This window comes from Hyla sarda, chromosome 8 (assembly GCF_029499605.1).
Source record: "Hyla sarda isolate aHylSar1 chromosome 8, aHylSar1.hap1, whole genome shotgun sequence".
Lineage (NCBI taxonomy): Eukaryota > Metazoa > Chordata > Amphibia > Anura > Hylidae > Hyla > Hyla sarda.
Window position 1 is genome coordinate 157,137,747 of NC_079196.1, and position 288,358 is coordinate 157,426,104.

General features: G+C 44.3%; 1 protein-coding gene across 1 annotated transcript; it reads left to right on the plus strand.

Annotated features, from left to right (window-relative positions):
* Positions 1-232,612: 232,612 nt before the first annotated feature.
* On the plus strand, positions 232,613-234,983 carry LOC130284574 (uncharacterized). Its single transcript, XM_056535027.1, has 4 exons — positions 232,613-233,205; positions 233,746-233,907; positions 234,300-234,567; positions 234,956-234,983. Exons 1-3 carry the CDS (start codon positions 232,614-232,616, stop codon positions 234,356-234,358), a joined length of 813 nt encoding a protein of 270 aa, XP_056391002.1. The 5' UTR covers position 232,613; the 3' UTR covers positions 234,359-234,567; positions 234,956-234,983.
* The last annotated feature ends 53,375 nt before the right edge of the window (positions 234,984-288,358 follow it).

A 288,358-nucleotide genomic window follows, 5' to 3' on the forward strand; every position in this document is an offset into this window, starting at 1 on the left:
GCCAAGATATGGACTCTGTTCGCACGAGGCGTTTCTTCTCCTCGGCTCCTCTCTCCTCTGGTTCCCTGCAATCTGTTCCTGTGTCTCCCGCCGTGGAGGCTATGCAGGTCGACCGGTCTCGCCTGACATCTCAAGAGAGGACACGACGCCGCATGGAGAACCTCTGCCTGTACTGTGCTAGTACCGAACACTTCCTGAGGGATTGTCCTATCCGCCCTCCCCGCCTGGAAAGACGTACCCTGACTCCGCACAAAGGTGAGACAATCCTTGATGTCCACTCTGCTTCTCCACGTCTTACTGTGCCTGTGCAGATGTCTGCCTCTGCCTTCTCCTTCTCTTCTGTGGCCTTCTTGGACTCTGGATCTGCAGGAAATTTTATTTTGGCCTCTCTCGTCAACAGGTTCAACATCCCAGTGACCAGTCTCACCAGACCCCTTTACATCAATTGTATAAACAATGAAAGATTGGACTGTTCCATACGTTTCCGCACGGAGCCCCTTCTAATGAGCATCGGATCTCATCACGAGAGGATTGAACTTTTGGTCCTCCCCAATTGCACCTCGGAAATTCTCCTTGGACTTCCCTGGCTTCAACTTCATTCCCCAACCCTGGATTGGTCCACTGGGGAGATCAAGAGTTGGGGGCCCTCTTGTTCCAAGGACTGTCTAAAACCGGTTCCCAGTAACCCTTGCCGTAACTCTCTGCTTCCTCCAGTAACCGGTCTCCCTAAGGCCTATACGGACTTCGCGGATGTTTTCTGCAAAAAACAAGCGGAGACTCTACCTCCTCACAGGCCTTATGATTGTCCTATCGACCTCCTCCCGGGCACTACTCCACCCCGGGGCAGAATTTATCCTCTCTCTGCCCCAGAGACTCTTGCCATGTCTGAATACGTCCAGGAGAATCTAAAAAAGGGCTTTATCCGTAAATCCTCCTCTCCTGCCGGAGCCGGATTTTTCTTTGTGTCCAAAAAAGATGGCTCTCTACGTCCTTGCATTGACTACCGCGGACTTAATAAAATCACGGTTAAGAACCGCTACCCCTTACCCCTCATCTCTGAACTCTTTGATCGCCTCCAAGGTGCCCACATCTTTACTAAATTGGACTTAAGAGGCGCCTATAACCTCATCCGCATCAGAGAGGGGGATGAGTGGAAAACAGCATTTAACACCAGAGATGGACACTTTGAGTATCTGGTCATGCCCTTTGGCCTGTGCAACGCCCCTGCTGTCTTCCAAGACTTTGTTAATGAAATTTTTCGTGATCTGTTATACTCCTGTGTTGTTGTATATCTTGATGATATCCTAATTTTTTCGGCCAATCTAGAAGAACACCGCCAGCATGTCCGTATGGTTCTTCAGAGACTTCGTGACAATCAACTCTATGCTAAAATTGAGAAATGTCTGTTTGAATGCCAATCTCTTCCTTTTCTAGGATACTTGGTCTCTGGCCAGGGACTACAAATGGATCCAGATAAACTCTCTGCCGTCTTAGATTGGCCACGCCCCTCCGGACTCCGTGCCATCCAACGTTTTTTGGGGTTCGCCAATTATTACAGGCAATTTATTCCACATTTTTCTACCATTGTGGCTCCTATTGTGGCTTTAACCAAAAAAAATGCCGATCCCAAGTCTTGGCCTCCTCAAGCGGAAGACGCCTTTAAACGACTCAAGTCTGCCTTCTCTTCGGCTCCCGTGCTCTCCAGACCTGACCCATCTAAACCCTTCCTATTGGAGGTTGATGCCTCCTCAGTGGGAGCTGGAGCTGTCCTTCTACAAAAAAACTCTTCCGGGCATGCTGTTACTTGTGGGTTTTTTTCTAGGACCTTCTCTCCGGCGGAGAGGAACTACTCCATCGGGGATCGAGAGCTTCTAGCCATTAAATTAGCACTTGAGGAATGGAGGCATCTGCTAGAGGGATCAAGATTTCCAGTTATTATTTACACCGATCACAAGAACCTCTCATACCTCGAGTCTGCCCAACGGCTGAATCCTCGTCAGGCCAGGTGGTCTCTGTTCTTTGCCCGATTTAATTTTGAAATTCACTTTCGGCCTGCTGATAAGAACATTAGGGCCGATGCTCTCTCTCGTTCCTCAGATGCTTCTGAAATTGAACTCTCCCCTCAACACATCATTCCTCCTGACTGCCTGATTTCCACTTCTCCAGCCTCCATCAGGCAAACTCCTCCAGGAAAGACCTTTGTTTCTCCACGCCAACGCCTCGGAATCCTCAAATGGGGTCACTCCTCCCATCTCGCAGGTCATGCGGGCATCAAGAAATCTGTGCAACTCATCTCTCGCTTCTATTGGTGGCCGACTCTAGAGACTGATGTGGTGGACTTTGTGCGAGCCTGCACTATCTGTGCCCGGGATAAGACTCCTCGCCAGAAGCCCGCTGGTTTTCTTCTTCCTCTGCCTGTTCCCGAACAACCTTGGTCTCTGATTGGTATGGATTTTATTACTGACTTACCCCCATCCCATGGCAACACTGTTATTTGGGTGGTCGTTGATCGATTCTCCAAAATGGCACATTTCATCCCTCTTCCTGGTCTTCCTTCAGCGCCTCAGTTGGCTAAACAATTTTTTGTACACATTTTTCGTCTTCACGGGTTGCCTACGCAGATCGTCTCGGATAGAGGCGTCCAATTTGTGTCTAAATTCTGGAGGGCTCTCTGTAAACAACTCAAGATTAAATTAAATTTTTCTTCTGCATACCATCCTCAATCCAATGGACAAGTAGAAAGAATTAACCAGATCTTGGGTGACTATTTACGACATTTTGTTTCCTCCCGCCAGGATGACTGGGCAGATCTTCTACCTTGGGCCGAATTCTCGTATAATTTCAGAATCTCTGAATCTTCCTCCAAATCCCCGTTTTTCGTGGTGTACGGCCGTCACCCTCTTCCCCCCCTCCCTACCCCCTTGCCCTCTGGTCTGCCCGCTGTGGATGAAATTTCTCGTGATCTTTCCATCATATGGAGAGAGACCCAAAATTCTCTCTTACAGGCTTCTTCACGCATGAAGAGATTCGCGGATAAGAAAAGAAGAGCTCCTCCCATTTTTTCCCCTGGAGACAAGGTATGGCTCTCCGCCAAATATGTCCGCTTCCGTGTCCCTAGCTATAAGTTGGGACCACGCTATCTTGGTCCTTTCAAGATTTTGCGCCAGATTAATCCTGTCTCTTACAAACTTCTTCTTCCTCCTTCTCTTCGTATTCCTAATGCCTTTCATGTTTCTCTTCTTAAACCACTTATCATTAACCGTTTCTCTCCCAAATCTGTTCCCCCCACTCCTGTCTCCGGCTCCTCGGACATCTTCTCCGTCAAGGAAATTTTGGCATCTAAAAAGGTCAGAGGGAAAACCTTCTTTTTAGTGGATTGGGAGGGTTGTGGTCCTGAAGAGAGGTCCTGGGAACCTGAGGACAATATCCTGGACAAAAGTCTGGTCCTCAGGTTCTCAGGCTCCAAGAAGAGGGGGAGACCCAAGGGGGGGGGGTACTGTTACGCCGAGCGCTCCGGGTCCCCGCTCCTCCCCGGAGCGCTCGCTACACTCCTCTCACTGCAGCGCTCCGGTCGGTTCCACGGACCCGGGGCGCTGCGATACCGCCTCTGGCCGGGATGCGATTCGCGATGCGGGTAGCGCCCGCTCGCGATGCGCACCCCGGCTCCCGTACCTGACTCGCTCTCCGTCAGTTCTGTCCCGGCGCGCGCGGCCCCGCTCCCTAGGGCGCGCGCGCGCCGGGTCTCTGCGATTTAAAGGGCCACTGCGCCGCTGATTGGCGCAGTGGTTCCAATTAGTGTTTACACCTGTGCACTTCCCTATATCACCTCACTTCCCCTTCACTCCCTCGCCGGATCTTGTTGCCTTAGTGCCAGTGAAAGCGTTTCCTTGTGTGTTCCTAGCCTGTGTTCCAGACCTCCTGCCGTTGCCCCTGACTACGATCCTTGCTGCCTGCCCCGACCTTCTGCTACGTCCGACCTTGCTTCTGTCTACTCCCTTGTACCGCGCCTATCTTCAGCAGCCAGAGAGGTTGAGCCGTTGCTAGGGGATACGACCTGGTCACTACCGCCGCAGCAAGACCATCCCGCTTTGCGGCGGGCTCTGGTGAATACCAGTAGTGACTTAGAACCGATCCTCTAGCACGGTCCACGCCAATCCCTCTCTGGCACAGAGGATCCACTACCTGCCAGCCGGCATCGTGACAACTCCCAGCCTGCCAGGACAGTCTATGGCTGTCCGGCAACACTGGAAGTTGTGGTTTTGGAACAGCTGGAGGCGCCGTTTAGAAAACACTGCCGTATGAGACGTTTTTCATTTTTATTGGGGGGGGGGGGGGGGGGGCGACGTGCAAGGGGGTGTATGTGTAGTGTTTTACTTTTTATTATTGGTTAGTGTAGTGTTTTTAGGGTACATTCACACAGGCAGGGGTTCACAGTAAGTTTCCTTGAAGGAAACCCACTGTAAACCCACCCGTGTGAATGTACCCTGTACATTCACATGGGGGGGGGGGGGGGGGGCGCCCCAAACCTTCAGCTGTGGCAAAATGACAACTCCCAGAAGGCACTGACGGACCGTACATGCTGGGAGTTGTAGTTTTACAACAGCTGTAGGCACACTGGTGGGGAACCACTGAGTTAGAAAACAGACTCTAGCTCAGTGATTCCAACCCATGTGCCTCCAGCTGTTGCAAGACTACAACTCCCAGCATGTACAGTCTGTCCGTGCACTCTGGGAGTTGTAGTTTTGCAACAGCTGGAGGCACACGGGTTGGAATCACTGAGTTAGGAAACAGACTCTAGCTCAGTGTTTCCCAACCAGTTTGCCTACAGCTGTTGCAAAACTACAATTTCCAGCATGGCCAGACAGTCAGGGATGCTGGGCGTGTAGTTCTGCAATATCTGGCCATTCAGATGTTGCAGAACTGCAACTCCCAGCATGCCTGGACAGTCTGGGCATGCTAGGAGTTGTAGTTATGCAACAACTGGGGAAGAACAGTGGCCTCCAAACTGTAGCCCTCCAGATGTTGCAAAACTACAACTACAAGCATGCCCAGACTGTCCAGGCATGCTGGGAGTTGTAGTTCTGCAACATCTGAAGGGACAGATATTGCAGAACTACACGCCCAGCATCCCTGACTGTCTGGGCATGCTGGGAGTTGTAGTTTTGCAACATCTGGAGGGCTACAGTTTGGAGACCACCATATAGTCGTCTCCAAACTGTGCCACTTCAGATGTTGCAAAACTACAACTCCCAGCATGCCCAGACAGTCAGTGCATGCTGAAAGTTGTAGTTTTGCAACATCTGGAGGACCACAGTTTAGAGACCACTACACAGTGGTCTCCAAACTGTGACCCTCCAGATGTTGCAAAACTACAACTCCCAGCATGCCCAGGCAGCCTTTGGCTGTCTGGGCATGCTGGGAGTTATAGTTTTGCAGCTTTTAGAAGGCCACAGTGAAGATCACTTATCGCGATCTTCACTGCAGCCTTCTCAGCCGCACTTTCCGGCCGCCGCTCCTCCTGCTCGCGCCGCTGGTTCCTGATGCCGCCTCCGCCGCCTCCTCCGGTCCGGGTAAGCCAGGCCATGCCCCCCCTCCCCCCTCTCCGCCCGTTTTCCCCCGCTCTGTACCGACTTCCGATCGGTGGCCAGAGCGGGGGAAATGAACTCTAACCCCCCCGCCCCCCTCCTGCCATTGGTGGTCAGCCTGACCGACCAATGGCAGGGGATAGGAGGCCACCTCGCTCCTATCCTTTAGGCTGGTCGGAGATGTCTCTGACAGCTCCAATCAGTCTTATTTTCCGGGAGATCGGGTGACCAGTGACCCGATTTTCCCGAATCGCGGCAAATCGCAGGTCTGAATTGACCTGCGATTTGCTGCGATCGCCGATATGGGGGGGTCTCATGACCCCCCTAGGCATTGCCACGGGATGCCTGCTGATAGATATCAGCAGTCATCCCGGTCTGATCACTGCCCGGCGAGCGGCAGTGATCGGAAATGCCGAGGGCGTATGGATACGCCCTCCGTCCTTAAGGAATGCCGAGGGCGTATGGATACGCCCTCCGTCCTTAAGGGCGTCCCCAAGGAGTTAAGGACCAACCCAAATAAACCTGTACACCCCTGGAAGACCAGGCCTGTTTTTTCAAATCGGGGATGTCTGTCTTTATTAGAGAATAACTCTGGTAATGTTTTGCCAATCACGATAATTCTGACATTATTTTTTTGTCACAAGTTGTCCTTTATGTACATAGTAAAAGTAAGCCGATATCATTTGTATTTTTTTTTTTTTTACAATGCAAAAAATCATGATATTTTTTTTAAAAAATTTGATTTTTTGCTATTTTAACACTAATAGGTTGGATATATTTATACATACTGACCAAATAGTTTATGAAACTTATACTTTCAGATGTCTACTATATTTTGACAGTATTGTTTTTGCTTTTAATTAACATTTTAAATGAATTAGAAGCCTAACATTTTAACCCCATAAGGACACATGACGTACTGGAACGTCATGTGTCCACTCCCGATCTATAACGCGGGGCCACGGCGTGGCCCCGCGTCATAGCGGTTCGGGCCCGGCCTCTAACAACGGCCGGGACCCGTGGCTAATAGCGCGCGGCATTGATCGCTGTGCCGCGCGCTATTAACCCTTTAGACGCGGCGTTCAAAGTTGAACGCCGCGTCTAAAGTGAAACCGAAAGCATGCCGGCTAGCTCAGTGGGCTGTTCGGGATAGCCGCGGTGAAATCGCGGCATCCCGAACAGCTGACAGGACAGCGGGAGGGCCCCTACCTGCCTCCTCGCTGTCCGATCGCCGAATGACTGCTCAGTGCCTGAGATCCAGGCATGAGCAGTCATGCGGCAGAATCATCGATCACTGGTTTCTTATGAGAAACCAGTGATCAATGTAAAAGATCAGTGTGTGCAGTGTTATAGGTCCCTATGGGACCTATAACACTGCAAAAAAAAAGTGCAAAAAAAAAGTGAATAAACATCATTTAACCCCTTCCCTATTAAAAGTTTGAATCACCCCCCTTTTCCCATAAAAGAAAAAACACAGTGTAAATAAAAATAAAAATAAACATAAATGGTATCGCCGCGTGCGGAAATGTCCGAATTATAAAAATATATCGTTAATTAAACCGCTCGGTCAATGGCGTGCGCGCAAAAAAATTCCAAAGTCCAAAATAGTGCATTTTTGGTCACTTTTTATATCATGAAAAAATGAATAAAAAGATCAATAAGTCCTATCAATGCAAAAATGATACCGTTAAAAACTTCAGATCACGGCGCAAAAAATGAGCCCTCATACCGCCCCATACACGGAAAAATAAAAAAGTTATAGGGGTCAGAAGATGACAATTTTAAACGTATAAATTTTTCTGCATGAAGTTATGATTTTTTCCAGAAGTGCGACAAATTCAAACCTGTATAAGTAGGGTATCATTTTAATCATATGGACCTACAGAATAAAGGTAAGGTGTCATTTTTACCGAAAAATGTACTACGTAGAAACGGAAGCCCCCAAAAGTTACAAAATGGCGGTTTTTTTTTCAATTTTGTCTCACAATGATTTTTTTTCCCGTTTCACCGTAGATTTTTGGGCACAATGACTGACGTCATTACAAAGTAGAATTGGTGGTGCAAAAAATAAGCCATCATATGGATTTTTAGGTGCAAAATTGAAAGAGTTATGATTTTTTAAAGGCAAGGAGCAAAAAACGAAAATGCAAAAACGGAAAAACCCCCGGTCCTTAAGGGGTTAACTTGAAATTTTGAAAATTTGAAAAGCACATCTTTTTTTTATGTGCTATGCAAGGTTTGCAGAAGTTTGAAGGTAGTAGAACATAGGAACACCCCCCAAATGAAACCATTTAAAAAACTGGACCCCTCAAGGTATTAGCTAGGGGGGTACAGTGAGTATTTTAACACCATGGTATTTTGGCAGGAATTATTACAAAGTCAGTGTTAAAAATTCGAAATTTGCATTTTTTCACAGATGCATCATTTGTGGGGCATATTTTTTGTACATCACTTCTGATTGGCCCGGTGTTTGGAAATATCCCCGCTTAGGCCATATTTGGTTCCTTGGTGGTGTGGTAGGACCCAGAACGAGAGGAGCGCCATTTGGCTTTCAGGGCATCATTATATGATTAGTCCCCATTCAAACTGCGTTTCTGCTGTATAGGTGTCCGTTGTCATGTCAAAAAAGGGATGCCAATGTATATTGTAGCAGTCTCATTCAGAAATAAATGGAGCTGCTACAGTATACGTCAGCATCACTCTTTTCGACATGATGCTGACGGATACCTCTAACACTGCGGAAACGCAGTATGAACGGGACGCAGTGTAGGGTCACATAGAGCGCATCCGCAGCATATTTCACACTGCAGATGCCCCCCAGCAGTCACAAGGGCGAGATCACTGCTGTGGCTGGGTAGCTCAGTGTGTCCGCTCATGACTGCCGGCGGGAAATCCGCCGCTATGAGTGGACAGACAAAGCTACCAAGCCTCAGCAGGGAGCTCATTATTGTGACTGTTGGCGGGCATCTGCACCACGTAATATGCTGCGGATGTGCGCCGTGTGATACTACACATTATACATTTTTATTTTTTATTATATTTATTTAATAAATGTGTTTTTATTTAATTTTTTACACTTTTTTTACTTTTAGTTTTTTACACTTTTTATTTTTATACACTTCTATTTATTTAATATTTTTTTCACTTTTTTTTATGCTTTAGCTTTACACTTAGTTTTACACTAGCAGGCAGCATATCAGGATGTGCCTCTGGCACGTCCTGGCAGGCAATATCCAGGGCGGACCTGGGGGCCCTTTTAAAGACCCCCCCCCCCCCCGGCTGCCCAGGTAAGCAGCAGCACCCCGCAATCTTTTGCGGGGTGCTAAAGGAGAGACAGAGGGAGCCCCCTACCTGTCAAAACTCCTTACAGCTCGAGGTCGCTTCCGACCGCGGCTGTAAGGGTTAAACTGCCGGGACCGAAGTTTTCTTCGGCCTCAGGAGTGTGGCAGGGTCCTGGCTGTGTGTTACAGCCGAGTCCCTGCCGCAATCTCCTGGGTGCACTGGGCAGCACCCACGAGAACCATGGACGAGTATACACGTCCTGGTGCGGGAACGTTCATCCTGCTTGGACGTGTATACACGTCCATGGTAGTTAAGGGGGTAAGTGCACTTTAATCATCTGCTCCATAACAGGACTCTCAAAATAGGTGCCAGACTATCGGACTGTTATATATATGCTCAATTAGCATTCTATATTTATTTATTCAACAATTTGATACTCCACTAGGGCCCAGTGGGGTATCTGTTAGTGCCTCTGTATGTGTAGTTAACTCCTTTTATCGTATAAAATTTTTTTATACCAGTGATGCTGTTTTCTATATAATTTATTAACGTTTCCACATATATCATTATGCACCTTGAATGGTGAGTTCCTTGAGGTAAAAGCTATAAATTTGACCGGATATAGCTTTAATTACCTCGCACTTTTTGTTGTGAGCTGCACCTTTTTTAAACTTTTACATTTTAATTAATGTTTAATAAAGTGTGTGTGTTTCACTTTTTTTTCTCTATTTTTAATTTTTTTTAGGTAGTACTACTACTCCTAGCATGGAACAGACTGTTCCATGATGGGAGTAGTAGTACCTGTAGTAATTGACATATCGCCCCGGGTCTCAGTCCTGACACCCAATGCGATCGTCCATTATATAGCAGAGATGCGGCTCTATACAGCGCTAATATCTCTGCCCTATACTCCGGCCAGTGATGGGAATAAAACATCATTCATTCATATTTCCCACCCAGAGTGGTGATTGGCCGGATGGTTGCAGTCAATTACAGCTCTGAGGGAAATATCAATGATTGAGTGGCCGGAGTACAGAGCAGAGATGCGAGTGCTGTATACAGCTGCTCCATCTCTGCAATAGACAAGACGATCACATCAGGTGTCAATAGTGACATCCACTGTGATCTGTCTTTAACTGCAAGTACATCTATTCCCAACATGGAGCAGACTCTGCTCCATGCTGGGAGCTGTATTACCTGCATTAATAGACAGATCGCAGCGAGTGTAACTTCTGACACTCACTGCGATCTGTCTATTAATGCAGGTACTACATCTCCCAGCAGTGAGCAGAGTGTGCTCCATGTTGGGAGTAGTAGTACCTGCAGGTAAGGAAAGATCACAGCGGGTATCACTCCTCCTGACACCCGCTGTGATTCTCCTGTATAATGTATAGATGCAGCGGCTGCTCTCCTATGGTCCCCTGCACTGCCGTATATATACACATATTCCTATTTCCCACAGAGAGCTGTGATTGGCCGGAACCATCTGGCCAATCGCAGCTCTCTGCGGGAAATATGAATAGGTGTATATATACTAGACATGTGCAATTCGGTTCGGCACGAATGTCTAATTTACCGAATTTTACAGTTTTTGTGCATTCGGACCGATCCGAATGCACGAAAACATATTTTGAACATTCCCGAATCGCCACGACAATACGAATAGCAAAGTAACGAATACATTCGTTATTTCCCGAACATTCGGTAAATCTTTTTATTCTTTTTTTGGACTTTAGCGATCCTAAAAGATTATGGAGATACCTTTTTTCATTAAAATTTCCTAGGGTATCATAAAAAAATCATAATAAAAAAGATACAGTAGTGATGGAAAAAATTGTATCTAACGAAATGTATCATTTTTATTATGAAATGTTTATTCATTTTTAAACAGGGATCAATTTATGTGAGCGGGTAAAGCACTAAAAATGTAGCCGACAATAGTAAAAATGTAGTGTGTGCGTGTTTTTCACTTTTTTTTAAAACATTTTTTAGGTAGTACTACTACTCCCAGCATGGAACACACTGTTCCATGATGGGAGTAGTAGTTACCTATACTAATTGACAGATCGCAGGGGTCCCTTGCGATCCTCTTGTATAATGTATAGATGCGGCGGCTGCTCTTCTATGGTCCCCTGCACTCACGTATATATACACATATTCATATTTCCCGCAGAGCTGTGATTGGCCAGATGGTTCCAGCCAATCACAGCTCTCTGTGAGAAATAGGAATATGTGTACATATACAGCCGTGCAGGGGACCATAGGAGAACGGCCGGCGCATCCATACATTATACAGGAGCATCACCGCGGGTGTCAGGAGTGATACCCACAGTGATCTTTCCTTTACTACAAGTACTACCACTCCCAACATGGAGTACACTCTGCTCCATGCTGGGAGCTGTAGTACCTGCATTAATAGACAGATCGCAGCGGGTGTCAGAAGTTACACTTGCTGCGATATGTCTATTAATGCAGGTACTAAAGCTCCCAGCATGGAGCAGAGTGTGCTCCATGTTGGGAGTATTAGTACCTGCAGTAAAGAACAGATCCCAGGGATGTCACTTCTCCTGGCACCCGCTGCGATCCTCCTGATGTGAATGTCGGGATAAGCTGTTCTCAAGGCTACAGAGCCGGGAGAACAGCTGACGCTGAGCCGTAGGTATACATCGTATATCTACTGCCCAGCAAGAACTTACAGTGAGCCTGCAATGTGTATACAGTATACACATTGCTGGCTCACTTAAACCCTTGCTGAGCTGTGCGCTATGCGCAAGCCCAGCAAGGGAAGAGTTAACTTACACTGCTGGACAGTGTAGGTTAACCCTTTGGGCGGTATACACTATATACAGCTATCTATAGATAGCTGTATAAAGTGTATACAGAAGACGAAGTCCAGCTTACTTCCCTCGAGTCCCGGGCTGGGTTCATGTAGCTCCGCCCCCTAGTAATGATGTCATTAGGGGGCGGAGCTACAGAAGGGAACAAGGCTAGTTAATCTGAAGCTCTGTACACATTGTACGTTTTGTATAATGTGAACAGACCCTTCTGGCAGTGTCTACCCAGACAGGGAGACTCCAGCTGTTGCTAAACTACAACTCCCAGCATGCCCAGACAGCCATAGGCTGTCTGGGCATGCTGGGAGTTGTAGTTTTGCACCAATTGGTGGCTCCCTGTTTGGGTAGACATTGCATCATGGGTGCTCTCCCCAGCAGACAGCGCCAGAAATGTCATAACCATTTTCTTTGTGTTTTTTTTTTGTTTCAGATCCATGTATGCAGAGGATTACTGCGGATTCGATGGATTACGGCGGATTATTTTTTTTCCTTTAACAAAATGGTTAACGAGGGCTGTGGGGGAGTGTTTTTTTTAAATAAAATAATTTTTCCAATGTGTTGTGTTTTTTTAATTTTTTTATTGAATTTTCAGGGTTAGTAGTGGAAGCTGTCTTATTGACGGAATCCATTACTAGGCCAGGGCTTAGTGCTAACCACAAAAACAGCTAGCGCTAACCCCCAATTATTACCCCGGTACCCACCGCCACAGGGGTGCCGGGAAGAGCCGGTACCAACAGGCCCGGAGCGTCAAAAATGGCGCTCCTGGACCTAGGCGGTAACAGGCTGGCGTTATTTAGGCTGGGGAGGGCCAGTAACAATGGTCCTCGCCCACCCTGGTAACATCAGGCTGTTGCTGTTTGGTTGGTATTGTGCTGAGAATGAAAATACGGGGAACCCTATGCGTTTTTATTTTTTTATATTTAAATTTTTTTTTTTAAACGCATAGGGTTCCCCGTATTTTCATTCTCAGCACAATACCAACCAAACAGCAACAGCCTGACGTTACCAGGGTGGGCGAGGACCATTGTTACTGGCCCTCCCCAGCCTAAATAACGCCAGCCTGTTACCGCCTAGGTCCAGGAGCGCCATTTTTGACGCTCCGGGCCTGTTGGTACCGGCTCTTCCTGGCACCCATGTGTCGGTGGGTACCGGGATAATAATTGGGAGTTAGCGCTAGCTGTTTTAGTGGCTAGCACTAAGCCCTGGCCTAGTAATGGATTCCGTCAATAAGACAGCTTCCACTACTAACCCTGAAAATTCAATAAAAAAAAAAAAAAAAACAACACATTGGAAAAATTATTTTATTTAAAAAAAACACTCCCCCACAGCCCTCGTTAACCATTTTATTAAAGGAAAAAAATAATAATCTGCCGTAATCGATCGAATCCGCAGTAATCCTCTGCATACACGGATCTGAAACGAGAAGAAAAAAAACACAAAAATTGGTTATGACATTTTTGGCGCTGTCCGCTGGGGAGAGCACCCATGATGTAATGTCTACCGAAACAGGGAGCCACCAATTGGTGAAAAACTACAACTCCCAGCATGCCCAGACAGCCTTTGGCTGTCTGGGCATGCTGGGAGTTGTAGTTTAGCAACAGCTGGAGTCTCCCTGTCTGGGTAGACACTGCCAGAAGGGTCTGTTCACATTATACAAAACGTACAATGTGAACAGAGCTTCAGATAAACTAGCCTTGTTCCCTTCTGTAGCTCCGCCCCCTAATGACGTCATCGCTAGGGGGCGGAGCTATACGAACCTGCCCGGGACTCGAGGGAAGTAAGCTGGACTTCGTCTTCTGTATACACTATATACAGCTATCTATAGATAGCTGTATATAGTGTATACCGCCCAAAGGGTTAACCTACACTGTCCAGCAGTGTAAGTAAACTCTTCCCTTGCTGGGCTTGCGCATAGCGCACAGCTTAGCAAGGGGTTAAGTGAGCCAGCAATGTGTATACTGTATACACATTGCAGGCTCACTGTAAGTTCTTGCTGGGCAGTAGATATACGATGTATACCTACGGCTCAGCGTCAGCTGTTCTCCCGGCTCTGTAGCCCTGAGAACAGCTGATCCCGACATTCACATCAGGAGGATCGCAGCAGTGACATCCCTGGGATCTGTCCATTACTGCAGGTACTAATACTCCCAACATGGAGCACACTCTGCTCCATGCTGGGAGCTGTAGTACCTGCATTAATAGACATATCGCAGCAAGTGTAACTTCTGACACCCGCTGCGATCTGTCTATTAATGCAGGTACTATAGCTCCCAGCATGGGGCAGAGTGTACTCCATGTTGGGAGTAGTAGTACTTGTAGTAAAGGAAAGATCACTGCGGGTATCACTCCTGACAGCCGCTGCGATCCTCCTGTATAATGTATGGATGCGGCGGCCGTTCTCCTATGGTCCCCTGCACGGCCGTATATATACACATATTCCTATTTCTCATAGAGAGCTGTGATTGGCTGGAATGATCTGGCCAATCACAGCTCTGCGGGAAATATGAATATGTGTATATATACGTTAGTGCAGGGGACCATAGGAGAGCGGCCGCCGCATCTATACATTATACAAGAGGATCGCAAGGGACCCCGGCAATCTGTCAATTAGTACAGGTAACTACTACTCCCATCATGGAACAGTGTGTTCCATGCTGGGCGTAGTAGTACTACCTATAAAATGTTTTATAAAAAAGTGAAAAACACGCACACACTACATTTTTACTATTGTCGGCTACATTTTTAGTGCTTTACCCGCTCACATAAATTGATCCCTGTTTAAAAATGAATAAACATTTCATAATAAAAAAGATACATTTCGTTAGATACAATTTTTTCCATCACTACTGTATCTTTTTTATTATGATTTTTTTATGGTACCCTACGAAATTTTAATAAAAAAGGTATGGCCATAATTTTTTAGGATCGCTAAAGTCCCCAAAAAAATAAAAAATTTACCGAATGTACCCGAATACCGAATGTATCCGAAAATAATCAACCCAAATACCGAATATATCCAAAAAATTTTAACCGAAAATATTGCCGAACCGAAATTTTTTTCCAAAACGAAAAAACGAAATGAAACGAAAATTTTTCTAGTGCACAAGTCTAATATATACGGCAGTGCAGGGGACCATAGAAGAGCGGACACTGCATCTAGTAATTATACAGGAGGATCACAACAGGCAATCTGTCAATTAGTACAGGTACTAACAGGAACAGTGTGTTCTATGATGGGAGTCGTAGTACTACCTAAAAAATAAATAAATAAATAAATAAAACACATACACACTACAATTTTATTATTGTAGGCTACATTTTTAGGTCTCCACCCGCTCACATTAATTGATCCCTGTCTAAAAATTTATAAAAATTTTGTTATAAAAAAAAGATACATTTCGTTAGATACAATTTTTTCCTTCACTACTGTATCTTTTTTTTTTTTATGGTACCCTACGAAATTTTTGTTAAGAAAGGTATCTCCATCACTTTTTTGGATCGCTAAAGTCCAAAAAAGAATGAAAATCGCCTGAAAAGATGCCAAAGTTAAAACCCACATATAATTTTTCTTGGCATTTTTTCACTCCCATAAACTTCTATGGGAGAAAAATGCCACGATTTTGACAAAAAAAAACGCTAGTGGCTCAACATGCTGCGATTACCAACGATCTGAAAAACGCCAAAAAAGAGTGGAAAAACGCCAAAAGGATTAAAAAAACGCCAAAGTGAAAAATGCCAAATGGAATAAGAATTTAACAATTTCTCATTGATTTACAGCTCACATCTGGCCACAGCATTTTTTGGCCGAAAAAGCGGCATGCGGCAGATTTGGCATTTTTCTTGGTGTTTTTGCCAAAAAAAAACAAGTGGAATTCCAACCCATCTCCAGCTTTTGCAAAACTGCAGCTCCCAGCATGCCCAGACAGCCTTCTGTTGTTTGGGCACCCTGGAAGTTGTAGTTTACAATAGCTGAAGACACATTGGTTGGGAAACACTGTTTTAGACTGTAGATATTTGGTGTAATGGGAGCGCTCACATCTGTGCCAACACTACCCAAACCTGTGTGCAATCTGTAATCACCTTACATTATCAGACCAGGGCACAGAGAGAAGTGGCATCTTCTTCATATATTTGGGGGGCACTCAGGACTGGCACTCGACTGGTCTTTAAGCTGTTTCTAGGATGGCAGTTAACATGGCTGCTGCAGCATCTGTTGTCATAGCAACTGCACCTAGCTGGACTGTACTACTACAGGAACATATAAACTGCCCCAAAAACACAGTAAAAATGATAAAGATGGTAGCTATATGATTGAAACAAAGATGGGAAAGTGCTTTGTCTTCTTGCTCTCATTCCTTTTAATATAATCCATTTTGCTGCTGTTGACCTGCTAGTTTATTTTACCCACCAGTCAATGGTTCAGTCCAGGCTTTTATTTTCGCCTGGTAAGACTTTGCTGATTGGTTAATTTGTACTGAAATGTAATTAACCTCTTAAGAATAGGGTCACACACACAGGGCCGCCATCAGGGGGGTACAACTGGTACCAGTAAGGGGCCCGGACCCTCAGGGAGGCCCAGCTGGCCCCAACACTCTTTCTTGCGAGTCAGTGAGTGACTGTTACTAACTGACGGCTGACGGCATCACTATACACTGACTGACTGCATCACATTCTTTTTTCTTACGTTCCAGCCCTGCCCTGTCTGTGGCCCAAACTGGCCAGCGAGGCTGGAGCGAGAGGGAGCGCCATCCATAGGGTAGCACACTGTCACTTTAAAATGGAAGGGGGCTGCAGTTGGTATGAGACATGCCTGTGCGCGGCTCTCAGTTACCAGCAGGGCCTGCTAGTAGCAACTGGCCAGTGACGTCGGCTCACGTGTCCCTCCTCTTCCTACCCAGTTCCTGCAATAGAGGAGCGGAGCAGCAGGCTACATTGCACACAGGTAATTGTATGGGAGCAGTGTATGATGGGTGGGTGTGTGTGTAAAGGGGCAGTGTGTGTATATAGCAGCTGTGTATGTGTGTATGATGGCCATGTGTGTATAAAGGGGCAGTGTGTGTATATAGAGGCAGTGTATATATTTATGATGGCTGTATGTGTCTATACAGTGGCAGTGTATGTGTGTATGATGGCAGTGTGTGTCTATACAGTGGCAGTGTATGTGTATGTAGTGGCTGTATATGTGTGTATGATGGCAGTGTGTGTCTATATAGTGGCAGTGTATATGCATATAGAAGCTGTGTATGATGACCATGTGTGTATAAAGGGGCAGTGTGTGTATAGAGGCAGTATCTATATTTATGATGGCAGTGTGTGTCTATATAGTGGCAGTGTATATGCATATAGAAGCTGTGTATGTGTGTATGATGGCCATGTGTGTATAAAGGGGCAGTGTGTGTATATAGAAGCTGTGAATGTGTGTATGATGGCCATGTGTGTATAAAGGGGCAGTGTATGTATATAGAAGCTGTGTATGATGGCCATGTGTGTATAAAGGGGCAGTGTGTGTGTATATAGAGGATGTGTATATATTTATGATGGATGTGTGTGTGTATATATAGTGGCAGTGTAAGTGTATATAGTGGCTGTATATGTATGTATGATGGCAGTGTGTGTCTATATAGTGGCAGTGTATATGCATATAGAAGCTGTGTATGTGTGTATGATGGCCATGTGTGTATATAGAAGCTGTGTATGTGTGTATGATGGCCATGTGTGTATAAAGGGGCAGTGTATGTATATAGAAGCTGTGTATGATGGCCATGTGTGTATAAAGGGACAGTGTGTGTATATAGAGGCAGTGTATATATTTATGATGGATGTGTGTGTATATATAGTGGCTGTATATGTATGTATGATGGCAGTGTGTGTCTATATAGTGGCCGTGTATATGTATATAAAAGCTGTGTATGTGTGTATGATGGCCATGTGTGTATAAAGGGGCAGTGTGTATATAGAGGCAGTATCTATATTTATGATGGCAGTGTGTGTCTATATAGTGGCAGTGTATATGCATATAGAAACTGTGTATGTGTGTATGATGGCCATGTGTGTATAAAGGGGCAGTGTGTGTATATAGAAGCTGTGTATGATGGCCATGTGTGTGTATATAGAGGCAGTGTATATATTTATGATGGATGTGTGTGTATATACAGTGGCAGTATATGTATATATAGTGGCTGTATATGTGTGTATGATGGCAGTGTGTGTCTATATAGTGGCAGTGTATATGCATATAGAAGCTGTGTATGTGTGTATGATGGCCATGTGTGTATATAGAAGCTGTGTATGTGTGTATGATGGCCATGTGTGTATAAAGGGGCAGTGTATGTATATAGAAGCTGTGTATGATGGCCATGTGTGTATAAAGGGACAGTGTGTGTATATAGAGGCAGTGTATATATTTATGATGGATGTGTGTGTATATATAGTGGCAGTGTAAGTGTATATAGTGGCTGTATATGTATGTATGATGGCAGTGTGTGTCTATATAGTGGCCGTGTATATGTATATAAAAGCTGTGTATGTGTGTATGATGGCCATGTGTGTATAAAGGGGCAGTGTGTATATAGAGTCAGTATCTATATTTATGATGGCAGTGTGTGTCTATATAGTGGCAGTGTATATGCATATAGAAACTGTGTATGTGTGTATGATGGCCATGTGTGCATAAAGGGGCAGTGTGTGTATATAGAAGCTGTGTATGATGGCCATGTGTGTGTATATAGAGGCAGTGTATATATTTATGATGGATGTGTGTGTATATACAGTGGCAGTATATGTATATATAGTGGCTGTATATGTGTGTATGATGGCCGTGTGTGTCTATATAGTGGCAGTGTATATGCATATAGAAGCTGTGTATGTGTGTATGATGGCCATGTGTGTATAAAGGGGCAGTGTGTGTATATAGGAGCAGTGTATGTGTGTATGATGGCCATGTGTGTATAAAGGGGCAGTGTGTGTATAAAGGGGCAGTGTATGTGTGTATAGCAGCTGTGTATGCGTATGTAGAAGCTGCGTATGTGTATGATGGCCATGTGTGTATAAAGGGGCAGTGTGTGTATATAGAAGCTGTGTATGTGTGTATGATGGAAGTGTGTGTATAAAGGGGCAGTGGGGTAGATATATCAAAACCTGTCCAGAGGAAAAGTTGCTGAGTTGCCCATAGCAACCAGTCAGATCGCTTCTTTCATTTTTGAAAAGGCCTGGAAAAAGTTTAAGAAGTGATCTGATTGGTTGCTAAGGGCAACTCAGCAACTTCTCCTCTGCACAGGTTTTGATAAATCTTTGCCAGTGTGTGTATATAGAAGCTGTGTATGTGTATGATGGCCATGTGTGTATAAAGGGGCAGTGTGTGTGTATATAGAGGCAGTGTATATATTTATGATTGATGTGTGTGTATATACAGTGGCAGTGTAAGTGTATATAGTGGCTGTATATGTATGTATGGTGGCAGTGTGTGTATATAGAAGCTGTGTATGTGTATGATGGCCATGTGTGTATAAAGGGGCAGTGTGTGTGTATATAGAGGCAGTGTATATATTTATGATGGATGTATGTGTATATACAGTGGCAGTGTATGTGTATATATTGGCTGTATATGTGTGTATGATGGCAGTGTGTGTATATAGAGGCAGTGTATATATTTATGATGGATGTGTGTGTATATACAGTGGCAGTGTATGTGTATATAGTGGCTGTATAGGTGTGTATGATGGCAGTGTGTGTCTATATAGTAGCAGTGTATATGCATATAGAAGCTGTGTATGTGTATGATGGCCATGTGTGTATAAAGGGACAGTGTGTATATATAGGAGCTGTGTATGATGGCCATGTGTGTGTATATAGAGGCAGTGTATATATTTATGATGGCTGTGTGTGTATATACAGTGACAGTGTATGTGTATATAGTGGCTGTATGTGTGTGTATGATGGCAGTGTGTGTCTATATAGAGGCAGTGTGTGTATATAGAAGCTGTGTATGTGATGGCCATGTGTGTATAATGGGGCAGTGTGTGTATATAGAGGCAGTGTATATATTTATGATGGCTGTGTGTGTGTATATACAGTGGCAGTGTATGTGTATGATGGCCATGTGTGTATAAAGGGGCAGTGTGTATATATAGAAGCTGTGTATGATGGCCATGTGTGTGTATATAGAGGCAGTGTATATATTTATGATGGCTGTGTGTGTGTATATACAGTGGCAGTGTAGGTGTATATAGTGGCTGTACATGTGTGTATGATGGCAGTGTGTGTCTATATAGTGGCAGTGTATATGCAAATAGAAGCTGTGTATGTGTATGGTGGCCATGTGTGTATAAAGGGGCAGCAGGGGTGTGGGAAAAAAAAAACAAAAAAAAACTTGTCCATGGGACTAAAGCGGAACACAATCTGCTTGTCCCTCAAGAAAATCCACTTGTCCTGGTAGATAAAATAATTTCAACCAAAATAGTACGATCCACTCCACTAGACCACCAGGGATGGTTATAAGATTCCTTTAGACACTACTGTCAACTTTGACAGCGGTGATTTAATGGTTTAATAGTTGTGGTACGCCTCGGGGGTTGTAGGGCAGTAGGGGTGTTGCAGTACTATATGATAAAGGGCGCTGTTAACCCTTGTCACTCGTGATGCCAGGGTGAGGGTTAAAACTCTGTAGTGATGCTGGGCCTATCGCCACCCTTCCCAAGAGCGATATGTCAGTGTAAAATAAATAGATTGTCCACAGCAGTGCTGAACGTAAAACTTGCAGGAATCTTTACTGAAGATTTTCTGTATATGCATTAACGGTAACAGTCCAGATAACAGACTCTTTACAAACAGCACAGCAGTGATTGATAGATGCTTAGGACCGGAAAGTTCTCTTAAGTTTATGAAGATTGTACTTGCATAGATCCGCTGGATTTAGGGGTTAGATTAGGTCCAGAGGTCTTGCGGAGATAGCGGGGAATTGTAAGAACTATCCGTCACTAGCGCAGGCCTAAGCCGAAAGGCTTTGGGCCTAGTACTTGTCTTGCAAGCTGCGGAGGTCCTACCTCGTCCAGAGTCAGCAACCTAAGAGAGCGACAATATGGCGCAGCTCCCTTATATGGGCAGGGGCTGGCCGTTTTGGATTGGTCCACATCAGCTGTCACTCACCGTTACAATGTATTGTGGGTGATCACATGTCCAAAACCACCAAAGGTCCTTTAGCAAAAACCATAGAGTTCTGCAACCAGGTCACATGACCCGCAGGTCCTGCGACGCTAAAACAGTGAGTAATACCATATACATTTATTTAGATAGATAGTATTTACAAATATTAATTGACTAAGGGGTGACTAGGGTTTAAATGAGGAAAGCGAACCCCGACAGTCCTAGGGACTCTAACTTTGGGGACTAATAACCAAGGCACTGTATGAAATATGGTGCCGGGACACCACATAGCCGACCACAGCGATCAAAGCATGCCAGGCTATTAGCGGTGGGAGAGCTCTAGCTAGCTCCTTTTACACCCGAGGCAAGGTATGAGGGTAATCTTATGTGCCGTGATCTGTAGTTTTTTTGGAACCATTTATTATCGGAACTTTTATTAGGAAAGGGGCCTATTCACATATATACGCACTTCTTAAAATATTTTAATCACTATTTTTCAGTCTTCATAGGGACTTATATATGGAGTCTTTTGATTGCAAAACACTGAACAATGCTGTTACTGGGGGGGGGTTCTGCTTCTCCAGTTTATATGGTGCATTTTTTTGACTCTAATTTATGTGTGAGAAAATGCTGGAAGTTGCATTTAGTTACTAGATAACTACAACTCCAAGCATGCCCTGATACAGCCTATGGTTGTGTGGGTGTTGCAGCATGTTGCACTGTATAGTAGTATAGTTAAGGTTATCATGTAACTTGCTGGGAGTTGTAGTTTTGGTTTGTGTCAGCTGCAGAGCCATAGGCTGTGTCAAGGAATACTGGGAATTGCAGTTAGTAACTACAACACCCAGCATGCCCTGATGCAGCCTATGGCTCTGCAGCTGACCCGAACCAAAACTACAACTCCCAGCATGTTGCAGTTTATAGTTCTACAGTTTAGGTTATGGTCCAACATGCTGGAAGTTGTAGTTTTGGTTCGGGCGTGTTTGCGTGCATCCGTGGGGCCCTTGGTTGGTGGGTGAGTATGAAGGGGGTGCGATTCTGGTGGTGCACTATAGTGCGGGTAGCCAGAAGCCACTAAAAATAAATAAAATAAGATAGCACAACTGGCAGCAGCACTTGTCAGTCCGCCCCTGTACAAAACATGCATGCATACACATATACATACACAGGCCACTGCCCCCTATATCATACATTACATACATACATACATCTGCCGCTGCCCCCCACATCATACATTACATACACACATCACACATATACCATACACACATCATATATACACATCACACATACTCTCACACCATACATATGCACACATCATACATACACCCGCAGCTGCCCACCCCAAATCATACATTACATACACACATCACATATACACACATCATATATACACATACACTCACTCCATAAATATACACCATAAATATGCACACATGATACATACACCTGCCGCTGCCCACCCCACATCATACATAACATACACACATCACACATACACACATCATATATACACACTGGGGGACATGTATCAAAGATTTTACCCCTGTTTTGTGTGTATTTTTTTTGCGCATGTTTTGGTAGAGCATGTCGTCCAGATGTGGCTGAAACGGGGTACCTTGGAGCTGCATATATAGTACACATGGATTCATTACCTGCGTACTTTTCCTTTGCACCAAAAATTTTGACACAAGTGCGTCTTTTTCCCCGCAAATATAAGCCAACTTTAACTGCACGTAGCAATCCTTTCTATTTCTGAAGGAAAGTTCTACTAAGAAACCACCAGAATGTTTTAACTTTCCTATCTCAATTCCTCATTTGGTTTGCTTTATTTTGCTTTTTACTCCTTGGTTATTGCAAAGCACTTTTAAAATAATTTGCATATAGAATATTTGTTTACAGTTCAGTTATTCATTAGATCACTTATATATTGGTATTGTTATTTTATGATCCAACAATTTAATACATTTACATAGGAAATGTTTGATAGCTTACTTATCATTGAACAAGATCCGTCACATTAAAATAGCTTTGTAATCCACTTAACACTGTAGATCATTCTCCTTTTATTTTTAAAATTTACTGCTTTCGTTATACTTTTCCCCAGCGCCCGGTAAGATGGTGGCTAGCCATCTGATAGCCAGCCATCTTACCATGTGACCACGGGGGGGTTTCTTCCCCCCCCCCCCCCCCCCCAGCAATCACTGCTATCAGCTAGTCAAATCTGACTAGCTGATAGCAGCGCGGTTTGTGAGTCCGGATCACGGGGATCGGGACACACACCGCTCTGCTAAGTGTCCCTTACCCGTCCCCCGGCGTCACTTACCCGGCCATGCGGTGTCCCGAACGGTCCTGGAGAGAGCGGCGTCCTCCAGGCGGTCCCGGGGGTGGTGCGTCCCCGCGGTGAGTTTGCAGCAGCAGGGCGGCATCTTCATTGGCAGCAGTGAGATCGCCGTTGGCTTTCTGGGCATGCTGGGAGTTGTAGTTTTGCAACATCTGGAGGGCCACAGTTTGGAGACCACTGTATAATGGTCTCCAATCTGTGCTCTTCCAGATGTTCCAATATTACAAATCTCAGCATGCCCACTCTGTCGAGGCATGCTGGGAGTTGTAGTTCTGTAACATCTAGAAGACCACAGATTGGAGACCATTATACAGTGGTCTACAAACTGTGGACCTCCAGCTGTTGCAAAACTACAACTCCCAGCATGCCCAGACTGCCCAAGCATGCTGGGAGTTGTAGTTCGTCAACATCTGACCCTTCAGATATTGCCGAAATACAAGGGTACACTCACAGGGTACACTCACATGGGCGGAGGTTTACAGGGAGTGCTGCAAGATTGAGATGCAGCAAACTCGCTGTGAACCCCCGCCCGTGTGACTGTACCCTAAAAACACTACACTACACTACACTTAAATAAAATAAGTAAAAAACACTATATATACACATACCGCTACACAGCCCCCCTCCCCTCCCCAATAAATATGAACAACGTCTGGTACGGCACTGTTTCCAAAATGGAGCCTCCAGCTGTTGCAAAACAACAACTCCCAGTATTGCCGGACAGCCATTGACTGTCCAGGCATGTTGGGAGTTTTGCAACAGCTGGAGGCACCCTGTTTGGGAAACACTGGCATAGAATACCCCTATGTCCACCCCTATGCAAAACCCTAATTTAGGCCTCAAATGCGCATGGCAGTCTCTCACTTTGGAGACCTGTCGTATTTCAAGGCAACAGTTTAGGGTCACATATGGGGTATCGCCGTACTCGGGAGAAATTGCCTTACAGATTTTGGGGGGCTTTTTCTCCTTTTACCCCTTATGAAAAGGAACAGTTGGAGTCTACACCAGTATGTTAGTGTATAAAAATAAAATGCAGGTGTTGCCGCATACTTTACATTTTCACAAGAGGTAAATGGGAAAAAAGATCCCCATTTTTTGGGACACAATTTAGCCAGAGCATGGAGATACCACATATGTGGGCGCAAAGTGCTCTGCGGGCGCACAACAAGGCCCATAAGGTAGAGTGCACCATGTACATTTGAGGTGATTTGCACAGGGGTGTCACAGATCTTAAATGAAGAATAAGGACATTGGTATAATTGATGTGTTATAATTGGGTGCAAAAAGTGGTATTATTGTGAGATTAAAACTCTACATAATGAATAAAAAAAATTCTAAAACTAATAACGAGGACACACTTACTGTTTAGGTGCAGATACGCTGCAGACAAAGCTCCTACTAAATAGAGCTGCGGTGTAAATTTATGCTCTGAGGAGAATTCTAAATTTAAACGCAATTCAAAAAAGTAGCTGCGCAAGAATGATAAATTTAACGCAGCTGCGCCAAATTTAGACAACAGGCAGAGGGGTAAAAAACTTCTATTATACACTGGAAATGATAAATGTCCCCCATACACTCACTCCATAAATATACACCATACATATGCACACATCATACATACACCTGCCGCTGCCCACCCCACATCATACATAACATACACACATCACACATAAACCATACACACATCATATATACACATACACTCACACCATAAATATACACCATACATATGCACACATCATACATACACCTGCTGCTGCCCACCCCACATCATACATAACATACACACATCACACATAAACCATACACACATCATATATACACATACACTCACACCATAAATATACACCATACATATGCACACATTATACATACACCTGCCACTGCCCCCTATATCATACATTACATACACACATCACACATACGCAGACACCATACACACATCATATATACACATGACACATACACCATACATACCGTATGCACACATTATACATACACCTGCCGCTGATACACCCCCCCCTAATCATACATTACATACATATACAACCATCTGAGCCGGTGTGAGGTGAAATCCCCAGCCCGTGCAGTGCAGTGCAGTATGTCTCCTCACACACGTCCTCTCCCCTCCCCCTGCTCAGTATTTTCCCCCGTGAAAACTTAAAACCTCCCTGTTATAAATTAGGTCCTGTGTAGACAGAGCAGGGGAGGGGAGGAGCTGTGTACGTCCTTATTCTCCCCCTGTCTTCTTGTATTATGCAGAGCTGCGCTGTCCATACTCCGGGAGGGGGGATGAGGGGGCGTGGCTTAATCATCTCCTGCAGACGTGCGACCTCGGGCTCTGCCCTCGCTCTTCCCGGCTCTAGCTTCGGCAATCTTCGGAGAGCGGATGGGAGGAGCTGTGAGGTGAGATCCCCTCACACCGGCTGGTGGGGCTCTGAGCAGCGGCCCCCGGCTACTGAAATCAGCTGGGGGCCGCCACCTCCATACACCCTGAGCGCCGGTGTGAGGTGCAGACTTGCATTGGCTCCTGCGCCTCACACCGGCATTAAAGAAAAATAAGGGGGAAGTCAGTCTGTCCCTGCTTGTCCGATACAGTGCTAAATCTATGACAAATTCACCTGCCCGGTGCCCGAAACTACATGTCCCGGGCGTCGAGCGATAGGATTTCCACATCCCTGGGCAGTGTGTGTATATAGAATCTGTGTATGTGTGTATGATGGCCATGTGTGTATAAAGGGGCAGTGTGTGTATATAGAAGCTGTGTATGTGTATGATGGCCATGTGTGTATAAAGGGGTAGTATGTGTATATAGAGGCAGTGTATATATTTATGATGGCTGTATGTGTATATACAAAGGCAGTGTATGTGTATATAGTGGCTGTATATGTGTGTATGATAGCAGTGTGTGTCTATATAGTGGCAGTGTATATGCATATAGAAGCTGTGTATTTGTGTATGATGGCCATGTGTGTATAAAGGGGCAGTGTGTGTATATAGAGGCAGTGTATATATTTGTGATGGATGTGTGTATATACAGTGGCAGTGTATGTGTATATAGTGGCTGTATATGTGTGTATGATGGCAGTGTGTGTCTATATAGTGGCAGTGTATATGCATATAGAAGCTGTGTATGTGTGTATGATGGCCATGTGTGTATAAAGGGGCAGTGTGTGTGTATATAGAGGCAGTGTATATATTTTTGATGGCTGTGTGTGTATATACAGTGGCAGTGTATGTGTATATAGTGGCTGTATATGTGTGTATGATGGCAGTGTGTGTCTATATAGTGGCAGTCAGGGGCGGACATATCGCCTGTGCAGCCGGTTCAGCTGCACAGGGGCCCAGCGTGAGAGGGGGCCACTGCCCTCTCCAGGTCCGGCCCCAGAGGCGAGCATTAGGCCACATACCACCGCATACTCCCCGACCACAGCAAGTTTGACAGCACCCAGATGGACGCTGCGTTCAACCACCCTTGCAGCCAGTGGCGTCTCTAGGGGGGGGGGGGGTGGCACGGCCCCCCCTACATCATGATTGGCCCCCCCCTTGTACCCCCCCTAGCAGCAGTAGGTCACTAGAAGCTCTCATGGCCATCAGGGGGGTACAGCTAGTTCACCAGTAAGGGGCCCGAGCCCCCGCTGCATCCCCCGCCCCCCCCGGAGCCATCTACTCCAGTGTGAGGTGGTTTTTTGCGCCCCCGTAGATCCATGCGTCCACTCCTCCCCCAGCTCTCCGAACATTTCCGAAGCTAGAGCTGGGGGAGAGCAGAGCAAGGGGAGGGAGGAGGTTCACGCCCCCTTCCTCATCTCCCCTCCCTGAGCTCGGCTGGACGCAGATCTCTACGGTACGCCCCCTCCCTGAGCACATAGATCTCCACGGCAGGTCCCTCCCTCATCTCCCCTCCCTGAGGACGTAAATCTCCACAGCAGGTCCCCTCCCTCATCTCCCCTCCCTGAGGATGTAGAGCAGTGCTCCTAATGAGCTCTATGTGTAAAGGGGGACATACTGCACAAGCTAAAGGGGGACATACTGCATGGGCTAAAGGGGGACATACTGCACGGGCTAAAGGGGGACATACTGTACTGGCTAAAGATGGACATACTGCACGGGCTAAAGGGGGACATTTAGCCCGTACAGTATGTCCCCCTTTACACATAGAGCTCATTGGGAGCACTGCTCTACGTCCTCAGCTCGGGGAGATGAGGGAGGGACGTGCCGTAGAGATCTGCGTCCAGCCGAGATGAGGGAGGGGGCGTGAACCTCCTCCCTCCCTTTGCTCTGCTCTCCCCCAGCTCTAGCTTCGGAAATGTTCGGAGAGCTGGGGGAGGAGCGGACGCATGGATCTACGGGGGCGCAAAAAACCACCTCACACCTGCATCCTTTTTTTAAATAAATCTTTAGCCAGCAGCCCTGTCACCACGCAGGGGCCGCGCTATGCAGACTGGGAAGAGCAGACAGGAAGCTCCTCCCCCTCTCTCACTCCACTGTATGCTGCTGGACCTTGTGGAGCAGGCCCGCTGTGTGTGTGTGTGTACAGGCCCGGACACCACGAGTATGGAAGACTTACCTGCCCAGTGCCCACTGCTGATGCTGCCCTTTTAAAGTAAGTAACTTGCTTGGGGGAGAGGGGGAAAGTTGTAGTTCGGGAGACAGTGGGAGGTAGTTCAGTGTTTCCCAACCAGGGGGCCTCCAGCTGTTGCAAAACTACAACTCTCAGCATTCCTTTGGCTTTATGAGCATACTGGGAGTTGTAGTTTTGCAACAGCTGGAGGCCCCCAGGTTGGGAAACACTGATCTATCTATCTATCAATCTCCTATCTATCTATCTATCTATCTATCTATCTCCTATCTATCTATCTATCTATCATCTATTTATCTGTCTATATCATATCTATCATCTATCTATCCATCTATTTATGTATCTTTCTATATATCCTCTCTCTATCTATATATCATCTATTTATCTATCTTTCTATCTATCTCATATCTATATCTATATATATTTATGTATCTATCTATCTATATATCATCTATCTACCTATCTATCTCTCTCTCTCTCTCTCTCTAACTCAGATAGATGAGAGATAGATAGATGAGAGAGAGAGAGAGAGAGAGAGAGAGAGAGAGAGAGAGAGAGATAGATAGATAGATAGGTAGATAGATGATATATAGATAGATAGATAGATACATAAATATATATAGATATAGATATGAGATAGATAGAAAGATAGATAAATAGATGATATATAGATAGAGAGAGGATATATAGAAAGATACATAAATAGATGGATAGATAGATGATAGATATGATATAGACAGATAAATAGATGATAGATAGATAGATAGATAGATAGATTAGATAGATAGATAGGAGATAGATGGATATGATATAGATACATTTATATGATATAGATAGATAGGAGAAAGATAGATAGATAGATAGATCAGTTTCCCAACCAGGGGGCCTCCAGATGTTGCAAAACTACAACTCCCAGCATTCCTTTGGCTTTATGAGCATACTGGGAGTTGTAGTTTTGCAACAGCTGGAGGCCCCCCTAGTTGGGAAACACTGATCTATCTATCTCTCATCTATCTATTATCTATCGATCCATCTATCTCCTATCTATCTATCTCATATCTATCTATCTCATATCTATCTATCTATATCATATCTATCTATCTATCTCATATCTATCTATCCATCTATCTATATCCATCTATCTATTTATGTATCTATCTTTCTATTTATCTATCTCTCATATCTATCTCAGATAGATGAGAGATAGATGAAAGATAGACAGATATGAGAGATATATAGATGATAGATAGATAAATAGATGGATATATAGATAGATATGAGATAGATAAATAGATGACAGATAGATGATAGATAGATAGATATGATATAGATAGATAGGATATAGAAAGATAGATAGATAAAGAACAATATGATGCAGCACGCCACAAGTTTGCAGAAAATGGTGGTTTATTCCATCATGTGCATAGACTATGCTCATGATGGAATAAACCACCATTTTCTGCAAACTTGTGGCGTGCTGCATCATATTGTTCTTTGTCTGGATTGAGGAACCAGTGGACCCAGGTTCCAAGTATGCGGGCACCCCGACTTCTCTCTAATTTCTGGATTTTGGTTGTGCCGTTTTTATTTGTTTTAGATAGACAGTATCTATCTATCTATCATCTATTTATCTATCTTTCTATCTAAATATCCATCTATTTATGTATCTATCTATCTATATTTCATCTATCTATCTCTCATATCTATCTATCTTTCATCTATCTATCTCTCATCTATCTGAGATAGATATGAGATAGATAGATAAATAGAAAGATACATACATAGATTGATGGATGTAGATAGATGGATGAATAGATAGATAGGAGATAGATGGATAGATAAATAGATAGATAGATGATTTATTGATTGATAGATAGATCAGTGTTTCCCAACCAGGGGGCCTCCAGCTGCTGCAAAACTACAACTCCCAGTATGCTCATAAAGCCAAAGACATGCTGGGAGTTGTCGTTTTGGAATAGCTAGAGGCCCCCTGGTTGGGATACACTGATCTATCTATCTCATATCTATCTATCTCTCATATCTATTATCTATCTATCACATGTCTATCATCTATCGATCTATCTATCTCATATCTATCTATCATCTATCTATCTCATATCTATTATCTATCCATCTATCTCATATCTATCTATCATCTATCTATCTCATATCTATTATCTATCTATCTATCTATCACATATCTATCTATCTATCTATCTATCTATATATCATCTATCTATCTATCTACAAAACTAAAGATCCAGCGGCACTCCCAGATAAGGTGCAAAAACAAAGTGTTTTATTCTCCCATGTATGTGTGACGTTTCAATAGCATCCCGCCATCTTTATCATACGTACAGTTGTATATTCTGTAGTCTCTGTGACATCACTGTGCTTCATAATAAACTGTGACATCACTGTGCTTCATAATAAACTGTGACATCACTGTGCTTCATAATAAACTGTGACATCACTGTGCTTCATCCTGTAATTTGATGTCACTGTGTATAACAACCCTGTAGTGACATCACAGTTTATTATTCTTGAATGCTGACTTCACTGTGTATATTTTTCCGGGAACAATGACATCACTGTATAGTTACCCTCTACTGTGACAACACTGCGTTCATTAACCTTGTAGTGGCAAAACTGTTTATTGTCCCTGTACAGAGACATTACTGTTTATATTAACTCTGAACTGTGATGTCACTGTGCATATTTACCCTGTATTGTCACTCGCAGTGCAAGGTAAATATGTACAGTGACATTAGGGTATATAGGCTTAATATATACAGTGATGTCACAGTGCAGTGTAAGTATCAACAGTGATGTTGCACTATAGAGATAACACACAGTGATGTTATAGTTCAGAGATAATATAGACAGTGATGTCACAGTACAGGGATAATACACAGTGATGTCACAGTACAGGGATAATACACAGTGATGTCACAGTACAGGGATAATACACAGTGATGTCACAGTACAGGGATAATACACACAGTGATGTCACAGTACAGGGATAATACACACAGTGATGTCACAATACAGAGATAATACACACAGTGATGTCACAGTACAGGGATAATACACAGTGATGTTATAGTACAGAGATAATACACAGTGACGTCACAGTACAGGGATAATACACACAGTAATGTCACAGTACAGGGATAATACACACAGTGATGTCACAGTACATGTATAATACACAGTGATGTCACAGTACAGGGATAATACACAGTGATGTCACAGTACAGGGATAATACACACAGTGATGTCACAGTACAGAGATAATACACACAGTGATGTCACAGTACAGAGATAATACACACAGTGATGCCACAGTACAGGGATAATACACACAGTGATGTCACAGTACAGAGATAATACACACAGTGATGTCACAGTACAGGGAGGGATAATATACACAGTGATGTCATAGTACAGGGATAACACAGTGACGTCACAGTACAGAGATAATACACAGTGACGTCACAGTACAGGGATAATACACAGTGACGTCACAGTACAGGGATAATACACAGTGATGTCACAGTACAGAGATAATACACACAGTGATGTCACAGTACAGGAATAATACACAGTGATGTTACAGTACAGGAATAATACACAGTGATGTCACAGTACAGGGATAATATACACAGTGATGTCACAGTACAGGGATAATATACACAGTGATGTCACAGTACAGGGATAATATACACACAGTGATGTCACAGTACAGGGAGGGATAATATACACAGTGATGTCACAGTACAGGGATAATACACAGTGATGTCATAGTACAGAGATAATACACAGTGATGTCACAGTACAGGGATAATACACAGTGACGTCACAGTACAGGGATAATATACACAGTGATGTCACAGTACAGGGATAATATACACACAGTGATGTCACAGTGCAGGAATAATACACAGTGATGTCACAGTACAGGAATAATACACAGTGATGTCACAGTACAGGGATAATATACACAGTGATGTCACAGTACAGGGATAATATACACACAGTGATGTCACAGTACAGGGATAATATACACACAGTGATATCACAGTACAGGGATAATACACAGTGATGTCACAGTACAGGAATAATACACAGTGATGTCACAGTACAGGAATAATACACAGTGATGTCACAGTGCAGGGATAATAAAAAGTGATGTCACAGTACAGGGATAATACACACAGTGATGTCACAGTACAGGGACAATACACAGTGATGTCACAGTACAGAGATAATACACAGTGATGTCACAGTACAGGGATAATACACACAGTGATGTCACAGTGCAGGGATAATACACAGTGATGTCACATTACAGGGATAATACACAGAGTGATGGCACAGTACAGAGATAATACACAGTGATGTCACATTACAGGGATAATACACAGAGTGATGGCACAGTACAGGGATAATACACAGTGATGTCACAGTATAACCATCTCACAGCCGGACCACCATGTAATTTCAGCAGAAAATAAAGCAGGGCCTCATGTTCAAGTTTCGCCTAAGGCCTCACAAAGTCTAGAGCCGCCTCTGGTTGGCCCTACCATGGGACCCGGTGGGACCATAAGTCCCAAGTGGCACTTTTCAGGGGTGGCATTTTGCTGCCCCCCTTTTTTTGTGCCTAGTAGGTTCATGGTAGGGTTGGCGCCGCCGCTGCTCACTGTTCTAAAGCAGCTGCGGGGTATAAAAGCACAGCGGGCACTTTAGACAGCGAGTCTGCCTCCGGCCGACCGGGGTCTGACGAATGACGTCGCACAAGTAACGTACTTCTGCAGACCCGCTCAGGAGGACATCAGGGACGTCACTCGTCAGGCCGCCGCCGGAGAGGAGATGTGCTGTGCAGGGCAGTTAAGTGTGTCTGTGTGTGTGTCTGTGTCTGTCTGTGTGTTTGGGGGGGGGCTATGGCTACCTAATGTGAGGAATCTGTGCTACCTAATGTGGGGAAACTATGTTACCTAATATGGGGAATCTGTGCTACCTAATGTGGGGAAACTATGCTACCTAATGTGGGGAAACTATGGTACCTAATGTGGGGAATCTGTGCTACCTAATGTGGGGAAACTATTGTACCTAATGTGGAGAAACGATGTTACCTAATGTGGGGAATCTGTGCTACCTAATGTGGGGAAACTATGCTACCTAATGTGGGGAAACTATGTTACCTAATGTGGGGAATCTGTGCTACCTAATGTGGGGAAACTATGCTACCTAATGTGGGGAAACTATGCTACCTAATGTGGGGAAACTATGCTACCTAATGTGGGGAATCTATGCTACCTAATGTTGGGAATCTATGCTACCTAATGTGGGGAATCTATGCTACCTAACGTGGGAAAGCTATGCTACCTAATGTGGGGAAACTATGCTACCTAATGTGGGGGGCTTGAATGAGCTGCGGCATATGGGAGCCCTTAATAAATAATTAGATACTTATACAGGGGGGGGTCCTCCCGAGCAAGTGACATATGGGGGTCCACCTGAGTAAGTGACACATGGAGGAGGGGGTCCTGAACAATTGATGTTTTGGGGGGGGGCAGGCACATTCTTTGCACAAGGGCCCTCTGCTGTCTGTGTCCGCCCCTGGTGGCAGTGTATATGCATATAGAAGCTGTGTATGTGTGTATGATGGCCATGTGTGTATAAAGGGGCAGTGTGTGTATATAGAGGCAGTGTATATATTTATGATGGCTGTGTGTGTATATACAGTGGCAGTGTATGTGTATATGTGGTGCCTTGGTGGGGTGTAGAGTAGTTGGGGTGTTGCTGTAGTATATGAGGGGTTAATTTAACCCCTGTCACTTGTGATGCCAGGGTGGGGGTTAAACCTCTGAGGTAATGCTGGGCCTATCGCCACCCTTCCCAAGAGCGATAGGTGAGTGTAGAATAACGGATTTTCCACCACCAGTGCTTAGCTGAAAAGTTGTAGAAACTTTACTGAAGATTTTTGGTAACATGCAGCAGTAACAACAGTCCAGATAAAAGAGTCTATATACAGCTGAAGCAGCGATTGATAGGTGGTTGGGACCTTGTAAGTTCTCTTTAGTTTAGGAGGATTTTGTAGCATAGATCCGCTGGATTTAGGGGTAAGTTTAGGTCCAGTGATCTTGCGGAGATAGCGGGGAATGATAAGAACTCACAGTCTTTAGCGTAGGCTGAGGCCGCAAGGCTTAGGCCTAGTACTTGTCTTTGGAAGTTGCGGAGGTTCTACCTCATCCAGTGTCAGCAACCCAAGAGAGAGATTAATGGTTGCAGCTCCCTTATATGGGCAGGGGCTGAACGGTTTTGGATTGGTCCATACAGTCACTCACCGTTACATTGCATTGTGGGTGATCACCTGACTAGAACCACCAAAGGTCCTTTAGCAAACCATAGAGTCCTGTGAACCAAGTCACATGACCCGCAGGTCCTGCGAAGCTAACAAGGTAGGCATCTTAAATATACATTTTTACAATTTTATTTACACGAATTTTAGCTAACTGAGGGGTGACGAGGGGTTAACTAAAGAAGAGGACCCCCACTGTTCCTAGGGACTCTGACTTTGGGGATCTCACCACAAGGTACGGTATGAAATACGGTACCGGGACACCACATATATAGTGGCTGTATATGTGTGTATGATGGCAGTGTGTGTCTATATAGTGGCAGTGTATATGCATATAAAAGCTGTGTATGTGTGTATGATGGCCATGTGTGTATAAAGGGTCAGTGTGTGTATATAGAAGCTGTGTATGTGTATGATGGCCATGTGTGTATAAAGGGGCAGTGTGTGTGTATATAGAGGCAGTGTATATATTTATGATGGATGTGTGTGTATATACAGTGGCAGTGTAAGTGTATATAGTGGCTGTATATGTATGTATGATGGCAGTGTGTGTCTATATAGTGGCAGTGTATATGCATATAGAAGCTGTGTATGTGTGTATGATGGCCATGTGTGTATAAAGGGGCAGTGTGTGTATATAGAAGCTGTGTATGTGTGTATGATGGCCATGTGTGTATAAAGGGGCAGTGTATGTATATAGAAGCTGTGTATGATGGCCATGTGTGTATAAAGGGGCAGTGTGTGTATATAGAGGCAGTGTATATATTTATGATGGATGTGTGTGTATATATAGTGGCAGTGTATGTGTATATAGTGGCTGCATATGTGTGTATTATGGCAGTGTGTGTCTATATAGTGGCCGTGTATATGCATATAGAAGCCGTGTATGTGTGTATGATGGCCATGTGTGTATAAAGGGTCAGTGTGTGTATATAGAAGCTGTGTATGTGTATGATGGCCATGTGTGTATAAAGGGGAAGTGTGTGTATATAGAGGCAGTGTATATATTTATGATGGATGTATGTGTATATACAGTGGCAGTGTATGTGTATATATTTGCCGTATATGTGTGTATGATGGCAGTGTGTGTACATAGAGGCAGTGTATATATTTATGATGGCTATGTGTGTATATATAGTGGCAGTGTATGTGTATATATTTATGATGGATGTGTGTGTGTTACGCCGAGCGCTCCGGGTCCCCGCTCCTCCCCGGAGTGCTCGTAGCATCCTCTCATTCGCAGCCCCCCGGTCAGACCTGCTGACCGGGTGCGCTGCAATATCACTCCCAGCCGGGATGCGATTCGCGATGCGGGAGGCGCGCGCTCGCGATGCGCATCCCGGCTCCCGTACCTGACCCGTTCTCCGTCTGTCTTGTCCCGGCGCGCGCGGCCCTGGCCCTGCCGGGTCTCTGCAATTTAAAGGGCCACTGCGCCACTGATTGGCGCAGCAGGCTTAATCAGTATGTTCACCTGTGCACTCCCTACTTATACCTCACTTCCCCTGCACTCCCTCGCCGGATCTTGTTGCCATTGTGCCAGTGAAAGCGTTTCCTTGTGTGTTCCTAGCCTGTGTTCCAGACCTCCTGCCGTTGCCCCTGACTACGATCCTTGCTGCCTGCCCTGACCTTCTGCTACGTCCGACCTTGCTCTCGTCTACTCCCTTGTACCGCGCTTATCTTCAGCAGTCAGAGAGGTTGAGCCGTTGCTGGTGGATACGACCTGGTTGCTACCGCCGCTGCAAGACCATCCCGCTTTGTGGCGGGCTCTGGTGAATACCAGTAGCAACTTAGAACCGGTCCACCAACACGGTCCACGCCAATCCCTCTCTGGCACAGAGGATCCACCTCCAGCCAGCCGAATCGTGACAGTAGATCCGGCCATGGATCCCGCTGAAGTCCCACTGCCAGTTGTCGCCGACCTCACCACGGTGGTCGCCCAGCAGTCGCAACAGATAGCGCAACAAGGCCACCAGCTGTCTCAACTGACCGTGATGCTACAGCAGCTATTACCACAGCTTCAGCAACAATCTCCTCCGCCAGCTCCTGCACCTCCTCCGCAGCGAGTGGCCGCTTCCGGCCTACGATTATCCTTGCCGGATAAATTTGATGGGGACTCTAAGTTTTGCCGTGGCTTTCTTTCGCAATGTTTCCTGCACTTGGAGATGATGTCGGACCAGTTTCCTACTGAAAGGTCTAAGGTGGCTTTCGTAGTCAGCCTTCTGTCTGGGAAAGCTCTGTCATGGGCCACACCGCTCTGGGACCGCAATGACCCTGTCACTGCCTCTGTACACTCCTTCTTCACGGAGATTCGAAGTGTCTTTGAGGAACCTGCCCGAGCCTCTTCTGCTGAGACTGCCCTGCTGAACCTGGTCCAGGGTAATTCTTCTGTTGGCGAGTACGCCATCCAATTCCGTACTCTTGCCTCCGAATTATCCTGGAATAATGAGGCCCTCTGCGCAACCTTTAAAAAAGGCCTATCCAGCAACATTAAAGATGTGCTGGCCGCACGAGAAATTCCTGCTAACCTGCATGAACTTATTCATCTTGCCACCCGCATTGACATGCGTTTTTCCGAAAGGCGTCAGGAGCTTCGCCAGGATATGGACTTTGTTCGCACGAGGCGGTTTCTCTCCCCGGCTCCTCTCTCCTCTGGTCCTCTGCAATCCGTTCCTGTGCCTCCCGCCGTGGAGGCTATGCATGTTGACCGGTCTCGCTTGACACCTCAAACGAGGACACGACGCCGCATGGAGAATCTTTGCCTGTACTGTGCCGGTACCGAACACTTCTTAAAGGATTGTCCTATCCGTCCTCCCCGCCTGGAAAGACGTACGCTGACTCCGCACAAAGATGAGACAGTTCTTGATGTGAACTCTGCTTCTCCACGCCTTACTGTGCCTGTGCGGATATCTTCCTCTACCTTCTCCTTCTCTGCTATGGCCTTCTTGGATTCCGGATCTGCAGGAAATTTTATTTTGGCCTCTCTCATCAACAGGTTCAACATCCCGGTGACCAGTCTCGCCAGACCCCTCTACATCAACTCTGTTAACAATGAAAGATTGGACTGTACCGTGCGTTACCGCACGGAACCTCTCCTAATGTGCATCGGACCCCATCACGAAAAAATTTAATTTTTGGTCCTCTCCAACTGCACTTCAGAAATTCTTCTTGGATTACCGTGGCTTCAACGCCATTCCCCAACCCTTGATTGGTCCACAGGAGAAATCAAGAACTGGGGTACTTCTTGTCTCAGGGACTGTCTTATACCGGTTCCCAGTACTCCCTGTCGTGACCCTGTGGTTCCCCCGGTATCCGGTCTTCCTAAGGCTTATATGGACTATGCTGATGTTTTTTGCAAAAAGCAAGCAGAGACTTTACCTCCTCACAGGCCTTATGACTGTCCTATTGACCTCCTCCCAGGTACTACTCCACCCCGGGGCAGAATCTATCCTCTGTCTGCTCCAGAGACTCTAGCCATGTCGGAGTACATCCAGGAGAATTTAAAAAAGGGGTTTATCCGCAAGTCCTCCTCTCCTGCCGGAGCTGGATTTTTTTTTTGTGTCCAAAAAAGATGGCTCCCTACGCCCTTGCATTGATTACCGCGGACTTAATAAAATCACGGTAAAAAAACGCTACCCCTTACCTCTTATCTCGGAACTCTTTGATCGCCTACAAGGCGCCCACATCTTTACCAAACTGGACTTAAGAGGTGCTTATAATCTCATCCGCATCAGGGAGGGGGACGAATGGAAGACTTCATTTAACACAAGAGATGGACACTTTGAGTATCTGGTCATGCCCTTTGGCCTGTGCAACGCCCCTGCCGTCTTCCAAGACTTTGTTAATGAAATTTTTCGTGATCTCCTATATTCCTGTGTTCTGGTTTATCTGGACGATATTCTGATTTTTTCTGCCAACTTAGAAGAACACCGCCAGCATGTCCGCATGGTTCTTCAGAGACTTCGGGACAATCAACTTTATGCCAAAATGGAGAAATGTCTCTTTGAATGTCAATCTCTTCCTTTCCTAGGATACTTGGTCTCTGGCCAGGGACTACAAATGGACCCAGATAAACTTTCTGCCGTCTTAGATTGGCCACGCCCCTCCGGACTCCGTGCTATCCAACGTTTTTTGGGGTTCGCCAATTATTACAGACAATTCATTCCACACTTCTCCACTATTGTGGCCCCTATCGTGGCTTTAACCAAGAAAAATGCCAATCCTAAGTCCTGGTCTCCCCAAGCGGAAGACGCATTTAAACATCTCAAGTCTGCCTTTTCTTCTGCTCCCGTGCTCTCCAGACCTGACCCATCTAAACCCTTTCTATTGGAGGTAGATGCCTCCTCTGTGGGAGCTGGAGCTGTCCTTCTACAAAAAAATTCTTCCGGGCATGCTGTTACTTGTGGGTTTTTTTCTAGGACCTTCTCTCCGGCGGAGAGAAACTACTCCATTGATGATCGAGAACTACTGGCCATTAAATTGGCGCTTGAGGAATGGAGGCACCTGCTGGAGGGATCAAAATTTCCAGTTATCATATACACTGATCACAAGAATCTCTCCTATCTCCAGTCTGCCCAACAACTGAACCCTCGCCAGGCTAGGTGGTCGTTGTTCTTTGCCCGTTTTAACTTTGAAATCCATTTTCGCCCTGCTGACAAGAACATTAGGGCCGATGCCCTCTCTCGTTCTTCTGATGCCTCTGAAGTAGAGGTCTCTCCGCAACACATCATTCCTCCGGACTGTCTGATCTCCACTTCTCCAGCCTCCATCAGGCAAACTCCTCCAGGGAAGACCTTCGTTTCTCCACGCCAGCGTCTCGGGATTCTCAAATGGGGACACTCCTCCCACCTCGCAGGCCATGCGGGCATCAAAAAATCCTTGCAACTCATCTCTCGATTTTATTGGTGGCCGACTCTGGAGACTGATGTTGTTGATTTTGTGCGGGCCTGTACTGTCTGTGCCCGGGATAAGACTCCTCGCCAGAAGCCTGCTGGTCTCCTTCATCCTCTGCCTGTTCATGAACAGCCTTGGTCACAGATTGGTATGGACTTTAGTACGGACTTGCCCTCATCCCTTGGCAAGACAGTTGTTTGGGTGGTCGTTGATCGATTTTCCAAGATGGCACATTTTATTCCTCTTCCTGGTCTTCCTTCAGCGCCTCAGTTGGCAAAGCAATTTTTTGTACACATTTTTCGCCTTCACGGTTTGCCCACGCATATCGTCTCGGAAAGAGGCGTCCAATTCGTGTCTAAATTCTGGAGGGCCCTCTGTAAACAGCTCAAGATCAAATTAAACTTCTCTTCTTCTCTTCAATCCAATGGGCAAGTAGAAAGAATTAATCAGGTCCTGGGTGACTGGGCAGATCTTCTACCATGGGCCGAATTCTCATACAACTTCAGAGTCTCCGAATCTTCTGCTAAATCCCCATTTTTCGTGGTGTACGGCCGTCACCCTCTTCCTCCCCTCCCTACTCCCTTGCCCTCTGGTTTGCCCGCTGTGGAGGAAGTGACTCGTGATCTTTCCACCATATGGAAAGAGACCCAAAATTCTCTTTTACAGGCTTCATCCCGGATGAAAAGATTTGCTGATAAGAAAAGAAGAACTCCCCCCATTTTTGCTCCCGAAGACAAGGTATGGCTCTCCGCTAAATATGTCCGCTTTCGTGTCCCCAGTTACAAACTGGGACCACGCTATCTTGGCCCTTTCAAAGTCTTGTGCCAGATTAACCCTGTCTCTTACAAACTCCTTCTTCCTCCTTCTCTTCGTATTCCCAATGCCTTCCATGTCTCTCTCCTTAAACCACTCATCATTAACCGCTTCTCTTCCAAAGTTGTTTCTCCCACTCCTGTTTCCGGTTCATCTGACGTCTTCTCTGTGAAGGAGATTCTGGCCTCCAAGACTGTCAGAGGGAAAAGATTTTTTTTGGTGGATTGGGAAAACTGTGGCCCAGAGGAGAGATCCTGGGAACCTGAGGACAACATCCTAGACAAAAGTCTTATCCTCAGGTTCTCAGGCTCCAAGAAGAGGGGGAGACCCAAGAGGAGGTACTGTTACGCCGAGTGCTCCGGGTCCCCGCTCCTCCCCGGAGCGCTCGCAGCATCCTCTCATTCGCAGCGCCCCGGTCAGACCTGCTGACCGGGTGCGCTGCAATATCACTCACAGCCGGGATGCGATTCGCGATGCGGGAGGCGCCCGCCCGCGATGCGCATCCCGGCTCCCGTACCTGACCCGTTCTCCGTCTGTCTTGTCCCGGCACGCGCGGCCTCGCTCCTTAGGGCGCGCGCGCGTCGGGTCTCTGCAATTTAAAGGGCCACTGTGCCACTGATTGGCGCAGCAGGCTTAATCAGTATGTTCACCTGTGCACTCCCTACTTATACCTCACTTCCCCTGCACTCCCTCGCCGCATCTTGTTGCCATTGTGCCAGTGAAAGCGTTTCCTTGTGTGTTCCTAGCCTGTGTTCCAGACCTCCTGCCGTTGCCCCTGACTACGATCCTTGCTGCCTGCCCTGACCTTCTGCTACGTCCGACCTTGCTCTCGTCTACTCCCTTGTACCGCGCTTATCTTCAGCAGTCAGAGAGGTTGAGCCGTTGCTGGTGGATACGACCTGGTTGCTACCGCCGCTGCAAGACCATCCCGCTTTGTGGCGGGCTCTGGTGAATACCAGTAGCAACTTAGAACCGGTCCACCAACACGGTCCACGCCAATCCCTCTCTGGCACAGAGGATCCACCTCCAGCCAGCCGAATCGTGACAGTGTGTGTATATACAGTGGCAGTGTATGTGTATATAGTGGCTGTATATGTGTGGATGATGGCAGTGTGTGTCTATATAGTGGCAGTGTATATGCATATAGAAGCTGTGTATGTGTGTATGATTGCCATGTGTGTATAAAGGGGCAGTGTGTGTGTATAGAAGCTGTGTATGTGTATGATGGCCATGTGTGTATAAAGGGGCAGTGTGTGTATATAGAGGCAGTGTATATATTTATGATAGCTGTGTGTGTATATACAGTGGCAGTGTATGTGCATATAGAAGCTGTGTATGATGGCCATGTGTGTATAAAGGGTCAGTGTGTGTGTATATAGAGGCAGTGTATATATTTATGATGGATGTATGTGTATATACAGTGGCAGTATATGTGTATATAGTGGCTGTATATGTATGTATGATGGCAGTGTGTGTCTATATAGTGGCAGTGTATATGCATATAGAAGCTATGTATGATGGCCATGTGTCTATAAAGGGGCAGCGGGGGACATGTATCATTATTTGTGTATGGTAGAAGCAATTTACCCCTTTTCTCGAATTCTAAATTATGCGCAGAAGCGCTAAATTTGTCAATCAAGCGCAATGAGCTTCATAAATTGCGGGTAAATATAGTGATCTCCTCAATCCACTCTTTGGAAAATAGAATCGATGATTTAGAGCATCTTGCTACGTTAAGTCCAAAATGTCTTATATTTGCGCAAAAGAAACAGCTCTTGCAGAAAAATTTTTGGTGTAAAGGAAAAGTACGCAGTTAATAAATCCATGTGTACTATAGATGTCACTCCAAGGTACCCCGATTCAGCCACATCTGGAGGACATGCTCTACCAAAACGTGCGCAAAAAATGCGCAAAAAAATACACACAAAACAGGGGTAAAATCTTTGATACATATCGCCCAGTGTGTGTATATAGAGGCAGTGTATATATTTATGATGGATGTGTATGTATATACAGTGGCAGTGTATGTGTATATTGTTGCTGTATATGTGTGTATGATGGCAATGTGTGTCTATATAGTGGCAGTGTATATGCATATAGAAGCTGTATATGTGTGTATGATGGCCATGTGTGTATAAAGGGGCAGTGTGTGTATATAGAGGCAGTGTATATATTTATGATGGCTGTATGTGTCTATACGGTGGCAGTGTATGTATATATAGTGGCTGTATATGTGTGTATGATGGCAGTGTGTGTCTATATAGTGGCTGTGTATATGCATATAGAAGCTGTATATGTGTGTATGATGGCCATGTGTGTATAAAGGGGCAGTGTGTGTATATAGAAGCTGTGTATGTGTGTCTGATGGCCATGTGTGTATAAAGGGGCAGTGTATGTGTGTATAGCAGCTGTGTATGCGTATGTAGAAGCTGCGTATGTGTATGATGGCCATGTGTGTATAAAGGGGCAGTGTGTGTATATATAGGCAGTGTATATATTTATGATGGCTGTGTGTGTATATATAGTGGCAGTGTATGTGTATATAGTGGCTATATATGTGTGTATGATGGCAGTGTGTGTCTATATAGTGGCAGTGTTTATGCATATAGAAGCTGTGTATGTGTGTATGATGGCCATGTGTGTGTATATAGAGGCTGTGTATATATTTCTGATGGATGTGTATGTATATACAGTGGCAGTATATGTATATATAATGGCTGTATATGTGTGTATGATGGCAGTGTGTGTCTATATAGTGGCAGTGTATATGGATATAGAAGCTGTATATGTGTGTATGATGGCCATTTGTGTATAAAGGGGCAGTGTGTGTATATATAGGCAGTGTATATATTTATGATGGTTGTATGTGTATATACAGTGGCAGTGTATGTGTATATAGTGGCTGTATATGTGTGTATGATGGCAGTGTGTGTATATAGAGGCAGTGTATATATTTATGATGGCTGTGTGTGTATATACAGTGGCAGTGTATGTGTATATAGTGGCTATATATATATATATATATATATATATATATATGTGTATGATGGCGGTGTGTGTCTATATAGTGGCAGTGTATATGCATATAGCAGCTGTGTATGTGTGTATGATGGCCATGTGTGTATAAAGGGGCAGTGGGGGACATGTATCATTTCCAGTGTATAATAGAAGTTTTTTACCCCTCTGTCTGTTGTCTAAATTTGGCGCAGCTGCATTAAATTTATCATTCTTATGCAGCTACTTTTTTGAATTGCGTTTAAATTTAGAATTCTCCTCAGAGCATAAATTTACACCCCAGCTCTATTTAGTAGGAGCTTTGTCTGCAGCGTATCTGCACTTAAACAGTTAGTGTGTCCTCGTTATTAGTTTTAGAATTTTTTTTCTTCATTATGTAGAGTTTTAATCTCACAATAATACCACTTTTTGCACCCAATTATAACACATCAATTATACCAATGTCCTTATTCTTCATTTAACATCTGTGACACCCCTGTGCAAATCACCTCAAATGTACATGGTGCCCTCTACCTTATGGGCCTTGTTGTGTGGGCCCGCAGAGCACTTTGCGCCCACATGTGTGGGTGTCAAAAAATGGGGATCTTTTTTCCCATTTACCTCTTGTGAAAATGTAACGTATGCGGCAACACCTGCATGTCAGTGTAAATAATTTAATTTTTATACACTAACATGCTGGTGTAGACTTTAACTGTTCCTTTTCATAAAGGGTAAAAGGAGAAAAAGCCCCCCAAAATCTGTAAGGCAATTTCTCCCGAGTACGGCGATACCCCATATGTGACCCTAAAATGTTGCCTTGAAATACGACAGGTCTCCAAAGTGAGAGACCGCCATGCGCATTTGAGGCCTAAATTAGGGTTTTGCATAGGGGTGGACATAGGGGTATTCTATGCCAATGTTTCCCAAACAGGGTGCCTTCAGCTGTTGCAAAACTCCCAACATGCCTGGACAGTCAATGACTGTCCGGCAATACTGGGAGTTGTTGTTTTGCAACAGCTGGAGGCTCCATTTTGGAAACCGTGCCGTACCAGACGTTTTTCATATTTATTGGGGAGGGGAGGGGGGCTGTGTAGCGGTATGTGTATATATAGTGTTTTTTACTTATTTAAGTGTAGTGTAGTGTTTTTAGGGTACAGTCACACGGGCGGGGGTTCACAGCGAGTTTGCTGCATCTCAATCTTGCAGCACTCCCTGTAAACCTCTGCCCATGTGAGTGTACCCTGTCCATTCACATGGGGGGAGGGGGGGGGAAACATCCAGCTGTTGCAAAACTACAACTCCGAGCATGCCCTTTGGCTGTCCGTGCATGCTGGAAGTTGTAGTTTTGCAACAGCTGGAGGCACACTGGTTGCGAAAAACTGAAACAGACTCAGTGTTTCGCAACCAGTGTGCCTTCAGCTGTTGCAAAAACTTCAAATCTCAGCATGCAGTGACAGCAGAAGGACATGCTGGAACTTGTAGTTATGCAACAGCTGGAGGCATACTGCTACAACTCCCAGCATGCCCTTTGGCAGTCTATGCATGCTGAGGGTTGTAGTTATGAAACAGCTGAAGGCACACTGGTTGCAAAACACTTGCAAGTTTTTTACTTAACTTAGTGTTTCCAAACCAGTGTGCCTCCAGCTGTTGCACAACTTCAATTCCCAGCATGCATGGTCTGTCAGTGCATGCTGGGCATTATAGTTTGGAGGCACAGCTGGAGGCACACGGGTTGGGAAAAAGAGTTAGGAAACGAACAATGTTTCCCAACTAGTGTGCCTCCAGCTGTTGCAAAACTATAATTTCCAGCATGGCCAGACATGCTGGAAGTTGTATTTCGGCAATATCTGAAGGGTCAGATGTTGACGAACTACAACTCCCAGCATGCTTGGGCAGTCTGGGCATGCTGGGAGTTGTAGTTTTGCAACAGCTGGAGGTCCACAGTTAGTAGACCACTGTATAATGGTCTCCAATCTGTGGTCTTCCAGATGTTACAGAACTACAACTACCAGCATGTCTCGACATAGTGGGCATGCTGAGATTTGTAATTTTGGAACATCTGGAAGAGCACAGATTGGAGACCATTATACAGTGGTCTCCAAACTGGGGCCCTCCAGATGTTGCAAAACTACAACTTCCAGCATGCCCAGAAAGCCAAAGGCTGTCTGGGCATGCTGGGAGTTGCAGTTTTGAAACTCCCAGAGGCAGCGGGAAGATCGCTTTACGGCGATGAAGATGCGGCAGAAGATGCCGCCCTGCTGCCGGAAACTCACCGCGGGGATGCACCACCCCCGGGACCGCCTGGAGGACGCCGCTCGCGCCGGGACCGCTCGGGATACCGCATGGCCGGGTAAGTGACGCCGGGGAACGGGTAAGGGACACTTAGCAGAGCGGTGTGTGTCCCGATCCCCGTGATCCGGACTCACACACCGCGCTGCTAAGTATTCTCATAGCGAAACACTGCTATCAGCTAGTCAGATTTGACTAGCTGATAGCAGCGATCGCTGGGGGAGGAATGAAATCCCCCATGGTCACATGGTAAGATGGCTGGCTATAAGTGATAGCCACCATCTTACCGGGCACTGGGGAAAAGTTTAACGGAAAGCAGTAAATTTTAAAAATAAAAGGAGAATGATCTACAGTGTTAAGTGGATTACAAAGCTATTTTAATGTGACGGAGCTTGTTCAATGATAAGTAAGCTATCAAACATTTCCTATGTAAATGTATTAAATTGTTGGATCATAAAATAACAATACCAATATACAAGTGATCTAATGAATAACTGAACTGGAAACAAATATTCTATATGCAAATTATTTTAAAAGTGCTTTGGAATAACCAATTAGTAAAAATATAAAGCAAACCAAATGAGGAATTGAGATAGGAAAGTTATAACATTCTGGTGGTTCCTTAGTAGAACTTTCCTTCAGAAATAGAAAGGATTGCTACGTGCAGTTAAAGTTGGCTTATATTTACGGGGAAAAAGACGCAAAATTTTTGGTGCAAAGGAAAAGAACGCAGGTAATAAATCCATGTGTACTATATATGCAGCTCCAAGGTACCCTGATTCAGCCACATCTGGAGGACATGCTGTACCAAAACGTGCGCAAAAAATTGCGCAAAAAAAGGCTTGCGCAAAATTTTGCGCAAACAAATACACACAAAACAGGGGTAAAATCTTTGATACATGTCCCCCAGTGTGTGTATATAGAAGCTGTGTATGTGTATGATGGCCATGTGTGTATAAAGGGGCAGTGTATATATTTATGGTGGATGTGTGTGTATACACAGTGGCAGTGTATGTATATAGTGGCTGTATATGTGTGTATGATGGCAGTGTGTGTCTATATAGTAGCAGTGTATATGCATATAGAAGCTGTGTATGTGTGTATGATGGCCATGTGTAGGGCTGCAGCTAACGATTATTTTAATAATCAATTAGTTGTTGATTATTTTATCGATTAATTGGAAAAAAATATCAAAATGCCATAAAAAAGGGGTTCAGACGATTCTACTTGAAAAACGATGTACAATGGCCATATTAAAAGTTTCTAGCATGTGATGTGACCAAACAGCAGCAATTTAAAAAAGTTTTTTTTTTTTTTTTTAAGTTTAAACCGGTTGCTGTACAGGATCATTATTAATGATCCTGTACAGTAACCAGCGTGAATTTGATACTGCCGCATGGGTAGCTGTGAACTATTCAAATTTTTTTTTAATGATTCTCTAATATTTTTTTTTTTATATAACTGTTTATTTTTATATTTTATAAACAATTTTTCATTTTAACAGTAAGGGAATCAAAAAAGAAAAAACAGACATTGAAAACAAATAAAAAGAAAATATATCGGTATTATCTGAATCCGAACCAATAAATTGATAGTTGTTACGCCGAGCGCTCCGGGTCCCCGTTCCTCCCCGGAGCGCTCGCCTCATCCTCGTTGCTGCAGCGCCCCGGTCAGATCTCCTGACCGGGTGCGCTGCGGTACCGCCTCCAGCCGGGATGCGATTCGCGATGCGGGTGGCGCCCGCTCGCGATGCGCACCCCGGTCCCCGTACCTGACTCGCTCTCCATCGGTCCTGTCCCGGCGCGCGCGGCCCCGCTCCCTAGGGCGCGCGCGCGCCGGGTCTCTGCGATTTAAAGGGCCAGTGCACCTATGATGGTGCCTGGCCCAATCTTCCAATTAGCTTAATTAGTTTCCACCTGTGCACTTCCCTATATCACCTCACTTCCCCTGCACTCCCTGGCCGGATCTTGTTGCACTTGTGCCTAGTGAAAGCGTCCCTTGTTTGTTCCTAGCCCGTGTTCCTGACCTCCTGCCGTTGCCCCTGACTACGATCCTTGCCGCCTGCCCCCGACCTTCTGCTACGTCCGACCTTGCTTCTGCCTACTCCCTTGTACCTCGCCTATCTTCAGCAGTCAGAGAGGTGAGCCGTTGCTAGTGGATACGACCTGGTCACTACCGCCGCAGCAAGACCATCCCGCTTTGCGGCGGGCTCTGGTGAAAACCTGTAGTGGCTTAGAACCGGTCCACTAGCGCGGTCCTCGCCACCCCTCTCTGGCACAGAGGATCCACTACCTGCCAGCCGGCATCGTGACAGTAGATCCGGCCATGGATCCCGCTGAAGTTCCTCTGCCAGTTGTCATCGACCTCCCTACACTGGTCGCCCAGCAAGCCCTAAAGATCGCCCAACGAAATCAACAGCTGGCATACTTGACCTCCGTGACACTGCATCTTCAGTCACAGATACAGCAAATTCAGTCACAGCTACAGCTGCAACAACCATCTCCTCCGCCGGCTCCTGCAACTCCTCCGCAGCAACCGGCCGCTCCTAACCCCTGCTTGTCCCTGCCGGACAAATTTGATGGGGTCCGCAATGATCCTGCCACAGCCACAGTCCAGTCCTACTTCGCTGAGGTCCGTGGTGTCTTCGAGGAGCCTGCCCGAGCCTCTTCTGCCAAGACTGCCCTGCTGAACCTGGTCCAGGGTGTTTCTTCCGTTGGCGAGTACGCCATTCAGTTCCGTGCTCTTGCTTCCGAGTTGTCCTGGAATAGTGAGATTCTCTGCGCGACCTTTAAAAAAGGCCTATCCAGCAACATTAAAGATGTTCTGGCCGCACGAGAAACTCCTGCTAACCTGCATGAACTCATTCATCTTGCCACTCGCATTGACATGCGTTCTTCCGGATGGCGTCTGGAGCTCCGCCTGGATATGGACTTTGTTCGCACGAGGCGTTTTTTCTCCCCGGCTCCTCTCTCCTCTGGTCCTCTGCAATCCGTTCCTGTGCTTCCCGCCGCGGAGGCTATGCAAGTTGACCGGTCTCGCTTGACACCTCAAGAGAGGACACGACGCCGCATGGAGAATCTTTGCCTGTACTATGCCGGTACCGAACACTTCCTGAAGGATTGTCCTATCCGTCCTCCCCGCCTGGAAAGACGTACGCTGACTCCGCACAAAGGTGACACAGTTCTTGATGTCAACTCTGCTTCTCCACGCCTTACTGTGCCTGTGCGGATATCTGCCTCTACCTTCTCCTTCTCTACTATGGTCTTCTTGGATTCCGGATCTGCAGGAAAAAATTTTTTGGCCTCTCTTATCAACAGGTTCTACGTCCCTGTGACCAGTCTCGCCAGACCCCTCTACATCTATTGTATTAACAATGAAAGATTGGACTGTCTCATGCGTTTCCGCACAGAACCCCTCCTAATGTGCATCGGACCTCATCACGGAAAAATTGACTTTTTTTTCCTCAGGTTCTTTGGCCCCAAGAAGAGGGGGAGACCCAAGGGGGGGGGGGTACTGTTACGCCGAGCGCTCCGGGTCCCCGTTCCTCCCCGGAGCGCTCGCCTCATCCTCGTTGCTGCAGCGCCCCGGTCAGATCTCCTGACCGGGTGCGCTGCGGTACCGCCTCCAGCCGGGATGCGATTCGCGATGCGGGTGGCGCCCGCTCGCGATGCGCACCCCGGTCCCCGTACCTGACTCGCTCTCCATCGGTCCTGTCCCGGCGCGCGCGGCCCCGCTCCCTAGGGCGCGCGCGCGCCGGGTCTCTGCGATTTAAAGGGCCAGTGCACCTATGATGGTGCCTGGCCCAATCTTCCAATTAGCTTAATTAGTTTCCACCTGTGCACTTCCCTATATCACCTCACTTCCCCTGCACTCCCTGGCCGGATCTTGTTGCACTTGTGCCTAGTGAAAGCGTCCCTTGTTTGTTCCTAGCCCGTGTTCCTGACCTCCTGCCGTTGCCCCTGACTACGATCCTTGCCGCCTGCCCCCGACCTTCTGCTACGTCCGACCTTGCTTCTGCCTACTCCCTTGTACCTCGCCTATCTTCAGCAGTCAGAGAGGTGAGCCGTTGCTAGTGGATACGACCTGGTCACTACCGCCGCAGCAAGACCATCCCGCTTTGCGGCGGGCTCTGGTGAAAACCTGTAGTGGCTTAGAACCGGTCCACTAGCGCGGTCCTCGCCACCCCTCTCTGGCACAGAGGATCCACTACCTGCCAGCCGGCATCGTGACAGTAGATCCGGCCATGGATCCCGCTGAAGTTCCTCTGCCAGTTGTCATCGACCTCCCTACACTGGTCGCCCAGCAAGCCCTAAAGATCGCCCAACGAAATCAACAGCTGGCATACTTGACCTCCGTGACACTGCATCTTCAGTCACAGATACAGCAAATTCAGTCACAGCTACAGCTGCAACAACCATCTCCTCCGCCGGCTCCTGCAACTCCTCCGCAGCAACCGGCCGCTCCTAACCCCTGCTTGTCCCTGCCGGACAAATTTGATGGGGTCCGCAATGATCCTGCCACAGCCACAGTCCAGTCCTACTTCGCTGAGGTCCGTGGTGTCTTCGAGGAGCCTGCCCGAGCCTCTTCTGCCAAGACTGCCCTGCTGAACCTGGTCCAGGGTGTTTCTTCCGTTGGCGAGTACGCCATTCAGTTCCGTGCTCTTGCTTCCGAGTTGTCCTGGAATAGTGAGATTCTCTGCGCGACCTTTAAAAAAGGCCTATCCAGCAACATTAAAGATGTTCTGGCCGCACGAGAAACTCCTGCTAACCTGCATGAACTCATTCATCTTGCCACTCGCATTGACATGCGTTCTTCCGGATGGCGTCTGGAGCTCCGCCTGGATATGGACTTTGTTCGCACGAGGCGTTTTTTCTCCCCGGCTCCTCTCTCCTCTGGTCCTCTGCAATCCGTTCCTGTGCTTCCCGCCGCGGAGGCTATGCAAGTTGACCGGTCTCGCTTGACACCTCAAGAGAGGACACGACGCCGCATGGAGAATCTTTGCCTGTACTATGCCGGTACCGAACACTTCCTGAAGGATTGTCCTATCCGTCCTCCCCGCCTGGAAAGACGTACGCTGACTCCGCACAAAGGTGACACAGTTCTTGATGTCAACTCTGCTTCTCCACGCCTTACTGTGCCTGTGCGGATATCTGCCTCTACCTTCTCCTTCTCTACTATGGTCTTCTTGGATTCCGGATCTGCAGGAAAAAATTTTTTGGCCTCTCTTATCAACAGGTTCTACGTCCCTGTGACCAGTCTCGCCAGACCCCTCTACATCTATTGTATTAACAATGAAAGATTGGACTGTCTCATGCGTTTCCGCACAGAACCCCTCCTAATGTGCATCGGACCTCATCACGGAAAAATTGACTTTTTTTTCCTCAGGTTCTTTGGCCCCAAGAAGAGGGGGAGACCCAAGGGGGGGGGGTACTGTTACGCCGAGCGCTCCGGGTCCCCGTTCCTCCCCGGAGCGCTCGCCTCATCCTCGTTGCTGCAGCGCCCCGGTCAGATCTCCTGACCGGGTGCGCTGCGGTACCGCCTCCAGCCGGGATGCGATTCGCGATGCGGGTGGCGCCCGCTCGCGATGCGCACCCCGGTCCCCGTACCTGACTCGCTCTCCATCGGTCCTGTCCCGGCGCGCGCGCGCGCGCGCCGGGTCTCTGCGATTTAAAGGGCCAGTGCACCTATGATGGTGCCTGGCCCAATCTTCCAATTAGCTTAATTAGTTTCCACCTGTGCACTTCCCTATATCACCTCACTTCCCCTGCACTCCCTGGCCGGATCTTGTTGCACTTGTGCCTAGTGAAAGCGTTCCCTTGTTTGTTCCTAGCCCGTGTTCCTGACCTCCTGCCGTTGCCCCTGACTACGATCCTTGCCGCCTGCCCCCGACCTTCTGCTACGTCCGACCTTGCTTCTGCCTACTCCCTTGTACCTCGCCTATCTTCAGCAGTCAGAGAGGTGAGCCGTTGCTAGTGGATACGACCTGGTCACTACCGCCGCAGCAAGACCATCCCGCTTTGCGGCGGGCTCTGGTGAAAACCTGTAGTGGCTTAGAACCGGTCCACTAGCGCGGTCCTCGCCACCCCTCTCTGGCACAGAGGATCCACTACCTGCCAGCCGGCATCGTGACAATAGTCCTCTAATTGTATAATTCACTTAGACATGTCTTGTAATCATAACTTTCAGTTTCATGAAAGTACATATCTAATTACAATAAGGAATAAGATTTGGCATATCACTATATGATACAGCAAGGTTGCCATGTGATAATGCCTTTCAAAATTAGTAACAGCATTCATGCAACCTAACCATTATTCTGTATAACTGTAATAAAGAACATACTGTATACACAAATATTTTAATAGTTCAGACAGTTAGCCATGTGGTAGTATCAAATGTGTAAAAGAGAGAATTATTTTACTTTTTTTGTATAGCAATAGGAAAAGGGGGAGCTAGTTTTTATTGGGGGGAGCAGTAAATTAAATTTTGTTTTCTTTTAACTTTTTTTTATACAGCACTCCTATACACATGTGTATGTGCAGACTGCAGAACATTGCTTTTACAGACCCCTTAAGACAGCAGCCCCCCCCTCTTTAGACAGCAGTTTCCCCCCCCCATTAGACAACAGGGCCCCCCTTTAGACAGCAGGGCCCCCCCCTTTAGACAGCAGGGCCCCCCCTTTAAACAGCAGGGCCCCCTTTAGAGAGCAGGCCCCCCTTTAGACCGCAGCCCCCACCCTTGTAGACAGCTCACCTGCAGCTGTCCTCTGTCGGGGGCTGCCACTCCGCTGCACAGTTCTCCCGTCCGCATCACGTTGTGCTATGGAGGACCATGTGACACACATGTCACTCTGCTTCCTCCATAACGTTACGCCGGGCGCAGGGCAGGAGGAGGAGTGACGTTTGTGTCACATGGTCCTCCATAGGACAACGTGATGCGGACGGGAGAACGGGGCAGTGGAGCGGCAGGTGAGCAGGGCAGGTGAGCTGTCTACAAGGGTGGGGGCTGCGGTCTAAAGAGGGGCCCTGCTGCCTTGCTCCTAGCGCAGCGCCAGGACATGTCTATTCTCTGCTGCTCATCTCTGTACCCGACAGAGATGAGCAGCAGAGAATATACATGTCCCGGCGGTGCGCTGATTGCACTAGGAGCAGGGCAGCGGCAGAGATATGTCGGCTTCGTTCATTGATTCACTGCCGTCACTGACGGCAGACAACGAATCGGGCGATTGTTCGATAAGGGGATTCGTCGACAACAAATTCAACAAACCCGTTACCGATTTTAATCAATTACATCGATTAATCGTTGCAGCCCTAGCCGTGTGTGTATATAGAAGCTGTGTATGTGTATGCTGGCAATGTGTGTGTGTAAATAGAGGCAGTGTATATATTTATGATGGATGTGTGTCTATATAGTGGCAGTGTATATGCATATAGAAGCTGTGTATGTGTGTATTATGGCCATGTGTGTATTAAGGGGCAGTGTGTGTATATAGAGGCAGTGTATATATTCATGATGGCGTGAATTCGGGTAGAAAACAGACATGGTGCACATCTACAATCTTGTATAATGATCTGATTGCTTCTCAGCATAATATCAAAAACTAACAGGTTGTTAGTATACATTTTTGATCAAAAAGTACAAGCCCACTCGCCACGTCAAGGCCACCTATTTAGAGTGGGTCCCTAACGTCCCTAGCATAAAATGGTGCAGCACTGGGCGACGACCACCACCGCAGCAACACCAGTGCCCACGGGGGGGGGGGGGGGGGAACGACCCACTGGCAGAGCGGCCCCAATGCCACTCAAACCAGTCTATGGGTCGCCAGACACGGCAGCAGCGGACGCCGCACAGCACCACACCAGTGTGAACAAGGTGCAATAGCTCACTTACCATGCTCTCCCAGTCAGACTGGGAGGCTGATAGGTAGTAGCCATTTCTTTCCTAGCAGCCTCCCAGTCTGACTGGGAGAGCATGGTAAGTGAGCTATTACACCTTGTTCACACTGGTGGGGTGCTGTCCGGCGTCCGTTTCTGCCGTGGCGCCGTGTCTGCGGTGAGGTGCGACCCATTGACTGGTTTGAGTGGCATTGGGGCCGCTCTGCCAGTGGGTCGTTCCCCCCCCCCGTGGGCACTGGTGTCACTGCGGTGGTGGTCGCCGCCCAGTGCTATGCCATTTTATGCTAGGGACGTTAGGGACCCACTCTAAATAGATGGCCTTGACGTGGTGAGTGGGCTTGTACTTTTTAAACAAAAATGTATACTAACAACCTGTTAGTTTTTGATATTATGCTGAGAAGCAATCAGATCATTATACAAGATTGTAGATGTGCACCATGTCTGTTTTCTACCCAAATTATTTATGATGGCTGTGTGTGTATTTACAGTGGCAGTGTATGTGTATATAGTGGCTGTATATGTGTGTATGATGGCAGTGTGTGTCTATATAGTGGCAGTGTATATGCATATAGAAGCTGTGTATGTGTATGATGGCCATGTGTGTATAAAGGGGCTGTGTGTGTATTTAGAAGCTGTGTATGATGGCCATGTGTGTGTATAAAGGGGCAGTGTGTGTATATAGCGGCAGTGTATATATTTATGATGGCTGTGTGTGTGTGTATACAGTGGCAGTGTATGTGTATATTGTTGCTGTATATGTGTGTATGATGGCAGTGTGTGTCTATATAGTGGCAGTGTATATGCATATAGAAGCTGTGTATGTGTATGATGGCCATGTGTGTATAAAGGGGCTGTGTGTGTATTTAGAAGCTGTGTATGATGGCCATGTGTGTGCATAAAGGGGCAGTGTGTGTATATAGCGGCAGTGTATATATTTATGATGGCTGTGTGTGTGTGTATACAGTGGCAGTGTATGTGTATATTGTTGCTGTATATGTGTGTATGATGGCAGTGTGTGTCTATATAGTGGCAGTGTATATGCATATAGAAGCTGTGTATGTGTATGATGGCCATGTGTGTATAAAGGGGCTGTGTGTGTATATAGAAGCTGTGTATGTGTATGATGGCCATGTGTGTGTATAAAGGGGCAGTGTGTATATAGAGGCAGTGACCGACATTTATCATTGTCTTTAGACTGTTTTTTGTGTCTACAAAACGCACAAAAAGGTGCAAGCAGGGTTTATTTGCGCCTTTTTTGCGCCTTTTTGTTTACACACTTCTGCTGATTTTGAGTTGCAATCCACTGATTTTGGCAATACACATGATATAGAATGGATTTATAAATGGCGCCTTTTTGTAAAAAGGCACAAAAAAGGCGCAAAGCCCCTGAAAAGTCTCTAAAACTACACCATTCCAGACCTGGCGTAGCTTTTTGGGGGGACATGTATCATTGCATTTAGACCATTTTTCCCGTCTACAAATTTTGCGCAATTGCGCTTTTTTTGCATAGAGCTGCGTTTTTTTTGGTGGACAGTTTTCTAAAGTTGTCACCAGTTTGGTCTACCGTACACCAACTAATCCAGTGGACTGGTATTTATCAATTGCGCAAAAAAAAAGTAGATGGTTTTTTTTGCGCAATTGCGCTTTTTTGCAAGAAAAGTAGTCTAAACCTAAGAGTGCTAGCAAGGACTCGTAGAAAATGGCGGACGGTGGAAGATGCAGGTGGGGGATGCAGGAGCTGTCTCTCAGCACTGCAGTACTACAACTACTCCCATCATGGGACAGAATCTGTCCCATAATGGGAGTAGTTGTAGTACCGGAGCGCTGAGAGACGCACATCCCCTGTCTGCGGGACTCTATTGTGACTGTTAGGACTACTACTCCCATCATGGACAGACTCTGTCCATGATGGGAGTTGTAGTCCTGGGGCTGAAGGACAGATCGCAGCAGGTCATTCTCCAGAGACCCGCTGCGATCTGCATTTATTAACTTAAAAAGCCGGCGGTATATGCGGCTCCACTGCACGGCACCGGCTCCCGTATACAGATGTCACGATTCATAATCCCCGCCTCCGGGAGAGGGGAGCTCTGATTGGTGGAAAGATATTCACCACTATTAGCCAATCAGAGCTCCTGACTTCTGGTGGGGATTATGAATTGTGACAGGTCTATACAGGGGAGCGAGTGGAGCCGCTTCTACAGTACAGTATATAATTGTTATGTGCACTGTACCCCCCCCCCAGACTAATACTGACCCCTTCTATAGTATATAATTGTTATGTGTACTGTACCCCCCCCCCCCCCCCCAGACTAATACTGACCCCTTCTATAGTGAGCGCTGGGACCGCTGTGTGATTGACAGGTCCCCAGCACAAGTGTCCGGCCCCACTGACCTTGTTATACATCTTTATGATACACACTGCCCGTCCTCCTCTTCATTCTTCTGATACCGGAGACGCGCGGCTTCTGCTTTCACTATAGTCAGAGCGCCCCCTGCCGTTGTCTGACCCCAGCCCCGTGCAGTCTGGAGGCAGGGAGGGGGCGCTGTGTCTATAGACTATGATACAGAAGCCGCGCGTCTCCGGCATCAGAAGAATGAAGAGGAGGACGGGCAGTGTGTATCATAAAGATTTACAACATATAAAGGTCAGTGGGGCCGGACACTTGCGCTGGGGACCTGTCAATCACACAGCGGTCCCAGCGCTCACTATAGAAGGGGTCAGTATTAGTCTGGGGGGGGGGGGGGGGTACAGTACACATAACAATTATATACTGTAGAAGGGGTCAGTATTAGTCTGGGGGGGTACAGTACACATAACAATTATATACTATAGAAGGGGTCAGTATTAGTCTGGGAGGGGGGGGTACAGTACACATAACAATTATATACTATAGAAGGGGTCAGTATTAGTCTGGGGGGGGGTACAGTACACATAACAATTATATACTATAGAAGGGGTCAGTATTAGTCTGGGAGGGGGGGGGTACAGTACACATAACAATTATATACTATAGAAGGGGTCAGTATTAGTCTGGGAGGGGGGGGGTACAGTGCACATAACAATTATATACTGTACTGTAGAAGCGGCTCCACTCGCTCCCCTGTATAGACCTGTCACAATTCATAATCCCCACCAGAAGACAGGAGCTGTAATTGGTGTATAGTGGTGAATAGCTTTCCACCAATCAGAGCTCCCCTCTCCCGGTGGCGGGGATTATGAATCGTGACATCTGTATACAGGAGGAGGGGGGAGGGGAGTGCAGCGTTGCCGCCGGCTTTTTAAGTTAATAAATGCAGATCGCAGCGGGTCTCTGGAGAATGACCTGCTGCGATCTGTCCTTCAGCCCCAGGACTACAACTCCCATCATGGACAGAGTCTGTCCATGATGGGAGTAGTAGTCCTAACAGTCACAATACAGTTTCGCAGCTGGGAGATGTGTAAGAGCCATCCCTCAGCACTGCGGTACTACAACTACTCCCATCATGGGACACAAAATTTCCCATGATGGGAGTAGTAGTCCAAGGGCAGACTGACGGATCTCAGGGGTCTCACTCTTGAGACCCCTTGCAACTTCTCCGCCCCTGCCCCCTAGTGATGACATCATTAGGGGGCGGAGCTTCACAGTCCAGGCCTGAAGCCAGGGTGGTAAGTATGGCTCTTTTCTCATTATGCGTTTTGCATAATGGGAACAGAGCCTTTTTGGCAGTGTGTTCCCAAACAGGGAGACTCCAGCTGTTGTTTACCTACAGCCCCCATGATGGGAGTTGTAGTTTAGCAACAATTGGAGGCTCCCTCTTTAGGAACACACTGCATTATGTGCGCTCTACCCAGGGGAGAGCGCCAAAAATGTCATTTCAGATAAGTGAATGCAGAGGACTACCTGAGATTCGGTGGAGTGTGACGATGACTAGCTTTTTTTAATGTCAATAAAAGGGTTAACGAGGGCTGTGGGGGAGTGTTTTTTTAAATCCATTTTTTATTTCATGTGTTGTGTTTTTTATAATTGAAATTTCAGGCTTAGTAGTGGAAGCCGTCTTGTAGACGGAATCTATTACTAAGCTGGGCTTAGCGTTAGCCCCGAAAACAGCTAGCGCTAACCCCCAATTATTACCCCGGTACTAACCGCCACAGGGGTGCCGGGAAGAGCCGTTACCAACAGGCCCGGAGCATCAAAAATAGCGCTCCTTGGCCTAGGCGGTAACAGGCTGGGGTTATTTAGGCTGGGGAGGGCCAGTAACAATGGTCCTCGCCCATCCTGGTAATGTCAGGCTGTTGCTGATTGGTTGGTGTCTGATTGACACTGAAAATATGGGGAAGCCTATGTGTTGTTTTTTTTTGTAATAAAAAAAAGTGTATGGTTCCCCATATTTTCAGTGTCAGTCAGATACCAACCAATCAGCAACAGCCTGACGTTACCAGGGTGGGCGAGGACCATTGTTACTGGCTCTCCCCAACCTAAATAACCCCAGCCAGGAGCGCTATTTTTGACACTCCAGGCCTGTTGGTACTGGCTCTTCCCGGCAACCCTGTGGCGGTGGGTAACGGGGTAATAATTGGGGGTTAGCGCTAGCTGTTTTTGTGGCTAACGCTAAGCCCGGCATTGAAAAAAAAATGTATTTAAAAAAAAAAAAAACACTCCCCACACAGCCCTCATTAAACCTTTTATTGACATGAAAAAAAAGCTGGTCATCATCGCAATACACTGAATCTGACGTTGTCCTCCCCATTCACGTATCTGAAATGAGAAAAAAAAAAGGTTAGGACATCATTTGCGATCTCACCTGGGGAGTGCGCCCATACTGCAGTGTGTAACAGGGAGCCTCCAATTGTTCTTGTCTGCCTACTGTATCCTGTATATACAGTCATCTATAGATGGCTGTATATACAGGAGAGCGCACAAAGATTTAACTCAGAACTGCAGTGTGGGTTAACTCTTTCCTTGCTGGGCTCCTGTATAGTATACATGGATACACTATGCCCCCTGTATACTATACAGCGGGCGGAGGTAAGTAGTGATGCTCTGCACCCTGTATATGTATATGCTATACATCACTCCTTACCTCCTTACACTCCGTGGGGCGGGCGCTCTGCATCCGACCCATGGAGTAGTACCTGCAGTGAAAAAAATGCACACAGGGTACAAAAATGTTTGTTTCCGCACATCAGCAAAAATGCAAGAAAAAACACAAGGGGAGAGATTAATCAAAACCTATGTAGAGGAAGAGCGGTGCAGTTGCCCATAGCAACCTATCAGATTGCTCCTTTCATTTTTGTAAAGAAGCAATCTGATTGGTTGCCATGGGCAACTGCACTACTCTTCCTCTGTACAGTTTTTGATAAATCTCCCCCAAGAAAAATTACCAAAATGCAGGAAAAGCTGGGACCGTTTTTCAGGCGTTTTTGCTGGTGGACAAAAAAAAAAACCTCAGTGGAATCCTGAAAAACAATAGAACAAAATCCCAGCGTCCAGGATACACCACTATTCCTGTGAGGTGTAGAACAGGTCTACAAATAGAACTGTGTGGAGATTTAGACCATTGCACGAAATTTATCATGGGGCTTGCACAAGTTTGATAAATTTGGAGAAATTGCTCCAAATTTAGACCAAACAAAATGATCTACAAAAAACGTCTACCAAAAACAACATTGATACATCTCCCCCTTGGTGTATGTGAAGAGAGAATTTTCAGAAAATGTGACTTGCACAAAATTTATCATATGCTCTGTGAACATTTAATAAATATGGTGCTCCTACACATTACCAGCACACAAAAAAGAGGTGTAAAAAAATGCTTCACCTACAATGATAAATGTGGGCCAGTGTATATATTTATGATGGATGTGTGTCTATATAGTGGCAGTGTATGTGCATATAGAAGCTGTGTTTGATGGTCATGTGTGTGTATATAGGGGCAGTTCTACCCCTTTACACTGCTGTCTAATTTACACTCTTGCTCAAGATTTACTAAAGTTGTGCATGTCCTTTGATACATTTTGTGCAAATATAGAAACGCCCCCCCTCGCTCTACCGTGAACTCCTTATCTACCTCACACGGTACACTGCTCATAGCTAGAAGTGCTGGAGCAGCAGTGTGCGCCAAACAAAACTCTGCATAATAGTAAAATCATAAATCTGTATAAAGTACACAGAGGGGGGAGATTCTCAAAGAATTTTGCGCCAAAAAATAAAATAAAAAATAAATTTTTGCACGAAAAGTATCACCACATGTTTAAAGAGCTTTGTGCCGCAGTTTACACTGTTCACGTCAGTTTTGTAAAAGTGGGCGTCTCCACGTATATTTCTGCTTTACGTGATATTTATACGTAGGGTGAGAGTCCAGTTTACATCAAAAATTTCACACCAGCTTTTTGATAGTGTAGAAATCACAGAAATGGTTGCAGTTTTATTGTTTTTTTTTTTTTGTTTTTTTTTTTGGGGGGGGGAGGTGTTATGTAAGTAATTATAATAAAAAATGATTATTGAAAAATGTTATATATATATATATATATATATATATATATATATATATATATGTATATATATATATATATTTTTTTTTATTTTTATTTTTATTTTTTTCTTGGTCACTGCACCTGCAATCACATTTAAGCTCAGAAATGTTTTATTTATACAGTTATCGCTTGTCTGGGCACTAGTAACCATGGAATATTTTGTGAGATGTTTCAATCAGAATTTTCTTGGATGTAAAAGTTGGTGCAAAAATCGACAATTTTGCCACAAAAAAAGTGGTCCATGAATGAATTTTTGCATATTTTAAAAGCAGTAAAAGAGACCTTTGAAATGTGAGGATAAAAAAATAAAGGTGTGAATAATATCGCTGGAACAGAAATTACAGTTATTTTTGTGAATCTCCCCCAGAATGTCTGGGTTTAAAAAAATATGTAATTTTGCTGAACAATCTGTCCCCTTACCTCTATATCTGTGTTTACCAAGCGTTGCAAAACTTGGCATGCTGGGAGTTGTAGTTTTGCAAAAGCTGGAGGCACTCTGGTAGCAGAAATTAGTGTGCGACATGGGTATGCATATGATTATATGTAAACTTGACCATGCACACACTCAGCTCTGCTACATACACCTGATCACATTTAGCTCTGCTACATACACATATTCACCCACTCAACTCTGCTACACACACACTCACCTCTGCTACATACACACATAACACACTCACCTCTCCTACATACACACATAACATACTCAGCTCTGCTACATACTCACACAACATACTCAGCTTTGCTACATACACACACAACATACTCAGTTTTGCTACATACACACAACATACTCAGCTCTGCAACATACACACACAACATACTCAGCTCTGCTACATTCACAAACGCAACATACTCAGCGCTACTACATTCACACACGCAACATACTCAACTCTGCTATATTCACACACACACAACATACTCAGCTCTGCTACATTCAAACACAACATACTCAGCTCTGCTACATTCACACACGCAACATACTCAGCTCTGCTACATTCACACACGCAACATACTCAGCTCTGCTACATTCACACACGCAACATATTCAGCTCTGCTACATTCACACACAACATACTCAGCTCTGCTACATTCACACACAACAACATACTCAGCTCTGCTACATTCACACACACAACATACTCAGCTCTGCTACATTCACCCACACAACATACTCAGCTCTGCTACATTCACCCACACAACATACTCAGCTCTGCTACATACACACAGCTGTACCTCCTTCTCCCTCCCTGCACATTACAGTGGTATATTCTTAGCTGTGGTCACCGTAGTTACATTACACAGGTGGAATCTCCTGCACTCATCAAGAAGAGTGGGAAGTTTGAATTTTACACAGTGTGAAGTCTGATCTGTGTCGGGAAGTATTTCACCCGCACTATGACTGGGTGTATCAGGTTAGACTGCGGGTGAACGGGTGATCACAAGTGTCCATAAGTATCACAGAGATAATCTGACTGGTGGCAGAAGCAGAGTAATCTCCACAATCCGCTCTGAAAAATGACCGATGATTTAGAGCATCTCGCTAAGTGCAGTCCAAGATGGCTTATATTTGCGTTAAAAAAAGGTACTTGCGGAAAATTTTGGTGTGTAAGGGAAAGTAAGCAGTTATTAAATCCTTGCATACTATAGATGTCACTCCAAGGTACCCCATATTGCAACATCAGGAAGAAATGCTCTATCAGAATGAACGCAAAAAAAGAGACGCAAAAAACAGCTTGCGCAAAATTTAGCGCAAGAATTTACACACAAAAACGGTGTAAATTCTTTGACCACTTTAGGACCTACGGCGTATGGATACGCCTTGACGTCCTGGCACTTAAAGACCCAGAGCGCATCCATACGCCCGTGGGAATTTCGGTCCCCGCCTCGTGCCGGGCGGGGACCGGGCCAGGGTGACTGCTGATATCAATCAGCAGGCACCCCGTGCAAATGCCCAGGGGGGTCATCAGATCCCCACAGCCCCCCCCCCCCCCCCGTCGTCGATCGGCGCAAATCGCAAGTGAATTCACACTTGCGATTTGCGCCGATTCCGGGTCATACGGGTCTATTGTGACCCGGTGACCCGGAATAGAAGGGGGATCGCGGTTGTCTAAGACACCCACGATCCCCCTGTAGGCATAGGAGTGAGGTGGCAGGGTTGCCACCCCTCCTATCCCTGCTATTGGTCTGCTTTTGATCGTCAGAGGCGACGACCAATAGCAGACTGGGGGGGTTAACTTTTGTTTTCCCCGTCCTACCCACCCACAATAGGCGGGGCAGAACGGGGAACGGAATGGGACCAGGCGCCGACGTCCACTTACCGATCCGGAGGCTGCGGCGACGTTGATCGGCGGGCGTCGTCACGTGCGTCTGAAGAGGACGGCTGCCGGATCCTACGGAAGCCGGTAAGTTGATCTGGAGGGCTACAGTCTGAGACAGTGGTCCCTAACTGTAGCCCTCCAGATGTTGCAAAACTACAACTCCCAGCATGCCCAGACAGCTGTTTGGGCATGCTGGAATATGTAGTTTTGCAACAGCTGGAGGGCTGCAGTTTGAGACCACTATACAGTGGTCTCTAAACTATATCCCTCCAGATGTTGCAAAACTACAACTCCTAGCATGCCCACATAGCTGTTTGTTGTCTGGGCATGCTGGGAGTTGTAGTTTTGCAACATCTGGAGGTCCACAGTTTGGAGATCACTGTGCAGTGGTCTAAAAACTGTAGCTCTCCAGATGTTGCAAAACTGCAATTCCCAGCATGCCCAGAAAGCAAACAGCTGTCTCGGCATGCTGGGAGTTGTAGTTGGGTACCTCCAGCTGTTGCATAAGTACATCTCCCAGCATGCCCTTCGGTGATTAGTACATGCCGGGAGTTGTAGTTTTGCAACAGCTGGAGGCACACTGGTTGGAAAATATTGAGTTAGGTAACAGAACCTAACTGAAGGTTTTCCAACCAGTGTGTCTCCAGCTGTTGAAAAAGTACAACTCCCAGCATGCACGGTCTGTCAGTACATGCTGGGAGTTGTAGCTTTGAAACAGCTGGAGGTTTGCCCCCCCCCCCCCCCCCCCCCATGTGAACGTACAGGGTACATTCACACTGGCAGATTTACAGTAAATTTCCTGCTTCAAGTTTGGGCTGCAGCAAATTTTTCGCCACAGCGCAAACTCCTAGCGGGAAATTCACCGTAACACGCCAGTGTGAACGTACCCTAAAAACACTACACTACACTAACACATAATAAAGGGTAAAACACTACATATACACCCCTTACACTGTCCCCCCCAATAAACAATTTAAAACGTCTTGTACGGCAGGGTTTCAAAAACTGAGCCTCCAGCTGTTGCAAAACAACAACTCCCAGCATTTCTGGACAGCCACTGACTGTCCAGGCATGCTGGGAGTTTAGCAACAGCTGGAGGCACCCTGTTTGGGAATCACTGGCGTAGAATACCCCTATGTCCACCCCTATGCAATCCCTAATTTAGTCCTCAAATGCGCATGGTGCTCTCTTACTTCGGAGCCCTGTCATATTTCAAGGAAACAGTTTAGGGCCATATATGGGGTATCGCCGTACTCGGGAGAAATTGCACTACAAATTTTGGGGGTCTTTTTTTCCTTTTACTGCTTGTGAAAAGGAAAAGTTGGGGGCTACATCAGCCTGTTAGTGTAAAAAAATTCAACATTTTACACTAACATGCTGGGGTTGCCCCATACTTTTTATTTCCACAAGCGGTAAAAGGAAAAAAAGACCCCCAAAATTTGTAACGCAATTTCTCCTGAGTACGGAAATACCCCAGATGGGGCACAAAACAAGGCTCAGGAGTGAGAGCGCACCATGTACATTTGAGGCCTAAATTGGTGATTTGTACAGGGGTGGCTGATTTTACAGCGGTTCTGACAAACGCAAAAAAAAAAAAAAATACCCACATGTGACCCCATTTTGGAAACTATACCCCTCACCGAACGTGACAAGGGGTATAGTGAGCCTGAACACTCCACAGGTGTTTGACGAATTTTCATTAAAGTTGGATGGGAAAATGAAAAAAAATTATATTTTTTCACTAAAATGCTGGTGTTACCCTAAATTTTTCATGTTCACAAGGGAAAATAGGAAAAAAGTCTCCCCAAATTTGTAACCCCATCTCTTCTGAGTAAGAACATACCCCATATGTGAATTTAAAGTGCTCTGCGGGCGAACTACAATGCTCAGAAGAGAAGGAGCGCCATTGGGATTTTGTAGAGAAAATTTGTCCGGAATTGAAGGCCACATGTGTTTACAAAGCCCCCATAGTGCCAGAACAATGGACCCCCGAAACTTGTGACCCCATTTTGGAAACTACACCCCTCAGGTAATGTAATAAGGGGTACATTGAGAATTTACGCCCCACAGGTGTCTGACAGATTTTTGGAACAGTGGTCCGTAAAAATGAAAAATAAAATTTTTCATTTGCACAGCCCACTGTTCCAAAGATCTGTGGGGTGTAAATACTCACTGCACCCCTTATTAAATTCTGTGAGGGGTGTAGTTTCCAAAATGGGGTCACATGTGGGGGGGTCCACTGTTCTGGTACCACGGGGGGCTTTGTAAACGCACATGGCCCCTGACTACCATTCCAAACTAATTCTCTTTCCAAAAGCTCAATGGCGCTCCTCCTCTTCTGAGCATTGTAGTTCGCCAGCAGAGCATTTTACGTCCTAACATGGGATATTTCCATACTCAGAAGAAATGGGGTTACAAATTTTGGGGGTCATTTTCTCCTATTACCCCTTGTAAAAATGTAAAATTTAGGGGAAAAACTGCATTTTTGTAAAAAAAAGAAAAATTTTCATTTACATATCCGACTTTTACGAAAAGTCATCAAACACCTGTGGGGTGTTGAGGCTCAGCGGACCCTTTGTTATGTTCCTTGAGGGGTGTAGTTTCCAAAATAGTATGCCATGTGGGTATTTTTTGCTGTTCTGGCACCACAGGGGCTTCCTAAATGCGACATGCCCCCAAAAAAACATTTCAGCAAAAGTTGCTTTCAAAAAGCCAAATGTGACTCCTTCTCTTCTGAGCATTGTAGTTCGCCCGCAAAGCATTTTACGTCCTAACATTGGGTATTTCCATACTCAGAAGAGATGGGGTTACAAATTTGGGGGGGCATTTTCTCCCATTACCCTTTGTAAAAATGGTAAATTTGGGGGAAAAACTGCACTTTAGTGAAAATTTTTTTTTCCATTTACACATCCGACTTTAACGAAAAGTCGTCAAACATATGTGGGGTGTTAAGGCTCACTGGACCCCTTGTTATGTGCCTTGAGGGGTCTAGTTTCCAAAATGGTATGCCATGTCGGGGTTTTCTGCTGTTCTGGCACCATAGGGGCTTCCTAAATATGACATGGCCCCCAAAAACCATTTCAGCAAAATTCCCTCTCCAAAATCCCATTGTCGCTCCTTCCCTTCTGAGCCCTCTAGTGCACCCGCCGAACACTTGACATACACATATGAGGTATTTCCTTACTCGAGAGAAATTGGGTTACAAATTTTGGGGAGATTTTTCATCTATTACCCCTTGTAAAAATTCAAAAACTGGGTCTACAAGAACATGCAAGTGTAAAAAATGAAGATTTTGAATTTTCTCCTTCACTTTGCTGCTATTCCTGTGAAACACCTAAAGGGTTAACACACTTACTGAATGTCATTTTGAATACTTTGAGGGGTGCAATTTTTATAATGGGGTCATTTGTGGGGTATTTCTAATATGAAGGCCCTTCAAATCCACTTCAAACCTGAACTGGTCCCTGAAAAATTCCGATTTTGAAAATGTTGTGAAAAATTGGAAAATTGCTGCTGAACTTTGAAGCCCTCTGATGTCTTCCAAAAGTAAAAACACGTCAATTTTATGATGCAAACATAAAGTAGACATATTGTATATGTGAATCAATGTATAATTTATTTGGCATATCCATTTTCCTTATAAGCAGAGAGCTTCAAAGTAAAAAAAAATGCCAAATTTTCAATTTTTTCATCAAATTTTGGAATTTTGGAATGTCACGAAAAAACTATCTCGGAATCAGAATGAAAGGTAAAAGCATCCCAGAGTTATTAATGCTTGAAGTGACAGTGGTCAGATGTTCAAAAAATGACCGGGTCCGTAAGGTATATTTGGGCTGGGTCCTTAACCCCTTAAGGACTCAGGGTTTTTCCGTTTTTGCACTTTCGTTTTTTCCTCCTTACCTTTTAAAAATCATAACCCTTTCAATTTTCCACCTAAAAATCCATATTATGGCTTATTTTTTGCGTCGCCAATTCTACTTTGCAGTGACATTAGTCATTTTACCCAAAAATGCACGGTGAAACGGAAAAAAAAATCATTGTGCGACAAAATCGAAAAAAAAACGCCATTTTGTAACTTTTGGGGGCTTCCGTTTCGACGCAGTGCATATTTTGGTAAAAATTATACCTTATCATTATTCTGTAGGTCCATACGGTTAAACTGATACCCTACTTATATAGGTTTGATTTTGTCGCACTTCTGGAAAAAATCATAACTACATGCAGGAAAATTTATATGTTTAAAAATGTCATCTTCTGACCCCTATAACTTTTTTATTTTTCCACGTACAGGGAAGTCTGAAGTTTTTATCGGTATGAAGTTTTTATCGGTATGATTTTTGTTTTGATCGGACTTTTTGATCACTTTTTATTCATTTTTTAATGGTATAAAAAGTGATCAAAATACGCTTTTTTTTACTTTTGAATTTTTTTGCGCGTACGCCATTGACCGTGCGGTTTAATTAATGATATATTTTTATAGTTTGGACATTTACGCACGCGGCGATACCACATATGTTTATTTTTTACTTTTTTTACACTGTTTTATTTTTTTATGGGAAAAGGGGGGTGATTCAAACTTTTATTAGGGAAGGGGTTAAATGACCTTTATTAACACTTTTTTTTTTACATTTTTTTGCAGTGTTATAGGTCCCATAGGGACCTATAACACTGCACACACTGATCTTTTACACAGATCACAGACGTGTATTAACACGCCTGTGATCAGTGTTATCGGCGCTTGACTGCTCCTGCCTGGATCTCAGGCACGGAGCAGTCATTCGCCGATCGGACACCGAGGAGGCAGGTAAGGGCCCTCCCGGTGTCCGGTCAGCTGTTCGGGACGCCGTGATTTCACCGCGGCGGTCCCGAACAGCCCGACTGAGCAGCCGGGTCACTTTCACTTTTGAAGCAGCGGTCCGTCCCGGCGCTCATCAACGGCCCGGACCCGCGATGTCCGGTATTAGCCGCGGGTCCGGGCCGTTGATGAGCGGCGGGACGGACGTGATATGATGCGGGATCGCGGCGCGATCCCGCTTCATATTGCGGGAGCCAGCGCAGGACGTAAATATATGTCCTGCGTCGTTAAGGGGTTAAGGGGTTAATACATGTCCCCCATTGTCCTGCTGTATGACCCGAGATCTCGGATGCAAACCCATCTTTCTGAAACTGGGCTGTACAGTGCGACTCAAGATCCGTTGGTGATCCTCAGATTTCATGATGCCTTGTACACATTCAAGGCACCCAGTGCCAGAGGCAGCAAAACAACCCCAAAACATCATTGAACCTCCACCATATTTCACTGTAGGTTCTGTGAGGGAGATTTATCAAAACCTGTGCAGAGGAAAACTTACCCAGTTGCCCATAGCAACCAATCAGATTGCTTCTTTCATTTTTCACAGGCCTTCATAAAAATGAAATAAGCGATCTGATTGGTTGCTATGGGCAACTGGGCAAGTTTTCCTCTGCACAGGTTTTGATAAATCTCCCCCAGTGTTCTTTTCTTTGTAGGCCTCATTCCGTTTTTGGTAAATAGTAGAATGATGTACTTTACCAAAAAGCTCTATCTTGGTCTCATCTGTCCACAAGGCGTTTTCCCAGCAGGATTTTGGCTTACCGTATATACTCGAGTATAAGCCGAGTTTTTCAGCACGATTTTTCGTGCTGAAAACACCCCCCTCGGCTTATACTCGAGTGAACTCTCCACCCGCAGTGGTCTTCAACCTGCGGACCTCCAGAGGTTTCAAAACTACAACTCCCAGCAAGCCCGGGCAGCCATCGGCTGTTCGGGCTTGCTCGGAGTTGTAGTTTTGAAACCTCTGGAGGTCCGCAGGTTGAAGACCACTGGGGCCTTCGACATCATCCAGCCCCCTCTCACCCCGTTTAGTTCTGTACAGTACTCGCCTCCGCTCGGCGCTGGTCCGGTGCTGCAGGACTGTCTGGTGAGGAGGTCGTCCGGTGGGATAGTGGTTCCGGGCTGCTATCTTCACCGGGGAGGCCTCTTCTAAGCGCTTCGGGCCCGGCCCCAGAACAGTCACGTTGCCTTGATGACGACGCAGAGGTACGTTCATTACCAACGTACTTCTGCGTCATCGTCAAGGCAACGCCTCTATTCTGGGCCCGAAGCGCGGAGAAGATAGCAGCCCGGAACCACTGTCCCACCGGACGACGCAGAGGTACGTTCATTACCAACGTACTTCTGCGTCATCGTCAAGGCAACGCCTCTATTCTGGGCCCAAAGCGCGGAGAAGATAGCAGCCCGGAACCACTATCCCACCGGACGACCTCCTCACCGGACAGTCCTGCAGCACCGGACCAGCGCCGAGCGGAGGCGAGTACTGTACAGAACTAAAGGGGGTGAGAGGGGGCTGGATGATGTCGAAGGCCGCAGTGGTCTTCAACCTGCGGACCTCCAGAGGTTTCAAAACTACGACTCCCAGCAAGGCATGACAGCCGATGGCTGCCTGGGCTTGCTGGGAGTTGTAGTTTTGAAACCTCTGGAGGTCCGCAGGTTGAAGACCACTGAGGGCGGATGATGACAAGAGGATGATGAAGGGGGGTGGGGATGATGACAAGGGGATGATGAAGGGGGGTGTGTGGGATGATTACAAGGGGATGATGAAGGGGGGTGGGGATGAGAAGAAGGGGGGGGGTGTGGGATGATGACAAGGGGATGATGAAGGGGGGTGGGGATGATGACAAGGGGATGATGAAGGGGGGGGTGTGGGATGATGATGAAGGGGGGTGGGGATGATGACAAGGGATGATGAAGGGGGGGTGGGATGATGACAAGGGGATGATGACAAGGGGATGATGAAGGGGGTGTGTGGGATGATGACAAGGGGATGATGATGATGAGGGTCTGGATGATGACGGGCGGTGATGATGATGAGGATGTTAATGACGGGGGTCTGGATGATGACAGGGGGGATGATGTATTTCCCACCCTAGGCTTATACTCGAGGCAATAACTTTTCCTGGGATTTTGGGTTGAAATTAGGGGCCTCGGCTTATACTCGGGTCGGCTTATACTCGAGTATATACGGTACTCAAGTTCATTTTGGCAAAATGCAGTCTTGCTTTTTTATGTCTCTGTGTCCGCAGTGGGGTCCTCCTGGGTCTCCTGCCACAGCGTTTCATTTCATTTAAACGTCGACAGATAGTTCACGCTGACACTGATGCTCCCTGAGCCTGCAGGACAGCTTGAATATCTTTGGAACTTGTTTAGGGCTGCTTATCCACCATCCGGACTATCCTGCGTTGACACCTTTAACCCCTTAAGGACCGACCCATTTTTTACGTCTATGACCAGGCTCTTTTTTTTAAATTTTTTTATTTGACATGTATCTCTTTAAATGGTAATAACTTTAGAATTGATAGATTCTGAGATAGTTTTTTCGTGACATATTGTACTTTATATAACTGGTGCCTTTTTGTTGACACGAAGCATTTTTTGTGAAAAACTTCAAAATATTATGAAAAACTGGAAAATTTCTGGCATTTTTTAATAAAAATGTTTTATGATGTACACTGTGCGGTAAAAGTGATGTTATATTTATTCTGTGGTTCAGTATGATTATGACGATACCCATTTTATATAGCTTTTTATGTTCTTTTTCCTTTTCTGAGCAAAATTCTTTTTCTGCCATTCATTTTCCAACAGCCGTAACTTTTTTATTTTTTGTCCCACGTCATTGAGTAAGGGCTTATTTTTTGTGGAATGAGCTGTACTTTTTATTGGTATTTAAAATTAGTGAATTTAGCGTTTTTTTGTATTTTTATTTTTTTTCACGGCGTTCACCGTGCGGGATAATTTACATTATAATTTTATAGTACACGTCATTACGGACGTGGTAATATCTATTGTGTATATGATTTGTGTTTTTGATCTTTTTTGGTGATAAAACAGGGCTTTTATTGGGAAAGGGGCATTTTTTTTTTTTTTTTTTTTTTTTTTTTACACTTCATACTTTTATTGAAGAACTATTTGTTTTATTTTTTACACTTTTTACAGGTTATTCTATGCTGCAATACATTTGTACTGCAGCACAGTATAACCTGATGAGCTGCAGACACTACAGCCTGTGCGATCCAGCCTCTGGCTGGATTTCACAGGCTTCCCTAGCAGGCATACAGGAGGTCATGATCTGACCTCCTGCTGCCATATCAACCAACGGCGACCCACAATTGTATCGCGGTGCCGCCGCTGGAGAACAAGGGGAGAGCACTCCCCCTGTCAACACTATAGATGCCTTGATCAGGATCACGGCATTTATGGAGTTAATACTGCCGGGACCGACGCGATCGCGGCTTCGGCAGCTGCGGCGGGACTCCAGCTGTGATTGACAGCCGGTTCCCGTCATCGATCTCCTGCGCTGCCCGTGGCAGTACAGGAGATCGCTATGACGTATGCATACGTCAAATTGCGCGAACGTGTCGGATGATTGGACGTATGCATACGTCCTATAGCGGGAAGGGGTTAATCAATTTTTCTCTTCCATCCATGCCCAGGGAGATTAGCGACAGTGCCATGGGTTGCAAACTTCTTGATAATGTTGCGCACTGTAGATAAAGGCAAATCTAGATCTCTGGAGATGGACTTGTAACCTTGAGATTGTTGATATTTTTCCACAATTTTGGTTCTCAAGTCCTCACACTGGGGGAGATGTATCAATGTTGTTATTGGTAGACGTTTTTTGTAGATCATTTTGGTTGGTCTAAATTTGGAGCAATTTCTCCAAATTTATCAAACTTGTGCAAGCCCCATGATAAATTTCGTGCAATGGTCTAAATCTCCACAAAGTTCTATTTGTAGACCTGTTCTACACCTCACAGGAAAAGTGGTGTATCCTGGATGCTGGGATTTTGTTCTATTGTTTTTCAGGATTCCACTGAGGTTTTTTTTTTTGTCCACCAGCAAAAACGCCTGAAAAACGGTCCCAGCTTTTCCTGCATTTTGGTAATTTTTCTTGGGGGAGATTTATCAAAAACTGTACAGAGGAAGAGTAGTGCAGTTGCCCATGGCAACCAATCAGATTGCTTCTTTACAAAAATGAAAGGAGCAATCTGATAGGTTGCTATGGGCAACTGCACCGCTCTTCCTCTACACTGGTTTTGATTAATCTCCCCCTTGTGTTTTTTCTTGCATTTTTGCTGGTGTGCGGAAACAAACATTTTTGTACCCTGTGTGCATTTTTTTCACTGCAGGTACTACTCCAGGGGTCGGATGCAGAGCGCCCGCCCCACAGAGTGTAAGGAGTGATGTATAGCATATACATATACAGGGTGCAGAGCATCACCACTTACCTCCGCCCGCTGTATAGTATACAGGGGGCATAGTGTATCCATGTATACTATACAGGAGCCCAGCAAGGAAAGAGTTGACCCACACTGCAGCTCTGAGTTAAATCTTTGTGCGCTCTCCTGTATATACAGCCATCTATAGATGACTGTATATACAGGATACAGTAGGCAGACAAGAACAATTGGAGGCTCCCTGTTACACACTGCAGTATGGGCGCACTCCCCAGGTGAGATCGCAAATGATGTCCTAACCTTTTTTTTTTCTTATTTCAGATACGTGAATGGGAAGGACAACGTCAGATTCAGTGTATTGCAATGATGACCAGCTTTTTTTTAATGTCAATAAAAGGTTTAATGAGGGTTGTGTGGGGATTTTTTTTTTAAATACATTTTTTTTTCAATGCCGGGCTTAGCGTTAGCCAAAAAAACAGCTAGCGCTAACCCCCAATTATTACCCCGTTACCCACCGCCACAGGGTTGCCGGGAAGAGCCAGTACCAACAGGCCTGGAGTGTCAAAAATAGCGCTCCTGGCTGGGGTTATTTAGGTTGGGGAGAGCCAGTAACAATGGTCCTCGCCCACCCTGGTAACGTCAGGCTGTTGCTGATTGGTTGGTATCTGACTGACACTGAAAATATGGGGAACCACACACTTTTTTTTATTACAAAAAAAAAAAACAACACATAGGCTTCCCCATATTTTCAGTGTCAATCAGACACCAACCAATCAGCAACAGCCTGACATTACCAGGATGGGCGAGGACCATTGTTACTGGCCCTCCCCAGCCTAAATAACCCCAGCCTGTTACCGCCTAGGCCAAGGAGCGCTATTTTTGATGCTCCGGGCCTGTTGGTACCGGCTCTTCCCGGCACCCCTGTGGCGGTGAGTACCGGGTAATAATTGGGGGTTAGCGCTAGCTGTTTTCGGGGCTAACGCTAAGCCCAGCTTAGTAATAGATTCCGTCTACAAGACAGCTTCCACTACTAAACCTGAAATTTCAATTATAAAAAACACGACACATGAAATAAAAAATGTATTTAAAAAAACACTTCCCCACAGCCCTCGTTAACCCTTTTCTTGACATTAAAAAAATGCTAGTCATCGTCACACTCCACCGAATCTCAGGTAGTCCTCTGCATTCACTTATCTGAAATTACAAGGAAATAAAAACACGAAAAATGGGTCAGTACATTTTTGTCGCTCTCCCCTGGGGAGAGCGCACATAATGCAGTGTGTTCCTAAAGAGGGAGCCTCCAATTGTTGCTAAACTACAACTCCCATCATGGGGGCTGTAGGTAAACAACAGCTGGAGTCTCCCTGTTTGGGAACACACTGCCAAAAAGGCTCTGTTCCCATTATGCAAAACGCATAATGAGAACAGAGCCATACTTACCATCCTGGCTTCAGGCCTGGACTGTGAAGCTCCGCCCCCTAATGATGTCATCACTAGGGGGCAGGGGCGGAGAAGTTGCAAGGGGTCTCAAGAGTGAGACCCCTGAGATCCGTCAGTCTGCCCTTGGACTACTACTCCCATCATGGGAAATTTTGTGTCCCATGATGGGAGTAGTTGTAGTACCGCAGTGCTGAGGGATGGCTCTTACACATCCCCCAGCTGCGAAACTGTATTGTGACTGTTAGGACTACTACTCCCATCATGGACAGACTCTGTCCATGATGGGAGTTGTAGTCCTCGGGCTGAAGGACAGATCGCAGCAGGTCATTCTTCAGAGACCCGCTGCGATCTGCATTTATTAACTTAAAAAGCCGGCGGCAACACTGCACTCCCCGCCGCCTCCTGTATACAGATGTCGTGATTCATAATCCCCGCCGCCGGGAGAGGGGAGCTCTGATTGGTGGAAAGCTATTCACTACTATACACCAATCAGAGCTCCTGTCTTCTGGTGGGGATTATGAATTGTGACAGGTCTATACAGGGGAGTGAGTGGAGCCGCTTCTACAGTATATAATTGTTATGTGTACTGTACCCCCCCCCCCAGACTAATAGTGACCCCCTGTAAAGTGAGCGCTGGGACCGCTGTGTGATTGACAGGTCCCCAGCACAAGTGTCCGGCCCCACTGACCTTTATATGTTATAAATCTTTATGATACACACTGCCCGTCCTCCTCTTCATTCTTCTGATACTGGAGACGAGCGGCTTCTGTATCATAGTCTATAGACAGAGCACTCTGACTATAGTGAAAGCAGAAGCCGCTCTTCTCCGGTATCAGAAGAATGAAGAGGAGGACGGGCAGTGTGTATCATAAAGATTTATAACATATAAAGGTCAGTGGGGCCGGACACTTGCGCTGGGGACCTGTCAATCACACAGCGGTCCCAGCGCTCACTATAGAAGGGGTCAGTATTAGTCTGGGGGGGGGGGGGGTACAGTACACATAACAATTATATACTGTAGAAGCGGCTCCACTCGCTCCCCTGTATAGACCTGTCACAATTCATAATCCCCGCCAGAAGACAGGAGCTCTGATTGGCTAATAGTGGTGAATAGCTTTCCACCAATCAGAGCTCCCCTCTCCCGGAAGCGGGGATTATGAATCGTGACATCTGCATACGGGAGCCAGGGGCAGCGCAGTGGAGCCACATATACCGCCGGCTTTTTAAGTTAATAAATGCAGATCGCAGCGGGTCTCTGGAGAATGACCTGCTGCGATCTGTCCTTCAGCCCCAGGACTACAACTCCCATCATGGACAGAGTCTGTCCATGATGGGAGTAGTAGTCCTAACAGTCACAATAGAGTCCCGCAGACAGGGGATGTGCGTCTCTCAGCGCTGTGGTACTACAACTACTCCCATTATGGAACAGATTCTGTCCCATGATGGGAGTAGTTGTAGTACTGCAGTGCTGAGAGACGGCTCCTGCATCCCCCACCTGCATCTTCCACCGTCTGCCATTTTCTACGAGTCCTTGCTAGCACTCTTAGGTTTAGACTACTTTACTTGCAAAAAAGCGCAATTATGCAAAAAAAAAACATCTACTTTTTTTTGCGCAATTGATAAATACCAGTCCACTGGATTAGGTGGTGTACTGTAGACCAAACTGGTGACAACTTTAGAAAACTGTCCACCAAGAAAAACGCAGCTCTATGCAAAAAAAGCGCAATTGCGCAAAATTTGTAGACGTGAAAAATGGTCTAAATGCAATGATACATGTCCCCCTAAGTGAACTGCTTTCCTTTTTATCTGCTTTCAGGTCTGCTTTTTATATTGCCCGCACCTGCTACTTGCCCCAGGTGAGTTTAAAGGAGCATCACATGCTTGAAACAATCTTATTTGTCCACAATTTTGAAAGGGTACCAATAATTTTGTCCAGACCATTTTTGGAGTCTGGTGACATTGGGGGACATGTATCATTGCATTTAGACCATTTTTCACGTCTACAAATTTTGTGCAATTGCGCTTTTTTTGCATAGAGCTGCGTTTTTTTTTGGTGGACAGTTTTCTAAAGTTGTCACCAGTTTGGTCTACCGTACACCACCTAATCCAGTGGACTGGTATTTATCAATTGCGCAAAAAAAAAGTAGATGTTTTTTTTTGCGCAATTGCGCTTTTTTGCAAGAAAAGTAGTCTAAACCTAAGAGTGCTAGCAAGGACTCGTAGAAAATGGCAGACGGTGGAAGATGCAGGTGGGGGATGCAGGAGCCGTCTCTCAGCACTGCAGTACTACAACTACTCCCATCATGGGACAGAATCTGTCCCATAATGGGAGTAGTTGTAGTACCGGAGCGCTGAGAGACGCACATCCCCTGTCTGCGGGACTCTATTGTGACTGTTAGGACTACTACTCCCATCATGGACAGACTCTGTCCATGATGGGAGTTGTAGTCCTCGGGCTGAAGGACAGATCACAGCAGGTCATTCTCCAGAGACCCGCTGCGATCTGCATTTATTAACTTAAAAAGCCGGCGGTACATGCGGCTCCACTGCGCTGCCGCCGGCTCCTGTATACAGATGTCACGATTCATAATCCCCGCCTCCGGGAGAGGGGAGCTCTGATTGGTGGAAAGCTGTTCACCAGTATTAGCCAATCAGAGCTCCTGTCTTCTGGTGGGGATTATGAATTGTGACAGGTCTATACAGGGGAGCGAGTGGAGCCGCTTCTACAGTACTGTATATAATTGTTATGTGTACTGTACCCCCCCTTCCCAGACTAATACTGACCCCTTCTACAGTATAAAATTGTTATGTGTACTGTACCCCCCCTTCCCAGACTAATACTGACCCCTTCTACAGTATATAATTGTTATGTGTACTGTACCCCCCCCCCCCCAGACTAATACTGACCCCTTCTATAGTGAGCGCTGGGTCCGCTGTATGATTGACAGGTCCCCAGCGCAAGTGTCCGGCCCCACTGACCTTTACATGTTATAAATCTTTATGGTACACACTGCCCGTCCTCCTCTTCATTCCTCTGATACCGGAGACGCACGGCTTCTGCTTTCACTATAGTCAGAGCGCCCCCTGCCGTTGTCTGACCCCAACCCCGTGCAGTGTGGAGGCAGGGAGGGGGCGCTGTGTCTATAGACTATGATACAGAAGCCGCGCGTCTCCGGTATGAGAAGAATGAAGAGGAGGACGGGCAGTGTGTATCATAAAGATTTATAACATATAAAGGTCAGTGGGACCGGACACTTGCGCTGGGGACCTGTCAATCACACAGCGGTCCCAGCGCTCACTATAGAAGGGGTCAGTATTAGTCTGGGGGGGGGGTACAGTACACATAACAATTATATACTGTAGAAGCAGCTCCACTCGCTCCCCTGTATAGACCTGTCACAATTCATAATCCCCGCCAGAAGACAGGAGCTGTAATTGGTGTATAGTGATGAATAGCTTTCCACCAATCAGAGCTCCCCTCTCCCGGCGGCGGGGATTATGAATTGTGACATCTGTATACAGGAGGAGGGGGGGGAGGGGAGTGCAGCGTTGCCGCTGGCTTTTTAAGTTAATAAATGCAGATCGCAGCGGGTCTCTGGAGAATGACCTGCTGCGATCTGTCCTTCAGCCCGAGGACTACAACTCCCATCATGGACAGAGTCTGTCCATGATGGGAGTAGTAGTCCTAACAGTCACAATACAGTTTCGCAGCTGGGGGATGTGTAAGAGCCATCCCTCAGCACTGCGGTACTACAACTACTCCCATCATGGGACACAAAATTTCCCATGATGGGAGTAGTAGTCCAAGGGCAGACTGAGGAATCTCAGGGGTCTCACTCTTGAGATCCCTTGCAACTTCTCCGCCCCTGCCCCCTAGTGATGACATCATTAGGGGGCAGAGCTTCACAGTCCAGGCCTGAAGCCAGGGTGGTAAGTATGGCTCTGTTCTCATTATGCGTTTTGCATAATGGGAACAGAGCCTTTTTGGCAGTGTGTTCCCAAACAGGGAGACTCCAGCTGTTGTTTACCTACAGCCCCCATGATGGGAGTTGTAGTTTAGCAACAATTGGAGGCTCCCTCTTTAGGAACACACTGCATTATGTGCGCTCTACCCAGGGGAGAGCGCCAAAAATGTACTGACCCATTTTTCGTGTTTTTATTTTCTTGTCATTTCAGATAAGTGAATGCAGAGGACTACCTGAGATTCGGTGGAGTGTGACGATGACTAGCATTTTTTTAATGTCAATAAAAGGGTTAACGAGGGCTGTGGGGGAGTGTTTTTATAAATCCATTTTTTATTTCATGTGTTGTGTTTTTTATAATTGAAATTTCAGGCTTAGTAGTGGAAGCCGTCTTGTAGACGGAATCTATTACTAAGCTAGGCTTAGCGTTAGCCCCGAAAACAGCTAGCGCTAACCCCCAATTATTACCCCGGTACTCACCGCCACAGGGGTGCCGGGAAGAGCCGTTACCAACAGGCCCGGAGCATCAAAAATAGCGCTCCTTGGCCTAGGCGGTAACAGGCTGGGGTTATTTAGGCTGGGGAGGGCCAGTAACAATGGTCCTCGCCCATCCTGGTAATGTCAGGCTGTTGCTGATTGGTTGGTGTCTGATTGACACTGAAAATATGGGGAAGCCTATGTGTTGTTTTTTTTTGTAATAAAAAAAAGTGTGTGGTTCCCCATATTTTCAGTGTCAGTCAGATACCAACCAATCAGCAACAGCCTGACGTTACCAGGGTGGGCGAGGACCATTGTTACTGGCTCTCCCCAACCTAAATAACCCCAGCCAGGAGCGCTATTTTTGACACTCCAGGCCTGTTGGCCTGGGTAACGGGGTAATAATTGGGGGTTAGCGCTAGCTGTTTTTGTGGCTAACGCTAAGCCCGGCATTGAAAAAAAAATGTATTTAAAAAAAAAAACACTCCCCACACAGCCCTCATTAAACCTTTTATTGACATTAAAAAAAAGCTGGTCATCATCGCAATACACTGAATCTGACATAGTCCTCCCCATTCACGGATCTGAAATGAGAAAAAAAAAAGGTTAGGACATCATTTGCGATCTCACCTGGGGAGTGCGCCCATACTGCAGTGTGTAACAGGGAGCCTCCAATTGTTCTTGTCGGCCTACTGTATCCTGTATATACAGTCATCTATAGATGGCTGTATATACAGGGGAGCGCACAAAGATTTAACTCAGAGCTGCAGTGTGGGTTAACTCTTTCCTTGCTGGGCTCCTGTATAGTATACATGGATACACTATGCCCCCAGTATACTATACAGCGGGCGGAGGTAAGTAGTGATGCTCTGCACCCTGTATATGTATATGCTATACATCACTCCTCACCTCCTTACACTCCGTGGGGCGGGCGCTCTGCATCCGACCCATGGAGTAGTACCTGCAGTGAAAAAAATGCACACAGGGTACAAAAATGTTTGTTTCCGCACACCAGCAAAAATGCAAGAAAAAACACAAGGGGAGAGATTAATCAAAACCTATGTAGGGGAAGAGCGGTGCAGTTGCCCATAGCAACCAATCAGATTGCTCCTTTCATTTTTGTAAAGAAGCAATCTGATTGGTTGCCATGGGCAACTGCACTACTCTTCCTCTGTACAGTTTTTGATAAATCTCCCCCAAGAAAAATTACCAAAATGCAGGAAAAGCTGGGACCGTTTTTCAGGCGTTTTTGCTGGTGGACAAAAAAAAAACCTCAGTGGAATCCTGGAAAACAATAGAACAAAATCCCAGCGTCCAGGATACACCACTTTTCCTGTGAGGTGTAGAACAGGTCTACAAATAGAACTTTGTGGAGATTTAGACCATTGCACGAAATTTATCATGGGGCTTGCACAAGTTTGATAAATTTGGAGAAATTGCTCCAAATTTAGACCAACCAAAATGATCTACAAAAAACGTCTATCAAAAACAACATTGATACATCTCCCCCATTATGTGCAATTTTCTTTTTTTCCTCCCTTTTTGGTTTAGTTCCAATACACACAAAGGGGGAGATGTATCAATGTTGTTATTGGTAGACGTTTTTTGCAGATCATTTTAGATCATGATAAATTTCGTGCAATGGTCTAAATCTCCACAAAGTTCTATGGGGGACATGTATCATTGCATTTAGACCATTTTTCCCGTCTACAAATTTTGCGCAATTGCGCTTTTTTTGCATAGAGCTGCGTTTTTTTTGGTGGACAGTTTTCTAAAGTTGTCACCAGTTTGGTCTACAGTACACCAACTAATCCAGTGGACTGGTATTTATCAATTGCGCAAAAAAAAAGTAGATGGTTTTTTTTGCGCAATTGCGCTTTTTTGCAAGAAAAGTAGTCTAAACCTAAGAGTGCTAGCAAGGACTCGTAGAAAATGGCAGACGGTGGAAGATGCAGGTGGGGGATGCAGGAGCCGTCTCTCAGCACTGCAGTACTACAACTACTTCCATCATGGGACAGAATCTGTCCCATAATGGGAGTAGTTGTAGTACCGGAGCGCTGAGAGACGCACATCCCCTGTCTGCGGGACTCTATTGTGACTGTTAGGACTACTACTCCCATCATGGACAGACTCTGTCCATGATGGGAGTTGTAGTCCTGGGGCTGAAGGACAGATCGCAGCAGGTCATTCTCCAGAGACCCGCTGCGATCTGCATTTATTAACTTAAAAAGCCGGCGGTATATGCGGCTGCACTGCACTGCCGCCGGCTCCTGTATACAGATGTCACGATTCATAATCCCCGCCTCCGGGAGAGGGGAGCTCTGATTGGTGGAAAGCTATTCACCTCTATACACCAATCAGAGCTCCTGTCTTCTGGTGGGGATTATGAATTGTGACAGGTCTATACAGGGGAGCGAGTGGAGCCGCTTCTACAGTACAGTATATAATTGTTATGTGTACTGTACCCCCCCCCCAGACTAATACTGACCCCTTCTACAGTATATAATTGTTATGTGTACTGTACCCCCCCCCCCCCCCCCAGACTAATACTGACCCCTTCTATAGTGAGCGCTGGGACCGCTGTGTGATTGACAGGTCCCCAGCGCAAGTGTCCGGCCCCACTGACCTTTACATGTTATAAATCTTTATGATACACACTGCCCGTCCTCCTCTTCATTCTTCTGATACCGGAGACGCGGGACTTCTGTATCATAGTCTATAGTCAGAGCGCCCCCTGCCGTTGTCTGACCCCAGCCCCGTGCAGTGTGGAGGCCGGGAGGGGGCGCTCTGTCTATAGACTATGATACAGAAGCCGCGCGTCTCCGTTATGAGAAGAATGAAGAGGAGGACGGGCAGTGTGTATCATAAAGATTTATAACAAGGTCAGTGGGGCCGGACACTTGTGCTGGGGACCTGTCAATCACACAGCGGTCCCAGCGCTCACTATAGAAGGGGTCAGTATTAGTCTGGGGGGGGGGGGGGGGGGTACAATACACATAACAATTATATACTATAGAAGGGGTCAGTATTAGTCTGGGGGGGGTACAATACACATAACAATTATATACTATAGAAGGGGTCAGTATTAGTCTGGGGGGGGGTACAATACACATAACAATTATATACTATAGAAGGGGTCAGTATTAGTCTGGGGGGGGGGTACAATACACATAACAATTATATACTATAGAAGGGGTCAGTATTAGTCTGGGGGGGGGTACAATACACATAACAATTATATACTATAGAAGGGGTCAGTATTAGTCTGGGGGGGGGTACAATACACATAACAATTATATACTATAGAAGGGGTCAGTATTAGTCTGGGGGGGGTACAATACACATAACAATTATATACTATAGAAGGGGTCAGTATTAGTCTGGGGGGGGGTACAATACACATAACAATTATATACTATAGAAGGGGTCAGTATTAGTCTGGGGGGGGTACAATACACATAACAATTATATACTATAGAAGGGGTCAGTATTAGTCTGGGAGGGGGGGGGGGTACAGTGCACATAACAATTATATACAGTACTGTAGAAGCGGCTCCACTCGCTCCCCTGTATAGACCTGTCACAATTCATAATCCCCGCCAGAAGACAGGAGCTCTGATTGGTGTATAGTGGTGAATAGCTTTCCACCAATCAGAGCTCCCCTCTCCCGGTGGCGGGGATTATGAATCGTGATGACATCTGTATACAGGAGGCGGCGGGGAGTGCAGTGTTGCCGCTGGCTTTTTAAATTAATAAATGCAGATCGCAGCGGGTCTCTGGAGAATGACCTGCTGCGATCTGTCCTTCAGCCCGAGGACTACAACTCCCATCATGGACAGCGTCTGTCCATGATGGGAGTAGTAGTCCTAACAGTCACAATACAGTTTCGCAGCTGGGGGATGTGTAAGAGCCATCCCTCAGCACTGCGGTACTACAACTACTCCCATCATGGGACACAAAATTTCCCATGATGGGAGTAGTAGTCCAAGGGCAGACTGACGGATCTCAGGGGTCTCACTCTTGAGACCCCTTGCAACTTCTCCGCCCCTGCCCCCTAGTGATGACATCATTAGGGGGCGGAGCTTCACAGTCCAGGCCTGAAGCCAGGGTGGTAAGTATGGCTCTGTTCTCATTATGCGTTTTGCATAATGGGAACAGAGCCTTTTTGGCAGTGTGTTCCCAAACAGGGAGACTCCAGCTGTTGTTTACCTACAGCCCCCATGATGGGAGTTGTAGTTTAGCAACAATTGGAGGCTCCCTCTTTAGGAACACACTGCATTATGTGCGCTCTACCCAGGGGAGAGCGCCAAAAATGTAATTTCAGATAAGTGAATGCAGAGGACTACCTGAGATTCGGTGGAGTGTGACGATGACTAGCATTTTTTTAATGTCAATAAAAGGGTTAACGAGGGCTGTGGGGGAGTGTTTTTTTAAATCCATTTTTTATTTCATGTGTTGTGTTTTTTATAATTGAAATTTCAGGCTTAGTAGTGGAAGCCGTCTTGTAGACGGAATCTATTACTAAGCTGGGCTTAGCGTTAGCCCCGAAAACAGCTAGCGCTAACCCCCAATTATTACCCCGGTACTAACCGCCACAGGGGTGCCGGGAAGAGCCGTTACCAACAGGCCCGGAGCATCAAAAATAGCGCTCCTTGGCCTAGGCGGTAACAGGCTGGGGTTATTTAGGCTGGGGAGGGCCAGTAATAATGGTCCTCGCCCATCCTGGTAATGTCAGGCTGTTGCTGATTGGTTGGTGTCTGATTGACACTGAAAATATGGGGAAGCCTATGTGTTGTTTTTTTTTGTAATAAAAAAAAGTGTGTGGTTCCCCATATTTTCAGTGTCAGTCAGATACCAACCAATCAGCAACAGCCTGACGTTACCAGGGTGGGCGAGGACCATTGTTACTGGCTCTCCCCAACCTAAATAACCCCAGCCAGGAGCGCTATTTTTGACACTCCAGGCCTGTTGGTACTGGCTCTTCCCGGCAACCCTGTGGCGGTGGGTAACGGGGTAATAATTGGGGGTTAGCGCTAGCTGTTTTTGTGGCTAACGCTAAGCCCGGCATTGAAAAATAAATGTATTTAAAAAAAAAAAAAACACTCCCCACACAGCCCTCATTAAACCTTTTATTGACATTAAAAAAAAGCTGGTCATCATCGCAATACACTGAATCTGACGTACTCCTCCCCATTCACATATCTGAAATGAGAGAAAAAAAAGTTGAGGACATCATTTGCGATCTCACCTGGTGAGTGCGCCCATACTGCAGTATGTAACAGGGGGCCTCCAATTGTTCTTGTCTGCCTACTGTATCCTGTATATACAGTCATCTATAGATGGCTGTATATACAGGAGAGCGCACAAAGATTTAACTCAGAGCTGCAGTGTGGGTTAACTCTTTCCTTGCTGGGCTCCTGTATAGTATACATGGATACACTATGCCCCCTGTATACTATACAGCGGGCGGAGGTAAGTAGTGATGCTCTGCACCCTGTATATGTATATGCTATACATCACTCCTTACACTCCGTGGGGCGGGCGCTCTGCACCCTGTATATGTATATGCTATACATCACTCCTTACACTCCGTGGGGCGGGCGCTCTGCATCCGACCCATGGAGTAGTACCTGCAGTGAAAAAAATGCACACAGGGTACAAAAATGTTTGTTTCCGCACACCAGCAAAAATGCAAGAAAAAACACAAGGGGGGGGGGAGATTAATCAAAACCTATGTAGAGGAAGAGCGGTGCAGTTGCCCATAGCAACCTATCAGATTGCTCCTTTCATTTTTGTAAAGAAGCAATCTGATTGGTTGCCATGGGCAACTGCACTACTCTTCCTCTGTACAGTTTTTGATAAATCTCCCCCAAGAAAAATTACCAAAATGCAGGAAAAGCTGGGACCGTTTTTCAGGCGTTTTTGCTGGTGGACAAAAAAAAACCTCAGTGGAATCCTGAAAAACAATAGAACAAAAGCCCAACGTCCAGGATACACCACTATTCCTGTGAGGTGTAGAACAGGTCTACGAATAGAACTTTGTGGAGATTTAGACCATTGCACGAAATTTATCATGGGGCTTGCACAAGTTTGATAAATTTGGAGAAATTGCTCCAAATTTAGACCAACCAAAATGATCTACAAAAAACGTCTACCAAAAACAACATTGATACATCTCCCCCTATTTGTAGACCTGTTCTACACCTCACAGGAAAAGTGGTGTATCCTGGACGCTGGGCTTTTGTTCTATTGTTTTTCAGGATTCCACTGAGGTTTTTTTTTGTCCACCAGCAAAAATGCCTGAAAAACGGTCCCAGCTTTTCCTGCATTTTGGTAATTTTTCTTGGGGGAGATTTATCAAAAACTGTACAGAGGAAGAGTAGTGCAGTTGCCCATGGCAACCAATCAGATTGCTTCTTTACAAAAATGAAAGGAGCAATCTGATAGGTTGCTATGGGCAACTGCACCGCTCTTCCTCTACATAGGTTTTGATTAATCTCTCCCCTTGTGTTTTTTCTTGCATTTTTGCTGGTGTGCGGAAACCAACATTTTTGTACCCTGTGTACATTTTTTTCACTGCAGGTACTACTCCATGGGTCATATGGAGAGCGCCCGCCCCACGGAGTGTAAGGAGGTAAGGAGTGATGTATAGCATATACATATACAGGGTGCAGAGCATCACTACTTACCTCCGCCCGCTGTATAGTATACAGGGGGCATAGTGTATCCATGTATACTATACAGGAGCCCAGCAAGGAAAGAGTTAACCCACACTGCAGCTCTGAGTTAAATCTTTGTGCGCTCTCCTGCATATACAGCCATCTATAGATGACTGTATATACAGGATACAGTAGGCAGACAAGAACAGTTGGAGGCTCCCTGTTACACACTGCAGTATGGGCGCACTCACCAGGTGAGATCGCAAATGATGTCCTAACCTTTTTTTTTTCTCATTTCAGATACGTGAATGGGGAGGACTACGTCAGATTCAGTGTATTGCGATGATGACCAGCTTTTTTTTAATGTCAATAAAAGGTTTAATGTGGGCTGTGTGGGGAGTGTTTTTTTTTTTTTTAAATACATTTTTTTTTCAATGCCGGGCTTAGCGTTAGCCACAAAAACAGCTAGCGCTAACCCCCAATTATTACCCCGTTACCCACCGCCACAGGGTTGCCGGGAAGAGCCAGTACCAACAGGCCTGGAGTGTCAAAAATAGCGCTCCTGGCTGGGGTTATTTAGGTTGGGGCGAGCCAATAACAATGGTCAACGCCCACCCTGGTAACGTCAGGCTGTTGCTGATTGGTTGGTATCTGACTGACACTGAAAATATGGGGAACCACACACTTTTTTTTATTACAAAAAAAAACAACACATAAGCTTCCCCATATTTTCAGTGTCAATCAGACACCAACCAATCAGCAACCGCCTGACATTACCAGGATAGGCGAGGACCATTGTTACTGGCTTTCCCCAGCCTAAATAACCCCAGCCTGTTACCGCCTAGGCCAAGGAGCGCTATTTTTGATGCTCCGGGCCTGTTGGTAACGGCTCCCCCCGGCACCCCTGTGGCGGTGAGTATCGGGGTAATAATTGGGGGTTAGCGCTAGCTGTTTTCGGGGCTAACGCTAAGCCCAGCTTAGTAATAGATTCTGTCTACAAGACGGCTTCCACTACTAAGCCTGAAATTTCAATTATAAAAAACACAACACATGAAAAAAAAAATGGATTAAAAAAAACACTCCCCCACAGCCCTTGTTAACCCTTTTATTGACATAAAAAAAATGCTAGTCATCGTCACACTCCACCGAATCTCAGGTAGTCCTCTGCATTCACTTATCTGAAATGACAAGAAAATAAAAACACGGAAAATGGGTCAGTACATTTTTGGCGCTCTCCCCTGGGTAGAGCGCACATAATGCAGTGTGTTCCTAAAGAGGGAGCCTCCAATTGTTGCTAAACTACAACTCCCATCATGGGGGCTGTAGGTAAACAACAGCTGGAGTCTCCCTGTTTGGGAACACACTGCCAAAAAGGCTCTGTTTCCATTATGCAAAACGCATAATGAGAACAGAGCCATACTTACCACCCTGGCTTCAGGCCTGGACTGTGAAGCTCCGCCCCCTAATGATGTCATCACTAGGGGGCAGGGGCGGAGAAGTTGCAAGGGGTCTCAAGAGTGAGACCCCTGAGATCCGTCAGTCTGCCCTTGGACTACTACTCCCATCATGGGAAATTTTGTGTCCCATGATGGGAGTAGTTGTAGTACCGCAGTGCTGAGGGATGGCTCTTACACATCCTCCAGCTGCGAAACTGTATTGTGACTGTTAGGACTACTACTCCCATCATGGACAGACTCTGTCCATGATGGGAGTTGTAGTCCTCGGGCTGAAGGACAGATCGCAGCAGGTCATTCTCCAGAGACCTGCTGCGATCTGCATTTATTAACTTAAAAAGCCAGCGGCAACACTGCACTCCCCTCCCCCCCCCCCCTCCTCCTGTATACATATGTCACGATTCATAATCCCCGCCGCCGGGAGAGGGGAGCTCTGATTGGTGGAAAGCTATTCACCACTATACACCAATCAGAGCTCCTGTCTTCTGGTGGGGATTATGAATTGTGACAGGTCTATACAGGGGAGCGAGTGGTGCCGCTTCTACAGTATATAATTGCTATGTGTACCGTACCCCCCCCCCAGAATAATACTGACCCCTTCTATAGTGAGCGCTGGGACCGCTGTGTGATTGACAGGTCCCCAGCGCAAGTGTACGGCCCCACTGACCTTTACATGTTATAAATCTTTATGATACACACTGCCCGTCCTCCTCTTCATTCTACTGATACCGGAGACGCGCGGCTTCTGTATCATAGTCTATAGACAGAGCGCCCCCTCCCGGCCTCCACACTGCACGGGGTTGGTTTCAGACAACGGCAGGGGGCGCTCTGACTATAGTGAACGCAGAAGCCGCGCGACTCCGGTATGAGAAGAATGAAGAGGAGGAAGGGCATTGTGTATCATAAAGATTTATAACATGTAAAGGTCAGTGGGGCCGGACACTTGCGCTGGGGACCTGTCAATCACACAGCGGTCCCAGCGCTCACTATAGAAGGGGTCAGTATTAGTCTGGGGGGGGGGGTACAATACACATAACAATTATATTCTGTAGAAGCGGCTCCACTCGCTCCCCTGTATAGACCTGTCACAATTCATAATCCCCACCAGAAGACAGGAGCTCTGATTGGCTAATACTGGTGAACAGCTTTCCACCAATCAGAGCTCCCCTCTCCCGGAGGCGGGGATTATGAATCGTGACATCTGTATACAGGAGCCGGCGGCAGCGCAGTGGAGCCGCATATACCGCCGGCTTTTTAAGTTAATAAATGCAGATAGCAGCGGGTCTCTGGAGAATGACCTGCTGCGATCTGTCCTTCAGCCCAAGGACTACAACTCCCATCATGGACAGAGTCTGTCCATGATGGGAGTAGTAGTCCTAACAGTCACAATAGAGTCCCGCAGACAGGGGATGTGCGTCTCTCAGCGCTCCGGTACTACAACTACTCCCATTATGGGACAGATTCTGTCCCATGAGGGGAGTAGTTGTAGTACTGCAGTGCTGAGAGACAGCTCCTGCATCCCCCACCTGCATCTTCCACCGTCTGCCATTTTCTACGAGTCCTTGCTAGCACTCTTAGGTTTAGACTACTTTTCTTGCAAAAAAGCGCAATTGCGCAAAAAAAAAACATCTACTTTTTTTTTGCGCAATTGATAAATACCAGTCCACTGGATTAGGTGGTGTACTGTAGACCAAACTGGTGACAACTTTAGAAAACTGTCCACCAAAAAAAAACGCAACTCTATGCAAAAAAAGCGCAATTGCGCAAAATTTGTAGACGTGAAAAATGGTCTAAATGCAATGATACATGTCCCCCAAAGGGAATAAGGGGGACATGTATCATTGCATTTAGACCATTTTTCACGTCTGCAAATTTTGCGCAATTGCGCTTTTTTTGCATAGAGCTGCGTTTTTTTGGTGGACAGTTTTCTAAAGTTGTCACCAGTTTGGTCTACAGTACACCACCTAATCCAGTGGACTGGTATTTATCAATTGCGCAAAAAAAAAGTAGATGTTTTTTTTTGCGCAATTGCGCTTTTTTGCAAGTAAAGTAGTCTAAACCTAAGAGTGCTAGCAAGGACTCGTAGAAAATGGCAGACGGTGGAAGATGCAGGTGGGGGATGCAGGAGCCGTCTCTCAGCACTGCAGTACTACAACTACTCCCATCATGGGACAGAATCTGTCCCATAATGGGAGTAGTTGTAGTACCACAGCGCTGAGAGACGCACATCCCCTGTCTGCGGGACTCTATTGTGACTGTTAGAACTACTACTCCCATCATGGACAGACTCTGTCCATGGTGGGAGTTCTAGTCCTGGGGCTGAAGGACAAATCGCAGCAGGTCATTCTCCAGAGACCCGCTGCGATCTGCATTTATTAACTTAAAAAGCCGGCGGTATATGCGGCTCCACTGCGCTGCCCCTGGCTCCCGTATGCAGATGTCACGATTCATAATCCCCGCCTCCGGGAGAGGGGAGCTCTGATTGGTGGAAAGCTATTCACCACTATTAGCCAATCAGAGCTCCTGTCTTCTGGCGGGGATTATGAATTGTGACAGGTCTATACAGGGGAGCGAGTGGAGCCGCTTCTACAGTATATAATTGTTATGTGTACTGTACCCCCCCCAGACTAATACTGACCCCTTCTATAGTGAGCGCTGGGACCGCTGTGTGATTGACAGGTCCCCAGCGCAAGTGTCCGGCCCCACTGACCTTTATATGTTATAAATCTTTATGATACACACTGCCCGTCCTCCTCTTCATTCTTCTTATACCGGAGACGAGCGGCTTCTGCTTTCACTATAGTCAGAGCGCCCCCTGCCGTTGTCTGACCCCAGCCCTGTGCAGTGTGGAGGCCGGCAGGGGGCGCTCTGTCTATAGACTATGATACAGAAGCCGCTCGTCTCCGGTATCAGAAGAATGAAGAGGAGGACGGGCAGTGTGTAACATAAAGATTTATAACATATAAAGGTCAGTGGGGCCGGACACTTGTGCTGGGGACCTGTCAATCACACAGCGGTCCCAGTGCTCACTTTACAGGGGGTCACTATTAGTCTGGGGGGGGTACAGTACACATAACAATTATATACTGTAGAAGCGGCTCCACTCGCTCCCCTGTATAGACCTGTCACAATTCATAATCCCCACCAGAAGACAGGAGCTCTGATTGGCGTATAGTGGTGAATAGCTTTCCACCAATCAGAGCTCCCCTCTCCCGGCGGCGGGGATTATGAATCGCGACATCTGTATACAGGAGGCGGCGGGGAGTGCAGTGTTGCCGCCGGCTTTTTAAGTTAATAAATGCAGATCGCTGCGGGTCTCTGAAGAATGACCTGCTGCGATCTGTCCTTCAGCCCGAGGACTACAACTCCCATCATGGACAGAGTCTGTCCATGATGGGAGTAGTAGTCCTAACAGTCACAATACAGTTTCGCAGCTGGAGGATGTGTAAGAGCCATCCCTCAGCACTGCGGTACTACAACTACTCCCATCATGGGACACAAAATTTCCCATGATGGGAGTAGTAGTCCAAGGGCAGACTGACGGATCTCAGGGGTCTCACTCTTGAGACCCCTTGCAACTTCTCCGCCCCTGCCCCCTAGTGATGACATCATTAGGGGGCGGAGCTTCACAGTCCAGGGCTGAAGCCAGGGTGGTAAGTATGGCTCTGTTCTCATTATGCGTTTTGCATAATGGGAACAGAGCCTTTTTGGCAGTGTGTTCCCAAACAGGGAGACTCCAGCTGTTGTTTACCTACAGCCCCCATGATGGGAGTTGTAGTTTAGCAACAATTGGAGGCTCCCTCTTTAGGAACACACTGCATTATGTGCGCTCTACCCAGGGGAAAGCGCCAAAAATGTACTGACCCATTTTTCGTGTTTTTATTTTCTTGTCATTTCAGATAAGTGAATGCAGAGGACTACCTGAGATTCGGTGGAGTGTGACGATGACTAGCATTTTTTTAATGTCAATAAAAGGGTTAACGAGGGCTGTGGGGGAGTGTTTTTTTAAATCCATTTTTTATTTCATGTGTTGTGTTTTTTATAATTGAAATTTCAGGCTTAGCAGTGGAAGCCGTCTTGTAGACGGAATCTATTACTAAGCTGGGCTTAGCGTTAGCCCCGAAAACAGCTAGCGCTATCCCCCAATTATTACCCTGGTACTCACCGCCACAGGGGTGCTGGGAAGAGCCGTTACCAACAGGCCCGGAGCATCAAAAATAGCGCTCCTTGGCCTAGGCGGTAACATGCTGGGGTTATTTAGGCTGGGGAGGGCCAGTAACAATGGTCCTTGCCCATCCTGGAAATGTCAGGCTGTTGCTGATTGGTTGGTGTCTGATTGACACTGAAAATATGGGGAAGCTTATGTGTTGTTTTTTTTTGTAATAAAAAAAAGTGTGTGGTTCCCCATATTTTCAGTGTCAGTCAGATACCAACCAATCAGCAACAGCCTGACGTTACCAGGGTGGGCGAGGACCATTGTTACTGGCTCTCCCCAACCTAAATAACCCCAGCCAGGAGCGCTATTTTTGACACTCCAGGCCTGTTGGTACTGGCTCTTCCCGGCAACCCTGTGGCGGTGGGTAACGGGGTAATAATTGGGGGTTAGCGCTAGCTGTTTTTGTGGCTAACGCTAAGCCCGGCATTGAAAAAAAAATGTATTTAAAAAAAAAAAAAACACTCCCCACACAGCCCTCATTAAACCTTTTATTGACATTAAAAAAAAGCTGGTCATCATCGCAATACACTGAATCTGATGTAGTCCTCCCCATTCACGTATCTGAAATGAGAGAAAAAAAAGGTTAGGACATCATTTGCGATCTCACCTGGGGAGTGCGCCCATACTGCAGTGTGTAACAGGGAGCCTCCAATTGTTTTTGTCTGCCTACTGTATCCTGTATATACAGTCATCTATAGATGGCTGTATATACAGGAGAGCGCACAAAGATTTAACTCAGAGCTGCAGTGTGGGTTAACTCTTTCCTTGCTGGGCTCCTGTATAGTATACATGGATACACCATGCCCCCTGTATACTATACAGCGGGCGGAGGTAAGTAGTGATGCTCTGCACCCTGTATATGTATATGCTATACATCACTCCTCACCTCCTTACACTCCGTAGGGCGGGCGCTCTGCATCCGATCCATGGAGTAGTACCTGCAGTGAAAAAAATGCACACAGGGTACAAAAATGTTTGTTTCCGCACACCAGCGAAAATGCAAGAAAAAACACAAGGGGGGGGAGATTAATCAAAACCTATGTAGAGGAAGAGCGGTGCAGTTGCCCATAGCAACCTATCAGATTGCTCCTTTCATTTTTGTAAAGAAGCAATCTGATTGGTTGCCATGGGCAACTGCACTACTCTTGCTCTGTACAGTTTTTGATAAATCTCCCCCAAGAAAAAAGCTGGGACCGTTTTTCAGGCGTTTTTGCTGGTGGACAAAAAAAAACCTCAGTGGAATCCTGAAAAACAATAGAACAAAAGCCCAGCGTCCAGGATACACCACTTTTCCTGTGAGGTGTAGAACAGGTCTACAAATAGAACTTTGTGGAGATTTAGACCATTGCACGAAATTTATCATGGGGCTTGCACAAGTTTGATAAATTTGGAGAAATTGCCCCAAATTTAGACCAACCAAAATGATCTACAAAAAACGTCTACCAACATCAACATTGATACATCTCCCCCTAAATGTGTATAGCAAAACATGTGTTACTGCAATCCTTTTCTGTGAGAAATACTTAACCCCTTAAGGACCAAGGGCGTACAGGTACGCCCTTGGTCCTGCTCTCCTGATATAACGCGGGGTTACACAATAACCCCGCGTCATATCACGGCGGGCCCGGCGTCATAGTGAAGCCGGGACCCGCCTCTAATAGCACGCAGCGCCGATCGCGGCGCCGCGCGCTATTAACCCTTTAGCCGCTCGCTCAGAGCTGAGCCGCGCGGCTAAAAGTGAAACCGAAAGTGGCCGGCTAGCTCAGTCTGGCTGTTCGGGATAGCCGCGGCTAATCGCGGCATCCCGAACAGCTGACAGGACAGCGGTAGGGCCCCTACCTGCCTCCTCGCTGTCCGATCGCCGAATGACTGCTCAGTGCCTGAGATCCAGGCATGAGCAGTCATGCGGCAGAATCGTTGATCACTGGTTTCTTATGAGAAACGGGTGCCAACATTTACGGCCACGACTGCATGTGTGTATTGGTATATATTGTGTATGAGTATATAGAGGCTGTGTACGCATATGGGGCTGTGTATGTGTATTTCCTTAACCCCTTAAGGACCAAGGGCATACAGGTACGCCTTTGCTCCATGGTACTTAAGGACCAAGGGCGTACCCATATCTATCAGCAGGCACCCCGCGCAAATGCCCAGGGGGGTCATCAGACCCCCACATGTAGGCGATCGCTGCAAATCGCAAGTGAATTCACACTTGCGATTTGCGGCTATTCCAGGTCATACGGGTCTATAGTGACCCGGTGACCCGGAAAATAAAGAGGATCGCGGATGTCCTAGACACCCACGATCCCCCTGTAGCGATAGGAGTGAGGTGGCAGAGGTGCCACCCCTCCTATCTCTGCTATTGGTGGTCTAGACGCGACCACCAATAGCAGATCGGGGCGGAGGGGTTTACTTTCGGTTTCCCCGTTCTGCCCACCCACAATAGGCGGGGCAGGACGGGGAAACCGACAGGGACCGGCGCCGAAGATCCACTTACCCATCGGCGACGGCAGCGGGCGACGATCGACGGAAGAATAGGACGGCGAAGCAGCTCCCTGGATCCGACGGAAGCCGGTGAGTTACTTAGCAACATTTGGAGGGCTACAGTCTGAGACCACTATAGTGGTCTCTAAACTGTAACCCTCCAGATGTTGCAAAACTACAACTCCCAGCATGCCCAGAGAGCTGTTTAGGCTTGCTGGGAGTTGCAGTTTTGCAACAGCTGGAGGTCTACAGTTTGAGATCACTGCACAGTGATCTCTATACTGTGCACCTCCAGATCTTGCAAAACTACAACTCCCAGCATGCCCGCACAGCAGTTTGCTTTCTGGGCATGCTGGGAGTTGTAGTTTTGCACCATCTGGAGGTCCACAGTGTGGAGACCACTGTGCAGTGGTCTCTAAACTATAGCTCGCCAGATGTTGCAAAACTGCAACTCCCAGCATGCCTAAACAGCAAACAGCTGTCTCTGCATGCTGGAAGTTGTAGTTGCCTACCTCCAGCTGTTGTATAACTACATCTTCCAGCATGCCTTTCGGCGATCAGTACATGCTGGGAGTTGAAGTTTTGCAACAGCTGGAGGCACACTGGTTGGAAAATACTGAGTTAGGTAACAGAACCTAACTGAAGGTTTTCCAACCAGTGTGCCTCCAGCTGTTGAAAAAGTACAACTCCCAGCATGCACGGTCTGTCAGTACATGCTGGGAATTGTAGTTTTGAAACAGCTGGAGGTTTGCCCCCCCATGTGAACGTACAGGGTACATTCACACTGGCAGGTTTACAGTAAGTTTTCTGCTTCAAGTATAAGCTGCGGCAAATTTTTCGCCGCAGCGCAAACTCCGAGCGGTAAATTCACTGTAAACCTCCGCCAGTGTGAATGTACCCTAAACACACTACACTACACTAACACATAATAAAGGGTAAAACACTACATATACACCCCTTTACACTGTCCCCCCAATAAAAAAAAAACGTATTGTATGGCAGTGTTTCCAAAACAGAGCCTCCAGCTGTTGCAAAACAATAACTCACAGCATTTCCGGACAGCCACTGACTGTCCAGGCATGCTGGGAGTTTAGCAACAGCTGGAGGCACCCTGTTTGGGAATCACTGGTGTAGAATACCCCTATGTCCACCCCTGTGCAATCCCTAATTTAGTCCTCAAATGCGCATGGCGCTCTCTCACTTCAGAGCCCTGTCGTATTTCAAGGAAACAATTTAGGGCCACATATGGGGTATTTCCGTACTCGGGAGAAATTGCACTACTAATTTTGGGGGCTTTTTTTTCCTTTTACCCCTTATGAAAAAGAAAAGTTGGGGTCTACAACAGCCTGTTAGTGTAAAAAAAAATTTTTTTTACACTAACATGCTGGTGTTGTCCTTTACTTTTTATTTTCACAGGAGGTAAAAGGAAAAAAGACCCCCAAAATTTGTAACGCAATTTCTCCTGAGTACAGAAATACCCCATATGTGGGCGTAAAATGCTCTGCGGACGTACAACAAGGCTCAGGAGTGAGAGCGCACCATGTACATTTGAGGCCTAAATTGGTGATTTGCACAGGGGTGGCTGATTTTACAGCGGCTCTGACATAAACCCAAAAAAATAAATACCCACATGTGACCCCATTTTGGAAACGACACCCCTCACGGAACGTAACAAGGTGTATAGTGAGCCTGAACACCCCACAGGTGTTTGACAAATTTTCATTAAAGAGTACCTGTCATCAACAAAAACTTTTAATATGTTGTTCATAATCATTAATGAAGAGATATTGTAATATATCTTCATTAAAAAATATTAATATTTATACCAGTTTTTTCATTTTATACTTTTGGCCACTAGGGGTCTCTCTTCTATGCCTGGTCTGCAGGCAGCTTCCTATGCTTTTCATAGTAAGTGTACAGCTTTTAGGACTAATGCTGAAAGGGTTCTGGTCCTTCCACCGGAAGTTCAGTACTCTCAGCTCAGGACTCGCTCCCAGCCTGTTTTTTTTTTTTTTTTCGCTCCTTCGCTTCTGAGCCCTCTACTGCACCCGCCGAACAATTTACATAGACATATGAGGTATGTCCTTACTCGAGAGAAATTGGGCTACAAATATAAGTATACATTTTCTCCTTTTACTCCTTATAAAAATTCAAAAATTGGGTTTACAAGAACATGCGAGTGTAAAAAATGAAGATTGTGAATTTTCTCCTTCACTTTGCTGCTATTCCTGTGGAACACCTAAAGGGTTAAAACACTTACTGATTGTCATTTTGAATACTTTGGGGGTGTAGTTTTTATAATGGGGTCATTTGTGGGGTATTTCTAATATGAAGACCATTCAAATCCACTTAAAACCTTAACTGGTCCCTGAAAAAAAGCGAGTTTCAAAATTTTGTGAAAAATTGGAAAATTGCTGCTGAACTTTGAAGCCCTCTGGTGTCTTCCAAAAGTAAAAACACATCAATTTTAGGATGCAAACATAAAGTAGACATATTGGAGATGTGAATAAAAAAAATTATTTTGAATATCCATTTTCCTTACAAGCAGAAAGTTAGAAAAATGCAAAATTTTCAAATTTTTCATCAAATTTTGGGATTTTTCACCAAGAAAGGATGCAAGTTATCCACAAAATTTTACCACTATGTTAAAGTAGAATATGTCACGAAAAAACTATCTCAGAATCAGAATGATAACTAAAAGCATTCCAGAGTTATTAATGTTTAAAGTGACAGTGGTCAGATGTTGAAAAAACGCTCTGGTCCTAAGGTGTAAAATGGCCTGGTCCTTAAGGGGTTAAGGATGCAGGGTGTAAATGTATGTCCTGTCCCCCCTCCAGTTCTATGCTTCATATCCGGTTGGTTCCGCCTGCTATCACCAGAGCTGGGACATGTGGCTAATGCCAGAGTTCACCAATCAGGGTGATGTCCAGCATTAACCACATTAGATGCCACAATCAAAGTTCATTGCAGAATCTAAAAGTATGAAAATAGGTTGCCAGATAGCCCAGAGGAACTGATCAGGACCACGGCAAAATTGTGGTGTCCCGATTAGCTCAGCGGAGGGTGCCTATCTGCCTCCGGCTCGTCTGATCTGTGCTCCATTAGTGCAGAAAGCTTCAACAGCCTGTAATAAGGTAGCACCGATAACACTGATCAATTCTGTGCTATGGCACAGCATTGGTAAGTGTATGCAATCTAAAAATTACCTGGGGCGGGGAGGGGTTGAAGGGGGCCCAGGCCTTGACCTGTGTAAGGGGCCCCAAAATTTCTGATGGCAGCCCTGCCTGTAACAGCCAAGCCCTTGTGGTGGAAGTTTGTAACAGTAAGACACATATGTTACATCCTTCTTTGTACAAAAAAATTTAGTCTAAATTGTTAATAGTCCATGTGGTTTAAGATACATAGGAAAACAGACAACTTGCAAATTAAAAACACGAATACAGGAACATTATAGGAATATAAAAATTGGATTGAAAACACATTGGCCCTGATTAATTATTATAAACCTGTGTTTTGTCGTGTTGTGCACCAAAATGTGTCGTATTGCGCCACAAGTTGTGTCTGCAACAGAGTCTGTGCCAAAATTTAAAAAAAACTGACCAACTCTCCATTTTACTCAGAAAACCCGAAAAAGTGGCTTTGTCACCAGGAAAAGGGTTTATGGCTGTCAAAAAGGGGTCGTGTCCCCCGACATTTAAAAAAATCCCTACATATTTACGAAGGCTTTGACAAAATGTGGATTTAAAGATTAGCAAATACCGTGGAAAAAAATTTTGAGAGGGGAAAAAGTGAATACCAAATTTAACAGGAAACAGGGATTTTGGAGCCGTACTTTGTAAAGTTCACCCCGTGGATGATTAAACTTCAACTCTGTAATGAAATGTTTCTTTTAAAAAATAAAAAAAAAAAGCAAAAAACCGCAGCTCCCTTTTAGTCATCTCTGATGGTGGCTATTAACTGTTTAAATTCCATTGTCAAAGCTGACAGCAGTATAGCAGTATTTCATCAGCCTTTGTGCAATTGTTCTGATCGTTTCCCCACAACGTGATTCCATTATCATGGGGGCCCCGAGCCTTTGCTAGGCCTTTGTGTTTCCTGGGACTGAGCTATTGATACAGCCTGCCTATGTTCTGCATTGATCTGTAAAAGATTTCAAATAACAAAAAAGTGTAACAAAAACTTTTTAAAAGGTTTTAAAAATACTTTTAAAAAAAGTCCCTTTATGTTTCCCTGCTGTGTCTTAATTTCGGATAAACAAATGAAATAAAAGAAGATAGGATATTGTGGTGAGTGCTGCATCTGATTTCTTTGCACCTGTTTGATGTATTTCTGCTACTATATTCTTAACAAGTTGAGCACCCCATAGAGTTATGCATGGATAAAACATGGTGTGAACAGCTGGAGGCTTCCTGTTGGAAAGACACTGCCAGAAGGGGTCTGTTCACATTATCCAAAAGGTGCAATGTTAACAAAGCCATACTTACCACTAGAGATGAGCGCATTTTTGGAAAATTCTATTTGGCCGATTCGCTGAATTTTCCCAAAAAATTTGGTTTAATCCGAATTTATTTGCAGCGAATCGCTATTAAAAATGACTATTTCTGGGCTACAGAGAGCTTCAATAGGGGGTGTAGAACACTTTGCTCTTACGGCTGTGGTGAGGTGGATCCACCGACCTGTGAGGATGATGACGTGAGCCGTACGAGAGAGCAGAGTCTAAGGTGCCACTGCCTTTCACCAGAGCCCGTCGCAAAGCGGGATGGACTTGCTGTGGCAGGTGGCACCCAGGTCGCTACCCTGATACGACTCTTCCCCACAGGCAGTGGAGGTATAACGTGGCACAAGAAGGATGAGGCACAGATGAAGTCAGGACAGGCAGGAGGTCTGGGCTGGCGGCAATGAAGCAAGGTCAGGTCACGTAGCAAGAAGTCAGAAGGCAGGCGACATGGGAGCAAGGTCAGGATACGTAGCAAGGGGTCATATACATGGCAAGATAAGACACAAGTAAATGTTTTCTCTTAGGCAATAAAGACATAAAGATCATGCAAGGATTAAAGGAAGTGGGGGTTATATATGGTCAAAAGAGACTAGCACCAATCACTGTTGCGCTGGGCTCTTAAATATTAAAGAGCCAAAACACGCGTACCCTAGGAGGCGGGGAACCTACTATAAATAGGCCTCAAGAACACATGTAGTGATGTCAAAACCACACAAAAATGTATCCCCAACGGGTTAACAAAACTGTCACGATGCCGGCTGGCAGGAGGTGGATCCTCTGTGCCAGAGAGGGATTGGCGTGGACCGTGCTAGTGGACCGGTTCTAAGTCACTACTGGTTTTCACCAGAGCCCGCCGCAAAGCGGGATGGACTTGCTGCGGCGGTAGTGACCAGGTCGTATCCACTAGCAACGGCTCAACCTCTCTGGCTGCTGAAGATAGGCGCGGTACAAGGGAGTAGACAGAAGCAAGGTCGGACGTAGCAGAAGGTCGGGGGCAGGCGGCAAGGTTCGTAGTCAGGGTGGATAGCAGAAGTACTGGTACACAGGCTTTGGACACACAAAACGCTTTCACTGGCACAAGGCAACAAGATCCGGCAAGGGAGTGCATGGGAGGAGGTCAGATAAAGGCAGGGAGCAGATGGAAGCCAATTAAGCTGATTGGGCCAGGCACCAATCATTGGTGCACTGGCCCTTTAAGTCTCAGGGAGCTGGCGCGCGCGCGCCCTAGAGAGCGGAGCCGCGCGCGCCAGCACATGACAGCAGGGGACGGGAACGGGTAAGTGACCTGGGATGCGATTCGCGAGCGGGCGCGTCCCGCTGTGCGAATCGCATCCCCGACGGCCATGACAGTGCAGCGCTCCCGGTCAGCGGGACCGACCGGGGCGCTGCGGAGAGAGAGACGCCGTACGCGCTCCGGGGAGGAGGAGCGCTAGGCGTAACAAAAACTTCTTTTAATCCATGTGTTCACTATAAAATGTAACTTTTATTAAATATAAGTAATATTGTGAACCAGTGAGAAAAAAACACATGCTTAAAAACACAACCTGAGGAATAGGAAACAGGTAAGTATTTCGCCCGCTGAAATTGTGGTAACCAGTTGTACTATTGTGCCACTCTCAAAAAGAGGATATATATCCGGGGTTGCTAATTCCCTTCCAAATGGAAAATTGCACTCTGGATCGGGGTGTTATAACCCTCCCTTTTTGGTCAACTGTGGTTATTCAGTCTCCCTCCACTTATTATGTGTAATACTGCAGTGGTAAATTAATCAATATTAAGTATTTCACTCATGTATAAGAACTGTGGATAAATAATCGCTAGCCTGCTGTGCACCGCAGGTGTGAATTGCCAGTGTATATGGCTAACAGCCACTAACATATTATATACTCCATATTGTGATCACTGATAGCACAAGACGCAATAGGGTTGCAATTAAAATGTAGTACTGTCACACCCGACATGTTTTGTCACTACATGGAGCTTTATCAAGGAGAACAACTGACAGCATTGAGTGTCAGCCACAAATGGCCCCTTTTTATAAGGTATCACTTTGACATCACTAATTCATATGCCAATCGGTAACTGTCTATCTACCAGCCAATACTAGATCTCCATCTTGCACATATTGTCTCAATCAAAGCGCATTATCAAATAACTGCCAATCCCCAGCCAATCTGCATGAGTGTTATTGGATGACATCACACACCATCCATTCCATGTGCCTGATTTCAACAAATACAATTGGTCCATTAGGTGTCCAATCAGTACATGTTACTATGTAAACTTCCGTTCACGTCAGGTCCTTCAGATCTCTTGTGCGCCGACTCCCAACTCCGATGCACATGATCCCCATGTGATCAAAACAAATATAAGTGGTAGATGTAAACAGTGACAGGCACATGCATGCGCATAATCCTACCTTACGGCCGCAATCTCCAACTTCAAGCCACTGCGTTAACAGTTATGCGCCGACCTCTGCGCTTGCACGCTATTAGCCACATGGTATATGTAAATAAATTGATAGACTAAGCACATGCATATACACATATCTAGCGGCCGTGATCTCCATCTAGGGCAGTGCCTCTACGCATGCATGCTAATACCCATTTACACACTAAATTCATTACTACAAAAATGAGACTTTCCCACTCGTCCTGGCTTTAATCCCAGGTCCCACACCGGAGCTCACAATTGAGCATATATACCGCTGTACAACTATGGATTCATTAGATATCATGTATTCATGTATATTGGGACACCTTACATATTTATGATAATTTAAAATTCAGGGGGAATGAATCTAGATTTCCTAAGGGACGCATATATTTTAAATCATAGGGGACTCAAGGGCTATCCCTCATAGATTCTCTACCAAATTAGAATACATGATCCGTGAAAAGGACTTTGGACAGGTAGGGCTTGGTTGGTAGCAAATTCCCTAACACAAATCAAACATATTTAGAAGAATGCCTAATAATTAAACCCTTCATTTAATCCCTTAGGGCTTAAGGATCCCAACCAGAAGATCCAATATTATCCAAATTACCTCTTGGTCCGAGGCTGATCTGCCTCAGACCCCAGAATTTCAAATTGTTTAGATTTAGATACATTTCCATGTACTTCCCTAATATGGCGGGCTATAGGTGTATACGCACCCTTTCTTATGCCACTCAGATGTTTACAAATGTGTCGTTTCCATGTTTGGATTCCTCAGCCACGTTTCTCGTTTACTTGTACTATAATAGCTGTGGACCACTAGGTCCTTTAACCTCTTAAGGACCCAGCCATTTCACACCTTAGGACCCGGCAATTTTTTCAACATCTGACCACTGTCACTTTAAACATTAATAACTTTGGAATGCTTTTAGTTATCATTCTGATTCCGTGATTGTTTTTTTTTTGTGACATATTCTACTTTAACATAGTGGTAAAATTTTTTGGTAACTTGCTTCCTTTCTTGGTGAAAAATCCCAAAATTTGATGAAAAATTTGAAAATTTTGCATTTTTCTAACTTTGAAGCTCTCTGCTTGTAAGGAAAATGGATATTCAAAATATATATATATTTTTTATTCACATATACAATATGTCTACTTTATGTTTGCATCATAAAATTGATGAGTTTTTACTTTTGGAAGACACCAGAGGGCTTCAAAGTTCAGCAGCAATTTTCCAATTTTTCACAAAATTTCCAAACTCACTATTTTTCAGGGACCAGTTCAGGTTTGAAGTGGATTTGAAGGATCTTCATCTTAGAAATACCCCACAAATGACCCCATTATAAAAACTACACCCTCCAACGTATTCAAAATGATATTCGGTCAGCCTTTTAACCCTTTAGGTGTTTCACAGGAATAGCAGGAAAGTGAAGGAGAAAATTCACAATCTTCATATTTTACACTCGCATGTTCTTGTAGACCCAATTTTTGAATTTTTACAAGGGGTAAAAGGAGAAAATTTATACTTATATTTGTAGCCCAATTTCTCTCGAGTAAGCACATACCTCATATGTCTATGTTAAATGTTCGGCGGGCGCAGTAGAGGGCTCAGAAGCGAAGGAGCGACAAGGGGATTTTGGGGAGTACGTTTTTCTGAAATGGTTTTTGGGGGGCACGTTGCATTTAGGAAGCCCCTATGGTGCCAGAACAGCAAAAAAGAAAACACATGCCATACCATTTTGGAAACAAGACCCTTTGAGGAACGTAACAAGGAATTAAGTGAGCCTTAATACCCCACATGTGTTTCACGACTTTTGCATATGTAAAAAAATTAAATTTCACTAAAATGTGTGTTTCCCCCCAAATTTCACATTTTTGCAAGGGTTAATAGCAGAAAATACCCCCCAAAATTTGTTACCCCATCTCTTCTGAGTATGGAGGTACCCCATAAGTTGACCTGAAGTGCACTACGGGCGAACTACAATGCTCAGAAGAGAAGGAGTCATATTTGGATTTTTGAGAGCAAATTTTGCTCGGGGGGCATGTCGCATTTAGGAAGCCCCTCTGGTGCCAGGACAGCAAAATAACCCCCATATGGCATACCATTTTGGAAATTAGACCCCTTGAGGAACATAACAAGGGGTACAGGGAGCATTTACCCCCCACTGGTGTCTGTCAGATCTTTGGAACAGTGGGCTGTACAAAATTTTTAATTTGCACAGCCCACTGTTCCAAAGATCTGTCACACAACAGTGGGGTGTAAATTCTCACTGCACCCCTTATTACATTCCGAGAGGGGTGTAGTTTCCGAAATGGGGTCACATGTGTTTTTTTTTTTTGCGTTTGTCAAAACCGCTGTAACAATCAGCCACCCCTGTGCAAATCACCTCAAATGTACATGGCACACTCTTCCTTCTGGGCCTTGTTGTGCGCCCCCAGAGCACTTTGCGCCCACATATGGGGTATCTCCATAGTCCCTTTTACCTCTTGTCAAAATGAAAAGTATAGGGCAACACCAGCATGTTAATGTAAAAAATTTATTTTTTACACTAACATGCTGGTGTAGACCCCAACTTCATCTTTTCATAAGGAGTGAAAGGAGAAAAAGCCCCCCAAAATTTGTTAGGCATTTTCTCCCGAGTACGGCGATACCCCATATGTGACCCTAAACTGTTGCCTTGAGATACGACAGGGCTCCAAAGTGAGAGCGCCATGCGCATTTGAGGCCTGAATTAGGGATTTGCATAGGGGTGGACATAGGGGTATTCTACGCCAGTGATTCCCAAACAGGGTGCCTCCAGCTGTTGCAAAACTCCCAGCATGCTTGGACAGTCAACGGCTGTCCAGCAATACTGGGAGTAGTTGTTTTTCAACAGCTGGAGGCTCCATTTTGGAAACAGTGGAGTACCAGACGTTTTTCATTTTTATTGGGGAGAGGGGCTGTGTAGGGGTATATGTAGTGTTTTTTACTTTTTATTTTATTTTGTGGTAGTGTAGTGTTTTTAGGGTACAGTCACATGGGCAGGGGGGTTACAGCGAGTTTCCCGCTACGAGTTTGAGCTGCCGCGCAAAATTTGCTGCATCGCAAACTTGCAGCCTGATACTCACTGTAAGCTCCTGCCCATGTGAATGTACCCTGTACATTCACAGGGGGGGGGGGACCTCCAGCTGTTGCAAAACTACAACTCCCAGCATGCACAGTCTATCAGTGCATGCTGGTAGTTATAGTTTTGCAACAGCTGGAGGCACACGGGTTGGGAAACACTGAGTTAGGAAACAGACAATGTTTCCCAACCAGTGTGCCTCAAGTTGTTGCAAAACCACTACTCCCAAACATTCTCAGGCATGCTGGAAGTAGTAGTTCGGCAACATCTTTAGAGCCAGATGTTGCCGAACTACAACTCCCAGCTTGCTGGGAGTTGTAGTTTTGCAACACCTGGAGGACTACAGTTTGCAGACCACTAATACAGATGTAAGGGCCAGATGTAACAGAACTACAACTCCCAGCATGCCTGGACAGTAAGGGCATGCTGAGGATGTGTAGTTTTGCAACATCTGGAAGGGCACAGTGGTCTCCAAACTGTGGACCTCCAGATGTTGCAAAACTACAACTCCCAGCATGCCCAGACGACAAGGGCTGTCTAGGCATGCTGGGAGTCATAGTATACAGGGTCCCATTACAGCAATGCATGTCGCTTTACGGCGATGTGCATTGCTGTAAAGGGACCGACCGCGGCTGAAGATCCACTCACCTGTCGCGCCGCCGCCGTCTTCATCGTCTGGATCCCGGTCTTTAGGGACGAGGTAAGTACCGGGGCAGGTCCCCAGCACTCCCCCGCCGCATCCTCCGGTCTTCCTCCCGTCCTCTCCGGACTTCAAGGGGCCGGGCAGGGCGGGAGGAAGTAACCGCCCCCCCCCCCCTTGCGATTGATCGGTTAACTAATCGCAGGGGATCGGAGGAGGTGGCAGGCTTGCCACCTCGCTCCTAGCCTCCAGCATGGTCCTGGCTGTCTGTGACAGCCAGGATCATGCAAAATTACCGGGCGGTCGGGTCCCAGAGACCCGATCAGCCCAGTATCGCCGCAGATCGCATGGGCGATTTCCCTTGCGATTTGCGGCGATCGGCGACATGGGGGGCCTACATGGCCCCCCTCGGTGTTTGCCCTGGATGCCTGCTGAAGCATTTCAGCAGGCATCCGGTTCCGATCTCTGCCCGGCACGCGGCAGGGACCGGAAACCGCCAGGGCGTATGGATACGCCCTGGGTCCTTAAGGCCCAGGGTTTGAGGGCGTATCCATACGCCCTGGTCCTTAAGAGGTTAAGTTCGAACCTCTCTGGTACATTACATTCGGGTAAGTATGTAGAACTGATTTAAGGTCCTCGTCCGCTCTCATAATGGGCCAATATCTCTTCAATACATTCACCACTTGGTTGGTCTAGCAACAGCTGGATTTACAGAAAAAGAGGGCCGGTGTAGTGAAGAAAACAGCATAGGGATGAAGAGGACCTGATTGTTGGCTCCACCCCCAGCACAGGAAGAGGACAGGGCTAAGAGCTGACAGGCCTCCCGGGAACACAGAGCGGCCACTTCATGTGAGGTGAGTGATGTCCCTGTGTGCTGCCTCTCTCCCCCCTGACTTGCAGTATATTCTGGCTGGGTGATGTGTATAGTAGCAGACCAGTGGGGTCACTTTCCCTCCTCCAGTGTCCACAGGTCACGAACAGGTCACATTACCAGAACAATTTTTGGGAAAAATCGCGGCAAAAATGGTGCGGTTTTACTGCGATTTTTCAAAGAATTGTTCTGGTAATGTGACCTGTTGGTGACCTGTGGACACTGGAAGAGGGAAAGTGACCCCACTGGGGTGACAACATGTGAACACACTGCTTGTTTATTTATCATTAACCCCTTAAGGGTACATTCACATATCCAGGATCTGCGGCATATTTTTGCTGCTTATTTTGTGCAGCTGACTTTGCAATCCATTAGCTTCAATAGGTAGCAAAATCAGCAGCAGAAAATATACAGCAGATCCTGTACGTGTGAACGTATCCTAAGTGCTTTTTCACATGGACAGATCCGCAGTGTATTTTACGCTGCGGATCCGCGGCAATGAACCCTACAGTGCTGCCTCCATCTGTGTCTGCTCATAACGTCAATCCACCGCTACGAGCAGACACGCTTCGAGGTGCATGTTCGCCTCGCGCAGCATACTCGCATACATCGCAGCCACTCCTCCTGTTCCCTGAGCTAGGCCGAGAGCAGCTGCGATGTGTGCGAGTATATTGCGTATGTGCGTGGCGAACATGCACATCAAAGTGTGTCTGTTTGTAGCAATGGATGGCCGCTTTGAGCAAACACAGATGGAGGCAGCACTGTAGGGTCTATTGTCGGCGGATCCGCACCGTAAAATACGCTGCAGATCCGTCCGTGTAAATGAGCCCTAAAGACACAAGGTGTACATGTACACACAGTGCCTGCTCCCACTCCCTCGGCTAATGCCAGACATCACCAATCAGACTGATGTCCGCATAGGGGTGGGGCAGAGGTGTGGCCAGGGGCTGACTGGGGTCCCTTGCTTTATTTGGTCCAGGGGCCCTGAGTGTTGTCAGTCTGCCCCTGGCTGCATTTTAGTTCAGCCTGCGCACGCTAAGATTGAAGTATTACCCCACAGTTTCTGCCGCCTCCCTAAGGTCCCACCGGCGGTCTCTGCCTTTGGAGTCTCCCCCAAAGGTACAACCAGTCCACCAGGAATGAACTTACTTTCCATTCAGGTACACAGAAAAGCTAGGTGACAATTTCTCATCTAGCTTTTCCATGTTCCTTAAGCAGGCATGCCATTCAGGAGCATGGAAAAGCTAGGTGAGAAATTGTCACCTAGCTTTTCTGGGCTCCTGAATAGCATATCTGCTTACCATAGCTCAACTTATAGATAGATTTACCTATAACTTTTAGTCAAATCTATATATAATAGCTGAGTTATGATAAGCAGATATGCCATTCAGAAGCCCAGAAAAGCAAGATGACAATTTCTAACCTAGCTTTTTACATGCTCCTGAATGGCATTTCTGCTTATAAAAGCTCAACTATTATTAGCAGACATGCCATTTAGGAGCATAGACAATCTAGGTGAGAAATTGTCACCTAGCTTTTCTGGGCTTCTGAATGACATATCTGCTTATTGTAGCTCAGCTATTATAAATAGTTTTACCTATAACTTTTAGTCAAATCTGTATATAATAGCTGAGCTATGATAAGCAGATATGCCATTCAGTAGCCCAGAAAAGCTAGGTGACTAGCTTTTTCATGCTCCTGAATGGTATATCTGCTTTTAATACATCAGCTATTATAGACAGCTTTGACTATATGTTATAGGCAAATCTGTCTATAAAAGTTGAGCTATTATAAGCAGATATGCCATTCAGGAGCATGAAAATGCTAAGTGAGAAATTGTCACCCAGCTTTTCTCTGCTCCTTATCCATTTCTTCTTATATTAGTTAAGCTATTATAGACAGATTTGCCTATAATTTAGAGGAAGTTATCCATATAGGCTATAAGCAGCAATCACATTCAGGAACACAGAAAAGCTAGGTGATCATTTCTCACCTATCTTTTTCATGCTCCTGAATGGCATATCCGCTTATAATAGCTCAGCAAAACCTGTGTCAAGGAAGCGTGGTGCAGTTGCCCATAGCAACCAGCCAGATTGCTTCTTTCATTTATATAAAGGCCTCTGAAAAATGAAAGAAGTAATCTGATTGGTTGCTATGGGCAACTGCACCACTCTTCCGATATACAGGTTTTGATAAATCTCTCCTAATATGTCACTGTTTGCAAAAAGTGCACTGTGTAGAAAGACACCAAAAATAGCATAATTGCATTTATTTATTTTTATTTTCACTCCACTAATATTTTTTTATGTGTTTCACTGTAGATTTCATGGTAAAATAAGTGATGTCATTGCAAAGTATAATTGGTGACGCAGCAAACAAGCCCTTGTATGAGTCTGTAGGTGGAAAAACAGCAATGGCATTCAGGAGCATGAAAAAGCTTGGTGACAATTTTTCACCTGGCTTTTCCATGCTCCTGAATGGCATACCTGCTCATAATAGATCTGCTATAAGGCAGATGTGCCTATAAGCAGATATGCAATTCAGGAGCATAGAAAAGCTAGGTGACAATTTCCCATTTAGCTTTTTCATGCTCATCAATGGCATATCTGCTTATATCAGCTCAGCTATTATAAACAGATATGCCATTCAGGAGCATGAAAAAGCTAGGTGTGAAGAGCTTTTTCTTGTTTCCTAATGACATATCTTCTTATAGATGTACTACTTTATGTAGTGCTGGGTAATTGCTGCACCTAAAAGGTTTTCCTACTAATTCCGCAGAAACTATATACGTCTGGAAGGAATCGTCACAGCGGTCTAAGCTAGATGGAAAAAAGAATAAAAGAGGATAACTCTAATGAGAGAAGATATTACCTGTGAGTCCCACACACATATGGCATTATAGCAACCATTTGGGCACTATAGATAGTCAGGGTTCACACTTGCGAACAATGGAAAAAAATTTGGACATTCCGCACATATGACTAACCGGAGGGCACTGGGACTGCTAGGGAATGCATCGTCTCATAGATGGCATAGATTTCCAGGCGGTATCCCAAAAAGAATAGACAAGTCTATTCTTTCTGCAGATGCCAGAATCTGAATTTTTGCACAAGAAACATGCCGTGTGAACAGTGCAGCAGCTTCTCATTTAAATCAATGGGACTCTGCTGCTGTGGGATATTAATGTGGAATTCCTAGCAGACATTCTGTCATGTGAATATACCCATAGAGTGTTTGTATAGAGGGGCCAAGGGTGCCGGATAAGTGCAGAAATCTTTTCTATAAGGTTTCTGTTATGGCACTTTATTGGTAATTGTGATGGATGAGCAGTCTGACAGGTTTGAATTCAGACTTGCAGCTTGTGAACCCCAATCCCCATTCACGTCGCATGCACAGGATGTCAAGACGTCACTGGCAAGCAAGCCCTGGTGTTAACCAAAGAAGCATTGGGTCGTACTTTACATCAAATAGATGTTACAGTCTGGGAGTATAGCGGACCCTCAATTACACCTCTTTGACACTCTGGGCCCCCATAAAAGTGAGTTTTTTTGTTTTAGTTTTTTATAGCTGAAGAACAGATTCTATAAAGATATGCTAAGTTTCCATACAGTATCATATATTCATCTATCCTGGTAAGTCTGGTGTATTGGAACTTTTTGATAGTAAAACCGACCAAGTGGGTGAATATATTGAAGAGATATTGGCCCATATTGAGAGAGGACGAGGACCTTATATCAGTTCTACATTCTTACCCGAATGTAAAGTACCGGAGAGGTTTGAACTTAAGGGACCTAGTGGTCCACAGGCATTATAGTGCGGGTAAACGAGAGACGTGGCTGTGGAATCCAAAACTTGGGAACGTGCCCTTGTGGGCAATGCTCCTTCTGCACTTTTTTAACTCGGCGGAAGGAATTTATTAATCCTACGGAAGGGAGAGTTTACAAATTGTATGATTAAATCAATTGCAAACATTTGGGAATTATATATGTGAGTGCATGTACATGCCCTAAATTGTATGTAGGGAAGACCCTGCAAGAATTCAGGTGACGCATATTGAAACATCTAATTGGCAAAAGAACGGGTGTGGATACACCTATAGCCCGGCATATTAGGGAAGTACATGGAAACAATCTAAACAATTTGAAATTCTGGGGTCTGAGGCAGATCAGACTCGGACCAAGAGTCGGTAATTTGGATAATATACTCCTTAACCCCTTAAGGACGCAGGACGTAAATGTACGTCCTGGTGAGGTGGTACTTAACGCACCAGGACGTACATTTACGTCCTAAGCATAACCGCGGGCATCGGAGCGATGCCCGTGTCATGCGCGGCTGATCCCGGCTTATGATCGAAGCCAGGGACCCGCCGGCAATGGCCAACGCCCGCGATCTCGCGGGCGTCCGCCATTAACCCCTCAGGTGCCGGGATCAATACAGATCCCGGCATCTGCGGCAGTTCGCGATTTAAATGAACGATCGGATCGCCCGCAGCGCTGCTGCGGGGATCCGATCATTCATAACGCCGCACGGAGGTCCCCTCACCTTCCTCCGTGCGGCTCCCGGCATCTCCTGCTCTGGTCTGTGATCGAACAGACCAGAGCAGTAGATGACCGATAATACTGATCTGTTCTATGTTCTATACATAGAACAGATCAGTATTAGCAATCATGGTATTGCTATGAATAGTCCCCTATGGGGACTATTCAAGTGTAAAAAAAAATGTAAAAGTAAAAAAAAAAAGTGAAAAATCCCCTCCCCCAATAAAAAAGTAAAACGTCCGTTTTTTCCTATTTTACCCCCAAAAAGCGTAAAAAACATTTTTTATAGACATATTTGGTATCGCCGCGTGCGTAAATGTCCGAACTATTAAAATAAAATGTTAATGATCCTGTACGGTGAACAGCGTGAACAAAAAAAAATAAAAAAAGTCCAAAATTCCTACTTTTTTAATACATTTTATTTAAAAAAAATTATAAAAAATATATTAAAAGTTTTTTATATGCAAATGTGGTATCAAAAAAAAGTACAGATCATGGCGCAAAAAATGAGCCCCCATACCGCCACTTATACGGAAAAATAAAAAAGTTAGAGGTCATCAAAATAAAGGGATTATAAACGTACTAATTTGGTTAAAAAGTTTGTGATTTTTTTTAAGCGCAACAAGAATATAAAAGTATGTAATAATGGGTATCATTTTAATCGTATTGACCCTCAGAATAAAGAACACATGTTACCATAAATTGTACGGCGTGAAAACAAAACCTTCCAAAATTAGCAAAATTGCGTTTTTCGTTTTAATTTCCCCACAAAAATAGTGTTTTTTGGTTGCGCCATTTTATGATATAATGAGTGATGTCATTACAAAGGACAACTGGTCGCGCAAAAAACAAGCCCTCATACTAGTCTGTGGATGAAAATTTAAAAGAGTTATGATTTTTAGAAGGCGAGGAGGAAAAAATGAAAACGTAAAAATTAAATTGTCTGAGTCCTTAAGGCCAAAATGGGCTGAGTCCTTAAGGGGTTAAAGGGGTACTCTGGTGCTTAGACATCTTATCCCCTATCCAAAGGATAGGGGATAAGATGCCTGATCGCGGGAGTCCCGCCGCTGGGGACCCCCGTGATCTTGCACCCCGTTTGTAATCAGTCCTCCCGTAGGCTTGCATTGAGGGGCGGAGCATGACGTCACACGGGGGCGGAGGCGTGACGTCACATGCCGCCCGCCCTGTAGTCGCCGGTAATCAGTCTCGGAGCGAACACGCTCCGGGGACTGATTACAAACGGGGTGCCGCATGCAAGATCACGGGGGTCCCCAGCGGCAGGACTCCCGCGATCTGGCATCTTATCCTCTATCCTTTAGATAGGGGATAAGATGTCTAAGCACCGGAGTACCCCTTTAAAGGGGTACTCCGGTGAAAACCTTTTTTCTTTTAAATCAACTGGTGGCAGAAAGTTAAACATATTTGTAAATTACTTCTATTAAAAAATCGTAATCCTTCCAGTACTTATTAGCTACTGAATGCTACAGAGGAAATTTCTTTCCTTTTGGATCACTGATAACATCACGAACACAATGCTCTCTGCTGACATCTCTGTCCATTTTAGCAACAATGCATAGCAGATGAATGCTAAGGGCTGGTGGTTAGCACGGCTGCCTTGCAGTGCTGGGGAATAAGTACAGGAAGGATTAATATTTTTTAATAGAAGTAATTTACAAATATGTTTAACTTTCTGCCACCAGTTGATTTAAAAGAAAAAAGGGTTTCACCAGAGTACCCCTTTAAAGAAGAGTCCAAAAGGATCTTCAGGTTGGGATCCTTAAGCACTAAGGGATTAAATGAAGGGTTTAATTATTCGGCATTCATCTAAGTATGTTTGATTTGTGTTAGGGAATTTGCTACCAACCAAGCCCTACCTTTCCAAACTCCTTTACACGGATCATGCATTCTAATTTGGTAAAAAATCTATGAGTGATAGCCCTTGAGTCCCCTATGATTTAAAATATATGCATTCCATAGGAAATCTAGATAGGTCTCCCTGTTTCATTCCCTCTAAATTACAAATTATCATAAATATATAAGGTGCCCCAATATACATGAATACATAATATATAATGAATCCACAGTTGTACAGCGGTATAAATGCTCAATTGTGAGCTCCGGTGTGGGACCTGGCATTAAAGCCAGGATGAGTAGGAAAGTAACATTTTTGTGGTAATGAATTTAGTGAGTAAATGGGTATTAGCATGCATGCGTAGAGGCACTGCCCTAGATGGAAATCGCGTCCGCTAGTTAAGTGTATATGCATGTGCTTAGTCTATCAATTTATTTACATATACCATGTGGCTAATAGCGTGCGGGCGCAGAGGTCGGCGCATAACTGCTAACGCAGAGGCTTGAAGTTGGAGATTGCGGCCGTGCACGTGCCTGTCACTATGTTTACATCTACCATGTATTTTTGTTTTGATCACATGGGGATCATGTGCATCGGAGTTGGGAATCGGTGAACAAGAGATCAGAAGGGTGGTAGAACACTTTGCTTTGTTCTAACACGCATATGGAGTGTGCTGGGGTAGTGAAATAATACTGCTATTCAGTATGACATGCAGATAACAGGCAACGCTTTTGAATCACTGCCGCAGAGCAGCACAGTGACAGAGCCTAGAGGTGGCATCAGTATGAGGAGACCATATAGTGGCTGAATGACACAGCGTGGAGGTGTTGGAAGCATGAGGAGACCATATAGTGGCTGAATGACACAGTGTGGAGGTGTTGGCAGCATGAGGAGACCATATAGTGGCTAAATGACACAGCATGGAGGTGTTTTACAGCATGAGGAGACCATATAGTGGCTGAACACAGCTTAGATGTGGCTGAAGCATGAGGAGACCATATAGTGGCTGAATGACACAGCATGGAGGTGTTGGCAGCATGAGGAGGCGATATAGTGGCTGAATGACACAGTGTGGAGGTGTTGGCAGCATGAGGAGACCATATAGTGGCTGAATGACACAGTATTGAGGTGTTGGCAACATGAGGAGACCATATAGTTGCTGAATGACACAGCCTGGAGCTGGCAGCAGCATGAGTAGACACTAGGGCTTCACAATCCCTAAGATTAAAAAATGAATTTTGAAATTTAAATTGAATATTCATGGTAGATAGTGCTACCATAAAAAAAAATTTGGCCCAGGCCCAGCAGCATCAATAAACCATAAATTGGCTGAATGACATAGCCTGGAGGTGCCTAAAGCATGAGGAGACCATATAGTGTCTGAATGACACAGCCTGGAGTTGACTGAAGCATGAGGAGACCATATAGTGTCTGAATGGCATAGCCTGGAGGTAGCTGAAGCATGAGGAGACCATATAGTGTCTGGTACAGCCTGGAGGTGGCTGAAGCATGAGGAGGCCATATAGTGGCTGAATGGCACAGCCTGGAGTTTGTGGCAGCATGAAGAGACCATATAGAGTCTGAATGGCACAGCCTGGAGGTGGCTGAAGCATGAGGAGACCATATAGTGTCTGAATGGCACAGCCTGGAGTTGGCGGCAGATGAAGAGACAATAGGGCCTCACAATCTCTAAGAATAAAATATGAATTTTGAAATTTCCATTGAAGATGTATGGTACCTAGTGCTACCATAAACATATATAGGTAATGTCCTAGGCCCAGCAGCATCACTAAAGCATGTAGTTGCTGAATGACACAGACTAGAGCTGGCAGCAGTATGAGTACACAAGAGGGCTTCACAACCCCTAAGATTAAATTATGAATTTTGAAATTTCCATTGAAGATGTATGGTACCTAGTTCTACCATAAACATATATAGGTAATGTCCTAGGCCCAGCAGCATCACTAAACCATTTAGTTGCTGAATGACACACACTGGAGCTGGCTGAAGCATCAGTAAACCATATATTGGATGAATGGCAAAGCCTGGAGGTGGCTGAAGCATCAGTAAAACATATATTGGATGAATGCCACAGCCTGAAGGGGAGCTGAAGCATCTGTAAACCATATATTGGATGAATGCACAGCCTGGAAGTAGCAAAAGCATTAGTAAACCATATATTGGTGACACAGCGTGGAGGTGTTGGCAGCATTATGAGACCATATTGTGGCTAAATGACACAGCGTGGAGGTGTTGGCAGCATGAGGAGACCATATTGTGGCTAAATGACACAGTGTGGAGGTGTTGGCAGCATGAGGAGACCATATATTTGCTAAATGACACAGCCTGGAGCTGGCAGCAGCATGAGTAGACACTAGGGCTTCACAATCCCTAAGATTAAAAGATGAATTTTGAAATGCCCAGCAGCATCAGTAAACTATATATTGGTAACTCCTTGGGGTGAATATGGCCCCCGCCACACTAAACACCTGCTCTGATGGCACACTACTGACCGGGCAGGGAAGCTTTTCCAGTGCAAACTCTGCTAGTTGTGGCCACAAATCAAGTTTGGCTGCCCAGAAGTCCAGCAGATCTTCAAGGTGTGTCAGCATGGAGATGTCAAGGTATGCCACCACCTGCTGGTTCAGGTCCTGCTCCAGGTGTACCTGCTGCTGATGAGTTGCTTCACTATGCGGGTGAAGAAAGCTACTCAATAGCGACTGTAGACTCAGGCTGCTGCTGATGGAGCTGGTACTGCTCCTTCCACCCCTCCCCAGCAGCCATGGCAGTGAAAGGTGAGCTCAGATTCAGACCTGCGAGAGGATGGATGATGGCGCTGACAGGCATCGGCCAACTGACTACATATGTCAATGTAGTAGGTCACTTTGTCCTCCCTCTCAGTGGGTGTAAAAAAGGACCCTATTTTGTGGCGGTAGCGAGGGTCCAATAAGGTGAAGATCCAGAAGTCATCCCGCTGCTGAATGGTGACAATTCAGCTGTCACTACACAAGCAAGTGAGCATGCATCATGCCATTTGTGCAAGTGACTCGGAGAGACACCCTGCCTCCATCTCCACTGCATATTGCCATGGTGTGTCTGGGTCCTCTGTCTCACCCTCCTCATAACACTCTAGCTGCTCCTGCTTCTCCTCTCCTGTCAGTTTACTAGAAAAACCGCCCATTTGGCAAAACCTAAACTCTGCTCCACTCTGCCCCCCCCCTCCTCCATTTCAGCCCCCACAGGGCTCATGTGGCTGTGAGATTTAGGTGCAACGTCTTAATTACTATTAATGTGGCTTTCTTAAAGGGCCTGAGAAAACGGCAGGTGTCACATATGAGCTGCCACTGGTTCACATTGAAGTTACACAGGGGAGTACCTTTATCCGATGGGTTATTAAGAAATCGGTAATGGCTTTTCTCTGTTCGTACATTCGGTCCAACATATGGAGGGTGGAATTCCAATGTGTGGCAACATCACAAATCAGACTATGTTGGGGGATACCATTCTGATGCTGCAGCTCAAAGAGGGTGTGCTTTGCGGTGTACAAGTGGCTGAAGTGCATGCAAAGTTTCCTTCCCATTGTTAGAATGTCTTGCAAATGGGGGAAAAACTTTAGGAACTGCTTCACAACCAGATTGAACACGTGTGCCTTGCAGGGCGCATGGCTCAGCCTTCCCAGTCGCAGCGCATACAAGATGTTCTTTCTGTTGTCAGTCACCATGGTTCCCATTCCAGTTTTCGTGGAGTAAGCCATTCTCCGATTTCTTTAGGAATGACTTATAGAAGTTCCTCCCCTTTGTGACTCTGTTCGCCAAGGGAAACCATATGAAGAAAAGCGTTACACCGCCGTGCCCTGCACACATGGTATGCTGTAGGGCCACTGAGACTTGTCTGGGCAGTGGAGGCTGAGGACACGGTGGAGGATGAGGAGGTGGAGTCGCACACTGTGAAAGGACCAACGGCCTGAGAGCGTGGAGGAGGAAGCACAAGCTGTCCAAGTGCAGGAACCACATTCACCCAGTGAGCCATAAAGGTCATGTATAGTTACAGCTCCAGACATTGGTGCTGCCGTGCTCTTTGGTACACACCAACAGGCTAAAGGACTGGCCCACCTTTTTCTTCCACAAAATTGTGCTGGTCTGGTACTGCCTTCTACGCGAAAAAATTATGGCTTGGCACACTTCAGCTCGCCTCGGCACAAGCCATCAGTTCTCTGAAAGGTGCAGAGTCCACCACTTGAAAAGGGAGGAACTGCAGCACCAGCAACTTGGACAGGAGCACATTCAGCTTCTGCACCATGGGATGAGTGGGCGCATACTGTTGTCTCTTGGACATGGCTTTGCCAATGGATTGTTGGCGGAATGGCTGACTAAAACTAGGAGGAGCAGGAGCATCTGGAGCGACAGAAGGAGGGTATGACACACAGCTCCCTTTGGCTGAGGTGGTGGAGCCTTGGCTGGCTGAAAGAGGGAGTGGCGTGCCACTGGGTGATGCAGCTGGCTGGACCACTACATCGGAGTAGGTATGTGGTATGCACTTATGAGGGCAGAAAAATGCGCTACTGTACACTTAACCCCTTAACGACAATGGACGTAAATGTATGTCATGGTGCCGTGGTACTTAATACACCATGGCTTACATTTACGCGCCACCATGATCGCGAGCACTGGAGCGGTGTTGGCGTCATGCGAGGCAGGTTCCGGCTGCTATCAGCAGCCAGGGACCCACTGGTAATGGTGGACATCCGCGATCGTGCAGATGTCCGCCATTAACACCTCAGATGCCATGATCAATACAGATCACGGCATCTGTGGCAGTGTGGTACTTTGAATGGATGATCGGATCGCCGGAACAGCGCTGACCCGGGGATCCGATCATCCAGCATGGCAGCCGGAGGTCCCCTCACCTGGCTTCAGCTGTCTCCCGGGTTCTTCTGCTCTGGTCTTAGATCGAGCGGACCAGAGCAGAAGATCACCGATGATACTGATCAGTGCTATGTCCTATACATAGCACTGAACAGTATTAGCAATCAAATGATTGGTATAAATAGTCCCCTATGGGGACTATTAAAGTGTAAAAAAAAAAAAGTAGTAAAAAAATTTGAAAAATCCCCTCCCCCAATAAAAAAGTAAAACGTCCGTTTTTCCCATTTTACCTCCTACCCCAAAAGCGTAACAAAAAAATAATTATTACACACATTTGGAATCACCGCATGCGTAAAAGTCTGAACTATTAAAATATATTGTTAATTATCACGTATGGTGAACGGCGTAAACATAAATGTTATTCCCCAAAAAATTTATAAAAAGTAAAACCTAACCTAAAGTGGTACTGATAAAAACTACAGACCATGGCACAAAAAATTAGCCCTCATACCGCCCCATATACGGAAAAATTAGAAAGTTATAGGTGGTCAAAATAGGGCAATTTTAAACATACTAATTTTGTTAAAATGGTTTGAGATTTTTTTTAAGTGGTACAATTATAGAAAAGCATATAATATGGGTATAATTTTAATCATATTGACCCACAGAATAAAGAAAACATGTAATTTTTGCCGGAAAGTGTATAGCGTGAAAACAAAACCTTCCAAAATTTGCTAAATTGCGGTTTTCTTTAAAATTTTCCCACATAAATAATATTTGTTTGGTTGCGCTTTTCATTTTGTGGTAAAATAAGTGATGTAATTACAAAGTGCAATTGGTGGCGCAAAAAATAAGCCCTCATATGGGTCTGTGAATGGAAATATAAACCAGTTATGATTTTTAGACGGCGAGGAGGAAAAAATGAAAACACAAAAATAAAATTGGTCTGGTCCTTAAGGCCAAAATGGGCCTGGTCCCTAAGGGGTTAAAAAAAACGTATTTTAGTTAAACACCAGCCAGTGATTACTTTTACCTGGACTTTCACAGTATCTAGGCCCTTGACAGATCAACAGGTACAAAATAGTACACTACTTATAAGTGCATACCACATACCTACATCTGAGGGCAGAAAAATGCGCTACAATACACTTAAAAAAGTATCTGAGTACAACACCAGCCGGTGGGTACTTTTGCCTGGACCTTCACAATGGCCCAATTACAGATTAACAGGTTTAAAATTGTACACTACTTAGATGAAGGTATGTGTTATGCACTTATGAGGGAAGAAAAATGCGCTACAGTAAGCTTAATAAACGTATGGGAGTAAAACACCAGCCAGTGATTACTTGTTGCTGTCCTTTCACAGTATGTAGGCCCTTGACAGATTAACAGGTACAAAATAGTACACTAATTAGATGTACATATGTGGTATGCACTTATGAGGGCAGAAAAATGTGCTACTGTATGCTTCAAATATTATTTGTGTAAAACGCAAGCCGGTGTTTACTTTTGGCTGTCCTTTCACAGTATCTAGGCCCTTGACAGATTAACAGGTACAAAATAGTACACCACTTAGATGTAGGTATGTGGTATGCATTTATGTCGGCAGAAAAATGCACTACTGTACGCTTAAAAAACGTATTGAAGTAAAACACCAGCTGGTGATTGCTTTTGACTGTCCTTTCACAGTATGTAAAGGAAATATGAAAAAACGAGGTGCGCTCCTAGTGGAGTATTATTAGGGTGGGGTAATGTGTGCTCAGGTAAATGCACCTTACCGTGAGTAGTTGTGCTAAGGGCACAACACCTCGGATTGCCTGTAGACTCGCTGGGGTCTGTAGTCCGGAAGGTGGGAAGCTGCCTTGGTGTCCTTCACCGTGACCTTCAGGTGATGGTGCAGCAGTGCAAGAATATGGAAGCAAAAATTAGGACGTTTTTTCATATGGCGCCTATTCCCAGGAAACCAACAAGCCAAGAAATTTTGTTTTAAAATAAATTGGCGTTTATTGGTACAGAGGGGTGCAACACAAAGGTTTCGAACCCAGGTCCTTCATCAGGCATAGGTATTACAGTTATGTGTTTGAGCTGGTTTAAATATACACACATACAATCCCAGGTTTCAATTACTGCCGGGTCACGGGTCACTGTGTGACAAGACAGATAATTTGCAAAAAAAAAAAAAAATGACATAATACATTAAATATACTATTAAACACTAAATTTAATGTTTGCATATTGTTACTTTACACCTTAGATGTGAGTTCAGTAGTGGAGATTCATTTTGAATATAACTTTTCTGCAGCGCTGGAGATCTCCATATAGGGACCACTACTTGTGCTCCATGGTATTCAAACCAGCGAATAGTTCTTCACTTCTTCATGGAGTAGGGCAGTCCGGTGGCCCTGATGGACTGCATTTTTTACTAACTGAAGGAGGTGAGTGCGGAGTGTGCGTGATGTTTTCTGTATTGCCGGATAATTGGACATCCAGCTCTGACATCCAAACTAAGTAACCTATCATACCAGAATACGGCACTTACTAAAGCAGGGGCCCTGATATGGATTTGCATCACTACCCGAACAACCATCCAATTATCCGCCAATACAGAAAACATTGCTCTCACTCCACACTCACCTCCTTCAGTTAGTAAAAAATGCAGTCCATCAGGGCCACCAGACTGCCCTACTCCATGAAGAAGTGAAGAACTATTCACTGGTTTAAATACCACGGAGCGCAAGTAGTGGTCCCTATATAGAGACTAGGGGTGTGAATCGCCAAGAATTTGGCGATTCGATTCGAATCGCGATACCAGTGTGGCGATTCGATATATCGCGATATATCGCGATACCGTCTAGGTGACGATACATCGCGATATATCGCCCACCTGGGAGCATTCATAGATCCCAATAGACGCCGCTGTCAGCTTTGACAGCGGCGATCTAGTACTCCGGTGCTCACTTTTCTCATGTTATCCCGTCCGGGCTGCAAAATAAAATAAAACGCACTTTATCTTACCTGCCAACGAGCCCGCGGAGCTCCGGTACAGTCCGGTACAGGTGTTCGGTCCCCGGGCTGTATTCTTCTTACTTCCTGTTAGTCCGGCACGTCACATGGAGCTTCAGCCTATCACCAGCCGCAGCGATGTCCCGCCTCCGCTGGTGATAGGCTGAAGCTCCATGTGACGTGCCGGACTAACAGGAAGTAAGAAGAATACAGCCCGGGGACCGAACACCTGTACCGGAGCTCCGCGGGCTCGTTGGCAGGTAAGAAAAGTGCGTTTTATTAAAAATTCCACATCCCTAAAAGAATCGATTCAAAAATATTTTGAATCGATTCTGTATCGGCAAATGAAAAATCGCGATTATCGCGAGAATCGATTTTTTCTTACATCCCTAATAGAGACCTCCAGCGCTGCAGAAAAGTTAGATTCAACATGAATCTCCGCTACTGAACTCACATCTAGGATGTAAAGTAACAATATGCAAACATTAAATTTCATGTTTAACCCCTTAAGGACCGGAGGTTTTTCCGTTTTTGCATTTTCGTTTTTTGCTCCTTGCCTTTAAAAAATCATAACTCTTTCAAATTTACACCTAAAAATCCATATGATGGCTTATTTTTTGCGCCACTAATTCTACTTTGTAATGACGTCAGTCATTTTGCCCAAAAATCTATGGTGAAGCGGGAAAAAAAATCATTGTGCGACAAAATTGAAAAAAAAACGCTGTTTTGTAACTTTTGGGGGCTTCCGTTTCTACGTAGTACATTTTTCGGTAAAAATGACACCTGATATGTATTCTGTAGATCCATACGATTAAAACGATCCCCTACTTATATAGGTTTGATTTTGTCGGACTTCTGGAAAAAATCATAACTACATGCAGGAAAATTAATACGTTTAAAATTGTCATCTTCTGACCCCTATAACTTTTTTATTTTTCCGTGTATGGGGCGGTATGAGGGCTCAGTTTTTGCGCCGTGATCTGAAGTTTTTAACGGTACCATTTTTGCATTGATAGGACTTATTGATCACTTTTTATCCATTTTTAAATGATATAAAAAGTGACCAAAAATGCACTATTTTGGACTTTGGAATTTTTTTGCGCGCACGCCATTGACCGAGCGGTTTAATTAATGATATATTTTTATAATTCGGACATTTCCGCACGCGGTGATACCACATATGTTTATTTTTATTTTTATTTACACTGTGTTTTTTTTTTATTGGAAAAGGGGGGTGATTCAAACTTTTAATAGGGGAGGAGTTAAATGATCTTTATTCACTTTTTTTTTCCACTTTTTTTTTGCAGTGTTATAGGTCCCATAGGGACCTATAACACTGCACACACTGATCTTCTATGTTGATCACTGGTTTCTCATAAGAAACCAGTGATCAACGATTCTGCTGGATGACTGCTCATGCCTGGATCTCAGGCACTGAGCAGTCATTCGGCGATCGGACAGCGAGGAGGCAGGAAGGGGCCCTCCCGCTGTCCTGTCAGCTGTTCGGGATGCCGCGATTAGCCGCGGCTATCCCGAACAGCCCGACTGAGCTAGCCGGGAACTTTCACTTTCACTTTTAGCCGCGCGGCTCAGCTTTGAGCGCGCGGCTAAAGGGTTAATAGCGCGCGGCGCCGCGATCGGCGCTGCGCGCTATTAGAGGCGGGTCCCGGCTTCACTATGACGCCAGGCCCGCCATGATATGACGCGGGGTTACTGTGTAACCCCGCGTTATATCAGAAGAGCAGGACCAAGGACGTACCGGTACGTCCTTGGTCCTTAAGGGGTTAATAGTATATTTAATGTATTATGTGTTGTTTTTTTTTTTTTTTATGCAAATTACCTATCTTGTCACACAGTGACTCCGTGATCCGGCAGTAATTGAAACCTGGAATTGTATGTGTGTATATTTAAACCAGCTCAAACACATGCCTGTAATACCTATGCCTGACGTAGAACCCGGCCTGGGTTCGAAACCTTTGTGTTGCACCACTCCTAATTGTCCTAATTTTTCCTTCCATATTCTTTCACAGTATGAACAGGTACAAAATAGTACACTACTGAGATGTACGTATGTGGTATACACTTATGAGGGCAGAAAAATGTGCTACTGTACGCTTCAAAAATTATTTGAATAAAACACCAGCCAATGATTACTTTTGCCTGTCTTCTCACAGTATGTAGGCCCTTGACAGACTAACAGGTGCAAAATAGTACACTACTTAGATGTATGTATGTGGTATGCACTTATGAGGGCAGAAAAATGTGGTACAGTACACTTAAAAAAACGTATTTTGGAAAATCACAAGCCGGTGATTACTTTTGCCTGGACTTTCACAGTATCTAGGCCAGTGTTTCCCAACCTTTTTTGGCTCGGGACACCTTGCGAAAAAAAAATCGCGGGGCACCCCTACCGAAGTTGACAAGCAAAAAAAAGGAAAAAGGCCGCAATGCACAATATCCTATATCTATTTATAAGTGGGTATGTAGTTTAAAGTGATGCTTTATACATCAACTCACATGTGACGTCTTCTCTGATCAGCGTCGTTCCCTGTTCTTCTCTGTCTGGTCCGGACCATCCTGACCATTTCTTCCAGCCACAACTCTTCACTGATAAACCTGCAGAACAAATCAATTAGGCTCCACACTTAATCAGCATTAGCCTCCAGAGGGAGAGGGGTGTAGAGGAGTGTACATGAGTGGCAGAGGGGTGTACATAGGTGGCAGAGGGGTGTAGGAGGGTACATGGGTAACAGGGGTGTACATGGGTGGCAGAGGGGTGTAGAGGAGTGGCAGATAGGTTTGTAAAGGGGTTTACATGGGTGGCAGAGGGGTGTACATGGGTGACAGAGGGGTGTTGAAGACTGTACATGGGTGACGGGGGTGTCGGGGTGACAGGGGTGGACAGAATTGACAAGGTGGTAACAGGGGTGACAAAGGGACAGAGGGGTGAACATGGGTGACAAGGCTGTGGTCAGAGGGGTGGACAATGGGGGTGAACATGGGTGACACGGGGATGACAGAGGGACATGGGAGACGGGGTCAGAGGGGTGGACAAGGGTGAAAAGTGGTTAAAAGAGGGGTGGACAGGAGTGACAGAGGGGTGAATGGGGGGGGGTGGACATAGGTGACAGGGGGATGAACAAGGGTGACAGAGGGGTGGCCAAGGTGGACATGGATGACATGAAGGTGGACACGGGAGATATGGGTTTAAACGGATGACAGGAGGGTGGACAAGGATGACAATGGGGGTGGACTGGGGGAGCTAGACTGGTGTGTAGACAGGGGGGGGTAAACATGGGTGACAGGGATGGACAGGGGGTGGACATGGATGACAGGAGGATGAACATGGGTAAGGGGATGGACATGGGTGGAAGGGGGGATTGACATGGATGAGAGGAGGGGATGGACATGGGTGAGACGGGGGATGGACATGGGTAGAACATGGGTGGGTGGACATGAGTGGAAGGGGCGATGGACATGGGTGGAAGGGGGGTTTGACATGGGTGAGAGGGGGGGATGGACATGTGTGGGGGGATGGACACAGGTGAGGGGGGGGGGGATGGACACGGTGAGAAGGGGGATGGACATGGTACAGTACCTTAACCCTTTCTCGACCCATGACATACATTTACGTCATGGGGCGGCTCCCATTCTATAACGCGTGGCCACGCCGTGGCCCTGCGTCATAGCAGGTCGGGCCCGGCACCTAGCAATGGCCGGGACCCGTGGCTAATAGCGCGGCACCGATCGCGATGCCGCGCGCTATTAACCCTTTAGACGCGGCGTTCATAGTTGACCGCCACGTCTAAAGTGAAAGTAAACTAATGCTGGTTATCTCAGGGAGCTGTTCGCGGCGAAATTGCGGCATCCCGAACAGCTTACAGGACAGCCGGAGGGTCCTTACCTGCCTCCTCGCTGTCCGATCACTGAATGACTTCTCAGTGCCTGAGATCCGGCATGAGCAGTCAAGCGGCAGAATCATTGATCACTGATTTCCTATGAGAAACCAATGATCAATGTAAAAGATCAGTGTATGCAGTGTTCTAGCTCCCTATAACATTGCAAAAAAATGTGGAAAAAAAGTGAATAAAGATCATTTAACCCCTTCCCTAATAAAAGTTTGAATCACCTCCCTTTTCCCATAAAAAAAAAACTGGGTAAATAAAAATAATAATAAATATTTGTTGTATTGCCGCGTGCAGAAATGTCCGAATTATAAAAATATATAGTTAATTAAAACGCACGGTCAATGGCGTACGCGCAAAAATATTCCAAAGTCCAAAATAGCATATTTTTGGTCACTTTTTATATCATGAAAAAATGAATAAAAAGCGATCAAAAAGTCCGATCATTACAAAAATGGAACCGCAAAAAACTTCAGATCACGGCGCAAAAAATTAGCCCTCATACCGCCCCCCCCGCAGAAAAATAAATAAGTTATAGGGGTCAGACGATGACAATTTTAAACGTATACATTTTCCTGCATGTAGTTAGGAAGTACGACAAAATCAAACCTATACAGTGATCCCCCGACTTATGATGGCCCCGACATATGATCATTTCAACATATGATGGCCTCTCAGAGCCCATCGTATGTTGAAGGCAGCCTCGACATATGATGCTGCTGTGTGTCGGGTCCATCGTACAAACAGCTATCTGACAGCGCTGACAACTTCAGCAAATGACAGACAGTTGTTTAATGTGCCCCGTTCTGCCTCCTGTTACTCACATGCTGTCCTGCTAACTCACGGAGGCTTCCACTGTGAGCTCTGTGTAAGCCCCGCCCCCCAGTGCAGCCATAGCCAATAGCCTGCAGCATCTTGCTGCAGGCATCCAATGAGCTGCTGGCTGCCCTCCCCTTCCTTTCCTATAGAGCTGTAGTCGGCAGGATCGTAATGGAGGACATTCTGTCCCCCCTGAAGGTATTTAAAGAACTGTACAGTACTGTATGTGATGTCACACATCACATACAATACATATACACACAATACACCCCATACATCAATGTTTCCCTATCAGTGTGCCTCCAGCTGTTACAAAACTATATCTCCCAGCATGCCCAGACAGTCAATGGCTGTACATGCATGCTGGGAGTTGTAGTTGTGCAACAGCTGGAGGCACCCTGGTTTGTTAAACACTCCCCATACACTCCACATACAATGGTCATCCCAGAACCAATTAGCAGTTTCCCATAGAGATATGTATTCAACATACAATGGTTCCAAGGCCCCAGAACCAATTACCATTTTTACATAGACATATGTACTCGACATATGATGGTTTCAACATATGATGGTTCTCCTGGAACCAATTAATATCATATGTTGAGGGACCACTGTATAAGTAGGGTATAATTTTAACCGTATAGACCTACAGAATAAAGATAAGGTGTAATTTTTCCCGAAAAATGTACTGCGTAGAAACGGAAGCCCCCAAAATTTACAAAATGGTGTTTTTTCTTAAATTTTTCTACAATGATTTTTTTTTCCGTTTTGCTGTAGATTTTTGGGTAAAATGACTGATGTCATTACAAAGTAGAATTGGTGGAACAAAAAATAAGCCATCACATGGATTTTTAGGTGCAAAATTGAAAGAGTTACGTTTTTTTAAAGGTAAGGAGGAAAAAACGAAAGTGCAAAAATTGAAAAACCCTGGGTCATGAAGGGGTTAAGCAAGCCATTTTTCTTCCCCGTTCTTCCCCTCTCTGGTAGGGCACCGACTCAGGGCTCCAGCAGGGCACTCATTCACTGCACCGCAGGGGGAAGGGGAGGGGGTGCTGGGGCACTATACCGGCCTGGCGCAGTTTCTGCATACTTCCCCTCTCTGGCAGGGCACTCACTGGGCCGCAGGGTGGAGGGGGATGCTGGGGGACGCACAGATGGATGCACGCATGGACGCATGTACAGCGCACACAACCTTTCCTCCCCCCCCCCCCCCCCTGTAGCACCGGGGAGGGAAATTTTTAAAAAATTATAAAAAGTTTTGACAGCAAAATCCCGCGGCACCCTAGTTGACAGATTAACAGGTCCAAAATAGTACACTACTTAGATGTACGTATGTGGTATGCAGTTATGCACTAATGAGAGCAGAAAAATGCGGTACAGTACGCTTAAAAAAACTTATTTTAGTAAAACACCAGCTGATGATTACTTTTGCCTGGACTTTCACGGTATCTAGGACCTTGACAGATTAACAGGTACAAAATAGTACACTACTTAAGTACTACTTAATCCCCTGGTTGAACTTGATGGACGTATGTCTTTTTTCAACCATACTAACTATGTAACTATGTATGCACTGAGGGCATAAAAATGCGGTACAGTATGCTTAAGAAAAAACTTATTTCTGCACAACACCAGCAGTACACAACAGTGCTGCAGCACAAAAAAGCTGTGTATTAAACAAAAAATTGCACTCTGTCAAAGACTATTAGGAGTGCTGGGTATTATACCATCTACAGACTAATATGAAAAGCAGATGATTTGTTGTGGAACAAAGACACAGAATTGCGCACACAAATTATTCCTGCCTCCTCTGCTAAGGTTTATGAAGTTGAGGCAGCTTTTTGAAATGTATGAGGCAACACACAACTATCTGCCCCTCTTTGTAAAACAATGTTGAAGAAAGTGACTGTGAAGTTAATGGCTGCAGTAAAAATCCTTTTCAGTGAAAAAAAACACTGCTCTCTGTCCACTAGAACACTGATGTGACTAGGATGTGAAACACTGCTGGAATGAGCTTTTCTGTGTAACGCACACACAGCGATGTCTGTCCTATGTCTATGCAGTGAATGATATGACAAGCCGCAAAATGGCTGCCGAATATATAGGGCATTGACATCACAGGGGTGACTGGCTGCTGATAGGCTGCATCCTGCATATAATTCAGGGTCATCCCGCCTACTTCCCTTCCCGCCTTGCCTTCCCACCGTCCCAGCATTGGTTGCCCCATGTACTGACATGTGGATCCACCATTTTAGATGCCTTGGAGCCTGGACCACAGTAAATGGAGTTACTGAAGCAATTCGCGTGATAGAATCGCGGCGATATTCGCATTAATTGCAAATCGAATATTTCATGAATATTTCACGAATATTTCATCAGCTTTGATTTGCTCATCTCTAAATATAGTGCAATAGAGTGCAATTTTCCATTTGGAGGGGAATTTGCAAGCCCAGATAGACATCCTCTTTTTGAGAGTGGCACAATAGTAGTGGTATATTTCTTTCTCCACTGGTTACCACAATTTCAGCGGGCGAAATTCTTACCTGTTACTTATTCCTCAGGTTCCTAACTGTGGTTCCCAGTGTGACACATGTGGACTAGGCAGTTACAGATGGAGATAGGGTTGTGTTTTTTTTAGTATGTGTTTTTTCTCACTGGTTCACAATATTAGTTATATTTAATAAAAGTTAAGTTTTATAGTGAACACATGGATTAAAAGGGGTTTTGTTAACCAAGTTGGGGTTAAATTGTTGTGTGGCTAGGAGGCGGGGATGCGCAAGCCTGCAGACATGGAGAGCGTAGGAGACAGAGCAGCGAATAGGTGAGGGGAGAACCGGCGGTCTCATGCGTTCGCATCGCGGGATGCAAACCACAGTGGCGCCGGCAGCAGAGACAGGGATGTGCTTGCGGTCAGCAAGTCTGATCGCAGCGCTGACTGTAACAATACTCCCCCCCTTAGGTCTCCCCCGCTTTTTGGTGCAGCAGAAACTGATGAATCAGACCTTGGTCCAGTGTTTTCTCCTCAGGCTCCCAAGATCTTTCTTCAGGCCCGAACCCCTTCCAATCCACTAAGAAGCGTTTTACTCTGACAATCTCTTTAACTTCAAAGATATCAGAGGATCCAGAGACAGTAGTAGAAGAGACTTCCCATGAGAAAAACGATTAAGAATAACGAGTTTGGGGAGAGAGACGTGAAACGAGTTCTGAATGCGTAGAGATGGAAGCAGATGGAGTTTGTAAGACACAGGATTAATGCATTGCATGACTTTGAAAGGGCCCAGGAAGCGGGGACCCAATTTATAGATGGGTGTCTTAAAACAAATATACTTGGCGGATAACCAGACTGTCACGATTCGGCTAGCTGGAGGTGGATCCTCTGTGCCAGAGAGGGATTGGCGTGGACCGTGTCGGTGGACCGGTTCTAAGTTGCTACTGGTATTCACCAGAGCCCGCCGCAAAGCGGGATGGTCTTGCAGCGGCGGTAGCAACCAGGTCGTATCCACCGGCAACGGCTCAACCTCTCTGACTGCTGAGATAAGCGCGGTACAAGGGAGTAGACAAAAGTAAGGTCGGACGTAGCAGAAGGTCAGGGCAGGCAGCAAGGATCGTAGTCAGGGGCAACGGCAGGAGGTCTGGAACACAGGCTAGGAACACACAAGGAAACACTTTCACTGGCACAATGGCAAGAAGATCCGGCGAGGGAGTGCAGGGGAAGTGAGGTATAAGTAGGGAGTGCACAGGTGAGGATACTGTTTAGGCCTGCTGCGCCAATCAGTGGCGCAGTGGCCCTTTAAATCGCAGAGACCCGGCGCACGCGCGCCGGGACAACACAGACGGGGAGCGAGTCAGGTACGGGAGCCTAGATGCGCATCGCGAGTGGGCGCGTCCCGCATCGCGAATCGCATCCCGGCTGGGAGTAATATCGCAGCGCACCCGGTCAGCAGGTCCGACCGGGGCGCTGCGAATGAGAGAACGCTGCGAGCGCTCCGGGGAGGAGCGGGGACCCGGAGCGCTCGGCGTAACAATACCCCCCCTTGGGTCTCCCCCTCTTCTTGGAGCCTGAGAACCTGAGGATAAGACTTTTGTCCAGGATGTTGTCCTCAGGTTCCCAAGATCTCTCCTCTGGGCCGCAATTCTCCCAGTCAACCAAGAAGAATCTTTTACCTCTGACCATCTTGGATGCTAGAATCTCCTTCACTGAAAAGACGTCAGATGAACCTTAAACTGGAGTGGGAGAAACAACTTTGGGAGAGAAGCGGTTAAGGGTGAGTGGTTTAAGGAGAGAGACATGGAAGGCATTGGGAATACAGAGAGAAGGAGGAAGAAGGAGTTTGTAAGAGACAGGGTTGATCTGGCACTTGATTTTGAAAGGACCAAGATAGCGTGGTCCCAGTTTATAACTGGGGACACGAAAGCGGACATACTTAGCGGAGAGCCATACCTTGTCTCCGGGAGCAAAAATGGGGGGAGTTCTTCTTTTCTTATCAGCAAATTTTTTCATCCGGGATGAAGCCTGTAAAAGAGAATTTTGGGTTTCTTTCCATATGGTGGAAAGGTCTAGAGTCACTTCATCAACAGCGGGCAAACCAGAGGGCATGGGAGTGGGGAGGGGAGGAAGAGGGTGACAGCCGTACACCATGAAGAATGGGGATTTAGCAGAAGATTCGGAGACTCTGAAGTTGTATGAGAATTCGGCCCATGGTAGAAGATCTGCCCAGTCATCCTGGCGGGAGGAAACAAAATGTCGCAAATAGTCACCCAGGACCTGATTAATTCTTTCTACTTGCCCATTGGATTGGGGATGATAAGAAGAAGAGAAGTTTAATTTGATCTTGAGCTGCTTACAGAGGGCCCTTCATAATTTAGACACAAATTGAACGCCTCTATCCGAGGCGATATGCGTGGGCAACCCGTGAAGGCGAAAAATGTGTATAAAAAATTGTTTTGCCAACTGAGGCGCCGAAGGAAGGCCTGAAAGAGGGATAAAATGTGCCATCTTGGAGAATCGATCAACGACCACCCAAACAACTGTGTTGCCACGGGATAAAGGCAAGTCAGTAATAAAGTTCATACCAATCTGTGACCAAGGTTGTTCAGGAACAGGCAGAGGATGAAGGAGACCAGCAGGCTTCTGGTAAGGAGTCTTATCCCGGGCACAGACAGTACAAGCCTGCACGAAATCAACAACATCAGTCTCCAGAGTAGGCCACCAATAAAATCGAGAGATGAGTTGAATGGATTTTTTGATGCCAGCATGGCCTGCGAGGTGGGAGGAGTGTCCCCACTTGAGAATCCCGAGGCGCTGGCGTGGAGAAACAAAGGTCTTCCCTGGAGGAGTTTGTCTGATGGAAGCTGGAGAAGTGGAGATCAGACAGTCCGGAGGAATGATGTGTTGCGGAGAGGCTTCTACTTCAGAGGCATCTGAAGAACGAGAGAGGGCATCGGCCCTAATGTTCTTGTCAGCCTGCGAAAATGGATTTCAAAGTTAAAACGGGCAAAGAACAACGACCACCTAGCCTGGCGAGGGTTCAGCCGTTGGGCAGACTGGAGATAAGAGAGATTCTTGTGGTCAGTGTTTATAATAACTGGATATTTGGATCCCTCCAGCAGGTGCCTCCATTCCTCAAGCGACAATTTTATGGCCAGTAATTCTCGATCACCAATGGAGTAGTTTTTCTCCGCCGGAGAGAAGGTCCTAGAAAAAAACCCACAAGTAACAGCATGCCCGGAAGAATTTTTTTGTAGAAGAACTGCTCCAGCTCCCACCGAGGAGGCGTCTACCTCCAATAAGAAGGGTTTAGATGGGTCAGGTCTGGAGAGCACGGGAGCAGAAGAAAAGGCAGACTTGAGATGTTTAAATGCGTCTTCCGCTTGAGGAGACCAGGACTTAGGATTGGCGTTTTACTTGGTTAAAGCCACGATAGGAGCCACAATAGTGGAAAAGTGTGGAATAAATTGTCTGTAATAATTGCCGAACCCCAAAAAACGTTGGATAGCACGGAGTCCGGAGGGGCGTGGCCAATCCAATACGGCAGATAGTTTATCTGGGTCCATTTGTAGTCCCTGGCCAGAGACTAAGTATCCTAGGAAAGGAAGAGACTGACATTCAAGGAGACATTTTTCCATTTTGGCATAAAGTTGATTGTCCCGAAGTCTCTGAAGAACCATGCGGACATGCTGGCGGTGTTCTTCTAAGTTGGCAGAAAAAATCAGAATATCGTCCAGGTAAACCACAACACAGGTATATAGAAGATCACGAAAAATTTCATTAACAAAGTCTTGGAAGACGGCAGGGGCGTTGCAAAGGCCAAAGGGCATAACCAGATACTCAAAGTGTCCATCTCTGGTGTTAAATGCAGTCTTCTATTCGGCCCCCTCCCTGATGCGGATGAGATTATAAGCACCTCTTAAGTCCAGCTTGGTAAAGATGTGGGCGCCTCGTAGGCGGTCAAAGAGTTCCGAGATAAGAGGTAGGGGGTAGCGTTTTTTTACAGTGATTTTATTAAGTCCGCGGTAATCAATGCAAGGGCGTAGGGAGCCGTCTTTTCTGGAGACAAAAAAAAATCCAGCTCCGGCAGGAGAGGAGGACTTGCGGATAAACCCCTTTTTTAAGTTCTCCTGGATGTATTCTGACATGGCTTGAGTTTCCGGAGCAGACAGAGGATAGATTCTGCCCCGGGGTGGAGTAGTACCCGGGAGGAGGTCAATAGGACAATCATAAGGCCTGTGAGGAGGCAAAGTCTCTGCTTGTTTTTTGCAAAAAACATCAGCATAATCCAGATAGGCTTTGGGAAGACCAGATACCGGGGGAACTACAGGGTCTTGACTGTGAGTACTGGGAGCCGGTTTAAGACAGTCCTTTCTTTCATTATTAACAGAGTTGATGTAGAGGGGTCTGCCGAGACTGGTCACCAGGATGTTGAACCTTTTGATGAGAGAGGCCAAAATAAAGTTTCCTGCAGATCCGGAATCCAAGAAGGCCATAGCAGAGAAGGAGAAGGTAGAAGAAGACATCCGCACAGGCACAGTAAGACGTGGAGAAGCAGAGTTCACATCAAGAGCTGTCTCACCTTTGTGCGGAGTCAGCGTGCGTCTTTCCTGGCGAAGAGGACGGATAGGACAATCCTTCAAGAAATGTTCGGTACCGGCACAGTACAGGCAAAGATTCTCCATGCGGCGTCGTGTCCTCGTTTGAGGTGTCAAGCGAGACCGGTCAACATGCGTAGCCTCCACGGCGGGAGGCACAGGAACGGATTGCAGAGGACCAGAGGAGAGAGGAGCCGGGGAGAGAAACCGCCTCGTGCGAACAAAGTCCATATCCTGGCGGAGCTCCTGACGCCTTTCGAGAAAATGCATGTCAATGCGGGTGGCAAGATGAAAAAGTTCATGCAGGTTAGCAGGAATTTCTCGTGCGGCCAGCACATCTTTAATATTACTGGATAGGCCTTTTTTAAAGGTCGCGCAGAGGGCCTCGTTACTCCAGGATAATTCGGAGGCAAGAGTACGGAATTGGATGGCGTACTTGCCAACATAGGAATTACCCTGGACCAGGTTCAGCAGGGCAGTCTCGGCAGAAGAGGCTCGGGCAGGTTCCTCAAAGACACTTCGAATCTCCGTGAAGAAGAAGTGTACAGAGGCAGTGACAGGATCATTGCGGTCCCAGAGCGGTGTGGCCCATGACAGGGCTTTCCCAGACAGAAGGCTGACTACGAAAGCCACCTTAGACCTTTCAGTTGGAAACTGGTCCGACATCATCTCCAAATGCAGGGAACATTGCGAAAGAAAACCACGGCAAAACTTAGAGTCCCCATCAAATTTATCCGGCAAGGATAATCGGAGGCTGGAAGCGGCCACTCGCTGCGGAGGAGGTGCAGGAGCTGGCGGAGGAGATGATTGCTGAAGCTGTGGTAGTAGCTGCTGTAGCATCACGGTCAGTTGAGACAGCTGGTGGCCTTGTTGCGCTATCTGTTGCGACTGCTGGGCGACCACCATGGTGAGGTCGGCGACAACTGGCAGCGGGACCTCAGCGGGATCAATGGCCGGATCTACCGTCACGATTCGGCTAGCTGGAGGTGGATCCTCTGTGCCAGAGAGGGATTGGCGTGGACCGTGTCGGTGGACCGGTTCTAAGTTGCTACTGGTATTCACCAGAGCCCGCCGCAAAGCGGGATGGTCTTGCAGCGGCGGTAGCAACCAGGTCGTATCAGCCGGCAACGGCTCAATCTCTTTGACTGCTGAGATAAGCGCGGTACAAGGGAGTAGACAAAAGCAAGGTCGGAAGTAGCAGAAGGTCAGGGCAGGCAGCAAGGATCGTAGTCAGGGGCAACGGCAGGAGGTCTGGAACACAGGCTAGGAACACACAAGGAAACGCTTTCACTGGCACAATGGCAAGAAGATCCGGCGAGGGAGTGCAGGGGAAGTGAGGTATAAGTAGGGAGTGCACAGGTGAGGATACTGATTAGGCCTGCTGCGCCAATCAGTGGCGCAGTGGCCCTTTAAATCGCAGAGACCCGGCGCGCGCGCCCTAAGGAGGGGGGCCGCGCGCGCCGGGACAACACAGAAGGGAGCCGAGATGCGCATCGCAAATCGCATCCCGGCTGGGAGTAATATCGCAGCGCACCCGGTCAGCAGGTCCGACCGGGGCGCTGCGAATGAGAGAACGCTGCGAGCGCTCCGGGGAGGAGCGGGGACCCGGAGCGCTCGGCGTAACACAGACTTTGTCACCAGGTGAAAAGATCGCCTGCGATTTCATGCGGGTGGATGCAAGAATTAAAGAGCGACGAGTTTCTTGCCAAATAGATGAAAAGTCCCGTAACAGAATATCCACCGCAGGTACTTCAGAAGGAACAGGTAGAGGAAGATGAGGACAAGGGTGACAGCCGTAGATGAGAGTAGAAAGCCCGCCAGAGACACGAGCAGAAAGCCCACCAGAATTTGGAAACAAACTGAACCCCACGATCAGAGACAATGTGAGATGGTAGGCCATACAATCGAAAGATATGTTGAAAAGAATTGATCCACCAGTTGTGGAGAAGAAGGAAGTCCACAGAGGGGCACAAAATGAGCCATCTTGGAAAAATGGTCAACGACCAACCAAATTACTGTATTGTTGCAGGAGGGAGGCAGATCGGTGACAAAGTCCATAGCAATGTGAGACAAAGGGCACTTGGGGATAGACAAAGGACGTAAAAGACCCGCAGGCTTGAGCCGAGGAGTCTTGTCACGAGCACAAGTCTTACAGGAACGTACAAAATCAGTGACATCACGCTCCAGGTTCGGCCACCAGTAATGTCAGGTGATCAATTGAATGAACTTCCGTACTCCAGCACGCCTGGCTATTAAAGAAGAATGGCACCAATACAACACTTTGCATTTCAGATGAGGAGGCACAAAAGACTTCCCTGGAGCAACATGCGCCACCGTAATCATCCGTTCAGGAGGAACAATATGCCGAGGAGTAAAGTCAAGACATTTTACATCAGAAGCTCTAGAGCAGGGGTCTCAAACTCAAATGATCTGGGGGCCACTTGTGATAGCGGCTGGGTGAGGCTGGGCCGCATGCACCCATCACATAAGATGTCCCCATCATGCGCCCCTCACATATAATGCCCCAGTCATGCGCCCCTCACATGTTATGCCCCCATCATGCCCCCCTCACATATAATGCCCCCATCATGCACCCCTCACATATAATGCCCCCATCATGCACCCCTTACATATAATTCCCCCATTATGCCCCCCTCACATATGCCCCCATCTTGCACCCCTCACATATAATGCCCCCATCATGCACCCCTCGCATATAATGCCCCCATTGTGCACCCCTCACATATAATGCCCCCATCATGTGCCCCTCATATATAATGCCCCCATCAAGGGCCCCTCACATATAAAGCCCCCATCAAGCCCCCAGACAGGCCCCCAGATATATATGACCCCCATCAGGTAGGGCTCCCCAGTAGGTACACAGGCCCCCTTATAGATATGAGTCCCATCTTGTACGGCTCCGCAGTAGGTACACAGGCCCCCATATGAATACGACACCCATCTGGTAGGGCTGCCCAGTAGGTGCACAGGCCCCCAGATAGATGTGACCCCCATCAGGTAGGACTCCCAAGTAGGTATAGAGGCCACAGATAGATATGATCCCCATCATTGATGGGGGGTAATATCTATCTGGGGGCCTGTCTAGCTACTGGGGAGCCCTACCTGATGATCAGGTAGGGGTTCCCAATATGTGTACAGGCCCCCAGAAAGATATTACCCCCAGCAGGTAGGGCTCCTATTTAAACAATTATGCCCCCTAAGAAGATAGGTTACCGTTGGCCCCTAGTGATTAGCAGGTCCTCCCTATTGAGTCATCAGGCAAGCACTGCTACAGTTATTACCAGTGGCGTTGCTAGGGTTGGTGTCAACCGGTGCGGTAAAAAATTGTGTCATCCCCACCAAATGTAAAATGTTAACAAAGATATATAGCAGTAGAAGTATGGAAAGAATCGCACTCACCACGAAGGATGTACCAGAAGTAATAACTTTAATCCATAAAGCAGAAAGGAGCAGTAGACATATTAATAAGCAATTCCAAACGAGCGGGGAGAGAGAGCAGCCACTCTCGGGACGCAGGGGCACACAGGAGGAGTGGCAACTAGTTTTGCGTCAGCCGATGCTTCTTCCGGCCACGCCTGGCCTATAACTTCAACTACTATTGTGATGCAACTATTGATTTAAACTAGTAGTGTCTTGATACATATGCCATCCTGATGACATCAGCAACAAATAGCTGATAGAAACGCGTTGTAGGCATAGTTTATTATTTTTTACATATTATTTTACATCTTACATAGATCTCGTTTTATAAATCCTGATCTGGGAGTTCTCCTCAGATAATCTATATGATAGAGATAACGGCTGTCCCTTGACGGACAGGAATACTGCTGCTCATTATTCCTATTTTTATATGGTAATAGGCTCACGTTTGCTTTTGGTGACATTTTTTAGCTATAACAATAAAAGCTAAGTTTTAGGTACTAAACAATTATATTTTCATTTTTGAACTAAAATAAAAAACATAAGTTTTTATTCCTGTCTGAGTTCCAATGTGATATACCTATTAAAATGTCCATGCGGCAAAGCCTATGTCGGTCACACTTCAAGACAAATCAAAGTCAGGCTAGGTGAACATAAATCTATGAGACGGTATTCACACTTGAAACCAGAGGGAATGAAAGAAACGCAACATGGAGAAACGAGTGTAGCACGATACTTTAAACTATTTGGACACTACCACAGATCTCAGATGGCAGATAATAGAAGAAGTTGCACGGAGAACAAATAAAGAAGAAAATAAAAAAACATTATTGAGGCGCGAGGTATATTGGATTACGGATTTAGCGACAATCGAACAGAAAGGAATGAATGAAATGTGCAGTTATAAGGTATTCTTATGAGTAACTGAGGTTATATAAAAAATACCTGGTGTTATATATGTAAGAGTTAAATTTAAATGCAACAAGTGCTGAAAGAGTTAAATTCTTGTAACATACCAGTGCATTTAACCCAGCTCAGACTCCACACCTGTGCACATGATTAAGGGGTTTTCCCCGCAACGTAGCGTGGCAGGCTGGAGCTGAGGCATTTGTCATCTTGCCCACTTGGGATGTAAACCATCGTACCCCATGCATCTCTATAGGAAATTGTGATGATAACATGTGAATAAAAAGAAAAACTTCAAGAAGACCTGAACGTGGTGGTCGTGAGTAATTCATCTAAACTTTCTTGTGCAGCTGTATATGCTCGCCGCATGCCATCCAGGTCAGTTGAATAGAGTTTGCAATGGTGGTGAACGATAGCACCACTTACCTGTGATGGACTTGGTATATATATATATATATATATATATATATATCAAAAATACCCATATACCATCGTAACCTTTTGTTATTGAATGCACGTCCGCAGTTAGCGCCCCATCAACACCTCCGACCCCTCCAACCCCCCCCCCCCCCCCCGTCCTTAGCTAGCATTACGCTGCTCTCAACCTGGAAGAAAAGGGATGCTAATGAGGGATGCTTGGTACAGCAATGTGGGGGGGGGGGGAAGTGATGCAGACATGATAAAGGCACAGTAATGGGGGGGGCTGGGGGGATGATAAGGCTGATATTCATCATATCATCCTCATCATCCCCCACATTACTGTGCCCCATCATGTCTCCATCAACCCCCCAAATTGGTGTCCCTTTTCATGTCTGCATCACCCCCCCCACATTACTGTCCCTTTTCATGTCTGCATCACCTTCCCACATTACTGTCCCTCTTCATGTCTGCAGCATCACACCACCTCATATCTGTGTCTCAAGATGTGTTCTCCACACCCCCTCACATTACTGTGCCTTCTATTGTTTGCATCACTGCATTATCACACCTATGAGGCACAGTAATGAGGGTTGGGGGGAGGGGTGGCACAGTGTGTAATAATATTATACTCAGAGAGCGCAGTGTAATAATATATACAGAGAAGCAGTGTGTAATAATATTATATTCAGAGGACAAAGTTTGTGTTAGTATTTTATTCAGAGGGCACAGTGTGTGGTAGAATTATATCCAGAAGGGGCAGTATTATATTTAGAGGGTGCAGTTTGTGATAGCGTTATATTCAGAGGACGCAGTGTGTGATAGTATTATATTCAGAGGGTACAGTGTATGACAGTATTATATTCAGAAGTTGCAGTGTGTGATAGTATTATATTCAGAGGACACGGTGTGTGATAGTATTATATTCAGAGGGTACAGTGTATGGCAGTATTATATTCAGAAGTTGCAGTGTATGATAGTATTATATTCAGAGGACACAGTGTGTGATAGTATTATATTCAGAGGGTACAGTGTATGGCAGTATTATATTCAGAAGATGCAGTGTGTGATAGTATCATATTCAGAGGACGCAGTGTGTGATAGTATTATATTCAGAGGGTGCGGTATGTGGTAGTATTATATCCAGAGGATACAGTGACTGTCAGTGTTATACTAATTATTGTTTTCATATGGATCAGAATCTTCTGATGAAGTAAGGAGCCATCTGGGTGTCAAGTTCTGCAGAGAGAAAATTTAGCTTGAAGAAGTCACAGCGGTATGTACCTTAATTAGATAAGGAAAAATTATAGAGAAGAGGTCAAGACCTGTGAGTTACTTATATCATTGTCTGATATGTCCAATCAGGGCTGTAGCTATTACTTTCAATATATATCTTTGTTAACCACAAGTGTACAAGCAGGAAAGGAAAACTACCAGGCACTGCTGAGTAAATATAGGCTCTAGAGGGAAGGTCTACTATTATGACACCTGTTGCTGACGAGAGGGATAGTGAGTGGAGGTGCGGCTTTGGCACGGAATGTGCAAACGAGCAAGAAAGATAACGCCTTCTCTATATCCAATGCCAGCGCCAACATAGGGGTGGAGGTAGTATTGGAATGGTGAATAATGTCTAAAATGGTGCACACGTTATCAGGCGCCTGCCTGCCTGGAACAAAGCCCACTTGATCAAGGTGCACCAACGCTGGGAGGAAACGATTAAGTCTAGAGGCAAGGATAGAAGTAAGCAGTTTAGAGTCAATATTGAGAAGGTCGATAGCTAGCAGGGAGAGAGTGATCCTTATGAGGTTTAGGAAGAACAGGAGATAAGAATGCAGCAGAAAACAAGGAGTTGAAAAAAGTGGTAAGTTGAGGGAGTAGAAGAGAAGAGAACTTTTTATAGTATGGGGCGGAGAGCCCGTCTGGTCCCGGTGACTTACGGGACTTCAAGTGATCAATAGCAGCTTGAACCTCCTCCTCCGATATTGGGCCGTTGAGGACCTCTCTGTCCTCTGGGGAAAGGGAAGGCAGTGAGATAGAGGAGAGGAAATCACGGATCTTAAGCTCATCAGCACTGGTATTATTGGGGGGAGGGGAGTATAAAGAAGCATAAAAATCAAAAAAGGCATTATAAATTTTATCAGGGTGGGAGGAACGGAGACCAGGAGGCAGCGTACTCTATTGAAAGAAGTCGTCTTTCTAAGCATGGAAGCCAGTAACTTATCCGGCCTATAATATGTCGAACCCAAATTTTTTTATTCACCAATTTTGTCAAATCAACATACATAACGTGTCAAGGGGTTATATGCTGTTGAAGTGAAGAAAAAATGTTTCAGTCTCATGATTTTGGTTAAAAATCATGGACAATAATTAAAACAAACTATGATTTGGGTTAAAAAAAAAGGTACAAATAGGAATACAATAAAATCATGACAATAGCTGGCAAGTACAGCCCAATATTGGTATAAATGTACACATAGCAAAACTACACATTTTAGATACATATATAAGAACAATAAAGTTCCTTCATACTAGGCTTTTGTAATAAAAAAAATTGGCACCTCCTGTCAAAATCAAATAGTACAATATTAAACAGAGTTAAGATAGCTGGCTATGGAAACTTTACTGTATTATCTATTGAGAGCACAGCGAAATGTTAGATATTGTGCCCTAATAGAGGCCTCCTCCTCCCCTACAGCCTTCCTATCCATCTCCAAAATTGGTGCCTGACCAATTCTTTGCATCATTTTATGCAATTGACAGTACACAGAAACGCTTCCATAGCCTACATTCTCAACATTTTTTAACCCAAATTTTTAAAATTCACCAATGTTGTCAAATCAGCATACATAACGTCTCAAGGGGTGATATGCTGTTGAAGTGAAGAAAAATGTTTCAGTCTCATGATTTTGTTTAACCCCTTGGGGACGGAGCCCTTTATGAGCCTAATGGCGGGAGCATTTTTTGCAAATCTGACCACTGTCACTTTAAGCATTAATAACTCTGGGATGCTTTTACTTATAAATTTGATTGTGAGAATGTTTTTTCGTGACATATTCTACTTTATGTTAGTGGTAAATTTTCGTCGATACTTGCATAATTCCTTGGTGAAAAATGCAAAAATTTCATGAAAAATTAGAATATTTTGCATTTTTCTAACTTTGAAGCTCTCTGCTTATAAGGAATATTGATTTTCCAAATAAATGATATATTGATTCACAAATACAATATGTCTACTTTATGTTTGCATCATAAAATTGATGAGTTTTTACTTTTGGAAAACATCAGAGGGCTTCAAAGTTCAGCAGCAATTTTCCAATTTTTCGCAAAATTTTCAAAATCGGAATTTTTCAGGGACCAGTTCAGGTTTGAAGTGGATTTGAAGGGTCTTCTGGTTAGAAATACCCCATAAATGACCCCATTATAAAAACTGCACCCCTCAAAGTATTCAAAATGACATTCAGTAAGACCCTTTGTTAACCCTTTAGATGTTTCACAGGAATAGCAGCAAAGTGAAGGAGAAAATTCAAAATCTTCATTTTTTACACTGGCATGTTCTTGTAGACCCAATTTTTGCATTTTTACAAGGGGTAAAAGGAAAAAAAAATCCTCTCAAAATTTGTAACCCAATTTCTCTCGAGTAAGAAAATACCTCATATGTGTATGTCAAGTGTTCGGCGGGTGCACTAGAGGGCTCAGAAGCGAAGGAGCAACAATGGGATTTAGTAGAGTGAATTTTTCTGAAATGGTTTTTGGGGGGCATGTCCCATTTAGGAAGCCCCTATGGTGCCAGGACACCAAAACCCCCCACATCGCACACTATTATGGAAACGACACCCCTCAAGGAACGTAACAAGGGGTACGGTGAGCCTTAACACCCCACAGGTGTTTGACAACTTTTTGTTAAAGTCGGATGTGTAAATGAAAAAAAAAAATTCCACTAAAATGCTGTTTTTCCCCAAATTTTACTTTTTTACAAAGGGTAATAGGAGGAAATGCCCCCCAAAATTTGTAACCCCATTTCTTCTGAGTATGGAAATACCCCATGTTTGGACGTCAAGTGCACTGCGAGCGAACTACAATGCTCAGAAGAGAAGGAGCGCCATTGAGCTTTTAGAGAGATAATTTGTTTGGAATGGAAGTCGGGGGCCATGTGCATTTACAAAGCCCCCATGGTGCCAGAACAGTGGACCCCCACATGTGACCCCATTTAGGAAACTACACCCCTTACGGAATGTAATAAGGGGTACAGTGAGCATTTACACCCTACTGGCGTTTGACAGATCTTTGGAACAGTGGGCTGTGCAAACAAAAAAATTAAATTTTTCATTTTCACGGACCACTGTTCCAAAAATCTGTCAGACACTTGTGGGGCGTAAATGCTCACTGTACCCCTTGTTACATTCTGTGATGGGTGTAGTTTCCAAAATGGGGTCACATGTGGGTATTTATTTTTTTGGGTTTATGTCAGAACCGCTGTAAAATAAGCCACCCCTGTGCAAATCACCAATTTCTGCCTCAAATGTACATAGTGCGCTCTCACTCCTGAGCCTTGTTGTGCACCCGCAGAGCATTTTATGCCTACATATGGGGTATTTCCGTACTCAGGAGAAATTGCGTTACAAACTTTGGGTGTCTTTTTTTCCTTTTACCTCTTGTGAAAATAAAAAGTAAAGGGCAACACCAGCATGTTTGCTTAAAAATTTTTTTTTTTACACTAACAGGCTGGTGTAGACCCCATCTTTTCCTTTTTATAAGGGGTAAAAGGAGAAAAAGTCCCCCAAAATTTGTAGTGTAATTTCTCCCGAGTACGGAGATACCCCATATGTGGCCCTAAACTGTTTCCTTGAAATACGACAGGGCTCCGAAGTGAGAGAGCACCATGCGCATTTGAGGACTAAATTAGGGATTGCATAGGGGTGGACATAGGGGTATTCTACGCCAGTGATTCCCAAACAGGGTGCCTCCAGCTGTTGCTAAACTCCCTGCATGCCTGGACAGTCAGTGGCTGTCCGGATATGCTGGGAGTTGTTGTTTTGCAACAGCTGGAGGCTCCATTTTGGAAACACTGCCGTACAATACGTTTTAAATTTTTATTGGGGGGGACAGTGTAAGGGGGTGTATTTGTAGTGTTTTACTCTTTATTAGGTGTTAGTGTAGTGTAGTGTAGTGTTTTTAGGGTACAGTCACACTGGCGGGTTACGGTGAGTTTCCCGCTAGGAATTTGCGCTGCAGCGAAAAATTTGCCGCAGCTCATACTTGAAGCAGGAAACTTGCTGTAAACCCGCCCGTGTGAATGTACCCTGTACGTTCACATGGGGGGGGGGGGGGGCAAACCTCCAGCTGTTTCAAAACTACAACTCCCAACATGTACTGACAGACCGTGATGCTGGGAGTTGTAGTTTTGCAACAGCTGGAGGCACACTGGTTGGAAAACCTTCAGTTAGGTTCTGTTGCCTAACTCAGTATTTTCCAATCAGTGAGTCTCCAGCTGTTGCAAAACTACAACTCCCTGCATGCATGGTCTGTCAGTACATGCTGGGAGTTGTAGTTTTCAACAGCTGGAGGCACACTGGTTGGAAAACCTTCAGTTAGGTTCTGTTACCTAACTCAGTATTTTCCAACCAGTGTGCATCCAGCTGTTTCAAAACTACAACTCCCAGAATGCACGGTCTGTCAGTACATGCTGGGAGTTGTAGTTTTGCAACAGCTGGAGGCACACTGGTTGGAAAACCTTCAGTTAGGTTCTGTTACCTAACTCAGTATTTTCCAACCAGTGTGCCTCCAGCTGTTGCAAAACTACAATTCCCAGCATGTACTGATAACAGAAGGGCATGCTGGGAGATGTAGTTATGCAACAGCTGGAGGTACGCAACTATAACTCCCAGCATGCCGAGACAGCTGTTTTCTGTGTGGGCATGCTGGAATTTGTAGTTTTGCAACATCTGGAGTGCTACAATTTAGAGACCACTGAACAGTGATCTCCAAATTGTGAACCTCCAGAAGTTGCAAAACTACAACTCCCAGCATGCCCAGACAGCAAACAGCTGTGTGGGTATGCTAGGAGTTGTAGTTTAGCAAGATTTAGCGGGCGGTATAGAGATCACTGTGCAGTGGTCTCTAAACTGTAGACCTCCAGCTGTTGCAAAACTACAAATTCCAGCATGCCCACACAGCAAACAGCTGTCTGGCCATGCTGGGAGTTGTAGTTTTGCAACATCTGGAGGGCTACAGTCTAGAGACCACTATAGTGGTCTCAGACACTATAGTGGTCTTAGACACCCGCGATCCCCCTTTTATTCCGGGTCACCGGGTCACCATAGACCCGTAATGACCCGGAATCGGCGCAAATCGCAAGTGTGAATTCACTTGCGATTTGCGCCGATCGCCGACATGGGGGGGTCTAATGACCCTCCTGGGCATTTACACGGGGTGCCTGCTGATAGATATCAGCAGTCATCCCGGCCCGGTCCCCGCCCGGCGCGCGGCGGGGACCGAAATTCCCTCGGGCGTATGGATACGCCCTTCGTCTCCAACAGGTTAAAAATCATGGACAATAATAAAAACAAACTATGATTTGGGTTAAAAAAAGGTACAAATGGGAATACAAAAAAATCATTAAAATGGCTTGCAAGTACAGCCCACTATTGGTATAAATGTACACATGGCAAAACTACACATCTTACATACAGATATAAGAACAACAATTTTACTTCATACTAGGCTTTTGTAATATAAAAAAGTTGCCACCTCCTGTCAAAATCAAATAGTACAATACAGTGACCCCCCGACCTATGATGGCCCCGACATATGATCAAATCGACATACGATGGCCTCTCAGAGGCCATCGCATGTCGATGTCAGCATCGACATACGATGCTTTTTTATGTCGGGGCCATCGCATCAAGTGCTATCCGACAGCGAAAAATGCTTAAGCTGCTGCCGGATAGAAGCTTAATGTTCCCCGCGTGGTGCGGTAAGTATTACTTACCCCTCCACGATGCTCCGGGGTGCCCTCCGGGTCCAGCGCTGGTCTTCCGGTGTCTTCTCGGCCCTCTCCGATGACGTCAATACGCTGCTGCCCACGTCATCCAATAGGAATGGCGTACGCAGCGGCGTAATGACGTCGCTATGCAGGCCCAATAAGGCCTTGCGGAAGACAGCAGAGGACCGGAGAAGACCAGAAGAGTCCAGCGGTGGCCCGGGATCACCATCATGAGCGGCGGGGACACCATCGCGAGCGGCGGGGACAGGTGAGTACAGCTTCTTATACTTTACATTGCACTAATCCCTCAACATACGATGGATTCGACAAACGATGGCTCGTTTGGAACGAATTACCATCGTATGTTGAGGGACCACTGTATTAAACAGAGTTAAGATAGCTGGCTATGGAAACTTTACAGTATTATCTATTTTTTGAACACAGCGAAATGTTAGATACTGTGCCCTAATAGAGGCCTCTTCCTCCCCTACAGCCTTCCTATCCATCTCAAAAATTGGTGCCTGACCAATTCTTTGCATCATTTTATGCAAATGACAGTACACAGAAAAGCTTCCATAGCCTACAATCTCAAAATTTTTTAAACCAAATTTTTTTTACCCCTTAAGGACCGGAGGTTTTTCCGTTTTTGCATTTTCGTTTTTTGCTCCTTGCCTTTAAAAAATCATAACTCTTTCAAAATTACACCTAAATATCCATATGATGGCTTATTTTTTGCGCCACCAATTCTACTTTGTAATGACGTCAGTCATTTTGCCCAAAAATCTATGGTGAAGCGGGAAAAAAATCATTGTGCGACAAAATTGAAAAAAAAAAATGCTGTTTTGTAACTTTTGGGGGCTTCCGTTTCTACGTAGTACATTTTTCGGTAAACATGACACCTGATATGTAATCTGTAGGTCCATACGATTAAAATGATACCCTACTTATATAGGTTTGATTTTGTCGGACTTCTGGAAAAAATCATAACTACATACAGGAAAATTAATACGTTTAAAATTGTCATCTTCTGACCCCTATAACTTTTTTATTTTTCCGTGTATGGGGCGGTATGAGGGCTCATTTTTTGCGCCGTGATCTGAAGTTTTTAACGCTACTGCATTGATAGGACTTATTCATTTTTAAATGATATAAAAAGTGACCAAAAATGCACTATTTTGGACTTTGGAATTTTTTTACGCGCACGCCATTGACCGAGCGGTTTAATTAATGATATATTTTTATAATTCGGACATTTCCGCACGAGGTGATACCACATATGTTTATTTTTATTTTTATTTACACTGTGTTTTTTTTTTTATTGGAAAAGGGGGGTGATTCAAACTTTTAATAGGGGAGGAGTTAAATGATCTTTATTCACTTTTTTTTTTCACTTTTTTTTTGCAGTGTTATAGGTCCCATAGGGACCTATAACACTGCACACACTGATCTTCTATGTTGATCACTGGTTTCTCATAAGAAACCAGTGATCAACGATTCTGCCGGATGACTGCTCATGCCTGGATCTCAGGCACTGAGCAGTCATTCGGCGATCGGACAGCGAGGAGGCAGGAAGGGGCCCTCCCGCTGTCCTGTCAGCTGTTCGGGATGCCGCGATTAACCGCGGCTATCCCGAACAGCCCGACTGAGCTAGCCGGGAACTTTCACTTTCACTTTTAGCCGCGCGGCTCAGCTTTGAGCGCGCGGCTAAAGGGTTAATAGCGCGCGGCGCCGCGATCGGCACTGCGCGCTATTAGAGGTGGGTCCCGGCTTCACTATGACGCCGGGCCCGCCATGATATGACACGGGGTTACTGTGTAACCCCGCGTTATATCAGAAGAGCAGGACCAAGGACGTACCGGTACGTCCTTGGTCCTTAAGGGGTTAATTCACCAATTTTGTCAAATCAACATACATAACGTCTCACGGGGTTATATGCTGTTGAAGTGGAGAAAAAATAATTCAGTCTCATGATTTTGGTTAACCCCTTAAGTACTCAGGGTTTTTCCATTTTTGCACTTTCGTTTTTTCCTCCTTACCTTTTAAAAATCATAACCCTTTAAATTTTCCACCTAAAAATCCATATTATGGCTTATTTTTTGCATCACCAATTCTACTTTGCAGTGACATTAGTCATTTTACCCAAAAATGCACGGCGAAACGGAAAAAAAAATCATTGTGCGACAAAATCGAAAAAAAAAACCATTTTGTAACTTTTGGGCGCTTCCGTTTCTACGCAGTGCATATTTTGGTATAAATTACACCTTATCATTATTCTGTAGGTCCATACTCTACTTATATAGGTTTGATTTTGTTGCACTTCTGGAAAAAATCATAACTACATGCAGGAAAATTTATACGTTTAAAAATGTCATCTTCTGACCCCTATAACTTTTTTATTTTTCCACATACAGGGCGGTATGAGGGCTCATTTTTTGCGCCGTGATCTGAAGTTTTTATCGGTAGGATTCTTATTTTGATCAAACTTTTTGATCACTTTTTATTCATTTTTTAATGGTATAAAAAGTGACCAAAATACGTTTTTTTGGACTTTGGAATTTTTTTGCGCGTACGCCATTGACCGTGCGCTTTAATTAATGATATATTTTTATACTTGGGAAGTGTACGCACGCGGCGATACCACATATGTTTATTTATTTATTTATTTTTTTAACACTGTTTTATTTTTTTTATGGGAAAAAGGGGGTGTTTAAACTTTTATCAGGGAAGGGGTTAAATGACCTTTATTAACACTTTTTTTAAACATTTTTTTTGCAGTGTTATAGGTCCCATAGGGACCTATAACACTGCACACACTGATCTCTCATCCTGATCACAGGCGTGTATTAACACGCCTGTGATCAGTGTTATCGGAGCTTGACTGCTCCTGCCTGCATCTCAGGCACGGAGCACTCATACGCCGATCGGACACCGAGGAGGCAGGTGAGGGCCCTCCCGGTGTCCGGTCAGCTGTTCGGGACGCCGCGATTTCACCGCGGCGGTCCCGAACAGCCCGACTGAGCAGCCGGGTCACTTTCACTTTAGAAGCGGCGGTAAGCTTTGACCGCCGCTTCTAAAGGGTTAATACCGCACATCGCCGCGATCGGCGATGTGTGGTATTAGCCGCGGGTCCCGGCCATTGATGAGCGCCGGGACCGACGCGATATGATGCGGGATCACGGCGCGATCCCGCATCATATCGCGGGAGCCGGCGCAGGACGTAAATATACGTCCTGCGTCGTTAAGGGGTTAAAAATCATGGACAATAATAAAAACAAACTATTATTTGGGTTAAAAAAAGGTATAAATAGGAATACAATAAAATCGTGACAATAGCTGGCAAGTACAGCCCAATATTGGTATAAATGTACACATAGCAAAACTACTCATTTTAGATACAGATATAAGAACAACAAAGTTCCTTCATACTAGGCTTTTGTAATAACAAAAATTTGAACCTCCTGTCAAAATCAAATAGTACAATATTAAACAGAGTTAAGATAGCTGGCTATGGAAACTTTACTGTATTATCTATTGAGAGCACAGCGAAATGTAAGATACTGTACCCTAATAGAGGCCTCCTCCTCCCCTACAGCCTTCCTATCCATCTCCAAAATTGGTGCCTGACCAATTCTTTGCATCATTTTTTGCAAATGACAGTACACAGAAACGCTTCCATAGCCTACATTCTCAACATTTTTTAACCCAAATTTTTAAAATTCCCCAATGTTGTCAAATCAGCATATATAACATCTCAAGGGGTTATATGCTGTTGAAGTGAAGAAAAATGTTTCAGTCTCATGATTTTGTTTAAAAATCATGGACAATAATAAAAACAAACTATGATTTGGGTTAAAAAAAAAGGTACAAATAGGAATACAAAAAAATCATTACAATGGCTTGCAAGTACAGCCCACTATTGGTATAAATGTACACATGGCAAAACTACACATTTTACATACAGATATAAGAACAACAAACTTCCTTCATACTAGGCTTTTGTAATATAAAAAACTTGCCAGCTTCTCTCAAAATCAAATAGTACAATACAGTGACCCCCCCCCCGACCTATGATGGCCCCGACATATGATCAAATCAACATACGATGGCCTCTCAGAGGCCATCGCATGTCGATGTCAGCATCGACATACGATGCTTTTTTATGTCGGGGCCATCGCATCAAGTGCTATCCGGTAGCGAAAAATGCTTAAGCTGCTGCCAAATAGCCGCTTAATGTTCCCCGTGTGGTGCGGTAAGTATTACTTACCCCTCCACGATGCTCCGGGGTGCCCCCCGGGTCAAGCGCTGGTCTTCCGGTGTCTTCTCGGCCCTCTCCGATGACGTCAATACGCTGTTGCCCACGTCATCCAATAGGAATGGTGTACGCAGCGGTGTAATGATGTCGCTACGCAGGCCCAGTAAGGCCTTGCGGAAGACAGCAGAGGACCGGAGAAGAACAGGAGAGTTCAGCGGAGGCCCGGGGTCACCATCGCGAGCGGCGGGGACACCATCGCGAGCGGCGGGGACAGGTGAGTACAGCTTCTTATACTTTACATTGCACGAATCCCTCAACATACGATGGATTCGACAAAAGATGGCTCGTTTGGAACGAATTACCATCGTATGTTGAGGGACCACTGTATTAAACAGTTAAGATAGCTGGCTATGGAAACTTTACTGTATTATCTATTGAGAGCACAGCGAAATGTTAGATACTGTACCCTAATAGAGGCCTCCTCCCCTACAGCCTTCCTATCCATCTCCAAAATTGGTGCCTGACCAATTCTTTGCATCATTTTATGCAAATGACAGTACACAGAAACGCTTCCATAGCCTACAATCTCAACATTTTTTAACCCAAATTTTTTTAATTCACAAATTTTGTCACATAGACATACATAACGTCTCAAGGGGTTATATGCTGTTGAAATTGATAAAAATGTTTCAGTCTCATGATTTTGGTTAAAAATCATGGACAATAATAAAAACAAACTATGATTTGGTTTAAAAAAAAGGTACAAATAGGAATACAATAAAATCGTGACAATAGCTGGTAAGTACAGCCCAATATTGGTATAAATGTACACATAGCAAAATTACACATTTTAGATACAGATATAAGAACAACAAATTTCCTTCATACTATGCTTTTATAATAAAAAAAAATTGGCACCCCCTGTCAAAATCAAATAGTATAATATTAAACAGAGTTAAGATAGCTGGCTATGGAAACTTTACTGTATTATCTATTGAGAGCACAGCGAAATGTTAGACACTGTGCCATAATAGAGGACTCCTCCTCCACTACAGCCTTCCTATCCATCTCCAAAATTGGTGCCTGACCAATTCTTTGCATCATTTTATGCAAAAAAACAGTACACAGAAACGCTTCCATAGCCTACAATCTCAACATTTTTTAACCCCAATTTTTTTTTATTCACCAATTTTGTCAAATCAACATACATAACGTCTCAAGGGGTTATATGCTGTTGAAGTGAAAAAAAAATGTTTCAGTCTCATGATTTTGGTTAAAAATCATGGACAATAATAAAAACAAACTATGATTTGGGTTAAAAAAGGAATACAATAAAAAAGGAATAAAAAAATACAAAAACAAAATAGGAATACAATAAAATCGTGACAATAGCTGGCAAGTACAGCCCAATATTGGTATAAATGTACACATAGCAAAACTACTCATTTTAGATACAGATATAAGAACAACAAAGTTCCTTCATACTAGGCTTTTGTAATAACAAAAATTTGAACCTCCTGTCAAAATCAAATAGTACAATATTAAACAGAGTTAAGATAGCTGGCTATGGAAACTTTACTGTATTATCTATTGAGAGCACAGCGAAATGTAAGATACTGTACCCTAATAGAGGCCTCCTCCTCCCCTACAGCCTTCCTATCCATCTCCAAAATTGGTGCCTGACCAATTCTTTGCATCATTTTATGCAAATGACAGTACACAGAAACGCTTCCATAGCCTACATTCTCAACATTTTTTGACCCAAATTTTTAAAATTCCCCAATGTTGTCAAATCAGCATATATAACATCTCAAGGGGTTATATGCTGTTGAAGTGAAGAAAAATGTTTCAGTCTCATGATTTTGTTTAAAAATCATGGACAATAATAAAAACAAACTATGATTTGGGTTAAAAAAAAAGGTACAAATAGGAATACAAAAAAATAATTACAATGGCTTGCAAGTACAGCCCACTATTGGTATAAATGTACACATGGCAAAACTACACATTTTACATACAGATATAAGAACAACAAACTTCCTTCATACAAGGCTTTTGTAATATAAAAAACTTGCCAGCTTATCTCAAAATCAAATAGTACAATACAGTGACCCCCCCCGACCTATGATGGCCCAGACATATGATCAAATCAACATACGATGGCCTCTCAGAGGCCATCGCATGTCGATGTCAGCATCGACATACGATGCTTTTTTATGTCGGGGCCATCGCATCAAGTGCTATCCGGTAGCGAAAAATGCTTAAGCTGCTGCCAAATAGCCGCTTAATGTTCCCCGTGTGGTGCGGTAAGTATTACTTACCCCTCCACGATGCTCCGGGGTGCCCCCCGGGTCAAGCGCTGGTCTTCCGGTGTCTTCTCGGCCCTCTCCGATGACGTCAATACGCTGTTGCCCACGTCATCCAATAGGAATGGCGTACGCAGCGGTGTAATGATGTCGCTACGCAGGCCCAGTAAGGCCTTGCGGAAGACAGCAGAGGACCGGAGAAGAACAGGAGAGTCCAGCGGAGGCCCGGGGTCACCATCGCGAGCGGCGGGGACACCATCGCGAGCGGCGGGGACAGGTGAGTACAGCTTCTTATACTTTACATTGCACGAATCCCTCAACATACGATGGATTCGACAAAAGATGGCTCGTTTGGAACGAATTACCATCGTATGTTGAGGGACCACTGTATTAAACAGTTAAGATAGCTGGCTATGGAAACTTTACTGTATTATCTATTGAGAGCACAGCGAAATGTTAGATACTGTACCCTAATAGAGGCCTCCTCCCCTACAGCCTTCCTATCCATCTCCAAAATTGGTGCCTGACCAATTCTTTGCATCATTTTATGCAAATGACAGTACACAGAAACGCTTCCATAGCCTACAATCTCAACATTTTTTAACCCAAATTTTTTTAATTCACAAATTTTGTCACATAAACATACATAACGTCTCAAGGGGTTATATGCTGTTGAAGTGAACAAAAAATGTTTCAGTCTCATGATTTTGGTTAAAAATCATGGACAATAATAAAAACAAACTATTATTTGGGTTAAAAAAAGGTATAAATAGGAATTCACTAAAATCATGACAATGGCTGGCAAGTACAGCCCAATATTGGTATAAATGTACACATAACAAAACTATACATTTTAGAAACAGATGTAAAAACAACAAGGTTCCTTCTTACTTGGCTTTTGTAATAAAAAAAATGGCCACCTCCTGTCAAAATCAAATAGTACAAAATTAAACAGAGTTAAGATAGCTGGCTATGGAAACTTTACTGTATTATATATTGAGAGCACAGCGAAATGTTAGACACTATGCCCTAATATAGGCCTCCTCCTCCCCCTACAGCCTTCCTATCCATCTCCAAAATTGGTGCCTGACCAATTCTTTGCATCATTTTATGCAAAAAAACAGTACACAGAAACGCTTCCATAGCCTACAATCTCAACATTTTTTAACCCAAATTTTTTTTTATTCACCAATTTTGTCAAATCAACATACATAACGTCTCAAGGGGTTATATGCTGTTGAAGTGAAAAAAAAATGTTTCAGTCTCATGATTTTGGTTAAAAATCATGGACAATAATAAAAACAAACTATGATTTGGGTTAAAAAAGGAATACAATAAAAAAGGAATAAAAAAAAATACAAAAACAAAATAGGAATACAATAAAATCGTGACAATAGCTGGCAAGTACAGCCCAATATTGGTATAAATGTACACATAGCAAAACTACTCATTTTAGATACAGATATAAGAACAACAAAGTTCCTTCATACTAGGCTTTTGTAATAACAAAAATTTGAACCTCCTGTCAAAATCAAATAGTACAATATTAAACAGAGTTAAGATAGCTGGCTATGGAAACTTTACTGTATTATCTATTGAGAGCACAGCGAAATGTAAGATACTGTACCCTAATAGAGGCCTCCTCCTCCCCTACAGCCTTCCTATCCATCTCCAAAATTGGTGCCTGACCAATTCTTTGCATCATTTTATGCAAATGACAGTACACAGAAACGCTTCCATAGCCTACATTCTCAACATTTTTTGACCCAAATTTTTAAAATTCCCCAATGTTGTCAAATCAGCATATATAACATCTCAAGGGGTTATATGCTGTTGAAGTGAAGAAAAATGTTTCAGTCTCATGATTTTGTTTAAAAATCATGGACAATAATAAAAACAAACTATGATTTGGGTTAAAAAAAAAGGTACAAATAGGAATACAAAAAAATAATTACAATGGCTTGCAAGTACAGCCCACTATTGGTATAAATGTACACATGGCAAAACTACACATTTTACATACAGATATAAGAACAACAAACTTCCTTCATACAAGGCTTTTGTAATATAAAAAACTTGCCAGCTTATCTCAAAATCAAATAGTACAATACAGTGACCCCCCCCGACCTATGATGGCCCAGACATATGATCAAATCAACATACGATGGCCTCTCAGAGGCCATCGCATGTCGATGTCAGCATCGACATACGATGCTTTTTTATGTCGGGGCCATCGCATCAAGTGCTATCCGGTAGCGAAAAATGCTTAAGCTGCTGCCAAATAGCCGCTTAATGTTCCCCGTGTGGTGCGGTAAGTATTACTTACCCCTCCACGATGCTCCGGGGTGCCCCCCGGGTCAAGCGCTGGTCTTCCGGTGTCTTCTCGGCCCTCTCCGATGACGTCAATACGCTGTTGCCCACGTCATCCAATAGGAATGGCGTACGCAGCGGTGTAATGATGTCGCTACGCAGGCCCAGTAAGGCCTTGCGGAAGACAGCAGAGGACCGGAGAAGAACAGGAGAGTCCAGCGGAGGCCCGGGGTCACCATCGCGAGCGGCGGGGACACCATCGCGAGCGGCGGGGACAGGTGAGTACAGCTTCTTATACTTTACATTGCACGAATCCCTCAACATACGATGGATTCGACAAAAGATGGCTCGTTTGGAACGAATTACCATCGTATGTTGAGGGACCACTGTATTAAACAGTTAAGATAGCTGGCTATGGAAACTTTACTGTATTATCTATTGAGAGCACAGCGAAATGTTAGATACTGTACCCTAATAGAGGCCTCCTCCCCTACAGCCTTCCTATCCATCTCCAAAATTGGTGCCTGACCAATTCTTTGCATCATTTTATGCAAATGACAGTACACAGAAACGCTTCCATAGCCTACAATCTCAACATTTTTTAACCCAAATTTTTTTAATTCACAAATTTTGTCACATAAACATACATAACGTCTCAAGGGGTTATATGCTGTTGAAGTGAACAAAAAATGTTTCAGTCTCATGATTTTGGTTAAAAATCATGGACAATAATAAAAACAAACTATTATTTGGGTTAAAAAAAGGTATAAATAGGAATTCACTAAAATCATGACAATGGCTGGCAAGTACAGCCCAATATTGGTATAAATGTACACATAACAAAACTATACATTTTAGAAACAGATGTAAAAACAACAAGGTTCCTTCTTACTTGGCTTTTGTAATAAAAAAAATGGCCACCTCCTGTCAAAATCAAATAGTACAAAATTAAACAGAGTTAAGATAGCTGGCTATGGAAACTTTACTGTATTATATATTGAGAGCACAGCGAAATGTTAGACACTATGCCCTAATATAGGCCTCCTCCTCCCCCTACAGCCTTCCTATCCATCTCCAAAATTGGTGCCTGACCAATTCTTTGCATCATTTTATGCAAAAAAACAGTACACAGAAACGCTTCCATAGCCTACAATCTCAACATTTTTTAACCCAAATTTTTTTTTATTCACCAATTTTGTCAAATAAACATACATAACGTCTCAAGGGGTTATATGCTGTTGAAGTGAAAAAAAAATGTTTCAGTCTCATGATTTTGGTTAAAAATCATGGACAATAATAAAAACAAACTATGATTTGGGTTAAAAAAGGAATACAATAAAAAAGGAATAAAAAAAAATACAAAAACAAAATAGGAATACAATAAAATCGTGACAATAGCTGGCAAGTACAGCCCAATATTGGTATAAATGTACACATAGCAAAACTACTCATTTTAGATACAGATATAAGAACAACAAAGTTCCTTCATACTAGGCTTTTGTAATAACAAAAATTTTAACCTCCTGTCAAAATCAAATAGTACAATATTAAACAGAGTTAAGATAGCTGGCTATGGAAACTTTACTGTATTATCTATTGAGAGCACAGCGAAATGTAAGATACTGTACCCTAATAGAGGCCTCCTCCTCCCCTACAGCCTTCCTATCCATCTCCAAAATTGGTGCCTGACCAATTCTTTGCATCATTTTATGCAAATGACAGTACACAGAAACGCTTCCATAGCCTACATTCTCAACATTTTTTGACCCAAATTTTTAAAATTCCCCAATGTTGTCAAATCAGCATATATAACATCTTAAGGGGTTATATGCTGTTGAAGTGAAGAAAAATGTTTCAGTCTCATGATTTTGTTTAAAAATCATGGACAATAATAAAAACAAACTATGATTTGGGTTAAAAAAAAAGGTACAAATAGGAATACAAAAAAATAATTACAATGGCTTGCAAGTACAGCCCACTATTGGTATAAATGTACACATGGCAAAACTACATATTTTACATACAGATATAAGAACAACAAACTTCCTTCATACAAGGCTTTTGTAATATAAAAAACTTGCCAGCTTCTCTCAAAATCAAATAGTACAATACAGTGACCCCCCCCGACCTATGATGGCCCCGACATATGATCAAATCAACATACGATGGCCTCTCAGAGGCCATCGCATGTCGATGTCAGCATCGACATACGATGCTTTTTTATGTCGGGGCCATCGCATCAAGTGCTATCCGGTAGCGAAAAATGCTTAAGCTGCTGCCAAATAGCCGCTTAATGTTCCCCGTGTGGTGCGGTAAGTATTACTTACCCCTCCACGATGCTCCGGGGTGCCCCCCGGGTCCAGCGCTGGTCTTCCGGTGTCTTCTCGGCCCTCTCCGATGACGTCAATACGCTGTTGCCCACGTCATCCAATAGGAATGGCGTACGCAGCGGTGTAATGATGTCGCTACGCAGGCCCAGTAAGGCCTTGCGGAAGACAGCAGAGGACCGGAGAAGAACAGGAGAGTCCAGCGGAGGCCCGGGGTCACCATCGCGAGCGGCGGGGACACCATCGCGAGCGGCGGGGACAGGTGAGTACAGCTTCTTATACTTTACATTGCACGAATCCCTCAACATACGATGGATTCGACAAAAGATGGCTCGTTTGGAACGAATTACCATCGTATGTTGAGGGACCACTGTATTAAACAGTTAAGATAGCTGGCTATGGAAACTTTACTGTATTATCTATTGAGAGCACAGCGAAATGTTAGATACTGTACCCTAATAGAGGCCTCCTCCTCCCCTACAGCCTTCCTATCCATCTCCAAAATTGGTGCCTGACCAATTCTTTGCATCATTTTATGCAAATGACAGTACACAGAAACGCTTCCATAGCCTACAATCTCAACATTTTTTAACCCAAATTTTTTTTTTAATTCACCAATTTTGTCAAATCAACATACATAACGTCTTAAGGAGTTATATGCTGTTGAAATGGATAAAAAATGTTTCAGTCTCATGATTTTGGTTAAAAATCATGGACAATAATAAAAACAAACTATGATTTGGGTTAAAAAAAAAGGTACAAATAGAAATACAATAAAATCATAACAATAGCTGGCAAGTACAGCCGAATATTGGTATAAATGTACACATAGCAAAACTACACATTTTAGATACAGATATAAGAACAACAGAGTTCCTTCATACTAGGCTTTTGTAATAACAAAAATTGGCACCTCCTGTCAAAATCAAATAGTACAATATTAAACAGAGTTAAGATAGCTGGCTATGGAAACTTTACTGTATTATCTATTGAGAGCACAGCGAAATGTTAGACACTGTGCCCTAATAGAGGACTCCTCCTCCACTACAGCCTTCCTATCCATCTCCAAAATTGGTGCCTGACCAATTCTTTGCATCATTTTATGCAAAGAACAGTACACAGAAACGCTTCCATAGCCTACAATCTCAACATTTTTTAACCCAAATTTTTTTTAATTCACCAATTTTGTCAAATCAACATACATAACGTCTCAAGGGGTTATATGCTGTTGAAGTGAAAAAAAAATGTTTCAGTCTCATGATTTTGGTTAAAAATCATGGACAATAATAAAAACAAACTATGATTTGGGTTAAAAAAGGAATACAATAAAAAAGGAATTAAAAAAAATACAAAAACAAAATAGGAATACAATAAAATCGTGACAATAGCTGGCAAGTACAGCCCAATATTGGTATAAATGTACACATAGCAAAACTACACATTTTAGATACAGATATAAGAACAACAAAGTTCCTTCATACTAGGCTTTTGTAATAACAAAAATTTGAACCTCCTGTCAAAATCAAATAGTACAATATTAAACAGAGTTAAGATAGCTGGCTATGGAAACTTTACTGTATTATCTATTGAGAGCACAGCGAAATGTAAGATACTGTACCCTAATAGAGGCCTCCTCCTCCCCTACAGCCTTCCTATCCATCTCCAAAATTGGTGCCTGACCAATTCTTTGCATCATTTTATGCAAATGACAGTACACAGAAACGCTTCCATAGCCTACATTCTCAACATTTTTTGACCCAAATTTTTAAAATTCCCCAATGTTGTCAAATCAGCATATATAACATCTCAAGGGGTTATATGCTGTTGAAGTGAAGAAAAATGTTTCAGTCTCATGATTTTGTTTAAAAATCATGGACAGTAATAAAAACAAACTATGATTTGGGTTAAAAAAAAAGGTACAAATAGGAATACAAAAAAATAATTACAATGGCTTGCAAGTACAGCCCACTATTGGTATAAATGTACACATGGCAAAACTACACATTTTACATACAGATATAAGAACAACAAACTTCCTTCATACAAGGCTTTTGTAATATAAAAAACTTGCCAGCTTATCTCAAAATCAAATAGTACAATACAGTGACCCCCCCCGACCTATGATGGCCCCGACATATGATCAAATCAACATACGATGGCCTCTCAGAGGCCATCGCATGTCGATGTCAGCATCGACATACGATGCTTTTTTATGTCGGGGCCATCGCATCAAGTGCTATCCGGTAGCGAAAAATGCTTAAGCTGCTGCCAAATAGCCGCTTAATGTTCCCCGTGTGGTGCGGTAAGTATTACTTACCCCTCCACGATGCTCCGGGGTGCCCCCCGGGTCCAGCGCTGGTCTTCCGGTGTCTTCTCGGCCCTCTCCGATGACGTCAATACGCTGTTGCCCACGTCATCCAATAGGAATGGCGTACGCAGCGGTGTAATGATGTCGCTACGCAGGCCCAGTAAGGCCTTGCGGAAGACAGCAGAGGACCGGAGAAGAACAGGAGAGTCCAGCGGAGGCCCGGGGTCACCATCGCGAGCGGCGGGGACACCATCGCGAGCGGCGGGGACAGGTGAGTACAGCTTCTTATACTTTACATTGCACGAATCCCTCAACATACGATGGATTCGACAAAAGATGGCTCGTTTGGAACGAATTACCATCGTATGTTGAGGGACCACTGTATTAAACAGTTAAGATAGCTGGCTATGGAAACTTTACTGTATTATCTATTGAGAGCACAGCGAAATGTTAGATACTGTACCCTAATAGAGGCCTCCTCCCCTACAGCCTTCCTATCCATCTCCAAAATTGGTGCCTGACCAATTCTTTGCATCATTTTATGCAAATGACAGTACACAGAAACGCTTCCATAGCCTACAATCTCAAAATTTTTTAACCCAAATTTTTTTAATTCACAAATTTTGTCACATAAACATACATAACGTCTCAAGGGGTTATATGCTGTTGAAGTGAACAAAAAATGTTTCAGTCTCATGATTTTGGTTAAAAATCATGGACAATAATAAAAACAAACTATTATTTGGGTTAAAAAAAGGTATAAATAGGAAATCACTAAAATCATGACAATGGCTGGCAAGTACAGCCCAATATTGGTATAAATGTACACATAACAAAACTATACATTTTAGAAACAGATGTAAAAACAACAAGGTTCCTTCTTACTTGGCTTTTGTAATAAAAAAAATGGCCACCTCCTGTCAAAATCAAATAGTACAAAATTAAACAGAGTTAAGATAGCTGGCTATGGAAACTTTACTGTATTATATATTGAGAGCACAGCGAAATGTTAGACACTATGCCCTAATATAGGCCTCCTCCTCCCCCTACAGCCTTCCTATCCATCTCCAAAATTGGTGCCTGACCAATTCTTTGCATCATTTTATGCAAAAAAACAGTACACAGAAACGCTTCCATAGCCTACAATCTCAACATTTTTTAACCCAAATTTTTTTTTATTCACCAATTTTGTCAAATCAACATACATAACGTCTCAAGGGGTTATATGCTGTTGAAGTGAAAAAAAAATGTTTCAGTCTCATGATTTTGGTTAAAAATCATGGACAATAATAAAAACAAACTATGATTTGGGTTAAAAAAGGAATACAATAAAAAAGGAATAAAAAAAAATACAAAAACAAAATAGGAATACAATAAAATCGTGACAATAGCTGGCAAGTACAGCCCAATATTGGTATAAATGTACACATAGCAAAACTACTCATTTTAGATACAGATATAAGAACAACAAAGTTCCTTCATACTAGGCTTTTGTAATAACAAAAATTTGAACCTCCTGTCAAAATCAAATAGTACAATATTAAACAGAGTTAAGATAGCTGGCTATGGAAACTTTACTGTATTATTGTTACGCCGAGCGCTCCGGGTCCCCGCTCCTCCCCGGAGCGCTCACTTCACTCTCTCCGCTGCAGCGCTCCGGTCACGTCCTCTGACCCGGGGCGCTGCGATCCCGCTGCCAGCCGGGATGCGATTCGCGATGCGGGTAGCGCCCGCTCGCGATGCGCACCCCGGCTCCCCTACCTGACTCGCTCCCCGTCTGTTCTGTCCCGGCGCGCGCGGCCCCGCTCCCTAGGGCGCGCGCGCGCCGGGTCTCTGCGATTTAAAGGGCCACTGCGCCGCTGATTGGCGCAGTGGTTCCAATTAGGGTAATCACCTGTGCACTTCCCTATATTACCTCACTTCCCTTGCACTCCCTTGCCGGATCTTGTTGCCTTAGTGCCAGTGAAAGCGTTCCTTGTGTGTTCCTTGCCTGTGTTTCCAGACCTTCTGCCGTTGCCCCTGACTACGATCCTTGCTGCCTGCCCCGACCTTCTGCTACGTCCGACCTTGCTTCTGCCTACTCCCTTGTACCGCGCCTATCTTCAGCAGCCAGAGAGGTGAGCCGTTGCTAGTGGATACGACCTGGTCACTACCGCCGCAGCAAGACCAACCCGCTTTGCGGCGGGCTCTGGTGAAAACCAGTAGTGGCTTAGAACCGGTCCACTAGCACGGTCCACGCCAATCCCTCTCTGGCACAGAGGATCCACTACCTGCCAGCCGGCATCGTGACAGTAGATCCGGCCATGGATCCCGCTGAAGTTCCTCTGCCAGTTGTCGCTGACCTCACCACGGTGGTCGCCCAGCAGTCACAACAGATAGCGCAACAAGGCCAACAGCTGTCTCAACTGACCGTTATGCTACAACAGTTACTACCACAGCTTCAGCAGTCATCTCCTCCGCCAGCTCCTGCACCTCCTCCGCAGCGAGTGGCCGCTCCTGGGATACGCTTATCCTTGCCGGATAAATTTGATGGGGACTCTAAGTTTTGCCGTGGCTTTCTTTCCCAATGTTCCCTGCATCTGGAGATGATGTCGGACCTGTTTCCCACTGAAAGGTCTAAGGTGGCTTTCGTAGTCAGTCTTCTGTCCGGAAAAGCCCTGTCATGGGCCACACCGCTCTGGGACCGCAATGACCCCGTCACTGCCTCTGTACACTCCTTCTTCTCGGAAATCCGAAGTGTCTTTGAGGAACCTGCCCGAGCCTCTTCTGCTGAGACTGCCCTGTTGAACCTGGTCCAGGGTAATTCTTCCGTTGGCGAGTATGCCGTACAGTTCCGTACACTTGCTTCAGAATTGTCCTGGAATAATGAGGCCCTCTGCGCGACCTTCAAAAAAGGCCTATCCAGCAACATTAAAGATGTTCTGGCCGCACGAGAAATTCCTGCTAATCTACATGAACTCATTCACCTAGCCACTCGCATTGACATGCGTTTTTCCGAAAGGCGTCAGGAACTCCGCCAAGATATGGACTCTGTTCGCACGAGGCGTTTCTCCTCCTCGGCTCCTCTCTCCTCTGGTCCCCAGCAATCTGTTCTTGTGCCTTCCGCCGTGGAGGCTATGCAGGTCGACCGGTCTCGCCTGACACCTCAAGAGAGGACACGACGCCGTATGGAGAACCTCTGCCTGTACTGTGCTAGTACCGAACACTTCCTGAGGGATTGTCCTATCCGTCCTCCCCGCCTGGAAAGACGTACGATGACTCCGCACAAAGGTGAGACAGTCCTTGATGTCTACTCTGCTTCTCCACGTCTTACAGTGCCTGTGCGGATGTCTGCCTCTGCCTTCTCCTTCCCTGCTGTGGCCTTCTTGGACTCTGGATCTGCAGGAAATTTTATTTTGGCCTCTCTCGTCAACAGGTTCAACATCCCGGTGACCAGTCTCACCAGACCCCTCTACATCAATTGTGTAAATAATGAAAGATTGGACTGTACCATACGTTTCCGCACGGAGCCCCTTCTTATGAGCATCGGATCTCATCATGAGAGGATTGAACTTTTGGTCCTCCCCAATTGCACCTCAGAAATTCTCCTTGGACTTCCCTGGCTTCAACTTCATTCCCCAACCCTGGATTGGTCCACTGGGGAGATCAAGAGTTGGGGGTCCTCTTGTTCCAAGAACTGTCTAAAACCGGTTCCCAGTAACCCTTGCCGTAACTCTGTGGTTCCTCCTGTAACCGGTCTCCCTAAGGCCTATATGGACTTCGCGGATGTTTTCTGCAAAAAACAAGCTGAGACTCTACCTCCTCACAGGCCTTATGATTGCCCTATCGACCTCCTCCCGGGCACTACTCCACCCCGGGGCAGAATTTATCCTCTCTCTGCCCCAGAGACTCTTGCCATGTCCGAATACGTCCAGGAGAATCTAAAAAAGGGCTTTATCCGTAAATCCTCCTCTCCTGCCGGAGCCGGATTTTTCTTTGTGTCCAAAAAAGATGGCTCCCTACGTCCTTGCATTGACTACCGCGGTCTTAATAAAATCACGGTTAAGAACCGCTACCCCTTACCCCTCATCTCTGAACTCTTTGATCGCCTCCAAGGTGCCCACATCTTCACTAAATTGGACTTAAGAGGCGCCTATAACCTCATCCGCATCAGAGAGGGGGACGAGTGGAAAACGGCATTTAACACCAGAGATGGACACTTTGAGTATCTGGTCATGCCCTTTGGACTGTGCAATGCCCCTGCCGTCTTCCAAGACTTTGTCAATGAAATTTTTCGTGATCTGTTATACTCCTGTGTTGTTGTATATCTGGACGATATCCTAATTTTTTCTGCCAATCTAGAAGAACACCGCCAGCATGTCCGTATGGTTCTTCAGAGACTTCGTGACAACCAACTCTATGCCAAAATTGAGAAATGTCTGTTTGAATGCCAATCTCTTCCTTTTCTAGGATATTTGGTCTCTGGCCAGGGACTACAGATGGATCCAGACAAACTCTCTGCCGTCTTAGATTGGCCACGCCCCTCCGGACTCCGTGCTATCCAACGCTTTTTGGGGTTCGCCAATTATTACAGGCAATTTATTCCACATTTTTCTACCATTGTGGCTCCTATCGTGGCTTTAACCAAAAAAAATGCTGATCCCAAGTCCTGGCCTCCTCAAGCAGAAGACGCCTTTAAACGACTCAAGTCTGCCTTTTCTTCGGCTCCCGTGCTCTCCAGACCTGACCCTTCCAAACCCTTCCTATTGGAGGTTGATGCCTCCTCAGTGGGAGCTGGAGCTGTTCTTCTACAAAAAAATTCTTCCGGGCATGCTGTCACTTGTGGTTTTTTCTCTAGGACCTTCTCTCCAGCGGAGAGGAACTACTCCATCGGGGATCGAGAGCTTCTAGCCATTAAGTTAGCACTTGAGGAATGGAGGCATCTGCTGGAGGGATCAAGATTTCCTGTTATTATCTACACCGACCACAAGAACCTCTCCTACCTCCAGTCTGCCCAACGGCTGAATCCTCGCCAGGCCCGGTGGTCTCTGTTCTTTGCCCAATTTAATTTTGAGATTCACTTTCGTCCTGCCGATAAGAACATTAGGGCCGATGCTCTCTCTCGTTCCTCGGATGCCTCAGAAGTTGATCTCCCTCCGCAACACATCATTCCACCTGACTGCCTGATCTCTACTTCTCCTGCCTCCATCAGGCAGACTCCTCCAGGAAAGACCTTTGTTTCTCCACGCCAACGCCTCGGAATCCTCAAATGGGGTCACTCCTCCCATCTCGCAGGTCATGCGGGCATCAAGAAATCTGTGCAACTCATCTCCCGCTTCTATTGGTGGCCGACTCTGGAGACGGATGTTGGGGACTTTGTGCGAGCCTGCACTATCTGTGCCCGGGATAAGACTCCTCGCCAGAAGCCCGCTGGTTTTCTTCATCCTCTGCCTGTCCCCGAACAGCCTTGGTCTCTGATTGGCATGGATTTTATTACTGATTTACCCCCTTCCCGTGGCAACACTGTTATTTGGGTGGTCGTTGATCGATTCTCCAAAATGGCACATTTCATCCCTCTTCCTGGTCTTCCTTCTGCGCCTCAGTTGGCTAAACAATTTTTTGTACACATTTTTCGTCTTCACGGGTTGCCTACGCAGATTGTCTCGGATAGAGGTGTCCAATTCGTGTCTAAATTCTGGAGGGCTCTCTGTAAACAACTCAAGATTAAATTAAATTTTTCCTCTGCATATCATCCCCAGTCCAATGGACAAGTAGAAAGAATTAACCAGATCTTGGGTGATTATTTGCGACATTTTGTTTCCTCCCGCCAGGATGACTGGGCAGATCTCCTTCCATGGGCCGAATTCTCGTATAACTTCAGGGTCTCTGAATCTTCCTCCAAATCCCCATTTTTCGTGGTGTACGGCCGTCACCCTCTTCCCCCCCTCCCTACCCCCTTGCCCTCTGGTCTGCCCGCTGTGGATGAAATTTCTCGTGACCTTTCCATTATATGGAGAGAGACCCAAAATTCTCTCTTACAGGCTTCTTCACGCATGAAGAGGTTCGCGGATAAGAAAAGAAGAGCTCCCCCCGTTTTTTCCCCTGGAGACAAGGTATGGCTCTCCGCTAAATATGTCCGCTTCCGTGTCCCTAGCTACAAGTTGGGACCACGCTATCTTGGTCCTTTCAAAATTTTGTGTCAAATTAATCCTGTCTCTTATAAACTTCTTCTTCCTCCTTCTCTTCGTATCCCTAATGCCTTTCACGTCTCTCTTCTCAAACCACTCATCCTCAACCGTTTTTCTCCCAAATCTGTTCCTCCCACTCCTGTTTCCGTCTCCTCGGACGTCTTCTCGGTCAAGGAAATTTTGGCTGCCAAAAAGGTCAGAGGGAAAAAATTTTTTTTAGTAGACTGGGAGGGTTGTGGTCCTGAAGAGAGATCCTGGGAACCTGAGGACAACATCCTTGACAAAAGTCTGCTCCTCAGGTTCTCAGGCTCCAAGAAGAGGGGGAGACCCAAGGGGGGGGGTACTGTTACGCCGAGCGCTCCGGGTCCCCGCTCCTCCCCGGAGCGCTCACTTCACTCTCTCCGCTGCAGCGCTCCGGTCACGTCCTCTGACCCGGGGCGCTGCGATCCCGCTGCCAGCCGGGATGCGATTCGCGATGCGGGTAGCGCCAGCTCGCGATGCGCACCCCGGCTCCCCTACCTGACTCGCTCCCCGTCTGTTCTGTCCCGGCGCGCGCGGCCCCGCTCCCTAGGGCGCGCGCGCGCCGGGTCTCTGCGATTTAAAGGGCCACTGCGCCGCTGATTGGCGCAGTGGTTCCAATTAGGGTAATCACCTGTGCACTTCCCTATATTACCTCACTTCCCTTGCACTCCCTTGCCGGATCTTGTTGCCTTAGTGCCAGTGAAAGCGTTCCTTGTGTGTTCCTTGCCTGTGTTTCCAGACCTTCTGCCGTTGCCCCTGACTACGATCCTTGCTGCCTGCCCCGACCTTCTGCTACGTCCGACCTTGCTTCTGCCTACTCCCTTGTACCGCGCCTATCTTCAGCAGCCAGAGAGGTGAGCCGTTGCTAGTGGATACGACCTGGTCACTACCGCCGCAGCAAGACCAACCCGCTTTGCGGCGGGCTCTGGTGAAAACCAGTAGTGGCTTAGAACCGGTCCACTAGCACGGTCCACGCCAATCCCTCTCTGGCACAGAGGATCCACTACCTGCCAGCCGGCATCGTGACAATTATCTATTGAGAGCACAGCGAAATGTAAGATACTGTACCCTAATAGAGGCCTCCTCCTCCCCTACAGCCTTCCTATCCATCTCCAAAATTGGTGCCTGACCAATTCTTTGCATCATTTTATGCAAATGACAGTACACAGAAACGCTTCCATAGCCTACATTCTCAACATTTTTTGACCCAAATTTTTAAAATTCCCCAATGTTGTCAAATCAGCATATATAACATCTCAAGGGGTTATATGCTGTTGAAGTGAAGAAAAATGTTTCAGTCTCATGATTTTGTTTAAAAATCATGGACAATAATAAAAACAAACTATGATTTGGGTTAAAAAAAAAGGTACAAATAGGAATACAAAAAAATAATTACAATGGCTTGCAAGTACAGCCCACTATTGGTATAAATGTACACATGGCAAAACTACATATTTTACATACAGATATAAGAACAACAAACTTCCTTCATACAAGGCTTTTGTAATATAAAAAACTTGCCAGCTTCTCTCAAAATCAAATAGTACAATACAGTGACCCCCCCCCCGACCTATGATGGCCCCGACATATGATCAAATTAACATACGATGGCCTCTCAGAGGCCATCGCATGTCGATGTCAGCATCGACATACGATGCTTTTTTATGTCGGGGCCATCGCATCAAGTGCTATCCGGTAGCGAAAAATGCTTAAGCTGCTGCCAAATAGCCGCTTAATGTTCCCCGTGTGGTGCGGTAAGTATTACTTACCCCTCCACGATGCTCCGGGGTGCCCCCCGGGTCCAGCGCTGGTCTTCCGGTGTCTTCTCGGCCCTCTCCGATGACGTCAATACGCTGTTGCCCACGTCATCCAATAGGAATGGCGTACGCAGCGGTGTAATGATGTCGCTACGCAGGCCCAGTAAGGCCTTGCGGAAGACAGCAGAGGACCGGAGAAGAACAGGAGAGTCCAGCGGAGGCCCGGGGTCACCATCGCGAGCGGCGGGGACACCATCGCGAGCGGCGGGGACAGGTGAGTACAGCTTCTTATACTTTACATTGCACGAATCCCTCAACATACGATGGATTCGACAAAAGATGGCTCGTTTGGAACGAATTACCATCGTATGTTGAGGGACCACTGTATTAAACAGTTAAGATAGCTGGCTATGGAAACTTTACTGTATTATCTATTGAGAGCACAGCGAAATGTTAGATACTGTACCCTAATAGAGGCCTCCTCCTCCCCTACAGCCTTCCTATCCATCTCCAAAATTGGTGCCTGACCAATTCTTTGCATCATTTTATGCAAATGACAGTACACAGAAACGCTTCCATAGCCTACAATCTCAACATTTTTTAACCCAATTTTTTTTTTAATTCACCAATTTTGTCAAATCAACATACATAACGTCTTAAGGAGTTATATGCTGTTGAAATGGATAAAAAATGTTTCAGTCTCATGATTTTGGTTAAAAATCATGGACAATAATAAAAACAAACTATGATTTGGGTTAAAAAAAAAGGTACAAATAGAAATACAATAAAATCATAACAATAGCTGGCAAGTACAGCCGAATATTGGTATAAATGTACACATAGCAAAACTACACATTTTAGATACAGATATAAGAACAACAGAGTTCCTTCATACTAGGCTTTTGTAATAACAAAAATTGGCACCTCCTGTCAAAATCAAATAGTACAATATTAAACAGAGTTAAGATAGCTGGCTATGGAAACTTTACTGTATTATCTATTGAGAGCACAGCGAAATGTTAGACACTGTGCCCTAATAGAGGACTCCTCCTCCACTACAGCCTTCCTATCCATCTCCAAAATTGGTGCCTGACCAATTCTTTGCATCATTTTATGCAAAGAACAGTACACAGAAACGCTTCCATAGCCTACAATCTCAACATTTTTTAACCCAAATTTTTTTTAATTCACCAATTTTGTCAAATCAACATACATAACGTCTCAAGGGGTTATATGCTGTTGAAGTGAAAAAAAAATGTTTCAGTCTCATGATTTTGGTTAAAAATCATGGACAATAATAAAAACAAACTATGATTTGGGTTAAAAAAGGAATACAATAAAAAAGGAATTAAAAAAAATACAAAAACAAAATAGGAATACAATAAAATCGTGACAATAGCTGGCAAGTACAGCCCAATATTGGTATAAATGTACACATAGCAAAACTACACATTTTAGATACAGATATAAGAACAACAAAGTTCCTTCATACTAGGCTTTTGTAATAACAAAAATTTGAACCTCCTGTCAAAATCAAATAGTACAATATTAAACAGAGTTAAGATAGCTGGCTATGGAAACTTTACTGTATTATCTATTGAGAGCACAGCGAAATGTAAGATACTGTACCCTAATAGAGGCCTCCTCCTCCCCTACAGCCTTCCTATCCATCTCCAAAATTGGTGCCTGACCAATTCTTTGCATCATTTTATGCAAATGACAGTACACAGAAACGCTTCCATAGCCTACATTCTCAACATTTTTTGACCCAAATTTTTAAAATTCCCCAATGTTGTCAAATCAGCATATATAACATCTCAAGGGGTTATATGCTGTTGAAGTGAAGAAAAATGTTTCAGTCTCATGATTTTGTTTAAAAATCATGGACAGTAATAAAAACAAACTATGATTTGGGTTAAAAAAAAAGGTACAAATAGGAATACAAAAAAATAATTACAATGGCTTGCAAGTACAGCCCACTATTGGTATAAATGTACACATGGCAAAACTACACATTTTACATACAGATATAAGAACAACAAACTTCCTTCATACAAGGCTTTTGTAATATAAAAAACTTGCCAGCTTATCTCAAAATCAAATAGTACAATACAGTGACCCCCCCCGACCTATGATGGCCCCGACATATGATCAAATCAACATACGATGGCCTCTCAGAGGCCATCGCATGTCGATGTCAGCATCGACATACGATGCTTTTTTATGTCGGGGCCATCGCATCAAGTGCTATCCGGTAGCGAAAAATGCTTAAGCTGCTGCCAAATAGCCGCTTAATGTTCCCCGTGTGGTGCGGTAAGTATTACTTACCCCTCCACGATGCTCCGGGGTGCCCCCCGGGTCCAGCGCTGGTCTCCCGGTGTCTTCTCGGCCCTCTCCGATGACGTCAATACGCTGCTGCCCACGTCATCCAATAGGAATGGCGTACGCAGCGGCGTAATGATGTCGCTACACAGGCCCAGTAAGGCCTTGCGGAAGACAGCAGAGGACCGGAGAAGAACAGGAGAGTCCAGCGGAGGCCCGGGGTCACCATCGCGAGCGGCGGGGACACCATCGCGAGCGGCGGGGACAGGTGAGTACAGCTTCTTATACTTTACATTGCACGAATCCCTCAACATACGATGGATTCGACAAAAGATGGCTCGTTTGGAACGAATTACCATCGTATGTTGAGGGACCACTGTATTAAACAGTTAAGATAGCTGGCTATGGAAACTTTACTGTATTATCTATTGAGAGCACAGCGAAATGTTAGATACTGTACCCTAATAGAGGCCTCCTCCCCTACAGCCTTCCTATCCATCTCCAAAATTGGTGCCTGACCAATTCTTTGCATCATTTTATGCAAATGACAGTACACAGAAACGCTTCCATAGCCTACAATCTCAAAAATTTTTAACCCAAATTTTTTTAATTCACAAATTTTGTCACATAAACATACATAACGTCTCAAGGGGTTATATGCTGTTGAAGTGAACAAAAAATGTTTCAGTCTCATGATTTTGGTTAAAAATCATGGACAATAATAAAAACAAACTATGATTTGGGTTAAAAAAAAAGGTACAAATAGAAATACAATAAAATCATAACAATAGCTGGCAAGTACAGCCGAATATTGGTATAAATGTACACATAGCAAAACTACACATTTTAGATACAGATATAAGAACAACAGAGTTCCTTCATACTAGGCTTTTGTAATAACAAAAATTGGAACCTCCTGTCAAAATCAAATAGTACAATATTAAACAGAGTTAAGATAGCTGGCTATGGAAACTTTACTGTATTATCTATTGAGAGCACAGCGAAATGTTAGATACTGTACCCTAATAGAGGCCTCCTCCTCCCCTACAGCCTTCCTATCCATCTCCAAAATTGGTGCCTGACCAATTCTTTGCATCATTTTATGCAAATGACAGTACACAGAAACGCTTCCATAGCCTACAATCTCAACATTTTTTAACCCAAATTTTTTTTAATTCACCAATTTTGTCAAATCAACATACATAACGTCTCAAGGGGTTATATGCTGTTGAAATGGATAAAAAAAAATTCAGTCTCATGATTTTGGTTAAAAATCATGGACAATAATAAAAACAAACTATGATTTGGGTTTAAAAAGGAATACAATAAAAAAGGAATAAAAAAAAAATACAAAAACAAAATAGGAATACAATAAAATCATGACAATAGCTGGCAAGTACAGCCCAATATTGGTATAAATGTACACATAGCAAAACTACACATTTTAGATACAGATATAAGAACAACAAAGTTCCTTCATACTAGGCTTTTGTAATAGCAAAAATTGGAACCTCCTGTCAAAATCAAATAGTACAATATTAAACAGAGTTAAGATAGTTGGCAATGGAAACTTTACTGTATTATCTATTGAGAGCACAGCGAAATGTTAGATACTGTACCCTAATAGAGGCCTCCTCCTCCCCTACAGCCTTCCTATCCATCTCCAAAATTGGTGCCTGACCAATTCTTTGCATCATTTTATGCAAATGACAGTACACAGAAACGCTTCCATAGCCTACATTCTCAACATTTTTTTAACCCAAACTTTTAAAATTCCCCAACGTTGTCAAATCAGCATATATAACGTCTCAAGGGGTTATATGCTGTTGAAGTGAAGAAAAATGTTTCAGTCTCATGATTTTGTTTAAAAATCATGGACAATAATAAAAACAAACTATGATTTGGGTTAAAAAAAAAGGTACAAATAGGAATACAAAAAAATCATTACAATGGCTTGCAAGTACAGCCCACTATTGGTATAAATGTACACATGGCAAAACTACACATTTTACATACAGATATAAGAACAACAAACTTCCCTCATACTAGGCTTTTGTAATATAAAAAACTTGCCAGCTCCTGTCAAAATCAAATAGTACAATACAGTGACCCCCCCGACCTACGATGGCCCCGACATATGATCAAATCGACATACGATGGCCTCTCAGAGGTCATCGCATGTCGATGTCAGCATCAACATACAATGCTTTTTTATGTCGGGGCCAGCGAATCAAGTGCTATCCGGCAGCGAAAAATGCTTAAGCTGCTGCCAAATAGCCGCTTAATGTTCCCCGTGTGGTGCGGTAAGTATTACTTACCCCTCCACGATGCTCCGGGGTGCCCTCCGGGTCCAGCGCTGGTCTTCCGGTGTCTTCTCGGCCCTCTCCCATGACGTCAATACGCTGCTGCCCACGTCATCCAATAGGAATGGCGTACGCAGCGGCGTAATGATGTCGCTACGCAGGCCCAGTAAGGCCTTGCGGAAGACAGCAGAGGACCGGAGAAGAACAGGAGAGTCCAGCGGAGGCCCGGGGTCACCATCGCGAGCGGCGGGGACAGGTGAGTACAGCTTCTTATACTTTACATTGCACGAATCCCTCAACATACGATGGATTCGACAAAAGATGGCTCGTTTGGAACAAATTACCATCGTATGTTGAGGGACCACTGTATTAAACAGTTAAGATAGCTGGCTATGGAAACTTTACTGTATTATCTATTGAGAGCACAGCGAAATGTTAGACATTGTGCCCTAATAAAGGCCTCCTCCTCCCCCTACAGCCTTCCTATCCATCTCCAAAATTGGTGCCTGACCAATTCTTTGCATCATTTTATGCAAATGACAGTACACAGAAACGCTTCCATAGCCTACAATCTCAACATTTTTTAACCCAAATTTCTTTTTTAATTCACCAATTTTGTCAAATCAACATACATAACGTCTCAAGGGGTTATATGCTGTTGAAATGGATAAAAAATGTTTCAGTCTCATGATTTTGGTTAAAAATCATGGACAATAATAAAAACAAACTATGATTTGGGTTAAAAAAAAAAGGTACAAATAGGAATACAATACAATCATGACAATAGCTGGCAAGTACAGCCCAATATTGGTATAAATGTACACATAGCAAAACTACACATTTTAGATACAGATATAAGAACAACAAAGTTCCTTCATACTAGGCTTTTGTAATAACAAAAATTGGCACCTCCTGTCAAAATCAAATAGTACAATATTAAACAGAGTTAAGATAGCTGGCTATGGAAACTTTACTGTATTATCTATTGAGAGCACAGCGAAATGTTAGATACTGTGCCCTAATAGAGGCCTCTTCCTCCCCTACAGCCTTCCTATCCATCTCCAAAATTGGTGCCTGACCAATACTTTGCATCATTTCATGCAAATGACAGTACACAGAAACGCTTCCATAGCATACAATCTCAACATTTTTTAACCCAAATGTTTTTTAATTCACCAATTTTGTCACATCAACATACATAACGTCTCAAGGGGTTATATGCTGTTGAAGTGAAGAAAAAATGTTTCAGTCTCATGATTTTGGTTAAAAATCATGGACAATAGTAAAAACAAACTATTATTTGGGTTAAAAAAAGATATAAATAGGAAAACAATAAAATCATGACAATAGCTGGCAAGTACAGCCCAATATTAGTATAAATGTACACATAGCAAAACTATACATTTTAGATACAGATGTAAAAACAACAAGGTTCCTTCTTACTTGGCTTTTGTAATAAAAAAAATGGCCACCTCCTGTCAAAATCAAATAGTACAAAATTAAACAGAGTTAAGATAGCTGGCTATGGAAACTTTACTGTATTATATATTGAGGGCACAGCGAAATGTTAGACACTGTGCCCTAATAGAGGCCTCCTCCTCCCCCTACAGCCTTCCTATCCATCTCCAAAATGGTGCCTGACCAATTCTTTGCATCATTTTATGCAAATGACAGTACACAGAAATGCTTCCATAGCCTACAATGTCAAAAATTTTTAACACAAATTTTTTTTAATTCACCAATTTTGTCAAATCAACATACATAACGTCTCAAGGGGTTATATGCTGTTGAAATGAATAAAAAAAATTTCAGTGTCATGATTTTGGTTAAAAATCATGGACAATAATAAAAACAAACTATGATTTGGGTTAAAAAAAAGGTACAAATAGGAATACAATAGAATCATGACAATAGCTGGCAAGTACAGCCCAATATTGGTATAAATGTACACTTAGCAAAACTACACATTTTAGATACAGATATAAGAACAACAAAGTTCCTTCATACTAGGCTTTTGTAATAACAAAAATTGGAACCTCCTGTCAAAATCAAATAGTACAATATTAAACAGAGTTAAGATAGCTGGCTATGGAAACTTTACTGTATTATCTATTGAGAGCACAGCGAAATGTTAGATACTGTACCCTAATAGAGGCCTCCTCCTCCCCTACAGCCTTCCTATCCATCTCCAAAATTGGTGCCTGACCAATTCTTTGCATCATTTTATGCAAATGACAGTACACAGAAACGCTTCCATAGCCTACATTCTCAACATTTTTTTAACTCAAACTTTTACAATTCCCCAACGTTGTCAAATCAGCATATATAACTACTCAAGGGGTTATATGCTGTTGAAGTGAAGAAAAATGTTTCAGTCTCATGATTTTGTTTAAAAATCATGGACAATAATAAAAACAAACTATGATTTGGGTTAAAAAAAAGGTACAAATAGGAATACAAAAAAATCATTACAATGGCTTGCAAGTACAGCCAACTATTGGTATAAATGTACACATGGCAAAACTACACATTTTACATACAGATATAAGAACAACAAACTTCCCTCATACTAGGCTTTTGTAATATAAAAAACTTGCCAGCTCCTGTCAAAATCAAATAGTACAATACAGTGTCCCCCCCGACCTACGATGGCCCCGACATATGATCAAATCGACATACGATGGCCTCTCAGAGGTCATCGCATGTCGATGTCAGCATCAACATACAATGCTTTTTTATGTCGGGGCCAGCGAATCAAGTGCTATCCGGCAGCGAAAAATGCTTAAGCTGCTGCCAAATAGCCGCTTAATGTTCCCCGTGTGGTGCGGTAAGTATTACTTACCCCTCCACGATGCTCCGGGGTGCCCTCCGGGTCCAGCGCTGGTCTTCCGGTGTCTTCTCGGCCCTCTCCCATGACGTCAATACGCTGCTGCCCACGTCATCCAATAGGAATGGCGTACGCAGCGGCGTAATGATGTCGCTACACAGGCCCAGTAAGGCCTTGCGGAAGACAGCAGAGGACCGGAGAAGAACAGGAGAGTCCAGCGGAGGCCCGGGGTCACCATCGCGAGCGGCGGGGACACCATCGCGAGCGGCGGGGACAGGTGAGTACAGCTTCTTATACTTTACATTGCACGAATCCCTCAACATACGATGGATTCGACAAAAGATGGCTCGTTTGGAACGAATTACCATCGTATGTTGAGGGACCACTGTATTAAACAGTTAAGATAGCTGGCTATGGAAACTTTACTGTATTATCTATTGAGAGCACAGCGAAATGTTAGATACTGTACCCTAATAGAGGCCTCCTCCTCCCCTACAGCCTTCCTATCCATCTCCAAAATTGGTGCCTGACCAATTCTTTGCATCATTTTATGCAAATGACAGTACACAGAAACGCTTCCATAGCCTACAATCTCAACATTTTTTAACCCAAATTTTTTTTTAATTCACCAATTTTGTCAAATCAACATACATAACGTCTTAAGGAGTTATATGCTGTTGAAATGGATAAAAAATGTTTCAGTCTCATGATTTTGGTTAAAAATCATGGACAATAATAAAAACAAACTATGATTTGGGTTAAAAAAAAAGGTACAAATAGAAATAAAATAAAATCATAACAATAGCTGGCAAGTACAGCCGAATATTGGTATAAATGTACACATAGCAAAACTACACATTTTAGATACAGATATAAGAACAACAGAGTTCCTTCATACTAGGCTTTTGTAATAACAAAAATTGGAACCTCCTGTCAAAATCAAATAGTACAATATTAAACAGAGTTAAGATAGCTGGCTATGGAAACTTTACTGTATTATCTATTGAGAGCACAGCGAAATGTTAGATACTGTACCCTAATAGAGGCCTCCTCCTCCCCTACAGCCTTCCTATCCATCTCCAAAATTGGTGCCTGACCAATTCTTTGCATCATTTTATGCAAATGACAGTACACAGAAACGCTTCCATAGCCTACAATCTCAACATTTTTTAACCCAAATTTTTTTTTAATTCACCAATTTTGTCAAATCAACATACATAACGTCTTAAGGAGTTATATGCTGTTGAAATGGATAAAAAATGTTTCAGTCTCATGATTTTGGTTAAAAATCATGGACAATAATAAAAACAAACTATGATTTGGGTTAAAAAAAAAGGTACAAATAGAAATACAATAAAATCATAACAATAGCTGGCAAGTACAGCCGAATATTGGTATAAATGTACACATAGCAAAACTACACATTTTAGATACAGATATAAGAACAACAGAGTTCCTTCATACTAGGCTTTTGTAATAACAAAAATTGGAACCTCCTGTCAAAATCAAATAGTACAATATTAAACAGAGTTAAGATAGCTGGCTATGGAAACTTTACTGTATTATCTATTGAGAGCACAGCGAAATGTTAGATACTGTACCCTAATAGAGGCCTCCTCCTCCCCTACAGCCTTCCTATCCATCTCCAAAATTGGTGCCTGGCCAATTCTTTGCATCATTTTATGCAAATGACAGTACACAGAAACGCTTCCATAGCCTACAATCTCAACATTTTTTAACCCAAATTTTTTTTTAATTCACCAATTTTGTCAAATCAACATACATAACGTCTTAAGGAGTTATATGCTGTTGAAATGGATAAAAAATGTTTCAGTCTCATGATTTTGGTTAAAAATCATGGACAATAATAAAAACAAACTATGATTTGGGTTAAAAAAAAAGGTACAAATAGAAATACAATAAAATCATAACAATAGCTGGCAAGTACAGCCGAATATTGGTATAAATGTACACATAGCAAAACTACACATTTTAGATACAGATATAAGAACAACAGAGTTCCTTCATACTAGGCTTTTGTAATAACAAAAATTGGAACCTCCTGTCAAAATCAAATAGTACAATATTAAACAGAGTTAAGATAGCTGGCTATGGAAACTTTACTGTATTATCTATTGAGAGCACAGCGAAATGTTAGATACTGTACCCTAATAGAGGCCTCCTCCTCCCCTACAGCCTTCCTATCCATCTCCAAAATTGGTGCCTGACCAATTCTTTGCATCATTTTATGCAAATGACAGTACACAGAAACGCTTCCATAGCCTACAATCTCAACATTTTTTAACCCAAATTTTTTTTAATTCACCAATTTTGTCAAATCAACATACATAACGTCTCAAGGGGTTATATGCTGTTGAAATGGATAAAAAAAAATTCAGTCTCATGATTTTGGTTAAAAATCATGGACAATAATAAAAACAAACTATGATTTGGGTTTAAAAAGGAATACAATAAAAAAGGAATAAAAAAAAATACAAAAACAAAATAGGAATACAATAAAATCATGACAATAGCTGGCAAGTACAGCCCAATATTGGTATAAATGTACACATAGCAAAACTACACATTTTAGATACAGATATAAGAACAACAAAGTTCCTTCATACTAGGCTTTTGTAATAGCAAAAATTGGAACCTCCTGTCAAAATCAAATAGTACAATATTAAACAGAGTTAAGATAGTTGGCAATGGAAACTTTACTGTATTATCTATTGAGAGCACAGCGAAATGTTAGATACTGTACCCTAATAGAGGCCTCCTCCTCCCCTACAGCCTTCCTATCCATCTCCAAAATTGGTGCCTGACCAATTCTTTGCATCATTTTATGCAAATGACAGTACACAGAAACGCTTCCATAGCCTACATTCTCAACATTTTTTTAACCCAAACTTTTAAAATTCCCCAACGTTGTCAAATCAGCATATATAACGTCTCAAGGGGTTATATGCTGTTGAAGTGAAGAAAAATGTTTCAGTCTCATGATTTTGTTTAAAAATCATGGACAATAATAAAAACAAACTATGATTTGGGTTAAAAAAAAAGGTACAAATAGGAATACAAAAAAATCATTACAATGGCTTGCAAGTACAGCCCACTATTGGTATAAATGTACACATGGCAAAACTACACATTTTACATACAGATATAAGAACAACAAACTTCCCTCATACTAGGCTTTTGTAATATAAAAAACTTGCCAGCTCCTGTCAAAATCAAATAGTACAATACAGTGACCCCCCCGACCTACGATGGCCCCGACATATGATCAAATCGACATACGATGGCCTCTCAGAGGTCATCGCATGTCGATGTCAGCATCAACATACAATGCTTTTTTATGTCGGGGCCAGCGAATCAAGTGCTATCCGGCAGCGAAAAATGCTTAAGCTGCTGCCAAATAGCCGCTTAATGTTCCCCGTGTGGTGCGGTAAGTATTACTTACCCCTCCACGATGCTCCGGGGTGCCCTCCGGGTCCAGCGCTGGTCTTCCGGTGTCTTCTCGGCCCTCTCCCATGACGTCAATACGCTGCTGCCCACGTCATCCAATAGGAATGGCGTACGCAGCGGCGTAATGATGTCGCTACGCAGGCCCAGTAAGGCCTTGCGGAAGACAGCAGAGGACCGGAGAAGAACAGGAGAGTCCAGCGGAGGCCCGGGGTCACCATCGCGAGCGGCGGGGACAGGTGAGTACAGCTTCTTATACTTTACATTGCACGAATCCCTCAACATACGATGGATTCGACAAAAGATGGCTCGTTTGGAACAAATTACCATCGTATGTTGAGGGACCACTGTATTAAATAGTTAAGATAGCTGGCTATGGAAACTTTACTGTATTATCTATTGAGAGCACAGCGAAATGTTAGACATTGTGCCCTAATAAAGGCCTCCTCCTCCCCCTACAGCCTTCCTATCCATCTCCAAAATTGGTGCCTGACCAATTCTTTGCATCATTTTATGCAAATGACAGTACACAGAAACGCTTCCATAGCCTACAATCTCAACATTTTTTAACCCAAATTTTTTTTTAATTCACCAATTTTGTCAAATCAACATACATAACGTCTCAAGGGGTTATATGCTGTTGAAATGGATAAAAAATGTTTCAGTCTCATGATTTTGGTTAAAAATCATGGACAATAATAAAAACAAACTATGATTTGGGTTAAAAAAAAAAAGGTACAAATAGGAATACAATACAATCATGACAATAGCTGGCAAGTACAGCCCAATATTGGTATAAATGTACACATAGCAAAACTACACATTTTAGATACAGATATAAGAACAACAAAGTTCCTTCATACTAGGCTTTTGTAATAACAAAAATTGGCACCTCCTGTCAAAATCAAATAGTACAATATTAAACAGAGTTAAGATAGCTGGCTATGGAAACTTTACTGTATTATCTATTGAGAGCACAGCGAAATGTTAGATACTGTGCCCTAATAGAGGCCTCTTCCTCCCCTACAGCCTTCCTATCCATCTCCAAAATTGGTGCCTGACCAATACTTTGCATCATTTCATGCAAATGACAGTACACAGAAACGCTTCCATAGCCTACAATCTCAACATTTTTTAACCCAAATGTTTTTTAATTCACCAATTTTGTCACATCAACATACATAACGTCTCAAGGGGTTATATGCTGTTGAAGTGAAGAAAAAATGTTTCAGTCTCATGATTTTGGTTAAAAATCATGGACAATAGTAAAAACAAACTATTATTTGGGTTAAAAAAAGATATAAATAGGAAAACAATAAAATCATGACAATAGCTGGCAAGTACAGCCCAATATTAGTATAAATGTACACATAGCAAAACTATACATTTTAGATACAGATGTAAAAACAACAAGGTTCCTTCTTACTTGGCTTTTGTAATAAAAAAATGGCCACCTCCTGTCAAAATCAAATAGTACAAAATTAAACAGAGTTAAGATAGCTGGCTATGGAAACTTTACTGTATTATATATTGAGGGCACAGCGAAATGTTAGACACTGTGCCCTAATAGAGGCCTCCTCCTTCCCCTACAGCCTTCCTATCCATCTCCAAAATGGTGCCTGACCAATTCTTTGCATCATTTTATGCAAATGACAGTGCACAGAAATGCTTCCATAGCCTACAATGTCAAAAAATTTTAACACAAATTTTTTTTAATTCACCAATTTTGTCAAATCAACATACATAACGTCTCAAGGGGTTATATGCTGTTGAAATGAATAAAAAAAATTTCAGTGTCATGATTTTGGTTAAAAATCATGGACAATAATAAACACAAACTATGATTTGGGTTAAAAAAAAGGTACAAATAGGAATACAATAGAATCATGACAATAGCTGGCAAGTACAGCCCAATATTGGTATAAATGTACACTTAGCAAAACTACACATTTTAGATACAGATATAAGAACAACAAAGTTCCTTCATACTAGGCTTTTGTAATAACAAAAATTGGAACCTCCTGTCAAAATCAAATAGTACAATATTAAACAGAGTTAAGATAGCTGGCTATGGAAACTTTACTGTATTATCTATTGAGAGCACAGCGAAATGTTAGATACTGTACCCTAATAGAGGCCTCCTCCTCCCCTACAGCCTTCCTATCCATCTCCAAAATTGGTGCCTGACCAATTCTTTGCATCATTTTATGCAAATGACAGTACACAGAAACGCTTCCATAGCCTACAATCTCAACATTTTTTAACCCAAATTTTTTTTTAATTCACCAATTTTGTCAAATCAACATACATAACGTCTCAAGGGGTTATATGCTGTTGAAATGGATAAAAAAAATTCAGTCTCATGATTTTGGTTAAAAATCATGGACAATAATAAAAACAAACTATGATTTGGGTTAAAAAAGGAATACAATAAAAAAGGAATAAAAAAAAATACAAAAACAAAATAGGAATACAATAAAATCATGACAATAGCTGGCAAGTACAGCCCAATATTGGTATAAATGTACACATAGCAAAACTACACATTTTAGATACAGATATAAGAACAACAAAGTTCCTTCATACTAGGCTTTTGTAATAACAAAAATTGGAACCTCCTGTCAAAATCAAATAGTACAATATTAAACAGAGTTAAGATAGCTGGCTATGGAAACTTTACTGTATTATCTATTGAGAGCACAGCGAAATGTTAGATACTGTACCCTAATAGAGGCCTCCTCCTCCCCTACAGCCTTCCTATCCATCTCCAAAATTGGTGCCTGACCAATTCTTTGCATCATTTTATGCAAATGACAGTACACAGAAACGCTTCCATAGCCTACATTCTCAACATTTTTTTAACCCAAACTTTTACAATTCCCCAACGTTGTCAAATCAGCATATATAACTACTCAAGGGGTTATATGCTGTTGAAGTGAAGAAAAATGTTTCAGTCTCATGATTTTGTTTAAAAATCATGGACAATAATAAAAACAAACTATGATTTGGGTTAAAAAAAAGGTACAAATAGGAATACAAAAAAATCATTACAATGGCTTGCAAGTACAGCCAACTATTGGTATAAATGTACACATGGCAAAACTACACATTTTACATACAGATATAAGAACAACAAACTTCCCTCATACTAGGCTTTTGTAATATAAAAAACTTGCCAGCTCCTGTCAAAATCAAATAGTACAATACAGTGACCCCCCCGACCTACGATGGCCCCGACATATGATCAAATCGACATACGATGGCCTCTCAGAGGTGATCGCATGTCGATGTCAGCATCAACATACAATGCTTTTTTATGTCGGGGCCAGCGATTCAAGTGCTATCCGGCAGCGAAAAATGCTTAAGCTGCTGCCAAATAGCCGCTTAATGTTCCCCGTGTGGTGCGGTAAGTATTACTTACCCCTCCACGATGCTCCGGGGTGCCCTCCGGGTCCAGCGCTGGTCTTCCGGTGTCTTCTCGGCCCTCTCCCATGACGTCAATACGCTGCTGCCCACGTCATCCAATAGGAATGGCGTACGCAGCGGCGTAATGATGTCGCTACACAGGCCCAGTAAGGCCTTGCGGAAGACAGCAGAGGACCGGAGAAGAACAGGAGAGTCCAGCGGAGGCCCGGGGTCACCATCGCGAGCGGCGGGGACACCATCGCGAGCGGCGGGGACAGGTGAGTACAGCTTCTTATACTTTACATTGCACGAATCCCTCAACATACGATGGATTCGACAAAAGATGGCTCGTTTGGAACGAATTACCATCGTATGTTGAGGGACCACTGTATTAAACAGTTAAGATAGCTGGCTATGGAAACTTTACTGTATTATCTATTGAGAGCACAGCGAAATGTTAGATACTGTACCCTAATAGAGGCCTCCTCCTCCCCTACAGCCTTCCTATCCATCTCCAAAATTGGTGCCTGACCAATTCTTTGCATCATTTTATGCAAATGACAGTACACAGAAACGCTTCCATAGCCTACAATCTCAACATTTTTTAACCCAAATTTTTTTTTAATTCACCAATTTTGTCAAATCAACATACATAACGTCTTAAGGAGTTATATGCTGTTGAAATGGATAAAAAATGTTTCAGTCTCATGATTTTGGTTAAAAATCATGGACAATAATAAAAACAAACTATGATTTGGGTTAAAAAAAAAGGTACAAATAGAAATAAAATAAAATCATAACAATAGCTGGCAAGTACAGCCGAATATTGGTATAAATGTACACATAGCAAAACTACACATTTTAGATACAGATATAAGAACAACAGAGTTCCTTCATACTAGGCTTTTGTAATAACAAAAATTGGAACCTCCTGTCAAAATCAAATAGTACAATATTAAACAGAGTTAAGATAGCTGGCTATGGAAACTGTACTGTATTATCTATTGAGAGCACAGCGAAATGTTAGATACTGTACCCTAATAGAGGCCTCCTCCTCCCCTACAGCCTTCCTATCCATCTCCAAAATTGGTGCCTGACCAATTCTTTGCATCATTTTATGCAAATGACAGTACACAGAAACGCTTCCATAGCCTACAATCTCAACATTTTTTAACCCAAATTTTTTTTTAATTCACCAATTTTGTCAAATCAACATACATAACGTCTTAAGGAGTTATATGCTGTTGAAATGGATAAAAAATGTTTCAGTCTCATGATTTTGGTTAAAAATCATGGACAATAATAAAAACAAACTATGATTTGGGTTAAAAAAAAAGGTACAAATAGAAATACAATAAAATCATAACAATAGCTGGCAAGTACAGCCGAATATTGGTATAAATGTACACATAGCAAAACTACACATTTTAGATACAGATATAAGAACAACAGAGTTCCTTCATACTAGGCTTTTGTAATAACAAAAATTGGAACCTCCTGTCAAAATCAAATAGTACAATATTAAACAGAGTTAAGATAGCTGGCTATGGAAACTTTACTGTATTATCTATTGAGAGCACAGCGAAATGTTAGATACTGTACCCTAATAGAGGCCTCCTCCTCCCCTACAGCCTTCCTATCCATCTCCAAAATTGGTGCCTGGCCAATTCTTTGCATCATTTTATGCAAATGACAGTACACAGAAACGCTTCCATAGCCTACAATCTCAACATTTTTTAACCCAAATTTTTTTTTAATTCACCAATTTTGTCAAATCAACATACATAACGTCTTAAGGAGTTATATGCTGTTGAAATGGATAAAAAATGTTTCAGTCTCATGATTTTGGTTAAAAATCATGGACAATAATAAAAACAAACTATGATTTGGGTTAAAAAAAAAGGTACAAATAGAAATACAATAAAATCATAACAATAGCTGGCAAGTACAGCCGAATATTGGTATAAATGTACACATAGCAAAACTACACATTTTAGATACAGATATAAGAACAACAGAGTTCCTTCATACTAGGCTTTTGTAATAACAAAAATTGGAACCTCCTGTCAAAATCAAATAGTACAATATTAAACAGAGTTAAGATAGCTGGCTATGGAAACTTTACTGTATTATCTATTGAGAGCACAGCGAAATGTTAGATACTGTACCCTAATAGAGGCCTCCTCCTCCCCTACAGCCTTCCTATCCATCTCCAAAATTGGTGCCTGACCAATTCTTTGCATCATTTTATGCAAATGACAGTACACAGAAACGCTTCCATAGCCTACAATCTCAACATTTTTTAACCCAAATTTTTTTTAATTCACCAATTTTGTCAAATCAACATACATAACGTCTCAAGGGGTTATATGCTGTTGAAATGGATAAAAAAAAATTCAGTCTCATGATTTTGGTTAAAAATCATGGACAATAATAAAAACAAACTATGATTTGGGTTTAAAAAGGAATACAATAAAAAAGGAATAAAAAAAAATACAAAAACAAAATAGGAATACAATAAAATCATGACAATAGCTGGCAAGTACAGCCCAATATTGGTATAAATGTACACATAGCAAAACTACACATTTTAGATACAGATATAAGAACAACAAAGTTCCTTCATACTAGGCTTTTGTAATAGCAAAAATTGGAACCTCCTGTCAAAATCAAATAGTACAATATTAAACAGAGTTAAGATAGTTGGCAATGGAAACTTTACTGTATTATCTATTGAGAGCACAGCGAAATGTTAGATACTGTACCCTAATAGAGGCCTCCTCCTCCCCTACAGCCTTCCTATCCATCTCCAAAATTGGTGCCTGACCAATTCTTTGCATCATTTTATGCAAATGACAGTACACAGAAACGCTTCCATAGCCTACATTCTCAACATTTTTTTAACCCAAACTTTTAAAATTCCCCAACGTTGTCAAATCAGCATATATAACGTCTCAAGGGGTTATATGCTGTTGAAGTGAAGAAAAATGTTTCAGTCTCATGATTTTGTTTAAAAATCATGGACAATAATAAAAACAAACTATGATTTGGGTTAAAAAAAAAGGTACAAATAGGAATACAAAAAAATCATTACAATGGCTTGCAAGTACAGCCCACTATTGGTATAAATGTACACATGGCAAAACTACACATTTTACATACAGATATAAGAACAACAAACTTCCCTCATACTAGGCTTTTGTAATATAAAAAACTTGCCAGCTCCTGTCAAAATCAAATAGTACAATACAGTGACCCCCCCGACCTACGATGGCCCCGACATATGATCAAATCGACATACGATGGCCTCTCAGAGGTCATCGCATGTCGATGTCAGCATCAACATACAATGCTTTTTTATGTCGGGGCCAGCGAATCAAGTGCTATCCGGCAGCGAAAAATGCTTAAGCTGCTGCCAAATAGCCGCTTAATGTTCCCCGTGTGGTGCGGTAAGTATTACTTACCCCTCCACGATGCTCCGGGGTGCCCTCCGGGTCCAGCGCTGGTCTTCCGGTGTCTTCTCGGCCCTCTCCCATGACGTCAATACGCTGCTGCCCACGTCATCCAATAGGAATGGCGTACGCAGCGGCGTAATGATGTCGCTACGCAGGCCCAGTAAGGCCTTGCGGAAGACAGCAGAGGACCGGAGAAGAACAGGAGAGTCCAGCGGAGGCCCGGGGTCACCATCGCGAGCGGCGGGGACAGGTGAGTACAGCTTCTTATACTTTACATTGCACGAATCCCTCAACATACGATGGATTCGACAAAAGATGGCTCGTTTGGAACAAATTACCATCGTATGTTGAGGGACCACTGTATTAAATAGTTAAGATAGCTGGCTATGGAAACTTTACTGTATTATCTATTGAGAGCACAGCGAAATGTTAGACATTGTGCCCTAATAAAGGCCTCCTCCTCCCCCTACAGCCTTCCTATCCATCTCCAAAATTGGTGCCTGACCAATTCTTTGCATCATTTTATGCAAATGACAGTACACAGAAACGCTTCCATAGCCTACAATCTCAACATTTTTTAACCCAAATTTTTTTTTAATTCACCAATTTTGTCAAATCAACATACATAACGTCTCAAGGGGTTATATGCTGTTGAAATGGATAAAAAATGTTTCAGTCTCATGATTTTGGTTAAAAATCATGGACAATAATAAAAACAAACTATGATTTGGGTTAAAAAAAAAAAGGTACAAATAGGAATACAATACAATCATGACAATAGCTGGCAAGTACAGCCCAATATTGGTATAAATGTACACATAGCAAAACTACACATTTTAGATACAGATATAAGAACAACAAAGTTCCTTCATACTAGGCTTTTGTAATAACAAAAATTGGCACCTCCTGTCAAAATCAAATAGTACAATATTAAACAGAGTTAAGATAGCTGGCTATGGAAACTTTACTGTATTATCTATTGAGAGCACAGCGAAATGTTAGATACTGTGCCCTAATAGAGGCCTCTTCCTCCCCTACAGCCTTCCTATCCATCTCCAAAATTGGTGCTTGACCAATACTTTGCATCATTTCATGCAAATGACAGTACACAGAAACGCTTCCATAGCCTACAATCTCAACATTTTTTAACCCAAATGTTTTTTAATTCACCAATTTTGTCACATCAACATACATAACGTCTCAAGGGGTTATATGCTGTTGAAGTGAAGAAAAAATGTTTCAGTCTCATGATTTTGGTTAAAAATCATGGACAATAGTAAAAACAAACTATTATTTGGGTTAAAAAAAGATATAAATAGGAAAACAATAAAATCATGACAATAGCTGGCAAGTACAGCCCAATATTAGTATAAATGTACACATAGCAAAACTATACATTTTAGATACAGATGTAAAAACAACAAGGTTCCTTCTTACTTGGCTTTTGTAATAAAAAAATGGCCACCTCCTGTCAAAATCAAATAGTACAAAATTAAACAGAGTTAAGATAGCTGGCTATGGAAACTTTACTGTATTATATATTGAGGGCACAGCGAAATGTTAGACACTGTGCCCTAATAGAGGCCTCCTCCTTCCCCTACAGCCTTCCTATCCATCTCCAAAATGGTGCCTGACCAATTCTTTGCATCATTTTATGCAAATGACAGTGCACAGAAATGCTTCCATAGCCTACAATGTCAAAAAATTTTAACACAAATTTTTTTTAATTCACCAATTTTGTCAAATCAACATACATAACGTCTCAAGGGGTTATATGCTGTTGAAATGAATAAAAAAAATTTCAGTGTCATGATTTTGGTTAAAAATCATGGACAATAATAAACACAAACTATGATTTGGGTTAAAAAAAAGGTACAAATAGGAATACAATAGAATCATGACAATAGCTGGCAAGTACAGCCCAATATTGGTATAAATGTACACTTAGCAAAACTACACATTTTAGATACAGATATAAGAACAACAAAGTTCCTTCATACTAGGCTTTTGTAATAACAAAAATTGGAACCTCCTGTCAAAATCAAATAGTACAATATTAAACAGAGTTAAGATAGCTGGCTATGGAAACTTTACTGTATTATCTATTGAGAGCACAGCGAAATGTTAGATACTGTACCCTAATAGAGGCCTCCTCCTCCCCTACAGCCTTCCTATCCATCTCCAAAATTGGTGCCTGACCAATTCTTTGCATCATTTTATGCAAATGACAGTACACAGAAACGCTTCCATAGCCTACAATCTCAACATTTTTTAACCCAAATTTTTTTTTAATTCACCAATTTTGTCAAATCAACATACATAACGTCTCAAGGGGTTATATGCTGTTGAAATGGATAAAAAAAATTCAGTCTCATGATTTTGGTTAAAAATCATGGACAATAATAAAAACAAACTATGATTTGGGTTAAAAAAGGAATACAATAAAAAAGGAATAAAAAAAAATACAAAAACAAAATAGGAATACAATAAAATCATGACAATAGCTGGCAAGTACAGCCCAATATTGGTATAAATGTACACATAGCAAAACTACACATTTTAGATACAGATATAAGAACAACAAAGTTCCTTCATACTAGGCTTTTGTAATAACAAAAATTGGAACCTCCTGTCAAAATCAAATAGTACAATATTAAACAGAGTTAAGATAGCTGGCTATGGAAACTTTACTGTATTATCTATTGAGAGCACAGCGAAATGTTAGATACTGTACCCTAATAGAGGCCTCCTCCTCCCCTACAGCCTTCCTATCCATCTCCAAAATTGGTGCCTGACCAATTCTTTGCATCATTTTATGCAAATGACAGTACACAGAAACGCTTCCATAGCCTACATTCTCAACATTTTTTTAACCCAAACTTTTACAATTCCCCAACGTTGTCAAATCAGCATATATAACTACTCAAGGGGTTATATGCTGTTGAAGTGAAGAAAAATGTTTCAGTCTCATGATTTTGTTTAAAAATCATGGACAATAATAAAAACAAACTATGATTTGGGTTAAAAAAAAGGTACAAATAGGAATACAAAAAAATCATTACAATGGCTTGCAAGTACAGCCAACTATTGGTATAAATGTACACATGGCAAAACTACACATTTTACATACAGATATAAGAACAACAAACTTCCCTCATACTAGGCTTTTGTAATATAAAAAACTTGCCAGCTCCTGTCAAAATCAAATAGTACAATACAGTGACCCCCCCGACCTACGATGGCCCCGACATATGATCAAATCGACATACGATGGCCTCTCAGAGGTGATCGCATGTCGATGTCAGCATCAACATACAATGCTTTTTTATGTCGGGGCCAGCGATTCAAGTGCTATCCGGCAGCGAAAAATGCTTAAGCTGCTGCCAAATAGCCGCTTAATGTTCCCCGTGTGGTGCGGTAAGTATTACTTACCCCTCCACGATGCTCCGGGGTGCCCTCCGGGTCCAGCGCTGGTCTTCCGGTGTCTTCTCGGCCCTCTCCCATGACGTCAATACGCTGCTGCCCACGTCATCCAATAGGAATGGCGTACGCAGCGGCGTAATGATGTCGCTACACAGGCCCAGTAAGGCCTTGCGGAAGACAGCAGAGGACCGGAGAAGAACAGGAGAGTCCAGCGGAGGCCCGGGGTCACCATCGCGAGCGGCGGGGACACCATCGCGAGCGGCGGGGACAGGTGAGTACAGCTTCTTATACTTTACATTGCACGAATCCCTCAACATACGATGGATTCGACAAAAGATGGCTCGTTTGGAACGAATTACCATCGTATGTTGAGGGACCACTGTATTAAACAGTTAAGATAGCTGGCTATGGAAACTTTACTGTATTATCTATTGAGAGCACAGCGAAATGTTAGATACTGTACCCTAATAGAGGCCTCCTCCTCCCCTACAGCCTTCCTATCCATCTCCAAAATTGGTGCCTGACCAATTCTTTGCATCATTTTATGCAAATGACAGTACACAGAAACGCTTCCATAGCCTACAATCTCAACGTTTTTTAACCCAAATTTTTTTTTAATTCACCAATTTTGTCAAATCAACATACATAACGTCTTAAGGAGTTATATGCTGTTGAAATGGATAAAAAATGTTTCAGTCTCATGATTTTGGTTAAAAATCATGGACAATAATAAAAACAAACTATGATTTGGGTTAAAAAAAAAGGTACAAATAGAAATACAATAAAATCATAACAATAGCTGGCAAGTACAGCCGAATATTGGTATAAATGTACACATAGCAAAACTACACATTTTAGATACAGATATAAGAACAACAGAGTTCCTTCATACTAGGCTTTTGTAATAACAAAAATTGGAACCTCCTGTCAAAATCAAATAGTACAATATTAAACAGAGTTAAGATAGCTGGCTATGGAAACTTTACTGTATTATCTATTGAGAGCACAGCGAAATGTTAGATACTGTACCCTAATAGAGGCCTCCTCCTCCCCTACAGCCTTCCTATCCATCTCCAAAATTGGTGCCTGACCAATTCTTTGCATCATTTTATGCAAATGACAGTACACAGAAACGCTTCCATAGCCTACAATCTCAACATTTTTTAACCCAAATTTTTTTTTAATTCACCAATTTTGTCAAATCAACATACATAACGTCTTAAGGAGTTATATGCTGTTGAAATGGATAAAAAATGTTTCAGTCTCATGATTTTGGTTAAAAATCATGGACAATAATAAAAACAAACTATGATTTGGGTTAAAAAAAAAGGTACAAATAGAAATACAATAAAATCATAACAATAGCTGGCAAGTACAGCCGAATATTGGTATAAATGTACACATAGCAAAACTACACATTTTAGATACAGATATAAGAACAACAGAGTTCCTTCATACTAGGCTTTTGTAATAACAAAAATTGGAACCTCCTGTCAAAATCAAATAGTACAATATTAAACAGAGTTAAGATAGCTGGCTATGGAAACTTTACTGTATTATCTATTGAGAGCACAGCGAAATGTTAGATACTGTACCCTAATAGAGGCCTCCTCCTCCCCTACAGCCTTCCTATCCATCTCCAAAATTGGTGCCTGACCAATTCTTTGCATCATTTTATGCAAATGACAGTACAAAGAAACGCTTCCATAGCCTACAATCTCAACATTTTTTAACCCAAATTTTTTTTTAATTCACCAATTTTGTCAAATCAACATACATAACGTCTCAAGGGGTTATATGCTGTTGAAATGGATAAAAAAAATTCAGTCTCATGATTTTGGTTAAAAATCATGGACAATAATAAAAACAAACTATGATTTGGGTTAAAAAAGGAATACAATAAAAAAGGAATAAAAAAAAATACAAAAACAAAATAGGAATACAATAAAATCATGACAATAGCTGGCAAGTACAGCCCAATATTGGTATAAATGTACACATAGCAAAACTACACATTTTAGATACAGATATAAGAACAACAAAGTTCCTTCATACTAGGCTTTTGTAATAACAAAAATTGGAACCTCCTGTTAAAATCAAATAGTACAATATTAAACAGAGTTAAGATAGCTGGCAATGGAAACTTTACTGTATTATCTATTGAGAGCACAGCGAAATGTTAGATACTGTACCCTAATAGAGGCCTCCTCCTCCCCTACAGCCTTCCTATCCATCTCCAAAATTGGTGCCTGACCAATTCTTTGCATCATTTTATGCAAATGACAGTACACAGAAACGCTTCCATAGCCTACATTCTCAACATTTTTTTAACCCAAACTTTTAAAATTCCCCAACGTTGTCAAATCAGCATATATAACGTCTCAAGGGGTTATATGCTGTTGAAGTGAAGAAAAATGTTTCAGTCTCATGATTTTGTTTAAAAATCATGGACAATAATAAAAACAAACTATGATTTGGGTTAAAAAAAAAGGTACAAATAGGAATACAAAAAAATCATTACAATGGCTTGCAAGTACAGCCCACTATTGGTATAAATGTTCACATGGCAAAACTACACATTTTACATACAGATATAAGAACAACAAACTTCCCTCATACTAGGCTTTTGTAATATAAAAAACTTGCCAGCTCCTGTCAAAATCAAATAGTACAATACAGTGACCCCCCCGACCTACGATGGCCCCGACATATGATCAAATCGACATACGATGGCCTCTCAGAGGTCATCGCATGTCGATGTCAGCATCAACATACAATGCTTTTTTATGTCAGGGCCAGCGAATCAAGTGCTATCCGGCAGCGAAAAATGCTTAAGATGCTGCCAAATAGCCGCTTAATGTTCCCCGTGTGGTGCGGTAAGTATTACTTACCCCTCCACGATGCTCCGGGGTGCCCTCCGGGTCCAGCGCTGGTCTTCCGGTGTCTTCTCGGCCCTCTCCCATGACGTCAATACGCTGCTGCCCACGTCATCCAATAGGAATGACGTACGCAGCGGCGTAATGATGTCGCTACACAGGCCCAGTAAGGCCTTGCGGAAGACAGCAGAGGACCGGAGAAGACCAGGAGAGTCCAGCGGAGGCCCGGGGTCACCATCGCGAGCGGCGGGGACAGGTGAGTACAGCTTCTTATACTTTACATTGCACGAATCCCTCAACATACGATGGATTCGACAAACGATGGCTCGTTTGGAACGAATTACCATCGTATGTTGAGGGACCACTTTATTAAACAGTTAAGATAGCTGGCTATGGAAACTTTACTGTATTATCTATTGAGAGCACAGCGAAATGTTAGATACTGTACCCTATTAGAGGCCTCCTCCTCCCCTACAGCCTTCCTATCCATCTCCAAAATTGGTGCCTGACCAATTCTTTGCATCATTTTATGCAAATGACAGTACACAGAAAAGGTTTCATAGCCTACATTCTCAAAAAAATTTTACCCAAATTTTTTAAATTCCCCAATGTTGTCAAATCAGCATATATAACGTCTCAAGGGGTTATATGCTGTTGAAGTGAAGAAAAATGTTTCAGTCTCATGATTTTGTTTAAAAATCATGGACAATAATAAAAACAAACTATGCTTTGGGTTAAAAAAAAAGGTACAAATAGGAATACAAAAAAATCATTACAATGGCTTGCAAGTACAGCCCACTATTGGTATAAATGTACACATGGCAAAACTACACATTTTACATACAGATATAAGAACAACAACCTTCCTTCATACTAGGCTTTTGTAATATAAAAAATTGCCAGCTCCAGTCAAAATCAAATAGTACAATACAGTAATCCCCCGAACTACGATGGCCCCGACATATGACCAAATCGACATACGATGGCCTCTCAGAGGCCATCGCATGTCGATGTCAGCATCGACATACGATGCTTTTTTATGTCAGGGCCGTCGCATCAAGTGCTATCCGGCAGCGAAAAATGCTTAAGCTGCTGCCAAATAGCCGCTTAATGTTCATCGCGTGGTGCTGTAAGTATTACTTACCCCCCCACGATGCTCCGGGGTGCCCTCCGGGTCCAGCGCTGGTCTTCCGGTGTCTTCTCAGCCCTCTCCGATGACGTCAATACGCTGCTGCCCACGTCATCCAATAGGAATGGCGTACGCAGCGGCGTAATGACGTCGCTACGCAGGCCCAGTAAGGCCTTGCGGAAGACAGCAGAGGACCGGAGAAGACCAGGAGAGTCCAGCGGAGGCCCGGGGTCACCATCGGGAGCGGCGGGGACACTATCGGGAGCGGCGGGGACAGGTGAGTACAGCTTCTTATACTTTACATTGCACGAATCCCTCAACATACGATGGATTCGACAAACGATGGCTCGTTTGGAACGAATTACCATCGTATGTTGAGGGACCACTATATTAAACAGAGTTAATATAGCTGGCTATGGAAACTTTACTGTATTATCTATTGAGAGCACAGCGAAATGTTAGATACTGTGCCCTAATAGAGGCCTCCTCCTCCCCTACAGCCTTCCTATCCATCTCCAAAATTGGTGCCTGACCAATTGTTTGCATCATTTTATGCAAATGACAGTACACAGAAACGCTTCCATAACCTACAATCTCAACATTTTTTAACCCAATTTTTTTTAATTAACCAATTTTGTCAAATCAACATACATAACGTGTCAAGGGGTTATGTGCTGTTGAAGTGAAGAAAAAATGTTTCAGTCATGATTTTGGTTATAAATCATGGACAATAAAAAAACTAATTATTATTTGGGTTAAAAAAAGGTATAAATAGGAATACAATAAAATCATGACAATAGCTGGCAAGTACAGCCCAATATTGGTATAAATGTACACATAGCAAAACTATACATTTTAGATTCAGATATAAAAACAACAAGGTTCCTTCTTGCTTGGCTTTTGTAATCAAAAAATGGCCACCTCCTGTCAAAATCAAATAGTACAATATTAAACAGAGTTAAGATAGCTGGCTTTGGAAACTTTACTGTATTATCTATTGAGAGCACAGCGAAATATTAGACACTGTGCCCTAATAGAGGCCTCCTCCTCCCCTACAGCCTTCCTATCCATCTCCAAAATTGGTGCCTGACCAATTCTTTGCATCATTTTATGCAATTGACAGTACACAGAAACGCTTTCATAGCCTACAATCTCAACATTTTTCAACCCAAATTTTTTTTAATTCACCAATTTTGTCAAATCAACATACATAATGTCTCAAGGGGTTATATGCTGTTGAAATGAATAAAAAATGTTTCAGTCTTATGATTTTGGTTAAAAATCATGGACAATAATAAAAACAAACTTTGATTTGGGTTAAAAAAAAGGTACAAATAGGAATACAATAAAATCATGACAATAGCTGGCAAGTACACATAGCAAAACCACACATTTTACATACAGATATAGGAAAAACAAGGTTCCTTCTTACTAGGCTTTTGTAAACAAAAAATTGCCACCTCCTGTCAAAAACAAATAGTGCATGATTAAACTGAGTTAAGATAGCTGGCTATCGGAACTTTACTTTATTACCTATTGAGAACACAGCAAAATGTAAGACACTGTGCCCTAATAGAGGCCTCCTCCTCTTCTACAGCCTTCCTATCCATCTCCAAAATTGGTGCCTGACCAATTCTTTGCATCATTTTATGCAATTGACAGTACACAGAAACGCTTCCATAGCCTACATTCTCAAAATTTTTTATCCCAAATTTTTAAAATTCACCAATGTTGTCAAATCAGCATACATAACGTCTCAAAGGGTTATATGCTGTTGAAGTGAAGAAAAATGTTTCAGTCTCATGATTTTGTTTAAAAATCATGGACAATAATAAAAACAAACTATTATTTGGGTTAAAAAAAAAGGTACAAATAGGAATACAAAAAAATCATTACAATGGCTTGCAAGTACAGCCCACTATTGGTATAAATGTACACATGGCAAAACTACACATTTTACATACAGAAATAAGAACAACAAACTTCCTTCATACTAGGCTTTTGTAATATAAAAAATTGCCAGCTCCTGTCAAAATCAAATAGTACAATACAGTGACCCCCCCGACCTACGATGGCCCCCGACATATGATCAAATCGACATACGATGGCCTCTCAGAGGCCATCGCATGTCAATGTCAGCATCGACATACGATGCGTTTTTATGTCGGGGCCATCGCATCAAGTGCTATCCAGCAGCGAAAAATGCTTAAGCTGCTGCCAAATAGCCGCTTAATGTTCCCCGTGTGGTGCGGTAAGTATTACTTACCCCATCCACGATGCTCCGGGGTGCCCTCCGGGTCCAGCGCTGGTCTTCCGGTGTCTTCTCGGCCCTCTCCGATGACGTCAATACGCTGCTGCCCACGTCATCCAATAGGAATGGCGTACGCAGCGGCGTAATGACGTCGCTACGCAGGCCCAGTAAGGCCTTGCGGAAGAAAGCAGAGGACCGGAGAAGACCAGAAGAGCCCAGCGGAGGCCCGGAGACACCATCGCAAGCGGCGGGGACAGGTGAGTACAGCTTCTTATACTTTACATTGCACGAATCCCTCAACATACAATGGATTCGACAAACGATGGCTCGTTTGGAACGAATTACCATTGTATGTTGAGGGACCACTGTATTAAACAGTTAAGATAGCTGGCTATGGAAACTTTACTGTATTATCTATTGAGAGCACAGCGAAATGTTAGATACTATGCCCTAATAGAGAACTCCTCCTCCCCTACAGCCTTCCTATCCATCTCCAAAATTGGTGCCTGACCAATTCTTTGCATCATTTTATGCAAATGACAGTACACAGAAAAGGTTTCATAGCCTACATTCTCAAAAAAATTTTACCCAAATTTTTTAAATTCCCCAATGTTGTCAAATCAGCATATATAACGTCTCAAGGGGTTATATGCTGTTGAAGTGAAGAAAAATGTTTCAGTCTCATGATTTTGTTTAAAAATCATGGACAATAATAAAAACAAACTATGCTTTGGGTTAAAAAAAAAGGTACAAATAGGAATACAAAAAAATCATTACAATGGCTTGCAAGTACAGCCCACTATTGGTATAAATGTACACATGGCAAAACTACACATTTTACATACAGATATAAGAACAACAACCTTCCTTCATACTAGGCTTTTGTAATATAAAAAATTGCCAGCTCCTGTCAAAATCAAATAGTACAATACAGTAATCCCCCGAACTACGATGGCCCCGACATATGACCAAATCGACATACGATGGCCTCTCAGAGGCCATCGCATGTCGATGTCAGCATCGACATACGATGCTTTTTTATGTCAGGGCCGTCGCATCAAGTGCTATCCGGCAGCGAAAAATGCTTAAGCTGCTGCCAAATAGCCGCTTAATGTTCATCGCGTGGTGCTGTAAGTATTACTTACCCCCCCACGATGCTCCGGGGTGCCCTCCGGGTCCAGCGCTGGTCTTCCGGTGTCTTCTCAGCCCTCTCCGATGACGTCAATACGCTGCTGCCCACGTCATCCAATAGGAATGGCGTACGCAGCGGCGTAATGACGTCGCTACGCAGGCCCAGTAAGGCCTTGCGGAAGACAGCAGAGGACCGGAGAAGACCAGGAGAGTCCAGCGGAGGCCCGGGGTCACCATCGGGAGCGGCGGGGACACTATCGGGAGCGGCGGGGACAGGTGAGTACAGCTTCTTATACTTTACATTGCACGAATCCCTCAACATACGATGGATTCGACAAACGATGGCTCGTTTGGAACGAATTACCATCGTATGTTGAGGGACCACTATATTAAACAGAGTTAATATAGCTGGCTATGGAAACTTTACTGTATTATCTATTGAGAGCACAGCGAAATGTTAGATACTGTGCCCTAATAGAGGCCTCCTCCTCCCCTACAGCCTTCCTATCCATCTCCAAAATTGGTGCCTGACCAATTGTTTGCATCATTTTATGCAAATGACAGTACACAGAAACGCTTCCATAACCTACAATCTCAACATTTTTTAACCCAAATTTTTTTAATTAACCAATTTTGTCAAATCAACATACATAACGTGTCAAGGGGTTATGTGCTGTTGAAGTGAAGAAAAAATGTTTCAGTCATGATTTTGGTTATAAATCATGGACAATAAAAAAACTAATTATTATTTGGGTTAAAAAAAGGTATAAATAGGAATACAATAAAATCATGACAATAGCTGGCAAGTACAGCCCAATATTGGTATAAATGTACACATAGCAAAACTATACATTTTAGATTCAGATATGAAAACAACAAGGTTCCTTCTTGCTTGGCTTTTGTAATCAAAAAATGGCCACCTCCTGTCAAAATCAAATAGTACAATATTAAACAGAGTTAAGATAGCTGGCTTTGGAAACTTTACTGTATTATCTATTGAGAGCACAGCGAAATATTAGACACTGTGCCCTAATAGAGGCCTCCTCCTCCCGTACAGCCTTCCTATCCATCTCCAAAATTGGTGCCTGACCAATTCTTTGCATCATTTTATGCAATTGACAGTACACAGAAACGCTTTCATAGCCTACAATCTCAACATTTTTTAACCCAAATTTTTTTTAATTCACCAATTTTGTCAAATCAACATACATAATGCCTCAAGGGGTTATATGCTGTTGAAATGAATAAAAAATGTTTCAGTCTCATGATTTTGGTTAAAAATCATGGACAATAATAAAAACAAACTTTGATTTGGGTTAAAAAAAAGGTACAAATAGGAATACAATAAAATCATGACAATAGCTGGCAAGTACACATAGCAAAACTACACATTTTACATACAGATATAGGAACAACAAGGTTCCTTCTTACTAGGCTTTTGTAAACAAAAAATTGCCACCTCCTGTCAAAAACAAATAGTGCATGATTAAACTGAGTTAAGATAGCTGGCTATCGGAACTTTACTTTATTACCTATTGAGAACACAGCAAAATGTAAGACACTGTGCCCTAATAGAGGCCTCCTCCTCTTCTACAGCCTTCCTATCCATCTCCAAAATTGGTGCCTGACCAATTCTTTGCATCATTTTATGCAATTGACAGTACACAGAAACGCTTCCATAGCCTACATTCTCAAAATTTTTTATCCCAAATTTTTAAAATTCACCAATGTTGTCAAATCAGCATACATAACGTCTCAAAGGGTTATATGCTGTTGAAGTGAAGAAAAATGTTTCAGTCTCATGATTTTGTTTAAAAATCATGGACAATAATAAAAACAAACTATTATTTGGGTTAAAAAAAAAGGTACAAATAGGAATACAAAAAAATCATTACAATGGCTTGCAAGTACAGCCCACTATTGGTATAAATGTACACATGGCAAAACTACACATTTTACATACAGATATAAGAACAACAAACTTCCTTCATACTAGGCTTTTGTAATATAAAAAATTGCCAGCTCCTGTCAAAATCAAATAGTACAATACAGTGACCCCCCCGACCTACGATGGCCCCCGACATATGATCAAATCGACATACGATGGCCTCTCAGAGGCCATCGCATGTCAATGTCAGCATCGACATACGATGCGTTTTTATGTCGGGGCCATCGCATCAAGTGCTATCCAGCAGCGAAAAATGCTTAAGCTGCTGCCAAATAGCCGCTTAATGTTCCCCGTGTGGTGCGGTAAGTATTACTTACCCCATCCACGATGCTCCGGGGTGCCCTCCGGGTCCAGCGCTGGTCTTCCGGTGTCTTCTCGGCCCTCTCCGATGACGTCAATACGCTGCTGCCCACGTCATCCAATAGGAATGGCGTACGCAGCGGCGTAATGACGTCGCTACGCAGGCCCAGTAAGGCCTTGCGGAAGAAAGCAGAGGACCGGAGAAGACCAGAAGAGCCCAGCGGAGGCCCGGAGACACCATCGCAAGCGGCGGGGACAGGTGAGTACAGCTTCTTATACTTTACATTGCACGAATCCCTCAACATACAATGGATTCGACAAACGATGGCTCGTTTGGAACGAATTACCATCGTATGTTGAGGGACCACTGTATTAAACAGTTAAGATAGCTGGCTATGGAAACTTTACTGTATTATCTATTGAGAGCACAGCGAAATGTTAGATACTATGCCCTAATAGAGAACTCCTCCTCCCCTACAGCCTTCCTATCCATCTCCAAAATTGGTGCCTGACCAATTCTTTGCATCATTTTATGCAAATGACAGTACACAGAAAAGGTTTCATAGCCTACATTCTCAAAAAAATTTTACCCAAATTTTTTAAATTCCCCAATGTTGTCAAATCAGCATATATAACGTCTCAAGGGGTTATATGCTGTTGAAGTGAAGAAAAATGTTTCAGTCTCATGATTTTGTTTAAAAATCATGGACAATAATAAAAACAAACTATGCTTTGGGTTAAAAAAAAAAGGTACAAATAGGAATACAAAAAAATCATTACAATGGCTTGCAAGTACAGCCCACTATTGGTATAAATGTACACATGGCAAAACTACACATTTTACATACAGATATAAGAACAACAACCTTCCTTCATACTAGGCTTTTGTAATATAAAAAATTGCCAGCTCCTGTCAAAATCAAATAGTACAATACAGTAATCCCCCGAACTACGATGGCCCCGACATATGACCAAATCGACATACGATGGCCTCTCAGAGGCCATCGCATGTCGATGTCAGCATCGACATACGATGCTTTTTTATGTCAGGGCCGTCGCATCAAGTGCTATCCGGCAGCGAAAAATGCTTAAGCTGCTGCCAAATAGCCGCTTAATGTTCATCGCGTGGTGCTGTAAGTATTACTTACCCCCCCACGATGCTCCGGGGTGCCCTCCGGGTCCAGCGCTGGTCTTCCGGTGTCTTCTCAGCCCTCTCCGATGACGTCAATACGCTGCTGCCCACGTCATCCAATAGGAATGGCGTACGCAGCGGCGTAATGACGTCGCTACGCAGGCCCAGTAAGGCCTTGCGGAAGACAGCAGAGGACCGGAGAAGACCAGGAGAGTCCAGCGGAGGCCCGGGGTCACCATCGGGAGCGGCGGGGACACTATCGGGAGCGGCGGGGACAGGTGAGTACAGCTTCTTATACTTTACATTGCACGAATCCCTCAACATACGATGGATTCGACAAACGATGGCTCGTTTGGAACGAATTACCATCGTATGTTGAGGGACCACTATATTAAACAGAGTTAATATAGCTGGCTATGGAAACTTTACTGTATTATCTATTGAGAGCACAGCGAAATGTTAGATACTGTGCCCTAATAGAGGCCTCCTCCTCCCCTACAGCCTTCCTATCCATCTCCAAAATTGGTGCCTGACCAATTGTTTGCATCATTTTATGCAAATGACAGTACACAGAAACGCTTCCATAACCTACAATCTCAACATTTTTTAACCCAAATTTTTTTAATTAACCAATTTTGTCAAATCAACATACATAACGTGTCAAGGGGTTATGTGCTGTTGAAGTGAAGAAAAAATGTTTCAGTCATGATTTTGGTTATAAATCATGGACAATAAAAAAACTAATTATTATTTGGGTTAAAAAAAGGTATAAATAGGAATACAATAAAATCATGACAATAGCTGGCAAGTACAGCCCAATATTGGTATAAATGTACACATAGCAAAACTATACATTTTAGATTCAGATATAAAAACAACAAGGTTCCTTCTTGCTTGGCTTTTGTAATCAAAAAATGGCCACCTCCTGTCAAAATCAAATAGTACAATATTAAACAGAGTTAAGATAGCTGGCTTTGGAAACTTTACTGTATTATCTATTGAGAGCACAGCGAAATATTAGACACTGTGCCCTAATAGAGGCCTCCTCCTCCCCTACAGCCTTCCTATCCATCTCCAAAATTGGTGCCTGACCAATTCTTTGCATCATTTTATGCAATTGACAGTACACAGAAACGCTTTCATAGCCTACAATCTCAACATTTTTTAACCCAAATTTTTTTTAATTCACCAATTTTGTCAAATCAACATACATAATGCCTCAAGGGGTTATATGCTGTTGAAATGAATAAAAAATGTTTCAGTCTCATGATTTTGGTTAAAAATCATGGACAATAATAAAAACAAACTTTGATTTGGGTTAAAAAAAAGGTACAAATAGGAATACAATAAAATCATGACAATAGCTGGCAAGTACACATAGCAAAACTACACATTTTACATACAGATATAGGAACAACAAGGTTCCTTCTTACTAGGCTTTTGTAAACAAAAAATTGCCACCTCCTGTCAAAAACAAATAGTGCATGATTAAACTGAGTTAAGATAGCTGGCTATCGGAACTTTACTTTATTACCTATTGAGAACACAGCAAAATGTAAGACACTGTGCCCTAATAGAGGCCTCCTCCTCTTCTACAGCCTTCCTATACAGCTCCAAAATTGGTACCTTACCAATTCTTTGCATCATTTTATGCAATTGACAGTACACAGAAACGCTCCCATAGCCTACAATCTCAAAATTGGATAACTCTAATGTTTAAAATTCACCAATATTGTCAAATCAACATACACAACATCTCAAGGTGTTATATTCTGTTGAAATGAAGAAAAAAATGCTTCAGTCTCATGATTTTGCTTAAAAATCACGGACAATGATAAAAACAAACTATGATTAGGGTTTAAAAAAATAAGTACAAATAGGAATACAAAAAAATCTTCAAAATTGCTGGCACGTACAGCCCACTCACTATTGGTATAAATGTACACATTTTACATACAGATATAACAACAAGGTTCCTTCTTACTAGTCTTTTGTAATCAAAAAACTTGCCACCTCCTGTTAAAAACAAATAGTACAATATTAAACAGAGTTAAGATAGCTGGCTATGGGAACTTTACTTTATTACCTATTAAGAGCATAAGTGAAATATGAGACACTGTGCCCTAATAGAGGCCTCTTCCTCCCCTACAGCCTTCCTAACCATCTCCAAAATTGTCTTACCATTTTTTGCATCATTTTATGCAAATTACAATACACAGAAAGGCTCCCATAGCCTAAAATATGAAAACTTAGTAACCCCAATTTTAACATTCCCAAGTAGGGGTGCTTGTGGCAAACAAGGATTCAACCCGGGTATCTCTCGGCTTGCTGCCCTCATAGGGGGACCTCCTGTCCATTCATACACAAGCCTTTTTGTGTACCACAAAGGAAAACAAGCCTTTTTAACCCCTTAAGGGCCAAAGGCGTACAGGTACGCCTTTGCTCCCTGGTACTTAAAGACCAAGTACCTGTACGCCCATGGAATTTCGGTCCCCACTGCACGCTGGGCGGGGACCGGACGGGGGTGACTGCTGATATCGATCAGCAGGCACCCCACGTAAATGCCCAGGGGGGTCATTCACACTTGCGATTTGCACGATTCCGGGTCATTACGGGTCTATGGTGACCCGGTGACCCGGAAAATAAGGGGGATCATGGTTGATCCACGAACCCCCTCAAGGGATAGGAGTGAGTTGGCAGGGGTGCCACCCTTCCTATCCCTGCTATTGGTGATCTAGACGTGACCACCAATAGCAGATCGGGGGCGGGGGGGTTAACTTTCATTTTCCCCGTTCTGCCCACCCACAATAGGCGGGACAGGACGGGGAAAGAATTGGACCGGGCGCCGAAGATCCACTTACCCTGCGGGCGAGGCTGCGGGCGACGATCGGTGTCGGAGATCGGCGTGGGCGGCATGTCGTGTGGCAGAAGAGGATGGCTCCCTGGATCCGACGGAAGCCGGTAAATTGCTTAGCAACATCTAGGGGACTACAGTTTGAGCCCACTATATAGTGGTCTCTAAACTGTTGCCCTCCAGATGTTGCAAAACTACAACTCCCAGCATGCCCAGACAGCTGTCATGCTGGGATTTGTAGTTTTGCAACAGCTGGAGGGTCACAGTTTGGAGATCACTGTGCTGTGAACTGTGGCCCTTTAGATCTTGCAAAACTACAACTCCCAGCATGCCCACATAGCAGTTTGCTGTCTGGGCATGCTGGCATTTGTAGTTTTGCAACATCTGGAGGTCCACAGTTTGGAAATCACTGTGCAGTGGTCTCTAAACTGTAGACCTCAAATCCCAGCATGCCCAAATAGCAAACAGCTGTCTCAGTATGCTGGGAGTTGTAGTTGCGTACCTCTAGCTGTTGCATAACTACATCTCCCAGTATGCACTTCGACGATCAGTACATGCTGGGAGTTGTAGTTTTGCAACAGCTGGATGCACACTGGTTGGAAAATACTGAGTTAGGTAACAAAACCTAAGTGAAGGTTTTCTAACCAGTGTGCCTCCAGCTGTTGCAAAAGGACAACTCCCAGCATGCACAGTCTGTCAGTGCATGCTTGGATTTCTAGTTTTGAAACATGTCAACTTTATGATGCAAACATAAAGTTGACATATTGTATTTGTGAATCAAAATATAATTTTATTGGAATGTCTATTTTCCTTACAGGCAGAGAGCTTCAAAGTTAGAAAAATGCAAAATTTTCTATTTTTTCAACATATTTTGGAATTTTTCACCAAGAAATTATGCAAGTATCGACAAAATTTTACCACTAACATAAAGTAGAATATGTCACAAAAAACAATCTCGGAATTAGAATGAAAGGTAAAAGCATCCCAGAGTTATTAATCCTTAAAGTGACAATGGTCAGATGTGCAAAAAACGCTCTGGTCCTACAGTGAAAATTGGCCTGGTCCTTAACCCCTTAAGGACCGGAGGTTTTTTCCGTTTTTGCATTTTCGTTTTTTGCTCCTTGCCTTTAAAAAATCATAACTCTTTCAAATTTACACCTAAAAATCCATATGATGGCTTATTTTTTGCGCCACCAATTCTACTTTGTAATGACGTCAGTCATTTTGCCCAAAAATCTATGGTGAAGCAAGAAAAAAAATCATTGTGCGACAAAATTGAAAAAAAAACGCTGTTTTGTAACTTTTGGGGGCTTCCGTTTCTACGTAGTACATTTTTCGGTAAAAATGACACCTGATATGTATTCTGTAGATCCATACGATTAAAATGATACCCTACTTATATAGGTTTGATTTTGTCGGACTTCTGGAAAAAATCATAACTACATGCAGGAAAATTAATACGTTTAAATTTGTCATCTTCTGACCCCTATAACTTTTTTATTTTTCCGTGTATGGGGCGTTATGAGGGCTCATTTTTTGCGCCGTGATCTGAAGTTTTTAACGGTTCCATTTTTGCATTGATAGGACTTATTGATCACTTTTTATCCATTTTTAAATGATATAAAAAGTGACCAAAAATGCACTATTTTGGACTTTGGAATTTTTTTGCGCGCACGCCATTGACCGAGCGGTTTAATTAATGATATATTTTTATAATTCGGACATTTCCGCACGCGGTGATACCACATATGTTTATTTTTATTTTTATTTACACTGTGTTTTTTTTTTTATTGGAAAAGGGGGGTGATTCAAACTTTTAATAGGGGAGGAGTTAAATGATCTTTATTCACTTTTTTTTTCACTTATTTTTTGCAGTGTTATAGGTCCCATAGGGAGCTATAACACTGCACACACTGATCTTCTATGTTGATCACTGGTTTCTCATAAGAAACCAGTGATCAACGATTCTGCCGGATGACTGCTCATGCCTGGATCTCAGGCACTGAGCAGTCATTCGGCGATCGGACAGCGAGGAGGCAGGAAGGGGCCCTCCCGCTGTCCTGTCAGCTGTTCGGGATGCCGCGATTAGCCGCGGCTATCCCGAACAGCCCGACTGAGCTAGCCGGGAACTTTCACTTTCACTTTTAGCCGCGCGGCTCAGCTTTGAGCGCGCGGCTAAAGGGTTAATAGCGCGCGGCGCCGCGATCGGCGCTGCGCGCTATTAGAGGCGGGTCCCGGCATCACTATGACGCCGGGCCCGCCATGATATGACGCGGGGTTACTGTGTAACCCCGCGTTATATCAGAAGAGCAGGACCAAGGACGTACCGGTACGTCCTTGGTCCTTAAGGGGTTAAGGGGTTAAAGGCCGAAACAAAAGAAAAAAACATAACAAGCAGTGAACTGAGTAAAGCTGTACTGCAGTAGACCTGTATGTTAGCGATACATATGTAAAGCACCCTAAACACATCATATCGCTTTACTCCGCAAAAAACGGTTACATCTTCCTGTTTGGGACATAGCATCGCCTTAACAAAGGCGTGCATTGGACAGGGATTACCCATGTAATACGTTATTCATGAATATTATATTGGTTTCAGAAAACATCATTTATATCTTTATGTTTGGGTCACAGCACCGCCTTAACAAGGGCATGCATTTGAAAGGGATTAGCTCTGTTAGTAGGTTATTCGTCAATATTATTGGTCGATCCGAGCTGAATTGAACTGACGATTTTGAAAAAGTTTTCTAAAGTTCACTCATCTCTACTGCAGATATAAGCACGATAAAGCTCCTTCTTAAGAGTTTTTTTGTCATCAGAAAATTGCCATCTACCGTCAAAGACATACAGTACAATATAGATTGAGATAGCGAGCTATGGGAATACTGTATTACCTTTTGTGAGCACAGCAAAACATGTGCCCTTATAGAGGCCTCCTCCATCCCCAAAATTGGTGCCTTATCAATTCTTTGCATCATTTTATGCAAATGACAGTACACAGAAACGCTCCCATAGCCTTCAATCTAAAAATTTCGTAACCCTAATTTTTTTAAATTCACAAATATTGTTAACTCTACATACATAATGACTTAAAGTATTATTAACTGTTGAAATGAAGAAAAAAAAATTCAGTCTCATTATTTATCTTAAAAAATCACAGACAATAATAAAAAAATGTGATTTGGGTACAAATAAAAAATGTACAAATAAGAAAGCAAAAAAATATCATCAAAATAACCCACTATTACAGCCCACTATTACGCATTTTACATGCACATATAAGAACAACAAGGTTCCTTCAATAGAGGCCTCTTCCTCCCCTAAAGCCTTCCTATCCATCTCCAAAATTGCATCATTTTATGCCAATGACAGTACACAGAATGGCCTGCAATCTTTAAATTTAGGAACCCTAATTTTAACTTTCACAAATAGGGTCAAATCAACATATATAACTACTCAATATATTAAACTCTGGTAAAATGATGTAAAAAAAAACATCTCAATCTCATAATTTCACGTGAAAGTCTGAGTTGAGTTGAGAAAGCCGGCTAAGGGAATTTTACTGTATTACACATTTAGAGGACAGCAAAAAGTAAAACACTGTGCCCTAATAGAAGCCTACTCCTCCCCTAAAGCCTTCCTATCTATCTCCAAAAAACAATATAGCGTAAGGCTCCGATAATCTGCAATCTCAAAGTGTTCAACATTCACAAATAAGTTTTATTTCATATACAACAACTCAAAGTATTATACTCTGGTAAAAAATAAGTAAAAAATGTACTAATCTCATAATTGTACTTCATAAAACCCATGTAGAATAGTATCAAAAACAAATAAATATACAAAAAAAACATAAAATTTGAAGCTGCAGATTTGAATGTGAACACAACATCAAGTCTGCAGTCAGTTTACACGTTCATATTTTTTCTTGCAGCTTTGATGCAGCAAATGTTGCTGCTTATTGACTTCAATAGGTAGGAAAATCTGAAGAAAGAATAAAGATGTGTGAACTGACCTTTCATATGCATGAGCACGACCATATTTGACTGTGTACACGGATGCATATTTTCAACTGCTGATTTTGCTACCCATTGAAGTTAGTGAGTAGCAAATCAGCTGTTGAAAAAATGGAACAAATTACATGTCAGTGACTGTACCCTTAGGGTGCACTCATACAAACATGATTTACTAAGGATTTTAGGATGTAAGATCCACTTTTGCGTAGCTGCAACTGCCAACTTTACAAGGCAATTATTTGATTGCTTTGTAAAATTGCAACTGCAAATTTTACAACTGCAGATCCCCAATAGTGCATTCCGTGTGTGTGTCTTATCCTCCAGTCACCTTCAGAGCTGCACTTACTATTCTGCTGTTACATCATGTTTTATCCTCCAGTCACTTTCAGGGCTGCACGTACTATTCTGCACTTATGTAATGTCTTTTCCTCCAGGCACCTCCCGAGCTGCACCCACTAGTCTGCTCTTACATCATATCTTATACGCCAATCACATCCACATCCTACACCACAAAATCCGAAAAATTCAATTTTTTTCTTTCCCTCCTCCCCATCAATTAGATTTTCTGAATACATTATATGTACCCCCAATGTGACTCATACTACAAAAAATAAAACACATGCCCTTATACAGCTAGATTATGTTTAAGAATTAGGTTTAAGATCTGGGCATACAGTGGGGGTAAAAGAAACAATACATTTTTGGCAAAAGATAATAGCTACATTATATGTACAAGACAGGGACTGGTAAGAGTATGTGTGGGAAGGGGGGCCCAGTGACTCCAGCAGTAAGGAGTCCCAAAGTTCCTGATGGTGTGCCTGGCTGGTGCCAATTGAAATTGTAGAGTACCGAGAGGAGTGGTGCTGCCAACGGTGATTCAATACCGCAGCGGCTTCTGTGAAAAACTAATATGCCATTCAGAAGCATGGAAAAGCTAGATTATTTCTCACCCAGCTTGTTCATGCTCCTGAATGGCATATCTGCTTATAATAGGTCAGCTATTATAAACAGATATGCCTATGAGCAGATATGCCATTCAGCAGCATGGAAAAGTGAGGCCATGATTTCACACTTAGCTTTTCCATGCTCCTGAATGGCATATCTGCTTATAATAGGACAGCTATTATAAACAGATATGCCAATGAGCAGATATGCCATTCCGGTGCATGGAAAAGGTAGGCGACAATTTCTCACCTAGCTTTCCAAAGCTTCTAAATGGCATATCTGTTAATAATAGATCAGCAATACACACAGATATGCAATTCAGGAGCATGGAAAGCTAGGTGTGAATAGGTTTCCCATGCTCCTGACTGATATCTTCTTATAGCTGTGCCACTTAATTCCCTTATTAACTCATTGGGGGGGGGGGTATATAATATACATCAACCATATAGATGGCTGTATATGTATAATGTGGACAGAAATGCCCACTTACCCTCCCAGCCTGGTGTAGCCCTGCCTCTAGTGATGACATCCAGGAGCAAGGGTGGTAAGTATGGCTCTGTTCAAATTATATATTTTTATAATGCAAAAGATAATAGCTACATTATATATACAAGACAGGGACTGGTAAGAGTATTTGTGGGAAGAGGGGCCAAAAGACTCCAGCAGTAAGGGGTCCCAAAGTTCCTGATGGAGTGCCTGGCTATTGCTGCACATGATTTAACCTCTTGGGGATGCAGGGCTTATGCATACACCCTGCATCTCCGATCCATAAGGATTCAGGGCGTACCTGTACGCCCTGGTCCAGTATAACAGGTTTAAGCCATTCTCACCGGCTGAGAACAGACTAAACCCCGTGGGTCCCGGTTGCTACAGGCAGCCAGAACCCACGTCTAATGCCGAGCATAGCCGATCAGGCTGATGCCCGGCATTAACCCTATAGATGCCGCGATCAAAGTTGATCACGGCATCTTAAGTGAAAGTAAAAGAATCCCGGTAGCTCAGCGGAGCTGATGGCACGATCAGCTTGCCGGATGACGGGGGGTCCTCACCTGCCTCTCCGTCATCCAATAGGCGATCTATTGCTCCATGCCTGCGCAGCAGGCTAGAGCAGCAGATCGCCGGTTACACTGATCAATGCTGTGCAATGGCATAGCATTGAACAGTGTATGTCCTGTGGGGGCAAAAAAAAAGAAAAAAGTGAAAAAAAAATGTAATAAAATTTCATTAACCCCTTCCCTATTAAAAGTCTAAATCACCCCCCTTTTCCCATTTTTAAAATAATGTAATGAAGAATAAAAATAATCATATGTGGTACGAAAGAGTGTGTAAATGTCCTTACTATTAAAATATAATGTTAACTAAACCGCACGGTCGATGGCGTACACATAAAAAAATATCAAAGTCCAAAATTGTGCGTTTTTGGTCACTTCATATACCATAAACATATTAATATTTTTACCGCCATGTACACGGAAAAATAAAAAAGTTATAGGGGTCAGAAGATGCCAATTTTAAACAAACAAATTTTGGTGCATGTAGTTTATAATTTTTTAAGTATTAAAATAAAATAAAACCTATATAAATCCTTGTAACCGTATGGACCTACAGTATAAATATAAGGTGTAAATTTTACCGAAAAGTGCACTGCGTAGAAACGGAAGCCCCCAAAATTTACTAAATTATGTTTCCTTTTTTCGTTTCACCCCACAAATCCTTTTTTTGGGGTTTCACCGCAGGTTATATTATAAAATGCGATGTCATTACAAAGTACAATTTTGTGACGCAAAAAACAAGCCCTTTTATGGGTCTGTAGGTGCAAAATTGAAAGTGTTATGATTTTTAGAAGGGAAGAAGGAAAAAACAAAGGTAAAAATAGGCTGAGTCCCTAAGGGGTTAAAGTTTTAACTTTTATAGTCTGGAGAGGTGTGGTGCTGCCGACAGTGATTCAAGACCTCAGTGGTTTCTGTGACAAATGCTCCTGAGTGACATATTTTCTTATAGCTGTGCTACATAAAGGAGATCTCTGGCAAAAACAAACCTAGCTGATCACATGGGGTCCGACCGCTGGGGCCCGCCTCGATCGCCAGGACAGGACCCATTGATCAGTGAGAATGCTTTTTTGTTTTCATTTTCTATATTTCTATAAAAAGGCCCATAAAAACTTCAGTACCAGGCCCATGATGCTCTTAATCCTTACACGCATACACAGACACACAGAGCATCTGCCAACTTGTATCTAATGATAACTCCCCTATAAACCCTTTACACCCATTCGTTCAGTGGAATGGGAGGCCAAGGCTCAGACTCCTTAGCAGTATTAAGGTGTAGAAATTGCTGATGCCCTGGCCAAGTGACTAACCACATTTGAGTTTGAGCTCCTGACAGCAGTGTAATGCCCTGTATGTGGAGAGGGCGTGGCTTGGGCGCGCTGGTGATGAGCTGCACTCTGTAGGAGCTCCCTCTAGGGCACCGGGTTGAGGGCTGATCCACCCTGCTATGAGAGGCAAAAAATGGGGAAACAAGAAGAAAACAGCCCCTCTCACCTCAGAGCCCCAGCTGCGAACGATTGCGGACTTTTTCCTGCAGCCGCCTGCGCTATCCACCCCAGTACGGCCTTCGTCCACAGCTCCGCCATTATCCCCTGATAGAAACGTTGCCTCACAAGTGCTGACTCCTCCTCTCACCCTGCACGCAGCAATGGCAGCAGTACCGAGCTCCGGAGCTGAAAGCTGCACCTCTCCTGTGACTCTATCACCCGGGCAGCAGATCTCACAAGCGCGGCAGACTCCCGACAGCCGGCAGCAGCAGAGGACATATCAGCAAGGTACGTCCTGGGCCAGGGGAGTGTGATCTCCTACCTGCTTGTGCCACCCATGGCAGGGAGTGGAGGCCCCCCTGGCTCAGTGTCTCTACCTCTACATATCTCCTCCTCTGGCCCCACTACCCAAGGACTGTCTGCAGCTTCCCCTCACCTACCTCCAGGAGTGCAATTGCCACCTGTGACTGCCACCTTGACCCACCCTCCATCCGTCCTACTCACACATGAGTCCACTGCAGCCTCATCTGCCATGCCTCCTCACACTATTGGTACTGAGGCCCCTCAGCAAACGTGTGCCCCTTCTTATGCCCCAGCTGCTGCAGTACCCCCTCAGGAAAAAAGACAGAGGGACCCTACACGCCGCAGAACTACTGCGACCTCTCCCACTGCCCTGAGGTTCTCTGGCTCCACTGGGATATCTCCTTCGATGATCCTCAGTCTCTTGTAAAGCGCAAGAAATCAATTACAATGCACTTACTAGATGGTACAGAGTTCCCGCTTTGCTAGCGTCCTTTTATTCAGGACTCCCGGATGTTTGCTTGCATTGTTCCGCCTCCGCGGGCACTATGCTACACATCTGGCTTACCTGCCCTCCGTTATCAGATTTCTGGTCCAAGGTCTTCGATATCATGGCCCGCATCTCCTTCATTCATCTCCTGCTTACACCAGAACTTGCCCTACTGTCCATCCTCCCCCTGAATATAGCGAGGTGCACATCTTGCCTGATCACCTTCCTGCTCCTGGCAAGAATGGAAGAACTGATGGCTAACTCTCCTTCTCAACTAGGGAAATATGAGTCCATCTGGTCTCCGTGGACGGCATTTCTTTCCTCTAGAGACTTTGAAACCTTGGGATCCCCCGGTTAACTCCCTTCCTCTCCCCATGACCCTTCCGGACAGAACACCTGCCTCACTCTCCCCCCCCCCCCCCTCCTTCCTTTCCTTTTTACATCCCATCCGATAAGCCTAATTACTACACTCTGCTGCCATGGGCCAGCTGGAGGTTGCAGAGGAGCGGACCTCTTCCCCTGTCACGGTGCGTATGAAGTACCACCATTATCTTACCTTTTCTTTCATCCTTCCCTTCATTGGAGACCCTCATGAGGACTCCCTTCTCCCTTTTTCTCCCCTACAGTACCTTGTACCTCCCTTCTCTTCCTCTTTTCTCTCTTTCTCTGTTCTTCCTTTCTTTTCTTCTCATCTCCTATCCTAAAGGTACCATTCTACCACACTCCTCATGTTTCTGGCACTGCTTCACATAACAAAGATGTTGTGCATAATTACTCCAGAACACGGTATGAATGTTTTAAACATACATTGTTACTAGTTTCTAGTTTGATTTATATATATATATATATATATATATATATATATATATATGTATATATATATATATATATATATATATATGTATATGTATATATATATATATATATATATATATATATATATATATATATATATATATATATGCCTATCGTTAAAGGTTGCAGTTGATTGCCTGAACATAATTCCTTTATATTATTCAATGACTGTTTATTGTGCTCCCTGCGAGGAGCTTCTTCTCCGAGACATCTCCTGCTTGTTCAGGACTTGCCTTTGCCATACTGTTTATTGTGTTTTCATGACTTAATAAAAATACACTATATAAAAAATATTTTTAAAAAATGTGTGTGTTCAGAGCTAACTCAAAAAAGTAAAAGAAAGATTGAGTCTTGGTGTAAGAATCTTCTGTGTATATGCACAATTGTGTAGACTAGGACAAAATTTAACACCTCAAGGACTCGTGCATTTTTCAACATCTGACCACTGTCCCTTTAAGCATTAGTAACTCTGGGATGCTTTTACTTTTCATTCTGATTCCGAGAATGTTTTTTCGTGACATATTCAACTTTATGTTAGTGGAAAATTTTCATCAATTTTCATTTCTTGGTAAAAAAAAATGCAACAATTTTATGAAAAATCTGAAAATGTTGCATTTTTTTAAAACTTTGAAACTATCTACTTATAAAGAAAATGGACATCCCAAATAAATGATATATTTATTCACATATGCAATACGTCTACTTTATGTTTGGATCATAAAGTTGACATGTTTTTACTTTTGAAAGACATCAGAGGGCTTCAAAGTCCAGCAGCAATTTTTTTTAATTTTTCACAAAATTTACAAAATCGGAATTTTTCAGGGACCAGTTGAGGTTTGAAGTGGATTTGAAGGGCCTTTACATTAGAAATACTTAGAAATATTGCCCCATTATAAAACTTGCACCCCTCAAAGTATTCAAAATGATATTCAGAAAGTGTGTTAACCATTTAGGTGTTTCACAGGAATAGCAGCAAAGTGAAAGAGAAAATTAAAAATCTTCATTTTTTACACTCGCATGTTCTTGCAAACCCAGTTTTTGAATTTTTACAAGGAGTAAAAGGAGAGAAAATGTGTAACCCAATTTCTCCCGGGTAAGGAAATACCAAATAAGTGGATGTTAAGTGCTCTGTGGGTGCACTAGAGGGCTCAGAAGGGAAGGAGCGACAATGGAATTTTGAAGAGTGAGTTTTTCTGAAATGATTTTTGCAGGGGAATGTCGCATTTAGGAAGCCAGAACAACAAAAATAAACCTCCACATGGCATACTATTTTGAAAACTACACCCCTCAAGGAACGTAACAAGGATTACAGTGAGCCTTAATATCCCATAGGTGTTTGACGACTTTTTGTTAAAGTTGGACGTGTAAAATTTTTTTTTCACTGAAATGCTGTTTTTCCCCAAATGTTACATTTTTACAAGGGGTAATAGGAGAAACTGCCCCCCAAAATTTGTAACCCCATTTCTTCTGAGTATGGAAATACCCCATGTGTGGACATAAAGTGCTCTGCGGGTGCACTAGAATGCTCAGAAGAGAAGGAGCCACATTTGGCTTTTTGAAAGCAAATTTTGCTGAAATGGTTTTTGGGGGGCATATCGCATTTAGGAAGCCCCTATGGTGCCAAAACAACAAAATAAGTCCCACATGGCAACTATTTGGGAAACAACATCCATCAAGGAAAATAAAAAGGGGTACAGTGAGCCTTTGCACACCTCAGGTGTTTGACAAATTTCCGCTAAATTTGGACGTGAAAATGAAAAATTAGATTTTTTCACCAAAATGCTGTACTTACCCAAAACATTTTTTTCACAAAGGGTAATAGGAGAAAAAGCCTCCCAAAATTTTTAACCCTGTTTCTTCTGAGCATGGAAATACCCCATATGTGGATGTAAAGTGCTCTGCGGGCGAACTACAATGCGCAGAAGAGAAGGAGCACCATTGGGCTTTTGGAGAGAGAATTTGTTTGGAATGGAAGTTGGGGGCCATGTTCATTTACAAAGTCCCCCCATGCAGGGACGTGCACACATAGGGGTAAAAGGGGGCTGGAGCCCCTGCCCTTTTCCTCACCTGCCCTTATAGTGCCCTCACAAAAGGAGGTGCAGACTCAGGGTGATAGGTGCAGTAAAAAGGATCTGTTGCTGGGGAGATTTGTATGTGGTTTAATGGAGGGTGCTGTGCCCTCCCTGCAGGAAGGGGGCGCCACTCACCCTGTCATTATCAGCTATTTCTCTGCTCCTCTCCACACGGAGGAGACAGAAGCGGAGGAGGCAGAGAGAAGCCCCGCCCACAGTCTGCCCGGCCAGAAACTCCAGCCTGTGCAGAGGGGGATGGTGCCCTTACTTGCTGTAAGCAACTGAAAATATGAGTGATATTGTGTGTGTGTATCTTTATGTATGTGCCTGTGCAGAGAGGGATGACTGGGGCCTTACTGTAAGTGACTGTGAGTGTGTATATATGAGTGATTGTATGTCAGTGTGTCTGTATGATGTGTATATATGTGTGTGTGTGTATCTCTATGTATGTGCATATATATAGATATGTGAGCAAGTGAATCTATGTATATCTGTGTGTATATATGTGAGCAAGTCAATCTATGTATATCTGTGTGTGTATATATGTGAGCAAGTGAATCTATGTATGTGTGTGTGTATATATGTGAGTGATTGTCAGTGTGTCTGTATGATGTGTATATGTGTGTGTGTGTATCTCTATGTATGTGCCTATATATGTGAGCAAGTGAATCTATGTATATGTGTGTGTGTATATATGTGAGTGATTGTATGTCAGTGTGTCTGTATGATGTGTATGTGTGTGTATCTCTATGTCTGTGCCTATATATGTGAGCAAGTGAATCTATGTATATGTGTGTGTGTATATATGTGAGTGATTGTATGTCAGTGTGTCTGTATGATGTGTATATGTGTGTGTGTGTATCTCTATGTATGTGCCTATATATGTGAACAAGTGAATCTATGTATATCTGTGTGTGTATATATGTGAGCAAGTGAATCTATGTATATGTGTGTGCGTATATATATATGTGAGTGATTGTATGTCAGTGTGTCTGTATGATGTGTATATGTGTGTGTGTGTGTATCTCTATGTCTGTGCCTATATATGTGAGCAAGTGAATCTATGTATATGTGAGCAAGTGAATCTATGTATATGTGAGCAAGTGAATCTATGTTTATGTGAGCAAGTGAATCTATGTATATGTGGGCAAGTGAATCTATGTATATGTGTGTGTGTTTATATCTGTGAGTGAATGTATGACTGTACCTGTATGTATGATGTGCATGTTGGTTATATATTTTAGTATATATTCCATGTTGTATGTATGTGCCAAAGTGTCTCTTTGTATGTGTGTGTATATTACCTATGTACTGCATGTGTCTTTATGTTATGTGCTTGTATGTATTGTATGAAGCACATTATTAGGTAATTAATAGAGGAATGTAAGCACATTATATAGGGAATTTATGGAAGCACAGTATATATTTTATTTATATTGGAACATTATATTTTTATGTATTCTGGTACTATGTATAGATCCTTAAAGGGGTATTCCGCCCCTAGACATCTTATCCCCTATCCAAAGGATAGGGGATAAGATGTCAGATCGCCGCGGTCCCGCTGCTGGGGACCCCTGGGATCCCCACTGCGGCACCGCGCTCTCATTACAGCACAGAGCGAGTTTGCTCTGCACGTAATGATGGGCAGTACAGGGGCTGGAGCATCGTTACGTCACGGCTCCGCCCCTCGTGATGTCACGGCCCGCCCATTTCTATACAAGTCTATGGGAGGGGGCGTGGCTGTCATCATGCCCCCTCCCAAAGACTTGCATTAAGGGGACGGGCCGTGATGTCACGAGGGGCGGTGCCATGACGTCACGCTGCTCCGTCCCCCGTATCGCCCCTCATTACTCACAGAGCGAAGTCGCTCTGTGCTGTAATGATAGCGTGGTGCCGCAGCGGGGATCCCAGAGGTCCCCAGCAGCGGGACCGCGGCGTACTGACATCTTATCCCTTAGGGGATAAGATGTCTGGGGCGGAGTACCCCTTTAATGGTAGCACAGTATAGTTAAATAATAGTGGCACAGTATATAGTTCATTAATGGTGGCACAGTATACAGGGAATTAATAGATGAATGGTGGCACAGTACATAGTTAAATAATAGTGGCAAAGTATATAGGGAATTAATAGATGAATGGTGGCACAGTATATAGTTAAATAATAGTGGCACAGTATATAGTTAATTAATGGTGGCACAGTATATAGGTAATTAATAGATGAATGGTGGCATGGTATAGTTAAATAATAGCGGCACAGTATATAGGGAATTAATAGATGAATGGTGGCACAGTATATAGGGAATTAATAGATGAATGGTGGCACAGTATATAGTTCATTAAGGGGTACAGTATGTAATTAAAGAGAAACTGACAGGCTGTTTACTAGCACTAAACCCAATACACTAGGTTACAGTGCAGGTGAACAGAAGATAATGTTATACTTACTAAATGTGGACCAGCCGTTTTCTAGGTATTGCCCCACATTTCTAGTATGCAAAGTCAGTCTTGTGCGCAATGGAGGCGGAGCTTATCTGCCTCCATCCTGAATGCTGTGCTAAGCCTGGCCGTCTTTGTATATTTATAATTCTTTTTTTTTTTTGCCAACTTGTATATTGTAGCATGTAAGCATATATTAGTGTGGTGTCCATCTCTTCAGTGTAAGAACCAGAGCTGTGTGGAGATTCCTGCATAAGGTGGGTGCTGGGTGCTGGGTGATTGGTGCTGGGTGATTGGTGATGGGTTCTGTCATATAGATCTCAGACCGGGGCATATAGGGGAGATTTATTAAAACTTTTGCAGACGTAAAGCCTTCTGCAAAATGACAGCAGCGATCTGATTGGTTGCTATGGATAACTGCACCACACAAGTTTTGATAAATCTCCTCTATAATACAGTATATTAAAGTGCAGCTGTCACATGTTTTCTGTAAATAAGATTGACAGCACAGCTGAAGTTGTATATACACATGGCAGACCTCAGAGAAACTGTTCTTGACTTTATTTTACAAAAACACCAACTTTTATGGGGGATGGCAATGTCGAGGAGGCCTGGCGGGAGGTCCACTGTGTCCCTGGGCCGCAGCACATTAAAGGGGTATTCCAGGCCAAAACTTTTATTTATATATCAACTGGCTCCGGAAAGTTAAACAGATTTGTAAATTACTTCTATTAAAAAATCTTAACCTTCCAATAGTTATTACCTTCTGAAGTTGAGTTGCTGCTTTCTGATGACTCTTATCCCGGGAGCTGTCCAGTTCCTATGGGGATATTCTCCCATCATGCACAGCTCCCGGGACGTGACATCATCATTGAGCAGTTAGACAGAAAACTTCAGAAGCTAATAACTATTGGAAGGATTAAGATTTTTTAATAGAAATAATTTACAAATCTGTTTAACTTTCCGGAGTCAGTTGATATATATAAAAAAGTTTTTGCCTGGAATACCCCTTTAGGTCTGACAGACATTTTTTAAATGATGAGAAGTGCCCTCTTTTTTTACTTGAGCCCCTGCCCTCCAAAATGTTTGTGCACGTCCCTGCCCCCATGGTGCCAGAATAGTGGACCCCCGCCCCACATGTGACTCCGTTTATGAAACAACACCTCTCACAGAATGTAATAAGGGGTGCAGTGAGCATTCACATGCCACAGGTGTTTGACAGATCTTTGGAACAGTGGGCAGTGCAAATGAGAAATAAAATTTTTCATTTTCATGGACCACTGTTCAAAAAATCTGTCAGACACCAGTGGGGTGTAAATGCTTACTGCATCCCTTGTTACATTCCATGAGGGGTGTAGTTTCCAAAATGGGGTCACATGTGGTGGGGGGGGCACTTTTCTGGCACCATGGGGGCTTTGTAAATGCACATTGCCTTTAATTCTAGACACATTCTCTCTCCAAAAGCCCAATGGCAGTATTGCCATACTCAGAAGAAATGGGGTTACAAATTAAGGGGGGCTCTTTTTTCCTATTACCCCTTGTGAAAATGAAAAATTACACCAGCATTTTAGTGAACAAAATAAAAAAATATTATTTTCACGTCCAAATTTAACAAAAATTCTTCAAACACCTGTGGGGTGTTAAGGCTCACTATACCTCTTTTTACGTTTCGTGAGGGGTGTAGTTTCCAAAATGGGGTCACATGTGGGTGTTTCTTTTTTGTGTTTATGTCAGAACCGCTGTAACGATCAGCATCCCCTATACAAATCACCTCAAATGTACATGGCACTTTCACTAAAGAGCCTTGTTGTGTGCCCGCAGAGCATTTTCCGTTCACATATGGGGTATTTCGGTATTCAGAAGAAAAATTGCGTTACAAATTTTGGGGGTCTTTTTTTCCTTTTACATCTTGTGAAAATGAAAAGTATGGGGCAACACCAGCATGTTAGTGTAAAAAAGAAAAAAACATCCTGGAGTAGACCCCAACTTTACCTTTTCACAAGGGGTAAAAGGAGAAAAAGCCCCCCAAAATTTGTTAGGCAATTTCTCCTGAGTATGGAGTGTGGCCCTAAACTGTTGCCTTGCAATACGACAGGGCTCCGAAGTGAGAGAGCACCATGTGCATTTGAGGCCTAAATTAGGGATTTGCACAGGGATTTCAATCCGATACCAAAATTACCCCATGGCAGTGTTCCCAAACAGGGTGCCTCCAGCTGTTGCAAAACTACCAGCATGCCTTGATAGTCAATGGCTGTCCGGCAACACTGGGAGTTGTTGTTTTGCAACATCTGGAGGCTCCGTTTTAGAAACCGTGCTGTACCAGACGTTTCTAATTTTTTTGGGGTGAATGTGTAGGGGAATGTGTATATGTAGTGTTTTACTATTTATTTTGTGTAGTGTAGTGTTTTTAGGGTACATTCATATAGGCGGGGGTTTACAGCAAGTTTCCCGCTGGGAGTTTGAGCTTCAGCGGAAAATTTGCTACATCTCAAACTTGCAGCAAGAAACTCACTGTAAACACCCGCCCGTGTGAATGTACCCTGTACATTCACATGGGGGGAAGAGGCTAACCTCCAGCTGTTGCAAAAATACAACTCCCAGCATGCCCTTTGACTGTCCGTGCATGCTGGGAGTAGTAGTTATGCAGGCACACTGGTTGCAAAACATTAAGAGTTTGTTACTTAGCCAGTGTTACGCAACCAGTGTGCCTCCAGCTGTTGCAAAAATACAACTCCCAGCTTGTACAGACAGCCATAGGGCATGCTGGGAGTTGTAGTTTGCAACAGCTGGAGGCACACTGGTTGCGAAACACTGAATTAGGTAACAAACTCTGTGTTTCGCAACCAGTGTGAGTTCAGCTTTTGCAGAAACTACAACTCTCAGCATGCAGTGACAGCCATAGGGCATGCTGGGACTTGTAGTTATGCAACAGCTGGAGGCATACAACTACAACTTCCAGCATGCCCTTTGGCTGTCTGTACATGCTGGGGGTTGTATTTATGCAACAGCTGGAGGCACACTGGATGGAAAACACTGAGAGTTTGTCACTTAACTCAGTGTTCCCCATACTGTGTGCCTCCAGCTGTTGCAAAACTACAACTCCCAGCATGCATGGTCTGTCAGTGCATGCTGGGAGTTATAGTTTTGCAACAGCTGGAGGCACACAGGTTGGGAAACACTAAGTTTGGAAACAGACAATGTTTCCCAACCAGTGTGCCTCCAGTTGTTGCAGAACTACAGCTCCCAGCATGCCCAGACAGTCGAAGGGTATGTTGGGAGTTGTAGTTATGCAACAACTGAAGGGCCAGATGTTACAGAACTTCAACTCCCAGCATGCCTGGGCAGTCTGAGCATGCTCAGAGTTGTAGTTTTGCAACATACTGTATAGTGGTCTCCAAACAGTGGCCCTCCAGATGTTGCAAAACTACAACTCCCAGTATGCCCAGACATTCTTTGGCTGTCTGAGCATGCTGGGAGTTGTAATTTGGCAACTCCTATAAGCCAACAGTGAAGATCACTTACCACTGATCTTTATTGCTGCCTCCACCGCCACCTGCATTGTGCCACCAGTCCTGCCGCTGGTCCCGCCGTGATCGCCAGTCCCCCCATCGCAATCGCCGGTCCTCCCGTACTCTGACCCCCACCGCCATCTTCCCCCTGCTCTGCCCGGACATCCATGGGTGGGCAGATTTCGACTTTAACCCCCACCCCCACCCCCAACTGCCATTGGTCGGTCAGTCCTGACCAACCAATGGCAGGGGATAGGAGGAGGTGGCACCCCAACCTTCTCACTCCTATCCTTCAGGATGGTCGAGTTGTCGCTGACAGCTCCGAACATCCCTATTTTCCGGGCTATCGAATCATCAGAGACCCGATCAGCCTGGAATCGGCGCAAATCGAAGATATGAATTGATCAGCGATTTGAAGCGATCACTGACATGGAAGGGTCTCAGGACCCCCCCCCCCCCCCAGTTGTTGTCACAGGATGCCTGCTGAATGATTTCAGCAGGCATCCTAGTCCGGTCCCCGCGTGACGAGCGGCGGGGAACAGAAATACTCAGGGTATACAGGTACGCCCTGAGTCCTTAAGGATCGGTGATGAAGAGCATATGTATATGCCCTGCGTCCCTAAAAGGTTAAAAAAAAACATATTGGGGAGATTTGTCAAAACCTGTACAGAGGAAAATATGCCCAGTTGCCCATAGCCACCAATCAGCTTGCTTCTTTCATTTTGCAGAGGCTTTGTTAAGAATGAAAGAAGCAATTTGATTGGTTGCTATGGGCAACTGAGCAACTTTTCCTCTGGACAGGTTTTGATAGATCTCCCCCATTATCTTTCAGTATGTGTCAGGGTAACATTGTGCTGTTGACATTCAGAGAAGTGGGGGCCTTAGTCTTGAAAGAGTTCATGTAGCATTTATTAATAATATAAAAACAATTTTCACATTCTTTCATTATCTAGAAAAACCAAATCTGGGGCGGATTGATATGGAAAATCGAGGAAAATGTAGCAAATGCTTTCCCAATGGTCGCCATAAAGAAGCAATGTGTGGCTCCATAGAACTTTATAAGGTTTTTACAATGTACAATCCGACCAAATAAAGACAAATCCACATACAATGGTGACATGAGGATCAGGAAGTCAAGATGAATGTATGTTTCCATCTCCTAGACCAGACTGTTTCCCAAGCAGTGTACCTCCAGCTTTTGCAAAACTACAACTCCCAGCATGCTCAATTGTAGTTTTGCAATAGCTGAGGGCACACTGGTTGGAAAACACTGTCCTAGACCGTAGAATATTTAGTACTAATGTAATGGGAGCACTCACTTCTCTACCAACACTGTCCAAACCTGTGCCCCATCTGTGATCACCTTCCATTAAAGAAACAGGACAAAAAGATAAGCGGCATCATCTCTATACAATTGGGGGGGACACTCAGGACTGGCACTGGACAGGTTTTCAAGCTGTTTGTAGGATGGCAGTTAAAAAGGCCGTTGCAGCATAACAGTTGTTATAGCAACTGTGTGTAACTCAGTATACAATAGTGGACTGTACCAATACAGGAACAGGTAAACTGCCCCAAAAAGGAAAATGATATAGAATGCAGCTAAATGATTAAAACAAAAAATGGAAAGTGCTTGGTTCGGTCCAGTGTTTGTTTACTGTTGCTTGGTAAGACTGATTGGTTGATTTTACCTCTATATTAAAATGTTGGGTCACACAGAGCATATCCGTATTGTATTTCACGCTGCGGAAGCAACAGTGGCAGTCAATAGAGCAAGCCCCCTGCTGCAGCTGGGTAACTCTTTGTGTCCGCTTGTAGTGGTGGATTTCCCACTGTAGACAAATGGCCATATTTTTTTTACGGCTATAAATACCATTGAAGATTCAATGTATGAAGATAGCTTTAAAGTGGTCTTCCAAAAACAGCAACAAACCTTTCCTCAGGTTGCAACTTGGCTCCATTGACTTCTACTGAGCTGCAATGTTTCTGGATGTAAGCTATGTTTTTCTAACCCTGGATAACCCATTTAAACTGTAGCAGAAATTTACTCCAGAAGTTTGGTGCATTTTTAGCGCACATTGGCCCAACCTAGGTCAGACCACCTTTTTATTAAACCACGCCCCCTTTTTGGAATGCACCTGAAAAGTGTATAAAACTCATAATACATGTACAGAATCTGCTACATATACTGAGGTCAATGGGTAGCAAAATCAGCCACAGAAAATATGTAGTAGATCCTGTACGTGTGAACCTACCCTAAATATGGCACCAATTTGGCCCCCTTGTAATAGTAAATCTGGCCTATTGTGGCTGTAACCTGGAGTCCTGTGGTAAAAGTGATAGACAATTCTAGCTCTTTCATGATGTCCTCCTACCTGTGCTGTCCATCAGATGGATGAAGCAGGGTCCTTGAAGGCCACTTACACTTCTCTCTTCTTTGTTGGAAGTTTTCTTTCACTTTCAGGAAGTTTTCTTCCTCTTTTAGGTCATTCAGGCCCAGATATTTAGCAGGAATGTAATAACCTTTTCTTTCTCTGTACATTAGTTGTACTGGGCGTCTCCTGGACATCGTTTCCACTGTTCTGGTCTCCGCTCAGCTCTCTTCCATCTTTTCCTTTCGCCACTAAATTATTTTTTCTTTGTTTACTTCATTTTATGACAATGGCAAAAGACGATAAAGTCACTAGAAAACTACAGCAATGAGCAATGGGCTCTGACATGTGTCTCTGCTAAACTCTAGTGAGCAAATGAGAGATTTTTCTGTTCATCTGGCTACGTATTATGTCGGTTATGATGATGTCACCAGCTGCCCTACTGTGATGTCAGCAGCCAATGTTCTAATGGTCTCTTTGTTTCATCAGCCAATCAGGTGTTACCTTACTGAGAGGTGCTTTGACATAGTTTTGTTCTACATTACACTACACTTTATACATATCTATATTTCCATATATATTAAGTAGATAGCAATATATATATATATATATATATATATATACATACATATATATATATATATATATATATATATATATATATAAAACTCAACGTGTGTATGTATGTATGTATGTTCCACAAAAACTTTCAGACGGCTAAAGATATTAACATGAAACATGGCACACATGTTACTTATATGTCAGCAACAAACATAGGATAGGTGATTTAACCCTTACTCACCCCCATTTGCCAGGGGCGGGGCTTATGTTTAAAGTCCCATGCAAGTCAATGGGAAATATATGTTACCGCATAACTTCCAAATGGCTGGAGATATTTCGATAATACTTGGTTACATGTTACTTATATGTTCACTTAAAATATAGGATAGTTAATTTAACCCTTAACTACCCCCATGTGTGAGGGTCGGGGTTTTTGTTTAAAGTCTCATGCAAATCAATGGGAAATGTATGTTCTCATATAATTTCCGTACGGCTGGAGCTATTTCAATACCTGGTACACATATTATGGGTAGGGATAGGAGGATAGGAGGTCGGGATAGGAGGTCGGGATAGGAGGACGGGATAGGAGGACGGGATAGGAGGACGGGAAAGGAGGACGGGAAAGGAGGATGGGAAAGGAGGACGGGATAGGAGGACGGGATAGGAAGTCGGGATAGGAGGTCGAGAAAGGAGGACAGGATAGGAGGTCAGGATAGGAGGTCGGGATAGGAGCTCGAGATTGGAGGACAGGATAGGAGGTGGGGATAGGAGGATGGGATAGGAGGATGGGATAGGGGTCAGGATAGGAGGTCGAGATAGGAGGACGGAATAGGAGGACGGGACAGAAAGTCGAGATAGGAGGACGGGATAGGAGGTACGGGTCGGGATATGAGGACGGGATGGGAGGTCGGGATAGGAGGACGGGATATGAGGATGGGATAGGAGGTCGGGATAGGAGATCTGGATACGAGGTCGGGATAGGAGGACGGGAAAGGAGGACGGGATAGGAGGTCTGGATAGGAGGTCGAGATAGGAGGTTTGGATAGGAAGTTGAGATAGGAGATCGAGAAAAGAGGACGGGATTGGAGGTCGGGATAGGAGCTCGAGATTGAAGGACGGGATAGGAGGTACGGGTCGGAATATGAGGACGGGATGGGAGGTCGGGATGGGAGGTCGGGATAGGAGGTCAGGTAGGAGGTCGGGATAGGAGGACAGGATATGAGGACGGGATAGGAGGTCTGGATAGGAGGTCGAGATATGAGGACGGGAAAGGAGGATGGGAAAGGAGGACGGGATAGGAGGTCGGGATAGGAGGTGGAGATAGGAGGTGGAGATAGGAGGTTGAGATAGGAGTTGGAGAAAGGAGGACGGGATAGGAGGTCGAGATAGGAGGTCGAGATAGGAGCTCGAGATTGGAGGACAGGATAGGAGGTGGGGATAGGATGACTGGATAGGAGGACGGGATAGGAGGTCGACATAGGAGGATGGGATAGGAGGATGGGATAGGAGGACTGGATAGGAGATCGGGATAGGAGGTCGGGATAGGAGGTCGGGATAGAAGGGCGGGATAGGAGGACGATATAGGAGGTCGAGACAGGAGGTCGAGATAGGAGGACGGGATAGGAGGTCGGGATGTGGGGTTGGGATATGACAACAATATATGAGGACGGGATATGAAGTCAAAAGCTTCCTCCTTTGTTTATTTTCCTCCCCAACAAGGATAAGGAAGGAAAACCGGGCAACGCCGGGTACTCAGCTAGTATATATATATATAAAACTCAACGTGTGTGTGTGTATGTATATATGTATGTATGTATGTATGTTCCACAAAAACTTCTATACGGCTAAAAATATTAACATGAAACTTGGCACACATGTTACTTATATGTCAACAACAAACATAGGATAGGTGATTTAACCCTTACTCACCCCCATTTGCCAGGGGCGGGGCTTATGTTTAAAGTCCCATGCAAGTCAATGGGAAATATATGTTACCGCATAACTTCCAAACGGCTGGAGATATTTCAATAATACTTGGTTACATGTTACTTATATGTTCACTTAAAATATAGGATAGTTAATTTAACCCTTAACTACCCCCATTTGTGAGGATCAGGGTTTTTGTTTAAAGTCCCATGCAAATCAATGGGAAATGTATTTTCCCATATAATTTCCGTACGACTGTAGCTAATTCAATACCTGATACACATATTACGGGTCGGGATATGAAGACGGGATGGGAGGTTGGGATATGAGGTCGGGATAGGAGGTCGGGTAGGAAGTCGGGATAGGAGGTCTGGATAGGAGGACCGGATAGGAGGACGGGATAGGAGGTCTGGATAGGAGGTCGGGATAGGAGGTCGGGATAGGAGGTTGGGATAGGAGGTCGAGATAGGAGGTCAAGATAGGAGGTCGAAATATGAGGACGGGAAAGGAGGATGGGATAGGAGGTCGGGATAGGAGGTCGGGATAGGAGGACGGGATAGGAGGTTGAGATAGGAGGTCGAGAAAGGAGGACGGGATAGGATGTTGGGATAGGAGGTCAGGATAGGAGGTCAGGATAGGAGGTCAGGATAGGAGCTCGCGATTGGAGGTCAGGATAGGAGGTCAAGATAGGAGGACGGAATAGGAGGACGGGATATGAGGACAGAATAGGAGGACGGGATAGGAGGTCGAAATAGGAGGTCGGGATAGGAGGTCGGGATAGGAGGACGGGATAGGAGGACGGGATAGGAGGATGGGATAGGAGGACGAGATAGGAGATCGGGATAGGAGGCCGGGATAGGAGGACGGTATAGGAGGTCGGGACAGGAGGTTGAGATAGGAGGAGGGGATAGGAGGTCGGGACGTCGGGTTGGGATATGACAACAATATAAGAGGATGGTATATGAAGTCAAAAGCTTCCTCCTTTGTTTATTTTCCTCCCCAACAAGGATTAGGAAGGAAAAACCGGGCAACGCCGGGTACTCAGCTAGTATATATATATATATGTGTATGTGTGTGTTTAGAGCACTGTATTCCACTCTGCCAATTTTAAGACCAGCATTACCAGTGTAAGGCTAAGTTTATACTTGTTTTTTTGTCCTGCGTTTTTTGGGTTGAAAAAAACGCCTGAAAAAACGCCAGTGCAATGTCCTGCGTCTGTCGTTTTTTCTGTCGTTTTTTCATTTGTGTGGAAATTGCATTTTTGGCACCTTTTGTTTTTTTTTTGTTTTTTTGGTACCCAAAATTTGTTGGGTACCAAAAAAACAAACAAACAAAGGATGCAGTAGTGATGGCAAAAAAATTTGTTACCGAAATCTAAATTTTGTATAACTTAATTAATGCGATAAAATGAGTTAACTACACATACAGAGGCACTGATAGATACCCCTAGTGGAGTATCAAATTGTTGAATAAATAAATATAGAATGCGAATTGAGCATATATATAACAGTCCGATAGTCCGGCACCTATTTTTGAGAGTCCCGTTATGGAGCAGATGATTAAAGTGCACTTAATAAGAATATTGCAGAATCAGACTCCAGGTAGTTGATTGAATATATTATATAAACAATATTGGTTGCATTTCTCACCGCCTGCAGCCGCCTGGTTCTCACTGGTGTAGACCTATGTATTGCGGCTGTTGTATGCTCTCCCGTATGTCCACAGAATGGTAAGTAGCGATCTCAAACTGGGTTCGTAACCCCGATGGCAGTGGGGTACAACGCGGTGTTCTGTGCAATAGCCTGCGACTGCTCTACAGCTGGTAGCTGATGGTAACAAAGCCGACACTCCGGCAGGGGTGTTAGCATACACGGGAGCGGCGTGGAGCGGCGGGAGATGTGGGAGGTGAGATGCCGCCAGACAAGGCAGAAGACTGAAGTTTGGCTTAACTCCTCAAATGCCGGGACTTCCACAGTTTGGTGCGGACGCTGGTAGTTGGATGCCTACCAGCAGATGGTATGAATAGTGCAAAGTCCTAGATGCGTTTCAGGGTGCTGGGAATTGTAGTCCTCCGGCCCCTTCTTCAGTAGGCGAATGTGTAGAGCCATATAGCTATAGCTTGTAGACCCAGTTTTTGAAATTTTACAAGGGGTAATGGGAGAAAAAGCCCCCCAAAATTTGTAACCCAATTTCTCTCGAGTATGGAAATACCTCATATGTGTATGTCAAGTGTTCGGCGGGTGCACTAGAGGGCTCAGAAGGGAAGGAGCGACAATGGGATTTTGGAGAGTGAATTTTGCAGAAATGGTTTTTGGGGGCATGTCACATTTAGGAAGCCCCTATGGTGCCAGAACAGCAAAAAAAACAAAACAAATGCCATACTATTTTGGAAACTACACCCCTCAAGGTGGTCCAGTCCGGCGGACTCAAGGGGTCCGGTGAGCCTTAACACCCCACAGGTGTTTGACGACTTTTCGTTAAATTCGGATGTGTAAATGAAAAAAAGAAAAAATTTTCACTAAAGTGCAGGTTTTTTTTGCCCAAATTTACCATTTCTACAAAGGGTAATGGGAGAAAAATCCCCCCAAAATTTGTAACGCAATTTCTCCCGAGTACGGAAATACCCCATATGTGGCCCTAAACTGTTGCCTTGAAATATGACAGGGCTCTGAAGTGAGAGAGCTCCATGCGCATTTGAGGCCTGAATAAGGAATTTGCAGTAGGGGTGGACCCGGTTACAAGGATGGGGCTTGTCTCCACCAAAACCCTACAGCAGTGTTTCCCAAACAGGGTGCCTCCAGCTGTTGCAAGACTCCCAGCCTGCCAGGACAGTCTATGGCTGTCCGGCAACACTGGGAGTTGTGGTTTTGGAACAGCTGGAGGCGCCGTTTAGAAAACACTGCCGTATGAGACGTTTTTCATTTTTATTGGGGGGGGGGGGGGGGCGACGTGCAAGGGGGTGTATGTGTAGTGTTTTACTTTTTATTATTTGTTAGTGTAGTGTTTTTAGGGTACATTCACACAGGCAGGGGTTCACAGTAAGTTTCCTTGAAGGAAACCCACTGTAAACCCTCCCGTGTGAATGTACCCTGTACATTCACATGGGGGGGCGCCCCAAACCTTCAGCTGTGGCAAAATAACAACTCCCAGAAGGCACTGACGGACCGTACATGCTGGGAGTTGTAGTTCTACAACAGCTGTAGGCACACTGGTGGGGAACCACTGAGTTTGAAAACAGACTCTAGCTCAGTGATTCCAACCCATGTGCCTCCAGCTGTTGCAAGACTACAACTCCCAGCATGTACAGTCTGTCCGTGCACTCTGGGAGTTGTAGTTTTGCAACAGCTGGAGGCACACGGGTTGGAATCACTGAGTTAGGAAACAGACTCTAGCTCAGTGTTTCCCAACCAGTGTGCCTACAGCTGTTGCAAACCTACAATTTCCAGCATGGCCAGACAGTCAGGGATGCTGGGCGTGTAGTTCTGCAATATCTGGCCATTCAGATGTTGCAGAACTACAACTCCCAGCATGCCTGGACAGTCTGGGCATGCTAGGAGTTGTAGTTATGCAACAACTGGGGAAGAACAGTTGGCTCCAAACTGCAGCCCTCCAGATGATGCAAAACTACAACTACAAGCATGCCCAGACTGTCCAGGCATGCTGGGAGTTGTAGTTCTGCAACATCTGAAGGGCCAGATATTGCAGAACTACACGCCCAGCATCCCTGACTGTCTGGGCATGCTGGGAGTTGTAGTTTTGCAACATCTGGAGGGCTACAGTTTGGAGACCACCATATAGTGGTCTCCAAACTGTGCCACTTCAGATGTTGCAAAACTACAACTCCCAGCATGCCCAGACAGTCAGTGCATGCTGAAAGTTGTAGTTTTGCAACATCTGAAGTACCACAGTTTAGAGACCACTACACAGTGGTCTCCAAACTGTGACCCTCCAGATGTTGCAAAACTACAACGCCCAGCATGCCCAGACAGCCTTTGGCTGTCTGGGCATGCTGGGAGTTATAGTTTTGCAGCTTTTAGAAGGCCACAGTGAAGATCACTTATCGCGATCTTCACTGCAGCCTTCTCAGCCGCACTTTCCGGCCGCCGCTCCTCCTGCTCGCGCCGCTGGTTCCTGATGCCGCCTCCGCCGCCTCCTCCGGTCCGGGTAAGCCGGGCCATGCCCCCCCCCCTCTCCGCCCGTTTTCCCCCGCTCTGTACCGACTTCCGATCGGCGGCCAGAGCGGGGGAAATGAACTCTAACCCCCCCCCCCCGCCCCCCTCCTGCCATTGGTGGTCAGCCTGACCGACCAATGGCAGGGGATAGGAGGCCACCTCGCTCCTATCCTTTAGGCTGGTCGGAGATGTCTCTGACAGCTCCAATCAGTCTTATTTTCCGGGAGATCGGGTGACCAGTGACCCGATTTGCCCGGATCGTGGCAAATCGCAGGTCTGAATTGACCTGCGATTTGCTGCGATCGCCGATATGGGGGGGGGGGGGTCTCATGACCCCCCTAGGCATTGCCACGGGATGCCTGCTGATAGATATCAGCAGTCATCCCGGTCTGATCACCGCCCGGCGAGCGGCAGTGATCGGAAATGCCGAGGGCGTATGGATACGCCCTCCGTCCTTAAGTGACGGGACGCGAGGGCGTATGCATACGCCCTTCGTCCCCAAGGAGTTAAGGACCAACCCAAATAAATCTGTACACCCCTGGAAGACCAGGCCTGTTTTTTCAAATCGGGGATGTCTGTCTTTATTAGATAATAACTCTGGTAATGTTTTGCCAATCATGATAATTCTGACATTGTTTTTTTGTCACAAGTTGTCCTTCATGTACATAGTAAAAGTAAGCCGATATCATTTGTATTTTTTTTTTTTACAATGCAAAAAATCATGACATTTAAAAAAAAAAAAATAGATTTTTTGCTATTTTAATAGGTTGGATATATTTATACATACTGACCAAATAGTTTATGAAACTTATACTTTCCGATGTCTACTATATTTTGACAGTATTGTTTTTGCTTTTAATTAACATTTTAAATGAATTAGAAGCCTAACAATTTAACTTGAAATTTTGAAAATTTGAAAAGTACATCTTTTTTTTTATGTGCTATGCAAGGTTTGCAGAAGTTTGAAGGTAGGAACATAGGAACACCCCCCCAAATGAAACCATTTAAAAAACTGGAACCCTCAATGTATTAGCTAGGGGGGTACAGTGAGTATTTTAACACCATGGTATTTTGGCAGCAATTATTACAAAGTCAGTGTTAAAAATTCGAAATTTGCATTTTTTCACAGATGCATCATTTGTGGGGCATATTTTTTGTACATCACTTCTGATTGGCCCGGTGTTTGGAAATATCCCCGCTTAGGCCATATTTGGTTCCTTGGTGGTGTGGTAGGACCCAGAAGGAGAGGAGCGCCATTTGGCTTTCAGGGCATCATTATATGATTAGTCCCCATTCAAACTGCGTTTCTGCTGTATAGGTGTCCGTTGTCATGTCAAAAAAGGGATGCCAATGTATACTGTAGCAGTCTCATTCAGAAATAAATGGAGCTGCTACAGTATACGTCAGCATCACTCTTTTCGACATGATGCTGACGGATACCTCTAACACTGCGGAAACGCAGTATGAACGGGACGCAGTGTAGGGTCACATAGAGCGCATCCGCAGCATATTTTACACTGCAGATGCCCCCCAGCAGTCACAAGGGCGAGATCACTGCTGTGGCTGGGTAGCTCAGTGTGTCCGCTCATGACTGCCGGCGGGAAATCCGCCGCTATGAGTGGACACACAAAGCTACCAAGCCTCAGCAGGGAGCTCATTATTGTGACTGTTGTCGGGCATCTGCATCACGTAATATGCTGCGGATGTGCGCCGTGTGATACTACACATTATACATTTTATTTTTTATTATATTTATTTAATAAATGTGCTTTTTTTAAATTTTTTACACTTTTTTTACTTTTAGTTTTTTACACTTTTTATTTTTATACACTTTTATCTATTTAATATTTTTTTCACTTTTTTTTATGCTTTAGCTTTACACTTAGTTTTATACTAGCAGGCAGCATATCAGGATGTGCCTCTGGCACGTCCTGGCAGGCAATATCCAGGGCAGACCTGGGGGCCCTTTTAAAGACCCCCCCGGCTGCCCAGGTAAGCAGCAGCACCCCGCAATCTTTTGCGGGGTGCTAAAGGAGAGAGACAGAGGGAGCCCCCTCCCTCTGTCAAAACTCCTTACAGCTCGCGGTCGCTTCCGACCGCGGCTGTAAGAGTTAAACTGCCGGGACCGAAGTTTTCTTCGGCCTCAGGAGTGTGGCAGGGTACTGGCTGTGTGTTACAGCCGAGTCCCTGCCGCGATCTCGTGGGTGCACTGGGCAGCACCCACGAGAACCATGGACGAGTATACACGTCCTGGTGCGGGAACGTTCATCCTGCTTGGACGTGTATACACGTCCATGGTAGTTAAGGGGGTAAGTGCACTTTAATCATCTGCTCCATAACGGGACACTCAAAATAGGTGTCAGACTATCGGACTGTTATGTATATGCTCAATTAGCATTCTATATTTATTTATTCAACAATTTGATACTCCACTAGGGCCCAGTGGGGTATCTATTAGTGCCTCTGTATGTGTAGTTAACTCATTTTATCGCATAAATTTTTTTATACCAGTGATGCTGTTTTCTATATAATTTATTAACGTTTCCACATATATCATTATGCACCTTGGATGGTGAGGTCCTTGAGGTAAAAGCTTTAAATTTGACTTTTATCTTTTGACGCCGGTGGGGACCGGATATAGCTTTAATTACCTCGCACTTTTTGTTGTGAGCTGCACCTTTTTGAAACTTTTACATTTTAATTCATGTTTAATAAAGTGTGTGTGTTTCACTTTTTTTTCTCTATTTTTTAAATTTTTTAGGTAGTACTACTACTCCTAGCATGGAACAGACTGTTCCATGATGGGAGTAGTAGCACCTGTAGTAATAGACATATTGCCCCGGGTCTCAGTCCTGACACCCAATGCGATCGTCCATTATATAGCAGAGATGCGGCTCTATACAGCGCTAATATCTCAGCCCTATACTCCGGCCAGTGATGGGAAGAGAACATCATTCATTCATATTTCCCACCCAGAGTGGTGATTGGCCGGATGGTTGCAGTCAATTACAGCTCTGAGGGAAATATCAATGATTGAGTGGCCGGATTACAGAGCAGAGATGCGAGTGCTGTATACAGCTGCTCCATCTCTGCAATAGACAAGACGATCACATCAGGTGTCAATAGTGACATCCACTGTGATCTGTCTTTAACTGCAAGTACAACTACTCCCAACATGGAGCAGACTCTGCTCCATGCTGGGAGCTGTATTACCTGCATTAATAGACAGATCGCAGCGAGTGTATCTTCTGACACTCACTGCGATCTGTCTATTAATGCAGGTACTACATCTCCCAGCAGTGAGCAGAGTGTGCTCCATGTTGGGAGTAGTAGTACCTGCAGGTAAGGAAAGATCACAGCGGGTATCACTCCTCCTGACACCCGCTGTGATTCTCCTGTATAATGTATAGATGCAGCGGCTGCTCTCCTATGGTCCCCTGCACTGCCGTATATATACACATATTCCTATTTCCCACAGAGAGCTGTGATTGGCTGGAACCATCTGGCCAATCGCAGCTCTCTGCGGGAAATATGAATAGGTGTATATATACGGCAGTGCAGGGGACCATAGAAGAGCGGACACTGCATCTAGTAATTATACAGGAGGATCACAACAGGCAATCTGTCAATTAGTACAGGTACTAACAGGAACAGTGTGTTCTATGATGGGAGTCGTAGTACTACCTAAAAAATAAAAAAATAAAAAAGTCAAAAACACATACACACTACAATTTTATTATTGTAGGCTACATTTTTAGGTCTCCACCCGCTCACATTAATTGATCCCTGTTTAAAAATTAATAAAAATGTTGTTATAAAAAAGATACCTTTCGTTAGATACAATTTTTTCCTTCACTACTGTATCTTTTTTTTTTTATGGTACCCTACAAAATTTTTGTTAAAAAAGGTATCGCCATCACTTTTTTGGATCGCTAAAGTCCAAAAAAGAATGAAAACCGCCTGAAAAGATGCCAAAGTTAAAACCCACATATAATTTTTCTTGGCATTTTTTCACTCCCATAAACTTCTATGGGAGAAAAATGCCACGATTTTGACAAAAAAACGCTAGTGGCTCAACATGCTGCAATTACCAATGATCTGAAAAACGCCAAAAAAGAGTGGAAAAACGCCAAAAGGATAAAAAAAAACGCCAAAGTGAAAAATGCCAAATGGAATAAGAATTTAGCAATTTCTCATTGATTTACAGCTCACATCTGGCCACAGCATTTTTGGCCAAAAAAACGCCATGCGGCAGATTTGGCATTTTTCTTGGTGTTTTTGCCCAAAAAAACAGGTAAAATTCCAACCCATCTCCAGCTTTTGCAAAACTGCAGCTCCCAGCATGCCCAGACAGCCTTCTGTTGTTTGGGCACCCTGGAAGTTATAGTTTACAGTAGCTGAAGACACTGGTTGGGAAACACTGTTCTAGACTGTAGATATTTGGTGTAATGGGAGCGCTCACATCTGTGCCAACACTACCCAAACCTGTGTGCAATCTGTAATCACCTTACATTATCAGACCAGGGCACAGAGAGAAGTGGCATCTTCTTCATATATTTGGGGGGCACTCAGGACTGGCACTCGACTGGTCTTTAAGCTGTTTCTAGGATGGCAGTTAACATGGCTGCTGCAGCATCAGTTGTCATAGCAACTGCACCTAGCTGGACTGTACTACTACAGGAACATATAAACTGCCCCAAAAACACAGTAAAAATGATAAAGATGGTAGCTATATGATTAAAACAAAGATGGGAAAGTGCTTTGTCTTCTTGCTCTCATTTCTTTTAATATAATCCATTTTGCTGCTGTTGACCTGCTAGTTTATTTTACCCACCAGTCAATGGTTCAGTCCAGGCTTTTATTTTCACTTGGTAAGACTTTGCTGATTGGTTAATTTGTACTGAAATGTAATTAACCTCTTAAGAATAGGGTCACACACACAGGGCCGCCATCAGGGGGGTACAACTGGTACCAGTAAGGGGCCCGGACCCTCAGGGAGGCCCAGCTGGCCCCAACACTCTTTCTTGCGAGTCAGTGAGTGACTGTCACTAACTGACGGCTGACGGCATCACTATACACTGACTGACTGCATCACATTCTTTTTTCTTATGTTCCAGCCCTGCCCTGTCTGTGGCCCAAACTGGCCAGCGAGGCTGGAGCGAGAGGGAGCGCCGTCCGGAGGGTAGCACACTGTCACTTTAAAATGGCAGGGGGCTGCAGTTGGTATGAGACATGCCTGTGCGCGGCTCTCAGTTACCAGCAGGGCCTGCAGGTAGCAACTGGCCAGTGACGTCGGCTCACGTGTCCCTCCTCTTCCTGCCCAGTTCCTGCAATAGAGGAGCGGAGCAGCAGGCTACACTGCACACAGGTACTTGTATGGGAGCAGTGTATGATGGGTGGGTGTGTGTGTGTAAAGGGGCAGTGTGTGTATATAGCAGCTGTGTATGTGTGTATGATGGCCATGTGTGTATAAAGGGGCAGTGTGTGTGTTTATAGAGGCAGTGTATATATTTATGATGGCTGTATGTGTCTATATAGTGGCAGTGTATGTGTGTATGATGGCAGTGTATGTCTATATAGTGGCAGTGTTTATGCATATAGAAGCTGTGTATGTGTGTATGATGGCCATGTGTGTATAAAGGGGCAGTGTGTGTATATAGAGGCAGTGTATATATTTATGATGGCTGTGTGTGTCTATATAGTGGCAGTGTATATGCATATAGAAGCTGTGTATGATGGCCATGTGTGTATAAAGGGGCAGTGTGTGTATATAGAAGCTGTGTATGTGTGTATGATGGAAGTGTGTGTATAAAGGGACAGTGGGGTAGATATATCAAAACCTGTCCAGAGGAAAAGTTGCTGAGTTGCCCATAGCAACCAGTCAGATCGCTTCTTTCATTTTTGAAAAGGCCTGGAAAAAGTTTACAAAGTGATCTGATTGGTTGCTAAGGGCAACTCAGCAACTTCTCCTCTGCACAGGTTTTGATAAATCTTTGCCAGTGTGTGTATATAGAAGCTGTGTATGTGTATGATGGCCATGTGTGTATAAAGGGGCAGTGTGTGTGTATATAGAGGCAGTGTATATATTTATGATTGATGTGTGTGTATATACAGTGGCAGTGTATGTGTATATATTGTCCGTATATGTGTGTATGATGGCAGTGTGTGTATATAGAGGCAGTGTATATATTTATGATGGATGTGTGTGTGTATACACAGTGGCAGTGTATGTGTATATAGTGGCTGTATAGGTGTGTATGATGGCAGTGTGTGTCTATATAGTAGCAGTGTATATGCATATAGAAGCTGTGTATGTGTATGATGGCCATGTGTGTATAATGGGGCAGTGTGTATATATAGAAGCTGTGTATGATGGCCATGTGTGTGTATATAGAGGCAGTGTATATATTTATGATGGCTGTGTGTGTATATACAGTGGCAGTGTATGTGTATATAGTGGCTGTATGTGTGTGTATGATGGCAGTGTGTGTCTATATAGAGGCAGTGGGGGACATGTATCATTATTTGTGTATGGTAGAAGCATTTTACCCCTTTTCCCGAATTCTAAATTATGTGCAGAAGCGCTAAATTTATCAATCAAGTGCAATGAGCTTCATAAATTGGGGGTAAATATAGTCATCTCCTCAATCCACTCTTTGGAAAATAGAATCAATGATTTAGAGCATCTTGCTACGTTAAGTCCAAGACGGCTTATATTTGCGCAAAAAAAACAGCTCTTGCGGCAACATTTTTGGGGTAAAAAAAAAGTACGCAGTTAATAAATCCATGTGTACTATAGATGTCACTCCAAGGTACCCTGATTCAGCCACATCTGGAGGACATGCTCTACCAAAACGTGCGCAAAAAAATTGCGCAAAAAAAGGGCTTGCGCAAAATTTTGCGCAAAAAAATACACACAAGACAGGGGTAAAATCTTTGATACATGTCCCCCAGTGTGTGTATATAGAAGCTGTGTATGTGATGGCCATGTGTGTATAATGGGGCAGTGTGTATATATAGAAGCTGTGTATGATGGCCATGTGTGTGTATATAGAGGCAGTGTATATATTTATGATGGCTGTGTGTGTGTATATACAGTGGCAGTGTATATGCATATAGAAGCTGTGTATGTGTATGATGGCCATGTGTGCATAAAGGGGCAGCAGGGGTGTGGAAATAAAAAAAATATATACTTGTCCAAGGGACTAAAGCGGAACACAATCTACTTGTCCCTCAAGAAAATCCACTTGTCCTGGTAGATAAAATAATTTCAACCAAAAATAGTACGATCCACTCCACTAGACCACCAGGGATGGTTATAAGATTCCTTTAGACAATACTGTCAACTTTGACAGCGGTGATCTAATGGTTTAATAGTTGCGGTACGCCTCGGGGGTTGTAGGGCAGTAGGGGTGTTGCAGTACTATATGATAAAGGGCGCTGTTAACCCTTGTCACTCGTGATGCCAGGGTGAGGATTAAAACTCTGTAGTGATGCTGGGCCTATCACCACCCTTCCCAAGTAGGGTTGCCACCGGCACAGCCGGTATTTTCATTCAGATTCCGGGCTGTGCCGGTAAGTTTGGATGAAAAATACCGGCCATGCAATGGCCGGTATTTTTCATTCACTCTCATCACACTAACCTAAAAAAAAAAAAACTCCTGTTCTGTTCGGTGCCGGCACCGCCGAGCGGGGGTGCGGGCCGCACACCCGCACCATGCCGCTCAGCACAGCACCCTGTCTGACTCTGAGGCTGTCCCCGTCTCCCAGTCCCAGTCTAAAACTTTACCTGTGCAATGCTGTGTGGCCGGGCGGCTGGAACTGCGGAGGGACGTTGCGGAAGTGACGTCACTCCGCAGACCCGTGCAGTACGTCACGTCACTCGCCGAGACTGAAAGGAGACTGGAGAGGTGCTGCGGTAGTAGGTAAGTGTGTCTGTGTGTGTCTGTTACTATGTGTGAGTCAGTGTTTGTGTGTCTGTCGGCCAGTGTGTGTGTGTGTCAGTGTTTGTGTGTCTGACACTGTCAGCCAGTATGTGTGTGTGTGTGTGTCTCTGAATTCCACCCCACCCACCCCAATTCCCCTGTGGCAATTCCCCCCCTTACTATACCTATGGGGAAGAGAGAGGGGGGGGGGGGTAACTGCCTATACCTATGGTGAAGAGGGGGGGGGGGTAACTGCCTTTACCTATAGGGAAGGGGGGGGGGGTAACTGCCTATACCTATGGGGAAGAGGGGGGGGGGGGTAACTGCCTATACCTGAGGGGGGGGGGGTAATTGCCTATTCCTATGGGGAAGAGGGGGGGGGGGTAACTGCCTATACCTATAGGGAAGAGAGAGAGGGAGGTAACTGCCTTTACCTATAGGGAAGAGGGGGGGGGGTAATTGCCTATACCTATGGGGAAGAGGGGGGGGGGGTAACTGCCTATACCTATAAGTAAGAGAGAGGGGGAGGGGTAACTGCCTTTACCTATGGGGGGGTAACTGCCTATACCTATGGGGAAGAGGGGGGGGTAACTGCCTATACCTATGGGGAAGAGGGGGGGTGGTAACTGCCTATACCTATGGGGAAGAGGGGGGGGGTAACTGCCTATACGAGAAACCGCCTGGAAGGCACAGGCGGTTAACCTGTTTGGCACTGGGCATACATCAGGTTCCGATCAAGATGCTCTGAGATCAAATAAAATCATTTTAAAAAACCTTCTACACAAGCGCATGAAAATTTGGTGGAATCGCTCTACTTTGGAGCAATATTTTACAAAGAATTTTATCCCACGTGGCCTACGGATTCAAACGTTTCCTTCCTATGGTCGTGACGACGAAGAATTTTGTACAAAATGGGAGGAGGTTAGTACCAAAAGTTCCCTGATGTATATGCAACTGATCATTGAGTTGAATACTAGAAGTCTCTCTGAAATCTCATTACAAATTGACTCTACCACGAAAGCTATCTATGATGTATTGACTCCATCGGATCTAGAAACCTACAAAAAGGAAATGGATGATATGCAGGATTCATGGGAAAAACAAATCCAAGTACAGAAATGTAAAAAATTTCAGAGGGATCAGACTGACTATGAAAATCAAAGGGTTTATAGATGGAAATACATAACTAAAACCACACGTAATAGATCCTACTCTATGTCTTCTACAAACTCATATGGAGGTGAATCTGATTCATCAGCCTCTGGTATCCAGAGATTTGTCTCTCAATCGCAGAAAAGAAAGAAGGACCAACATGGAGGATCTGATAGACGTAGACGGTTTCAAAATACAAGTCAAGCAGAAACATCTAAATCTGTTCTTAAGGTAATTAATCTGTCGGATATAACGCTTACAAATACACAGTGTGAAGTACTGAGTTTGGGTTTGTCCTTTTCTCCATCTTGCAGCATTAATACATTTGATACTATAAAGGACCTACATCTTTTTGCGAGAAAACTTATTTTTAAGAAAATGTTTCATCCCCAATCATCATCTGCTGTTTGCTCTACAAGAGAAGATCTTCATACCTTACAGATGCTGGAGGAGCTGGCTGCGGAAAGTAACATCTCTAATGACAAGAAATGGTTTCCATCTACCCTGACTCCAAGATCATGTAAGTTTCCCCCTCTTTCATTTTGTTCAAACATCGATCTATTTGTCCAGCTAGTCTCTAGAGATATTGAAAAGTTAAAACCCACCACTGAAGTAAAAAATTGTACTGTGGCCCAAAATAGAGCCATTCAGGAGCTGAAACAAATGAAAGATGTATTGTTTAAGCCCTCTGACAAAGGGGGAAACGTTGTGGTTTGGCCCTCCACTCTTTATGAAAAAGAGGCACTTAGGCAGTTAAGGGACCAAAACTGCTATAAAAAACTTACATTTAACCCTACTCTGAAATTTCAGGCTGAACTCAAGGATATTTTGCTCAATGCTCAAGAAAAAGGAATCATTTCCCCTAAGGAGGTTGATTATTTATTGGTGAAGGATCCCACAGTAGCAACGTTTTATCTACTTCCGAAGATACATAAGCACCCCAGTGTCCCCCCTGGGCGGCCAATAGTTTCAGGTTGTAATAACATTTGTGAGAAGATCTGTAAACTGGTTGACCATGTTTTAAGACAAATGGTTGAAACTTTGCCCTCTTACCTCAAAGATACGACGGACGCACTTCGCAGACTAGAAGGGATTCACATGGATCCGGACATGATGGTGGTGACCTGTGACGTAGAATCTCTATATACGTCGATTCGACACACAGATGGAATGGAGGCAGTGAAGAGGTTCTTTCAGATGTCAGAATTTGAGGAATCTATAGGTGAGTTTATCTTGGATGTTCTGTGGTTCTCATTGACACATAATTATTTCTTTTTCCGGCAGTCCATATACCTCCAATCACAGGGAACTGCGATGGGGGCAGCTTGTGCGCCCTCATACGCCAACCTGTTTTTGGGGGCATGGGAAAGGGACATTTTTCTCTCACAAACCTACCCACAGGTGGACAAGGTCCACCTGTGGGCAAGGTACATTGACGACATCATTTTTGTGTGGAAGGGATCAGCTGATGAACTTCAGACATTCATTGATGCTCTAAATATTAATGAGCGTAATATCAAACTTACATACAAATTTGGCAGGCAAAACATGGAATTTTTTGGATATCTTATTCCATGTTGATGACCAAGGCGTTCTCCATTCTGATCTCTACAGAAAACCAACTTCTACAAATGCCCTCCTTCATGCCAACTCTTCCCATCCAACCAAACTAATACAGAGTATTCCGACCGGGCAGTTCCTACGAATTCGCCGGATCTGCTCCACCATGGAAACATTTGAATGTAGAGCCAAAGAATTAAGTATGAGATTTAGAGAGCGAGGCTATAACGAAAGATGCATCAGGAAGGCATACAAACGGGCCAAATATACGAATCGTGACCTTCTCCTCCAGACCAAACCCCCAAAAGGACGGGACAACCAGGTGAGGTTCCTTACTATGTATCACTCACAATCAGACCAAGTTCGCAACATCTTGGCAAAGCACTGGGACATCCTATGCTTAGACCCCACACTGTCACTGTATCTGCAACCACATCCCTCCATTACGTATAAGAGGGCACCGAACCTCAGGGATATGCTCGTCCATAGCCATTATGGTGGCAAACAACCACCAAAACTATTTGGATCCAAAGGTCCACAGTGGGGATGTAAACCATGTGGATCTTGTGTGGCATGCCCGAATATTCTCCTAAGCAATAGCTTCCTTGATTCTAGTGGGATAAAAGAATATAAGATCACACATGCAATCACATGCAGTACAGTCGGTGTCAAATATTATGCTACCTGTCCCTGTAATTTGGTTTACATAGGCCTCACTTCAAGAGAATTGAAGAGAAGGGTGCGTGAGCATGTCCTGGGGATTATATCAGCCAAGGAAGAAGAAGATCTATCTAGACTTACTACAATTCCACGCCATTTCAAACTTCAGCATTCATGTGATCCCACAAATCTACAGGTAAGAGGCATAGACAGGATTTTTCTAAGCCCTCGTGAAGGAAACTGGAAAAAACTTCTAGCCCAAAGAGAAACACAGTGGATCCACCGCTTGAAAACTTTACATCCACTTGGTTTGAATGAGAATTTGTCCTTTGCTCCATTTTTATAATACCTGATTCCATCCTCCTTCATGCGCTTGTTGAATTTATTACCCTTATATTTCTCTTGATCGGATACCTCTAGTGTTGTGACTAACCGTTAGGTTGTTCACTTTTTAATTTATATTATCTGTTTTTAATTTTTCTTTCCTTTCCTCTTTTGTTTAGTTTTGAGAGTTGGAAGCCTGTCTTGAATAACCGTTCTTTGGGAATCCTGTTCATGTTTTGTCCATCATGATCGCATACATCCATTTTTTCCCCTTCCCCCTTCCCGTTCTTCCATCCCCCCTTTTCTCCCCCTTTCCCCCTCCCCCCCCCCCCCTCCCCCTCTTTTTGAACATTGTTTTATAATATCTCTGAAGGGTGCCAGACCATAACCTTACTTCTAAAAAATATAATTTTTTAATAATTTTTATTCTTATATGATATTCATTGTGTATTAAAAATATTACATATGTTTTTCTTTGCATATATTGTCCATATATGCATATATTTGCACGTTTTGCACTTTATTCATCTCTACTATATACGCATGCACGCGTATGTTTACATACACACGAGTGATATACTCTATGTCATGATCCACTTGTATCATTCACATATGCCCTTGTGCACATTACTCATGTATACTATTTCCACACATACCTATATTTTCACACACTTATTAGCTGCTTATTCATACAACTAAATATACATCCTCTAATTATTTATTTCACTGTCCTTTTATCAATTTCTTTATAAATCAATCTGTCTTATTATAATTTATATACTCCATGAATTTGGTCACTAATCTATTTATTCTATACATTCATTTGTACTATAAGATATTAATTACACATACTATGGGGTTTTACTGTTCCCCATCTGCTATTGAATTAATTCTTTGTTTTCTTTCACTACATATATATAACATATATATATATCATGATTATTTTATTATATATATATATATTTTTTTTTCCACCACACATTTAATCCATCTATTTTTTACAATTTTTAATAATTTGATTATGTTTAATATCAATTTTTCTTCTTTATTATTTTTAGGTATAATCATTATTTTATTTCCCTTTTAATTTTATTTTTGGTTGTTGGTCTTTTATTTATTATATTCGTATGCTTTACTATGTATTCACTATCACTTGTCACTTCTTGTCACCTTTATTTATTCACTAGTTTATTTGATTACTCACCTGGTGGTTTGCTGTATTGTTGGTGTTAGGTTTCTGCGCTTGCGACTACTGTTCGCTAACAATAAAGTTAAAATTTTTTTCGGCTGAGACCCTATCATGTGACTACACTTAGCGGTCACGTGATATGCTGTCAATGCAGCCGTGTTGGAGATTTCTGGCTACGCCCACCTGGTTTGTGTTTCCAGAGATCTCGTGCTGACAGGTCATGTGACCGCAGAATGCGGTCATGTGACATGTCACCATCACGGACGCACTGGAGACTTCCGGTTGCGCCTGCGCACTATAGGGATTCCTGCGCTCCACGCTGGAAAGCACGCCACGGAGATATGTGCTCACATGCACAATAGGAAGTGAGGTTAGTGGTAGCACCTGGTTGTTAACTACGGGCTATGCTACAATTGGAGTATATAGATGCCGATCATAATACTGAGGATCCCATTGGTTAGGGCAGGATATAATGGTTACAGACTCTCTCAGGTTAGTCATGCCCCCTGAAGAAGCGGCATAACAGCGAAACAATCGTTGGGGTTCAGGTGTAGGTATGGTTTGGCACCCTTTATTGCATATTTTTGGCAGGCATCACCCTTGTATCCTACCAGCTATTGTGGCATTTATTCCTTATATTTGCATATTTTGATGTATTTGTGTCCTACCATTGTCCTATATCTTTGTATGTCCACCAGTGCCTATTTATTCTCTTTTTTTCAAATTTTTATATATTTTTTATCACTAAATTGTATTAATAAAGATTGATTTTGTATATTCTATTATCTTGCTGTTTATTCTGTGGTATGGTTCTCTTTTCGGTGTTATAATTACAATCACATACCTTTACCTACTATATATGTAGGGTTATATGTACCTTTGGTGACATACTACAGGAACATATAAACTGCCCCAAAAACACAGTAAAAATGATAAAGATGGTAGCTATATGATTGAAACAAAGATGGGAAAGTGCTTTGTCTTCTTGCTCTCATTTCTTTTAATATAATCCATTTTGCTGCTGTTGACCTGCTAGTTTATTTTACCCACCAGTCAATGGTTCAGTCCAGGCTTTTATTTTCACTTGGTAAGACTTTGCTGATTGGTTAATTTGTACTGAAATGTAATTAACCTCTTAAGAATAGGGTCACACACACAGGGCCGCCATCAGGGGGGTACAACTGGTACCAGTAAGGGGCCCGGACCCTCAGGGAGGCCCAGCTGGCCCCAACACTCTTTCTTGCGAGTCAGTGAGTGACTGTCACTAACTGACGGCTGACGGCATCACTATACACTGACTGACTGCATCACATTCTTTTTTCTTACGTTCCAGCCCTGCCCTGTCTGTGGCCCAAACTGGCCAGCGAGGCTGGAGCGAGAGGGAGCGCCGTCCGGAGGGTAGCACACTGTCACTTTAAAATGGCAGGGGGCTGCAGTTGGTATGAGACATGCCTCTCAGTTACCAGCAGGGCCTGCAGGTAGCAACTGGCCAGTGACGTCGGCTCACGTGTCCCTCCTCTTCCTGCCCAGTTCCTGCAATAGAGGAGCGGAGCAGCAGGCTACACTGCACACAGGTACTTGTATGGGAGCAGTGTATGATGGGTGGGTGTGTGTGTGTAAAGGGGCAGTGTGTGTATATAGCAGCTGTGTATGTGTGTATGATGGCCATGTGTGTATAAAGGGGCAGTGTGTGTGTATATAGAGGCAGTGTATATATTTATGATGGCTGTATGTGTCTATACAGTGGCAGTGTATGTGTGTATGATGGCAGTGTATGTCTATATAGTGGCAGTGTTTATGCATATAGAAGCTGTGTATGTGTGTATGATGGCCATGTGTGTATAAAGGGGCAGTGTGTGTATATAGAGGCAGTGTATATATTTATGATGGCTGTGTGTGTCTATATAGTGGCAGTGTATATGCATATAGAAGCTGTGTATGATGGCCATGTGTGTATAAAGGGGCAGTGTGTGTATATAGAAGCTGTGTATGTGTGTATGATGGAAGTGTGTGTATAAAGGGGCAGTGGGGTATATATATCAAAACCTGTCCAGAGGAAAAGTTGCTGAGTTGCCCATAGCAACCAGTCAGATCGCTTCTTTCATTTTTGAAAAGGCCTGGAAAAAGTTTACAAAGTGATCTGATTGGTTGCTAAGGGCAACTCAGCAACTTCTCCTCTGCACAGGTTTTGATAAATCTTTGCCAGTGTGTGTATATAGAAGCTGTGTATGTGTATGATGGCCATGTGTGTATAAAGGGGCAGTGTGTGTGTATATAGAGGCAGTGTATATATTTATGATTGATGTGTGTGTATATACAGTGGCAGTGTATTTGTATATATTGGCCGTATATGTGTGTATGATGGCAGTGTGTGTATATAGAGGCAGTGTATATATTTATGATGGATGTGTGTGTGTATACACAGTGGCAGTGTATGTGTATATAGTGGCTGTATAGGTGTGTATGATGGCAGTGTGTGTCTATATAGTAGCAGTGTATATGCATATAGAAGCTGTGTATGTGTATGATGGCCATGTGTGTATAATGGGGCAGTGTGTATATATAGAAGCTGTGTATGATGGCCATGTGTGTGTATATAGAGGCAGTGTATATATTTATGATGGCTGTGTGTGTATATACAGTGGCAGTGTATGTGTATATAGTGGCTGTATGTGTGTGTATGATGGCAGTGTGTGTCTATATAGAGGCAGTGGGGGACATGTATCATTATTTGTGTATGGTAGAAGCATTTTACCCCTTTTCCCGAATTCTAAATTATGTGCAGAAGCGCTAAATTTATCAATCAAGTGCAATGAGGTTCATAAATTGGGGGTAAATATAGTCATCTCCACAATCCACTCTTTGGAAAATAGAATCAATGATTTAGAGCATCTTGCTACGTTAAGTCCAAGACGGCTTATATTTGCGCAAAAAAAACAGCTCTTGCGGCAAAATTTTTGGTGTAAATAAAAAGTACGCAGTTAATAAATCCATGTGTACTATAGATGTCACTCCAAGGTACCCTGATTCAGCCACATCTGGAGGACATGCTCTACCAAAACGTGCGCAAAAAAATTGCGCAAAAAAAGGGCTTGCGCAAAATTTTGCGCAAAAAAATACACACAAGACAGGGGTAAAATCTTTGATACATGTCCCCCAGTGTGTGTATATAGAAGCTGTGTATGTGATGGCCATGTGTGTATAATGGGGCAGTGTGTATATATAGAAGCTGTGTATGATGGCCATGTGTGTGTATATAGAGGCAGTGTATATATTTATGATGGCTGTGTGTGTGTATATACAGTGGCAGTGTATATGCATATAGAAGCTGTGTATGTGTATGATGGCCATGTGTGCATAAAGGGGCAGCAGGGGTGTGGAAATAAAAAAAATATATACTTGTCCAAGGGACTAAAGCGGAACACAATCTACTTGTCCCTCAAGAAAATCCACTTGTCCTGGTAGATAAAATAATTTCAACCAAAAATAGTACGATCCACTCCACTAGACCACCAGGGATGGTTATAAGATTCCTTTAGACAATACTGTCAACTTTGACAGCGGTGATCTAATGGTTTAATAGTTGCGGTACGCCTCGGGGGTTGTAGGGCAGTAGGGGTGTTGCAGTACTATATGATAAAGGGCGCTGTTAACCCTTGTCACTTGTGATGCCAGGGTGAGGATTAAAACTCTGTAGTGATGCTGGGCCTATCGCCACCCTTCCCAAGTAGGGTTGCCACCGGCACAGCCGGTATTTTCATTCAGATTCCGGGCTGTGCCGGTAAGTTTGGATGAAAAATACCGGCCATGCAATGGCCGGTATTTTTCATTCACTCTCATCACACTAACCTAAAAAAAAAAAAAACTCCTGTTCTGTTCGGTGCCGGCACCGCCGAGTGGGGGTGCGGGCCGCACGCCCGCACCATGCCGCTCAGCACAGCACCCTGTCTGACTCTGAGGCTGTCCCCGTCTCCCAGTCCCAGTCTAAAACTTTACCTGTACAATGCTGTGCGGCCGGGCGGCTGGAACTGCGGAGGGATGTTGCGGAAGTGACGTCACTCCACAGACCCGCGCAGTACGTCACGTCACTCGCCGAGACTGAAAGGAGACTGGAGAGGTGCTGCGGTAGTAGGTAAGTGTGTCTGTGTGTGTCTGTTACTATGTGTGAGTCAGTGTTTGTGTGTCTGTCTGCCAGTGTGTGTGTGTGTCAGTGTTTGTGTGTCTGACACTGTCAGCCAGTATGTGTGTGTGTGTGTCTCTGAATTCCACCCCACCCACCCCAATTCCCCTGTGGCAATTCCCCCCCTTACTATACCTATGGGGAAGAGAGAGGGGGGGGGGTAACTGCCTATACCTATGGTGAAGAGGGGGGGAGGGGTAACTGCCTTTACCTATAGGGAAGGGGGGGGGGGGGTAACTGCCTATACCTATGGGGAAGAGGGGGGGGGGGGTAACTGCCTATACCTGAGGGGGGGGGGTAATTGCCTATTCCTATGGGGAAGAGGGGGGGGGGTAACTGCCTATACCTATAGGGAAGAGAGAGGGGGAGGTAACTGCCTTTACCTATAGGGAAGAGGGGGGGGGGTAACTGCCTATACCTATGGGGAAGAGGGGGGGGGGTAACTGCCTATACCTATAAGTAAGAGAGAGGGGGGGGGTAACTGCCTTTACCTATGGGGGGGGTAACTGCCTATACCTATGGGGAAGGGGGGGGGGGTAACTGCCTATACCTATGGGGAAGAGGGGGGGTGGTAACTGCCTATACCTATGGGGAAGAGGGGGGGGTAACTGCCTATACCTATGGGGAAGAGGGGGGGGGGGGTAACTGCCTATACCTATGGGGAAGAGGGGGAGGGTAACTGCCTATACCTATGGGGAAGAGAGGGGGGGTAACTGCCTATACCTATGGGGAAGGGGGGGTAACTGCCTATACCTATGGGGAAGAGAGGGGGGGTAACTGTCTATACCTATGGGGAAGAGAGGGGGGGAGGTAACTGCCTATACCTATGGGTAAGAGAGGGGGGGGGTTAACTGCCTATACCTATGGTGAAGAGAGGGGGGGTAACTGCCTATACCTATGGGGAAGAGAGGCGATGACTCTGCCTATAGGGAACCGGGGGGGAGGAGTTGGGTGTAACTGCCTATACTTATTGGGGGGGGGCTACCTAACTTTATACCTGGATGCCTAACTATTTACCTACATACCAGGCTATCTAACTATGTACCAGGCCTTCATATTTGGCTGTCTAACTACCTAGCTAGCCCCCTACCTACCTGGCTTGTCACCTACCTACATATCTGGCTTCCTGATCTACCTACCTAGTTACCTATTTACCTGGCTACCTACCTAAATGCCCTTTTACAGTGCAGGACACCAAGGAGGGCATTATTACAGTTTGTGGATCTATAGATGGAAAGATTGTGTAGAGGAGGGCACTGAATATATGCAGAGTCTGACATGTTTTTCCTGCAAATGTTAAGAGATCCACATGGCGGTCTTATCTGAACAGAGAAGAAAAGGAAAGTGGACGCCGCTGATCAGAAAATACGTAATTGTGAGTCCCAAAATGTAACTGTAATCACTTATATGGTATACACATCCTGTGTACAGCTGATATCTACCGCCATATGGTCCTGTATATAATCACTTATATGGTATATATATCCTGTGTACAGCTGATATCTACCGCCATATGGTCCTGTATATAATCACTTATATTGTGTACAGATCCTTTATAGTATACTGGTCTGTGTATAGTGGTTTTATTCAGTACAACATTTTCAGTTTTCCACCTACAGAGCTATATGAGGGCTTTATCGGTATCAATTTGGTTTTGATGATTTTTTCATCATATTTTTTGTTGTTGGTAGTGTGTATACAGAGGAGCTGTTACAATGTTTGCATTTGCACTATTTGGTGAGGTTGTCAAATGTATTTTTATTATATTTATATTTGCTGGGTATCCCCTTAAATTTATTGCCTGTTGTTAAATACCATATTTATCGGCGTATAACACGCACTTTTTAGGCTAAAATTTTTAGCCTAAAGTCTGTGTGCGTGTTATACGCCGATACACCCCCAGGAAAGGCAGGGGGAGAGAGGCCGTCGCTGCCCGCTTCTCTCCCCCTGCCTTTCCTGGGGTCTAGAGCGCTGCTGTCGGCCCTTTTCACCCCCTGGTTATCGGCGCCGCTGCCCGTTCTGTCCCCCTGACTATCGGTGCCGGCGCCGATAGCCAGGGAGAGAGAAGCAGCGCCGACAGCCAGGGGGAGAGAAGGGGCAGCGGCACCCATTGCCGGCGCCGCTGCCCCGTTGCCTCCCCCCATCCCCGGTGGCATAATTACCTGAGTCCGGTCCGCGCTGCTCCGCTGCTCCAGGCCTCCGTCGTGCGTCCCCGACGTCATTGCTATGCACGGCGCGGCGCATGACGTCAGAGCGCCGCGCCGTTCAGCGCATAGCAATGACGCCGGGGACGCACGACGGAGGCCTGGAGCAGCGGAGCAGCGCGGACCGGACTCAGGTAATTATGCCACCGGGGATGGGGGGAGGCAATGGGGCAGCGGCGCCGGCAATGGGTGCTGCTGCCCCTTCTCTCCCCCTGGCTGTCGTTGCCGCTTCTCTCTCCCTGGCTATCGGCGCCGGTACCGATAGTCAGGGGGACAGAACGGGCAGCGGCGCCGATAACCAGGGGGTGAAAAGGGCCGACAGCAGCGCTCTAGACCCCAGGAAAGGCAGGGGGAGAGATGCGGGCAGCGACGGCCTCTCTCCCCCTGCCTTTCCTGGGGGTGTATCGGGGTATACACGCGCACACACGCACCCTCATTTTATCATGGATATTTGGGTAAAAAACTTTTTTTACCCAAATATCCTTGGTAAAATGAGGGTGCGTGTTATAGGCCGGTGCGTGGTATACCCCGATAAATACGGTAAATGTTATTTACAATTGTAAGTTTTATTCTCTAAATGTAATTTTTTTGTGCGGTGCGATATAGGAAAGTTCCCCCCGCATATATATTGTATCCATACCATCCCCTGTGCCATTTCTTTACCCCCCCCCCATCCCCCATGCCATTTCTTTACCCCCCCATGCCATTTTTTTACCCCCCCCATCCCCCATGCCATTTCTTAAACCCCTGATCCCTCGTCCTCTGTGCAATCGGCCCATCCCCCTTTTTTTAGCTCCCCCCCCACATAGCCACACCCACGACCGGTATTTTTCTGAGGGAAAGGTGGCAACCCTATTCCCAAGAGCGATATGTCAGTGTAAAATAAATAGATTGTCCACAGCAGTGCTGAACGTAAAACTTGCAGGAATCTTTACTGAAGATTTTCTGTATATGCATTAACGGTAACAGTCCAGATAACAGACTCTTTACAAACAGCACAGCAGTGATTGATAGATGCTTAGAACCGGAAAGTTCTCTTAAGTTTATGAAGATTGTACTTGCATAGATCCGCTGGATTTAGGGGTTAGATTAGGTCCAGAGGTCTTGCGGAGCTAGCGGGAATTGTAAGAACTATCCGTCACTAGCGCAGGCCTAAGCCGCAAGGCTTTGGGCCTAGTACTTGTCTTGTAAGCTGCGGAGGTCCTACCTCGTCCAGAGTCAGCAACCTAAGAGAGCGACAATATGGTGCAGCTCCCTTTTTTGGGCAGGGGCTGGCCGTTTTGGATTGGTCCACATCAAATGTCACACACCGTTACAATGTATTGTGGGTGATCACATGTCTAAAACCATCAAAGGTCCTTTAGCAAAAACCATAGAGTTCTGCAACCCGGTCACATGACCCGCAGGTCCTGCGACGCTAAAACAGTGAGTAATACCATATACATTTATTTAGATAGATAGTATTTACAAATATTAATTTTATTTTTTTATTTTTTGTCAATTAAGATTTTATTGGTTTTTGAATAAGGACACTTACAAAGAACCACATCAATACAGAAATGATGATATAACAGTGATTGCCCAAAGGCAACATAAAGAAATAAGAAAAAAAAACACAAAAAACACAAAAAAAACAGACAAATATGAACTAAAAAGAACTTTGATCGTGTATCAAAACAAGAAGACCTCCTTATTAGGAGGGCTTATATGGTATTACCAGGAAGATAGGGGAGAAAGGAAGAAAGAGTAAGAGAATAGGGGGAAAGGGGAGGGGGGGAGACAAGGTAGGAGAAAAGAATGGTAGGGGAAGGGTGGGGGGTGGGGGGGAGGGGGACAGGAGGGAAAGGGGAGGGGGATTGGATGTAGGGCCTAAGGGCGACCATTTTCTGGGCCTGCCCTGGCACCGAGAGTAGAAATATCAAACATCATAGAAGCGTAGAAGCGTATGTCAGCAAGGTAGCAGTCAATAACAATAGTTACATATGGTCGTTAAAACAGAAAAATAAGAGGCCATATCCAGGACAATGTAGTGAGACCTAGGGTCCAGCGGCCAAATAATACATAACATAATCAAATCAAATCAGGCGTCTCCAGGTTTAGAGGCAAAAGACAGCCAAGGACCCCAGATCTCACGGTAGGAACCATAGGTTCTCTCAGATCTACTTGTCAACTCCTCAAAACGGCACACCTGGTGGACCTTGGACTCCCACTCCAAAACAGAGGGTGGGCTGGAGTTAAGCCACTTTAGCGGAATTAAGGATTTGGCGGCCGACAAGAGGTGCGCTAATAATTTATGTTTATGAGGCTGGAAGGCTAATGTCGGCTTGCCAATAAGTACCATATCAGGCTGTATTTTGAAGGGGATGGAAAACAGACTACTGATTTTGGATTCTATCCCCCTCCAATAAGGCAGAATAGCCGGGCAGGTCCACCAGATATGTGTATGGGTCCCTGTGTGGGCATTGCACCTCCAACACAGCTTGGAAGGAGCCAGGCCATGAGCGTGGAGAAACTCCGGGGTTTTATACCATCTGGATAGGAGTTTAAAATGCATTTCTTTCAATCTGACGCATCTAGAGTACCCTTGGGAGTATTTCAGTATGTAGTTCCTCTCGTCCGTGGATAGCACTAAATTCAGTTCCTTTTCCCAGGAGATCAAGTAACCGGGAATAGAGGAGCTGTGTATGGAGGAACAGAATTTTTTGGTATAGGAGAGTTTATGTATACCTTTCGGGGGGGGACGTCAAGTCTATTTCAAAGTCTGTCAAGGGTCTCAGGGGCCCCACCTTACTCCAAAATTCCCTGCAACAGATATGAAGGTGGGACAGTTGTAGAAAAGATAGCTTTTGCATGGGGAACATGGAGGATAGCTCTTCCGTGGTTGGGACCCTTCCGTCCGTGAATACTTGTGCAATTGTGTAGTTCTTCAATTTGGCCCATAAAGAGCTATACGTGGGGGATATGCGGTCTAGAACAGTAGGGATGAGGACAGCAGGAAGTAAAGGAGAAGTCGGGGGAGAGAGAGTAGGAGCGAGAGAAGACCACACGGAGAAGAGGCCCAAGAAAAGGAGTGAGGGGTGAGAGTGAGAGAAATGTTGTCTCCCTGGAATCCAAAGGTGGCGTAAGAAGTTAGCACCATACGCCCAACGGGACCATAGGTCCTCTCTGAACTCCGAAGGTGAAGGGGGGGGACCTGAGGGTGAACGGCAAAAAATCCACCTTCTCAGTTGGATGGCCTTGTATATCACCTGGACATCCAGCATACCTATTCCTCCTCTGGTGGGGGATCTAGCCAACAATGACCTAGCCAGTCGGGGTTTTTTGGCTTTCCAGAGAAAGCGGGAGAAGAGTCTCCGCATGGTTAAAAAGAACAAGGGCGGGAGTGCCATTGGGAGCATTGACAATTTATAAACTATCTTAGGAACCACATATGTTTGAATAACGTTACGCCTACCGATCCACGATATAAGGAGATTATCATAATCTGTCAGTAGTTGCTGGGTGTCTGTAAGGAGGGGCTTAAAGTTAGCATCGTAAAGGCGTGTAATTGTGGGGGTTATATGCACTCCAAGGTATTTTAAGGTGGACTTGGCCCAGGGAAAGGGGGAGATATTTTGCAGGGTAGCCTGTGTGGTGGGAGGGAGCGTGACGTTAAGCAACTCTGATTTGTTCACATTAACTTTAAAATTGGAGAGGGTGCCAAATTTCTCGAATAAGGAGACCAGGCAGGGGAGCCCCCCCTCGGGATCAGACAATAAGAGCAAATCGTCAGCGAAGGCCAACGTCTTAAGTTCCCCTCCTGGCGTCTCAAATCCCTTAACTTCAGGCATCTGCCTAATTTTCTGGAGCAGGGTCTCTACCACCAGAATGAAAAGAGAGGGGGATAGGGGGCACCCCTGCCTGGTGCCATTCGTTATGCAAAAGGGCGGGGAGAGGGAGTCATTGATTCGCAGAGAAGCGTAGGGGCTAGCATAGAGGGTGAATATCGCTGACACAAATGCTGGAGGAAAACCAAATCTAAGAAGGACCGCTCTCATATAGGACCAGCTGACCCTGTCAAATGCCTTCTCTGCGTCTACGCCGAGAAGGACCAGTGGGAGTTTTTTAGAGTGAGCAAAGTGTATACAAGAGAGGAGTTTAATAGTGTTAGTCTTCCCTTCCCTGCCGGGGACAAAACCCGACTGTTCCGGGGCTATCAAGTGGGGCAGTAGTTTTTTAATACGTAGGGATAGAAGTTTGGCCCATATTTTGAGATCTAGGTTCAGCAAGGATATGGGTCTGTAGCTACCACACTCCTCTATATCTTTTCCCTCCTTTGCTATAAGAGTAATGTGCGCCTCCTGCGCCTGTCGAGGGAGAGCGCTTCCCTCGAGTAAAGTGTTAAAAGAGACAGTGAGATGGGGTACAAGGAGATCCAAGAATGTAGTATAGTAGCACAGGGGGAGTCCATCGGGGCCCGGGCATTTTCCAGGGGGGAAGGACTTGATCACCTTACGGACTTGCAGTTCGGTCACCGGGGAGAGCAGTCCCTCCACCATGGAACCATCTAGTTGGGGGAGAGTTAACTCATCAAGGAAAGAGTCCTGAGCTGAGGGTACAGACGAGGCCAAGTCTGCCCCCGCGGGTGCGGGGAGGTTATATAGGTCCGAGTAGAACTGTTGAAAGGTGCAAGCTATGAGGGGAGTTTCAGTGTGGACCACCCCGTCTCTGTCTCTTATGCTCAATATACGCTGCTTGGCCCTCCTTTTTTTAAGGAGGGAAGACATAAGTCTCCCTCCTTTGTCTCCATGGGCATACATTTTTTGTTTATGGTGAAGGTAGGCCTTAGAGGACTGGGCATGTAGATGGGTCAGCAGCTGTTCCCGTTTGAGTTTCAAATCAGAAAGAGTGGCCTCAACCTGAGATCTCTTATGAAGCCGCTCTAGATCTGAGATGTCAGCCAACAGTTGGTCAGTCTTCTGTCTATAGGACTTTTTAAGCCTGGAGCCCCAGGAGATGAGAATGCCTCGTATATAGGCTTTATGGGCTTCCCACACCAGAGGAGGGGAGGATTCGGGGATGCAATTGGTATGAAAGTATAATTTGAGGTGTTCCGTAAGGTCGGAGAGGGCTGAAGGGTTCTCTAAGATGGTTTCATTGAGCCTCCAGGTGGGCACAGGGGCAGGGAGGGTAGAGAGTGACAGAGACAAGGAAACAGGGGCATGATCTGAGACCGCAATCACCCCAATACTAGCGCCACTTACTGTTGGTAGCAGAGAGGTATGCATCAGTAGGTAGTCAAGGCGTTGATATGTCTTATGCGAGTAGGAGAAAAAAGAGAAGTCACGGACGGAAGGGTTATGCAGCCTCCACGGATCTATGAGGGATGAATCAGCAAGTTTAGAGTGCAACCTAGACAGTAGCTTCTGAGATAAACCACAGGTCTTAGACGAAGAGTCTAAACAAGGATGTAAAACAACATTTAAGTCCGACCCAATAATGATGGGACCCTCCGAAAAGGCTTTAAGAGCGGACAACGTGTTAATGAGCCATGGCACCTGGGCGTGATTCGGGGCATAAAGGTTCGCAAGTGTATAAATGGAGTTAAATAATCGAATTCGAAGAAACAACGCCCTGCCTTCAGAATCTGTATGCTGGTGGAGTATCTCTACTGGCAGGGATGAGCTAAAGGCTATAGATACCCCTTTTGACGCCGAGGAGCCATGGCATGAGTGAAACCATTGTGAGAAGTAACGGGTTGGGAGCCCGGGTATCCTGTCTCTTTTAAAGTGTGTTTCCTGAATGAACGCAATGGAGGTGTGAAGACGCCTGAGGTGGTCCATAACATGGTGGCGCTTCTCAGGGGTGTTCAGCCCCCGCACATTGAATGACACTAAGTTGATGTCTGACATTTTGATACTTATCTAACACAATTGGCGATAGAGGATGGAGAGTATACAAAGAGAGGGGAGGAGAAGAGGGGGGGGGAAGGGAAAGGGAGCGTAAGTGAGGAGAGGTAAGGAAGCGATAAAGTGAAGAAGTAAGCAAGTGTGGAGGAGGGGGGGGGGGCGAGAGAGAGGGAGGGAGGGGGAAAGAGAAAAGAGGGGGGGGATAGATCAGGTAGGTATATCAGGTAGGATGTCACTCAGAAGAACCTCCAGGAGGCTAAGTCCGAGTGAAATAAGGGGGCGGGGTACAACAAGACCTAGTCTGAGTGTACCAGAGAACCAAGCCTTTTCACACTGAAACGGTCAAGCAAAGGCAGATACTTAAAACTTAAAACTTAGGCTGACATGGCCACATGACTAACGTGTGTCAAACAGTGGGTGGAACCCTATAGGAGCAACAAGGATGCACAAGTCCATATATCCAGAGCAGGGGCAAGAAGCAAGAGGAAAGAAAGTAGGAAGTAATGGAGAAGCAAAGGGAGAAGGAAAGGAGGGAAAAGCAGTGAGGAGAGAGGGTTAGGGGGGGGGGAGGGGCGGGGACCGGAAAGAGAGAGAGAAGAGGGGAGGGAGGAGAAGGGAAGGGAGGATGGGGAGGGGTGGGAGGGGAATGCATTCCATAATACAAATACAGTGTAACGCAGGGTACTGAAATAAGGATTTGATAAACCAGGCAAAGAAAATAAAATAAGGCAGTGAATGGGGTTGAGGAAAACACCATTGTAGGGAGGAAAGGGGCCGGCCACCTTCAGAGGGGAAGTCCAGATCTGAGAAGGTTCAGGGAAAGTTCCGGAGGGAGTCCAGCGAAGAGAATCGGTGCAAAGTCCTCCTGTAGGATGAAGCGTCTGCGAAGAGAGTGTCATAAAATAGAGGGTGGGGGGGGGGAGGGGGGTCTGGAAAGAGGGGAAGGGAGGGGGGGGAGTTCAGGTCCTATGTATGGTGTAACAGAAACATCACAGGCAGTGGGTGAGGGGAGTGAGGTAAACAAGCATCCGTAGAGTGGGAAACCCAAGGGTTAAGTGTTCCAGAGCATCTCCATGTTGCTGCAGAGTTCAGAATAGGATCATACAGGGCTGCTACATCCTAGCATAGGAGGAGGGGGGAGGGGGAGGGTGGGGGGGGGGGTGTCGGGGAGTGATGGACTCATGAATTACAGTATCTCGTCACTGGTGCCACCAGGGGTAAAACGTTAAGCATACAGCGCACTGGCGAACATGTCCAGAAAATGGAAGGTAACTGTGGGGTTAATCAATAGCAGATGATCCTCATCAGGGGCAGGGGGAGAGGACAGCTTAAAGCCCTCACGTAGAGGGGGAGAATAAAAGTCTCACTGTGCTCCCTTAGCAGGTCAGCGTGGCGGGGGACCATCCTTAACAGGCGTCTTCTTGTGCTTATTGGCTTTGGTGCGGGAGACGATCTTCCATTCCTCCGGTTTCGGCAGGGGAGGTAGCTGGGTTAGATTTGACACCGGGAGCCAGGAGGGTATGTCCAGCGGTTCAATCTCCAGGATAGGCCAAACTCGGTCTAGGTCAGATGGCGCCCGGATAGTGAGTCTCCTGCCCTTGAAGTTAATGGACAGGCCGAATGGGAATAGCCACGCATATTGGACATCCCTCTCTCTCAGCTTTTCCAGAAGCGGCCGTAGAAGGCGCCTTTTTGCCAGCGTAGATGGGGCTATGTCTTGGTACAGAGCGATGTCAGCTTCCCCATAGCTAATCGGTCGTTTTTCCCTGGCGGCCCGGAGGATGTCCTCAGTGTCCACATAGGACAGTAGCCCACATATCACATCCCTGGGGGGATCAATCGTCTTCGGTTTCGGCCTGAGGGCTCTGTGAATCCTCTCAATGACCACTTTTTTTGCTCTATCAGGGCCCAACAGGCCGGCGAAAATCTCACCCGCAACATTCCGGAGCGCCTCCGCTGCCCAGGACTCCGGTAAGCCTTTTAGCCTTATATTCTTCCGGCGGCTGCGGTTTTCCTGGTCTTCTATGAGAGTGTAGGTGGAATTCAGGTGGGTCTCCAGGAGTGACGTGCGATCCACCATAGCAGCTGAGTGCACAGAGAGGGTTGCGCATGCAGACTCCAAGGCCTCGGTCCTGTGACCAATCCCCAATACTTCAGACTTTATCTCTGCTAGTTCAGTCAGGACCGGTTTCAACGCCTGAGGTAAGGCTTTTTTCATGAAGGACTTCAGGAATTGCTGGGTAAGAACTGCCGACGTGTCCTCCTCGGCTTCACTCTCGGCCTCACAGTCGTCTCCTGGGTCTCTGAGTGGGGTAGTCTCATGCGCCATCTTGGCCTGCCGAGCGGGAGATACACCGCCTTTTTTCTTGAAGAATTTCGACATATCAGCCTGATTCCTACCCGGTTTGGGCGACTCTCCAGGGTCTCCAGGTACAAGCTTGCCGTATTTGACCATTTGTAGGGGAAAATCAGGTAGTTAGAAGGCTTGATTCTCCGGTCAGACGAGAGAGCAGCAGGCTCACGCGTCCATTCCTATCCGCGGCTAGGCTCCGCCCCTTTACAAATATTAATTGACTAAGGGGTGACTAGGGTTTAAATGAGGAAAGCGAACCCCGACAGTCCTAGGGACTCTAACTTTGGGGACTAATAACCAAGGCACAGTATGAAATACGGTGCCGGGACACCACATAGCCGGCCACAGCGATCAAAGCATGCCAGGCTATTAGCGGTGGGAGAGCTCTAGCTAGCTCCTTTTACACCCGAGGCAAGGTATGAGGGTAATCTTATGCGCCGTGATCTGTAATTTTTTTGGAACCATTTATTATCGGAACTTTTATTAGGAAAGGGGCCTATTCACATATATACGCACTTCTTAAAATATTTTAATCACTATTTTTCAGTCTTCATAGGGACTTATATATGGAGTCTTTTGATTGCAAAACAATGAACAACGCTGTTACTGGGGGGGGGGGGGGGGTTCTGCTTCTCCAGTTTATATGGTGCATTTTATTGACTCACATTATGTGTGAGAAAATGCTGGAAGTTGCATTTAGTTACTAGATAACTACAACTCCAAGCATGCCCTGATACAGCCTATGGTTGTGTGGGTGTTGCAGCATGTTGCACTGTATAGTAGTATAGTTAAGGTTATCATGTAACATGCTGGGAGTTGTAGTTTTGGTTTGTGTCAGCTGCAGAGCCATAGGCTGTGTCAAGGAATACTGGGAATTGCAGTTAGTAACTACAACACCCAGCATGCCCTGATGCAGCCTTTGGCTCTGCAGCTGACCCGAACCAAAACTACAACTTCCAGCATGTTACACTTTATAGTTCTACAGTTTAGGTTATGGTGCAGCATGCTGGAAGTTGTAGTCTTGGTTCGGGCGTGTTTGCGTGCATCCGTGGGGCTCTTGGTTGGCGGGTGAGTATGAAGGGGGTGCGATTCTGGTGGTGCACTATAGTGCGGGTAGCCAGAAGCCACTAAAAATAAATAAAATTAGATAGCACAACTGGCAGCAGCACTTGTCAGTCCCCCCCTGTACAAAACATACATGCATACACAAATACATACACAGGCCACTGCCCCCTATATCATACATTACATACATACATACACATCATACATACACCCGCCACTGCCCCCCCACATCATACATTACATACACACATCACACATATACCATACACACATCATATATACACATCACACATACTCTCACACCATACATATGCACACATCATACATACACCCGCCGCTGCCCACCCCACATCATACATTACATACACACATCACACATCCACACATCATATATACACATACACTCACTCCATAAATATACACCATAAATATGCACACATGATACATACACCTGCCGCTGCCCACCCCACATCATACATAACATACACACATCACACATACACACATCATATATACACACTGGGGGACATGTATCAAAGATTTTACCCCTGTTTTGTGTGTATTTTTTTGTGCAAAATTTTGCGCAAGCCTTTTTTTTGCGCATTTTTTTGCGCACGTTTTCGTAGAGCATGTCGTCCAGATGTGGCTGAAATGGCGTACCTTGGAGCTGCATATATAGTACACATGGATTCATTACCTGCGTACTTTTCCTTTGCACCAAAAATTTTGACGCAAGTGCGTCTTTTTCCCCGCAAATATAAGCCAACTTTAACTGCACGTAGCAATCCTTTCTATTTCTGAAGGAAAGTTCTACTAAGGAACCACCAGAATGTTTTAACTTTCCTATCTCAATTCCTCATTTGGTTTGCTTTATATTTTTACTCCTTGGTTATTCCAAAGCACTTTTAAAATAATTTGCATATAGAATATGTGTTTACAGTTCAGTTATTCATTAGATCACTTGTATATTGGTATTGTTATTTTATGATCCAACAATTTAATACATTTACATAGGAAATGTTTGATAGCTTACTTATCATTGAACAAGCTCCGTCACATTAAAATAGCTTTGTAATCCACTTAACACTGTAGATCATTCTCCTTTTATCTTTAAAATTTACTGCTTTCCGTTATACTTTTCCCCAGCGCCCGGTAAAATGGTGGCTATCACTGATAGCCAGCCATCTTACCATGTGACCACGGGGGGTTTCTTCCCCCCCCCCAGCAATCGCTGCTATCAGCTAGTCAAATCTGACTAGCTGATAGCAGCGCGGTGTGTGAGTCCGGATCAAGGGGATCGGGACACACACCGCTCTGCTAAGTGTCCCTTACCCGTCCCCCAGCGTCACTTACCCGGCCACTCTGTCGAGGCATGCTGGGAGTTGTAGTTCTGTAACATCTAGAAGACCACAGATTGGAGACCATTATACAGTGGTCTACAAACTGTGGACCTCCAGCTGTTGCAAAACTACAACTCCCAGCATGCCCAGACTGCCCAAGCATGCTGGGAGTTGTAGTTTGTCAACATCTGACCCTTCAGATATTGCCGAAATACAAGGGTACACTCACAGGGTACACTCACATGGGCGGAGGTTTACAGTGAGTGCTGCAAGATTGAGATGCAGCAAACTCGCTGTGAACCCCCGCCTGTGTGACTGTACCCTAAAAACACTACACTACACTACACTTAAATAAAATAAGTAAAAAACACTATATATACACATACCGCTACACAGCCCCCCTCCCCTCCCCAATAAATATGAACAACGTCTGGTACGGCACTGTTTCCAAAATGGAGCCTCCAGCTGTTGCAAAACAACAACTCCCAGAATTGCCGGACAGCCATTGACTGTCCAGGCATGTTGGGAGTTTTGCAACAGCTGGAGGCACCCTGTTTGGGAAACACTGGCATAGAATACCCCTATGTCCACCCCTATGCAAAACCCTAATTTAGGCCTCAAATGCGCATGGCGGTCTCTCACTTTGGAGACCTGTCGTATTTCAAGGCAACAGTTTAGGGTCACATATGGGGTATCGCCGTACTCGGGAGAAATTGCCTCACAGATTTTGGGGGGCTTTTTCTCCTTTTACCCCTTATGAAAAGGAACAGTTGGAGTCTACACCAGTATGTTAGTGTATAAAAATTAAATTATTTACACTGACATGCAGGTGTTGCCGCATACGTTACATTTTCACAAGAGGTAAATGGGAAAAAGATCCCCATTTTTTGGGACACAATTTAGCCAGAGTACGGAGATATCACATATGTGGGCGCAAAGTGCTCTGCGGGCGCACAACAAGGCCCATAAGGTAGAGTGCACCATGTACATTTGAGGTGATTTGCACAGGGGTGTCACAGATGTTAAATGAAGAATAAGGACATTGGTATATAAAAAATGTGGACATTGGTACATAAAAAATGTGTTATAATTGGGTGCAAAAAGTGGTATTATTGTGAGATTAAAACTCTGCATAATGAAGAAAAAAAATTCTAAAACTAATAACGAGGACACACTTACTGTTTAGGTGCAGATACGCTGCAGACAAAGCTCCTACTAAATAGAGCTGCGGTGTAAATTTATTGTCACGATTCGGCTGGCAGGTGATGGATCCTCTGTGCCAGAGAGGGATTGGCGTGGACCGTGCTAGTGGACCGGTTCTAAGTTGCTACTGGTATTCACCAGAGCCCGCCGCAAAGCGGGATGGTCTTGCAGCGGCGGTAGCAACCAGGTCGTATCCACCAGCTCAACCTCTCTGACTGCTGAAGATAGGCGCGGTACAAGGGAGTAGACAAGAGCAAGGTCGGACGTAGCAGAAGGTCGGGGCAGGCAGCAAGGATCGTAGTCAGGGGCAACGGCAGGAGGTCTGGAACACAGGCTAGGAACACACAAGGAAACGCTTTCACTGGCACGATGGCAACAAGATCCGGCGAGGGAGTGCAGGGGAAGTGAGGTATAAATAGGGAGTGCACAGGTGAACACACTAATTAAGCTAACTGCGCCAATCAGTGGCGCAGTGGCCCTTTAAATTGCAGAGACCCGGCGCGCGCGCGCCCTAGGGAGCGGGGCCGCGCGCGCCGGGACAAGACCGACGGAGAGCGAGTCAGGTACGGGAGCCGGGATGCGCATCGCGAGCGGGCGCCTCCCGCATCGCGAATCGCATCCCGGCTGGGAGAGGTATCGCAGCGCACCCGGTCAGCGGGTCTGACCGGGGCGCTGCAATTGCGAGGATGTAGCGAGCGCTCCGGGGAGGAGCGGGGACCCGGAGCGCTCGGCGTAACATTTATGCTCTGAGGAGAATTCTAAATTTAAACGCAATTCAAAAAAGTAGCTGCGCAAGAATGATAAATTTAACGCAGCTGCGCCAAATTTAGATAACAGGCGGAGGGGTAAAAAACTTTTATTATACACTGGAAATGATACATGTTCCCCATACACTCACTCCATAAATATACACCATACATATGCACACATCATACATACACCTGCCGCTGCCCACCCCACATCATACATAACATACACACATCACACATACACACATCATATATACACATACACTCACACCATAAATATACACCATACATATGCACACATCATACATACACCTGCTGCTGCCCACCCCACATCATACATAACATACACACATCACACATAAACCATACACACATCATATATACACATGACACATACACCATACATACCGTATGCACACATCATACATACACCTGCCGCTGATACACCCCCCTAATCATACATTACATACATATACAACCATCTGAGCCGGTGTGAGGTGAAATCCCCAGCCCGTGCAGTGCAGTGCAGTATGTCTCCTCACACACGTCCTCTCCCCGCCCCCTGCTCAGTATTTTCCCCCGTGAAAACTTAAAACCTCCCCGTTATAAATTAGGTCCTGTGTAGACAGAGCAGGGGAGGGGAGGAGCTGTGTACGTCCTTATTCTCCCCCTGTCTTCTTGTATTATGCAGAGCTGCGCTGTCCATACTCCGGGAGGGGGGATGAGGGGGCGTGGCTTAATCATCTCCTGCAGACGTGCGACCTCGGGCTCTTCCCTCGCTCTTCCCGGCTCTAGCTTCGGCAATCTTCGGAGAGCGGAGGGGAGGAGCTGTGAGGTGAGATCCCCTCACACCGGCTCAAATCAGCTGGGGGCCGCCACCTCCATACACCCTGAGTGCCGGTGTGAGGTGCAGACTTGCATTGGCTCCTGCGCCTCACACCGGCATTAAAGAAAAATAAGGGGGAAGTCGGTCTGTCCCTGCTTGTCCAATACAGTGCTAAATCTATGACAAATTCACCTGCCCGGTGCCCGAAACTACATGTCCCGGGCGTCGAGCGATAGGATTTCCACATCCCTGGGCAGTGTGTGTATATAGAATCTGTGTATGTGTGTATGATGGCCATGTGTGTATAAAGGGGCAGTGTGTGTATATAGAAGCTGTGTATGTGTATGATGGCCATGTGTGTATAAAGGGGTAGTATGTGTATATAGAGGCAGTGTATATATTTATGATGGCTGTATGTGTATATACAAAGGCAGTGTATGTGTATATAGTGGCTGTATATGTGTGTATGATGGCAGTGTGTGTCTATATAGTGGCAGTGTATATGCATATAGAAGCTGTGTATGATGACCATGTGTGTATAAAGGGGCAGTGTGTGTATATAGAGGCAGTGTATATATTTATGATGGCTGTGTGTGTATATACAGTGGCAGTGTATGTGTATATAGTGGCTGTATATGTGTGTATGATAGCAGTGTGTGTCTATATAGTGGCAGTGTATATGCATATAGAAGCTGTGTATTTGTGTATGATGGCCATGTGTGTATAAAGGGGCAGTGTGTGTATATAAAGGCAGTGTATATATTTGTGATGGATGTGTGTATATACAGTGGCAGTGTATGTGTATATAGTGGCTGTATATGTGTGTATGATGGCAGTGTGTGTCTATATAGTGGCAGTGTATATGCATATAGAAGCTGTGTATGTGTGTATGATGGCCATGTGTGTATAAAGGGGCAGTGTGTGTGTATATAGAGGCAGTGTATATATTTATGATGGCTGTGTGTGTATATACAGTGGCAGTGTATGTGTATATAGTGGCTGTATATGTGTGTATGATGGCAGTGTGTGTCTATATAGTGGCAGTCAGGGGCGGACATATCGCCTGTGCAGCCGGATCAGCTGCACAGGGGCCCAGCGTGAGAGGGGGCCACTGCCCTCTCCAGGTCCGGCCCCAGAGGCGAGCATTAGGCCACATACCACCGCATACTCCCCAACCACAGCAAGTTTGACAGCACCCAGATGGACGCTGCGTTCAACCACCCTTGCAGCCAGTGGCGTCTCTAGGGGGGGGGGCAAGGCCCCCCCTACATCATGATTGGCCCCCCTTGTACCCCCCAGGGATGTGGAATTTCTATCGCCCGACACCCGGGACTAGCAGTTTTGGGCGCCGGGCAGGTGAATTTGTCCGGCCCTTAGCCCGGCTTCGGGCAAGCAGGGCCGGACCTGACAAGTGCGGCGGATCTGCAGTCTGTATGGAGCGGGCTACCGACTCCTGCCCGCTCCATACTCTGCAGCCTGTGTCCTCTGAAGCAGAGCAGGGGAGATGAGAAGCTGTGTACAGTACTGTATTTGTCTTCTCTCCCCTGCTCTGCAGACGTGCTTGGCTTTTTTCTCCCCGTGCAGACCTGCGTCCTCTGCCTTCACTCCCCGCACGTCTGCACGGGGAGACTGTATGCGGCGCTCACAGGGGAGTATGGAGCGGGCTCGGGACTCCTGCCCGCTCCATACTCTGCAGCCCTCGGCTGTTCTCAGTAGCCGGGGGCTGCCGCTAATAGCCAGCATGCGGCGATCGCTGCGGCTGGCTATTAACCCTTTAGATCGCCGCTGTCAAAGCTGACAGCGGCGTCTAAAGGGAGATGTGAAAGCTCCCTGGTGGGCTAGTAGGGCGGATCGCCCCCCTGCAGCGCGATCGCAGGGGGGCGATCCACTATAGAGGTAGCCGGAGGACTTACCTCTGCTTCCTGCAGTCCCAGCTCTGTCATTGATAGAGCCAGGCTGGACCAGGCTCTATCAATGGATCACAGAGCACACAGATTAATAGAGTTCAATAGAATCTATTCATCTGTCTGAGGAATCTAATGATTCCTCATAAGTCTAATAAAGTGTAAAAAAATAAATAAATAATAATAAAAAAAAGTTTTAATAAAAGTTTGAAAGACACATATTAACCCAGTGGTCTTCAAACTGTGCCCCTCCAGATGTTACAAAACTACAATTCCCAGCATGCCAGGACAGCCGTTGGCTGTCCGGGCATGCTGGGAGTTGTAGTTTTGCAACATCTGGAGGGCCACAGTTTGAAGACCGCTGCATTAACCCCTTCCATGTTAAAAGTTCAAATCACCCCCTTTTCCTATATAAAAACATGCATACATAATAGAAATAAACATATTTGGTATCACTTCGTGCGTAATTGTACAACCTATTAAAATATAACATTATGTATCCCGTACGGTAAATGTAAAAAAAATACCAAACCACAGATTTGCAATTTTTATAATATCCCAGAAAAAAAAAAGTTAAAAAGCGATTAAAAAGTCAGATCAATACCAAAATGATACCGATACAAAAAAACTGATTATGGTGCAAAAAATGAACCCTCATACAGCCTGGTATGCGGGAAAAAAATAAAGCTGCAGGGGTTAAAAAATGGCAATTAAATTTTTTTTGAAAAGTCCAGAATTAGTAAAACATGACGTAAACGATACAAATCTGGTATTGCTGTAATCAGGCGCCTAAAGTATAAAACTAACATGTTATCTGACCACAAGGTAAATGGCGCAGGAAAGAAAAACCACCAAATCTGCAAAATTATCTTTTACTATTTCAATTTCACTTCCCTTAATATATATTTATATATTTTTTTGGTTCGGAGACTATGTTATTGAAACATTAAAAGGTGTCAGTATAGTAGGTAGTTATGGCTATTATAGGGCGAGGAGGAAAAAACGAGAGCGTAAAAGCGAAAATTGGCCCGGACAAGTGGATCGTCATGAGGGACAAGTAGATTTTGCTCCATTTTAGTCCCGTGGACAAGTAGTTTTTTATAAAATGTCCACACCCCTGCCCCCCTAGCAGCAGTAGGTCACTAGCAGCTCTCATGGCCATCAAGGGGATACAGCTAGTTCACCAGTAAGGGGCCCGAGCCCCCGCTGCACCACCCGCCCCCCGGAGCCATCTACTCCGGTGTGAGTTGGTTTTTTGCGCCCCCGTAGATCCATGCGTCCGCTCCTCCCCCAGCTCTCCGAACATTTCCGAAGCTAGAGCTGGGGGAGAGCAGAGCAAGGGGAGGGAGGAGGTTCACGCCCCCTTCCTCATCTCCCCTCCCTGAGCTCGGCTGGACGCAGATCTCTCTGGTACGCCCCCTCCCTGAGCACATAGATCTCCACGGCAGGTCCCTCCCTCATCTCCCCTCCCTGAGGACGTAAATCTCCACAGCAGGTCCCCTCCCGCATCTCCCCACCCTGAGGATGTAGAGCAGTGCTCCTAATGAGCTCTATGTGTAAAGGGGGACATACTGCACGGGCTAAAGGGGGACATACTGCACGGGCTAAAGGGGGACATACTGCATGGGCTAAAGGGGGACATTCTGTACGGGCTAAAGGGGGACATACGGCACGGTCTAAAGGGGGACATACTGCACGGGCTAAAGGGGGACATACTGCGCGGGCTAAAGGGGGACATACTGCACGGGCTAAAGGGGGACATACTGCATGGGCTAAAGGGGGACATTTAGCCCATACAGTATGTCCCCCTTTACACATAGAGCTCATTGGGAGCACTGCTCTACGTCCTCAGCTCGGGGAGATGAGGGAGGGACGTGCCGTAGAGATCTGCGTCCAGCCGAGATGAGGGAGGGGGCATGAACCTCCTCCCTCCCCTTGCTCTGCTCTCCCCCATCTCTAGCTTCGTAAATGTTCGTAGAGCTGGGGGAGGAGCGGACGCATGGATCTACAGGGGCGCAAAAAACCACCTCACACCGGCATCCTTTTTTTAAATAAATCTTCAGCCAGCAGCCCTGTCACCACGCAGGGGCCGCGCTATGCAGACTGGGAAGAGCAGACAGGAAGCTCCTCCCCCTCTCTCACTCCACTGTATTCTGCTGCTGGACCTTGTAGAGCAGGCCCGCTGTGTGTGTGTGTGTACAGGCCCGGACACCATGAGTATGGAAGACTTACCTGACCAGTGCCCACTGCTAATGCTGCCCTTTTAAGTAAGTAACTTGCTTGGGGGAGAGGGGGAAAGTTGTAGTTCGGGAGACAGTGGGAGGTAGTTCAGTGTTTCCCAACCAGGGGGCCTCCAGCTGTTGCAAAACTACAACTCCCAGCATTCCTTTGGCTTTATGAGCATACTGGGAGTTGTAGTTTTGCAACAGCTGGAGGCCCCCAGGTTGGGAAACACTGATCTATCTATCAATCTCCTATCTATCTATCTATTTATCTCCTATCTATCTATCTATCTCTCTATCTATCTCATATCCATCCATCCATCTATATCCATCTATTTATGCATCTATCTATCTCATATCTATCTATCTATCTCATATCTATCTAACTCAGATAGATGAGAGATAGATAGATGAGAAAGAGAGAGAGATAGATAGATAGATATGAGAGATAGATAGGTAGATAGATGATATATAGATAGATAGATACATAAATATATATATATATATATATATAGATAGATATAAGATAAATAGAAAGATAGATAAATAGATGATATATAGATAGAGAGAGGATATATAGAAAGATACATAAATAGATGGATAGATAGATGATAGATATGATATAGACAGATAAATAGATGATAGATAGATAGGAGATAGATGGATATGATATAGATAGATGGATATGATATAGATACATTTATATGATATAGATAGATAGGAGAAAGATAGATAGATAGATAGATAGATCAGTTTCCCAACCAGGGGGCCTCCAGATGTTGCAAAACTACAACTCCCAGCATTCCTTTGGCTTTATGAGCATACTGGGAGTTGTAGTTTTGCAACAGCTGGAGGCCCCCCTAGGTGGGAAACACTGATCTATCTATCTATCTATCTCTCATCTATCTATTATCTATCGATCCATCTATCTCCTATCTATCTATATCATATCTATCTATCTTATATCTATCTATCCATCTATCTATATCCATCTATCTATTTATGTATCTATCTTTCTATTTATCTATCTATCTCTCATATCTATCTCAGATAGATGAGAGATAGATGAAAGATAGACAGATATGAGAGATAGATAGATGATAGATAGATAGATAAATAGATGGATATATAGTTAAAGTATAACGGCAGCACACCAAAGTAGTGAATCAATAAAGTGTTATTTTATTCCAGGGATATAGAGACAACGTTTCAGCGGTCTCTCACCGCCATTTTCAAGTGAATACAAGTGATACACAGGGGTTTAAATACACACTCCCCTCAATCAGTGACATCATCAGACATTAACATAATTAGTGACATCATATATGTAAACAAAGTAGAAATATTATATAGTGATTGTCACGATGCCGGCTGGCAGGTAGTGGATCCTCTGTGCCAGAGAGGGATGGCGAGGACCGTGCTAGTGGACCGGTTCTAAGACACTACAGGTTTTCACCAGAGCCCGCCGCAAAGCGGGATGGTCTTGCTGCGGCGGTAGTGACCAGGTCGTATCCACTAGCAACGGCTCACCTCTCTGGCTGCTGAAGATGCTGAAGATAGGCGCGGTACAAGGGAGTAGGCAGAAGCAAGGTCGGACGTAGCAGAAGGTCGGGGGCAGGCGGCAAGGATCGTAGTCAGGGGCAACGGCAGGAGGTCAGGAACACGGACTAGGAACAGACAAGGGAACGCTTTCACTAGGCACAAGTGCAACAAGATCCGGCAAGGGAGTGCAAGGGAAGTGAGGTAATATAGGGAAGTGCACAGGTGAAAACCCTAATTGGAACCACTGCGCCAATCAGCGGCGCAGTGGCCCTTTAAATCGCAGAGACCCGGCGCGCGCGCGCCCTAGGGAGCGGGGCCGCGCGCGCCGGGACAGAACAGACGGGGAGCGAGTCAGGTAGGGGAGCCGGGGTGCGCATCGCGAGCGGGCGCTACCCGCATCGCGAATCGCATCCCGGCTGGCAGCGGGATCGCAGCGCCCCGGGTCAGAGGACGTGACCGGAGCGCTGCAGCAGAGAGAGAGAAGCGAGCGCTCCGGGGAGGAGCGGGGACCCGGAGCGCTCGGCGTAACAGTACCCCCCCCCTTGGGTCTCCCCCTCTTCTTGGGGCCAAAGAACCTGAGGAAAAAAAACTCAATTTTTCCGTGATGAGGTCCGATGCACATTAGGAGGGGTTCTGTGTGAAAACGCACGAGACAGTCCAATCTTTTATTGTAAAAACAATAGATGTAGAGGGGTCTGGCGAGACTGGTCACAGGAACGTAGAACCTGTTGATGAGAGAGGCCAAAAAAAATTTTCCTGCAGATCCGGAATCCAAGAAGAGCACAGCAGAGAAGGAGAAGGTAGAGGCAGATATCCGCACAGGCACAGTAAGGCGTGGAGAAGCAGAGTTGACATCAAGAACTGTGTCACCTTTGTGCGGAGTCAGCGTACGTCTTTCCAGGCGGGGAGGACGGATAGGACAATCCTTCAGGAAGTGTTCGGTACTAGCACAGCACAGGCAGAGATTCTCCATGCGGCGTCGTGTCCTCTCTTGGGGTGTCAAGCGAGACCGGTCAACTTGCATAGCCTCCGCGGCGGGAAGCACAGGAACAGATTGCAGAGGACCAGAGGAGAGGTGAGCCGGGGAGAAAACACGCTTCGTGCGAACAAAGTCCATATCCAGGCGGAGCTCCAGACGCCATCCGGAAGAACGCATGTCAATGCGAGTGGCAAGATGAATGAGTTCATGTAGGTCAGCAGGAGTCTCTCGTGCGGCCAGAACATCTTTAATGTTGCTGGATAGGCCTTTTTTAAAGGTCGCGCAGAGAACCTCACTATTCCAGGACAACTCGTAAGCAAGAGTACGGAACTGAATGGCGTACTCGCCAACGGAAGAAACACCCTGGGCCAGGTTCAGCAGGGCAATCTCGGCTGAAGAAGCTCGGGCAGGTTCCTCAAAGACACTTCGAATTTCCGAGAAGAAGGAGTGTACAGAGGCAGTGACGGGGTCATTGCGGTCCCAGAGCGGTGCGGCCCATGACAGGGCTTTTCCAGACAGAAGGCAGAACACGAAAGCCACCTTAGACCTTTCAGTAGGAAACTGGTCCGACATCATCTCCAAGTGCTGGGAACATTGCGAAAGAAAGCCATGGCAATACTTAGAGTCCCCATTAAATTTGTCCGGCAAGGACAGGCGGAGGCTAGGAGTGGCCACTCGCTGCGGAGGAGGTGCAGGAGCTGGCGGAGGAGAAGATTGCTGGAGAAGTTGCGACTGAAGTTGGTGCGAAATGGTGGACATTTCCGACAGCTGACGGGTTAGAAGGGCGATCTGTCGGGCTTGCTGGGCGGCCACCGTGGTGAGGTCAGCGACAACTGGCAGAGGAACTTCAGCGGGATCCATGGCCGGATCTACTGTCACGATGCCGGCTGGCAGGTAGTGGATCCTCTGTGCCAGAGAGGGATGGCGAGGACCGTGCTAGTGGACCGGTTCTAAGACACTACAGGTTTTCACCAGAGCCCGCCGCAAAGCGGGATGGTCTTGCTGCGGCGGTAGTGACCAGGTCGTATCCACTAGCAACGGCTCACCTCTCTGGCTGCTGAAGATGCTGAAGATAGGCGCGGTACAAGGGAGTAGGCAGAAGCAAGGTCGGACGTAGCAGAAGGTCGGGGGCAGGCGGCAAGGATCATAGTCAGGGGCAACGGCAGGAGGTCAGGAACACGGACTAGGAACAGACAAGGGAACGCTTTCACTAGGCACAAGTGCAACAAGATCCGGCAAGGGAGTGCAAGGGAAGTGAGGTAATATAGGGAAGTGCACAGGTGAAAACCCTAATTGGAACCACTGCGCCAATCAGCGGCGCAGTGGCCCTTTAAATCGCAGAGACCCGGCGCGCGCGCGCCCTAGGGAGCGGGGCCGCGCGCGCCGGGACAGAACAGACGGGGAGCGAGTCAGGTAGGGGAGCCGGGGTGCGCATCGCGAGCGGGCGCTACCCGCATCGCGAATCGCATCCCGGCTGGCAGCGGGATCGCAGCGCCCCGGGTCAGAGGACGTGACCGGAGCGCTGCAGCAGAGAGAGAGAAGCGAGCGCTCCGGGGAGGAGCGGGGACCCGGAGCGCTCGGCGTAACAGTGATAAACATAGTAATAATCAATGTACATCATGTGCGTTCCTGTGAATATTATATTCGAGCCGCATGATCAGCAGAGCCGATTGCATGTGCATTATAAATGGTGTAAAATAACAGTGTACATAGTGCCAGTGCACAGGTGCAAAATGTAAAAACAATAAAACCTATGGTATCAGCAAAACATCTAACCTCGTGGTGAAGTACGCCATCCTCCGCACCTCCGGAAGCCCGGCTAACACTGCCGGCGTTAGCTTTCGGGTATGGGGAGATCATAGCCAATCACAGTGTGGCGTCATCGTTGCTTAGTGACCGATGTATCAACATAGGATCTGCATATCGCGCCGCACAGCAATGCGAGCCGTGACTTAATGCGCATGTCAATTGATGTTAGGGAGTCACAGGGCACCATATTAGACCAGGGCTGCCCTCAGACAAGTAACATAGGATAACCATTGATTAATAAATGATAATAATGTTCAAATGTTGTAGACAATATATATAGGACATCCCAGGTGTAACCCCACATCTATTCCAATGTCTCACACATATCAATATACAATCATGGAGTCCTGACACAGCAATCCCCTATTTTGGGTGTGATCTGGGTAAGGTGAGTGGGATTATCTCATAAGTCCCGTTCACTCATATGGTTCATCGGTCCATTTGTTATACTAGAAGTACCCCACGGACCCCCGAACTGACACCCCAGACACTCCATTTCTACGGGGAAAGTGCCATAAGTCTCCTAAAACATGCATCAACATTCATCGGGGTATAAAACCAGGGCATATGTCCAATGTCTTTCATAATTCTTTAATTAAATAGATGATACAAATTGGTCAAAATATACATGACTCCACAAAGTGTTACCATTCACACACCCTAAATTATTTTTTTTTTTTAAACAATCGTTTAACACATAAGTATAAAGAGAAATGTTTGCGGATCCCGGATGGACTTGAGGTTTGTTTTGCATTTCTTTCGACACCATGTGAATGACTTGCAAATCTATAAGTTAAATAAAACACAAAATTAGTATTGAACATATATATCACTTGTACATATAGTCGCCTGGACATTGCCGTATCCTGTGGCTATATATATGATTACACCTTTTTGGGAGAATGCACACAATTTATATCATTTATGGAGAATATACCCCGTGACTATATTTATAACTACACCTTGTAGGAGAATGCATACAATTTATATCATTTTTGGAGGTACAATAAATTCTACATTCAAGCCATTTGGTTTCAATGAGTCTAGCTCAAAGATCCATTTCAATTCTCTTTTTTGTAACATATTGATCCTATCACCTCCTCTTTTCAGGGGAGGGATGTGATCCACAACCATACATTTAAGGTCGCGTTCCGAGTGTCCAGCTTCAAAGAAGCGTTTCGGCACTGGGAGGTCGACTCTGTTTTTCCTAATGGTATAACGGTGCTGGTTTAGTCTCGTCTTGAAGTCACATTTGGTTTCACCTATATAAATTAAATTGCAAGAGCACCACAAAATATATATCACGTGATCACTGTCACATGTGAGATAATGTTTTATAGGGGATGATGCTACACCTGTTTTCGGATGTACAAACTCGCTGCCCTTGTGTATATATTTGCAGTTTACACATCTTCTACAGGGAAAGCAACCCCTAGATTTCACTGAAAGATATTTTTGTGTACTTATACCATGTTTAGCTATGTCTGCCTTCACCAAATGGTCTTTAAGGTTTCTAGCTCTACGATATGACATCAGCGGGAATTCCTGCAATTCAGGAATGTTGGGAAAGTTATCCTTGATGAGGTACCAATATTTCCTTATTTTATGAGCTATTGCTCCTGACGTCTCATTATAAGCTGTAATAAATGGTAAACGTCCCGTCTGGTCCTTTTTGTGGATTGGTTCCCTAATCCCTTGTTTCTCTTCATATAACCTGCGTTTTTGCCTGTTGACAATTTTGGTCGGGTAACCCCTAGTAATGAATTGTTTTGTCATTTTATCTATAGCCTTATTAAATTTGTCATCTGTGTCAACAATTCTGTCAGCCCGCAAAAATTGGCTATACGGTAAGGACTTCACCATTGCCCTGGGATGGCAAGAATTGAATTTTAATAGAGCATTACAGTCTGTCGGCTTACAATAAAGATCAGTCGACAGACCGCCATTCTCTATTGTCACTTCTGTATCAAGAAACTGTATTCTGTGGCTGGAGTGGGATAAAGTAAATTGAAGATCACTGTCAATATTATTAAGGTAAGTTTGAAAATCAAGTAGTTCTCTCTGAGCCAACCCAAATCAGAAAAATATCATCTATGTAGCGCCACCACCCCAGGATATTCCTGTAGTGGTGGGCTACATAAACATGGCTCTCCTCAAAATCCGCCATTACTATGTTAGCATACGTGGGCGCCATGTAACTGCCCATGGCGGTCCCACGCAGCTGTACATAGTATTTCTCGTTAAAGAGAAAATAATTATTTTGTAAAGCAAACATAAGTAGTTCAAGTACAAAAGTGATCTGCTGTAAATCAAAGTTGGCTGAAAGAAGGCATCTTCTCACTGCTTCTACTCCTCTCTGATGTTGAATAGATGTATTTAGGCTCACTATATCAAAACTCGCAATTATGGCATCATTAGGTATTGTCATTTGGGATATTTTAGATAGAAAATCACTAGTATCTCTCAAATACGATTTTGCATTGACCGCAAAGGGTCTAAAAATTTTGTCAAGGAAAATTGAGACATTATTAGATAAAGACCCCCTGCCTGAGACAATAGGCCTACCTGGTGGATTTTGTAGGCTCTTATGTATCTTAGGCAGGAGGTATAACAGAGGAGTGATGGGATATTGGATTAATAGGAATTCACTCAGTTTCCTATCCACCAATCCTTGTTCCAATGCATGATTGACAATAGCTCGTAATGTCCTTTCCATTTCCACCTTAGGATCTCTAGGTAAAATTTTATATACGTTAACATCTGCAAGTTGTCTATGAGCTTCAGCCAGATAGGTGCTCCTGTCCATTACCACAACCCCACCGCCCTTATCGGCTGGTTTGACGATGAGGTTGTGGTTCTGGACAAGTTCCTGCATTGCCAATAATTCCCCATGTGTAAGGTTAGGATGTTTTAAACGGGTTTGTTGTTGCTTAATATATGCCAAATCTCTTCTAACACAATCTGCGAATGTGGCTACAGCATGTGATTCTACTGCTGGTTGAAAGTCACTTGGCATATATAAATCAAACTTTTTAAATTCGAAGCCCACCTCCCTTTGGGTATCAGAGGGTACCAAATCCTGTACAGTATGCTGAGAGAACCAGATTTTAAGTTTAATCTTACGCAAGAACTGGATAAAGTCCAATTCTAACTGGAACCAATCATTAACACGACTAGGACAAAAATTAAGACCTTTAGACAATAGTAATAATTCATCATCTGATAAAGAACATGAGGAGATATTTACCACAGTGGCTTTATTCATCTGTTCTATTTCTTCTTTTGTATTGTCAAGTTCTGTCCCTGATTTCTTGTACTCCTCAACGGTTTGTTTCTTGCGGAGGCGGTTATGTCTGTGGCCTCCCCTCCTCCGTTTGCTGAGGAGACCTGCATTTCTCAAAAAGGCTGTGTCTTCACCAGTTGATCCTTGTTGTTAGGTCCGGCCCTTCTCGGGGTATCACTTGAATCCTCACCATCCGGTACTGTATTGCCTCTTTTAAAGAACCGTTTCCCAGCAGCTGTAGCTCCTTCCTATGAATATACTTTGCTGTTATTATAATCCTGGCTGTCCCTAAACCATTTCCGGCGTTTCGTTTCTTCAATTAGAGTGCGTTGTTTCAATAGAAATTCCTGTTGTTTCTTGAAAAGTTTTTCTTGGTCTTCTGAGATCAAGACCCTCTTGATGGTGTCCTCAAGTTCTGTAACCTTCTCCTGTGTATTTGTTAAGTCCCGTTGTAGAAACTCAATATTCAATAGAATGAGATCTAATTAATATTTGTTAGATATGGCTTCAAAGCGAGCTCTATAGTCCACATCATTAACAAAAGAATTAATGCGAGGTTGAATCCGCATCCCACGAGGGATCTTATGATTGCGATGGTACTCACTCAAAGTGGTGACATGTAGTTGTAGGCTTAGTAGTTTTTTTGTTTCCATCTCATACATCCTACGAAGGTCAGAATATGATGGGTTGTGTAGAAAGACTGCATCACTTAATACATTCCCCAGGATACGGTCAGCGTCCAGGCTCGTATATGAGAAAACATCCGTGGAATAGATTTGAGAGGAAATCTCAGGCAGGTTGCTATTAGCAACATCCATATTGAATAAAGAAGAGTGCACGCTTGTTCACCTCAGAATATAAAGTCCATACGAAGCAGCACATCCAGCTTAGGTGAGGTGGGTGCAAGCACAATTGAACCTCGGTGCTCTGGTTCAACATCAGAGAGGAGTAGAAGCAGTGAGAAGATGCCTTCTTTCAGCCAACTTTGATTTACAGCAGATCACTTTTGTACTTGAACTACTTATGTTTGTTTTACAAAATAATTATTTTCTCTTTAACGAGAAATACTACGTACAGCTGCGTGGGACCGCCATGGGCAGTAACATGGCGCCCACGTATGCTAACATAGTAATGGCGGATTTTGAGGAGAGCCATGTTTATGTAGCCCACCACTCCAGGAATATCCTGGGGTGGTGGCGCTACATAGATGATATTTTTCTAAATTTGGGTTGGCTCAGAGAGAGAACTACTTGATTTTCAAACTTACCTTAATAATATTGACAGTGATCTTCAATTTACTTTATCCCACTCCAGCCACAGAATACAGTTTCTTGATACAGAAGTGACAATAGAGAATGGCGGTCTGTCGACTGATCTTTATTGTAAGCCGACAGACTGTAATACTCTATTAAAATTCAATTCTTGCCATCCCAGGGCAATGGTGAAGTCCTTACCGTATAGCCAATTTTTGCGGGCTGACAGAATTGTTGACACAGATGACAAATTTAATAAGGCTATAGATAAAATGACAAAACAATTCATTGCTAGGGGTTACCCGACCGAAATTGTCAACAGGCAAAAACGCAGGTTATATGAAGAGAAACAAGGGATTAGGGAACCAATCCACAAAAAGGACCAGACGGGACGTTTACCATTTATTACAACTTATAATGAGACGTCAGGAGCAATAGCTCAGAAAATAAGGAAATATTGGTACCTCATCAAGGATAACTTTCCCAACATTCCTGAATTGCAGGAATTCCCGCTGATGTCATATCGTAGAGCTAGAAACCTTAAAGACCATTTGGTGAAGGCAGACATAGCTAAACATGGTATAAGTACACAAAAATATCTTTCAGTGAAATCTAGGGGTTGCTTTCCCTGTAGAAGATGTGTAAACTGCAAATATATACACAAGGGCAGCGAGTTTGTACATCCGAAAACAGGTGAAGCATCCCCTATAAAACATTATCTCACATGTGACAGTGATCACGTGATATATATTTTGTGGTGCCCTTGCAATTTAATTTATATAGGTGAAACCAAATGTGACTTCAAGACGAGACTAAACCAGCACCGTTATATCATTAGGATAAACAGAGTCGACCTCCCAGAGTCGAAACACTTCTTTGAAGCTGGACACTCGGAACGCGACCTTAAATGTATGGTTGTGGATCACATCCCTCCCCTGAAAAGAGGAGGTGATAGGATCAATCTGTTACAAAAAGAGAATTGAAATGGATCTTTGAGCTAGACTCATTGAAACCAAATGGCTTGAATGTAGAATTTATTGTACCTCCAAAAATGATATAAATTGTATGCATTCTCCTACAAGGTGTAGTTATAAATATAGTCACGGGGTATATTCTCCATAAATGATATAAATTGTGTGCATTCTCCCAAAAAGGTGTAATCATATATATAGCCACAGGATACGGCAATGTCCAGGCGACTATATGTACAAGTGATATATATGTTCAATACTAATTTTGTGTTTTATTTAACTTATAGATTTGCAAGTCATTCACATGGTGTCGAAAGAAATGCAAAACAAACCTCAAGTCCATCCGGGATCGGCAAAATTTTCTCTTTATACTTATGTGTTAAACGATTGTTTTAAAAAAAAAATAATTTTTAGGGTGTGTGAATGGTAACACTTTGTGGAGTCATGTATATTTTGACCAATTTGTATCATCTATTTAATTAAAGAATTATGAAAGACATTGGACATATGCCCTGGTTTTATACCCCGATGAATGTTGATGCATGTTTTAGGAGCCTTATGGCACTTTTCCCGTAGAAATGGAGTGTCTGGGGTGTCAGTTCGGGGGTCCGTGGGGTACTTCTAGTATCACAAATGGACCGATGAACCATATGAGTGAACGGGACTCATGAGATAATCCCACTCACCTTACCCAGATCACACCCAAAATAGGGGATTGTTGTGTCAGGACTCCATGATTGTATATTGATATGTGTGAGACATTGGAATAGATGTGGGGTTACACCTGGGATGTCCTATATATATTGTCTACAACATTTGAACATTATTATCATTCATTAATCAATGGTTATCCTATGTTACTTGTCTGAGGGCAGCCCTGGTCTAATATGGCGCCCTGTGACTCCCTAACATCAATTGACATGCGCATTAAGTCACGGCTCGCATTGCTGTGCGGCGCGATATGCAGATCCTATGTTGATACATTGGTCACTAAGCAACGATGACGCCACACTGTGATTGGCTATGATCTCCCCATACCCGGAAGCTAACGCCGGCAGTGTTAGCCGGGCTTCCGGAGGTGCGGAGGATGGCGTACTTCACCACGAGGTTAGATGTTTTGCTGATACCATGTGTTTTATTGTTTTTATATTTTGCACCTGTGCACTGGCACTATGTACACTGTTATTTTACACCATTTATAATGCACATGCAATCGGCTCTGCTGATCATGCGGCTTGAATATAATATTCACAGGAACGCACATGATGTACATTGATTATTACTATGTTTATCACTATATAATATTTCTACTTTGTTTACATATATGATGTCACTAATTATGTTAATGTCTGATGATGTCACTGATTGAGGGGAGTGTGTATTTAAACCCCTGTGTATCACTTGTATTCATTTGAAAATGGTGGTGAGAGACCGCTGAAACGTTGTCTCTATATCCCTGGAATAAAATAACACTTTATTGATTCACTACTTTGGTGTGCTGCCGTTATACTTTAACTATCAAGAGGAACCAGAGCACCGAGGTTCAATTGTGCTTGCACCCACCTCACCTAAGCTGGATGTGCTGCTTCGTATGGACTTTATAGATATGATATAGATAGATAGGATATAGAAAGATAGATAGATAGATAGATAGATAAAGATCAATATGATGCAGCACGCCACAAATTTGCAGAAAATGGTGGTTTATTCCATCATGTGCATAGACTATGCACATGATGGAATAAACCACCATTTTCTGCAAACTTGTGGCGTGCTGCATCATATTGTTCTTTGTCTGGATTGAGGAACCCAGGACCCAGGTTCCAAGTATGCGGGCACCCCGACTTCTCTCTAATTTCTGGATTTTGGTTGTGCCGTTTTTATTTGTTTTAGATAGATAGTATCTATCTATCTATCATCTATTTATCTATATTTCTATCTATATATCCATTTATTTATGTATCTATATATCTATATTTCATCTATCTATCTCTCATATCTATCTATCTCTCATATCTATCTATCTTTCATCTATCTATCTCTCATCTATCTGAGATAGATATGAGATAGATAGATAAATAGAAAGATAGATACATAAATTGAAAGATGAATAGATAGATAGGAGATAGATGGATAGATAGATGATTTATTGATTGATAGATAGATCAGTGTTTCCCAACCAGGGGGCCTCCAGCTGTTGCGAAACTACAACTCCCAGTATGCTCATAAAGCCAAAGACATGCTAGTTGTCGTTTTGGAATAGCTAGAGGACCCCTGGTTGGGATACACTGATCTATCTATCTCATATCTATCTATCTCTCATATCTATTATCTATCTATCACATGTCTATAATCTATCTATCTATCTCATATCTATCTATCTATCTATCTATCTATCTATCTAGATAAAGTAAATATGATGCAGCACTCCACAGATAGCAAAAAGGTGGTTTTATTCCATCATGTGCAAAGACAACGTTTTACCAGTCTCACACTGGCTTTTTCAAGTGAATAATAGTGATACAGGTGGGTATTTATAGACCGCCCACTGGGTCATGTGACATAAGCAATGCATGATTTACATATGTAAACAGAAGCGATCGTAGTACATTGTACAGTCAAAATGCAAAAAACATAGTGTTAAAGACATATATGGACATACACTAATCATCAGTTATGCAAGCATACAAAAATAGCAAATAGTGCAGTGACTGTGATCCATAATTACGTGTAAAGCCGTGTATGCCTTCCGGGGTCCCGCCACGAGGTTTCCTGATTCCAGGCGCCAAAGAGCCGTGTGTGTAGTGTGCATCGCAGCAGAAAAGAAGTACTTCCGGGTCAGGGGAGCACGTCCTCGTATCCATAGAGACCCGACTCCGGAGTGAGCCGTAACTAGCGCAGGCTCAGAAGAGTCCGTACAAGATATTCCAGCGTTTGATATACAGAGCTCATATGAGGTGAGTATGATCTAGATGTATGCGCAAGAAAAAGTATCACTCCTGGGGACAGCACAATGTATCGCAGTGAGGGATATAGATGATTAAGTAGAGCAAGTAGTTCGCTGTAAAAGCTGATCCTCATTCATCCAAATGGGAGTCAGATAGTGAAGATCACTATCTTGTGGTTGCCCATGGTAACCAACTGGCAAACTAGCAAGCTGTAGAGATAAGAAAGTAAAGAAATAGTGGATGATGACTTACTCCAGTCGGCGTGCATGAGCCAACTCCACTCTTCATAGATTACCGGTGTGCATGAACCGGAGCCATATATTCGTCATCGACTGTGGACCAATCTTGCATCGGTGTATATGGACCGATATCCGTATGATAGTGATATATCAAGCACGTCTCTAGAAAAGGAAAAGAGATATTAAAGCAACCAAATAACTCCACCAGGCAAAACCATTTATCATGGGGCATAGAATACAAGGTCCTGTGCGTATCGGGTCATAGTTCGAGGGGTGTCTCATGGGTATTGTCCATGGACATGGACTGACCCTGCACCTGTAACAGTACCCAAATTGCATCTAGGGTAGTTAACTGTTATATTACCCCTGAGACCCACGCCATCCAGGGACCTGTATTAATTTGCCCCCACATGCACATCTTACATACTGGAGTATAGGTTATCAATTAGCAGGTTGTGCGTACACAGGTCCACAGAAGTGCATAGAAGATGGAGAGGAGAGGTAAGTATATGGAGGGGGAGTCATGTCAATTACCCAAAGAGAAGAATACATAAAGTGATGGTAGTATGCTGTCTCCACAGGGGTAGAAGGATCAAAATTAGAATGTGATAGTATGTGAGTGGAAGCTTGTGGCGCGGCTTGACATCAAGGCAGGTACCCGGAAGGCATGTGAACTAAAAGGAAAGAAAGAGATCAAGTTAATTACAGGAATTGATCACTATTCACCTAAAGCAGGGTTAATGTACCCCAACATCTCGGGCTAGACCCATTAACGCTTCAGCATTTTAGGTAGCACAGTGAACTCAACATTGAGCCCATTGGGTTTGAGTGTATTCAGATTGTGGATCCACTTGAGTTCTCTGACCTGTAGGAGAGCTATTCTATCACCCCCTCTTTTGGGGGGAGAAATATGGTCAACAATCATGCATTTAAGATCGGCCTCCGTGTGTCCAGCTTCAATGAAGTGTTTGGACACAGGGAGGTCTACACGTTTCTTTCTAATAGAGTACCTATGTTGGTTCAGTCTTGTCCAAAAGTCGTTTTTAGTTTCGCCTACAGATAGGTATTTGCACGGACACCAAAGAATGTACACAACATGGTCACTGTCACAAGTTAAATAGAATTTTATGGGAAATTCTTTATGAGTATTGGGATGTATGAATGTAGTCCCTTTCTGTAAATATTTGCATGTGATACAGCGGAGGCAGGGAAAGCACCCCTTAGTTTTTGTAGAGAAGTATTTCTGTTGTTTACCTGGTCCAGAAATGTCAGCTTTGACCAGATGGTCCCTAAGGTTACGTGCTCTACGATAAGACATGAGTGGAGGAATTTGGAATTCCCTAATGTGGGGGTAGCTGTCTTTCACCAAATGCCAATGTTTTTTGATAGCTGTAGCTATATTATTGGAGACTTCATTATAGGTTGAGATGAATGGTATCCTAAGGGATTGGTCTTTCTTGTGCGTGTTGAGTTTGCCTGTGTGTCTTTCTGTCCTAACCTTCTGTACATGTTTGGAGATGATTCTTGTAGGGTAACCCCTATCTCTAAATTGTTTGACCATTTGATTAACGGCAGCATCAAATTTGTTATCCGTGTCCCTGATGCGGCTGGCTCTCAGTAGCTGACTGTATGGCAATGAGGATATCATAGATCTAGGGTGTGATGATTCAAATTTCAATAGGGTATTGCAATCAGTAGGCTTGTGATAGAGATCTGTAGTCAGTTTATTATTGGAGAAGGAAACTTTAGTGTGTAAAAAATTAACTGTATTGTCTGAATGTGACAGTGTGAATTGGAGATTTGGGTCAACACTGTTAAGGTAATTATGGAAATCTGTCAGTTCATCTGTATTACCTGTCCAGATGAGGAAAATGTCGTCAATGTATCTCCACCACCCCAGGAGTTTCATGGAGTGGTGGGAGACAAAGACGACATCCTCCTCAAACTCTGCCATCACGATGTTAGCGTACGTGGGCGCCACATTGCTCCCCATCGCGGTCCCACGCAGCTGAATGTAATATTTGTCATTGAATGTAAAATAGTTGTTCTCAAGGACGAAGGTAAGTAATTGCATAATAAAGGTAGATTGTTGAGAATTGAGATGTAGTTTTTCTAGTCCTTTCTGGACTGCTCTGGTACCTCTATGGTGTTGTATGGAAGTGTATAGGGATACAATGTCAAAGGAAGCGATGATAGTCTGATCAGGAATGTAGATATTTTGAATAATAGAGAGAAAATGCATCGTGTCCCTCAGATAAGATTTTGTGTTAGTTGCTAGTGGTCTAAGGACTTTGTCTAAAAAGATGGAGATATGATTAGATAGAGAGTTTCTCCCTGAGACGATAGGTCTCCCTGGGGGATCAGTTAATCGTTTATGTATTTTAGGCAGCAAATATAACACTGGGGTCACAGGAAATTCTACTTGTAAAAATTCTCTTAATTTAACATCAATTATGTCATTAGTCAATGCTTGTTCTAGTATGGTACTTATTTTTTGTTGCATGTCACTTCTAGGATCATATTTAAGTACTTTATAGACCTCTTCATCACCCAACTGTCTATATGCTTCTTTAAGGTATGTACTTTTGTCCATGACCACAATTCCACCGCCCTTATCGGCCGGTTTGATAATTAGATTGTGGTCATGGACCAGTTGTTGCATGGCCATAAGTTCCTCGTGAGTCAAATTTGGATGTTTGAGCCTAGTCTGCTGATCTTTAATATGTATAAAATCTCTCTTAACACAGTCTACAAATGTGGCAATGGAGTGTGATTCAACCGGGGGCTGAAAGTCACTACAAGAGGGTAGGTTGTACTGTTTGAATTCAAACCTGTGGGGCCCCTGGTTGGGGACTGATAGTCCACCAGGGCTCTCCACAGAATGTGAATCAAACCACACCTTGAGTTTTAACCTGCGGATAAAACTCACAAAATCAATTTCAAGTTGAAACCAGTAATTGTATGTGCTCGGACAAAAACTCAATCCTTTAGATAACAATAACAGTTGCTCTTTAGAAAGGATATATGAGGAGATATTTACCACAGTCTCTGTATCGTTTGTTAGTGTTTCTTCCTCTGTTGAGTGGTTTTGTGGTTCTGGGCCCGACCGGCCCTCTGCGCCCTTGTTTTTCCTGCTCCTGTGGTGCTTGCGTCCTCCTCGTCTAGGCCGCCCCCGACGGACGGCGTATTCACTAAAAAAGATTCCTGGTTACTTTGGCGATGTCCGGTTTTTGTTGGATCTGTCTCTTCATGTAATTCTGTCATGTTCCTATTAGAGTATCGTTTGTTGGTGGTGGATACATTTTCCCATGTATAGATATGTCCACTAGTGTAGTCTTGACAGTCACGGAACCATTTGTGTCTCTTGGTCTCCTCGATTTGGGTTCGTTATTTGAGTAAAAATGCTTGTTGTTTTTCTGATAGTTCTCTCCATTCCTCCTCAGTCAGGGAAGCTTTCAGGGCTGTTTCCACTTCCGTGATTTTGTTCTTGATGGATGTTAGATCTCGCTGGAGGAATTCTATATTCAGTAGTATGAGGTCTAGAGAGCACTTATTCGAAATCGCTTTGTAGCAAGTCCGGTAGTCAGAGTCATTTGTAAAAGCATTAGCTCTAGGCTGTGCTCTCATACCTCTAGGTATCTTTCTTGTTCTATAGTATTCACTCATGGTAGACAAATGGAGTTTAACAGATAGTAGTTTCTTGGTCTCACTTTCGTAGGTCATCCTGAGATCAATTTTCGATGGGTTATGCAAAAAGGAAGCGTCGCTGGGTAAACTCCCCATGATGCGGTCTGCATCAACCTTGCTATAGGAAAACACATCGGTGGAAGGTGGAGCAGATGCAGTCTCTATGTTTGTATCGATGTTAAGGTTTTTAGATGAGGGTGCTCGTTTGTTGACCTTCAAATCCAATGCAAATAAAAACGGCACTACCAATATCCAGAATAGAAAAGAAATTCGGGGTGCCCGCATATCTGGAACCTGGGTCCTCCGGTTCCTTAATCCAGATAAAGTAAATATGATGCAGCACTCCACAGATAGCAAAAAGGTGGTTTTATTCCATCATGCGCAAAGACAACGTTTCACCAGTCTCACACTGGCTTTTTCAAGTGAATAATAGTGATACAGGTGGGTATTTATAGACCGCCCACTGGGTCATGTGACATAAGCAATGCATGATTTACATATGTAAACAGAAGCGATCGTAGTACATTGTACAGTCAAAATGCAAAAAACATAGTGTTAAAGACATATATGGACATACACTAATCATCAGTTATGCAAGCATACAAAAATAGCAAATAGTGCAGTGACTGTGATCCATAATTACGTGTAAAGCCGTGTATGCCTTCCGGGGTCCCGCCACGAGGTTTCCTGATTCCAGGCGCCAAAGTGCAGTGTGTGTAGTGTGCATCGCAGCAGAAAAGAAGTACTTCCGGGTCAAGGGAGCGCGTCCTCGTATCCATAGAGACCCGACTCCGGAGTGAGCCGTAACTAGCGCATGCTCAGAAGAGTCCGTACAAGATATTCCAGCGTTTGATATACAGAGTTCATATGAGGTGAGTATGATCTAGATGTATGCGCAAGAAAAAGTATCACTCCTGGGGACAGCACAATGTATCGCAGTGAGGGATATAGATGATTAAGTAGAGCAAGTAGTTCACTGTAAACGCTGGTCCTCATTCATCCAAATGGGAGTCAGATAGTGAAGATCACTATCTTGTGGTTGCCCATGGTAACCAACTGGCTAACTAGCAAGCTGTAGAGATAAGAAAGTAAAGAAATAGTGGATGATGACTTACTCCAGTCGGCGTGCATGAGCCAACTCCACTCTCCATAGATTACCGGTGTGCATGAACCGGAGCCATATATTCTTCATCGACTGTGGACCATCTTGCATCGGTGTATATGGACCGATATCCGTATGATAGTGATATATCAAGCACTGTGTATATTTTCCTGGTACAATGACATCACTGTATAGTTACCCTCTACTGTGACAACACTGCGTTTATTAACCTTGTAGTGGCAAAACTGTTTATTGTCCCTGTACAGAGACATTACTGTTTATATTAACTCTGAACTGTGATGTCACTGTGCATATTTACTAGGGGTGTGAATCGCCAAGAATTTGTCGATTCGATTCGAATCGCGATACCAGTGTGGCGATTTGATATATCCCGATATATCGCGATACCGTCTAGGTGACGATACATCGCGATATATCCCGATTCGGTCTAAAAAAACTATGTCTTTTACATTTTTATTAAAACTTTATTTTAATTTTATTTTTTTTATACACTTTATTAGTCTTTTAGGAATCATTAGATTCCTCAGACAGATGAATAGAGTTCTATTGAACTCCATTTATCTGCGATCCATTGATAGAGCCTGGTCCAGCCAGGCTCTATCAATGACAGAGCCACGGAGAGCAGGGAAGCAGAGGTAAGTCCTCCGGCTACCTCCACAGTGGATCGCCCGCCCGCGATCGCGCTGCGGGGGGCAATCTAGCCCACCAGGGAGCATACACATGTCCCTTTAGACGCCGCTGTCAGCTTTGACAGCGGCGATCTAAAGGGTTAATAGCCAGCCGCGGTGATCGCCGCATGCTGGTTATTAGCGGCGGCCCCCGGTTACTGAGAACAGCTTGGGGCTGCAGAGTATGGAGCGGAGCCCGCTCCATACATCCAGAGCGCCGCCGCATCAGATCCGGCTGACAAAATGTGGAACTTGTATCTCCTGACGCCTGGGACATGCTGTTCCGGGGATCAGGAGATACAAATTCCACATCACTAAAAGAATCGATTCAAAAATATTTTGAATCAATTCAGTATCAGCAAGTGAAAAATCGAGATAATCATGGGAATCGATTTTTTCTTACATCCCTAATATTTACCCTGTATTGTCACTCGCAGTGCAAGGTAAATATGTACAGTGACATTAGGGTATACAGTCTTAATATATACAGTGATATCACAGTGCAGTGTAAGTATCAACAGTGATGTTGCAGTATAGAGATAACACACAGTGATGTTATAGTTCAGAGATAATATAGACAGTGATGTCACAGTACAGGGATAATACACAGTGATGTCACAGTACAGGGATAATACACAGTGATGTCACAGTACAGGGATAATACACAGTGATGTCACAGTACAGGAATAATATACACAGTGATGTCACAGTACAGGGATAATACACAGTGATGTCACAGTCCAGGGATAATATACACAGTGATGTCTCAGTAAAGGGATAATACACAGTGATGTCATAGTACAGAGATAATACACAGTGATGTCACAGTACAGGGATAATACACAGTGATGTCACAGTACAGGGATAATACACACAGTGATGTCACAGTACAGGGATAATACACACAGTGATGTCACAATACATAGATAATACACACAGTGATGTCACAGTACATGGATAATACACAGTAATGTTATAGTACAGAGATAATACACAGTGACGTCACAGTACAGGGATAATACACACAGTGATGTCACAGTACAGGGATAATACACACAGTGATGTCACAGTACATGTATAATACACAGTGATGTCACAGTACAGGGATAATACACAGTGATGTCACAGTACAGGGATAATACACAGTGATGTCACAGTACAGAGATAATACACACAGTGATGTCACAGTACAGAGATAATACACACAGTGATGTCACAGCACAGGAATAATACACAGTGATGTCACAGTACAGAGATAATACACACAGTGATGTCACAGTACAGGGAGGGATAATATACACAGTGATGTCATAGTACAGGGATAACACAGTGACGTCACAGTACAGAGATAATATACAGTGATGTCACAGTACAGGGATAATACACAGTGACATCACAGTACAGGGATAATACACAGTGATGTCACAGTACAGAGATAATACACACAGTGATGTCACAGTACAGGAATAATACACAGTGATGTCACAGTACAGGAATAATACACAGTGATGTCACAGTACAGGGATAATATACACAGTGATGTCACAGTACAGGGATAATATATACACAGTGATGTCACAGTACAGGGATAATATACACACAGTGATGTCACAGTACAGGGAGGGATAATATACACAGTGATGTCACAGTACAGGGATAATATACACACAGTGATGTCACAGTACAGGGATAATATACACACAGTGATGTCACAGTACAGGGATAATATACACACAGTGATGTCACAGTACAGGGATAATATACACACAGTGATGTCACAGTACAGGGATAATACACAGTGATGTCACAGTACAGGGATAATACACAGTGATGTCACAGTACAGGAATAATACACAGTGATGTCACAGTGCAGAGATAATACACAGTGATGTCACAGTACAGGGATAATACACAGTGATGTCACAGTACAGGGATAATACACACAGTGATGTCACAGTACAGGGACAATACACAGTGATGTCACAGTACAGAGATAATACACAGTGATGTCACAGTACAGGGATAATACACACAGTGATGTCACAGTGCAGGGATAATACACACAGTGATGTCACAGTACAGTGATAATACACAGTGATGTCACAGTACAGGGATAATACACAGTGATGTCACAGTACAGGGATAATACACAGTGATGTCACAGTACAGGGATAATATACACAATGTCACAGTACAGGTATAATACATAGTGATGTCACAGTACAGGGATAATACACAGTGATGTCACAGTACAGGGATAATACACAGTGATGTCACAGTACAGGGATAATACATAGTGATGTCACAGTAAAGAGATAAAACACACAGTGATATCACAGTTCAGAGATAATACACACAGTGATGTCACAGTACAGCGAAAATACACAGAGTGATGGCACAGTACAGAGATAATACACAGTGACGTTACAGTACAGGGATAATACACACAGTGATGTCACAGTACAGGGATAATACACACAGTGATGTCACAGTACATGTATAATACACAGTGATGTCACAGTACAGGGATAATACACAGTGATGTCACAGTACAGGGATAATACACAGTGATGTCACAGTACAGAGATAATACACACAGTGATGTCACAGTACAGAGATAATACACACAGTGATGTCACAGCACAGGGATAATACACAGTGATGTCACAGTACAGAGATAATACACACAGTGATGTCACAGTACAGGGAGGGATAATATACACAGTGATGTCATAGTACAGGGATAACACAGTGACGTCACAGTACAGAGATAATATACAGTGATGTCACAGTACAGGGATAATACACAGTGACATCACAGTACAGGGATAATACACAGTGATGTCACAGTACAGAGATAATACACACAGTGATGTCACAGTACAGGAATAATACACAGTGATGTCACAGTACAGGAATAATACACAGTGATGTCACAGTACAGGGATAATATACACAGTGATGTCACAGTACAGGGATAATATATACACAGTGATGTCACAGTACAGGGATAATATACACACAGTGATGTCACAGTACAGGGAGGGATAATATACACAGTGATGTCACAGTACAGGGATAATATACACAGTGATGTCACAGTACAGGGATAATATACACACAGTGATGTCACAGTACAGGGATAATATACACACAGTGATGTCACAGTACAGGGATAATATACACACAGTGATGTCACAGTACAGGGATAATACACAGTGATGTCACAGTACAGGGATAATACACAGTGATGTCACAGTACAGGAATAATACACAGTGATGTCACAGTGCAGAGATAATACACAGTGATGTCACAGTACAGGGATAATACACAGTGATGTCACAGTACAGGGATAATACACACAGTGATGTCACAGTACAGGAACAATACACAGTGATGTCACAGTACAGAGATAATACACAGTGATGTCACAGTACAGGGATAATACACACAGTGATGTCACAGTGCAGGGATAATACACACAGTGATGTCACAGTACAGTGATAATACACAGTGATGTCACAGTACAGGGATAATACACAGTGATGTCACAGTACAGGGATAATACACAGTGATGTCACAGTACAGGGATAATATACACAATGTCACAGTACAGGTATAATACATAGTGATGTCACAGTACAGGGATAATACACAGTGATGTCACAGTACAGGGATAATACACAGTGATGTCACAGTACAGGGATAATACATAGTGATGTCACAGTAAAGAGATAATACACACAGTGATATCACAGTTCAGAGATAATACACACAGTGATGTCACAGTACAGCGAAAATACACAGAGTGATGGCACAGTACAGAGATAATACACAGTGACGTTACAGTACAGGGATAATACACAGTGATGGCACAGTACAGAGATAATACACAGTGATGTCACAGTATAACCATCTCACAGCCGGACCACCATGTAATTTCAGCAGAAAATAAAGCAGGGCCTCATGTTCAAGTTTTGCCTAAGGCCTCACAAAGTCTAGGGCCACCTCTGGTTGGCCCTACCATGGGACCCGGTGGGACCATAAGTCCCAAGTGGCACTTTTCAGGGGTGGCATTTTGCTGCCCCCCTTTTTTGTGCCTAGTAGGTTCATGGTAGGGTTGGCGCCGCCGCTGCTCACTGTTCTAAAGCAGCTGCGGGGTATAACAGCACAGCGGGCACTTTAGACAGTGAGTCTGCCTCCGGCCGACCGGGGTCTGACGAGGGACGTCGCACAAGTGACGTACTTCTGCAGACCCGCTCAGGAGGACGTCAGGGACGTCACTCGTCAGGCCGCCGCCGGAGAGGAGAAGCGCTGTGCAGGGCAGTTAAGTGTGTCTCTGTGTGTGTCTGTGTGTGTGTGTCTGTGTCTGTCTGTGTGTTTGGGGGGGGGGGGCTATGGCTACCTAATGTGAGGAATCTGTGCTACCTAATGTGGGGAAACTATGTTACCTAATGCGGGGAATCTGTGCTACCTAATGTGGGGAAACTATGCTACCTAATGTGGAGAAACGATGTTACCTAATGTGGGGAATCTGTGCTACCTAATGTTGGGAAACTATGCTACCTAATGTGGGGAAACTATGTTACCTACTGTGGGGAACCTGTGCTACCTAATGTGGGGAAACTATGCTACCTAATGTGGGGAAACTATGCTACCTAATGTGGGGAATCTATGCTACCTAATGTTGGGAATCTATGCTACCTAATGTGGGGAATCTATGCTAGCTAACGTGGGAAAGCTATGCTACCTAATGTGGGGAAACTATGCTACCTAATGTGGGGGGCTTGAATGAGCTGCGGCATATGGGAGCCCTTAATAAATAATTAGATACTTAAACAGGGGGGGTCCTCCCGAGCAAGTGACATATGGGGGTCCACCTGAGTAAGTGACACATGGAGGGGGGGGGTCCTGAACAATTGATGTTTTGGGGGGGGGGGGGGGGCAGGCACATTCTTTGCACAAGGGCCCTCTGCTATCTGTGTCCGCTCCTGGTGGCAGTGTATATGCATATAGAAGCTGTGTATGTGTGTATGATGGCCATGTGTGTATAAAGGGGCAGTGTGTGTATATAGAGACAGTGTATATATTTATGATGACTGTATGTGTATATACAATGGCAGTGTATGTGTATATGTGGTGCCTTGGTGGGGTGTAGGGTAGTTGGGGTGTTGCTGTAGTATATGAGGGGTTAATTTAACCCCTGTCACTCGTGACGCCAGGGTGGGGGTTAAACCTCTGAGGTAATGCTGGGCCTATCGCCACCCTTCCCAAGAGTGATAGGTGAGTGTAGAATAACGGATTTTCCACCACCAGTGCTTAGCTGAAAAGTTGTAGAAACTTTACTGAAGATTTTTGGTAACATGCAGCAGTAACAACAGTCCAGATAAAAGAATCTATATACAGCTGAAGCAGCGATTGATAGGTGGTTGGGACCTTGTAAGTTCTCTTTAGTTTAGGAGGATTTTGTAGCATAGATCCGCTGGATTTAGGGGTAAGTTTAGGTCCAGTGATCTTGCGGAGATAGCGGGGAATGATAAGAACTCACAGTCTTTAGCGTAGGCTGAGGCCGCAAGGCTTAGGACTAGTACTTGTCTTTGGAAGTTGCGGAGGTTCTACCTCATCCAGTGTCAGCAACCCAAGAGAGAGATTAATGGCTGCAGCTCCCTTATATGGGCAGGGGCTGAACGGTTTTGGATTGGTCCATACAGTCACTCACCGTTACATTGCATTGTGGGTGATCACCTGACTAGAACCACCAAAGGTCCTTTAGCAAACCATAGAGTCCTGTGAACCAAGTCACATGACCCGCAGATCCTGCAAAGCTAACAAGGTAGGCATCTTAAATATACATATTTTTAATTTTATTTACACGAATTTTAGCTAACTGAGGGGTGACGAGGGGTTAACTAAAGAAGAGGACCCCCACTGTTCCTAGGGACTCTGACTTTGTGGGGGGGGGTTCTTCTTTTGGGGGGAGTTCTTCTTTTCTTATCGGCAAATCTTTTCATCCGGGATGAAGCCTGTAAAAGAGAATTTTAGGTCTCTTTCCATATGGTGGAAAGATCACGAGTCACTTCATCCACAGTGGGCAAAGCAGAGGGCAAGGGAGTAGGGAGGGGGGGAAGAGGGTGACGGCCGTACACCACGAAAAATGGGGACTTAGCAGAAGATTCGGAGACTCTGAAGTTGTATGAGAATTCGGCCCATGGTAGAAGATCTGCCCAGTCATCCTGGCGGGAGGAACTAAAATGCCGTAAATAGTCACCCAGGACCTGGTTAATTCTTTCTACTTGCCCATTGGATTGGGGATGATAAGAAGAAGAGAAGTTTAATTTAATCTTGAGCTGTTTACAGAGGGCCCTCCAGAATTTAGACACGAATTGGACGCCTCTATCCGAGACGATATGTGTGGGCAAACCGTGAAGGCGAAAAATGTGTACAAAAAATTGCTTTGCCAACTGAGGCGCTGAAGGAAGACCAGGAAGAGGAATAAAATGTGCCATCTTGGAAAATCGATCAACGACCACCCAAAGAACTGTGTTGCCACGGGATGAGGGCAAGTCTGTAATAAAGTCCATACCATTCTGTGACCAAGGCTGTTCGGGGACAGGCAGAGGATGAAGGAGGCCAGCAGGCTTCTGGCGAGGAGTCTTATCCCGGGCACAGACAGTACAGGCCCGCACAAAATCAACAAAATCCGTCTCCAGAGTCGGCCACCAATAAAAACGAGAGATGAGTTGCAAGGATTTTTTGATGCCCGCATGGCCTGCGAGGTGGGAGGAGTGTCCCCATTTGAGAATCCCGAGACGCTGGCATGGAGAAACGAAGGTCTTCCCTGGAGGAGTTTGTCTGATGGAGGCTGGAGAAGTGGAGATCAGACAGTCCGGAGGAATGATGTGTTGCGGAGAGACCTCTACTTCAGAGGCATCAGAAGAACGAGAGAGGGCATCGGCCCTAATGTTCTTGTCAGCAGGGCGAAAATGAATTTCAAAGTTAAAACGGGCAAAGAACAACGACCACCTGGCCTGGCGAGGGTTCAGTCATTGGGCAGACTGGAGATAGGAGAGATTCTTGTGATCAGTGTATATGATAACTGGAAATTTTGATCCCTCCAGCAGATGCCTCCATTCCTCAAGCGCCAATTTAATGGCCAGTAGTTCTCGATCCCCGATGGAGTAATTTCTCTCCGCTGGAGAGAAGGTCCTAGAAAAAAACCCACAAGTAACAGCATGCCCGGAAGAATTTTTTTGAAGAAGGATAGCTCCAGCTCCCACTGAGGAGGCATCTACCTCCAATAGGAAGGGTTTAGATGGGTCAGGTCTGGAGAGCACGGGGGCAGAAGAAAAGGCAGACTTGAGATGTTTAAATGCATCTTCCGCTTGGGGAGACCAGGACTTGGGATTGGCATTTTTTTTGGTTAAAGCCACGATAGGAGCCACAATAGTGGAAAAGTGTGGAATAAATTGTCTGTAATAATTGGCGAACCCCAAAAAACGTTGGATAGCACGGAGTCCGGAGGGGCGTGGCCAATCTAAGACGGCAGAGAGTTTATCTGGGTCCATTTGTAGTCCCTGGCCAGAGACCAAGTATCCTAGGAAAGGAAGAGATTGACATTCAAAGAGACATTTCTCCATTTTGGCATAAAGTTGATTGTCCCGAAGTCTCTGAAGAACCATGCGGACATGCTGGCGGTGTTCTTCTAAGTTGGCAGAAAAATCAGAATATCGTCCAGATAAACCACAACAAAGGAATATAAGAGATCACGAAAAATTTCATTAACAAAGTCTTGGAAGACGGCAGGGGCGTTGCACAGGCCAAAGGGCATGACCAGATACTCAAAGTGTCCATCTCTGGTGTTAAATGCATTCTTCCATTCGTCCCCCTCCCTGATGCGGATGAGATTATAAGCCCCTCTTAAGTCCAGTTTGGTAAAGATGTGGGCACCTTGTAGGCGATCAAAGAGTTCCGAGATAAGAGGTAAGGGGTAGCGGTTTTTTACCGTGATTTTATTAAGTCCGCGGTAATCAATGCAAGGACGTAGGGAGCCATCTTTTTTGGACACAAAAAAAAAATCCAGGAGAGGAGGATTTGCGGATAAACCCCTTTTTTTAAATTTTCCTGGATGTACTCTGACATGGCAAGAGTCTCTGGAGCAGACAGAGGATAGATTCTGCCCCGGGGTGGAGTAGTACCCGGGAGGAGGTCAATAGGACAGTCATAAGGCCTGTGAGGAGGTAAAGTCTCAGCTTGCTTCTTGCAAAAGACGTCAGCATAGTCCATATAAGCCTTAGGAAGACCGGATACAGGGGGAACCACAGGGTCACGGCAGGGAGTACTGGGAACCGGTTTAAGACAGTCCTTGAGACAAGAAGTACCCCAGTTCTTGATTTCTCCTGTGGACCAATCAAGGGTTGGGGAGTGGCGTTGAAGCCACGGTAATCCAAGAAGAATTTCAGAAGTGCAGTTGGAGAGGACCAAAAATTCAATTTTTTCGTGATGAGGTCCGATGCACATTAGGAGAGGTTCCGTGCGGTAACGCACGGTACAGTCCAATCTTTCATTGTTAACAGAATTGATGTAGAGGGGTCTGTCGAGACTGGTCACCGGGATGTTGAACCTGTTGATGAGAGAGGCCAAAATAAAATTTCCTGCAGATCCGGAATCCAAGAAGGCCATAGCAGAGAAGGAGAAGGTATAGGAAGATATCCGCACGGGCACAGTAAGGCGTGGAGAAGCAGAGTTGACATCAAGAACTGTCTCACCTTTGTGCGGAGTCAGCGTACGTCTTTCCAGGCGGGGAGGACGGATAGGACAATCCTTCAAGAAGTGTTCGGTACCGGCACAGTACAGGCACAGATTCTCCATGCGGCGTCGTGTCCTCTCTTGAGGTGTCAAGCGAGACCGGTCAACTTGCATAGCCTCCACGGCGGGAGGCACAGGGACGGATTGCAGAGGACCAGAGGAGAGAGGAGCCGGGGAGAGAAACCGCCTCGTGCGAACAAAGTCCATATCCTGGCGGAGCTCCTGACGCCTTTCGGAAAAACGCATGTCAATGCGGGTGGCCAGATGAATAAGTTCATGCAGGTTAGCAGGAATTTCTCGTGCGGCCAGCACATCTTTAATGTTGCTGGATAGGCCTTTTTTAAAGGTCGCGCAGAGGGCCTCATTATTCTAGGATAATTCGGAGGCAAGAGTACGGAATTGGATGGCGTACTCGCCAACAGAAGAATTACCCTGGACCAGGTTCAGCAGGGCAGTCTCAGCAGAAGAGGCTCGTGCAGGTTCCTCGAAGACACTTCGAATCTCCGTGAAGAAGGAGTGTACAGAGGCAGTGACAGGGTCATTGCGGTCCCAGAGCGGTGTGGCCCATGACAGAGCTTCCCCAGACAGAAGGCTGACTACGAAAGCCACCTTAGACCTTTCAGTAGGAAACTGGTCCGACATCATCTCCAAGTGCAGGGAACATTACGAAAGAAAGCCACGGCAAAACTTAGAGTCCC

Coding starts and splice junctions, on each gene's coding strand:
- LOC130284574 (XM_056535027.1), top strand. CDS start 232,614: ATGCAGGATTCATGGGAAAAACAAATCCAAGTACAGAAATGTAAAAAA. Junction 233,206..233,745: donor TACCCTGACTCCAAGATCAT/GTAAGTTTCCCC, acceptor CTTACCTCAAAG/ATACGACGGACGCACTTCGC. Junction 233,908..234,299: donor AGAATTTGAGGAATCTATAG/GTGAGTTTATCT, acceptor TGATCTCTACAG/AAAACCAACTTCTACAAATG.